The 288,358-nt window shown below is 36.7% G+C and overlaps 1 protein-coding gene across 2 annotated transcripts; it reads left to right on the top strand.

Moving 5' to 3' along the window:
* Positions 1-60,073: 60,073 nt before the first annotated feature.
* On the top strand, positions 60,074-268,844 carry PDGFC (platelet derived growth factor C). 2 transcript variants are annotated; one of them, XM_046656994.1, is made up of 7 exons: positions 60,074-60,495; positions 174,993-175,188; positions 214,895-215,075; positions 256,526-256,733; positions 261,349-261,377; positions 261,463-261,566; positions 266,119-268,844. In XM_046656994.1, exons 1-7 carry the CDS (start codon positions 60,378-60,380, stop codon positions 266,129-266,131), a joined length of 849 nt encoding a protein of 282 aa, XP_046512950.1. In that variant the 5' UTR covers positions 60,074-60,377; the 3' UTR covers positions 266,132-268,844. The 2 variants fall into 2 exon arrangements, with proteins under 2 accessions (XP_046512950.1, XP_046512949.1); XM_046656993.1 differs by having other exon boundaries at positions 60,360-60,495; positions 261,349-261,566.
* Positions 268,845-288,358: the final 19,514 nt, after the last annotated feature.

Below are 288,358 nucleotides of genomic sequence, written 5' to 3'. Positions count from 1 at the left end.
TGAAATTTTTTATTTCACTTTGAACAATTTCTTCAATAACTCAGGTGTACAAATTGTAATCTTTGAACTGAGGAAGCTTAGCCAGAAGAAAAATAAATTTAATCTCACTTCAAAGAAAAACATGGACCATAGTCTTCATCATAAAATAATGTGATTATTATTTTTTTTTTTTGGCCACCTAAGTATATTGTATTTTTAACCAGTTAAAGATGGAATTTTGGCATGATTTTATAAAACTTGAGCCAGATTAGCTTATTTTATTTGGATCCCTGGTTTATCTCAAGAGTTGGAATTCAGGGCCAACCCATTTGTGAAACTTTCTAATTGTCTTCAGAGCCTGAACTAAGCCCTATACATCTTTATGAGAACTGCTTATCTTAGAATCTTGGCTTTTTGTAGAGAAATGAATATTTGTCTTCAAGAACACATATGTAGAATATAATTATATTCAAATGATCTGCCCAAGAAGACTCACAGTAATAATTCTGATATTTGGCATGTTGATAATTTTCATTGTCATTTTTATGACAATTTCCTATTAACGTACAAAGCGGAGGGATAACCTACAGAATACGTAAAGCAAGATTTTCTCAGTTTCAAAGGAGGCCACAGTGAGAGGCTCTGCAATTTTGAGAATGGAATTGTTTTTTAGGATTTTTTGGTAACATTAAATGCCTTTGGGGTGGTATAGGTAATAGTGGATACAGATTAACTATTATCTTTATTTTTAAAATTGGATTAACCCATTACGTTTGTCAGTTCCAAGTGTGGTACCTAGTTCCACTCCCGGGGAGCTGCCTTTGTTAGGTGTTGGCCTCCTCATGTTGATCAAAGTATTTTCATGATTCAAAAAAGTGGCACATCCTGATGAGTAGCACTTTACCTCTGATCTTCTTTGGCTGCACTCCTTTTTTTCTGAAAGTCCCAATAAAATAAGCATGGTTTCAGAGTTTAAAAGATGTGTGTTCAAACAGTTATAGCCAATGACTCACCTGTTTAATTAAATAAGACAACTTGGAAAATGATAAATATATCATAATTATCCTTATCACAAAAATAAGTTTATAATTTACTTAATTGTTGCTCTGGCATGGAATGAAAAGAAAAGCTCAGAAAGATTACTGGCCTCTACATCTCAAAAATTAGGCATACTTTAATGTGATATATCTGCAAGGAAGTTAATATTTAAAAACAGATTCAAAAATGACCTTGTTGTGGCACTGATGTGTCCTCATATGAAACCCCAGGTATCTTGTGAGAAGTGCCAATTATGATTCATGGTAAACTGTACCTGAATTTGAATCAATTAATTTATTTGACAGTTCCCCAGATGACTCACCAAATGATATAATTGCACTCGCTGTTAGAAAGTTTCATAAATGCAATTTTTGGAGGGCCTACTTTCTCTAAGTGGGACTTGATTTCTTTAATAAAATTTGCAGAGAGTTTCTCACTTTGCCTTTGAAGAAACAAAAAGATAAGGGGGACAGGAAGGACATTGAATTAGTGTGGATTTATGAAAAATATCACAAGATACATTAGCAATAAAATTAAAAGTCAGTTGTAATTTTTTTTTTTAATCTGAGGAAGATTAGTCCTGAGCTAACATTTGTTGCCAATCCTCCTTTTTTTTTTTTGCTTAAGAAAAATTGTCCCTGAGCCAACATCTGTGCCAATCTTCCTTCACTTTATGTGTGGGTTGCTGCCACAGCGTGGCTGACAAGTGGTGTAGGTCCGTGCCCAGGATCTGAACCCGTGAACCCAGGCTGTGTGGAAGCAGAGTGCACAAACTTAACCACCACGCCACGGGGCCAGCCCCCAGTTGTAATTTTTTGACACTTAAATGTACTTGAGAAACATTAAAATTAGCACTAAACTGTCGAGACGCATGCCTCCTTGCTTGAAACTTGGACTGGGTGCAACTGTGTCAGGAAGCCCACATGCTCTGCCTGTGTGAGCTCATGTGACCAAAACCTATGCTTGAAGTATCAGTGAACTAGAACTTGAGTTAGTACAGTGCTACGGCAAGGAGTAAATGTTCTCATGTGTCATGAATAGGGGATATTGAAATCTCCATTCCCATACTGTAATTGGCTACCGTGTTGAATGATTATATTTTCCTAACTGTGGCCTTAAGGAATATTTTCTGGGGTGGTCGAGGATGTGATTTATTCCATACAGATCGCTGTCATCATGTTCTATGTACATCTGATAAAAAAGGTGACCTACAGTTAGTGATGTGATAGTAAATGTTTAACAATCAGCTCTCTAAGGGGGAAAATCCTTGATTTATAGCATTTGCCAATTTCCGTAAAATATTCCCACTGTATGTCCGACATGGCATCCTTGACTATGGAATTGGAAAGAGAAGTATGATATCACCAGATTCTTTAGGATTTCTACCATACAGATACAATAGACATAAATCACCACAGAAGAATAGATAACAGTGCAATGTAGTAAAATAACTAGAAAACAATGAGTTTTAATTACTTATTGCTTTTGAATTTAATATAATTTATTTAATTGTAAGTTTATATAAATTAATTTTTGCTAAAGGCTCTGTTTAACTGGCTCACAGAATATCTAACAATATTTAGCAGTTGGCTGTGGTGAGCAGGTGAGCAGTGGGCTCCAGCACTCCACCGCTGATGACAACAAGAGGCAATGAGTTGAGGACAGGTTTACACTGCGATATCTGTAGGATCTATGTGTCTCTAGCACTTTGTTTTTCTCATGGAAAGGCCATATATGAGATTCATAGATTAGTGGCCTTACTGATCAATAAACTTGTTAGGTTGGCTTCATAAACATGACCCAGTTCCCTTAATATTTTATTTATTCCAGTAGAAGAAAAGCATGTGCTATGTTCTACTTGTTTATCATATACCTTAGCTTAGTTATGTTCTATATTTCTTTCTTTTGTCCTCAAATTTTTTTTATAGAAAATTGGCTCCAATTGTTCTCTGTATCATCAAATCAATTACTTGTAATAGTTGTATCCAAAGTAGAAGATTCAGTTTGCATAGCACACAGAAAGAAGGCATAAAATCATAAAACATGAGTTTTCATATCACATTTTATAATTTATAAAGTGTATAACTCACCATATCTATACCATAGATATTTCACTCAGATAAATTTTAATTTAGACACAAATTTTATCCAGTCTTAGTATCTTTGTCTCCTAGTGTGGAATTCATTTCAGTGCATATTTATCCAACATTTACCATGTGTAAGGAAATTTGTCATATTAAATTAAAAAGAAAGAACACTAATTATTTTGTCATTTCAGGCAGATAGGAAAACAAGGAACATATTTCAATTTGCTCTATTTTTTAAGAGCCGTGAGAGCTAGAAATTTTAGGCCAGGAAGTTCTTGCTTATATATTGAAAGGATATAAAAAAAGAAAATATAGTTCTGTCTTTCTGCTCCCCTCACACAGCCACCACTATTATTAGCTAATAATGAGGGTTTTTATTTGCACTTTCTGATTGCCAGGAGCAATGGTGGTGATCCAAAGGAAAAGGTCTGGGAAAGATTATCTTGATTCACATAATAAAGAGATTACTAAGGAGTAAAGAGAATAAAACCGTGTAAAGTGGCAAGAGAAAGGTTTAGAAGATTGGAAGGAATGTTGGAGCCAGTCATTGCTCTTGGATGAGTGGAATCTTGGATCCTCCGGAAAGGTAAAGAAGATTTGAATAAACTTAGGAAATTGCCCTAGGTCTTAGGTATTTTTTGGTAAAACTCCTTATTACTCTGCTTTGTTTTTCTTCTTTTTTTTACAATTAGATATAGTTTTCTTTGCGTCTGTTACCTCCCACTCATGCTTTGGTGGAAACACGAGGAAAGGCAGATAGTTACGGTATGAGTATGTTACTTCTATCCTCCCTATTCTCTATCAAGCATATCCATCAAACTCCAGAATTGACTCTCTATTTGGATATTTGCAATCTGTGAAAATTTTGATTTGAATAATTATCATGAAAAAGGATAAGAACTTTATTACATTGAGTTATAAAATAAAATACCTTAAGATGGTTCTATTCTTATGCAACTTACATTCTTAATATTTTTTAAATCTTCAAATAGCCCCATCTTCTGACCTCCCTCCTTTTAGTCTCCATATAGCAATGGATTCAAAGTCAGCTGGGAAAATAGTGGCTGAGCCGCTGACTCAATCACACTGCACATTAAAGCACACCTCAGCAGTGTTCCTTTGTCCTCTCTTTACAACTTTTCTGTTCTGATCATCTATCCCAAATTTCCTGCTTACCTGCGAGACATTTCTGCAACGTATTTTGCAGGCTTTTCCATTCACTTGTTGAGCTCACAAAATCCTTGCTTAATATATGACATTGGTGAAAGCTATGAAGAAAACAGCTATTGTTCAGACTGGAAATGTCTGTGGCCAAGAATAGCAATGATTTCTCTGGTGCCATTTCTATCATCAGTATTCTTATTCCTGCCGATTCAACATCAGCATTTGGGGATTTTATTGAACAAAGGAAAACTGAATTAATGAGCCAACAAAAATGATCAACATTAAAGACTGGATGTAGCTGGGGAAAAAAAGCAAAAGAATGAAGGTGTTCAATGATGTTAGTGCATGGCATGACTATTCTCAAGGATGTCACCTATCAACCTTTTGAATAAACAAAACATGGCTTAAGAGTTGGTACTACAATCGCCTCTTTTGAGGATAGATTTGGACGTGATCCCAGTGAATCTATCACCAAGACAGGATGGAGGATTTTCCCTAACCTCTAAACTTTAAACCCTAAGCCATTCCATTGAATCTTCAGAGCCTTCTAATACCTAGTTAACTAATTCATTTATACCGGTTGTTGTGATTCTGCAAGCAAAATACGCAATAGTTCTAACCAGCACTAGCCAAAAGAGAAATGTTGAAAATGTATATTATAAGTATACATTGGTCTACCTGCTTGGACTACATTACTAATTATGCTCTGTTGTGAGGTAAGGAGCTGAAGACACAGGTATTTCTCAAGATTCTAGCAATAAGATAAAGATTCAATGCCGGGAAACTGGGATCCCCAGCCAGGATAAACAGGCCTGTTAGAAAGTTCTGACTGACATAGATATGCATGGTCTACCAAAAACAGGCATAATACAGCACACTTTTGAATGTTTAGTCCAGACTACAATTGAGTTGAGATACTTCAAAGTGTGGTTCTGGGTGACTATTCATATCCTTTTGAAATTTTATAGCTGGGTTAGTTGTCATAGTCAAATTAAACAGAGCGCTGAGACACTTTGGGGTTATGACCTAAATTGGTCTGATAAATACTTGCCCCAATTCTGTGCCTCACTGTGGAAGCTTGACATAATGGTGCTGCAGGAAAAAGAAGCTTAAGGAATCTAAATAGCATGGAATTAAATGGTGTACACAACTAGAATTTTAGGAGCATTGTATTCTAATGCTAATCTTAGGCCTCTTCCTATTTGGAAGTCCTTGAAGCAATTTACATTCGCTGTGATTTTCTTCTCTGTTGGATGAGGAGAATGCTGTCATCTTAAGCTTAGCATATGAAACAATGCATTAAAAAAGGTAACAGTTACAACCTGAAATTATGAAAGTGTTAAATATGATGCAAAGCATTTGAAAGTATTATTAATTCTTCTATTTTCATTTTAAGAGTTATGGGTGTTTTTAGAAGAAATTTATACTTTACCCTTAAAATTTCATTAGTGTGCCTTAGAATCATCCAGAGAGTGAATATTAAAAATGAAAATCCCTGGGGGCCAGCCCTGTGGTGCAGTGGTAAAATTTGGTGCACTCTGCTATTGTGGCCCAGGTTCGGTTCCCGGGCACGGACCTACACCACTTGACAGTGGCCATGCTGTGGCAGCAACCCAAAAACAAAATAGAGGAAGATTAGCATAGATGTTAGCTCGAGGTGAATCTTCCTTAGCAGAGAAAAAGAAAGAAAGAAAGAATGAAAATCGCAGGGCTTCACTATCTGAAGATTTGGCCTTAGTAGGTCTGAGATGTACACCTTGGGTGGTTCTGTTGTAAATGGTGCACAGATTACACGTCGACCTACCCTGTTGCAGAACGTGTATAACTCATTTTCATCACAGCTGCTGTCCTCCCTAGAGTCAGGAACTACTCTGTAATGAGTGTATGTGTTCAAGGAATCACACTGGGTATTAAATTAATCTGGGTTACTATTTTATAAGTATATGAAACATTATGGGAAAAAATTTTGCATATTGGCCCCACTGTTGAAAGAATTCTTTTTATCCCCCTTATCAAGTTCCAATGCCTAGCACATGAAAAAAAAAAAAATGAGGTAAGTTTGATGAATGGTGAAATATTTCTCATTTATAATATTTTTCTACTCAAGACATTTTTTCATATGTCTTTTGGAAAATGCTAGAAAAAAATATATAAAGATTATGTACTTTAATAAATAAACATCTGATAATAAGGTATTTTCCCCTCATTGTCAGATGTGTGTGTGTGTGTGTGTGCGTGTTGGAGAGACTAAGAGAGAGAGGAAAGATGAGAGAGAGAAAATGAAAGAGTACTCTTTGTTGCAACAACCAAATACACAGAGAATCACTCCTGAAGGCCATGCAGATAGGGATGGTTCTCACATTCTACCATGAGACCACATCCCAATACAAAGGAAGGCCATCAGCAAATGCTGGGTGCCACGAAGTGTGTTACTACACCACAAATCTCTACACATCAGTAACAGTAGTTAGTCCACCACTTAAATTCCTCTGGTGAGTAAGTTTTTTCAGAATGATACTGATATTATAGTACAATATTACAAGATTCAGAGCCTAACGACCATGTGATGGATATGGAAGAGGAGGTGTTAACAAGGTAATGGAAAGGGAGAAGAACATGGTAATCATTAAAAATTTCTGTCCTTCATATGTAGTAAACCTTTTGGCTAGGTGGAATTGTTCCATTCCGTTTATTATTCAACTTCAGCTAACTGTATCAAAACTCCAGATTTTTTTCTGGAAATAAAAAAGATAGAAACTGATAATTAGACAATATCTTCATCAGTGGCCAATTCCTAGATCTAGCTCGTAAGAGCTAATTGCACAATAATAATTTTATAAGACTTCTAAGAAGATATACATGAAGAATATACAACATTTTATCTATTTAATATTTTGGATATTACGTAATTGTCTAAATTAGTTGGTGTTAAATTTATGCTGCTTTCCTTTTAGAATTTTAGAAGCCAAGGGACACTATGGTAGTCTTTCCTAAATCATTGCATTTACCACTCTACAAAGTTTACATCAGATATACACAAGAATGTCATCTGCAATAAACACTTAAAAAAATACAAATGCGTTAGACACCAGAAGACTAGCTGTAGGCCTTCTGGAAAATACCAGAAAATTACTCATGTATACTGTACTTCCCTCCCAACATTGATATTCTTCCCCTCGCATATATGCCCATACACCAAGGGCACATAAAATGTCTCCTACAATCTTACATAATCCCCCTTCCTTGTGCCTTCTTTTCATTGCCTTTTCTAGGTATAGTGATAAAAATCAGTCTTATTATTTTCGTTATATGTTTATTAGTTGAGAAATGTGATTTACTCTTTTTAAAATTAAAGACATTTGAGGACAGTTATCAGCTTTACAATCAGATCCTTTAAGACACATTTAAATATGACACATTTACAGCTTTAGAAATAGACTGGTGTTTTGTAAAGTTAGATGTGATTTTATAATTTGATAGCTTCCAAAGGAAAATATTTTAATTCACTAATTATTTAACCTACTGTCAGAAAAGTCTTACTTTATACTAGAAATTCTCTCTCTCTTTGTTGAGACAGAGATTTCAATTAAGATTGTACTTGAATTTTGAAAGTCTGTTGTCACTGAGTAGTTCAAAAGGAATGTTGAGCTCCTTTGAATTCCAACAAATTAAAACATCTTAAATATTTTATAAGTAAACAGTTAATTTTCTTGTAAATTGAGAAGATTTTGATCTATAGAATTTAAATGGAATTATAAAAGTAAATAAACAAGAAGGAAATAACTCTATAATAACAAATAACGATCAGTAAAATAATAGAGAAATACTTAATTTTTCACACGGGTCCAAGGAAAAAACTGGTAAAACAAGTGCATATGATGCCGAGGAATTTTATTATAAAATTCATGAATAATAATGGAACGGTTGCTGAAGTATGCGTTGAAAAGTCACACTTTAAGCTTCTAGTCTTATACATAGCATTTTTTAACTTTTTCCAATATTTTAAATTTAAAACAAATTTTTTCTGTTTTGCTATATATGCTCATTTCTAACAGATTTTTCTCTTGTGGATAGAATTCTAAAGACTACTTTGGATTTTAATGTCTTCAGGCTCTCGCATGAAACTAGACTTAGACCATAACATCAAACTAAAATATGTAATTAGTACAGAGGGAAGGAATTTCTAAAACGACTCAAGACTTTAGCTTAGAAGGACTTAAGTTCTTTCTGCTCTTTCTATGGCTGCTTCTGTCAAGGCGACAGGGCAGGAGGGGCAGAAACAAGTTCAGTTCTCCTTTAGTCCTGTTACAAATTACATGACTCAAGTTTCATTTGGTTTGCATAAATATGTAGACATAATATTGGCAATTCTATTTCACATCCCCTGAGTTTTAAACTGATGCAAACGCAGAAGAATAAGCCAATATATACTCACAAACCAAGTAAACTTGGGAGAAAAATTTCCTAAACTCTCAATAACACTAATCATAATGCTTTTCTCAAGACTTCTTAAGAGATCTTTTCTTCTTCTTAATTCTGGCTGTGCTAGAAAAAAAAATTAGTAGTAGAGCATCTTTCCTTTAGGGCATTTTCCAAGTGTTGAAATGGGTGATTCTTCCTACCCTTTGTCAGAAACACTATTGACTCAAGTCAATATATATTTTGACCAAAAAAGTGTATTTATATGAATATATTTATATGAAAACCAAAAGATAATCCTTGGAGCTTCCAATTATTTTCTTCACTGTGTCTTAATTAAAAATCTACTCACATGAAAAAAAGTTACTTATGTATTTACATTTTACATGCTAATTTGGTAAGTTTTTAAGTTTGGCTTTTTATACAGGATATATATATATATATGTCTTCTCTATTTATTCAAAACAGATTTATTGAGCATCTAAATCTAGGCACTGCAGAAGACCTTGGGAAAAAGATCAAAGAAGTGTATATGTCATTTGTGAATTTATTCAGCAGTTACTTCTGAGCATATACAATGGGTTAAATCTCAGAAATAGGCATTAGTACAGATATCCAATTATGAGAAGGCATGGCTGCTGCTTGCAAGAATTTTAATATGTGAGTGAATTTTAATGTGGGTCTTAATTAATGTGCGTGAGCAGAAATGTGTGTTGTAGAGGAGCAGGGTATGTGAGATTAAAGACGACTGCAAATAAAATTTTTTTTTCACTCTTCTCTTTGAGAAGTGAACTCTAATTTTATCTGGGCTACCCTTAGTGACATTTGATTAATAGAACGCATCAGAAGTAACATTTGGGACTTCCAAGTCTAGACTATAAAATGACTTTGGCTTCATCCCTGGCTCTCTTGAAATGCTCACTCTTGGGAGTTTATTCCCTCTGAGAACCAAGTGACTTGCAGTGAGTGGCTGAAGCCATGTGGAGAGGCCATGGATTGGTGCTCTGGTCAAAAGCTCCAAATCAGTAAAAGTCAGCATCAACTACATTGTGTTGATGAGCTCTACTAGACAGCTAGACTGGTAGATCTTAACAGATGACCAGAACCCCAGCAGACATCTGTCTGCAACTTCACTAGAGACCCTAAGTCGGAACCGGGGTCTGCTGTACTTTCAGTTTTTTGTGTGTATGTTTTTTGGGGGGAAGATTAGCCCTGAGCTAACATCTGCTGCCAATCCTCTTTTTGCTGAGGAAGACTGGCCCTGACTTGACACCCGTGCCCATCTTCCTCTACCTTCATATGTGGGACGCCTGCCACAGCATGGCTTGATGAGTAGTGTGTAGGTCCGTGCCCAGGATCCGAACCAGAGAACCCTGGGCCACTGAAGCAGATCATGTGAACTTAACTGCTGAGCCACCAGGCTGGCCCATATACTTTCAGTTTTTTCAGCAAGTATTTATAAATATAATTTTATTCACTTGATATTAGCTCAAGATTAGGAAGTAAGTACCTGGTGGTCATTTACACCCACTGTATTAGTTTAGATTATCGTGTGGAATAGCTAAACTGGGAAATCTCAGTGGCTTAACAAATCAGGTATTTATTTCTTGATCATAGTGCATATCCAAAGTAAGTTGGCAGGTGGCTCTACTCTACCAATTTATAAAGGGATCCAGGTTGATAGAGGCACCACTATCTCATAGCTACACCTCCTGGAAAGCAAGTTCTCCCTATTTGCTGAGGCAGGGGAAGAGAAGACTGGAAAATCACATAAAAAAGCCCATTTTATAGTCTCACCTAGAAGTGACACACATCACTTTCATTCACATTTAATTGGCCAGAACTAGCCACAAGGCTCTCCCCAACCATAGGGGACCATGCAAATATAGATGAGCAAATGGAATATGTGTGGTATTACTGACTTGTCCACACTCCCAGACTTGAATTGAAGCCAGGACTTTCATGAAACATCCAGCTTTCATTTTTAATGTTAAGTGTAGACATGGATAATGTAAAAGTTTGCAAAATTAAAGAAATAAGGCACACATGACCAAGAATAGCAATCATAATGTTAAAAACAAGAACAATAAAAATAAGAAGTAGTATTTATTCAGGGTTTAGGATGTGCCAGGCATGTTATAGGAACTTAAAACGTATTATTTCACTTAATCCCCACAACTACCTTTTAAAGTAGTTATCATTATCCCCATTTTATTTTTGTTTTGTTTTGTTTTTAATATAAAACCACACATCCTCCTTTCCTTTCTATAGAAAGCCCTTCCCCACAGTTGACAGGAATGTTTTATAATTGTTGACAAAGTCCATTCATGGGCTACTTTCGAAGCTAAGTCACCATGATCCTTAGTCCAGCCCCAAAATGCTTCTGATAGTGAAGGAGATGTCTTTACATGTGCAGTCACACTCTGAATTGCTGGGAGATCATCCACATTTTATAGATGAGAAAACTGAAGTGCCGAGAGGTTGAGTAATTCACCTAAGGTGACACAACTAGCTGGTGGTGGAGACAAGATTTGAATCCAGGTAGTCTGGCTCCAGATTATGCTAAAATGGAAAAAAATCAGGAGATAGCACCTGGAGCAAGCTAGACTGTTGTTTTCCAAGAAGCCTCACAGAATTGCACCATTATCCTATTGAAATGCTAAGGACCAGAATCTGATTCTCAGCCTTCCAAGCTCAGAAATATCTGTCATCCCACCAGCCATAGACTTTCAGGACTGTCTTGAGATTGATGTATAATCAGAATGCCACAGGGGCCGGACCCGTGGCCAAGTGGTTAAGTTCATGCACGCCTCTTCAGCGCCCCGCGATTTCGTTGGTTCGGATCCTGGGCACAGACATGGCACCACTTATCAGGCTGTGCTGAGGCAGCATCCCACATGCCACAACTAGTAGGATCCACAAGTAAAATATGCAACTATGTGCTGGGGGGATTTGAGGAGAAAAAGCAGAAAAGGAAAAAAAAAATAGATAGGCAACAGTTGTTAGCTTAGGTGCCAATCTTTAGGAAAAGAAAAAAAGAATGCCACAGTGTTAATTTATAATGAGGAATTTTTATGGCTCTCATATCCTCCAAGAAGTTCATTCTCTTTATTTAGGAAAGCTGTGAGGGAAATATAACTATAACAAAAGTACTTGCTTATTAATTTATAATTAATGGTACAGTTGCTAAGTAGCCTGAGCACCAGAGTTCTCAGACCAGAGCAACCTTCCCCTGAAGGAAGCTGACATGGAACCTGAATTTGGTGCCGAGGAACCAGAACTAGGAGAAGTTAGTTGTGTGAATCCGTTGTTTATCAACATTAAAGAGAGTAGAACAATCTCATCTCCACCATAAGAGTTACATCCATCAGGTATAGTCTACATTCAGATAGACCACAACTCCACATTCAGTCCAGACCAGAGGCTTCCAAGTTTTCTCGGTTCATGGTCTCAGTGCATCAAAAGTTTTCTTCAGTGTCTATAGGACAAAGGAAATATCTCACAGTTCCTTTTATTAAGTAGCCGCAGTGAAATAATTTAATAAGTATTTATTTCCTAATAACTTAATAACCATTTGAAAAAATATTCTACATAAATTTTAAAAATTAATATTTATATTTCATTCTTAAATAACCACCATTCCTATTATGTGTGCTTCTGTTGGACACTGCACGACTTCTCAAACCTTGAAGTCAGATTGGACGACATCATCCTCACTTTTTGTTCCATGTTGATTTTCATGTGGTTTTTAGTTTTAATCATACAATCTCATCCTGAAAACATGAAGTGCTTTTCAAGGACATGACATTATTGAAAGGAATGTGGTGCAGCCTAATATTTGAACTGTGAGCTAACTAGTAGGCTGTGCAACATCCAACAAATGGATGTTGAGTTTTTCTGTGCTTCCCTTGAGCATTTGTAACACAGCACAGCACTCCAGTGTGGCTCAGGGGGGCCCTAGAGAATGTTTAGACAGGTACAGTCCACACTTGCTTCTGGGAATTTGTCTATGCTACCTGTAGGACTAATCTTCCTTTGGCTTCACCCCTCCTTTCCATGGTTATGTTAGCATATTCTACATAGTACTTTTGGCCTGGGGTTACGTCTTTTAGCCTCTTGCACTGACTAGCCATCTCTTTGGATTTACTTTACTGTTTAACTTTCAGATGGAAACTTCATTTACCTTGACTCCAAGTACCTAGGGGGAAATCTCAACGCAGCTTCTGTGGACAAACAACAGAAACTACTCAAAATTGCTCAAGAAGTTGGTATGAAACCTGAAACCATCAGTTGGGAAGATCATTGATCTGAAAAGCTTTTGGGCCTGTCATTCTACTATTTTTAGTATGAGCCCAAGCCCAGAAGAAAGGTGTATGCCAGACTGAGTATTCCTGATCTTTACCTCCACCACTTGGTCTTGTTTCATAAACTCAACAATCACAAACCTGAATAACCTCCCAGGCCAGGTTGAGGTTCCCATGGAAACCTCATGGGAGGTTTCAGAGCGTCTGTCCTCTGCTCCCCAACATACAATGTTTCTTTCCTCCTTCATCAATTTAACAAAGTGTGTTTCATTTTTCCTATACAAAAGAGGTGGAAAACATATTTAAATAAATAAGTAATAGTTAAAAAATCTATTTTTTCTACCACTGAATTCATTAATCATCTATTCAGTCATCATTGCTTCAGAGAATCCAGCTTAGAGGTAGAGTTCATCAGAATGTCAAAGAAGAATAATGTTTAAAAGGAAACCAGAAAGATTGTTTCTAATCAATTGATATTCTATAGATTTCAAGAAAGAGTTTAAATTTGCTTTTTGGTTTTTTTTCCCCCTTTCCAATGTGGTATGTTATCATAGCTCAAAAATAAAAGGAAAGTATACAAAATCAGAGAAAAACACTGGTTCAATTCCTTCTTTCCATAAAAATGATTCCACTGATCACAAAAATCCTCCATCCTAAAAATGAAAGCTTATCGTCATCATCAAGCACCTCTTTTTTCCAGTTTTCCTAGCCTTAGCCAATCTTTGGAAGGGAGAGTGAATATTGCTGAACTACAAAATAATCTGCCCTTTAATAAGAAAAACTGGGAAGGTTTTATTTATTAAGACTTTCCTCTAGCTCCTTTAGTCAATAGTTTCTAATACTTTGTTTGGCAAATATATTTTATTTATTCTTCAGGATCATTGATCAAGGTATTTGCCTAAAGTAATCACCCAGTCATTAGGCAATTAGTTTCTCTTCTGGCTCTGCCACTAGAAAACTGTAATCTTGAAAATTACTGTATTAGTCAGATTTCACTAGGATTATCTGAGTAATAAACCTCCTCAAAACCCCAGGAGCTTTTAACAACAAATATTTATTTCTCCTTCACACTGTATACTGGTGGATCTGCTCCAAGACTATGGGTCAGGTTCAGGTATGCTCCCTGCATCTCTTATTATGCCGGGGCCCAGGTGTGGAACAGCCCCACTTGGGGCGTGATGCTCACGTGATGAGGGACAAGAGAGCTGGTGGGACTTCAATACTTCCACAGAGCTTCATCTCAGATCTGTTGCAGTGTCATTTCCATGCCAATTCTATTCACAAAAGGAAGTCACATGGCTAAGCCTACCATCAGTAGGATGGGGAAATATAATCCTCCCAAGAGAAGAGTGAATATTTGCTGATCAATAAAACAATCTGACTCAGTCTGCCATCTCAGCCACATTCATTTCCTTTTACACACAAAATTTACTCACGCTTTTAGAAGAAAGGAGGGCACCCAAAAGTCTCATCTAATCACGGCACCAGGGTCCAAGTCCAGGAACATGTGATAGTCCCTACACAAGGTCTAAATGTGGCTTCTCTTGATTTTGAGACCTATGAAATAAAAAAACACTTTATCTGTCTACACAGACACCTAAAATTACAGGACAAATCAGGTTAACCACAATAAACACTACCATCCAAAAAGGCAAAGAGTGGGAGACACAGACCAGTCACTGGTCCATAGTGATGCTGAAATCCTGCTGGGAAAACGCTGTGAGGACCCACTGTTCCTGGAGGTAGGGAATGGTTTGGAATGGTTTTTGATGAGGTCCCAGTTTGGCTCCCCAGTCCATTTTCTCCATGGCTCTTGGAACAATCCTCTGGGAAATCCTTTGTGCTCATTATTTCTTTGCTTATATCTTAAGGGGCTAGTGGGGTTTATGACATTTGGGTGTCTGAGCTGCTTTCTTAGCCTGCATCCAGCCCATATAATTGGGAGCCCAAGTGTCAGATCATGTTTAATATAGTTACAGGCCTTTTTAATCCAGGCTGACAGTAACAATAATCATACAACTCTTTCAGACACTTTGCTGACTTACGTTTTTATTCCAGGCTATAGCCATATGAGAATTCCTTTTGAACCATGTCTCTCTTACCAGACTTAGTTACAATGCTTTATGCTTATCAGTCCTCCCTGGGACCAAGTTCTTTGTCAATTTTCCTCAGCCATTTTATCCACCTGAAAGGAATTATTGTAGGCCACGTGAATCCAATCAGTAGTCTTAAAGAAATCTGTGATTGTCACAACCTTGATTTTGTTTTGCCCTGGAGCTGTGTCATGAGTATTAATCAGCATTTGAGGCTCAAGGGATTTCTCTATTTTATCTTTAACCAACTAGAAATGAGAAATCATTTCATTTTCCAGTCCTCCAGGTTTCCATAGACTATGTTCCCTTGCAAATAGTATACATCTTCTCTCAGCTTATTCTTTCTTGTATTAGCTTTACAAATATATCAAATGACAACCAACTCCAAACACCAACTATGTTAAGTACATTCTCACCCTCCCAGGTATTTGCATTCAAAAGTTTAGCCAAATATTTCCTTATTGCATAACATGGGTTGCCATTTCTCCAGACACTTAGAAGTTTCCTTACTACATACCAACCAGCCCCAAGCCAATGACAGAACTATCCATTTCTTTCCTATTATTATGAAAAACATTTCACTTCTAAGTGTCAGTATCTCCATTTGTTTCAGCTTTAAGTACATTATGCTCCATTACAAAAAAGTAAAAAGAAAAACATCTCTTATCGTAATGACCTACGTTACAAATGCTTACATCTCATTCGCATTGCTTGTGTTGGCTGTAGCTTGTGTGCTGAAGCTGTGCTTCAGGCTGTGAATTGGATTTAGGTGTGCTCCACAAGTTGGCAGAAACTTGCAAGGTCTTTTAAAGTCCAGAGCTGTCAAAATGTCACTTCTGCCACATTCCATTGGCTAAAGCAAGTTACATGACCAAGCCCAACACTGGTGGGGTGGGGAAGTACATTTCTCTCAATGGCAAGAGAGGAGACTGAATATTTGTTGAAGAATAATACCATCTGCCACAGTTATTAAACTTTTATTGACCTTACTATGATGCGAGTCGATGAAAAAAGGATGATGTATAAGCATCCGTACTATGCAACTAATGATTAGATGCTAAAATATCTTCTCCGGTATTTACAGAAGAGTTTTAGTATACTAGTTATTACTTTGAAATCAAGCTGAAACATATCTACTCCTTGATCTCTATAGAAATGTCTTTATTCAAATAGTGTACTAACTTTCCTACTGTACATATCCTGAAGTAAATGAGCATGCACTAATGACATTTAGATCTGGTACTGCACAAGTTATATGTAACTCATGATTGAAATATCAGTGAGAAGTGACAGTCATTTCTTTAGCTATAATATTGAAACATATGAAAGTGAATTTATCACCCCTTTTAAAAAATTTTAATATCTTTAAACCACCAGAGTGCTACACTGAGTGTATTCAGCAAATAAGTTACGTTTTAGTACCACCAGAATATTCTCACTCGGCCTGTCAGCCAGGTTTGCCCTGGTTTCCCATTTGAAAAATAAGAAAAATAAGTTTTGCTATAACATGACCAGGCATAAAGCAAAACTTCTTCCACTTACTACCCTCTATCCTCTCTTCCCAACATCAATAGCAGGGGTGGGGGGGGGTTGAAATTCTTTTGAATTATATGCATTTTTAGCCTCTATCCTTCAAATAATATTTACCTACAAGGGTCAGACTTAGAACTGTCATCCCGAAGCTTACTGCCAAAAGGGAAGTGTGAACCACAGCAGAATGTGCTTCTCCAATGAGGAATTTAGCTTATCCACTCTCAGCACCTTTAAAAATCTCACTCAGCACCCTGAAAGTCATTTCAGGATGTTAACAGATCTCTGGCATTCTGCAATAAGCAACTGCGTCTGTGCTGTTAGTTTTGTACATGTATCCTAATATTAGCCATTCTGTGACCATTATGTTATCCATTTGTCAAATCTCATGACTGCAGAGATAAAAGATTCAATGCTACTAAAGGAATTTTATATCCGCTGCTGATGTTAGTTTTCCAGCTGTCCGTTTTATAACAAGCTCCAATTTATAAGGAGGGGACGTACAACTACTTTCAAGGCAAAGAGGGAGGCCATTAGTTCCAGAGTTGAGACCGTCTCCTCAGTTCTTCAAGGATAAAGTGTCATTTCATTCACTCATTGCGGTGGTTTGACCTGCTCTTGGATGTGAGCCAGAAAATGCTGGAGTGAATGAAGGATGAAGTAAATTGCACAGAATTTTAATTCTTAAAGGCATGTTCTTCATCTGAAGTCTCCACTTCTTCATAAATCAAAGTTGAGTCTAAGACCCAAATAAATTAAGCCTGCACTCTTAGATGTAAAGCCCATTCTCTACTATTTTCCCCCACTTTTCATATGTAATAAGAAAGACTTTTGTCTGAAAACAATTAAGGACTTTTGTCTGAAAATAAATGACAGAACTAAGTATCATGAAATAAAAAGTTAAAAAGAACCACTACATACCTGTTAGAATGGCTAAACTTCAAAGCACTGACAACACCAAAAGTTGACAAGCACGTGGAGCAACAGGAACTCTCATTCACTGCTCATGGGAACACAAAACAGCACAGCCACTCTGGAAGACAGTTCGGCAGTTTCTTACAAAATTAAACTTACTCATACCATATGATCAAGTGATTGTACTTCTTGGTATTTACCAAATGAGTTGATAACTTACATCCCCGCAAAAATCTGCACATGAGTGTATGAAGCAGCTTTATTCATAATTGCCAAACATGGAATCAGCTAAGACATTCTTGAATGAGTGAATGGATAATAAACTGTGGTACATCCATACAATGGAATATTATTCAACAATAGAAAGAAATGAGCTATCAAGCCATGAAAATATAGGGAGGAAACTTAAGTACATATTACTAAATGAAAAGAAGCCAACCTGAAAAGGTGACATAACTATATAATTCCAAATATATGACACTCTGAAAAATGCAAAACTGTGGAGACAGTAAAAAGATCAGTGGTTGCCAGGGCTTAAGAAGGAAGGAGGGTAGGAGAGACGAATGAGTACAGGAGTAGAGTTTTTAGGGCAGTGAAACTATTCTGTATAATCCTACAATGGTGGATACACGTTGTTATACATTTACACACAATACAATGTACAACGCAAAGAGTGAACCCTAATGTAAACTATGGAATTTAGTTAGTAAAAATGAATCAATGTTGGCTCATCAACTATAACAAATAATTATACAAATCTTGCACATTATAACATCTTGCACACTAATGCAGGATGTTAATAATAGGGGAAACTGTGGGAAAGAGAGAGATATATGAAAACCCTCTGTACTTTCTGCTCAATTTTCTGTAAACTTAAAACTGCTCAAAAAATTACATCACATAATGAATTAAAGAGAATTAACTAGGTTACAATATGTGGCATCATGAGTTAAAATTAATCAACTGATTCCAAAAGTTATACATGAAATAAATTTCATCACACATTACTTTTTATTTCATAACAATCCCAGATATATTTAGAAAAAATGTTAGAAAGAGGTATAAATACTGACATGGTATTTACGATGTATTTAAAAGCTGCATACTTTTAAAATATAGTGGAACCATGTATTGTAGAAAGTAAATTTTCACTTTTAAAACAATTTTGAAATTGAAGACATCATTAAATAGTTACTCTTATTCTGTCTTCTCCCATTGCCTTAGTTAAAGGTACCTATTATCTCTCGTCTAGAATACCCATTCATTTATTTGTTCAACATATATTGAGTACTTACTATATGCTAGGTATTGTCCCAGATATTACAGTAAAATGAGATAGATAAAGCAAGACCTCCGAGCTCAGGGAGCACAGCCTAATGAGACAAAGTAGATTTGATTCTGTAACAAACAATGTCAATATCTCAACAGCTTAACACAGTAAAGGTTAATTTCTAGTTTATGTCACAGCCTAATATGGATCGGGGTGGGGGTGGTAGGAGGTGGAAGTTGTTGAGGCAGAGTGTGCTCCGCACAGTAACTGAGAAATTCAGCCTCACTCTATCGAGTGGCTCCATTAACTTAAATGTGTGATCTTAAAAATTGCTATATAAAGAGAAAAGAAAGAATATGGAAGACTGTGTGGGCGGTTTTATAGCCAAGCCTACTAGTTGTGTACATCATATGGTTCCAACCTAACTATAAAGGAGGGTGGGAAACAGAGTCTTTCTATTTGCCCAGGAAGAAATGAAATGGACTGATAAAGAACAGAGTGCTTCCTCTGTCATACAGACGTGTAAGAAAATATTTATCACACAATGGGGTAAGTGATATAATAGAGATAGGTGCAGGCAGTCATATTTTATTCAGAGGGAGTTTCCAAAGACTTTAAATTAAAACTCAGATAATTCAACTAATTTTCTCATAAAAATAAATGTAAATCAAACGAGGTGTTTTCTTAGATAATCTAACTCTCCAACTATTTTAGCACCTTTTTGCTTGAAAGTTCTTTTTCATTTTCCCAACCAATATCCAACATTTTAAAATTTCCTCTTTTAAGTGAATTAGCAAGATACATCATCCAGTATTTGGCCTTCTTGGCATTTCCACACATCCAACTTTCATTCTAAAGCTTGGGGACACATTTTTCAGCAAATACAGTAATGCCACCATTACAAATGACCTTCGGATAACACTACTAAAGGATATAAAAATATCTTGCATAATATTATATGATAAAATACAACCCCATACCCCCAAATCGCCCATAGACAGGCTGAGGCCCATAAACAAATTCACATAATACTGACTAAATATGGATAAAAGGGATGCCTGTTTACCAGCCAAATTGGTGCCACCGTGTGGCAATAATGTTAATACAGTTTGCCATTTCTTCTGCCTAATAGCTTTAAAAGTATGTGATCCTGGTGAAGATTTTTAATTTCAATATCTCATGGTGTGGCATTGTTAGTATTTTAACTATTCAAATCACATAATAGACTTTGCATGAAATGTGACCAAATTTATAAACTGTTTTTTCAACAGCCTCATAAGCTACAGACTAATCTGTGATAGCTTTTGTATCCTTAGCCACTTCCAACTCCTTCCCCACGTCATCCCCAGAGAACTGTAAATAAGAAGCGCAAACCTCATCATGTTATTCCCTTAAGTAGAAGCCTTCAATAGTTCTTCAGTAAGACAAAGGCTAAACTCTAAAGATTTTAAATACAATCTCATACCACAAACATTTAATAAAAATCTACTAGATGCCCAGTACTTGAGAGACACAAAATTTTAAAACTCTTCACAATCTTTGCAAAACATACTCTTTCATTCATATTTTCCACCTCAATCCATCTTTGGCTCCATCATACCTAGCAGCTAGTCATTCCCTGACCGCAAGATCTTTTTTTTTGGTATATCTTTGCCTTTGAACATGCTATATCAGCCAGAGTTTAGTGTAGTAAAAAGATATTTCAAGCAGAAAGGGATTTAACACAGGAAATGAAATGCTCCTAAAATGACTAGAAGGGCTGGAAGAGGAGGATTTTTGGGGCTGCTACTGGACTGATGAGTTCAAAGACACACTTGACGCTGATAACAGACCCAGGTGTGCTGATTCTGGCTCCTGCAATGACGTAACTGCCTTTAGATCCACTAGACACTGGAATATTAAGTCTAGCCGCTACAATGATTTTTAAATTCTAACATCTCTGGGGTATTATTTGCTAGTTAAACAGCAGCACGAAAATGGCTTCCACCACATAGCCACACTCTGAATTTCACAGGAATGCTTTTAGTTAGCATAAACTAATTTGCCTTCAGACCTAAGCTACCCGGAAGCCTGGGGAACATAAATTTTAGCTCTCTGCTGCCGATAGTTCAGGAATGCACATAGACGAATGTAGGAAAGAATGCTGAGTCACAACCAGAACATAGAAAATATCTGTCTGGATTGCATTCCACCCCTGTTCTCTGCCTTCTACAACACCCACTCCAACATCCAACTCTAGTATTCACTTCTATGTGGTGATATACCCGGCTGTAACTCAGGACCATAACACTGCTCAATTCCTGAGGGTACCATTCTCATAGAAGGTATTGAATACAAAGAACACATAGGCATCTTGGGTTCTGAGTGAAAGGTGCTTCCTGAAATTGTTCACCACTGTAGCCATGCTGTCAATCTGACGTTTCTCTGCTTCCACAAACATAATTGTGCTGGGATGTTTTGCTCTCTGTTGACTCCACTAGACTGTGTGGAGAGTTTTGGAGAGTTATCAACTCTGTCATGTATTTTTAGTATGCACATGTGATCTTTCCTGAACTATTCAGTGTCTTTTTTCCTATTAAGGGTTCAGAATTAAGCTGGAACCAAAGAGAGGTACCTTAGTGTCATTGGTATAAGATATGTTCTCGTTAGCATTTTGTTGTAGTTGCAGTGAGGAACATAGTCACTGAGACCATACAAAGAGAACTGAGTTTCACCATGGGAACACACGTGAACAGGAGCATAAACTGAAGCTGAAAATCCGTCAGGAATCCAAGCAGCTCCAAGGATGAGCCATCCCCTGTCTCTTCCTCTCTTTCTCTGCAGCCACATTGCTTTACTGCTTCTCTCTTGCTCTCCGTGCATTTACACTTTCCCTCTTGCCAACTTTTCACCTTCATAAAGTAGCTCTCTTTTCTACCTGTTTACTCACATTTTTCTTCCTCAAAAATTTGACGTGTCTGAGATTTCATGGCTCCGACTAGATTCTAACAGCACCCTGTTTTGCATCTTTTCAGTCGCACTCCCTGTTGCTGTCTGATTCTATTTCCCATTCAAAATCTTGAGAGAAAGACTCTGATTGATCCAGCTTACCTTTTCATGAGAAAGTTTCACATCTGAAGACTGTTTTCAGCCTCTATGAGTCCGTTTTTCTTTCAGTGACTGCTGAAAACATTCTAGTTTCCAGGAAGAGAGTGTTTCAGGGGGGTTGGTGCATCCCAAACCAATAGGAAAATGATTTCTTTTTTTCCTTTTTTTTTGTTTATTGCGGTAACATTGGTTTATAACATTATAAAAATCTCAGGCGTACATTGTAATGTATTTCGAATTCTGTGTAGATTTCATCATGTTCACCACCCAAAGACTAATTACAATCCATCCCCACACACATGTGCCTAATCACCCCTTTGGCCCTCCTGCCTTCCCCGTTCGCCTCTGGTAACCACTAATCCCATCTCTGTTGTTATGTGTTTGTTTTTCATTGTTTTTATGGAAGATGATTTCTTATAACTCCTTAGGTAGTCATGAGTTACTTCCCACATCACAGTTTATCCCAATTATTCGTTCCTGGTTATTTTGGATGTATGTGCTTCACTGCTACATGGTAGACAGTATCTAGATCTTTAAACAATCTGTGGTAGCTGCCAAGAACTATGAAGTGTTTGATTTTATCTTGCTTGCAAGCTAAGTTAGACTGCCACAGCTTCATGGCTGTGCAGAAGACACAATGCTCCTGGGTCAGAGAAAGGAAAGTTTATTGCCCACAGCAATAGCAATAGCCTGTGTATCCTCATTTTCCCGCACCAGTCCCAAGAGTCTTAATTACCACAGGGCAATAGACTAGGGCCATTGACACCTATACACACCATGGTTGTGTTACAGGAAAGGATTTTCTGGTTTAGCATACTCTAATCTCATATAAGACTATAGCAAATCTGCACACAACCTTTGCTCAGCAGGGAGACGTTATCTTTATTATTCTGGTGAACAACAAACAAACCTGCTCTCTGTCCCAGAGGGAGACAGTACCTCTCTCTCCCAAGGCTATTTGCTATGCAAACATCTCAAAACAAAAGCTGTAAGATACTCCAAAACTTGAGAGACCAAGAGAGAATTTTCTCACATCAGTAGCTTACTCCGGCATACTCGAAGAAGATTGATCATTTCTCATCATGTTTCATGCAACCAAATGACAAGCTTCATTACGTTTTATTTTTTAATTATTATCAGCAGGCATTGCTCACTTTTTCTTTTTAAACTGGTAATAAATTAGAGTTATAAACTGGTTCCCGTGATATAAAAATTTTATTTTGCTCATCAATAAAAAATATAAACTTGCTTTGAAATCTTTGGACAATTTTACAGTAGTCTTTTGATGAATATCTGTTAAGCAATGTGTTAAATGAACTTAAGCTATATTTTGTTTTTATTCTGAGATTTTGCTAGACTTTTGGGAAGTTTATTAAAAGAAAAGAGACTAATATTTAATATTGATTTAGATGGTTCATAAAAATAAACTTGCACTCCTAATTTGTTGGGTTTTTTCAATGCAACAATGTCTTATTTTGCATAATAATAAATAGTGTCATTGATTCATACTAACATTTTACTATATATGTAACTGATTATCTGGGGTTTGCAATGATATGCTGGGTTTTTTATAAAAGCAAACATTTTTATAGCTGTGAGCTCCTTAAAATTATAGATTTCTAACTAAAATTATCCACATTTTTTCATGTTAAAATGTCTATTTAGAGCAAGTGATACAAAATTTTATAATCTCATCCTCAAACTGGAATCAGTTAATAACAATTAATAAAGAAAGATCTTTATAATGAGTATTTTTGAGCTAAGGAATAATGTTATTCCACAGGCATAATAATCAATGAGAAGTCACACATTTATAGTTTTCATGGAACAGCACATAAAAAGAGTAGGTCTTGAATTAATAAGTGGAAAAGATGTGCAAATCAAATATAATTACTCACTCTTAAAAGAGAAATAAACTATTTATATTTCTACAGAAATCACATGACAAAAATTCTACATTAATATATTCCCAACCTTTGAACAAGCTGTCTTCTATTTTACACTTACCTTGCCATTTCAAGACGGAAAATTAATTATCAAATAAATTATCTAAGTTACTAATATTCAGGCTGATTGATCGCTTAAGGAAATATGAATGTTATATAAACAAACCTGCATCTTATAGTATCTTAGGAAAGTGATATTAGCCAATTTCCTATTAAAGAAGGAAGGAAAATTATCATGTATTAAGCCCATGTTATATGTACACCAGGCATTTTCATACACATTATCTTATTTAACACAAATGCTTCTTGTAAAATAAGTACTATTATCACTAGTTTTAAAAATAAGGAAATGAAATCCCATTGCGGTTCACATGGCGTCTTAGTAACATAGCCAAACTTCAAACTCAGGCTCCAAGATCTATATTTAGTGGAGAGAAAGACTAATTAATGTAAGGAATAACATAATCTGCCTGCTTCAATTAAGTCGAGACAAGGGTGTGATGAACAAATATAATCTAGTATATTTGTCCTTTGCTCGGGGAGATTGGTAGAGTCACCTCACTGTGGATACAATGTTCTGAACGTGAATGAAACTCTTCTCAGTGTTGTGTAGATCATGCAGATCCAGAGTCAGGCTTGATTCGAATCCTGGCCCCACTATTTAATAGCTGTATGACTTTCTGTAAAACTGTCTGTCTTAATTCGTCATTTGTAAAATGGTGGTAATAATAGTGGCTAATTCTCCCACTTGTTCTGGGGATTAAATGAGATAATACAGGGGACACTCTTTTAATGGTGCCTGAATAAAGTACACATGCAATATATTTTTTGTCATTATTTCCACTATTCTCAAATACGAGCATAAATGTGTAACCTGAATATAACTGGGCCAACCTGGGCTACATTGTGATATTAATAAATAAACAAATATAAATACATTAAATTACAAAAGTTTTAATAATAATTCAAGTTTTACTGAAGGCATGACTACGCATCGTGTAACAAAGCTTCCTAAAAAAATATTCTTTAGGCTTCTCTGTTTCCAGGTGTTAAGGAGGAGCTCTCTCAATTTCTAAGTTTCTCTCTGTGTCTCTGCAGTCAGTCTCTCTCTGTGTAATTCCCTTACCCTCAAAGCCAAGCTGCTTTTTGCATCTAGCATCCCAAAGCCTAAATACCTGGGAAATAGAATCAGCTTTTCTTGAAGGATACCGCAGTTTTACGGTTAATAATCATCCATTCTTTTACAAAGAAAGCTAACTTACACTGAAACTAATGAAGTTCAGTCTTCAGGGCCCTTGGGAAGATCCCTAGCAGTGTGTTCAGATGTTCATATATTTTTGCAAAATTTGCAAATGTTACTTATTTTTACTATACCCTTTTAATAATACTATCATTTTCCATCCTGACTCTCCTTCCAACGCATATTCTCTTATACTGAGAGTGGCGGGTAGAGGACTGGAGTGGCCACAGTATCTTGGGGATCTGCCTAAGGCAAAGTAGATGCATTTAGTTTAGGTTTGGGCTCAGTAAATTCTCTAACGGGATTCTTAGTTACTACTGTATATAGATAAATTAGTTCTAGCAAAATCTCACAAGTTAGTAAGTGGCAGAGTTGGGAATCAAACCAAAATTTGTCTGATGTTAATAATTCCTGAAGCTATTTGAATAGCCAGATACCCAGGTAGTCAAAAGTTAGTGCTTTCTTTCCTCTTTTATGGCTAGTTGCAGAAGGGGAGAATGCAACTCAGAGGAACCAGGATGCGTCTCTCTCAGAAAAGAAATGGGATGTGCTTCCTAAATGAGTTGGTTTATGCGGGATTAAGAAACAGGCCCTATGTCTAGATTGGATACAGTCAAAAAATGGGAACAATTTGGTGATTGGCTACTGTGTCCTTCCAAATCTTCTTGGATGCAGACAAGACAGATTTTAAGTTCGAGAGATTAATTAAGAGAAAGACTTACGAAGGATATAAAGGGAAGAGGGAGCAAGAGGGGACAAGAAGAGTCTTCATTCCTGGATGCTGGTCTGACATTTGTGAACGGAGAGAGAGAAGAAAGGAAGATTGGGTAAAAAGAGCTTCAGAGTGCAGTGCAGCTCTGAGAAAATCCTGGCTAGGTTTATGTGGAACTCAACAGCAAAGGCTGTCCACTAGAGGAGCCCCATGTTGGAAATAAATAGCCAGGCTCTAGCACTGCCACCATGCTCAGTCTTTAGCTGGGGCAGCCCAGGAAAATCATGTCCTCAGCATGAATGCTGCAGTGAATCCCACCGGGGCTGCAGCTGGAGGCTACTGGCTACCCACATTCCCCAGAACAGGGAAATCTGAGTGATACTTTCATAGTTCCCACAGTCCTCTCCTTGCACTGTACAGATCCACAAATATTCACAAGAGAAACTCCTCCTTTGTTCCCATTGGTCTCTCTTCCTGAGGAGAAGCTTGCAAAAGACAGTTGGTGAGATAAAAACAATCCCCAGTGACTACAGTTGATTTCAGGGTCACGACTGTTATTAATCCTCTCTCTCCTCCACCTTGCATTCTAAATTTCCCAACCCTCAGCTATCACTTCTGCAGAATTTGGTGGCCTACATGGCAGTGTAAGCCAGATCCTCATTCTGGAAGAGTCTAAGCCACTACAAATCATACCCTTCTCAGGCCAGTGCTGCTGTATATGTCCCTTCACTGTTACAATTGAAAAAGGAAGTGCCAAGAGATGCCCAAGTAGGTCACCTGAGTCCCACATGTATTCCACTCTGCCCCAACTGTGTAAAGGCAGCCCTACCTCATCTTGCTCATCAAGCTCAATCACTCCTACTCTTCTTGTCTGCTGGATCCTGGACACAAGGAGCTACAGCTTGTGGTTCAGTGGAACCCTTTTTGTTTTCCTACTATAAGAGTACATCCTCTTTGGGGATCAGGACCTCTAGCCTTGCAGAACCCAGAGTTGCAGCAATTGGAAACACAAAGTCCTCCAGTGGCACATTGACAGAGGTAGTAAGCAGGATCATTTTTGCTTCTACCACTTCATTCCCAGAACAGTGTATTCTTCCTATTGGAGATATAGAACTATATATAGAGGTCTCTAATGTGGTGCATCCTGGAGAGTGACACTCTTTCCTCACAGACTATTACCATCAAGCTGTCACTTCAAGTACACCTTCAAAATGCTATTCCAATGCTCTATCATGCCAGCTGCTTCTGGTTGGTGTGGTATGTGATACAATCAGTGGATGCCATGAAAATGAGTCTACTATCACATTGTCTTCATTGGTCAGTGAGTGTGGGATTTCCTGTCTGTGGATCAGGCACTCTGTAAGCCCCCAGATAATGGTGCTGACAGGCTCTGAAGGCAGGAAAGGGAAGCCCATAGTCAGAACAGATACCCGTTCCTGTAAGGATGAATTTTAGTCCTTTCACTGCAGATGGGGCTCAATGTAGTTGATTTGCCACCTTATGGACAATTGTTCTCCTTGAGAAATAGTGTCATATTAGGGGTTCAGCATTGGTATCCATTGCTGGCAAGTTAGATATTCAGAGGCAGCAGTAGCTAGATCAACCTTGGTAAGTGGGAATCCATACGGTTGGTCACATGCATATTCTCCATTTCTGCCATGATGGTTACTCTGTTTATAGGTCCATCATGCCAGTTATTGGATGGCGGATGACAAAGGCTGGCCAAGTCCTTCTGTCAACATAGCTATTCAATGCCCTTTCCATGATAGGTACTTTCTGATGGATATGGAACACATGATTTTAACAATATCTTCACACTTCATCCTCATTCCTATATGCCCACCTACATGCCTTTACCTCCCATTTCTTTATTTCTGATTTTTAGTACTTTTCTTTCCAGGCCAGCACATTTGTCTCTGCCTAAAAGTTTGTATATATTCTCTCCTTGCACTACTTCTCCTTCCACAAAAGTGAATGTCCAGCTTCACCACTCACAGCTCCCCACATTGGGAAGATTTTTCTGCATCACTGTTCATATATGTGCTGATCCCCATACTTTCCAAATATCAGAATCAACATGAAGGCAAAGGACGTTCCCGTCCACCAAGACCTTTTCCCAAGTTGCCACTGGTGAAATCTTCAATAATTGCACCAACACCTTGTGTCAGACACTACTTGTGATCCTCACACCACTTGGGGTCCTCTTTGCCAGTCAGGTGATAAGTAACCCAATCCTCAAATCCATCCTTGCTCCTGCTTTCTCGGTCTAGTTGCCGTTCCAGCTGTGTCAGATGATCCTTTGGAAGCAGATGCCAAGTGGGAATTAGATATGCAAGAGATTTCTTAGGGGAAATATCTGTGAAGAGTAAAGCGAAGAGGAAGGAGGAGTAGGCAGGGAGAGTCTACAGACCGCCATGTTGGTCTGACACTTGTGAAAGGAGATTGGGTAGGAAGAGCCTCTGACTGCAGGGCTGTGCTGAGAACATCTTGGCCAGGCCAGTGGAGAAACCCAGAATGTCTACTAAAAGAGTTCCACATCAGGTAGAGATGTCCCAGTGCTAGTACCCCTGCCAAGTGTAGTCACTGGTTTTGAGAAGCCCAGGGACAATGTGGCTTTGGTGTGAACTCTGCAGTAAATCCCCAAAGTGGGGCAGCTGGAGGCCAGTAGCCACCTGTTCTTCTTGCAGCATGAGGTCTGAACGGTGTACCATCATGACTGCTACAGGCATCTTAACACTTTTTATCTAGGAGGAATGATGATTAAAGCAGAATTAGAATTGTTTTTGAAAAGAAACAGCAACCTCTCATGTTAGTCAGGAGAGGGGGATGTTTAGTCCCTTTTATGGTTGCAGAGTGACATTTTCTTGTCTGAGCATTGTTTATGTGAGTTAAGAACACCATGGACTGGCTGCCAGCAGAGCCATTTTTCATTTTCTCCTAATATTAACAGTGCATTATATTATCTTATGCTGTCTTTGTGATCCATCAACAGACCTTTAATACTCAACTTACAGGGGCCGGCCCGGTGACGCAGCGGTTGAGTTTGCACCTTCTGCTTCAGTGGCCCAGGGTTCACTGGTTTGGATTCTGGGTGTGGACATGGCACCGCTTGGCAAGCCATGCTGTGGTAGTCATCCCACATATAAAGTAGAGGAAGATGGGCACGGATGTTAGCTCAGGGCCAGGCTACCTCAGCAAAAAGAGGAGGATTGGCAGCAGATGTTAGCTCAGGGCTAATCTTCCTCAAAAAAAAAATCAAAAAAAAAAAAAAAACAACTTACAGGCAATACAGTTTATCCGCAATAACTTTCCAGCATGTGATACCATGCCCCACCTTCCTACCTGGCCCCAGCACACTTTTCTGATGGAATCACTTGCCGATGCCCTACTCTATACTACATCCTATTCTAACCAAGTACCTTACTATCGCCAGACCATGCCTTTGTTCAAGCTCTTCCCTTGGCCTGAAATGGGCTTGCCCATGTCATATGTATACAGGATCTTGTTAATTTCTTGCTGATTTAACATGAAACATTAACATCAGGAAAAAATAATACACAGCTCATATAATGCCACTACAATGAAGGCATTGACACTACAATGAAAGACATTGTCATGATTAGTCAAGATTAATCATGGTACAAGAAAATCTAAAATGCCCTAAAATCACACAGCTCACTTTTGAAATAAACTAGATGTAGGTTTATTTAAATATGACCACAATCCTAAAAGTTTACAGCATATTTCCAACAACAAGTTGAAAATCTGAAGCAATCATTTCTAAATCATCAATAATAAGAAATACATTTTGACCCACCGTGCTATAGGAAAGAATAAACTACTTCTCTATTCTCTCTATAGCAGACAGTACTATAAAATTGCATTCATATGAAGAAGTAGATTAGACTATACATCAAAATAATGTAGGAAAAATTTAATATAGGCTTGTATCTGGCAGTTAGCATCATCTATGTGCCATATCTGCCAGAGTGAAAAATTTAAAAATATTAATATGGAGTGTTGAATGTGTTTTAGGATATCAATATATGAGTATAGTTCTGATGGGAATATAAATTAATATAACCATACTGAAATAAAACTCAAAATTTTAAAATTATTTCTTGTATTTTTTGAAGGAGAAATTCTTAGGCTTTCAGTAAATATACCAAACAATGTGTATTGGCTTGAGAGCACTTAAGCAATTACATTTTGACAAAAATGAGAACCCATTATCTGTTTTGAAATATGAACGTTGTAGTAGAACAGATAGATACCAGACTGAAAATTAGAATAGCTAGTTGCTAGGCTCATTTCTACAATAAATTAGATTTTTTCCTTACTTTGGTCAAGTCTTTAAATCAGTTTTTTTATCTGAAAAATTAAAGGATTGGCCATAGTGTCTTGCTATTCTAAAATTATAGGACTATTATCATTAATCCACTGGAATATGTAAAAATTATCATTACAAAACATTCTGCTTTGCACTGTGACACAAAACCAATTAAAACTTTCTAGTATCATAACAGCTTAGTCAATGATTAGTATTATCAGTCAGTATCAATGTTTTTCAAGCTCCCATATAAGTATATTTTAGAAAAATTTTCTATTGTATTCAAGATAACTTCTTTTTTAGAAAGTAAACAGAAGAATATTTGCAACTGCCAAGGCCAATTGTACCTATATCAAGTGTAACATAGGCTCAGAAAACAGTGGCTTGAATAGGTAGACATTTTTCCCATGTAAAACAAATCCAGAAACAAGCCACTCAAGTTCATGAAGTCCTTATAGACCCAGATTCTTTCTTACTTTCTGCATTTCCTTCTCCAGAGTGATGGTCATCATACAAAATGGCTGCTAAAGCACTAGCCATCATATTTGCATTTCACATAACGGGTTGGAGGAAAGTCCAGAAACGGTAATAGCTCCTTTTAGTGGATTTCCTAAAAATAGCACAACACTTTTGCTATAGCTCATTGGCCAAAATGTAGTCACATGACCATAACTAGCTTCAAGGTAGGATGGAGAATGTCTTTACATTTTCTTGGACTGTAATGTGTCCATTGAACATCAAGGTTGTTATTAGCAAGAAAGTAGAGAGGATAGATGTTAGTATACTGCTACCAATCTCTGCAACAGCACGTTTACCTTATCTTCTAAGAAGTTATTGCAACTACCCTTATTTCCAAGAATTTGTTTAGGTCCCGGCCCTCCAGTTTCTTCCCTGTTTCTGTTCCACTGCCTTAACTTGATTTTTTTCTTTTTTGGAAGATAACTTCTGATGATTCTTTTGGACATTTGCTTTACTTCTGATCTGGCTTCTTCCCAAGATGGCCTCTCAAATCATTGCGTCATCTTGGCTCAGCCACTTAAGCCGACAGTCAGGTGATCCAATCTCCCATCTCCAGGCCTAACTCAGTTAGTTACAGCTCCAGCCTGAACCTAATTCTCTGGCTCCCTTCCTTTCCAGGAGGAGACATTATCCACTAATAGTCTAAGCTTTTACATTGTCAGCTGGAACCCTAGTTTTACAAGCTTTTTCTAAATTTTATACAGGGGTAGGTTTTCACATTTCAGACCAATTGCTCAGTGACTATGTTAATTTATTCATTCATTCCCTTATTCCTAAAAATGTATTGAGTATCCACCATGCACCAGGCCTTGAATAGCAGACGAGTCTTTTTCTCCCATATTGACATATTTTTACAAAATGCACTCTCAGGATCCAGCAGCAAAAGTGGATTAATAATATGACTTTTTTTCCCATCAGAACTCTTTGCCACATAAAACAAGGAATCACTGTGTACTTTCACAATGCCTCCCAGTCTAATATTTCAATATTTCAAGACAGTTATAGCACATTTCCTTATTTATCTCCCTAACTCTTTCAATTCCTATGTTTCAGTTATTGGCCAGTATTCTTTGGCACTTTCCAGTGGATATTCTTATACACCTTCCAGCAGAAATAGCTTCAAAGAATTCGTCTATTTACTGTTACTGATTACGCAACACATCATTTTTGACAGCCATAGCATTACTTCCTAGAATTATGAGAACTCATTGTACTAAACTGGCAATTGATGGAAGAAGTATAAAAATAATTTCCCGAGAAAATAGTGTAAAATAAATTTAAAACAATTTAAAGTATTTCTTATGTCAAATGCTTTCTAAATATATTTCAATAATCTGGAGGATACAATGGCAGAGAACATTTCTGGAAAGAATAAAGTGACTTAATGTAGGCCCTTAGTTTCAATGAGCTCAAATTCCTGGCAGTGAGGTCAAATTCTTGGCAAATCACCAAATGTGTGACTTCTGATATGAGTTTTTAACCAAACATGGGGATCAGAAAGCAAAGACATTTTCTGCTAACAGGGGTTTACTGTTATGATCTCAAAGTCTAAATGTGAACTTGGAATTTCTTAATGCTGCTCCATCATCCAAATTTTAGAAAATCAAATAGAACATCAAAAAAGTACTTCTTCTTTTCAGACATTGATCTCTTTCTCTCCTTTTCTTCATCATCAAAGTTATTCAAATGATTATACTTTTCTCATCCATTTTGTTACCACATCCATTTTTGTTACTCTTAGAATTTGTGATCTTACCACAAGTATTAGCTAGAGTAGGATAAGTTTTGCTGCAGGGATAAATAAATTCCAAAACTATAATGGATTCACGCACACACACACAATATATTCTTACCTGCAGAAAGTCAGCTGCAAGTCCAGTGGCTCTCCAGAGTAACTCCCTTCAAATGAGTCAGGGATCTAGATTGGTTCTGTCTGGTGGTTCCAGAATCTCAACGTACAGCCACCAGAATCATAGTGGTTGGAAAGGAGCAAGCTGAAGGGTCATGCAACAGATTTTCATTGCCTCAGCCTAGAAGTGACACATGGAAGTTATGTCTGCTCACAGTACATTTGTCATAACTAAATCACACGACTTTACCTATTTACAAGAGCCTTGCTATGTATAGGGCTCCACAAATTCAGAAAGAAAAGAATCAAATATTAGAAAGCTTTAGTAGTGTTTACCACACCACTTCACTGAAACTGCCCTGTTTATTTTTTAAATGTAACAATACTTTCCCAATGCCTTATATTTATTAATTTTATTATAATTTCCTTCCTACATTTTTTCTGTTTCAAAATTTGCATATACTCAGAACTCCTTTTTAACCGTTGATCAAGATTTCAGGAATCTTTAAAAAAAAAAAGAAAGCAACAAAATTTGTTGGCCTCTGTGGTCTGCACCATAAAGAATTCATCTAGATTCCTTTCTTGACCACTCATTCTAAACCTACTGGCTGTGCCTTGGTGTCTCTGGTTGCTGTGGAGAACTGAAGCTCTCTCCTCTCATATTCAGAAAGGACAGTGAGAACAGAAACTACGCTTCACTGTGTATGTTAACAGCAATTTATTATTCTTTGCCTTACCAACAGATCATGTTGGTTATATTTGCGGAGCCAAGAAACTATTTATTTCTTTTCCGATTTCTGCTTCTTTGCCTCTGTTTCTTTGCTGATTATCTGATTTCTGTTTCTTCTAAACAAAGATTGCATCTGTGTTTAAAAGTGTTTTCTTTTTTTCATAATTTTAATTTCGCTGCTGATTCCGTCTATTATCATTATCATCATGATCATCATCTTTGGCTCTACGCTTTGGAGCCAAGAGTCGGTCTAGTCCAGCCTCTACCATTCATAAATCTAGCTCTTAGAACTCCAAGGTAAATCTGCTTTCCCAAATAACTGCTTTTCCAAGAGGATAAAGCAGACCATTTATTTACATTAATGATCCCACTTTTCTCCAAGTTACCTGTAGTAGATTGAATAGTCTCTCCAAATTTATACCCACCTGGAACCTCAGAATGTCACCTTATTTGGAAATAAATTTTTTGCAGATAGTTAAGGATCAAGCGGAAATTGAACTGGATTAGAATGTGTCCTAAAATTCAATGACTCGTGTCCTTATAAGGGAAGAAGACACACAAAGGCACAGAGGAAAAACAAAGAAGAAAGTGATGTGAAGAGAGAGGCAGAGATTGGAGTGATGGATCTATAAACCGTGGAATGCCAAAAATTGCCAAGAACCACCAAAAGCTAGGAAGAGGCTGGTAAGGATTCTTCCTCAGAACCTTCAGTGGGAGTGTGGACCTACTGACACTTTGATTTGGGATTTCTAGTCTCCAGAACAGTGAGAGAATAAATTTCTGTTGTTTTAGCCCACCAAGTTTGTGGTAATTTATTGTGGCAAACCTAGGAAACTAGTACAAATTTTCACCTAAACTAGAAAACTTGGAATTATCTTTCTTTTCTTTCACTCTCTTGTCCATTCTTATCTCACCTACTTCCATGGCAAAAAATTGCTACCAAGTCATGTAAGTTTTATTTCCTAGTTGTATCCTTTCCTCAGTCTCTGCGTTTTACAATTGTCATCACAGCTCTGCCAGCTTAAATCACAATATGGTTCTTATCATGTAAGTAAAACTTTCAAAAACTTCCCATCAGTCTCCTTTGCTTATGAGCTAAATAAAAATTCTTCAGCTTGACATTCAAGATCCTCAAATGACCCAGCAATATTTCCAACTATTCTAATCTAAGATCCATCCTTTTTGTTTTCTTTTCCATGAGTATTCCGTACTGTTACAATTTGTGGAAATGTAGTCTTCCCTTTAAGTTGTTTCTGATTCTTCTAACTTAAGATATTAGCTCACTTTTAAAAGTCCAATAACTTATTTAACTTCGAATGAGTTCTATTTTGCCTTATATTTATATATGTCTTCCCCTTGCCCTGTCCAACTAGAATATAATTTCTCTGAAAACAAAACTATACTGTTATTTACTCTTATTTGTCGTGCATATAGAAGACTTGTGAATTAAGTTGGCATTTGTTGAATTAACCTGAATTTGTCAACTGATTTGGGACTAGTATATCCAGAGACTCTGTAAGGTTGGACCTTTGGGAGGAGGAGGGACCGGATTAGCAAACTGCTGATGTCAATCTCATTTAAGACACACCCACAGAAGGGCAAATATGTTTTCAAAACTTACTTTTTGTTTTTCTTAAGTAAGGTAAGGCTAACTTCAGTGTTTCCTGGGATATTAATCCTTGTAAATATGTAGAAACTTTTTAGAAAGCTATATGGCAGTTTTATGATTACACAGGTGTTAGAGTCTATGTTGACCACTATTTTGCTGAATTCAAAGACTAGTATCTAGATCCAGGGAAGTGTAGGGAAAAAATTTGTGTTTCCCTGGAGAACTGTGTGGTTGAAACTCCAGAGAACACCCTCTGGGTTATCTGATCTGAGTCTATGGAAACTATGAAAGCTATTTACAACTCCATAAATTGTGGATAACTGACAGCAATGCAAAATAGTTCTTGTCTAAATATGTGCAAACTCTGTCCCGTCCCGTAGAGGTTTCATTGACAATCCCTTACCATCACGGAATAAAGAGTTTTGCCTCTATTTGCACACTCATTTCAATATTCCTGATCTCTAAGTGTGTCCATCCTTTGGATTGCTTTGGAACCAGTTATTATGTCTGCCTCGTTTCCTCATTGGTTCTGAGTTTAATGAAATCTGGAAAATGTATTCATTTTAGTATCTGCATGAAAGTCATGATTTTGCCCGTATTTGAAAATTAACTTTTAACAGAAGTGAGCCCCTATTTCATTCTTCCTGGTGTTGTTATGAATTCTGGCAATCACACTGTAAGTTGGCCATTGGATAAACTGGAAAAGAACAAGAGAAGGATCACCAAAATGTAGGGAAACCGCATAAGCTTCCCTAAAATGAACATTGAAAAATTGCGGGAACTTCAGGTTGGAGAAGAGTCATCTAAAAGGGAAAGATTATTGTTCTCAAAACACCTAAAGAGCTGCCATGTGGGAAAGTGACTGGTCAGGTTTTACAAGTTTTCAGAGGACCAATTTGAAAAATTTGGTGAAGTTTACACAGAGGTCAATTTTGACACAATGTAAATCCAAACTTGCCAACAATTACTACTATACGGAAACAATTTCGTCAGCTTTGAGACATACGGATTTCTTTGTCTCCATGGGTATTCAAGCAGAGTTTGGACAAGATCTTATTAGGATTCTTTTACTATTGATTAAATTATTCGCTATAGAATTGGGCTAGGTGCTGTATGGCGGATTTCAACCCCGGGGTTACCAATTTCATGATTCCATTTGATCCTGGTGGTGTATGTGGATTGGAACTCCTAGAACTCTAGCATCATCCTGAATATGCTCTCCTAAAATTACTGTAATTCATGTTTTTGTAGTGGATTGTTAAGGTGAGGCTTTCCTACTGTCTGGGAGTTTTGGCTCAGGTCCCAAAGCTGAGGACAAGGCATGATAAGAACCCTTGATGTGGGTGATTTAAGAGAGTCACTTGTAGAGAATGGAGGGCTTGTCAGCTTGCCGGAAACATAGAAATATATCTCTGCACCCAGCTAGGTGCTCACGAAGCTGCAGAAACGAAGGCTTTTTCTCCAAACACGGTGGCAAAGCACTTGAGAGTTTGTGATCACCGGGGCTCAGGGCTCGGGGCTCGGGGGCGAGTGGTTGGTTGAGACCGTGATGATTGATTCTCCCCTGGGAGAGTCAACGTCTAGGATTAGAGTTACTTGAAAATCAGAACAAAGATTGCGGCAGCCAGGGGAGTGGCCAATCTGTAAAGAATTTGGTGGGCAAAAGAAGTGTCATATTTCCCAAAGCCAGAGGCAATAGCCTGGAAGGAAGCCAGGTGTGAGTCATCGGGAAAGAACGTTACACCAGTGACTGCTCCTCTGTGAATACAGTTGGGGCAAGAGTTGAGTGGCAATTGTAAGGAAAATGTTAGCCAAAAAATGTACTGCTTAAGTTAGGAAACAGTACAGTGTTGGAGAAGGGGGGGTGGAGATTGCAAAGGGAAGTTCCCAAATCCAAAAGGAGAGAAACATTATTTGGGCATTTGCCATGACAGAAGGCCGATATTCCACATTGCAAGAGCGCCAGTCCCTTAGGAATGTGTCCTTTCCCTCTCATTCTTCCACCCTTTCCTCACCTAGGGAGCCATCGCCACGTGGTGAGAGGAGAAGGGGTAGTGGGGCAGCAAGCTGGGCAAAGAGTCAGGCAACCTACTACACGGCGCCCTCCCCCGCCCCCCACCCCGTGCCAAACTGCAGAATCCTACGCTGTGTCTCAACTGGGACAGAAGAAAATTATGACATTAGAATGGAGCAACATTTTAATGACTAAAAATAAGAGTGTACTAATATCCAAAAGGCCCTGGAAGGCTGGGGCCTCTGGCCAATATATTTTGCAGAAGCAGGAAAGAAGAGCCCAAAAGGTAGGTCTGCAGAGCTGAGGTGGGAGAAGAAGTTGTTTCAGCTTGCACCCCATCGAGTGCAGCTCATTTAATGAATCTGCTTCAATTGTCACAGCAAACTTTCTTGTCCACGTTCCTGCTCACTCTTCACGGTTATGTATAGATCTGTTGATAACATCACCCATTCTATGATTTGAATTTTGTATCATTCAGTTAACACCGAGCTCACAGAAATTGCTGAAGAAATTCTTCTTTTCAATGCCTGATAGGATATACAAGTTTTCCCTCTTTTCCGTCTGTCTTTTCAAATACAAAATGTAATAAATTTTGGACTTATTTGAGAACACTAGTTTTTTTTTTTTTTTTTTAAAGATTTTATTATTTCCTTTTTCTCCCCAAAGCCCCCAGGTACATAGTTGTATATTCTTCATTGTGGGTTCTTTTAGTTGTGGCATGTGGGACGCTGCCTCAGCGTGGTCTGATGAGCAGTGCCATGTCCGCGCCCAGGATTCGAACCAACGAAACACTGGGCTGCCTGCAGCGGAGCCCGCGAACTTAACCACTCTGCCACGGGGCCGGAGCCAGCCCCTTGAGAACACTAGTTTAACTGATAGGTTGATATGTGGCTGGAGGAATTTTTTCCTCCTCCTCGACCACATCCTTCACCAATGACACTCTATTCTCTATTCGCTTCCAGCCTGGGACACAAACAGGGGAGGGAAATATTAATATCATAAATGGGATATTTTAAAAATAAATTGAAGGTAGAGGATGTGCCAGACACTTGTTTAGCATAATATTGGCCCACACGTTGTTGAAGGTGCTCTAGCCAGAGGTTAAATTTTGTATTCAAGATCTGATTTTCTTTTACATAATCCATCTAGAGGCTAAATGATTTTGAAATTCTCAGTCCTATCTCCTCCTCCACCCCTGGAGGATGGGGAGAGGGAAGGGGGAAGGGATGGCTAAAGGCCAGGAGGGTCGCTTGTGAAGGGGTTAAGAGGACTCGGTGAATGGGTGGGAAAAGAGATGGAAAGGGAGAGTCAGGGAAGAAACTAGGAGTGTTCTACGCTTGTAGTCGCTACGAGTCACACTCCTACAACACAGCCCCGATGCTTGGCAACTGAGCTAGGACTAACATGGAAAAAAACCAGGGCGCTCAAAAGTTTCTGGCTCTTTGGACTTTTTATGGGCCAAAATATCTACCTGTTGTCCTTCTTGACCCGTTTCTAATTCAGTCTCCATGTCGCAAATAGACTATCTTCTTAAAATACCGTTCAAATCCAGTCATTCTTCATACTCCTTCTTGCCCCAGGACACAGTCCAGACTCTAGACTAGGCCTACAAACCTTGTTTACTTCTCCACCCTTAGCGTTAACCCCTCCCCTTCCTTAGTCCTCAAGAGCCAATAATACCACGTATCTTTGTTTCAATTCCCTCAATAAGCCATGCTCCCTCTGGCCTCCTGTTCTTAACACACTTTGTTTTTTCTGATTAGAATTTTCTCCCACCCCATATTAACCTAAATATCTCCTGTAAGTCCTTGATATCTCCGCTTAGAAGTACCTCCCTCTGGGAAACCACCCCTGCCCTGTAATCTGGCTTAAATTTCCTTTCTATGATCTAAAGAAGCCTGCTCTTTTTCTGGAATAGAGTTTGGTCCATTGTGCTAAAGTGGCTGTGCACAGGCCTGTGTGTTCCCACTGCCCTCGGGCTCTGTACGAACAGGGAGTTTTTTGTCACTGGTTGATCCTCAGTTCCTGGTACAAGCCCGGCACCTGTTAGGCACTCATTAAACTATCAGTGAGTGGTTGACTGTCAAAATTTACTAGAAGACTCATTGGACTGCGGGAACTGAAATCAAGAATTGGGGTTCTTGTCTTCTGAAACCGAACTAGTGTCAGTTTTCCGACACTTCTTCCACAATTCTAGAGTTTTCTCTCAGTATCCATTTGATTAGCTACGAGGACCCTCATCTTTGTTCCCACAGTTGTTTATATTGCTCTTTTACAGAATTTCTACATTTTATTATAAAAATTTGGTTGTGAATGTGTTCTCCCACTAGACTCTCAACACATAAGAGACAACATATTTTCTTCATTTTGGTATTAGGTTACTCCCATTGTAAGCATTCAATAAGTGCTCATTAATATTTAATAGAAACTCTTATATAAAATAATCCTTTCAGAAAAGTGATCCCTCTAGTGGCTAACCTGCGTCAGTACTTTTATTGTGATGTATCTCTTTTAAGTTATGAACCAGTTCAGCAAAATATATGAAGTCAGAATTAAATTTTGGTCTATTGATCTTATGATATGATTTTAACAGTGCTTATCTTTTGCACACCTTTTTACTGATGAGAGGGAAAAGACACAGAAAAGAATTTATTAATAATATTTTAAAAATATAAATGCCTTACATTTTAATATTTATTCATCTCTTATTATATGCCTATAGAGCAATAATAATTAACTAACACAAAAAAAAATGTTTTCAAGTATTGGTGGGTATATAAGTATACATTTTAAAATAAAATATGTTTACCATCAAAAAATTAAATAATTTCATTGCTTTTCCCACATACCATGAATCTGGCAACAGGGAACCTGATGGCTCAATGATATACATTTCCTATTTGGGATCTGTTGGATTTTGGATGCATTCCTAGGCTTTGGTCTATTAACATTTGACCTGATGCTATGAGCTTCCAAAACATGTATGTTTTTAGTCTTCTCCTCTTCATGTGAGTGGAGCCCAGCAGTTGTTGAAAAATTATTGTTATTCGATCAAATACACGTCACAATTTTTGCACTGGCTACATTGGGATGGAGGAGGTAATAAAACGTGAGTGACTTCTCCACACTTGTTACATGTACTTTCAAGAAATGCTTTTTCAGTAGTATCATCATACAAAAATAATTTACTTTTTAATTTATGCTTCTAATACAGCTATGTACATAAATTAATGTGGCTAATTTAGTTTTTAACAGACATCCATCCAAAAGCACTTTGTTGTACTCAAAAGAGTCTTTAGGATATCAGTCACATGCACTAATAGGACTGACGTTACTCAAAACATACTTTTTAAAGCATATTGTATTTGTATTAAAGCATATTGCATTTATATATTAGCTCACATGTATATGCATTTATTTACTTAGCAAACATTTAATGAAGATCTGCTATGTGCCTGACATTGTGACACAACTCCTGTCTCAAGAATCTTGGGTTAGGGTGGGTGGTAAAGACATATAAGTAGATAATTATAACACAATGTGGTAAGTGATGGAGATGTTCACAAACTCTTATGGGATCACAGAGAAGAGTCATCTAACTCAACCCGAGGTTTAGAGAAAGTTTCCAGAAGGAGTGGGTGTCTGAACTGTGACTTAATGTGTAAATAAACATGAGCCAGGGAAGAGAAAATTGTAAGTAAAAGTATGAAAGCAAAAAGAACCTGATGTGTGGGAGGGTATACATGCTATTTGATATTGCTGGAACCTGGAGCCAAAGTAGCAGTGTTGAAAGATGCTGAAAAAGAGGTAGAAAATTTGTCATGAAGACGGTGTCACATTATTCTGTAGCAATGCAGAATGATGGAAGAATTTTAAGAAGGGCAATGACACGATCAAATTTGGAAAGAAGAAGTGTGAATTTGAGAAAGATAAGGCCAGAAATAGCAAGACCAATTAAGACACAGCTGAAACAGCTCAGGCAAAGATAATGAAGGCCTTAAATAGAACAATAATAGTAGGACTAGAAGGGAGAGGATGAATTTAAGAAATATTTAAAAGATCAAATTGGCAATATCTGAGCATGGAGGAGAGAGGAGAAATTGAGGATGATTTCTTAGACTCGAGCTTGGGTGACAACCAGCTAAAAGACTTTATTTTACAAGTGACAGAAACTCCATTTCAAACTGACCGAAAAAGAAATGATGCTAGGGGCCCACCCCATGACCAAGCGGTCAAAGTTCCATACACTCTGCTTCAGTGGCCCAGGATTCATGGGTTGGGATCCAGGTGAGGACCTACTCCCCTAGTCAGCCATGCTGTGGAGGCATCCCGTGTACAAAGTAGAGAAAGACTGGCAAAGATGTTAGCTCTTCCTTACACACACACACAAAAATGATACTAAAAAGTTTAGAAGTAGTTCTTATTTCAAGCACAAAGGCTCAAAGATGTGTCATGGAGACTTAGTCTCTCTTTCTCCTTCCTCCCGTTTTGAGCCCCACTCCTCAAGTGCCCTGGCCAACCAGCTACTTCTCCAGGAGCCCTTGGGCCTCTCCAAAATCCAGTAATGAAGATTTGCCCCTGGCCCAGCATGAGACCTTCACAAATCTGCTCCAGCATTATGGCCAATATTTAGGTGCTACACAAGTTGTTAAATATTTTGAATAGGTCCCTTTGGTATAAGACTCATAACACATATTCATTTTATATTAGACATAGGTAATAAAAAATGCTTTGTTATATGAGATGATGGCGCTGATTAATCAGATTTGGTAAGCAGAAATTGGCAAGTACTCTAGATGCCCTGGTAATGGACACATGTGTGCTAGCACATAAAGCTTAAGGAGATTCAGGGGCCTGGCACATTGGTGAAGTTGTTGGGGTCCAGTGGTTTCAGGGGTCTGAGTCAGGCTATGATGTTCTTTCCAAAGCAATGGATATATTGTCATAGTTTACATGCACCTAGAGGCAAATGCTGAAGACAAGGCTTAAAGTGCAAGAAGTTTATTTGTAAAGTGATCCCAAGGAGCATCAGGAAAGGAGGAGGGAAGTTAAACCAAATAAGAATATTTACAAGCGAATTACCATTGTGCATAAGTGGAACTTAATCCCATGCGAACTCTAACAACCAATGAGGCTTGAAACAAAGCCTCAGTCATTGGTCCACTTGAGGGGCAAAAGAGCTGGGATGTTTGTATACCAGCTCCCACTAATGATTAGTTAAGAACTGAATATGGGGACTTAATTCCTCAGTACCCCTGGCCTTCATGCAGTTCTGACCACAAAGAAAGCACTCAGAGAGTTGCATATGATGACAGTTAGAAGTTAGTTCTGGGAAGGCTGGTATAAGGATGGGGGTACCATTCAGATCTATTTATGCCCCCTAATAAGTTCACCCTGTCCTATCACTGCTTCTTCAAGGTGGTGTCTGATCACAATTTCTTATGAAAAGAAATATGGTGGGTAGATTTATGGAACCAGATACAGTCCCTATTGGCCTCAATGATTCAACTAATGTTTATTACCTACTTCCTTTACCTCCCATCTAGATACCTCTCAACCACAGCCATCACTTCTGATGCTCTAGTTTGCTTTTCCAGTGGAGTAACACAACGTTATCCTTGAGAAGTTGGAGCTTCTGGTTACTATGCCCTGGTCAAATGCTACAATGTCCTGTTCACTGCTATTTGGGGCAATGGAAGCAGCAGAAGGCACGGGAGTGCATCTTCTGAATTCTAGACACAAGCCTTCCTGCTCCATTGTGGAACAGCAATCCTGTCTCCTCGTTATAGTTAGTGCCAATTAATTACTCTAGTAAGTATAAGAAACTCCTTTTATTTACTCTTGGTTTGTGGGCATGATGAGCCCAAACAGATCTGGAGGCAGTTATACTTCAGTAGAACTTTTAACATTGCCTCTGGTAGATGATTTCCCCTACGCCAACACCGAGGAACTAAGACCACTAATCCAGCAGAGCCCCTCTTACTTCCGCTGTTGATTCTGAAACCATATATTCTAGCTACTGGGGACACAGTTCCATAAAACAGCTGTAGGTTTAAAGTACATATTACATCTTGAAGGTCAGAGTGTCAACCCTACAGGGTATCACCTTCAAGCTGGCACCTTAGTTACATCTTTATGAGGTTATTCTAACAGCCTATCAGACCAACAACATCCAGGTCATTCTATAAGAGGCAAGATAAGTGGATTCTATTATCATGTGTCCATTGTCTCACTTCCTTTATCTTGGGAGTCCCTTGGACTCAGGCGATGTTTTGTAGAATGTTACTAAACCAGATACTGTGAGCCCTCCCTAGAAACAAACCAGTAGGGATACAGAAGCTTTACTAGACAAAAAAAATCTGTAAGGATATTGAAAATCTGAATGACCTATGTATCACCTTAACTAATAATTGCAAGACATACATTCTTCTCAAATTTGAATGTTCACCCAGTTAAACCATTTTATGAGGCCAGTCTTACATTAATACCAAATCCAGAAAAAGAAATTCCAAATAAAGAAAACTATAGACCATAGACAGAAAAATCTTTAATAAATTCAGTATTAGCCAACTGAATATGACAACATATAAAAAAAAAATCCTGACAAAGTAGGATTTATTCCTCTAATGCAAGGTTGACTTAGCATTTGAAAATCTACCGCAGTCTTAAAGGGAAATAAAAGAAAAAGCATACAATTATCTAAATGCATTTGATAAAATTCAGTAAATTCTCAGCAAACTAAGAATAGAAGTAAACTTTCTCACTCTGGTGAAAAACCACAGCCAACATCATTTGTAATAGTGAAAGGTGAATACATAGTCTCTGAGATCAGGATCCAGGCAAGGACATACATTCTCCTCACTTCTAGTCCACATTTTACTGGATAGCCTAGCCACTGTAATAAAGCAAGAAAAAGAAACAAGACATATAGAGATTGAAAATAAAGAAATAAAACTGTCTTTATTTACAGACAAATGTTAGTTTCCTAGGGCTGCCATAACAAAGGACCAGAAGCACAGTGGCTAAAAACAATCAAACAATTTCTGAAGGCTAGAAGTCCGAAGTCAAGATTTTGGCAGAACCATGATCCTTCTGAAACTTCTAGAGGGTGGTTGTTTCTTTGTCTCTTCCTATCTTCTTGTGGTAACTACCAATCCCTGGTATTCCTTGCCTCGTAGCTGTATAACTTCAATATCTGCCTCCATCTTCACATGGTATTCTCTTTGTATGTCTGTGCCTTCACACAATGGCCATCTTCTTATAAAGATATCCATCATATTGGATTAAGGCCCACCCTAGTGATCTCAACTGAAGTTATTTAAATATGCAAAGACCCTATTTCCAAATAAATTCACCTTCACAGGTACTGGGGATGGGTACCTAAACACATCTTTTGAAGGGATACCCATAAGTAGATGACATGATTGTGTACACAGAAAATCATAAGGAATCTACAAAAAAAATCTATTAGAGTTAGGTGAGTAAAATTAGCTAGACAACAAGATTAATATACAAAAATTAATATTATGTCTATTTACTAGAAATACACAATTGGAAGAAGAAGTAAAAAGAAACAATTCCACTTACAATAGCATTTAAAAATAAGAACTATTTAGGGGTGAATTTCACAAAATATGTACAAAATTTGTAGACTGAAAACTACCAAATATTGCTGAGAGTAGCGAAACACCTAAATAAATAGAGAGGCATAATGTGCTCATGGATTGAAAGACTTGATATTATTAAGATGTCGATTCTCCCCAAATTTATCTATAGATTTATAATAATCCTAACAAAAATTCCTGCATGATTTTTGGGAAGAATTTGACAAGTTGATACAAATTATCTAGAATAGTCAAAGAAATTTAAAAAAGAAAAAGAACAAAACTGGAGGACTTACGCTACTTGATTTCAAGGCTTACTATAAAGCTACAATAGTCTAGATAGCGTGCTATTGGCAGAAGGGTAAAAGTATAGATCCAGGGAACTGAACAAAGAGTACAGAAGTAGACCCACACATATATGTTCAATTGATTGTCAACAGAGATGCCAAGATAATTCAATGAGGAAAGTAAAATCTTTTCAACAAATAGTTTTGGAACAATTAGATATTCATATTGGGAAAAAATTTTGGATTTTTTTGGCCTTTCCCCATACCCAAATGTTAACTTGAAATGGATCGTAGACTTAAATATAAAAGCTTGAGCTATAAAACTTACAGAAGAAAACATAAAAGAAAATCCTGTAACCTTGAGTAGGTAAAGATTTCTTAGATAAAACATAAAAAAATCCACAAACCCTGAAACACACACGACAACTCAGAATTTATCAAAATTTATAATGTTTTCTTTTTGAAAAATATCTTTAAGTAACTAAAAAAGCTAACCACAGAGTGGGAGAAAATGTTCTCAGTGAATATTTCTGACAAAAGATTTATATCTAGAATATATAGAGAACTCTTACAATTTAATAAGACAAGCAGCCCAAGGTGGTGGAGGAGGAGAAATGTATGGTATTAGTTTGCTAGGGCTGAAAATAGTTAAATAGGTCTAGCAAATAGTTAAAAATACCACAGACTCAGTGACAAACAACAGAGATTTATTTTCTCACAGTTCTGGAGTTTAGAAGTCCAAGATCAAGATATGGGCAGGTTTGGTTTCATTTGAGGTCTCTCTCCACGGCTTGCAGATGGCCACCTTCTTGCTGTGACTTCAAATGGTCGCCCCCCGTGCATGTTTCCAGTGTCTCAGTGTGTCCAAATTTCCTCTTCTCATAGGGACAACAGTCAGATTGGATTAGGGTCCACCCCAAAGACCTCATTTTAACTTAATCACCCCTTTAAAGATCTTACCTCTAAATACAATTACACTCTGAGTTTCTGAAGGTTAGTACTTCAACACTTGGATCTGAGGGATTAGAGGGAGCACAATTCAGCCAGTAATATTTGTATAGACAAGTCACAAAAGAAGAGTTACAAGTGGCCAATAAAAACATAAAAAGATGATCAATGTCATCAGTCACTTCTCATCATAGAAATGCAAATTAAACCTATAATAAGATATCACTACACACCATTAAAATGCCTAGAAATAAAAATATTGACAATATCAATTGTGGAGCAATTAGAACTCTCATATACTGCTGGTGTAATTAGAAAATGGTACAACTACTTTGAAAAATTGGCAGTTTCTTAAAAAGTTAAATATATATCTACTATGCAACCTAGAAATTTCACTAACAGGTATTTACCAAACATAAATGAAGATAACATGCCCTCACAAAGAGTTTTACACAAATGTTCATAACAGTTTTATCTATAATAGCAAAAAAGCTGGAAACTTCCAAAGTGCCCATCAGTAGGTGAATGACTAAACGAGACTTGCTATAGTGATCCAATAGAATAGCCATCAACAATAAAAGTAATAAACTACTGTTACACAACAACATGGATAAATGTCAGAACCATCATGCAGAAAGAATGAAGCCATAAACAAAGGAGTACACACTGTATGATTCCATTTCAGTAAAATTCTAGAAAATGAAAACCAATCTATAGTGACAGAAAGCAGTTTAGTGGTTCCCAGGGGCTGGGGTTAAGGGAGGTATAGACTACAAAATGACACAAAGAAACTTTTGGAGGAAATAGAAATGTTCCATATTATCAGTGCACACACCTGGTAAAATTCACCAAATTGTATGCTTCAAATGTAAGCATTAATTGTATATAAATTATAGTACAATGAAGTTTTTAAATTAGAAAACCATCTGCAATTAACGCTTCAACTCATTCCGTTCTAGCTTCTGTCATTACTTTACCACTAAAACTGCTTTTATCAAGCTCCCCAATAACTTCCATGTTTCCAAATCCAGAGCATTCTTTTTATCCATTAGCCAAATTCTTTAACTCTGGCCACTGAAAATAGACTCAACTCTCATGGCAACATCTCCTGTTTTTATTAGACCTCACAGGATTGGTTCTTCTCAGCCCCCTTTTCTCATTCATTCTTCACTAGTACCCAAAGTCTACGTTAGAGATTCTCAGGCTTCATCTTGGGTTCTTTTCTTTCCTTCATCTACTCTCTATTGTCTCCCAGGACGTCACACAGTACCTGTTACTCATAGTTAATAGGCGTAGATTGCTTATACTCATAGTTAATATTTGTTGGAAAAAAGAGTAAATAAAATACTGAAAATACAAGCCCAGAATACATCTGTATCGACACTATTATGATTCATGATCTGGACAGGAATATCTTTCTAAGATGTTAATAATGGCACTTTAAATCAAGAAAAATCTACAAGATAAATTTATTTCTCTGTCCCTTCATCCTAAAAATACTTTTGGTCAGCATACTCAAATAAAATATATCCATTATATATTCCAATTTCTCTTCATGATTCCTTCTATGTTACAGATGACAATAAACATCAAATCCGTGGCAGAGCTATGATTTGAGCCAGATCAGATTGTCTCTAGAGCCTACATACTTAATAATAAACATTTCTAGAGGAAAAAAAGTTGTAGTTTGCTATGCTTAAAAACTCAGCATATTTGTGTGTATTGTTGATACTAGCTAGCTATATTTTCCTTGAGAAGAAAAATAGGAAGCATATGACTTTAAGCAATTTTTAAAATATGATGTCTAATTCTCAACAATTCTAAAAAGGTGGAGTGTAATTTTTAAATTTATGCACATATAATAATTGATCTTCCTTTTAAAATGTGTAATAGTCACCATAGCAACAAATGCAGCATCTCCTCTATGTGCTTCCTGGTGTTATCAACATGAATAGCAACACAATATTAGATTCATGGAAAGGCAAAGAACAAATCCATAGCAGAACATTGTGAGATAAGTTTTAATAATTGTACCGTTTTAAATTTACATTTAAATCTAGAAAATATTAATATTCATTATTATGGTATTATATAATGATAAAGGAAATGTTTCCTTTTGTATCTAGAAAATATTAATATTAATGAAAATACAATTTGCATATGTATAGAAGAATAGCCAGAGCCATCCATCAATATCCTTTTATAGTGTGCTGTGGAGTTCAAATAACACAGCCTTGCTACCGCAGAACCACCAACTCAGGCCAAGACAAAAATTGGCTACTGTCATTTTGTAACTCATATTTATATAAAAAGATAATGACCAAAGACAATATAAAAATCCTAAATTGTTAAACATGTGAAGAATAATTTGGATAGTAGATTTTTCTAAGCACATGGAAATTTTGATTATAAGATCTTTATCTTCCTCCCGTAGTAGCTTCCTTCCTTTCTTCTTTCTTAGAGTCCACATTCTTTTCCTTCTTACACGAGTAAGTTTTTCTTTGTTTCTTTGTTTCAAACATTTTAAGATTTATTTAGAGTTACCTATACTCTGCCTCTGGCCAGAAATGTCTTTAAGGCCCAGGTAGGAAGGTCTTTAAGAAATAATGGCTGCTTTGACGAGATGTCCAGCTAAGTAAAAGCTCTCTGGACTCACGGTGTTTTCCTTCAAAGAAAAAAGATTGTTTAAGAAATAATTATCTCTGTACAGAAAGAATATGAAAATACATATTTTTTCTAGTAGACAGCAAAAGAATTGGATATTGAACCAGGAAATGTCAGAAATGGAAGGCATCTTGAAATCAGTCAGATAAGCTTTCATTTTTGCAGTAATGGAAACTGAGGACCAGAAAAATTAACTTTTTGTTGTTAAAGTCCCATATCTACTTGTGGTAGAAGACAAATTTCTGATTGTGAGCACTTACCATTCTTCCACGATGTCCTACAATAGAATAACATGCTGGACCAGCATTTGGTATATTTTTAAACACTTTTAAATATTTCAAAATTAAATTACTAATGAAAACTCCTAGTTTCAGAAATATGTGCTGCTTTGCTCCTATGCTGAATGATTTCCTTAGGGACATTTAAACGAAGCAGTGGTTGAAAATTCCATACCATGTCAGCTGGAAATGCAACATTTCAGCATATGAAATGCATCAGATGAAACCTACTAAGGGATCGGGAAAATATCACAAATAGCATTTTTATTTTACAATAAATAGAATCAATTTTAATGAGCTTGAAGAGTCATTAGAGTAATTATATTTTATCTGAGTTCATTAAGGAAGTTTATTATTACTGTGCTATGAATTAATTTATTTCTTAGAATAAAGTCTCAACATATATGCTGTTTTTAAAGTAATGAGTTGGTGCCAGATAAGACAAAGAAACATAAAGTGGCATGTTTGGTTCACTCCATGGCAGTTTCTTTATTTTTTAAGATAATAACTCAGAACTGAAGTTGAAGATTTTATAGTAAAATTACTTGCCCAAAATCCATTAAGATGCAAAATAAATTGTCAGCTCATCACTTTTCTACATGAGTATTCATAAAACAGTGACACTTCCTATCCCATTTTAGCTTGGTGGTTCTTAAAATTTCTTGTACCCAGGCAGCAGCAGTCCACAATTATTATTTCAAAACTACATGCTTTCTCACACATACGCATTTTAAATTGTAAAACTCAAATTTTAAAATCTAAAAAAAGAAAAAATACATTTGGCATAATATTTTTAAAATATGAAGAAGTTATTTTCATAAAAGTTGTTTTCCAAAATGATGACATCTTAGATATAACAGATTGGCTATTAAACAGATTCTTGTGAACCATCTGTTATGTAAGATTTCTCTATCAAAAAGAATTAACTTTATTTAAACCAGTCAGGCAATATGAGTATGGGCTGTTTGCCAGGGCCTTAGAAATAACGTTGTAATATTGGAAGGAATGTTACCACAATATCTGTGAAAAGACAAATTCTGTATTGCTTCCATTTTGGAAAGTGCCTACCCAGTCTTCATCTCAGTTCGTTGAATAAATTAAATTATATGAATAATTTTCGTTTAGGTGTCGGCTTAGATATTAGTACAGCTTGACTGCTGTTCTCCATAATTTGGCTCTTCCTTTTACAAGATCCCCAACCTTGACTGATAGCTAAGCAAGAAAACGAACTCCACATGGGTCCAGCCAGCCTAATTATGTCAGAAGTAGCTGCTCTTCATTCTGTTTTTCTTCTATGAAGATTTTTGATGGATGTATCTGCATTTGGCTACTTCATATTTCTGTTAATTTCACTCACCAGCTATTAAAAGATATGTTAAACATGGAACTTGTGAAACAATACTGACAAGTAAACCTCAATTAAAATGGAGTTGGGAGGCCAGAAGGGGGAGCCCACACACACTAGCACTCAGGGTCAATTACTTGGACCCCGACAGGAAGAAGCTCAATTACAGACCCCAAAAGGAAGAATTCTCTTTGCCCAGCAATAATCTCAGCCAATGGGAAACACTGTATCATCCTGACTCTCTGACAAATTCCACACATCCAGTTAGATACTACACTGCAGAGGTGGGGCAGGGACAGTTAACAGATCAAAAAAAAAAAAAAAGAAGAAAGCAAAATTTTTGCCATCAGAGAATTTATCATCAATTACAGGGAGCATGTATCAACAAAACCAGAGAACGTAACCATTAATGCTGGGCAGTGAGGTTAAGGATTTGTCCTGGAAAATTTTTAGAAGGATAAGAGACTTACCCTCATATTGTAGTTGGTGATGGTGAAAAAAGGAAAGAAGACAGGAAAGACTTCTTTATTTAGTCAAAAAATTATTTAGTGTTATCTGCATTTCAAGACACCATTGATTAGAAAATTCCCTATTGAATTAAACAGCCTTTTGGAGAGAAAAGAAAGAAATAGTTGCTAAGTCTCTTCTGACATTGAATGTAAGACATAATATCAGAAAGATTAAACAGAAAGAAAAAGTTTACCTCATAATTAAAAAAATACAATTACACAATCGATTAGATGAACTTCAGGTTTAAAACATGCAGGGCATTTTGCCAAAGGCTTTACACAATTTGTCCCATTTAATTCCCACCGATTTCTGAGATAGATTCTATCATCTGTTTATAGTGATGGTGAATCTAACGCCAGGATTATTAGGTAGCTGATACATGTCTTCTCAACTGGCAAGCGGCTAAGATGTTAGCTCGTATCTCTGATTTCTGTGCTTGGATCATGACCGGGAGTCTACACTGCCTCCAAATATTTGTTGAACACCCTCCACTAGAGGCAGAGCAATGGTCAAGTGCGTGGACTCTAGAGTTAGACTACTTGAGTTCAATACCCAGCTCTGCCACTTACCACCTGTATGATCTTAGGCGAATTGCTTAGCCTCTCTGTATCTTACTTTGGTCCTCTATAAAATCTGTTAAATATACATATCTCATATGTTGGCTGTGACAATAAAGGAGTGAATATACATGAAGTCCTTGAAATACGCCTGGCACATAGTAAGAATTAGCTATTATTATTTGATAAGTGCTGGGAAAAAGAAGATGAAAAGTTAAATAGAGTACAATAAGTTCTATATTGGGCTATGAATAATTGTGGAGGGAGCATAAGAAAAGAAGTAAAGACCAGTAAGAATGAGTACATAAATTGTGGTGTGTGAGAAGACTGCAAGACACTCACTTGGAGAGTGTGAGACCTGAGTATGTACACAAGAACAGCTCATGCCTACAGGTGGATAGGTTTTACTCTGCAGGCAAAGGGGGGCTCACACTTTTAGAGGCGGGGGTCAGATTTGTGCATTAAACAGATGAAGCTGGTAATCTGAGAACAGTTTGGAGGAACATAAGAGTAGACTACACAGAGAGCACCTCCGGAGAGCTTTTTGTAGGGAGAAGATAATGTGAAAGGACAGGGGTTATATCTGAGGAAGAAATAAACACAAATGAAGATTGAGTGGATGCACAACATAAGGGGGAATTCACTGAGGGCATCAATAAAGTATTTTTATTTACCTTGTAATTTCTTGGGCCCAACAGTATGCATGAATGTTCCCGACAGATTGCTATTTTAGTAAAGTCCATGATAATCTCGAGGTTAGTAGTAACAGAAACATCTAGCTAATTCTTACCTTCACCAAGAAAATAGGAAGTCATCTCACTAACTTTGCTTTTTCCTACTATTGTCCTTCAGAAACTTGTGTGAATATAAGTTACGTGTTTCCTTCATCATAGGTTGTCAGAACCAGCAACATGATAATGGTGATTTTATGGCAAGGTCTTATTGCTAAGAATAAGGACAACAGATCCTTTTTTCTTCATATGATTTGAGAAGATTCATTTCTCATTTCTATATCCACTAAAAAGGGTATTCAATCTAAGCCACAGTTATCTTTCCTTGACTAAATGCCTACTTCCTGTACACTTGGGGTACTACCCTTTTGATGTTAGACAAAATGAGACTGATTTACTATTTGTTGTTGGCAATAGAATTTTAAGTTACATATTTATGACCTGAATTTTGTGGAGTTATGAAATGAACACTAGGGCCAGCCTGGTGGTGTAGTGGTTAAGTTCGCATACTCTGCTTTGGTGGCCAGGGGTCTGTGGTTTCAGATCCCAGGCGTGGACTTACACACCACTCATCAAGCCATGCTGTGGCAGCATCCCATATACAAGATAGAGGAAGATTGGTGACAGATGTTAGCTCAGGGACAATCTTCCTCACCAAAAAAACCTCCCCAAAACCCAAAATATAATATCAATAAAATATCTTTGAAAAAAACACCAAATGCCTAATATAAATGTTCATTGAATAAGTTTGAAATGTATTTTGTGAGTTACTGCATACTTAGCACTGTGCTAGATGATACAGGGAGATGAAAACATAATAGTTACAAGTGCCAACTCTGGAACCAACTACTTGAATTCACATTCTGTCTTTAATCCTTATAAATGGTGTGATGTCGGGCAAGTTACAAAACCTTTCTGAGGCTCAGTTTCTCATCTTTAAAATGGTGATTCTATTAACATCTACTCATAGAGTTGTAGTTAATTAATTTATCAATTATTTAATGAGCAGTAGAGGATCGCTTTGTAGAGGGCTTTATGGTGAATATTTCAATAAGAAGTTAATAGTGTGACCCCAGGTCCACAAGATGCAAAATGAAAGTAGGCAGCACACTATAGTTCCCAGAATAGGTGAGAGCTCATTCATGAACCAGACTAAATAGATTCTGAGGAATGAGAAATTCTTTCTCTTAGCAGGGCCAAGAGTGCTGAATGTGGGTGTATACCGTGATAATAATCTTCAGAGAAAAATCTAGTGAAACAGAAAGAAAAAGATATTAGGAAGTGTTTTGGATTCTTAAAATACTGCTTTTTACAGATGCATAGTATAATCACTTGCCTCAATAAATATGAAAGATAGTAGCTATAACAATTAGGTCATTCTCACATTTTTTTATTTAGTTTTATGTGTGTTTAAAAAGCCATTCACAAAAGAAAAGAACACAAAGAATTTTTTTCCATTTACTGTCTAGTGGGACAAAAATGACACCGCTACGATCTTTTCATATAGTATACTCTTCAGATACAAATAGAATTTATCCATGGAATTAGAATTTTAATAAAGGATTTTTGCTTGCCTGAGGGTTTAAGAAGTCACCAGTTAGTTCATGTAGCAGTCTTTGTGCTTTTAATAACTCCAACTAATCTAACAATGCCTTTGGAAATTATCAATGAAGATGCAAATTTGCCTCACCACATGGCTTAAAAAACCCATAGACCAGGAATTTTAAATTAGAAACATATGGAGGGAAACATATAGGAATTGCATAAATAAGAGAGGCCTAGACTCTGACATCTATAGTTAATCATAAATTCATTCTTCAAAAGGAGCAAGTGGGGAAACAGTGTATTTCTTCCCAGTCCTGATGCTTTAATTCAGTAGCGATTATGAGTAGGAAAGGAGGAATGATAATTCATTCCCTTTGTCCTCAAAGACAAGGAGATAGATTCTTTGAAATAACTGCCCACAGATGGCCTAGGCTAAGGCATTAGCTGGATGACTAACTTTGGCCAGGATAAACAGGATACTCATGCTAGCCCACGCTTTGGGTGGGCTTCAACCCCAAGGCCAGCTTCCCAATGCCTTAGTCACCACCACTGCTTCAAGTAACCCATATTCACTCCAGCTGAAATGTTTTATTTAGGCTATTCCAGAAAGATAACTGTCTGGTGTTGTATTAGTGTTCTTGAACATGTGGGAAAGTTTGTCTACATGTCCCATAGTATACCTCAAATTATACATAGGAAAGACAGTCATTGTGAAGAAAAGTTAGAGGAGAAACATAAGAAAATTTCAAATAAGAATGTTTTGGGGGCCTGGCCCCATGGCTGAGTGGTTAAGTTCGCACACTCTGCTTCTGTGGCCCAGGGTTTCACGGGTTCGGATCCTGGATGCGGACATGGCACCACTCATCAGGCCATGCTGAGGCGGCGTCCCACGTAGCACAACCAGAGGCACTCACAACTGGAATATACAACTATGTACTGGGGGGGGCTTTGGGGAGACGAAGGAAAAAAAAAAAAGAAGACTGGCAACAGATGTTAGCTCAGGGTCCCCCAAAAATGTTTTTGTCCAAAATCCAAGACGTAAAAGTGTTAAATTAACAGCACAAGAGTAGAGGAAGAAGATCTGGAGTCAAAGATTCACTATACCTGTCTTTAATTGTGTCACTCTGGGAAAAATAGTTCCCCTCTTTGAGCTTCAGTTTGTCTGTAGTAACATGGGGCAACTCTGACCTTTCTTGAAGGATTGGTGGGCAGATTAAATGAGAAAATACATCTTAAAGTATCTAACAGTTCCTGGATATGATAGGTGCTTCAAAAAGTAAATTTGAGTGTGAATAATTCTCCCCTCATTTTTATTTCCCGTGGTTGGCTTTTGTTTAACTATAAATCTTTTTGAGCTGCCTGCGAGAGGAAAACATGCTTTTTACTCTCCTAATTCTGTGAAGGACAAGTGAAAGTGGCTTCTGATGATAAGAAAGGAAGGAAGGTGGTACAGGAAGATGAGGGAAACATCAATGCAAATTGTGCTGATAAAAATTAAATTTGGGAAAATAAAAAGATGCCTTAAAAAATGTTGCAAGGCTGTTTTAGGGTAAGAGAGCAGGCACCTTTCTTACTGGAAAGATGATAAAGACAGCAAATAGTAGTAATCATAATAGAAAGGAGTATAAAAATCTCTTGAACTCTCTTGGACTTTAAAAGCAATTGAGGGCACTTTTAATATTAGATGAGTTAAGCCATATTTTCTGTTCTGCTAACCAACAACACTTTTTTAGTGTTCACTAAGTAGTGTTTCGAGGCTATCCACCTCTTTTACAAAGGCTAGTAGCCAAGGAAAGGACTGCATTTGAAACAATGATTGCAAAGTGAAAGGGTCCTTCTCCCATGACCTTTGAAATAAGAGGGTCACTATCTGAGAAAGGAGGATCTGTAGCTGTGTCTTGACCTCTCCACGATGATTTGTCACAATGTGGACAACAGCCTTCATATCCTATACATGATTTCAAGGGAGAGAAAAATGACATCTTATTGACTGGAGGATATGACCAACCATAGTGTTCAGCTGCTGTCCACATTTTTAGGGGATGCCCTTTGCTCCCAGGATTGTTTCACATTCCACTAGTGTGACTCTATAGAAGAGGACGAAGCTTGGTTATCTGTTCCTGGCTAAAAACAATATTATTTCCTTATTATTTACAACTCACTTATGGACTACAGCTATTTTTCTTTACCTTGAGACCACACTTTTCCTCTCATGATATGGTTACCATGATACCAAACAAACAGTAAAAATTAAAATGTGGATACTCCCATGTAATTTATTTAGTTTCCTTGATTTGAATAAAATTCCTGATACTTGTGCTAGCCAGTGATTTCCAAACTCTTTTTTTCCCCCTTCTTTTAGTTATCAGTAGAATTTGTTTTTCCAAACCATAATAATAACAGATAAAAGAGGACTACCTTGAATGGAGAAGTTTAGGCAGAAGTACCTGTTCGCCATCTCTTGCCAGCCACCAAGAGACCTTTGGGTCGAGGCTAAGAAACCATTGTCTTAGTCGTGTATTATCACAGAAGTACAATTAAGTTGAAAAAGTATTGCCATCACTACTTATAATAGCTCAGAGACCAAAAGAATTCTAAAACAGTAGGAGGATTGAGACAGAATCCATTACAAATGCCTCATGTAAAGAAAAGAGGCAGAGAGACTTTCTAGATCAAGCTTGCACTATTTGTTGGCGGTAAAGCCAGACTTAGTCCCCGTCTCCCATCTTCCAGCGAAATGATCTTCTGTTGTGGTGGTTCCTCTTTTTTTGGTGCTATTTCTGGCTATTTACTCCCTCTGAGTTCTGAGTCAGAGAAACACTTCCAAGATTCGGGAAAAAAATCTGTGCATACTCAACCATGATTTTAAAAAGGGAACAGAAGCTGTACTTCAATGGGAAAAGCCATACCAGGCCACCGAAAGGCCGGTATTTGTCACCAGTTTCTCCTGGTCACACACCTCTAACTTCCCTCCTTCCTCAAAAAAGTCAAAATTAAAAAGTACATCTGCTCCTTTGAGAGCAGGGCCTTAGCACAACCCTCCACATCTGCCACAGGAAGCAAGCTCTTCTCAGATTAGCAGTTATTATACTAGGAGGTAAAGAGGGATTGAAGTAGAAGAATAAAATGTAAGAAAAAGTGTGTTTTATTATTTCTAGGTTGAAATAATAAAAAGGGAGTATTAGTATATCCTAGTAAGGTCATATGTTTCTCAAGATGAGATGACTAGAGAAAGTGGAGAGAGAAAAGGATGACTCTAAGAGACATTACTTAATTTTTTTCTTTTTTCCCTTAGAACAGACTTTATTCCTGCTGTGATCTGTGGGGTCTTTACTTCAGTTACTAATGATATCCCAGTCCCCGGCCTCATATATATGTATATACGAGTGTTGCTTATTAGCCATTCTGGAAGCATAATGGACATTTAGGTAGAATAGAGCTTTTTGAACTTCAGAAAACTCGTGCTCAATTATCTGCCATGAAAATACTGAAAAATTCTGGGAATAGTCTTAAAATAATTTTGTTTGTACACCTTTACGTTTGTGCCTATGTTTGTTAGGATTGAAACAGAAGAAGGAGCAAGAAAATTTATAATATTTGAAATTCTGAGGCAAAAATATGTCCCTGCAGTTCCTGCCCTCCTGGGTGTTGACTAGCTAAAGGGGTAGTTTGCTTTAAAATCTTATTTCACTTAAAAGAGAATTTAATAGCAACACCCACTCCGCCTCCCTGAAATTATCATTGTTAATAATCAAGTACATTCTACCATGTTCTTTGACAAGAATTTGTAGGTAACCCTCTTCATGCATTCAGCCAGAGTGGGCACTCCTTCCTAAGGTTTAAGAAAACATGGAAACCACAAAGAATGTTTGCAATTATTTTCTCTTGGTTGGCAGAACAGATGCCTTCCCTCAAGGAAAATGCTTTAGGCCAAAACAAAGCCATATTCATTCAAAATATATTGTTTAGTAACTGTGCAGACTCTGGATTATATAAAATTTACTCTCAATGCAAGGATCCTGCTTTCCTAGGAAAGGTTTATAAGCAAAATGGAGCAGGAAGGCAGGCAGAGGATAAAGCGTTAAAAGAAATCAACTATACCAAGGGCAGGAGCAGTTCAAGAAACAGCAATGCAAGTGCATTACAGGAAACCCGGCAATGTGGACATGATTTTGTGTGAGGGTCATGCAGGAGCACCTGGCTGGCTTTATTTATAAGGCGATTGTCAAATCAATCTATAGAATATGGATGAGGTGAAACGCAGAGGTAGAGTATTATTCTAGATCATCTGTAACTTTTCAAATATAACCTTCATGCTGAAATTCCACAGAGAATGTAAGTGACTCCAATAAAGAAATCTGTCAGTCAGGCAAGAGTGTTTATTTATTATCCCCCTGGGTCAGGCACTGTTCTAGCCAATATGAAATGATACAAAATAAAGAGTAGTCATCACCTTTATAATCTCCAGAGAGCAAATGGATTAAATCTGCAAACACATCTCTCTCATACACACACATACACACACACACACACACACCCTCTATGTGGGTGGCCAAGAAACTCAACTATGCAAACATACAACAGCCTCATTTAGCAAAAGACTGATTAGAATACTAAACTTACAAAATTAGAAAAACTGGGGAGTAATTAGTTTTATTACAAATAGATTAAAATGCATTCATAACGCATGCCTTTTGTATGACAAGTCTCATTATGTTATTAGAATTGGGAACACTCCCCTTCTCCCTCAAAAATCTACAAGACATTTTTGGAATATATTTATCATGCAAATGTAGATTCACACTGGTGTTGAGGAGCTGCTAAAGGGAATAAAATAACAAGGCTAAACTCTAAGTTCTCTAAAGTCAACGATTGGGTCTTATTTATTTGCCTTGAATTGGTAAAGGAATAAGAATGAATGAATGGGATAGGTGAGCAGAGGTTTCAACCGTAGAATTTTAAGAGGGAAGAAAGAACAGGACTAGGTATTACAGGCAGAAGTCAGGTTGATTGGTTCTGGGCAGTGTCCAAACATAGGAAGAGGGCTTGGCATCTTCAGCATGACTGAGGAAGGATCAGATGACTGAGAAGGAAGCTTCTGTTTGATGTGGTAGGAGTATGCCCTGTCCAAGCATTCCCCCGTCCACTTTCGGGGCAGCTCTCCTCACACAGTAGACAGCCTTGCAAGGCCAGGAAGGGCAGCTCCTTAAAGAGGAACATTTGAGACTCCACTCCTGTTTCAGCATCAGCCTTAAGGTTATAGCCTTCCTTCCAATCCGGTAGGGAGCACCATACGTCGTCGAATTGTTTGCATTGACTTATTTCACAAGAGGTTGGGTGATATTTCTGATTTGCTTTCCAGGGCACTTGCTTGATATTAATTTCATGCAGCCCAACTAGTATGTAAGCTTCAGAGGACAGACACTTTCCTCTGGTTTCACTACCACAGCCCCAGCTCCTAGAACAGTGCCTGACACAGTAGGAATTCCATAAAGACCGTATTTGTTAAACTAATGAATGTTGTTATTCTTTTGGCTGTTTGTCTTGACATTTGCTTTATCCATCTCTCTTCAGAGGGCTGGAAACTGGAGAGAAATCTTTGAATTCAATTTGCCTTCTTCCTTCGGTCCAGAAACTCTGGCCAAGGGTGCTGGCCAAGCCCTTTGGGAATGGGGATCCCCTGGGAAGTTAATGAGGAGTCATGGCCACAGGGGCTGGGGGAAGAGGGAGAGCGGCAGGAAGTTCTTCCCCATTTCTTTTCCCAGCACCATTCACCATCCAGTCTGATCTTTCTTTGGGGTGGGGGGCGTCCTGTGGAAAGCAAACCAGGGGCCTCCCCGGCTGCATTCCTCGCCGGGGCCGTTTGGGTCCCGTCTGTCGCGAGCCCCGCAACACCCCCTGTCTGTGCCAGCACCTGTTGGACTGCTAGTTGGCGGCCCTGGCCGGCGGGCGCGGACGCGGCCCGGGGCTGCCCCTCCCCGCGGCGCCGACCCCCGCCCGCCCCGGCGGCCGCCCCGGGAGAGCGCTCAGCCTGCCCTGCTCGCCGACGCGCGCTCCGCCCGGGCTCGGCCCAGGCCCCCTCCTCCCGACCGCCGCCCGGCGGGGGGAAGGTAGCGAAGGGGAGGGGACAAGCCGGAGCAGGGGCTGCCCGGCCTGCTCTCTCCACCCGGTGCCGAGACGCCGCGCGGAGCCCCGAGGTTTGCGCGGAGCCCGAGGCGTGGGAGTAGGGGACGGTCAGCGACCGGAGCCCCGCGGTGACCCCGAGCTGCCGAATTTCCTCGGCTGCGAGGAGCCGGGGGACGCACCCGAACAAGGTGAACTTTGATCGCCGAAAACTCCAGTCAGGTGCCGGAATCCGTGCTGCGGCGGTCGGGACCGGGCGCAGGCTGCGCGCCGGGCTGGGGAGCAGGAGCCCGGCGGCCTCCCTCCGCCCGCGCCCGGGGCGGCCTCGGCCCGGAGCACCCGGCCCCGCTGCGGCTCCGAGGCCCCGGGGACCGGCCGCGGCGCCCTCGCCTTGTTTCTTCCCCCTCCCCCTCCGGGGGTGGGGGTGGGGGTGGGGCGGGGGAGAGGGGCGCCCGGAGAGCCGCATCTATTGGCAGCTTTGTTATTGATCAGAAACTGCCGGCCGCCAACTTGGCTTCGAGGCTGGCTGCGCGCGACTCTTGAGTTTTCGCCTCTGTCCTGTCCCCCAAACTGACAGGTGCTCCCAGCAACTTGCTGGTGACTTCTCGCCGCTCCCCCGGCTCCCCCGCGTCCCCACCCCCTCTTTCCTCCCTCGCCTTCACCCCCACCCCCACCACTTCGGCACAGCTCAGGATTTGTTTAAACCTTGGGAAACTGGTTCAGGTCCAGGTTTTGCTTTGATCCTTTTCAAAAACTGGAGACACAGAAGAGGGCTCTAGGAAAAAGTTTTGGATGGGATTATGTGGAAACTACCCTGCGATTCTCTGCTGCCAGAGCAGGCTCGGCGCTTCCACCCCAGTGCAGCCTTCCCCTGGCGGTGGTGAAAGAGACTCGGGAGTCGCTGCTTCCAAAGTGCCCGCCGTGAGTGAGTTCTCGCCCCAGTCAGCCAAATGCTCCTCTTCGGGCTTCTCCTGCTGACATCTGCCCTGGCCGGCCAGAGACACGGGACTCAGGCTGAGTCCAACCTCAGTAGTAAATTCCAGTTCTCCAGCAACAAGGAACAGAACGGTGAGTCTTTCCCCCCCAACTCCCCCTTCTGTTTTCTCGCTGTGTGTGTTACGTTGGCATTGTGCGTTGGTGTGTGATGTACACCAGCCTGCGAGGGTAGAAGCGGCTCTCTAGCCATGCAAATGCGCGCTGCGTTCATTGGCATGGCCTTTTGGAGGTTACGTGCAGTTTGCAACTTCGGGAGCTGCTACAAAGCTCTAACAGGGCAACGTGAGTGCCACCGCAGCCTCAGCCAGAGAGAGGACATTCTGGGAGCGATTGTGAACGTCAGAACTCACATTGCAGGACCTCTCCTTGCCAGAGTTATAAGTTCAAGAGCTGCTTCTAAAAACAAATCCAAAATGAATGAGTCTTGGCATGTTTGACTACTCAGATTGTTTTCTTTTTATTGGGGAGGTGGGTGTTTCAGGAAATGTATCGACCGCATTAATTGAAGCACTCTAAGTGGAAAGGCATCAATTAATGAGTAAGTCGATAGGAAATATAGAGGTCAACAGGCCGCGCAGACGTTTTTAGGGGGGAATTAAAAAAATGTACTTCTCTGGCGCTCTGTTTTTTTTTTTAAAAATGTGCCTTTGCACTCTGAAGTCCTTACCTTTCTGGTGGTGTGTTTTTATATGTGTTGGTGAATGACTGCTATTTTGTGTGTGCTGGAAACGACTTAATCCTGCATAGGAAATGAGAATTACTTTCAGCTTTCAAGTGTACCTGAAATGTTTAGAAAACTCTCAGATGCAAGTTCCCTTGGGCTGGGATTGCACAGAGCTGGAGAAAGGCTTCTTTCATAAAGCCAGGGCAGCTTCAGGGTGTGTAATTTGCTTAGCCTCTGAACCCCATATGATTTACATCATTCAATTTCTAAACTCTTTTCCTCTTGATCTACCATTATGAAGTCATTTTTGAGAATACTTTGTAAATAGAAATTTTATCCTGCACACGAAACCACAATGTTAATGTAGGCTGTCTAAAATTAGACTATTAAACACCCTGTTTACAAGTGGTGGCTCTTAATGTTCTTTGAAAGGAAATGTACATGTTTTTACTGCTTTGTGTGTCATCTATTCAGAATGCAAGAATGCTGTCACTTCATTAACCAGGCGAAGTGAGCACAAGCAGCATACCTAGAAAATCAAAATGGTGTGTACCCTATTTTTCAGTCACAGCAACTTTTTCTTTACGTATTGGGGTGTTTCAAGACTTCAACTTTGAATTTAAACTCTCTCTAAAGTTTTCATCTTCAAGAAAGCACAGAAAGTTCTTGAGTAAAAAATTAGATGAAATAAGGATTCCTGGGACTTTTGTAGAGATTATTTGTATTTGTTGTGTGTGCAGCAATACACGGTATCACCTTTATCAGCCAATATTAATGTGGTTGCTTCTTACAACTTGCTAATGCGATGGCACATGGCACCTGCAGGCCGCTTGAGCTGCTGATCAAAGGGCAGCCTGGGGATCTATCTCTAATCGCAGGAGCTGCAGAGGACTGGGGGAAAGTGATCAAAGGAGCCATCGCACCAGCGGTACCCGGGCAGGAAACAGATCAGACCAACCTTTGTTCTCTCTCATGTAAAATAAATGTCCAGTTCAAAATATTGCTTGTTACTAGACAGACTTCTCCCAGCATGACAATGCATAATATTCTTGGCTTCTGGCTTCTGATTTTTATTGTTCCTGTCCCATATCATTTCTCCTACTGCTCTGCCTTATCAAGCCTGTCCTGGCATGTGTCTTCTTCCTGATTCCCTTTGCTACTTGTGCCCCTCCTTGTCCTTTCCTTGTTGTTCTTTCTTGTGATCGACGTACATCATCACTCTGTAATGGGCTCCAGAGATTTCAGACGGTCCTTGGCCGCTTTACCGAGGAGGTTCACAGCCTCCGAAGATGTGAGTTCATGAAGCCAGGCCACACACAGTCTGTTGCCATCAGAGGCTGGGCCATTTCCATTCCTAAGATGCATGGTGCTAAAAATAGCCTGGTTGTTTCCTAATCTGTGGGCAGAGGATTGGGCTATGTTTAGCTCTTGGGAGGCTGGCAGCAGGAAGTAACTAGAGGTACAGGAACTACTCACCTTGCAGTTTTTAGCCTAAGGAGAAGTGGGACTGGGCAGCACTAGGGGGCAATACAGAGCTATTTTCCTGCACATGCTCAGGTTGATTTTTATGCTTCAGGGTTCCCAGATTTGAGGATAACAGGTAGGTGCTAAAGAAGATCCCCTGGAATGTGAACAAATTTGCTGGAACTTCTTTTTTTTTTTTCTGGCTTTCAAATTTTCCATTCTCTCATGTGGATGTTTTTTGCCCTCATACTGAGTTATGATTGGTTTTTGAGGCCCCGTTGCTCTTCTCAATTTTGACGATTGTCCAGTTCTCTAAGTACCAAGCCTCCTGAAGATGCCGCATAGAAAATGCCATTGGCCCAGTTGGTGCATTGCATCATTTTGTGAAAGGTCTTCTAAGTGCTGAACATAAAATGTTCAAATTGATTTATTGTGACTATAGGAGCCCATTCCTACTTTCGGTCTCCCCTCCGCAATGATATTCTTTCCTGGAGTATTCCCGAGTCTCAGATGGTGCTGACTCATTCACATACCAGGGCTGCTCCATTTGAGTATTAACTTGTAGTCCTAAGAGGTGTTAAAAATGGAAATTGATTGCTATAGCCAGTGCTAGATATTTGAATTTAGACTGGAAAATGTGGAGGTGCTTCAGAATTGGTTTTGAGGGATCAGTGTTATTTACTATTATTCGTTACCTGGTTTTTGACTTTAAACGATATTGCAGTGCTTGCTACTTTACTATAAAAATAGCTTTATCTTCTAAGTTGTCTTTGTATCCTTCATTTTTTTTGTGTGTGTGAGGAAGACTGGCCCTGAGCTAACATCTGTTGCCAATCTTCCTCTTTTTTGCTTGAGGAAGATTGTTCCTGAGCTGACAGCTGCATGAATCCCCCTCTACTTTTTATGTGTAGGACACTGCCACAACATGGCTTGATGAGTGATGCTCAGGTCCATGCCCAGGGTTCGACACTGTGAACCCTGGGCTGCTGAAGCGGAGTGTGTGAATCCAACCACCATGCAACTGGGCTGGCCCCTGTATCCTTCATTCTTAATCTGATTTATAATTCTGAAATCTCATGTACAATCCAAGGGTCTCCAGATTTAACTTAAAGAAAGATATAAAAGATAAGAACACTGACTTACGTAGAGTTTCTGGCCTATACTTCCCATATGACTGTGGGAAAAATGACTAATATCTGTATGTACTCATTTTAAAGAGAATGCCTACTGTGAGATGAGTAACTTCTGAAACGGTGCTTCTGAGTTGTAGTGGAAGGAATCATATAGGTCAAAAAGCAAAACGAAACCAAGCTTACTTTGTCTATTGCATGTAGCCCAAATAGACACCAATCACAAAGTTGGTGATGGAGTCAGCCTCATTTACCTGTGTCACTGGAGAGTGATTTTCATATCCCGTAGACCTGAAACATGCTTCTTTCTGTTCTCATTTTCTTTAACTATTTTGAGTGTATATTTGGAATATGCCTCTATGTGTATAGTTAGGGTTATCCTTATGGACATCGTTTATTGTATGTGCTCTCTTCCTGAAGGACTTCTGTGGTCTGTGGGGCCCTTTACTTTGGGGACAAATGGTCCCATGGTTATGGCTTTCTGAGTACACGTGTCTTGTGTTAATGGCTTTTCTGTCTGTCTTTATTCAGTGCCAGTTTTCTCTTCCTCCAGCTGCCAATGTGCCTGTGTCTGACCAAACTGTGCCCACTCCCCCACCCTTTTTTAGGTGGCAGCTCCAAAGCTCTGTTTTACTGAAAAACATAATCACAATCCTTGGAATAGCGTCCAAGAGTTAATAGGCTCTGACTGAAGACTAACGGGGCTTTCCTGTGAGTAAGTCTATAAGTTGTAGTACATGACCTTTGACATTTAATTTTGTTGTTTAGAGGTTTTTTTTTTAAACTTCCTCTTCGTTCTCTGCTCTGTTCAAGATGGTGGAGGAAGTTGAAGAAGTAAAGTGACATTATGTAATGATGAATATTGTTTTTCATAATAGGTGACAAAAAAGCCCCCATTCTATTTTGTGGTAACTTTTTCTCCCCTACCAACTGTTGCCTTTTACATTTAATCTGATATACTTTGAATTTACCTCTAAAAGGTGTTCAGAAAGTACAAAGGTCTGTGGGAACCTTCAGGATCATTTGTTAAATAGGTGTAAATAGTTGCTGGGGTCCGACTCTAAACTTTCCCCAACGCTGTATTTTTCAGAGCTGTGTCTCAGGCACCGAAATCTTAGCCTTCTCTGCTCTTACTTCATCCTTCCTGAAACTTGTTTTTTAACTTATCTTCTTTATATTCACTTCAAGTTTTTTCAGCCTTTGTAGTGCTAAGATTCTGTTCTGCTTACAAACTTGCACACTTTTTGTAGAAACAGAATTCTCATGATAATGTGATGTGTGTTAAATAATAATTGAATTCATGAATTGATAAGGTTCATACCTCCCACGCCAGATGTTTCCAAGACTGCTAAAATTTTTTCCCCATGGGTTTCTACTTCTATTAACCAAAATGGTAGAAGTCATAATGAAAGTCCTTTCATTTATTTAGTCTAATTTTTATGTTTCTGATTGTTTAATTTGAAAGCATTTTACGGAACCAGAATATCTCTATATAACGTTAAATAATTTCGATATAACTCACTTATTAAACAGTCTCTGTTTAATTATTTTTCTCCACCACTGCCTCCAACTGTGATTTTGTAGAATCTCCCTTTCCTATCGTCTAAGGGTAGTTCTAGTGGTAGATTTTCCATTGGTGTGCACCAGTACTACCATACAGATTGTTGAAATGTTGAAACGTTCCCAATGGGTTGGAGAGAAGCTAGTGCTCCTCTTCTAGGACAAATGGAGTGTGTATGGACCAGAAACTACAGGGTTCACGCTTGGCCCAGCTCAGGACCTCTAGGATACTACTCCAACCTTTATAGCCTCCTTCCTGATTGATCCGTGTGCCTGCCATATTGATTATTGAACATTTTGACGCTTTTAGCTAGGGGCAGTTTGGTTCGTGTTGAAGTTAAAACCCTTCTCTCTTCTCCTGCTTGGCAACTCAGGCCTAACCCACAGCCTGAAGGACCTGAAGTGAGGAAGGGGTGTGGCCTCTTTCAAGCCTCCATTTTACAGCTCTTTTGGTTCTAGCTCCTCTGGGGTTGGGGAGGTGAAATGAGGAAGAGGGACGTGACTCACATGGCGTGGGCTTGCAACCCTCAGTTCGGTGTTCCTGCTTTCTCTGGGCAACACTGCTCGTTTGCTTGTGCATGTGTAGCACCTTCCTGTCATCTAGAGTAAATGGAGCACCTTCTCAGCTAGGTCTTTTTTCTGACCATTTAATCTAAATTAGCCACCCCTCACTATCACATTAAGCTTAGTTAGCTGCGCAGCACATATCATTCTTTGATAATCTTCTTGCTCATTAATTAATTTATTTGTTGTCCACCTTCCCTGACCACCACCCCCATAGAATCTAAGTTCCCTGAGAGCATAGACCTTGTTCACCTTGCTCTCTGTGGGAGCTCTAGCACCCAGAACAGGACGTTGTATAAAATATGTGCCCAGTAAATATTTGTCGAATGGCTCTGGATGTAGTGCCTTGTTAGAGTAAGATTATGTTATTGACTATAACAGTAGCCGTCTTTGAAGATGTCTTTTGGTCTTGTAAGTTCTACATCGTTTGACTTTTTTCAGGGGAAGATAAACTTGTTTATTTGTTGGTCGTGATGGGTTATGCCAATCAGAGTACTACTTTATAATCCTGGTAAATATACCATGTTCTCAAGTGAGTATGTACCAAGCAAGTGAGTAGGTTTCCTTGAGCTGGTGCTAATTTCTCTTTGAAAAGTGCATTGCTGTGCATACCTCTGTAGTTTATAAGATGGTGTTGTTGTGTGATATGGACCAAGGTCTCTTAAGAATGGTGAATTTTGGGTGGCTGACATGCCCTCAGAATCAGTGTGCTTTCCATCTTTTGCTTCTGGCTCACGGGCTAGAAGTTAGCAATAAATATAGTGCATGTTAAGACTGGAAGGATCCCAAGAGTCTGTTGTCACCGATGTGTAAAGTGAGGCCTAGAGAACTGAAGTGACTTTGTCAAGGTCACTGTTGAGGGCTACAGTGTTAAATTAATACTGTTAATATGGTGATATATTAATATGGTGTTAATATGGTGATATATTTTTCCTTAAGCGAGAACCAATTAGGCAGATGGAATTCTAGTTTCAAAATTCTGATGCTTTGTATAAAAACATTTCTTTCCTATTTTAGGAGGTTGCATGCTTTGCAGGTTGTGAACGGAAGTGAGACTCCCTTGATCCTGAAACATTATTTCCAAGAACACTAAGGAAAACAATCTCAGAATAATCACATTAATTAAATCTAACAGATAATCTGGCTAAGGTGTACTGTAATACTTCTGGTGGAGAGGAAACCTCACGGTTTGGCAAATGACTTGAAATACAACCTTTAAAATTGTTGTTATTACACGTTGGGACCTTATTTTAAGCAGGTGTACCAGATCCATGGATGGATGATGTTTATTTCAAAATTTTGGTTTATTGATTGATGATGAAGAGGCTAGCTGACATTGGAAATCTTGGTTCCACAAGGAAGGGTTTTTTCATTTTTCATTTTTTAAATAATTTGGAGCATTTTATTTAGCAGGATGTCTCAGTGGTACAAGTACCATAGAAATGAGTAAATAAGAGTGGTTTAGTGAGCTCTGGAAAGGCACAGCCTGTTATTCCTTTGAAATGGATTTAATGAGTGACCTTAACTTTTATTTACACTATATTATGCAGGATATTCTATTTCAGAGGTTCAAATTTCTCTTTAAAGTCAAGAGCATCAGGAAATAAATTCCTAGCTCTGGACTTGAATGGCTTACCTAAAACATGATTAGTTTACTTTTTAAAAATTTGGTTTGTAAAGTTCCTAAATCTGAGAACAGAAGGAACTAAAAATTATAAAGAGGAGTTATACTAATTACTTTTATCATTAAAGCCAAGTAATTAAGAGTGATGTTTATTGGTAATATTAGCTCATTTTGTTTTTTACTTCATGAGAATACACGTAAAGCTGAGTGTAGCTCATTTGATCTGTTATTTGACTTCACATTAGACTTCACGTGCCATCTCTGAGCGGTTGTTTCTGGTCCACTCGTGACTCAGCAGCCTCCTCCCTGAACATTTACCTTGTTTCTACACCAGACCATCTTTGCCAGGCTGCCTTCACTAATTTTTGCTTTCTTGGTGTTAGGCTTAATTCCTCTTTTATTTTCAAACTGTGATATTTTGTGTGTGCTTGGTTTTTTCTCTATCGAATAGCAGTTGAGCCATTTCTCAAGCAAATGAGGTGTATATTGGGCGGTTGCTGGGGTTTGGGGGGCAGACGCAAAGCGGATGTCTGGTTGTTTGAGGGAAACCAACATCCCCAAGGAGGGCAAGGCACGTTGATGCTAAGAGCAAGGATATAGAGTTGCATTGCTACTGTGCACACTGTGTACTGATAAGAAACCAGGAAGAGCTCCCAGGAAGGACATTGGAAGGGCAGTATTTAGATGCGCTCTTAGTGGGTGGTTGGTTGGGTCTAAAGAGCTCTAAGTGGACGCTTAGTAATGACTCCCCAGGAGTGCCTTTGGGTGCCACACTTGTGCTCAATGTTTGTAGACTGTATACAGTTTATCTTTCTAACCTCCCCATGGGGTATTAGGAAAAACACCGAGGCTTCGCTGGCTAAGTAGCTTAGCCACGGTCCTACAGCTGGTGAATGTTTGGACCTCGATCTGACTCCAAGCCAGGACTGAGAGCCACGTGCCTCTTCCTTCATGAGTTAAATGGTCTAATGTTTTATTAGAACCTTGTTTTTATTCAGCAAATATTTATGAGCATCTGCTCTTTGCGGAGCTCTGCCCTAGGTGCTGGGGCCACAAAGAAGGAGATGCAATCCCTGCCCTTGGGAAGCTCTGTCCAAGAAGGATGGCAGATCCTTCTTTCATCTCCTGGTCTCTTAGTTCTGCACTCAAAGTGCCACGAGAACACAGAGTGCTTTATGTCACTTCAAAAATCCTCTACTGATTGACTCAGTGGTGGAATCTGCCTGGAAAAGGAGTGCAAGAAGAAAAGTTCCCACAGAGGAGGTGACGCATTTTGAAGTGGGTCTGAGAGGGAAAAAGCGGAAAGTACTCTAGTCAGAGGAACAGCCTGCACCAGAGAGAGAGGCGTGAAAAGGCATGTCGTGTGTGAGAGACAAGAAGGGTGTAGTGTTGAGTATGAGTGGAGGCACGAAAAAGGTGGAAAGGTGTCCTTGGTGGACGTATTCAGATGCCCTGCTGCTGTTTGCAGGGCGTGCTTCCTGCAGAGTTTGCAGTTAAACAGAATAAAAGAAAAGGTTGCCTTCATGTTTCAGATTTAGTCAGAGCCCTTTGTCTTCAGTTATTTTCTAAGCAGGCATGTAGTAGCAGAGTTCTGCTTTGGTGGCTGTAGTTGCCTGCTTATTGTCGGAGTTTGCTCCTGGTCATTAGACCTATTTGGGAGTTCTGAACTGGTTAGAAGGGCAGGCTGCACAGCCTCAGTTACACTCAAAGCAGCTAAGCCATGTCCACACTACTCTCTATTGCCTTCTTTATGTAAACAAAGAGCTATTTTCACACTTCATTCACAAAATGGATGGCACGCAGAATGAGGCCGAGTGAGGGATCAGGAGATTGTGATAAAAGGGAGGCAGCTTCCAGCACAGTGAATTACTGTAACGAAGCTGTTACATTGCAAGAAGCAAACAAAACAGGCTTAACACTTTTTAAGGGAAAGGCTTTCAAGTTTGGGGGAAAATTAATTCCTATGGGGTTACTCGACATTGAGTAACTGCATCATTTCTTCTAGTGAAGTTCATTCTGGTCCCTGGTATACAAGGCTACCAACATTTTGTGGTAGTGAAGGATTTGAAATGAATGAGTTCTCTTGTGGGATGTGCTATCTGGATGCCATGCCGTTTTTTTGACGCTAAGCAGTTTGCATTCTAGGAAAGCCTTGTTCGTGAGTGGGTACTATTTTAAGCTTCTCAGTGTATGCAAGATGGAGATCTGCTTCTGTGCTTAAATATGCCCAGCTGGGCTTCGCACCTGCCTTTTGAGTCATCGCAGAGATCAGAAACCATTAACAACAGAAGTTGAACTTATGTGGCACTTATCTCGTGTTGTTTCTGGCGGTTATTTTTGCTGGGTATTTATAAGGACATCTGTCTTTTAAAGAGTCATATTATTTATCTTTTTTTTCCGCTGAGGAATAAATCACAACTTGTTTCCCCTACTGCCGCACACATTCAGAGTCTGAGGTGATTAGAAATGCAAATTGGAAGTCATTAAAGCATTATAATTTCTTTATGGCAGCAGGCAATGTTTAAAATCAGTGTACTAAGAAGGAACATTTGCTTAAAATGTGGTTAAGATATGAACAAATGAGAAGAGAGAAATATTCAGTTCCTCACTGGAAATTTCTTGCCGGGTTTGGAAAAAGGAGGAACCTGTAGTGTTCATTTCTGATTTATCGTATTATAAACCTGAGACATGACAGATAGGGTGCAAATTGTTTAAGAACACAGGGAAAACACAGTAGCTTAAGTGTTTGTAAATTGCTCTATAGAAATATACTAAGACTCCTTTTTACTGGAGTGCAGTTTACCTTCAGATTACCCACTCCAAGGACAGAAAAAAATCAGCTGTATTTTGTGTAGTCATTCCTGGATACATGGACACGATAAAAACAAGAAAAAAAGTTGGATAGTGTTAGTATGAAAAGCATAGGTCTGCACATCCAGAGCCAGAGATGGGGTGTACTGATGGTAGATTGCCTCTGCTGGAAATATGTTTATGTTGTAGGTAATAAAAGCTTTTGGGGCACGCTTCCTATTAAATAAGTAGCAGTGTGTCTATAAGGATGCACTTAGTTACTAACTTTTTTATTCATAAGCAAAAGTACACTCAGTTTCTGGAGGTCTACATGAAAATGAATTGCCTCTCCAATACAAGAGACTAGACCGCATAGCACACTAGTGTTTTTATAGTTTCAGATGCAGTTTTATATCTATAAGAGATATATATGATAGGCTCAACTGGGTCTTTATTTTGTGTTAGTCACTGAAGTCAAAACAGTCTGACCGTTTCTAGAAAAATCAACAACCTAAAAATAGCAGGTGTTTCCCAGGTCACAGTCTGGCCTGGATATTGAGAGACTTTAGATATCTAATTGATACACACTAACCCTTGAAAAAGTGGTTTTAATCTCTGTTTTTTTGAGAATATTAGCAAGCTTGAGGTTTATAGGCATGATTAAGAATGTAAAATTAGGCATTAAATAACCTCTATGTTTATTTTTTAAAAAAAGCTTTTCCTTCATGGTAGAAAATTTATCTTTAATCTGTACCGATAACTTTTAATAGGCATCCGTTGGGCACCCCATTAAACTAACTGCTTTAAAAGGGTTTCCTTTTAGAACTAACATTTACATCCTAGGAAATCAATTAGGGTGTCTGGATTTCACATTTTCCTTGTAGTCTTCCTTTGCAGTCATTTCTAAATGACCAACCTACCATAGCAAAACACTCAGAGGTGCAAATCTTCTGGAAGAAGTGCAAATGCCACACTTTTACTTCGAAAAATGGAAAAATAGGACTTATTTAATATATCTGCCGAACACTTAAAACTGCATAAAGCACAGGAAATACTTTTGGTGTGTGGGAATGTGTGCAGTTTCCAAACTACAAACATTGTTTTGAAAATTTCCCCGGTAGTGGTGAATTATATGAGACCACGTCCATCTAAAGAGAGCTTGTTTAACTGGCTTGTGGTTCTGGGGCTCATTCAAACACTCTTAAACAAAATAAAGGGAATGGATGTAATAACTTCTTTATGGAAAGTCCATAAAAAGGTACAGGGCCGTGTAAACAAATTGGGTCATTTACTAGATGTTTAAGTGATAGATTTGCAGTCCAAATTCAGGGATGTGTATTATGTCTTATAGGACCGTGACCATGTTCTCCCTTGAAAATAGGGTTCTTTTCTGAGCTGATTTTTTGTTTATTTATTTGTTTGTTTTTCTTAGTGCATGCAAACCCATTATTGCTATTTTATACTGCACTTTGAAAACATACTTAAAATTTTGAGCACTTCCTTTTATAAGTTTGTTCAACTTTGGAAATGGCTAGAAACCCATGTGTGAAAAGTTGAACTGACCTGCTTTGTGGTAGCAGTGAGTTCTGAAGCGAAGTAAGATGATTGAAATTGAAATTTTCCTTCTGGGCTCAGACAGGTCTAAACTAATTGTAAAATAATCGTTCTGGCTTACAAGAGTAGACTCATAACTACAACTATGTAAAGTAGAAATCCAACAACAGTTATGATTGACAGTTACTGTAACTCTGCCAGTTTTGTAATAAAACCACTATTATAACCAACCTGCTATGACATTCATTTGTCTTACTTGAGACCTAGGTAAAAAGTCCTATCCCAAGTTCTTTCGCTTTAGAGAGTTACTTTATTGCATTAGGATATCAATTAACCTCCTCTGAAATTGGTATGAGGGTTGTACCGTAGCAGTCCAATGAGGAGGAGGTGGCTGGGTGGGACTATAAGAGTGGGGTGCTGCACATTGGTGGTGATGACTGTGGTGGTGGAAGCCAGAAATAAATTTGGAAATTGAAGTGAGGAAAGGAAACTGAATAATTTCTATGTTGATACCATAACATTTATTCATTCTGTAACTTCTGTCAATCAGGGTTGGCTCACTTGGCCTTAAAGGAAGTGGATTGTGTAAGAAACCTCAGTGCAGATCAATGAGCCTTTCTAAGTTTGAGAAACTGATGGCATCATACCGTGCTAGCAACTTTCAAGCGTTCCTGCTGGAAGTTTGGCAGCGGAAATCACTGCTCCAGCTCCATGGGCCTAAAAAACAAGGGACAATGGTGGATATTATAGTTTCTGTGTAATGTGTGACTCGCTATTTCCTTTTTTTTTTGTTAATGAGTAATTTAGTACTCGATGGCCTTAAGTCTATGAAAAACCTAAGATCTGCCTTTAAATCAGATTCTCTGTGATCTTGAAAACAGCAATTAACAACCCGCTCACCTTTTTTACACAGCACAGAGTTCTGTGTGGTCATATTCTCTAAATAAAAACTCTGTGAACTGAGGTGTGTGCTACAGAGTGACCCTAGTACTGGGCTGAAGCCGAGAGGCACTGTGGAAGATGCAAAGTGGAAATAGACTTAGTCATTGCCTTCAAGTTGTTTATAGTGACAAGGGAAGGTAAGGCATGAAGCTAGCTATAATACAGAATAAAATACAGTGTTTGGTGGGAATTCAGAGAAAAGCAAGGTTGTTTACAGCAGAGCCGTTAGAAAAGCCTTAGAAAAGTTGCTAGGAGAGATTTTGAGCCATGGGGCTTGGAGAGATGAGCAACACGTGTGCATGCAGAATCAAGGGGAGGGTAGAGTGGGCTTTAGGAGATGTGAACCTGGTGAGTGAATATGCAGAGTAAGGAAGGGCAGCAAATTCATGCAGTCTAATGTGTAGTTTGTTTTGACTGAGACCTCAGAAATAGATTCAGTGGGCAAGTCATTAGATACAGGAGACTCAAAAGGAGGAGCATTGATATGTTACTCAGGCTTGACCAATTAGACTGATTTTTCATGCTTCATTGTGAGCTCCGTTATTGGCCTTCTCACCCCAGCTATCTAGGCAGCCAAATTATGAATTAAATCTGATTCCTCATGGTGTATAGAAGGGAGATGGAATGAAGGTTGCTGAAAAGCGAAGAATAAGATGAAGGAAAAGGAAGTCCCACATTTGTGGTCCAGAACCAAGAGGAGGAGTCAGTGAAGGGAAAAAAGAAAAGAAGAAAGTAGAGGAAAAAAGAGAAAAAAAGGAAAAGAGAGAAATAAAAGAGAGAGAGAAAGAAACTTTAATTCAGGTAGAGGAGAGTGCCAAGGAAGGAGAGAGAGAAAGGTCAAGGAAATTGGCGGACAATATAAAATGCAGAAGAGAGAAAGGTTCAAGAAAATGAGGACCAGTGAATAAACAGCTTATGTATTTCAATGGTGAGAAAACAAAAACAAAAACCCTGTCAGTGTAATGAGGGATGTAGAAGTGGAAGGAAGAATGATTAGGGATTAAAGTGAAGAAGTTAGGAAGTTTTTAAGACTTTTGAGAAAGTTTTAAAGACTTTTGGGAAAGTTTTAGTGATCAAAGGAAGGAGATATTCAAGTGGTTCCAGGATGGAGAGAGAAAGGAAATAAATACACTTTGTTTACTTGTTTGGTGGGTTTGGGAGACTTCCAGAGGAGAGGAAAAGGTTAAATATGTAACAAGAGTTAAGACTTCTGGCCTGGAAAGTTCCTGTACCTCTGCTGATGGAACACAGGTGAAATGACTGCAGAACATGAGGCGTCATATCAAATTGTTACAGTAAAAACTGCACATCCCTCCTGGAGAAGCGGGAATTAAATTTTGGAGGAAGTGAGCCTTGAAACCATTTTTGACAAAGTGAGGGAATGAGAGGAGAGGCAGGAGCCATTTTTAGCAGTGGTTCTCTAGCACAGGAGTTGGATAAACCCCTATAATGTTGTTTTAGTCCAACCAAATGTCTAAAGTAGCGGTAGAAATAATGTGAGAGAAAAGATAACAGAAATTGATGTTTTCGCTTGATCAGTCCATCTAGAGAGATAATGAGATGATAGGTTTTGGGATATGGAGACAGAGGAGAGAGTGAGACTGGTAGGCAAAGAAGGTTCGTGAATGCAGTGGCAGGAGTGAGAATCATATGTAGTAATAAACAATGTGTATTAAAAAGACACATCTGAACCCAAATTAGCGAGGACTTTAATCTATAAAAAGCTGCAGAGATGTAGAAATTCAAATTAAATGACCACTTTAATGACTTTTATCTTCTGATGTTGATGCCCTGAAAAGTGTGCCCTCTGAAATCATAGAAGGTGGGGGAACCTGCTGCAAGGCCTCTGGGTCCTCTGCGTTGGAAGCTCTAACATCTGTTGCAAGCATTACAGAATTTTGTTTTGTTTTGTTTGTCGAGGAAGATTATCCCTGAGCTAACATCTGTCGTCAGTCTTTCTCTTTTTGCTTGAGGAAGATTCGCCCTGAGCTAACATCTGTGCCAGTCTTCTTCTATTTTGTATGTGGGTCGGCCCCACAGCATGGCTGCTGACAAGTGGTGTATGTCCGAGCTGGGGAGCTGAACCCAGGCCACTGAAGCAGAGCACGCCGAGCTTAACCACTAGGCAACTGGGCTGGCCCCTTGTTTTGTTTTGTAACAGCTATTAAAGCCACCTGGAAATTTGCTGGGGGTGCGTTCAAGTTATAGCAATTGTTTGCGCAAGGGAAGACTATACCTCGGTGTGCATAGTCCACCCTCCCCAGAGAGGGCTGTTTTCTGTGTACATTTGCAGAGTGGGGATTGTGTCTGTGCCTCTCGTGGGGAATCCTTGATGTTTCCATAATCACTGGCCACGTGTACTTGTAAGTGGTTGGTTGAATAATCGTGACCCTTGGGTCTCGATCAAAATATAATTTTATTTTTGTTGCTCCTGACCTTTATTGAGCAAGGAGTATCTTCCCCTATCTCAGGATGAATATTTTTGCAAGACCATGGTTTTTTCAGCTCACTCTTAAGAGTTACAGAGTTCTACAGTAACCTTAAGTATAGCCCCCTTGACACTTTAGAAGTGATTGCGCAGTCCTTTAGGATAATTACAGCTCTAAATGTGACAGCTTTAGATCTCCTTACTTGTCACCCAGGCCTGTGTCTGAGTGGGAGCCTGTATGGGAAAGGAAGTGGGGTGCAGGGAGCAGGAGCCTTGATGCGTCTGAGGGATTCAGCATTCATGGAACAGCTTCTGGACATTTCCCTTGAAAATCTGCATATGGAGGGCATCTGTCTTACTGCGGCTTTCATGTACTTTTACCTGTCTTGTGGGCACCTCAGGCCCATTCTGGCATCCTGTTACACATATGTTTAGAGGACTCCCTATTTCTCATAGTTGAGCTTGCTTTTAGAGCTCCAAGTCTGAGAATGCAACTTAAAACTAATAGTTTCTGTTCTGTTTAACCACCTCCCTTCAGAAAAATCTAAAATGTATAATACAGTAGATTAAACAAGGGCACAGTTATTGTTAAGGTTAAGCTAATGAATGAGCATTAACATTTCTTTTTCTTTTTCTTTTTGGTGAGGAAGATTGGCCTTGAGCTAATATCTGTGCCAGTCTTCCCCTATTTTGTATGTGGGATGTTACCCCAGCATGGCTTGATGAGCAGTGTGTAGGTCCGTGCCCAGGATCTGAACCTGCAAACCCCAGGCCACCAAAGCAAAGTGCATGAACTTAACCACTACACCACTAGGCTGGCCCCTAACATTTCTCTTTTTAAGGAAAGTAATTATACTTGTAATTTCTGCATTCTCACTGCCATCACCCCAAGTCAGGTGCTAGTTAACTAAACTGTGGCAAAAGTGTCCTTATTCTTCCTTCTACACCCCAGGCTTTTCCCATGCTCTCTCACCCCCAGTTGATCATTTACAGGAGGTTGATGTCAGATAATCTACCTACAGTGTAGTTCTGGTTGTGTTTACTCCTGTCAAGCTTGGATCAGTGCTTTTCAAACTTTAATGTACATGCAAATCACCTGGGGATCTTATTAAAAAGTATTCTGATTTTGTAGGTCAGGGGTGGGGCCAGAGAGTTTGCATTTTAGCAAACTCCCGGGTGATGCTGATGCTGCTGGACTGAGGACTAAACAGAGTAACAAGGGTCTGCTCTGGTGTTCTCAAGGTCTGTTGTGATCTCACCTCACTTTTATTATCTTTCTAAGAAAAAGGCTGCGCAACGCTCATCTCTGCTCACCCCAGAGATGACTCCATGCCATTGTTCTTGCAACTCTTTTCACCAAAAAGTCAGTTCAATCCGATGAATACCAGTTACCTCATCTTCCAGTTAACGTGTTACATCCTGAAAACAGAAAACAAAAATGCAGTTCTTTGGGGACTTGATGTCGACAGTCAGTGGCTTGTGATACACTAGAGAGAGACTTACAATGCTAAAGGACCCAAATGACGTTCTATTTCCCTGTCCTGAAAGATTTCTTGTAAGGCCATTGTTTAAGCTGGGTCTTGAAGGATGGAAAGAAGTCTTTAGAAAAGGAAGAGAGTTCTAAGCAGAAGCCTAGACTTGTGAGACAGCACAGAGTCTATTGAAAAATCAGCTCTGTTTGGTGGGAATTAAGATTGAAAAAATTATTCATTAATTATGAAGGGCTCTGTCTGACATACTCAGGAACGTGTTTAGACCTATAAGCTGCTGTAGGAAGAAGGCTGTGTACTTTCTGCGCCGGTTCCTAATACTTAGGGCCTGTCTTTCCCTCCACTTTCGTGTTCTTACACCTGTAACTGTCCATTGAGTGATTGGATTTTTTGTTTTGTTTTGTTTTGTCTTTTGCTTTCCAAAAAAAAGGTACATCAGCAGGATTGTAAAGGACAGAGAAGCGAGAGTCAGGGACACCAGTTTGAAGGCATTTGCAACAATTCAGATGCCAGATGATGATCAAATGGACCAGTCAGTGCCTGTGGGAAGGTTAACCATCATCCTTCTATACTCTGCATGTTCAAAGCCTACATGTGTTTAAGGCTCAGCCTTCCTGTTTCTCTCAGTCTGGCATGCCTACTTTCTCTAAACTCCCAGAATATTGAAGAATTTACCACTTCTACCTTAGATTCTAATTATATCTCTTATCTCCCACAATTTTCAAGCGTCAGAAAGTAAAATGCTTAAGAATCTTTGGTTTAGTACCCCGTTGGGTGGTAGATCTTTGAAGTGAAGTGAAAATAGCCCACTTAGACTCTATGCAGCCAGCTCTGCTGTGGTGTTCGCCTCTAGTCTCAGAGGTCATTACTGATAGGCTCCAAAGAAGTCATATGCCTTATTTCACAACTGAGGGGTGCAACTGATGTCAGGTTTCGTTTTGAGGAACTAAAAGGGGATACACTGCAGGGCCTCTTAAGCTTTCTGCTTAGACTGAGTAAAATGAATGTGCAAAGAACCTTATTGCCAAAATTATAATGATGACTGCTTAGAATGTTATTTCCTCAATAAGAAAAAGAAATCTATCATTTCCAGGAAAATTATTTTTAAACAGGGAATTTTATGATAATGTTTATTGCAATCAATCTGTTATAAGAAGAGCATGACCATCAAAAGCCCATTTTTAGTAGCTTTACCTTGTTTTTGTTTTGAATTATGTCCCCCATCTGTTCTTTCTAGTTAACATATGATATAGCCTCATGTGCTTTCTTATTTTTAGTTTTTCTTTTTTCTTTGTTTTTGCTTTGGGGTTTGGAAATTGACAACTGATTTATCCACAGGAACGCAAAAATCTTGAGAAAGTCATTATTTTAAAAAGTCACTCAAAGAATGTATTTTTTTTCTTGGAAATAAAGTTGATTTTCTCAGCTCTGATCATATGAGATTATGGGCAAGTAGTCTTTAGCTCTGGCATGTGGACAAAACAGAAGCAGACCCTGGAGAGAGAGAGTTCAAAATTCATGGCAATAAGCACATGTTCAGTATGCCAATATTTATGGTGTCACAACCAAATTAAAACCATACCCTCTGCTATTTACATAAGTACGGTACCCAGACTGCACAAGTTTATGCCCATGTTTCTCAGAAAATTTAAAGCAATGCAAGTGTTCAGGACTCTTAGAGACTAGACTATTTATTTTCACATTCATTTTATTTCTCCCTGTGAGAGAGCGTGAATTGTCTTCACTTGTGTTCATTTTGAGGTCAGCCAGAATTAGAAGGAATTGCATTTAGCAGAGGTGAAGACTGGCTTTGTGCTTTCATGTGGAATGTACTCAGGCAATTGCATCCTGGTATTCTTATTTTCTGAGCCGGGGGGAGTTGAATGAATTGGTTACTGATGGTGAATATAGACTACTTAGATAGATGGGTAATTCTCGACCTTTTCTATCTAATATTTTACTCATGCTGCTAGAGAACTTGGGTTTTACCAGTTTGGAGAAAAACAGACATGCATACTTTTGGTAAGAAGACATATTTTATGTCTTTTTATGGCAACTTTTAAAGTATTACCATCTGGTAAATTTTTCAGAACAGTAAAATTTCTGAAGCATTGTTGGGAGTACGTCTTACTTCTCTGCTTTTACAAGACAAAGAAATGTAGTAATTTAAGTTGTAGTAACACTGTTATGCACTTGTTCAGCCTCATACAGGATAAAGATAATACAAAAACTACAGTGGTATTATTGGAAATAGATTTGTAGAAAATACTATCATATTTGCTAGCGGATATGACATTTGAGTGTGAATCCATTCATAGTGATCCTTTTGAAAGTGCTAGATTCTTTCCAGATTACTTCTGATTCCATGGTTAGCTGAGAAGCTGTAGTCTAGAAAACAGCCTGGACAGAAACCAGATTGCTAGATGTCTTTAATAGGTTGGCTTTTTGGCTCCTTGGGATATGGTCATATAACTCAGTGTCAAGTGAAAGTTTTTCACAACAGTTGGTGACTGCAAGTGACAATCTTTTGTGCAAGTGGGGAGGCTTTCTCATTTATAGGATAAAGGATATTTTTTGAGAGTAACTCTCATGTGAGCAAATTAAGCTTGACTATGTAAATCTTTCTTTTACGATGGGAGAGAATCCAAGGTATTTAAGGAGTTACTTTATTTTTTTTGAGCTCAGTAATTTAAACATTGTGCTTAGGCTTTTTTGGTACTCCAAACGTTTATTATTAAGATTTCGCTGATGTTTCCTTAAAAAGACAAAATTCAGCATGTTTTCTTTGTAAATAATTGTCTTCAACATACATGAAACAGAAAATGAACTTTCCTTTACCAGTTTTTTCAGACTAATTATTCAATTGTTTTTATTTCAAGAATTTTAAAATCAATCACAGATCTTTTTAGGTCTTATTTTGGTGCTGGGAAAAAAATCGTGTAGATTACTCTGGGTGTTTAACTCCTGTGCAGATTGATAAAAAATACCAAGGAAATTTCCCTGGTTGTGTATTAGAAGGTTGAGGAAGATTGCTGGCTTTTGTAGTCCATTAGTTGGTCAATTAATTGAATGTTTAGTATTCGGTATCTCATTTATCGGGCACTGTCTTAGGCATTGGGAAGAACTGGAGTGTGCTACTTACGTTCTTATATAGTTGCCATAGTTGATTTTTCCCTTTTGTGTATGACTTAGGTCTTTGTACTGGAATAAATGCCAGGTTGAAGAACAGTCCCTATCTGAATACATTAATAGATTAAATTTCAATGCTGTAAATAATTTTAGTGAATAAAAAAATACGCTTTCATTTAAATGTTCTTCAAGATTTCTTTTTGATTTTCTGCATAGTAATAGATATTGATATCTACCTCAACGATAATAGACAATCAATATTACATTTCCTCAGAAACTTGACTGTATCTTCATATGTCTGTGTGTAATAAATCATCTATAATTTAGGATAACTCCATCATTATTTTGCGACTTGAAATTCTTTGTTTCCTTTTCATGACTCCTCTTACATTTTATGGAAAATAATCTTATTTAAGTGCAAAGAGAATGTTGGCAAAATCAGATATTTAGTAAAAGCTCTGGAAAAAAATTATGCTTACTTGGAACACCCAGTATTTTAAAATCCAGCGGATTCATCATTTCCTAAATATGTTGTGTCTTATGTTATAAGCAGGAGATTTTTTGTTTCATTTCAGTGAACGCACTAAAACAGTTTACGCTGCAAATACGGTAATGTGACCAGCAGTTGTCGCTTTATTATTTTTTGGGAAGGAAGTCTGAAGCAGAAGAATATTCCTGGGGAGGAATTTTTTTTTTCCTACCAATTTAGACGTTTCACTGGCAGTCTCTTCGCCTCTAACATTTATGCTTGAAATGGCTCAGAGATTTCAAATGAGGGACCTTTTGGGGGCCTGAGTACATTTTTGGATTTCGGGATGGCTCTCACCCCCTGTGCAGTGAGCCTGCAGTAGAAAGCAGGATTTTAATGTTTCCAACCACTTGGCGTGTGGCTCCCCAGGTTCAGACTTTGGCTAAATTGAGAAAGACCTTTCTCTAGCTAGATGAGTATCACAAAACTAAGGCTGGCTCTGGAAAGAGGCAGGGGTTGCCTTCTTTTCATTGTCATATACCATTTGAATTGTATTTGATAGATTAGTATTATGACCTTGAACATGAAACTACTCAGGAGTCCTGGTTAACTTTTGCCCTGGGAGGCAGTCTCATGGGAGAAAACTGTCCTTTCAATACATTGTTAAGTTAGAAACAAAAACATTGAGAACCCCACAGTCCACTAATCAAAATTTGCATGATTAATGGTGATTCAAAATTAAAAAAATAATCTGATGCTGGCATATTCATAAGAGACCATATGTAAGTACAGAAGCGTGTGTGTTGTGCATTCCCTTTAAATTGTTGGCCTGTATTGATTGTGGTCGGCACTCAGAAATGGAAATAGCGAAGTGAATTTTTAAAACTATAAAAATGTGAACTACTGAGTTTGTTATAATGACATATCAATTGGAATTTTTGACAATTTTGCCAATTATTATCAAATTTTTAAATTTTGCATTTCACAAATTTATAGTCATTTAGCAATTCAACAGTTGTAAACATTTCAGAGTTCCATGTGTTTGAGAGCATAGAATTTTTCCAACTCAGCGCTGCTTCCTAGTGAACTGTAGAGGAGGGAAAATAAACCTTTTCCTTTACCCTCTTAGTTTCAGTGACTGCTATGTGTGAATTAAACTGACAAAAGACATTAACAAGATTAAAGATGCACAAATTTTGCTAATATTTTTGATTTTATGTGCACAAGGGCTTCATAGAAAGACATGAAAAACCCAAAGAACCAACTAGACTTGGGGGCTTATATATACCATTTTAACAAAGGGCTATAAATTGTGGGAAAGTGACTAAGAAACTAGTGGAAGATAGTTATTTTAGTAAGGTCTGTTTATGCATATTCATCTCAGTGCCAGCTCTCCATAGCTGGTGACAAGGGTAGCTCTCCTCATCCTAGTACTGGAAAGGAGGGAAAATTTGTGCCACCTTCACAAAGGGAAATTTATGCTCTGCTTTTAGGCAGATAAGGGGAGGGCAGAGAACTTTTTCTGCATTTGTTGATGCTCACTTGCCTTCAGCTTAAAATAATCCTTATTCCAGAGTGGCATATTTTGGGGGGCATATTCTGAACCCATTCATAACCATTGGTTACAACATTTGCCGTTTTCTGATAGCATATATAGCCTAGAAAAAGGGTCATAGGTGGTGCTAGTGGTGGTTGGGGATGCTGGTGCTTGTGTACCTCTGAGTGAGGCTACCTTTATTTTCTGATACACTTCTTACTTCCCTTCCTGTAGGTAAAGCTGGAAGTCACAAATAATGTGTCATCCAGTTCTTAATAACTTCTTCCAGGATTGGATCTACACTCTCAGATATTTCCTCAAACATGGTAGCAGGGAGGGACCAGGAGAAGCAGCTCTGCCTCCTCATTTGTGCCATTCTTGATCTCTGTAGAAAATCAGAGGTCATTCTAGTAATAAACAGTTAGGAAATGTGAAGTGTTATGACTCTTTTTATTTTGGCTCTGCACAGTATAGAAAATTTCTTGGCTAGGAAGGAATTCCTTTTTAAACTCCCAGTCCTCCCCTAACAATTCTCCTCCCTTCTGAATAGGTAGTTCTCTCTTTGCACAGACATTCTTCTGGGCTTAGCTGCTGTGTAACCTCCTAACCCCTCATTAATAATTTCCTGAGGCTGGTTTGTTATAAAGAAACATTGCAGCACAGACAGTGCATGGGTGTGTGTGTGTGTGTGTGTGTGTGTGTGTGTCTGTGTGTGAGATTACTCTTTAATGACCAACTCAAATGGTATTAATGCTCGGAAGGGAAAAACAAGTGAGCATTAGATTCTTTCCCCATTAGTTTGCATGTTAATCAAGGAGACCACATCCTTAGGCAGAAGGTGATGAATGCCTTTTAACTTCTCTCCGTTATTCAAATTAAATGGCTCATTTTCTATATTGTACACACATTTAAATGGCTTGAGCATTTAAAGGAATAAGCACGCATCGTCCAGAGGCTTCTTAGTATTAGGACACCAAAGAATAAATTTGTCTCTTTTTGGTTCTTAACAAAAGAGGTCCTCTCTCTTTTCTTGAAGAAATCACCAAGGAACTGAGTGTGTTTGGAGATGCACATTTGGGCTTCCACTCTTCTACGCTGTAATCCGTTCTCACCTTTCTCATATTTCAGCTACACATGCCATCAGTGAATTTAACACTGGTCCCATGGTGGCCAGTAGAGCAATAAACCTCCCATGAGAAATGCTGTGAATTATACAAAGCTGTCATTACTCATGGGATATGGGGTAGTGATCAAAATGCTGTCTCCCCATGGGAAAATGCTCACACTATAATGTTAAGTAAAAAGCAGAGTAAAAGTAGGATTTTAAATATTTTCATGTATGCCCACATAACTTTTTCCATGTATGTAAAAGGACTGGAATGAAATATACTAAAATGCTATTAATATTTTATCTACCAGAGCTTATAGGAAAGCAGTGGGGGTGTTGGTATTTTACCTCCTAAAATACATTTCATATTTTCTAAATTTTCTTTAATAATCTTATATTACTACTATAGTAGGAACAAAGCTGCCCTAATGTTTTAACCTAATTTCAACAGTGGGGATGGGGAGAAAATACAAACAATAGCAATTTCTTCTATTCTAAAGGAAAGCACCTAAAATGCAAGACTTGTTTTTAGAAGCCTAGGAGATGGCATTCCTAAAGGTGGCCCTTTGGGGTTAAGATTTAAAGTTGGCTCTTAGTTTTATCCTAAAGGCTAGATGTGGATACAGTCAAAGCAATAAGGCTGTTGTAGCATTCGGCAAGAGAGAGTCATCACAACAATTGTCTGTGTTGTCTTTGGCACTTTTCAAGAGATGTTGTTTTCACAAGACCTAAGAGTTTTGTCTGGGAAGAAAGAAGATAGCTGCCAACATTTGGCACCATATGGGGGTTTCTTCTTTTTTTTTTTTTTTAAAGCTTAGTGTGTAGTCTGTACATCCTGCTCTTAAGCCTTAAAGATCAAGCAAACATTGTGGGGTTTTTTTTTGTACACTTGTTGGAAACATCTGGAACATGCCATTAGGTTGCACACTGCGGTCTTTGTTTACAGACAAGTGTGTGATATAAACCATGGAAAAAACCCCCAAAAACCCTGCCTTCCTTAGCAGCTGCGTTCTATAGCACACGATGATCCAAGGTCTGTATTGACCATATAGACTCCTGCTAGTCGCATTTATTGAGATTAGTAGATCGAGAAATCGTACATGACTTGCCTTTCTTAGTCCAGTGTATCCGATATTCAGATATAGCAGCACCTGGTCTCCTGTTGAAATCAGGCAGCTTCTGCCAGTGCTGCCTTGACCCTGAGGCTGCGTGCTTGCACAGCTTGCAGTATATAAGCTCATCTGTTTTATGATTACTTTTTAGGAAATCAAGACAAAAATTATTTCAGACTCTAGATATAAAATATGTAGGAAATTCTGCTCTAAGGAATATTCACGAATACCCCTCATTAATGATTTCCTGAGGCTGGTTTTCCATAAAGAAACATTGCAGCACAGAGAGTGTGTGAGTATTTGTGTGTGTGTGTGTATTTTGTTTTTGGAAGAAATACTACAGTTTGCATTTATGACACTGAAGGTTTAGTTAAGGGAATGGAAAAAAAGAGGCTAATCATGATGACTTCATTTTTTATGCTTGTGATTGAAATTCCATCTCGAGTAAGGCACTTATTTTGGGATATCACCTCTCATCAGTTTATCTAACACATAAGTAATGAAATGAGTGACAAATAAAAAAACCCAAATAAACAAACAAAAAAATAACAAAATCTACACAAATGTTTTGTTTCCTGAATCTCCTTTTTTTCAAGTTGCCCTTATCCTTCATTGTCATGCCTTCATTTTGATGTCTAATTATTATGGTTCCATGTTTCAGATGAAAACTCTTGTCTGCAGAGTCTGGGACCCCTCAAAGGGCATTGGCCTCTGACACTAGGCCATCTCAGGAGAGAACTCTAAATTAAAAGGGAGTTTTGAGTAGGGAAGTAAATTTGCTGTTTTGCGTAGGGAAGCAAGTGCCGAAGCAACCCTTTGAGCTGTGGAGGGTAGGGTCCATCCTTGGTGGAGGGTGGGGGCCCACAGCTGTGTCTATGTACAGATCCTTTACAAGAGATCGCTAGGCAGGGGCCTGTGTGCATTCCTGCTATTTTTCCCTTTGGTCTTCTATCCTGTTTACTTCCTAGTGGCAGGAATTATAGGAGATCAGAGGGCGATTCCTTTTGTCCTTTCTGCTGACCTCCTTTCCTTGTGTGGTTTAAGATTTGTAATGATGACTCATCAGCCCTGCGCTGCTGGGGTGTCCGAGCAGGCTGATGCCCCTTTCTGCTTCCAGCCTTCTCAGCACTGACACTGAGATTATTCTGATCCTCAGCCTTCTTCACTGAAGGAACTTTAAAACTTATTTCAAGCATTCTGAAATAGACTTGAAGATACCTTTTTAATGCTTTTGTTCTGGAAAGTTTCAGGGCTAACAGAGTAAAGATGCACTGGGAATGATTTAAGTATAGTCTTGTCGAACCCTCCTCATCTTGTTTTCTAAGAAGTGAAGTCATTTTCTTGGTCATGGCGGTCTTGGCAGCAGGACTAGAACACAAGTCTAGCTCTTGGATCTGGGCTCTGTCGCCTCATCATGACCTGCCGTGACATGTGCAGTTGTCTTGATAAATAGATGACCTCTTGAGAAATGCAGGAGCTCTTCCTGCAGTGACCTTGGCAAATTTGAGGTCACTGTTGCCTCAGAAAAGGGATTTGTTGCTCTCAAAAAAATATCATGCTGGGGCTGGCCCTGTGGCCGAGTGGTTAAGTTCACGTGCTCCGCTGCAGGCGACCCAGTGTTTCGTTGGTTCGAATCCTGGGCGTGGACATGGCACTGCTCATCAAACCACGCTGAGGCAGCGTCCCACATGCCACAACTAGAAGGACCCACAAGGAAGAATATACAACTATGTACTGGGGGGCTTTGGGGAAAAAAAGGAAAAAAATAAAATCTTTAAAAAAAAAAATCATGCTCATTAAATGAAGAAGTAATACCAAAGTCATTTTCAAGACAGGTAAAAACCTTGCTCTAATATACTTGTTTATAATTTTCATTGATAAATAAATGAAATCATCTTGGGTATATCCTATAGTATATATGCTTTAAAGTGAGTTGATCTCTCTTTTTTTCTTTTGAGGAAGAGTGGGCCTGAGCTAACATTTGCCGCCAATCCTCCTCTTTTTGCTGAGTAAGATTGGCCCTGAGCTAACATCCATGTCCGTCTTCCTCTACTTTATATGTGAGACGCCTGCCACAGCATGGCAAGCGGTGCCACGTCCGCGCCTGGGGTCTGAACCGGTGAACCCTGGGCTGCCAAAGCGGAACATGCAAACTGAACCCCTGGAGCACTGCGCCGGCCCCTGGTCTCTTTTTTTTACTTACACATTTTGTATTCCTGGTTAGCTTGTTTCCCATAGGCTGTGAAACCAGAGCTATTATTTTTGCTTCAGTCTGAGTGCTAGGTAGTGGATAAGGAGACATTTCAGCATTTCACCTTAAATTTCTTGATTTTTAAAATAATTTTTTCTATACCTTATTTGTCAGATGTGAATAATATTACTAAGGAGTGCTTTCTACAGGACTCACAACACTCCTTTTTGCATATTCCATAGGCTTATTTAATAAGTAGAACATAACCTACTTTTCTGTTTTTCATAAATATAATAAATGCTCTATAGTATGCAAGAAGAAATATCAAGGCTAAAGCATCTTGTCATCGGAAGAATAAATATTGCCAAGCCAAGTATGAGAAGAGGCCAGAATATAAATTCTAATTTCTTAGTTCTCAGCAGTCAATTTGGATAATATGTGATTAGCTTGTGGCAGCAGAGGGCTGGAATCTTTCTGACGAGGGGCCAGGTGATTCAGGAGTCAGACAGACTCAGGAGTGGGTATCATCATAGAGAGAGAGTGGTACAGCATTGGATATTTTTCAGATTAGAATTGAAGCTAAACTGCTGAGTCTATATGGTCATTAAAATTCCCAAGGCACTTTTTGCAAGATTATGAGTTGTTAGCCAGCATCCTGGCCAAATGAGTAATTGCTCTGTCAATAGGCCCCTGCAATTTCATTTGTACAAGGTCATTGCATCCACTTCCTGAGCTAAACTGTCACGCTAAAGGAGAGCGGCCTCTTTAGCTGAGAGGGGGCGATCTCTTTAATTAACAAACTCATAATTTATCGGGTTTTTTTCCTTCTGCTTTGGGAAAAGAGGCAGTAGTTGTTTAGCTTCTACAAATTGGAGCTTTTTAAATTCTTTTTTGTTTTAAGTCTTTGATTTTTGATTTATATTTTTGTGCAGGATAGTGCATATTGCTGTCTTAAGTTCTCCCTACTGAGATTTTATATATATATATGTATATTTCTATATTGAAATATAGAAGTTATGCACAAAGTCCCCTATTCATTCATTCTTTCAACAAATATTTATTAAGCATTTATTACGTATGCAGCAAGATATTAGACACAAGTGATACGGCAATAACAACGTATAAAACCTCTGGCCTCGTGGAGTTTACATTCCAGCCAGGAGAGAAGGATGACAAACAATATAGAGAAGTAGACTGCTGGGCTGATAGAACCCGGTTAGTGCGGGATATTGGGAGATAGGGGGCAGGTGCGGTGCGAGAATGTTGTTGCACTTTAAAAGCTATCATGGAGAGCAGTTTAAAAGCTATCATGGAGGGTCACCATGGAGGTGACCTTCAGTAGATCTGAGGAGATGGAGGGAGAAGGCCTTCCAGGCAGGGTCAGGAGAAGAGGCAGGTCCTTAGAGAGGAGTGTGCCTGGCACTGTTGGAACAGCAAGGGCGATAGCTGGAGCTGGTGAGCAGATGAGTGATACATTTTGTAGCGATTATTATTTCTGCTGGATTGAGAATAGACTGTAGAGGAGGAAGGGAAATGCTATAATGGTGGGTTAGACCAGAATGAAGTAGTCAAGTGGTCAGATTTTGGATATATTCTGAAATTAGGGCTGTTAGAGTTTGCCAGCAGACTGGAAATGGGGAGTTGCAAATGGATTGTAAGGAGCAAGCCTGAAGCTCTCCCCTGTAGGTCTGGACAGACATCTTGGTCTTTGACCTGCCGTTTATGTCTTACAAGTATTCAGGCTACTTGTTAATTGCTCTAACTAGATACCAGTGGACACATGAATTGATTGTGACAGTGAAAGGATGTAAAAGATACAAGTTGGTGATGGATTTTGTTCATTTTTGTGTGTGTGTGACGAAGATTGTCCCTGAGCTAACATCTGTGCCAGTCTTCCTCTCTTTTGTATGTGGGATGCCACCACAGCATGGCTTTATGAGTGGTGGTAGGTTGGTGCCCGGGATCTGAACCTGTGAACCCCAGGCACCTGAAGAGGAACATGCGAACTTAATCACTACACCACTGGGCCAGCCCCTGTTGTTCATTTTTAATAATGATAAGCAATCAATGTATATGAGTTTAAGATCGAATGTTGTATTGATTTGGAAGAATATTACCAATTGCTTAGCTAAGTGGAAGACTGGCTTTTTTTTTTTTTTAAATGTAATCTATTTTTCCTAACCAAGTTTACAAGTGTGCTGAATTCTTTTCCTTTTTTTTTTTAAAGATTGGCACCTGAGCTAACAACTGTTGCCAATCTTCTTTTTTTTTTCCCTGCTTTTTTCTCCCCAAATCCCCCCAGCACATAGGTGTGTATTTTTTTAGTTGTGGGTCCTCCTAGTTGTGGCATGTGGGATGCTGCCTCAACATGGCCTGACGAGCGGTGCCGTGTCCGCACCCAGTATCCGAACCGGCGAAACCCTGAGCTGTTGAAGCGGAGCACGCGAACTTAACCACTCGGCCACGGGACCAGCCCCTGACATTTTTTTTTTAACAGAGGCAGATTGTACTAGAATAACAAATTTCATTTAATAATAAATAAGTTAACACTTATTGCGTGCTTTCTATACAGCAGAAATGCATTAATGTATGCTTGACATACGTTAATTGCTTTAATCCTCACAAAAAGCTTATGAGGGCAATTACTAGTATTACTCCCAATTTAAAGAGAATGTAAGCCACTTGGCCAAGGTCAAGTGGCTGAGCAGGGGTTGCTACAAAGGCAGTCTGGTTCCAGGGTGCATGCCCTTGATTTATCTACATTAGACTGCCTCTAATAGCTCTTTAATTTGTTACAACTAAAGCTCTAATTTGGTTAGGAGCTGAGCAGACTTGCTCAGCTTATGTTTTCACTTGTTAAATGTAGAGAAGTCAATGAGGGCTCTAAATACCCTGGAATTTTTTCTAGCTGACACCACATGTTTCTTTTAAGAAAAAACCCGGACATTTGGGATACGAAGAATCCATACAGGAAGAAAAGGAAAGTGTGAAAATATGACTTAGTGAAGCCTGGAACTGAGTTTAAATCCTGGTTTACCTGCTTGTTAGTTAATTAGTGATCTTAACTTAGTCACTTAACTTTTCTGAGTGCCTCAATCTCTAATTTGTAAAATTTTAAAATTAAGAACTCCTTCACAGAGTAACATGAATGAAAACTCCTAGAAAAATCTCTGGTCTGCTTAATAAATTTTACTTTCTCTGCTCATCTTCTTGGCTAGATAGGCTGAAAATAAACATGGGGATTTCTAAAAACAAGTTGAATAGAATGAAAAGAAAACCGTTGATGCAGGGTGGCTAACAAAACAATCCAGCGTAGCTCCACGGGAGAACCTTAAAGAAATAATCTGTGTCCATTTACTTAGATCAGTGCTGTCAGACTTGAGTGTTCATTTGAACCCTCAGGGATCTTGTTAAGATACAGATTCTGCTTCAGTAGGTGTGGGTGGGCACTGAGACCCTGCATTTCTAACGAGCTGTTATGATGCGGATGCTGCTGGGCTGTGGACCACACTTTAACTAGCGGAATTTATCAAAATAGACCTATGAACTACCATGGGAAGTTATGGTGACTGTCATTCAGGTCAGTATCAGTAGAACATTTTGCCAGAGCTTCTTAGAGATGAACTGAGGTGCACTAAAGGTCCATGGCTGTATTTCATTCAGTCACTGCTGGTCTGTACTATGGATGCATCTGATACTCTGGAGGTTGAGCCAGACTTGCATTTTATCTTACCCATTGGTACGAGTTAATCTTAAACAGAAGTGGGGAGAGCATTTAAGCATTATTTCCTGGGGAAAGAGTTTGAACTGCGAGACCACTGAGCACAGATGTTTTAGAGGGAATTCACTCACTGAGAAGATAATCAGATCAGATGACTGCTAATGTTCGCGTGATGGGTCTTTAAATCAAACGCTAACTCGAGCTGAGAGCGATAATCTGAGATCTATACGGTGTCTCTCTAACACGTGTTCCTAAGCTGAAATCTCTGAATTTCCTAAGAGTTTTAAATGGAAACTATTCATTGTGTTCATAGTCATATCCACTTGTTTGCTCTCTGATCACAATGTTGTAATTATTCACACCCACCCCCCCCCCCCCACCCCCCCCCCCCCCGCCCCACACACAAACCAAGCACTGTGTACCTGCATTATGCAGTTCCTTTAATTCATTGTTAACAGTATGTTTTTGTCTGTCTTGGGTCACAGTAAGTCGTGCACTTATTATTTCTCACAAGTTTTCAAACGTTGGCCATCTTAGTTACTAAAAAATGTAAATGGTAGGACATTGTTATTGACCACAAATACACTCTTCTTTATTCCTCAGTTTTCACACAGCTGTAATGTTGCCAGAAAAAAGTGCCTATTTATGGGAGATGTGTTTTCTCTCCTCCTGCTGAATCTTAAAGGCTTATTTTCAAGTATTTCTAGAGCTGCCACCTGTTAAATTATAGTGATCTTACCCTTTGGAGATATTTTTATCATGAAAGAAGATAAGCTAGAAAAATAAAGTACATTGGATGTTGGGAGAATGTCACAGACTTTTTGAATCCTGTTTGCATTGAACCCTTGGACCCTCCTATTCTGGCCAGCCTTCAGGAGCGCCTGTGAGCACAAAGGAATGGCATGTATTTATACTTGTGTAAATAAGATCCTGTATACTTTCCACTGAGACCATGCAGGCGGCCCTTTTATGGTCAACAAGGGGTTTTCCCTCTGGCCTTTAGGCAGACCACAGGGCTAGGTGCTCAAGAGTATATTTTTGATACCATCCATAAGAATGGTTTCACAAGCTGGGTCTCTTTTATAAAATCTTAGAAATGGTTTTGTTATACTTGCCTTTGTTCACTAATAGGTCATCCAAGAACTTATGAAGGGTTTTATGTAAAAAAATCAAAGTTTTTTTTTTTCTAAGTCACCTCTGTTCCTCTTCAGTTTTTAGTTTTGTGAATAGGTTCTGCTTACTAAATAGAAAATGTCACCTTATTATTTTCATAATTGCTAGCATTCCTTCAAGGACGTATGGTATCTTATTTTGTCACTTAAATAACTTCAAAATTTATTTTGATGAAGAGTCTCATGCATTCCTATACCTAAAGAAATTATTAATCAGCCTGAAAGTTGAAAAAAGGATAATAGGTGAGTAATTTTAGGAAACATCATTGAGCAAACACATATTTGATATTTTTCTTTTAATTTGACGTCATTTTATTTTTTTCTTTTGACGAAGATTGGCCCTGAGCTGACATCTGCTGCCAGTCCTCCTCTTTTTGCTGAGGAAGACTGGCCCTGAGCTAACATCTAGGCCCATCTTCCTCTACTTTATACGTGGGACGCCTGCCATGGCATGGCTTGATAAGCAGTGCCATGTCCGCACCCGGGATCCAAACTGGTGAACCCTGAGTCACCGAAGTGGAACGTGCGAACTTAACTGCTGCGCCATTGGGCTGGCCCTGATTTGACATGATTTTTAATAGTAAATATTAACATTGATCATAGTAACATTATTTTAGAACTAATGCATCCTAGAAAATGATAAATCTAATGATAAACCACCTTCTTTCCCTTACCACATATTCCTGTGAAAGATGGTTGGATGTCCAGCTTTCAAGCCAAGATTTTTTCTAGAACTGCGGAATAGAGTGTGTTAAAAGGCATTAACTTTCCATGGCTTTCTCATTCTGTCCAGTTTCTCATTTCTTAGGGAACACTTCATTTTTAATAATTTTCTACAAGTTGGTCAACTACTTGGAAAACATTTTAAATAGCGCTATTTATAAACTGTGCACATTATTAAAAATATCTTCTCCACCCCTGTACCCCCCTTATCTTTCACTCACCTCATGGATCTCTACTGTCTCTTCAGATCTCAGCTGAATAATCACTGCATTAGTGTAGCCTTCATTGTTAATTCAGGAGTCAATACTCATTGAGCACCGACTATGCATTGGGCCATTGTTCCTCAATCTTCTTGGTCTCAAGATCCTTTTATACTTGTGAAGACTATTGAAGATGTCAATGAGCTTTTGTTTGTGTGGATTATATCTATTGATATTTATCATATTAGGAATTAAAACTGAGGAAGTTTAAACATTTATTAATTTATTTTAAAATAGCAGTGATAAACATACTAACATTAACTTGCTTGGTGAAAAAATAATTCTGTTTTCCAAAGCAAAAACAATTAATAAGAGTGGCATTGTTTTACGTTTTCTTTAGTGTCTTTAAATATCTTTAATGTCTGGCTTACTGGAAGACAGATGAATTCTCATATCTATTTCTGCACTCAGTCTACTGTGATATTACACATTAGGTAACCTTGGAGAAACTTCACCGCACACGTGTGGGAAAAGAGCTCTGCTCTCACAGACTGTAGCAGGTTCCCAGAGCACACTTTGAGAACCCTGTGCTGGGTGATGCGTGTAGACCAGTGCACAGACAGACACTGGCCTCTGTGGACCTGGGGTTTATTCTCATAGTACTGTGCAACTTTCTTTCTTAATTAACACTTTTAACTCTCCACTACAGTAAAGTCTTCGAAAAACGTGGAAACTCCTTGTTTTTGAATCTCATTGGTTGATTTTTCTGGTTTATGTTTATTGAGTGAGTGGATAAAATCAACTGTTCATAGTGTTGAATATATATTTTCTAATCCTGTATTTAGGGCATTCACTTTACTAATATAGACACTATCCCAAAATCTTGGGGAAGCCTGGCTTACATCTGTCTGGAGTAAGTTCTGTACTTTTTGAGCTTTTTCAGGATACTTGGAAGTATTTACTAAAGAACTTAGGAAGGAAATGCTATCTTCAGTTTGGGAAATAATTGACTTGCTATAACAATAAGATGGTTTCCTTTATAGTTCCTTGACTGCAAATCAGTAGTTTGATTGTTTAAGTATGTATTTTTAGTAATTCACGTTGTTCAGCATTGTAAAGGCCTTTCATATGTGAGGAATCATCTGAATTATTGTTGATGGTTTCAGATATTGTGAGGAAATGAGAAAATCAGTTCTTTTCTCTTTGCCTGTGATTGTAAATAGGGAACAGTGCTTCTAGAAAGTACTCTTGTAGAGCAGCTGCCATTGTTTACCAATTTCCTCGACTTTCTTTCCAATAAACTACTAACAGCTTTATGTTTTATAAACCTTAGTAGGTATAGTTCCATCTTTATTCTGCTTTCTGTCAACGTGAAACTGGTATCAGTGTTAACAGTCTTATATCATATGGGTAATATCCAAGAAATAAGATTTGTAGAGGAAGGATCAGAGTTAGGAATCAAAATTCTTGTAATTATTATATGATAAGTGCTTAGAATAAATATTTCTTAGAAAGGTGTGTAAAATTAATTTCTTCTGAAGACAAATTGGTGTCATAACATATTTTCGAAAAGTATTTTATTTAAACAAGCCACAATTGAAATATATAATGATAAAGCATTTTCTTCATATATTTCGTTTGGCTCATAATACAGTTCTGAAGTGAATTCCTCATTGCCATTTAAATGAAAAACATGTTTTTTTTATATATGAGATTTGTATTGACTCATCTCTTCAAGCCCTCTTTTATGAGCCTAATTTTATTTTTTAGGTTTATGAGGGAAAATCCAGAGAAAATTAGACTTTACTGATTATAGAATTTTCTTTCATGTGTGGTTGAACTTGCTTGTTATTTCTTGTTTCTATATCTGACTCACTGAGTTATTTTTCTAGTGAATTCACATTGTCATGATGTCAGTATTACAAGTTGACACACATGATCTTGTATAATATAATTTAAGATAATGTTTGGAATCAGAAGAAAACATAGCTTTAAAGTGGTGATGTAGTAACTACAGTAGAGGTTGGAGTAGGGTGTGTGGCTTGGCATACCTTTGAGCCAAAAGAATAATGATATGTAAATTAAATATCAAAGGATCTTTAATTAATTATGTAGGCCTAGACTCTATTCATCCAAAGGCTGAGAGAGGAGCCATTTTGTGGTTATGGTAAACTCGTGAGTAGCACAGAATCACAAATCCCAGATCTTAAAGGGGTGTATTCTGTATTGGTTTTCACATCTATTTAATAGGAAATCTAATATTTGATAGTAATGCAGTCTTTACCCCAAATCAAATTTGATTTAAAAATTTAAAACTATTGTACCTATTCTAGTATCTAGATTATTTTCCTAAGTATTGAAAAATATCATCAAATAAATTATACTTACATTGTTGATAGTTTGCTTATATGATAAAGCATTAAATATACACATCATGGACAATTTCCAAGGTTTTTTCTTTTGAATAAAGATATCTCAAGTTTACTTGCCAATAACTACTTTTAATATTTTCTTTCATAGCTTTTATAATTTTTTCTACATATGAATATTTATGTATTTCAAACTATTTTTTACAAAAATGAGATCTCATACGGATTTTTTTTGCTGAGAAAAATTTGCCCTGAGCTAACATCTCTTGCCAGTCTTCCTCTTTTTTTAATTTTGCTTGAGGAAGATTAGCCCTTAGCTAACACCTGTGCCAATCTTCTATTTTTTGTATGTGGGTCACTGCCACAGCATGGCAGACAAGTGGTGTAGGTCTGCGCCTGGGATCTGAACCTGTGAACCCGGGCCGCTGAAGTGGAGTACACCGAACTTAACCAGTATACCATGGGGCTGGCCCCTTATATATATTTTTATACTTGCTTTTTTCATTCTACAAAATATTGTCAATGTCTTTCTAATAAATACTTGCTTGTTATCATCAGTCTTTCTTAAAAGTCTTTTGTTATAACACCCTTGATATTCTAAAGAAATCTGTGAACTATCTCTCCCCCATAAAATGCATATTGAAAAAAATAAAAACTAAAGTTTTAGGGGTTTCAGAGCCTTGAATCTCTGATTAAGAAACCTTGATCATATCATTCTTAACTACTTCGTAGGATTCCAGACAGTGGACAGCTTTTTTTGTTTAACCAGTGCCATATTGTTGGACTTTAAGATTATTTTAAATTTGGTTCTTATAAACTAGTCTACAGTGAACATTTTGGTATATACATACCTCTTTATGTATTTCCCCATTTATTTCATTAGAATAAATTCCTAAAAAGTTGAATTATTGGGTCAGAATTTTACTTTTTTTCAATATGTTTTATATATTTTGCCATATTACTTTTAAAAAGTTATAAAAATGTCCTTTCAAAGAAATATATAAGAGTACATTTTACTTTATTTGGTATAATCCTTCTAATCTTTGCCAACCTGATAGGTAAATCTAATATATTAATTTTGTAATTAGTAAATGTAGTATAGTGATATTAAGTGCATTATTAAAATTGAGAAGAACTTTCAGCTTGTGGTTTTATGGCTTTTTCATTTTTTCATTATTCTCATAGAAATTTATCTTAGGTGACTTTTTTTTTCCCATTAGGAGTAAAGTTGCTATAGAAAGTAATTTGACTTTTGACAAATATTATGTGTGGGAGTAGTAAACTCAGAAAATTATTTAGATTTCAGACACTCTAAAAAATATTTTGGGGGCCAACCCAGTGGCACAGTGGTTAAGTTCACATGTTCCGATTAGGTGGCCCAGGGATCGCCAGTTCGGATCCCAGGTGCAGACATGGCACCACTTGGCAAGCCATGCTGTGGTAGGCATCCCACATATAAAGTAGAGGAAGATGGGCATGGATGTTAGCTCAGGGCCAGTCTTCCTCAGCAAAAAGAGGAGGATTGGCAGCAGATGTTAGCTCAGGGCTAATCTTCCTCCAAAAAAAAAACCAAAAATATTTTGGCCACCATGTTCAGATAGGTAAATATGCCTTTCTTATTTTAAACTAAGTAACTTCATGGGTGCTTCTCTTTAGCTTTTATCCTGGCAATATGGAGAAGAAATAGCTCCTATTGGATTTGTGATGGAAAAGCAGTAGCCCTTTGTCCAGGTCCACAGTGAGTCTCAGGTACACTAAGTCTTGAGAAACAACTATCAAATGCTTTAAATGATGATGTTCCCAAGAATTGCATCCTTGTCCCTCTTCTCTTAGAAAACCTTTTCTTGCGAAATTTCTTCCATGCCTATAGCTTTAATAACCTTATATTTATTGACAGTTTCCAGATCTGTATTTTCAGCACACATCTTGCTTTTGTCATTCAGACCCGCATATCCAAATGCCTGCTGGTCATGACTACTTGGTATTCCTTTAGTACTTCAATTTTGACATATTCAAAACTGACCTTAACTCCCAAAACTTGATTCTTCTCATGAATTCATTGTCTGGAAATGTCTTAGTTTGTTCAGGCTGCTATAACAAAAATACCGTAGAGTGAGTGGCTTAAATAAATATTTATTTGTTATAGTTCTAGAGGCTGGGAAGTCCAAAATCAAGGTGCTGGTAAGTTTCTGTGTCTGGTGAGGCCTGCTTCCTTGTTTATAGACAGCCGCCTTTTCACTGTGTCCTCACATGGTGGAAGGACCAAGGGACTTCTCTGGGGTCTCTTTTCCAAAGGCACTAGTCCCATTTATAAGGGCTCCACCCTCATGACCTAATCATCTCCCAATGGTCCAACCTTCTAATAATATCACATTGGAGGTTAGTTTGCAACATACAAATTTTGCGGGGGACACAAGCATTCAGTCTGTAACAGGGGAATAATAACGCTTTTCACCAAATTGTTCAAGTCAGAAATCTGAATCCCTCATTCCCTTCTCCATCCCTGTATCTCAGTATTTTCCAGGATCTGTTGTTACTGCTTCCTGAATAGATCATAAGCTTCCTTTTAGTCCCCTCTGCTGCTACTTGAGTTTTAGACAACGTCCTGGCAGCCTGGATTATTGCAGTAGCCTCTAATTTGTCATTTTTCTTTCATTCATCTAGTCCATCCCATATATCTTCTACACTGCTGTCAGGAAGGTCAGTCTCTTAAAATTCCTCCAAAGCTCCCCTTTGCCTTTTGGATAAAAGCCAAGTTCCTTAGCATGACTTCCAAATCCTTCCATTTGTCCCTGTTGCCTTTGTCCAGAGTCCCCACTAGTCTTTCCTCTTCTACCCTCCAACCCTTGTTTACCTCATGGTCCTACCACATGAAACAAACTGCAGACTTGCAACATCCTGCTTTCTCATAGCTCTGCCTTCTTCCTGGTGCCCCCTTCTTCACTATGATGACTTTCATTTTAGCCCTCAGTTCTGTGTTGTCTTCTCCATGAAGCCTTCCCTGAATCTTTTAGGCTGTGTTCTATACTTTTCCTTGCTTTCATGAATCTTGGCCACATATTTACTTAAAGTAAATTTTGATGTGTCACCTTCCATCTTTTTGTGTGTGTGTGTATTTACAATTCTGTTTTCACAAAAATGGAAGCATATGGTATATCTGCTTTGTAATATGGATTTTTCATTAAATAATAAAATACCATAGATATTAAATATTAGTTGACAGCATCATTTTGTCCATGATATACTGTTCATTTCAGTTCATGTTCTATAATTCCTTCAATCAGTTTTCTATTGAATAATATATAATTTTTGACTCAATGTTTTGTGTTTCTCTAAGCAGTGATGTGGTGAGTATCCTAAATTTTTAACTAAATCTTGTTTTGAAACACTTAGAGGCAGTTTCTCACTTTGGTTAGCATATTTTTAGTACTGGTAAAGTTGAACATTTTTCTTCATAAACTTGTGGTCATTTGCATTTCTCTTTTGGTGAGTATATCTTCATACCCTTGATCCATTTTTCTGTTGGGCAGTTTGCCTTTTTCTTATTATGTGTAAGAATATTTTTACAATAAAGATTTTGATACATTGACATATGTCTAGTGAATATCTTCTCCAGTCCATAAGTTGCTTTTCAAGTTGTGCACAGAAGATGAAAAATATGTAATCAAAGGGATCATTTTTTAAAATCGTTTTTATCTTTTACCCCTTATGAAACCATAAATGGTTTTTGAATGAAATATGAATAAGATCTGGCTCCTTTTATTTAGGAAACAAAAATGTTGGGACTGATTATACTAAACCCAGATCAGGTTCATTTTTGCTCGTTTTTCCTTTTGACTAAAGACCTTGCTTCTTTCTGTGCTTGGAGTGGGCCGTCAGCCACTTTGTCTTTTCGGTTTTGCTGCCCCACAAGCCTGGCTACGTTGAAGGACGTGGCAGAATTGAACATCTCCAGTTCTTCCTTCCTTTACTTTTCCTGAAGACAAGAACAGAGTCTCTTTTCCTTTGGAATATTTCATTTTTAGTTGCAAATGTGATCATTAAAATGATTATGTTTATGTATAAAACTGCTATAATTGCAGACTCCTTTGTTGAAGTGAGAAATGAAATTCAGCAGAGCCACTGAATTCATCACACACCCACAGAGTGAGTCTGCCACTCCCTAAATCTCCTTCCTTTTTTAGTGCTTTTGGATGGAAGACATCCTTTTAGCCTCTCATCATCCCTGATTGTCAGAGCATATACACAAAGAACCAAAGCTCAGTGATAACCAAAGTAATAGCTTTGCTAATAGTTGGGCTGTCATCCGATAACTGCCAAATGTGAACCTTCGAACAAATTATGTTGGAGAATCAGACTTGCACCTGAGGCCAAAATGTAGTTTTTTTTTTTTTTTTTTAAGATTTTATTATTTCCTTTTTCTCCCCAAAGCCCCCTGGTACATAGTTGTATATTCTTCGTTGTGGGTTCTTCTAGTTGTGGTATGTGGGATGCTGCCTCAGCGTGGTCTGATGAGCAGTGCCATGTCCGCGCCCAGGATTCGAACCAACGAAACACTGGGCCGCCTGCAGCGGAGCCCGCGAACTTAACCACTCGGCCACGGGGCCAGCCCCCCAAAATGTAGTTTTTACTCCCATAACTGGGTCTCTAAACAGCCTAACTTATTCTACCCAGCAAGTCAGAATGGTGGGCCTTTGTGGAAGGAGTTTGGACAGAAATGCCCACAGTGGCTGGAAGGGTCCTGGCAGAAAACAGATGGAAACCTAATACTGAAGAAACTTTAAAAAATAACAATAAGCCCATTGCATGTTAACCTAAATAACAGAATTTTATGAAAAGTAATTGTATTTTCCAAGGAAATGTTTTATTGATAATGCTGGAATTGTTGGACATTTTTGCAAAATTCTTTCATGTCTGGCGTAATGGAAGGCAGCTGATGTTCGTATCTGCCTCTGCTTTCAGTCTGTTGTGATATCACATGATGTTGCCATTGACAAACTTCACCCTACACACAGGAGCGAATGAGTGGGAAAAAGGCAAGCTATGTTAATATTATTATGAAAATAATTTTGGACCTCTTGAAAGGGCTTTGGGGACACCAAAGGATCCCTGACTCATACTTTGAGAGCCCTTAATTTAAGGACAGGGGTTTGGAGGAGAAAAGGTCACCTGACTAGAGAATAAATAGGCTCCAGGACTTGAGTGAGGCAGGGAGTAGAGGAAATAAAAGGCTCAACCTTTCTCCCCTTCTGCTCTCTGAACTTCTGCCAGTGTCTCCTGTTGACCAAACCCAGCCAGATGCTGGAGGGCAAGAGAGCCTGGTCTGGTAGCATGTGAAGTTCAGCACCCCGAGGGCACAAAACAAGGCAGAGAGGGTGCAGAAGGGATGAGGAGAATAGTCAACACATTCCTTGGCTTTCTTTGTTTACTGTACCAGAGGATAAAATAAGAAGAACAAAAATCTGAGTGCTGGCACTGCGAGGTCAAGGAGAAAGGGTAGAAGGGTGGAAGCTGTTGTTTTCTTTTTAAAGACATACTAAGATACTTATTAGACAAATTAAGAGTATTAGTTCCTTCCCCTCCCTTGAATGGGAGTGAGTTGGGGAGGAGGTGGAAGTTGTGGGGAAGAGAGAAACCTGGAATATGGTAGAAAATGTCTTTGAAGGGTTCCACTTCCCCAAATTCTGACTTACTCTTTTTGTGTATGTGTGGGGAAGATTCACCCTGAGCTAACATCTGTGCCAGTCTTTCTCTACTTTGTGTATGGGACGCCACCACAGCATGGCTTGATGAGCAGTGTGTGGATCCATGCCCAAGATCTGAACCCATGAACCCTGGGCCACCAAAATGGAGCACGTGGACTTAACCACTACACCACTGGGCCAGCACCCTGACTTATTCTTGAAATGTGGTCAAGGCTTGAAGTTAAAATAATGTTAAGGGAAACAACTCACATCTCAGAGAAATAAAGGACAGATACATTTTGAAACTCAGTCTATGGAGATAATGGACATATAAGGGTTTAACTAATAGACAAATCAGACTGTGGTAGGAAGTCATATAGCTAGCAAATAAGCCAGGCATTTTTAGTATTATTATCTGACTCCAGCCAGAGATAGAGGTAATTTATATTTTAATATTAATTTTCAATGACTTGATGTTTATGTATTTTAGGTAATTGGGAAGGGAATGATACAAATTATCTGGTTGAATTTTAGTCTTCTACAAAGTATGTACCTGACATCTTAATTTCCTTGGGAGCAAGGATCTTTGTTTTTTAATTGTGTATTCCTGTTAACAGGAGATCTAACATATACAGTCAATTCTTGTTATTTGTGGTAGTTATGTTCTATAAAGCCATTGCAATACTGAGTTAACAAATTTGCTCCTAGGGGAAATATAGGATCAGGTTCTTGCGAGCCCTTAGTCATAACATTTTCATCAACCAATCAATGCATAATCTGGTTTTATGTGTGTTTCTGTTTAAAGACACCTTATTTAGTATATATTGTTGATTCACTAACATTGAACTCATGGGCAGTGGCGCTATAACTGGTGCCTGAAGGAAGCTTATCTAATGTGTTTTCTCCCTAAGGCACATCACAGCCTTCTTATGCTTAGGAACACTAGGCAGCCCTTCAGCACTATGCTTGGGGCCATTTAAAACAGTGAAATCACCAACAAAAACACAGAAATTTAAAAAACTAGGCACTAAATAAACACTTGTTTACAGTATGAGAGCTGAAACAAGAAGGCAGAGCACGCTTCTTCGACCTCAGCAGGGAATGTGCACCTTGGAGTCAAAGTTTTTGCTGCGTTGCATGTGCTCATGTCCCTGAATGACCACAAAATGCTGCGTAATGATTTTGGGGTTACAAGTGAAGCCAATAGGCAAATGAGCAAATCTGGAGTCCAGGAGTAATGTGACTCTGCTGTAGGAGGTTTGAATATTTTATTAAATACATGAGCAGCATTTCATTTTATGAGAAGGGCATGCAGCTAACATCTAGTGATTTCTACCGAGGGCCTGCATTTCTTTTGCTTTCTTTCCTTTAGGTCTTTAAGCAAACCTATGAGTTAGCTGACTTTCTTTACAGGTGAGGCAGCTCAGGCTCAGAGAAGTTAAGGAACTTGCCCAAGGTCTTACAGTTGGGTGAGAAGTGGAGAGTCTGGATTCCCAGCAGGCCTGTCTGACTCTCCCGGCTGATTGGTGGATATGATTAAATATCAGCTCTCATTCCACACTGTTTTCTTCACTCTTCCAGCGCAAATAGAGTGTGCCATTTCTAGGTTTACTTCCTTTAACTAGATAAAGTAAATATTATGCCTGCCTGGATATTTGAAAGCTAAACCTAAGTGCGTTCATTTATAAAATTTTTAAAAATGTTGCTCTTAGAAATGTAAATTGTGGGAAATGTAAGGAGGAATTTAACACAGTCAGACTCCTGATCAAAACAGACTCTTTGGCATATTAAAAGTTCCAAATAATAGATTAAATTAGCATTACTTTAGTAAGTAAATACCCCTCTCACTCCTTCTGTTTATATGCTTTCTAAAACTTGGAGCTATTTCTCAGCCACATCATATACTATAAATGTCATGGCCAAGTACTGTAGGTGCTTTATGAATGTTGGTCTAATTTACTTTTTATGAAGAGTGTATGAAACAATTTTCAAGGGAAAGAAGATTCTAAAATAAATTTAAAGCGCACTGTACTACCTGAGAGTATTCTGTTCAACAGATGTAGTTAAAGAAAAAGAAAAAAACCTTCCAAAAATGTGATGTTTAAAATTCACACACAGATATGTTCCACTGTAGTATAGTATAAACCATAATTCTGAATAAATATCTCCACTTTAGTTCAAGAGGAGAGTTAGCATAGCGAATGTCTGGGTGGTCCAAGGTTTCATGGGACTTGAGCATTTTAGGGAGTGAGGGCCAGTCGCTTCATTTCTGATATTAACAGCCTTGAATCTGTCCATTGTCGTGGGCTTCCTTGTCCCAGCTGTAAAAAACAGTTAAGGTCTCATGTGCTTCACGATCACCTTGGGCCGTTTTTCCTGGATGGTAATGAAAGAGGATCTCTCCTGACCCTCCTCTCCTGTAGCAAGCCAGCCGTGTGATTGTCATGTGGCCTGAAGCATATGCACTAACCAGAGAGGTTAATGCTATCCTGGGCAACTTAAGCCTCCATGCATCTTTGCTTATAATTTAAGTATTCTTCTCAGTAGAAATATAATTCTCTTTGTCCTGTAGATTAGAGGCACTCTTAACAAGCTTTTTATTGTCACTGTGCAGTTATCTCTTCAGAAGCTCTACGTTACTCTTGGGAAGGTAATCCAAAAATGTTTTAATAACAGGAAATATTTGCCATTTTACCCATAATACAAAAGAATTCATGTGTATTGGGGAGCTGAGTCAACATCTGGTTTCAGGTTCTAAAGGTCAGAATTCTGAGGCTGTCACATCCTTTGCTTTCACGATTCTTGTCAATTTTGTCTATTCAGAACAACTTTGCTGCATTCCACACTTTGCTGGCTCTCCCACACGCCACCCCTCCTGTAGGTAGAAGGGAAAGAAAATTAAAATACCATTATAGGATTACTGGGCAGGGGAATTAGAACCAATAGTAAGACGGTAAGGGAAAAGAAGGGAGACGGAATTTCATGTATAATAAAAATCTAAACCTAGATTCTTCGTTGTGGTCTTTATTACAAGGAGTCTCAGCTTTATAATGGGGTTTCATTTTTGTTTACAGTTATGTGACTATTGTGTTAATGTCTTAGTGAAATAAGATGTCTTTTAAGATAATGTAAACAATCATGCAGTACACTGCATCTCTCCCCCCCAAAAATCTAATAATAGGATTTCCTATCTTACAAGTCCTTCATTGATAGAGCTCAAATGCCTTATTGCCTTCAGCCATCCACCTCAGACATCTTCAGTCTCAGGTCTGCTGAAATCCTTTCAGTTCCCTAAATTTGATGATTTTTGCATGGTTTTGTACATGCTCTTCCCGTTGCCTGAAATTCTTTTTCAATATGTCTACTTGGAAAAGTCATAGAGCAATAAGGGTGAACTATATAGAATTTTTTCAGTTAAATCTGCTTTTGAACAAGATTATTTCTTAAAATCAATTTTAGGAAATATTTGCATACAATGTATATAAGTTATCCAGTATTTGCACAGTAGCATACAGGTGAGATAAAAATTCAAGTGTGCTTTTGCGAGGTTAGAAATGTGAGTCTAATGACAAATTAATCCAGTTAGTAACCCACTTCATTTAGTTTAAATCCAAAATCAAATGGCAACCCATTTGGTGTTCTAGCGTCTGGTATATTACCATCTGTGAGCTGAGAGTTTTTTCAACATTTCTACTTGTGTGGGCCTTCTGAGCAGGGCTGTGCACTTCTCGGGACACTACGAGTTCTGGCCTGTCAGCACAGACATCTTGAAAGGGGCATTTGAAAGTAGGAGAGGTAACTTGATGTGAAACCAAGTATTTAAAATGTTATCAGCTATTCCTAATATCCATAAGTCAGTGAAGGATGAATAACTGGGGAATATTCTCCATTCTGCTCCGGATAAAGATTGAGCACTAGCTGTAAATCATTCATTGAAGGAGAAGAAGGGGGAAGAGGAAAGATTTTTGTCTCTGGGTAATTCTTTTGTGTTTTTGATGCTTTCCGGAAGACTGGAAGAATAGAAATTACATGTGCAGATGCCATGGGGCAAAATCAGTTTTGTTTTTTTAACTGGAGTGTAGTTCTGTATTTTATTGCCTTTTCTGCTGTGAAAAATTGATTTTATGAACTATAAAAAGTATTTTTATAAGATATGATACTTTTTCTCTTCTTGATTTCCTTTTTCTTCCTTTTCCTTCCCCAACTGGTATCTCACTTAGTTCTGGACATAGAAATTATTATATTTTCATAATTTCTAAGTTTTGAACAGATGATAAATTTTCTTTGGAAGTACACAAATATTTAAGTATCTGATTACTACATTATGTACGTAGTAATGTAATTTTTATTCAAAGAGTTGGCTGATTTATATGTTCTGTCTTCTTTCGGGTTGTCGTTGTGCGGGTTTTTTTGCCTGAGGGCTGCCAGGTTGTTCAGACTGACACTCCGTCTGCCTGAGCGCTGCTGCTTCTTGTGTGTTGCTTCCAGCTGACCCTCCTGAATTGCTCTTCGTGGATTCATTTATTGCAATTGTTTCTACACATTCTTTCTTTTTGAGAGAGTTCATGTACATTCTCTGCGTTTATCGTTTCTTTGCATTTTCCGTTTTCTTTTTATTATTTTGTTTGGCTCTCTTGTCCATGTAATCGTGTATTGTTAGCGTGACAGTCCTCTTGAGAACCACCAAAGAGATAAACACTCGGTTCTTCAGTAATTATAAACTTTATTCTTATGACGAGTGATATGAGAAAAAGTGGAATCTCTTGTAAGCAGTGTTTTTCTGAAAGTCCTTTATGGCTAAATTCTGTTCTTTAGGAGCTGTGTACTCAGAAGTTCTTAAAGTCTACCATAAAAGGATGTGTCTTATAGTCTCTTAAAGAATGGCGAAAAGGAACTACACTGATGGATTTAAAAGGAAGTTTGTCTGAAGAGATGAGTGGAGAGCATGGAATGGGGTGAAATCTTTCTTTGTGGTCCATGCACTTGCCTATCCCCTCCATTGGCCATTCGGAACTCATTCATCTTTCCCATCAGATCCAAATATGATGTGTGCGTGTTCAGGCTTTAACAATAAGATTGGGTAGATTCATAGATGGAAAGGGTGCTGTTAAATGATCTACAATGTGGAAAAATAAAACCAAATGGACAATATATAAGTGAGAAGTGAATTTCTAAGTGCATAATGATTGCTCATACATAGTACATTAGTACAGTGGAAAATGATATTCTATAAAATGGAAGTGGAATGAAATTATGACTTTTAAAACTTTTCCTTAAACCCAACCAAATACATATTTGGCACCGTAGAAAGTGAGTCATTTCCTTACATGGAATATTTTAGAGATCTATTTGATGAATCTGGTATTCTAGGAATATTCAGCACCTCTCCTATTCACATATTTTATCATCTAGCAAATTGAACCATTTAATGAACTCCAGAATTATACTCCCTCCAATGTCCTGTCTCTGTGCTTTTGTTCTTTAAGTCTCTGACTCTTGAAATGCGTCCACTTCCTACGTATTTACAGGGCAAATTCGACAAATTTGAAAAGGCTCTAAGCCCCAGCTTAAATGCTATTTTCCACTCAAAACCTCTTATGATTTTGCCAGGTGGAAATAATCTCTTTCTCCTGCGTTTCTATGGTCCTTCTTCTGTATCTCTCTTAGAACAATACCATGGTCAATCTTTCATCTTTAAGGGTTTGTAGACCCTTTGCCCTTAAAAATGAGGACCAATATATGGTATATCTTTGATTTCCTACAGCTCTCAGCATAATACCATGAGTCTGTTTTATTTGTTTAATAAATATTGGCTGAATGAATGAAAGAATGAGTTGACTGTGATTACTGAGGTACATTTTGCTGTGATACAGTAAAAGATTATTGACATAAATTTATTATTTGCAATATAAAAGTCTGTCTTTGGAGCCTGTTTCTTCTTTATATATAATACTGTCCCTAGGTCACATCATCTAATCTCTTGCCTTCAGATGCTAAAAATATGTAGATGACTCCTTTATATCTCTTTCTAGTTCTTATGTTTCTCTGATTCCAAACGTGTATGTTTATCTATCTGCAGATATCTAATAGGCATCTTAACATTAACATGACTAAAGCAAACTCTTCATTTTTTTTCACAAATGTACTTTTCCCCTAGTCTTCTTCCTTCTTCTTAAAAGGTATCACTGCCGCCGCCATAGAGTTGCCAAGGAAGAAAGTATGAAGGATTCTTGATTCTTCCTCTCCCCTACCCCTTTTTACACATCCACCTCATCAGCAAGTCAGCTTTCTTCCTATCTGCTGCCACCACCACTAGTCCACTGCCACAGGGTCCTGAATTTCTTGCTTCCATTCATACCCCCACTATTCATTTGCACCAGAGTAATCTTCTAAAATTGCAAATAATGTCCTGTGGAGCCTGTGCTTCCACCTTCCAGCACAATTAGAATAAACACTGGGCATTTTGCTGTGGCTTCCAGAGCCCTTTGTGATCTGATTTGATACTGGTCTTCCTCTTTGCTCTATACGGTCCATCCAGCACACCAAGCTTGACCCTGTTCTAGCAATTCTTTCTGTCTGGAAATCCTTTACCCTGGATCCTTTTTTCCATTTAGATTCCAGCATAAATGTCTCTCCTCTTCCATGAGCCTTCCGGCAGCCCACGCTTATGCTCTGCCCTGCCTGCTTCACTGCACCGCTGCTGCCACCTGCATTTCATTGCCTGCATGCTATCTCTCCCCTCAGTGAGTCTCCCTTTGCTGCCCAGAAGGATGGGAGGCCTGGGAATTGATTCTCTCTCCCCGTCAGCTCTCAACCAATGACTGATAGGATTTGGTGTATAAATACCCCAACTCCCCACCCCTCAGATGGGAAACTCAGAATCGTGTGTCCGTTCACTGGATCCCAGAATTTACACAGTGGGATTAAGTTGCTCACAGTGGTAGCTGTCCTGGTGAGGAACCCTGTCCTGGCTACTTGATTTCCTTGCCTCAGTTCCCCCGCTTCTACTGATGATTCTTCTACCTCGCAAATAAACTTTTTGCATGTAAATCCTTGTCCCAAGGTCTACTTCTGGGGGAATCAAAACTGAGACACTTTCTGTGACCAACAGCAGATCCATCCAGTTTCTACCATATTCTAGCATTATAATTTTCTGCATAGCACGTGTCACTGTTTGATATTTTTCTTGTTACTTTAGATGAAATTTACTAAAAAAATTTTTTTCTTCCTGTTGAATTTTCAGAACTATCAGCTTTCTTCATTAGCAACTCTGTATATGGTGGTGGCAGTGGCGCCTTTTACTAAGAAAGAAGACGACTAGAGGAGAAGTACATTGCGAACAAAATGAAGAGTTTGTTTAGTCATATTAAAATTAAGATGCCTATTAGATATTGCAGATAGATAAATATGCAAGTTTGGGATGAGACAGACATCAGAACTAGATGTATACCAACCTCTCAGTAAACCTAGCAACTAAAAGAATGCCTTACGTATTACAGGTACTCAGTAAATGATTGATGAAGAAGTGGGTAGTGATGTTACACAGAAAGAAAGGGCCCAATTTCAAGAATGCAAATTGTAGGGTAAAACAGTTCAGCTCCTCATGAATAGATACTTGACTGCATGCTAATGAAATTTTGAACTTATATATGAACCTGGCTATTCATTTGGCCAACACTTATTGAGTGGCTCTTCTGTGCATTTTAGGCTAGACTGCTTGGCTGGGTGGCATATTAAGCAGATCCTTGAAAGAATAATGTTTCAACTGATGTAGCTAGGCATGGGGGATGTGAAATTTCTTTTTAGGAATAAGCATCATGATTCTCAACTGCACATTTTTTCTTTCATTTTCCCTCCCCCATGACATAGCATCTGTCTTCCCATTGGTCTCTCTGACCACACCCTCCACATGCATGTCTTAGTACATGATGAATAAATACTTGCTGACTGATTAGACATTATCTCTGTTGGATGAGGTTTTATGTATTGCATGATCCCTTTTTGAGAATTATATAGGTTATTTTAAAAGAAACTAGTAGCAATTGTTGGTCATTCTAATGATGTTGAATGGAATTCAGCAAAAGAATCTTTGCTTTTATATTTCATTTAAAAAGATGGCTGCAAGAAAATGCCTTTTGAGTTTTCTTTGAAACTACTTCTTTGTTTATTTACAAATTAATTGCTTTCTGCAGCATTTGCCTTCAATGCTAGTAATTAAATGTATTTAAAAATAATTAGTAACCACATCAAGTCCCGATTTTCTAAGTCTATTCATTGAATAAAATTGAATAGTGTGGTTATTTTCTCTTTATTATTTTTGAGCTGGTTTGCTTAGCTATTTTTTTAAGACTCATAGAGCATTGAGTTTGATTCACAGATTTAAAATAATCTTCATTTAGGTCTAGCTGGTATATAACCAGGTCTAGCCTTTTTAATAGTATACTATAATTGTGGGAGAATGTGAGACATAGACATAATGAATTAATAATTATATCTTTTTATGAATATATGTTAATTTTCCCCATAAATTTAAATTTTATATAAGGAAAAAATGAATTACTCTGTAATTCTTTCAGCCAGATGAATTATTTCAAAAAACAACAAAATAGTATATATTGGGATATTTTAAACAAAGGTTTTACAAAGTCAAAACAGGCAACAATGGCCTGGAATTTTATGTCTAATGTAGAATATTACTACAGTCTGTAAGCCACCTTGAGGGGCTTCTGTGTGTAAAAAGCTAGGAAATTCAAAGCTCACTATGACACTTCTTCATTAACAAATGCCATTCTTCTGGACTGTCTTCAACTTAAGCCATTATTAAGAAAAATAAAATGGGTAGGCCTTGCTGTGGGAGACATTACCACTTACCCATTTTATATATTTATTGTGTACATTATTTATTATTTTTATTGGACATTGTTGGCGTGGAGTTAATATGTTTCTGTACTTTCCTTTTTTGTTTTTGGTGAGGAAGATTTGTCCTGAGCTAACATCCATTGCCAGTCTTCCTCTTTTTTTTTTTCCCTGAGGCAGATTGTCCCTGAGCTAACATGTGTGCCAGTCTTCCTCTACTTTGTATGTGAGATGCCTCCACAGCATGGCTGAGGAGTGGAGCAGGTCCATACCTGGGATCCAAACCCATGAACCTGGGCCACCAAAGTGGAGCATGTGGAACTTCAGCCATTTGCCCACGGGGCCAGCCCCTGTGCATTTTTATTATAAGAATACCATGTGATTAAGTTACTAAGAAAAATAAAACCGATTGATGGTATTATAATAATTTATTACACCTCCATTGAACATTTGTATTTCCCTGACTCTAAGATGCTCATTTTTTAACAATTTTCCATTGCTGAAGTTGTAATATATCTTACAGTTGGAATACATTTAACGTCCTCTCTCTTTTTCCTTCATAGCTGTTATTAAATCGATGGTGTGTCTTAAAGTCAATGACATCTTAGGCATGTTAGTTATATAAAAAGAATAACCCTTTTAAAGTGTGAAGTGTAATGATTTAAATCATATATATTAGAGATAGGAAAGATCTTAAGGTATCAAATGGTTCACTAACTCACAATTATTTATTTTACTGATGAGGCAGCTGAGATCCAGAGACATTAAAAGAATTATTGAAAGTCAAACAGCTAATACATTTATGAGTGGAATAGGGGGACTTCAGTCATAATGTTGATTAATCCTTTAGAAATAATATTCTCTTTTAACTGTCATTCTGGGTTGGGGGAAATTTTCATTTCAGAGTTACTGGGAGAGAAAGAGGCAATATCATTTCTGACATACCAGCTTCTATTAATGAGTGCTAGAACTGTAGCAATGGCTAATTGTGCTGTCCAACACGATCGCCACTAGCCACCTGTGGCTATGTAAGTTTAAATGAGTTAAAATTGAATAAAATTTAAATTAAGCTAAAAATTTTTGAAAATTCATTTTCTTAGTTGCTGTAGTCACTTTCAAGTCAATGTGGCTAATGGCTACGGTGTTGGAGAATGCAGATATTTCATTTTCTTTCTTAAACATGTGGGCCGAGCTCCTATTTGCTTCTTTTTCTTTCTTTCTTTCCTTTTTTTTTTCCTCAGGAAGATGCGAATCTTCCTCTTTTTTTCCTCCCCAAAGCCCTGGTACATAGTTGTATATCCTAGTTGTGTGTCCTTCTAGTTATTATATGTGGGATGCTGCCACAGCATGGCCTGGTGAGCCGTGCATAGGTCCGTGCCCAGGATCTGAACCAGCAAACCCTGGGCCACTGAAGCAGAGTGTGCAAACTTAACCACCCGGCCACGAGGCTGGCCCCCCAGATATTTCTGTCATTCCAGAGAGTTCTAATGGAAAGCTACATTGGGGTGGCAACTTTAAAGCTTAAAAGTCACCTAGGAGAGATGAGGGTTTTTGTTTTTTGGGTTTTTTTGTGAGGAAGATTGGCCCTGAGCTAACATCTATGCCACTCTTCCTCTATTTTGTGTGTGGGATGCTGCCACAGTGTGACTTGATGAGCAGTGTGTAGGTCTGCACCAGGGATCCGAACCTGCAAACCCAGGGCCACTGAAGGGCAGTGTGCAAACTTAACCAGTACGCCACTGGACCAGTCCCTGGTAAGTCATTAGAATGAATTCGTTATTTGTCATATATTGTTTCTCTTATTAGATACTTTCATTGTCTTCTATACATATTTCATTTCAGAAGGTTGTGTATGCCTACATGCTATGGCTCGAGAGGCCTGCAGGTGTCTACTTGCCCACGAATCTCCTTACCACGGCTTTGCTCTGCTCCACCTTCCCCTCCTGAAAGGCCTGAAATTCCTAACATTAGGACTAGTTGTTATATTAGAAATCAAAAGGCACTATTTCCAGAAGGCTACTTTTAATACTTGTTCTAAGAGTGGAAAGAGGAGCTAGCAGTCTATAGCAATTTCCCAGGAGAATGAAGTGTTAACAGAGTATTAACTGTATCTTCAGTGTTGTGCTTGGCACATAGTGGATGCTCAGTAGATGGTTGGAAAATGGCAAGGGATTTAAAGAAATGATTAGATGACTAAGAAGACTCCTTTAGTGTCGATATTGTATGGTTTTATAGTTGAGCCACGTCTCTTGTAATAATGATGAACTGGTTTGCTAGTCTATTTAATAGCAATTTATTGAACTTCTGTTATGTGCCAGACACTTGCTTAAGCACGAGGACCTAGTGTTTTCAGCTTCTCAGTTGATGATCTGAATATTGCTGTGGCTGATTTCACTGTCCTTGCTTTCGTAGTCTCAGGATGGACCTTGTCATCAAGGTGTCCTCATTTGCTTGCGAGTATCATTGCTGTACTTGCTTTCTCATGGGCTTTAATTTCAAGCTGAGGCTATTACGTTTTTTCTCCTCTTGTATTCTAATACTCCATTTGCCCCCTGAACTTCCACTCATTATGTTGTCTTGCATTTATCTTTTTAGGTTTCATCTTATGTGTCACTGTTTTGGCAAGCCTTTCTGACCTGCCTGTCCCATCCTATTTAGGTTGTCTTCCCCTAAGCTTTTCCCTTTCTTAGTTCCTCACACTCAATCTTTAATATCTTTAATGGTTAAACAAATATATGTATTTTTTGAGTGTCTGCTCTATGCTAGGCATTGTTCTTGGCCCTTGTGATAGAAAGGTGAATACCATAGGCAAAGTCCCTTCAAGACCTTACATTCTAGTGCAGCAGAAAGATGATAAACATAAAGATGCCACACACGAAAGAAAAAGAAAAATACACCTTTAGATAATGCTAGCTGCTGTGAATAAAATAAAGCAAGATGAAGGAAACAGAGAGGATTAGAGGTGGATGGGAGAGGAATAGGGGAGAAGGATGTGTTTACACATGATGGGCAGGGGAGGATGTCACAGTTGGATGGAGACATGTATGATGAAAAGGAAGCGGCCCTACCAAAACCAAAGGCAAGGGCTTCTAGGCGGAGCAAACGGGAAGTATAAAGACCTGAGTGGGGACCAACCTGATCTGTTAAAGGAGCAGCAAGAAGGCCTGTGTGGCTGCAGGGGATCCAATGAGGGGCAAACAGACGAATTGGGAAGATTGGCACAGGGCCACATCATGTAGGACAGCTTTGCAGATAATGATAATGGATTTGGCTTATATGCTAAGAGTGATAAGAAACCTCTGGAGAGTTTTACAGGAAATAAGATGATCTGATTTATGTTTGAAAAAATCATCTGGCTTCTGTGTGGAAAATAGACAATGGGTAGGCAAGAATAAAAACAGAGGGTAGAGTTTGTGGTTAGGAAGCCACTGAGTAATTTAGGGAAGAGAAAGTGATGACTTGTACAAGGGCAGTCGTAGTTGGGGTGAATGGAATTGCTTGGCATTTTTCTCATTGCCAGAATGACTATGCTGTGTCCTTCTTCACACTCTCATTCATTCTCCCTTGTTCTTCCTGAAGTCTCGATCCAACTTCTCAATGTTCCTTTTCCTCCCAGATTTTGTCACTGGCCCGTGTGGAACACACCCCCCACAAAACCGTTCCCTGAGGATTTTCATCCTCTTCTGTGAATATTCCCTTCACCGTCTTGCATTGACTGGTTCACCTCTATTACAATTCAGTCTCGCACACCTCTGCATCTAATCATAGAGCCACAGTGTCATAGTCATCAAGGCGCAAGGACACTTCCTACTTGATTGAAAACTATTAGACTTTTGAGGTTCATGCCATTTTATCATACTAGCCTCTGCCCCTCCTCGTGCTGACATAGTAACGCTTATTATGCCGTGTCTTAATTATGTGCTACGTTTAAATATTTCTAGTTATGTTGAAATTTCTAGAAGAACAGACCTGGGGACATTTTGTTCAGTGTTGTGTTCTCAATGCCTACTATATTATTTGGATATGTTAGGCACCGAATCAATAAATGAATAAATTTTCCAGATTATAGGTGAAACCAAAGATTCTGTCCTTTAAAATTCATTCAAAAGGATGAATCTTTGTGAGATAGATACAACCCGTTGGGCCCCTTATAATATATTTTTAAATAGCCTTTGTTACTCTGATTTTTTTTTGGTTTTCCACTAGGCTGAGGCCCCATGAGCTGGGCCATATTCATCACAATTGTCTCCGTACTTATTATTAGCACAATTAGCAGCTAATTGCATCAGTTGGCAATTGTAATAATCACTGTGCTGGGAGTATAAAGGGGTGTGTGTGTGTGTGTGTGTGAATGAGAAGTATAAAGAGAGTTGCTGGGGAAGGAAGAATTCTGAGGTGACAGCTTATGTGTCAGAGAAAAATTAGAAATATCAACCAAGGAAATTCAAATCAGTAGAAATAGCTATCTGTATTTCTTTTGATAACAGAGTTCCCTAACAGGCTTGTGAGCAGTAAGTTGAGAGTGTTTTTCCTAAGTTAAAAATTTTTTTTTGTGGGGCTGGCCCCGTGGCCGAGTGGTTAAGTTCGCGCGCTCCGCTGCAGGCGGCCCAGTGTTTCGTCGGTTCGAATCCTGGGCGCGGACATGGCACTGCTCGTCAGACCACGCTGAGGCAGCATCCCACATGCCACAACTAGAGGAACCCACAACGAAGAATACACAACTATGTACCGGGGGGGCTTTGGGGAGAAAAAGGAAATAATAAAATCTTTAAAAAAAAAAAATTTTTTTTTGTGATATGCTTCCAAAAATGAATAGTAGAGAGAGAAAAGAACATTGGCATAGGAATCAGGAGGATTGTCAGTAAAGAGCTTTGACTTGGCTGGTCCTTCACTTCTTTGGAAATCGCTTTCCCCTTTGTAAATGGGGGAATTGAACTAGATGAACTCTGAAGACTCTTCTAACTCTAATATTCCATGATCTTTGATCACAGAGGTAATTACTCAGTTTAGATTGTCAGTGTAAATTTAAAAATTCAGGCATTACATTGGAAATGTCTGTCTGCCTCTTGGCTTGATCACTAAGGGAAAGAAATTTCTGGTTCAGTGTTGCTTTTCCTTCCTTCTTTCCGTTTTCCTTCTTTCCTTCCTTTTTCTTTCTTTCTTCCTTCTTTCATCCCTCCCCCACCCTCCTTCTCTTCCCTCCTCCCCTCATTTCCTCCCTTCTTTTTGAAAATTCATACCTACCCACCAAATTTCTTCAGACTTCTAGGATCACATTTCCCTTAACACTCAGAAATACCCCATCCCATTTATTATGAGATGTTCAGCACCATTTTCAGTATTTTTGAGACTAAGCTATGAGTACTTATTTTCTGGTTATCTATTGCTCTGAATACCTGGTTATAATTTAATTGGATTCTTGATCGCCACTCCTTCTCTCCTTGCCATCCTGTGTTCTGTAGCTTTCCTCCACATATGGGGAGCTTCTTTCTTCTTTACTAACTCAAAGTTGTCATATACTACAGCCTTTAATTGCTGTCTTGGGGATAAATAAGGAAGGCCAACTCAGCATGGTATGAAAAGGAAACAACTTAAAATTGCTTAGAAATCTTAAAATTTCTTGACTTCTCCTCTCATGGAGGCTATCATTGGTTGTCTTATTCCTTAGGCCCAGCTTCTAGTCGTGTACTTATTGGAGGGGTTCATTCTCTATTGCAATCCATCTTCCATCTCTACTTCTGTGTCCCAAAAGCTACAATATTTTGTTATACAGAGGAATACAACTTTCAGTCTCTAACCAGTAGGTTCCAACATACCTTGGTATATACAACAGAGTTCATTATATTTTCCCAAACAAAAGAACCATCTACCAGACCATACACTTTTAGAACCAGAAAAAAGTAGAAAAAGGTTTGCAATTACAGTTTTCATTTAAGTTGAGCCAGAGCAAATTCTTAGGCAGAACTGTACCCCACCCATGGGACAAACTATGGGTTTTTGAGTGTGTGTGAGTTTGCCCTTCCTTTTAAGCTTTTCTAAAGCTGAATTTATATACTCTCAAAATACAAACACTTTCTCAAACATTTGATTTTTCTTTTCACTGGGGAAGTCTGCTGATTTAAGCTAGCTTAAGAATTATCTTGAAACTGAAGACATTTTTCTTGAGGTAATGCAGAAATTTGGAGGGAGTATAGAATTTGGAGCCAGACTCCTGTTTTCAAACCTCTGTCTACCATCTTTAATTATTTGGGCTATAGCCTCAATGGTTTCCATCTGTAGAAATGATGATAATAGTATTGACCTCACAGAATTGTTAAAGGGACTAAATGAGACAATGTTCAGGCAGTGGCCTACTTTCCTATGTAATGCATTTCTTAGATGTATTAAAAATTCAAAACAGGGTAGTTGACCTTAGAACAGTTCTGTTATTAGAGAGCTAAGATATTTTGAAATTCCAGTTACACAGGTAACTGTGTCCAAATTAATACTGTCCTGTCAGTATTCAAATGACTGCAGTAACCTGCTTCAGACAAAGGTGGCTTCCCTGTGCACTTTATCCACAGAGAGGCTAGTGACACATCCTGGGGAGCCTTCTCCCTGGTCTTCAGCTTCTCTTCTTATCCTCTGCTTCCTCCCAGAGGATAGGCCCAGTTAGCCAGCTGCTTGAGGGTGCTTTACAGTCTGATGAGCAGGATCTTGGGGAAAGAGGATGATGAAAAGGAATAGAATAGAACAGGATGCTTATGAAGACAAATTGAACTAGACTGTCGCTTGGGCTGTTTCCTTCCCTGGAATAACTCTCCCTCTTCAATTGGGAGTTTCAGAAAACTTTTTCTTTTTTAAAAACAACTTTTTATTTATTTATTTATTTTTTTTGAGGAAGATTAACCCTGAGCTAATATATGCTGCCAAGCCTCCTCTTTTTGCTGAGGAAGACTGGCCCTGAGCTAACATCCGTACCCATCTTCCTCTACTTTATATGTGGAACGCCTGCCACAGGATGCCTTGCTAAGCAGCGCCATGTCCACACCCGGGATCTGAACTGGCGAGCCCCAGGCCACCAATGTGGAACGTCTGCACTTAACCGCTGTGCCACTGGGCCAGCCCCCAGAAAACGTTTAAATAAGTTGTTTATTTAAGAATAACTTTTAAATAAGAAAATGGATGCTCTATTTTTTTATACCAACAAATTCTCTACTTACATTAAGATTATGAAATTTGGGGGTCATTTACGAAAGTTAGGGATTACATGTATGTAGAAAGAAGCTAATGTATTTTTCAGTATTGAATTGTTTTTTCTTTTTAATTTGTAATGAGATTCGTGAGAAAATACAATTTGTAAAGCAGGCCTGCTTTAAAAGATAATGCTTTGCTTTGCCTTTTTCAGATATGCTGATATAAACAATTTATTTTATTTTATTTATTTATTTATTTATTTATTTTTCTTGATATAAACAATTTTTAAACTGAATACTTTACATTCTTCATTTACAAACTTGTATTGTCTGTATCAGATTGAATGTTATATTTGGAAACAAGTGAACAATTTTATAGGTCTGAAAAGAAGACACTTAATAAGTAGCATTGGAAACATATTCATACTTAGTCATGTTGTAAAATCACTACATGTTGGCAGTAACTTTATTACCATACAACTTAATTAATACCAGAAACCATAATAAAATGTACATTCGGAGAAACTTCTTTTAGGAAATTTAGTAATATCTTTTTTGATACCTTCATGAATTTTGCCTTTCCAGGACTGTTCACTATAATAAATTAGTGTAGAAATACTCTACCTTAGTGTAGAAACTAAGGAACATAGTCTATAAATATGATTTTCTAATTCCTGTTTTCTCCTTTATTTTTCCCAAATGGAAAAACTCCTTATTTGTTGCATAGCCTCAATATTAAAATAATTATGAGTAAATTCCCCAAGAATAGTTATTTCTAAGGAGAAACATAAGTTTAAGAGTAATCAAATTTAAAAATTACCTCTAAGACAAAAAAATAATGAAGTGTGTGCAATTATGACTTAAAGATGATGTGATAGAAGCATTTGATTTAAGCAATGTCCACTTTGTAATGTAGATCAGTATTTAAAACTAAACGCACTTAAGCGTGATTCTAAAATTTAAAAAGCATTTTTTTCTCCCTAGTGGAGTTTAATTAGATTTGAAACAAATTAGCTCTTCTAAAGTTGAAACAGACAAGTGATTTGAAGTATGGATCTACTTGAGAAACTAATGAGAACAAAAAAGGATTATTTATAGTTCATGCAGAATTATTTTTTAACATTCTGAAAGTTTGAAAGCTAAAAACTCTACATATAAGCAAAATATTCTATTGAAAATAACTCATGTAAATTTAGTCAGTTAAAATTGGATTAACTGATTAAAGATTTGGAAAGTAAATATTTTGAAGATCTTACTTTTACAATCCCATTTAGTAGATTCCTTTTTTTTCCCATATCTATTTTGTAATATGTAAGGGAGAGACCAGACCCAAGGCCTAAGTAGAACTTTTTACCTTATATTTAAATTTTAGCCTAATTAGTATACAAGTATGACAGCACTAAGGTGATTTAAAAGTGCTTTTCAAATTATATTTACTAGACTCTCTACTATACGCTTATGTTTCACTCTGGGTGTGGAGAGAGAATTTGACAGTTTTCTTGTGCGTCTGTAATTGTTACCTAGTGTAGTAAGCGTGAGGATTTGGTATGCCTGGCTCTTATGGAAGCACAGAGGAGGCACAGGACAGCAGGCCTCTTGAGCTTCTCGTCTTCAGCCCGTTTCAGCTCACTTTCGATAAAGTTCGTATGTTCAAATTAAAGTTTTTAAATTAGATGGGGGTAGAGGGTGGGCAAAATGGGCAAAAGGAGTCAAAAGGTACAAACTCCAGTTATAAAATAAATAGGTCATGAGGATGTAATGTACAGTGTGGTGACTATCGTTAATAACACTGTATTGCATATTTGAAAGTTGCCAAGAGAATAGATCTTAAAAGTTTGCATCACAAGAAAAGGCCAATTCTGTAGCCATGTCTGGTGACAGATGTTAACTAGACTCATTGTGGGTGATCATTTTGTAGTATGTACAAGTATCGGATCATTGTGTTATATGCTTGAAACTAGTATAGTGTTGTATGTCAATTATACCTCAATTAAAAAAGTTGGAAGGTAGTTTTATATGTTGGTTGTATACAGGCATTGACTATTTGATTATGTCTCCTTTTTGGGAAGGATGGTATTCTGAGAGCTTGCTGATCAATATTTTATGAAGTGATGATAGGAGTAAATGGTACTTTTAAAAGGATAAACCAAAATGACATCACTCCATACTAATACCAAATTAATTAGTTAAAAAACATATTGAGTTGCACAACTGTGTATATTTACAAAGACCATTGAATTATGCACTTCAAATGGGTGAACTGTATGGGTATGAAGTATATTTCATTCAACCTGTTACAAACAAATTACTGACCCATGAGGTCTAGATGGCTGGCTACCCAGCTGAAGGAAGGAGTAGGAACTAGAACTGGGAAATGTTTTGATATGTAAATGGTAGTTGGTGCCACTTACATATCATATATGTATGTAAGTGGCATATAAGAAATCTTTCAGGATTTGTTTACTCTTTGAAGAAAAGGGGACACAAAGGAGACTAGCTTTTGAAAGGCAGATTTTTTTAACCCAAACTTTACATCTAGGTTTCTCTGTTAGTGGATCATGGGAGGCAACTTCCCAACTGGAAGCCTGCGTCCCAAATGTAAGAATGGTCGTGGGTTGTGTCTCAGAAGACTATCTTCATAAAAATGAAGGGAAAAATACCTCGGAGGTTTATTTTACACCTCTAGCTATTTCAGCATTTTTTAAATTTTATAGTCTATAATTTAAAAAAAAAATTATGTGCAAACTATGTGGCATACTACTGTGTAGGACATCTGAGATTTGACCACCTCCAAGGTAGATAGAAATTTAAATATTCATGTAATATTGACAATATACTTACATACTTCTTGAGTTTGCCTCTTTTTTCCCTTTAAGATTATGATTAATTCATCTTATTAAAATCATGTAATCTTATTGAAATTGACAAATGAAGCCAACTCCATTCATGGTAAGCTTTGAGAATTCTGTTAATTATCAGAATTTAGGGATACTTTTGTGACTGCCGTAGACACATATTTCTCCATATTATTTCCTCACCTATCAGAAAGAAAGAAGGAATGGAGGGAGGGAGGAAGGGATGTTTGAAGGACATTTGCCATGAGTGCGGTAATCACTTGCAGATACTAAAAGGCTCAGGTTAACAAACATTTGAGCGTTGAGCGTCTGCTGTGTACGCAGGACTGAGTTCTTAGATGTAGCAGATTCAGTGTACCAGCTTATTTCTCAAATGATGATCTCAGCCAAGTGAAATATATAAAGAGTCCAGCTATTTTCACTTTTGGTGATATCCTTTGGGTTTCCCTTGTTCAAGCCTGATTTTTCTATCCAGCTTGCTAATAATTGAATGCCCTATTCTCATCCTAGAATTCCTTTTCCTGACCTCCAGAAAAGGAAATTTCCAAGTTCTAAAATAAATTCACTCTCTGTTTCCTTCTTTATTTTCTCTAAATCCTAGCAAAACTCTCGTTAGTCCCTTAAATCCAGACTCTTCTCCTTCTTTTTTCATAATGAAACCTTGATCCAAAACCATTTAATTTCTGCCAAAGAATACAGATATTTGTTGCTTAATTATAACTAGTTAATTTTCCAGTCATCATACTATCATGTATAAATCGTAAACTTAATCTACACGTAGGAAATAGAACTTTTACTTACCAATGCAAGTATGTGAACTATGTGGACTTATTTTTGACTATCCCCTCTGTTTTACCACTCCACTATTTAAATGTCCATTTAGGATAATTATACCTGCATTATGCTGAGAGATTAATTCTGGAATCACACAGAATTGACATCATTTCTCATCTCTACCTCTTTTTAGCTGTTATGGACTAAATTTTTGTGTCCTCAGAGTCCTAGTTGAAGTCCCAGCCGCCAATGTGATGATATTAGGAGGTGTGGTAATGCCGAGGGAATGTAAAATGCTGCAGACACTCTGGGAAATAGTTTGGCAGTTTCTTATAAAACTAAAAATATTCTGTGATCCAGAAATTGCAGTCTTGGGTGTTTATTCCAGATAAATGAAAGCTATATTCTCACAAAAAATCTATATATGGATTTTCATAGCAGCTTTATTTGTGATAGCCACAAACTGGAAACAACCTAATTGTCTTTCACTGAGTGAATGGGTAAATAAATTCTGGTACATCTGTACAGTGGAATATTGCTCAGCCATAAAATAGAAACTATTGATAGGTGCAGCAACTTGGATGGATCTTAAGGGCATTGTGCCAAATGAAAATAGCTAATTTTGAAAGGCTACATAGTGTCTGATTCCATTTACTGTCCTCTAAATGACCAGCTGTAGAGATAAAACAGATTAGTGGTTGCCAAACAACAGGACAAGGGTGGAGAGTGTGACTGTAATGGAGTCACATGAGAGAATTCCTTGGCGGTAAAGGAACATGTGACCATGGTGGTAGTTAGAAGAATCTATACATGGGATCAGATTATACAGAATTAACACACACACACACACACGTGCAAAAATGAGTGCATGTGGAAAACTGAATAAGGGCTGCAGGCTAGTTAACAGTGTTGTTCCCATGCTAATGTCCTGGTTTTAATATTGTACTGTAATTATATGAGATGTCACCATTGAGGAAAGCTGAGGGAGTGAAGGGTTGAAGAGACGCTGAGTACTATTTTTGCAACTTTATGAGTCGTTAATCATTTCAAAATTTTTAAAAGTTAAAAATTATAAAATACAACTGTATTAGTCTCTTAGGGCTGTGGTAACAAATTACCACATACTGGGAGGCAGAAAAAACGGAAGTTTATTTGTCTCACAGTTCAAAAGGCCAGAAATCTGGAATCAAAGTGTTGGCAGGATTGCTTCCTTCTGGAGGCTGTGAGGGAGAGTCTGTTCCACGCCTCTCTCCTAGTCTCTGGCATCTCTGGCAATCCTTCGGTGTTCTTTGTCGTGTAGATTAATCACTTCAGTCTCTACTTTTGTCTTCACACGGCTTTCCCCTGTGTCTCTATATGTCCAATTTCCCTCTCCATTCTCTTATAAGGACATCAATCGCTAGATTTAAAGCTCACCTTAAATCTAGGATGACTTTATCCTGAGACCCTTAACTTAAGAATCTGCAAAGACATTATTTCTGTATAAGGTCACATTCACAGGTACAGGGGTTTAGGACTTAGACAAATCTTTTGTGGGAGCAGTGTTCAATACAGGACAATATCCAAGAACAAAGAAAAAGAAAATCACTCATAATTCCATCATTCAAAGATAACCTCTTTTAATATTGGAATGTACTTGTATATGGATATTTATGGAAAAATACATATGTGTATAAATAAAATTATAGTACATCTAATGTGTTTTATATCTTTCTTTTCTTGTTTGGCTTTGTATCTTGAACATTATTCCAGGTCAATATAATAGTTCATTGAATGATATGTAATTGTAATTATACAAATAATTGTAAATTACATTGTGCAAAATATGTTTGTGTCTCTGACTCACTTGTCTGACTTTTTTTTCCATTGAATTTTCTTTTATGGTCATAAACTTGCAATGTTAAGAGTTCTGTGTGTCCCAACTTTGGAGATGTTTAGGTAGATAAACTTGTGTAAACAGAAATTTCTTTTTTTATCACAACTTTATTGAGATATAATTCAGATATCATACAATTCACCCATTTGAAGTGTAAAATTCAGTGTTTTTTAGTATGTTCAGAGTTGTATAACCATCACCACAATGAACTTTGGAATATTTTCATCAACCCAAAAAGAAATTGGTACCCTTTAGCTATCATCTCCTTATCCTCTCCTCTCCCCATCCCTAAGCAAATACTGATACACTTTCCGTCTCTAGAGATTTGCCTGTTCTGGACATTTTATATCAATGGAATTATATATCATATATAATATATGATTCTGTATGGCAGAGTCCTTTCCCTCAGCATAATGTTTTCAAGGTTCATCCATTTTGTAGTATGTATCTGTACTTCATTCCTTTTTATGGCCCAATAATATTCCATTGTGTAGCTCTACTACATTGTGTTTAACCATTCATCAGTTGATGGGCATTTGGATTGTTCCCAACTTTTGCTTATTATAAATAATGCTGCTGTATTTGTCGGATTGTTATCTGGCCGTTGGAGCTGTAAGGTCAAGCACAGGTCCCTTTGAGAGGCAACTGGCTTGGATGGGGGTAATTAACTGTGTAGTAGGTTTAGGTAGCCAGAAATTAATAGGAAGTTACTGGATGGAAGAGGTCATTCGAAAGATTACGGTTTGTTGAAACAGAAGTAGGATATCATCACAGGACTACTAAAATTTGTTACTTCATTTAATGTTCTTGTGGTAATAGTTTCCCAGTGCCAATCAATTTTTGTGCTTTTTATTACTTAAAGTAAGGAAAATGCCTTATTTCTTGTGCTTCTATTTAAAAATTTTTCTCTTGCGCCATTAGCAGTTGACATCATTTTTGTGAATATTTTAATTCTAAATGGGCATTTCTAGATTGAAATAAATAATTATGTTTACACAAATGAAGAGAATTAAAAGAGTTAAATTGTTTACTGAGTTGTCTTTAATGAAATATATTTCACCCACTGTGGTAGGTAATTAGAATAATGTGATGACAATGCACTATAAATCTCTTAATATTTTATTGTTGATCTATTAAAATTTTATTGCCTTAAAGCTAAGCTTTATTTTGTGAAATGACATATAAGGAAATGAGGCCTTCAGACACTGAGATTAATTAAAAGATGCAAAGGAAAAAGAAAAAAAGTCTTCATTTTATCATTTTAGAGTACAAACCTAAATACACCTAATCCTTTATGTTCCATTTCTCTAGGTGCAGATTCTTAAAGCAAGCTTAAAGCATACTTGGATTTTTTTTGTTTGCATTTTTGGCTTGTTTTATATTATATAGTGTCACTCATAGACAAGCAAATGTAGTTTATGATTAGAATTAGGTGCTGGTTTAAGAAAATATAAAAAGAAAAATGTATAAAAAGATAAAGTGATTTTATTTTTCACATTACAAAAATATTAAAGACAGGTGTTACTTAACAAATCATGCTTTTTTTTAATCTCTTGAACAATCTTTCAAAACTTACTGTTAATCTCTTTTGGTCTATTTTTATTTCTAATTCTTTGTGTTGTAAATTCTCATAGTGTAGGATGGTGGACTCCAAATATGCATATTCTCTGAGCAACATAAATACAGTTAAAGTATGATTGTTATTACAAAAGTACATTTTTTTCCTACAGTAAAGGCTTAATTTCTATTATTAAAAATGTTTGCTGCATCCATATCAGTTTATTGATGCACTGCATAGTGACAGGACAGAATTGATAGTTGTCTTGGTTGGCTCAGGCTGTCATAACAAAATACCACGGACCAAGTGGCTTAAATAACAAGAATTGATTTCTCCCAGTTCTTGAGGCTTGGAAGTCCAAGACCAAGGTGCCTGTAGATTTAGTTCCCTGGTAAGAGCTGTCTTCCTGGCTTGTAGACAGCAGCCTTCTCACTGTGTCCTCACATGGCCAAGAAAGAAAGAGTTCTGATCTTTCTTCCTCTTTGGAAGTGAATATAAAATTGAAGCATGTTCAAAATTATCCAAAAAATTGAAAGCATGGTTAAAAGTCCCATTTTGCATTAAACTCTTTAGTAGTATAACTGCCACCAAAAGTGACTATTATCAGATGCAATGGCATATAAAATAGCCAGCCCCGGTGGTTTACTGGTTAACCCTGTGGCTCAGGTTTGTTTCCTGGCCAGGAAACTCCACCACCCATACTGTGGTGGCTGCATGTTGCTGTGATGCTGAAAGCTGTGCTGTCGGTATTTTAGATACCAGCAGGTTTACCCATGGCGGACAGGTTTCAGTGAAGCTTCCAGACTAAGACAGACTAGGAACAAGGACCTGGCCACCTACTTCCAAAAAACTGGGCATGAAAACCCTATGAATAGCAGCAGGGCATTGTCTGATAGAGTGCTGGAAGGTGAGAGGATGGTGCAAAAAGACCAGGCAGATCTCTGCTCTGCTGTACCAGGGTCGCTAGGAGTTGGAATCAACTCGATGGCACTAACAACAAGTTATATAAACTCAGAAATACCCTCATAACTCTGGAAAATAGGTTTTGGGCAACATCTTTTTTTACATGAAGAAAACATAGATAATTAAGTGCCTACTAGGAAGATGATAATCATTGAACAGTTTTTATGGAAACCCAGATGAGTTTGTGTTTGTCAAAGCGTTTACTTTCCTCTGACTGGTTTACCTAAAAATCCTATGTGCCCCAAACAAAAAATAATTTCTAATATGGTATATTTTTGTCAACCTGATGAGATTATTAGCAGAGATGCCAGAAGCAAACTAGGCATATGGGAAACACTGTATAATCTAGGCCCTCAGTCAGTTACTGTGAGTTGAAGAAAAAAGGCTTCTGAACATATAGTCCCACAAATTTGAGCCAATTCATGAAAATGGCAAAGACAATGAATGTTATTAACATTTCCAGGTCACATGCCATTTTTAGGGTCCATGTGCACCATGAAATAGCTGTGATGATGGATTTGGGGATGTGGTGCCACTCTGTGTTTTCAATGAAGAGAATAAATACATGAAACGAAGTGTAAAAGTGTGTTAATCTGAAGTCTCCAGCTTGGTAAATTGTTCATGTGTACACCAAATCAGTCAATACTTATCTCCACTGTGACCACTATTTTGCCTCTAATTACTACAGGTTATTTTTGCTTTTTCTTGAACTTCTTACAAATGGAAACACATAATGCTAATCCACTATTCAAATGTCAATAAAGTGCCCTTTAATACTTCAACTTGGAAATTATTGAATTAGACTGAATTGCTAATATCTTCTAAAAGCTACCTTAAGTAATATGGATGTATTATGTGTACGTGCGAAAGTAATATGACTGCTAATAAATTTTGCCTTATGTTACCACTTCAGGAAGCTGGGAGGGTGGCTTCCCAATAATTATCTCTCTAACTGTTAGCAGATAAAGTATTGTTTTCTATTTTATTCTTTTTTTGAGTATTACATTTGTTGAGAACTTTAAACTTATAGATGTCCAGTATTCTTATGGAAGTATATTTTTATCTGTTTTAATACTTGATTTTTCATTTGTTAGATAACATCGTCACTAATTAAAGTAAGAGTCATTGGTGCTAGAATTTTGAACCAATTTCTGTATAGTTATTTATGTTATTAATACTCTCTGGAATAATTTAAGAAAGAATTTATACAAACTACATAAGATGGATCTTGTTTTTAAAGAAATTTTTAATGCAAGTTGTTTTTTTCTTTTATAGTGAAGCTTTCTACCAGGTTTCTGATACAGATCAAACCGTGGACAATGTTGAAAGCTTTTGATATTTCACTGTATTTTTTTAGTTGAAAAATATGGTTTCTAATAGATTCAAATTGCCTGAAGTAGAAGTGACTTAAAAAATACGTATATCAAATCCAATGTTTAAACTAATATCCATGAGTCTACATTGATGTAAATAAATGATTGAATAAATAAATAAATGAAGAGGATAGACAAATTTCCCATGCAGAAGAAAGCCAAATAATTTGTGTGGATACTCCACCCTGAAAGAAGGGGAGCATAACTCGGTTAAGTGTGAGCTGTGCATCGTACTTTCCTTGCAAAGAAGAGAGTAAAAGGGGGAGTAATTTTACAGTGGGGAAACCTGAAAAATACTACCTCAGCCGGGTGATCAAGATTAACATGCACAGTGATAAGTCATGTTGATAGTATGTACCCTTCATATGATGTGATGAGAATGACATTTTCTTTTGTTGTCTTGCTCCTAAAAATCCATAACCCCATAATCCCATAAGCATGAGAAAAACAGCAAGCATATCTCATTTGAGGGACATTCAAACAAAATACCTGATGGGCATTCCTCAAAACTGCAAAGATGTGCAAAAAAAATAAGGGTATCCCTGAGAAATTGTCACAGTAACAAGAAGCCTAAGGTGATATAGTGACTAAATGTAAATGTGATATCCTAGAACAGAAAAGGGACTTTAGGTGAAAACTAAAGAAATCTGAATAAAATATTGACATTAGTTAATAATAATATATCGATATTGGTTCATTAATTGGGACAAATGTACCATAGGAATGTTAAGATGTTAATGATACAGGAAACAAGATTGAGGGTCTATGGTTCCTCTGGACTATATTCACAATTTTTCTGTAAATCTAAAACTTTTCTAAAATAAAAAGTTTATTTAAAAATTATATGTAATTGCATGTAATTAAGGAAAAAAATCTCAGTTGCCAAATTTGAGCTATGAGTAGAGCACACTGTGTACCTCGTCTTTCCTCACCTTGAGACTCCCTCAGAACAATGCCAGAGGCTCGCCAGAAATCTAAGTCTGCAAAGAGGAAATTATAAGAGCATTATGAATCAGAAGTCTATTTCCACTTTAATTACATCCCCAAACTTCAAAAGTAAACCTTTGTCCATGCTCAGAATTTTTTTCAAGTACATCATAAATCTTTTTTTTTTAAACTGTCCCCCTAAGCTGCCTTCTAAGAATTCTTAATTACAAAACAGTGAAAAACCAGGAAGTCGACTCCCATTACTCATCTGTCTACTCTGAAGATTATAGTTTTACATTCCATTGTATCACATGTTTGAGAAGTGATTGTAAAAAATGTAGTAAATCAAAGGGAGAAAGTGATTATTTCTGCTTTACATTACTCAAGAGTAGGCCAACCACCCCTCGTGAGCTATAAACATTCTGGAATTTTAAGCAAGGAAATAGAATTTCAGTTACTATCTTTAACATTGGGTGTAATTTTAGTGAAAAGGAAGAGCAGAAAAAGCTTAAATTTACCGTTTTCAAAATTTAGGATAGTAAATCTAAGCAAGCACTATTTTTAAGTGATTTATATCATTTGGGTACAATGAGCGTATGAAATACTGTTAAACTTTTTAAATTTCTGACCTTAAAACTCCAGGAAAGCCAGCATGTAAAATATATTTTATGTATATGTTACATGTATACATATAGACATAAATGTAAATGCATGTGTGTAGATTATAAATGTGTGTCTCTCTCTATACTTACACACACACCCACATCACACAACACAAGCAGACAAAGGGGGGAGCACCTTTCTCCCAGTAATACTGAGTTTCATATATTATCTTTGATCATGGACACGTTTGCATAATGGACATGTAAGCAGAGCTAAGACGTATGTTTGAGGTGGTATATCCGCAATATATTAAATGTGAGACAGTGTATGACAATTATGTTCCTTTATTCCATTTCAGAGATAGAATGCCAGCTTTGTGTGCCCCTTGAGTAATACTGAAAGGCTTTTCTAATGTAATTAAAATAAAGCTGAGCTCTTTAAACTCTAAATAGATTTACTTTAGCATCTGGGCAAATATTTCTTTGGGAATGAATCAGAGATTGGATGCAGATCTTTCTAAATGGTTGACAGAGAGAGGAGAACAAGACATACTTTTTGCTCCATGTTGAACCACTTGATTATTTAGAAGAGCTCCTCTATAAAAATTTGGAGTGGAAGTGTAGTATTTTAGAATAAGAAGCTTTGAAGTCTTAGGCTCAAATATGAATCCCGGCTGCGGTACCTAAGTCTCTGTGTTATTTGGGTAAATTTTACCAATCACTTTGAGTCGTAGTTTCAGTTTACATATCTGCAAATTATAGGCAACTGTCTTATCTTTAAGAAACAAACATAATCGAATATGTGAAACACCTTAGCAAGGTGTTTGGCACATAAGCAGAATTCAAGATTGATACTGAAGCCACTCAGGGTTTTAGTGAGGATTCAATGAAATCATAAATATAAAAAACCTTAAACAATGTCTGGCATCTAGTAGACACTCAGAATAAAGTCATCATTATTTAGCAGGTGCCCTCAGATTGCCATGTTCTTCTTCGCTAGGAAATTATGATTAATTCGTTCAATAAAGCTTGAGGATTACATTTGAAATCAGTGTTTATTTCTGGCCCTAAGCCTCTTCCAAGACTTTTCCAGCTCCAGCATCTTGATCCTTTTATATGTCACTCAGTTGCAAAGGATGCACAGGATCTGTTTCTACCAGCCCCGAGTTCCCAGATACTACTGTTGCTAAGGTATGGGAATTTAAGTGAGGATGATTTCCCTCTTCCCATTGTCCATTTGCTCTAAAGATAATTTTGGTTTTAAGAGATGGCTCTAGGTAATTTGCTTTTTAACTCATGCTTTTATTCAGCAAATATTTATTGGGCATCTCTTACGCTAGCAATTCTGCAGTAAACAATCCAGTTAAAGTCTCTGCTCTCCTTGAGTTTACATTCCACTGGGAGTAGGCAACCGATAAACATAAACATGTAGATATGTCAGGAGGTGAGGAGTGTTAAGAAGAAAAATAAAGCAAGAGTCACAGGTTAGAGATGCTGACTGGCAGGTGCTGTTTGAGTAGCCAGGGAAGACCTCATGGTGGAGGTACGGTTGGGCTTCAGGTAAGAATCGCTAGTTGGAATAACTGTAAAGCACATGCACTCATGGGTAAAATTTTCTTCAAGCTTGTTCATATCTCCTAAAGTTTATGCCACACAGAAATCCTGAGAGATAGTTAATTCTTATTTGGATCTTGTAAAGGATGGAACTAGTGTTTCTAGAGATGGATAAATGGTAGCTATTTTTACTAAGGAAATGATGAGTTTTTATGGGCAAGGGAAATAATAAGTGCAGGACACTTTCCATATGTTATTTTATTTAATGTTTACAATGGTTTAAGAAGGTATTAATTCACCTTGTTTTAGAGGTGTAGAGACTCAGAAAACTTAAGAAATTTGCCTAAAATCACTATTAATGACTGATGAAAAAAGGATTTTAATCGTGATCTCTTTCCTTTCCATGAGCTTTCATCCAATGCTTTACATGGTTAAAGTAGGAGCACCGTAGGGGTGAAAACCTAAATCACTTGATGGAGAACCCAGTTTTATGTTCAGGTAAAGACTAATGACCCTCTCCTAGCTCCATCATTCCATTTTAATCCAAATTTAATTCAATTTTACCTGTAAATTGTATGTTGTAATCTCATTGCCACATATGACACAAGTTCACTTTCATTTACAAAATTGATTATTACATTTTTTGTAGCTATTTTAAGTTTATAGGTAGCCTGGTTTTGGATTATTAACAAAGCATGATTGAATCAGAGTTCTTAAATGCAGGTATTACTTTGAACATTAGATCATACTAGTGAGATTAAATTGGCTTTAAAAAAGATCTTTCATCATCTTTGAGTCTAGAGTCCTGCTTTCCTTCTTCTTTTTGCCAAACCTGTGTAATTGTTTATTTTCTCCTCCTATATTTTGCTATATTTTTAAATTAATTTGAAAGTATGTCAAGCAATCCAACTGAATTATTTGTCTTACAAAAATGGATTGTCTCATCTGTTTGCTGGTATTTGATAAGGCACACCATTAGAACACTTGGATTTAGTTCCATTTCTGATAATTTGACAAGGGTGTTGTCTTGAATTGCCATGTTTGTCCAATTAGTTTTATCAGTCAAAATTCATTCTTTCATTTTTGAGTCACTTTCATTCTTAATATCTGTTTCTGAATTTGCTGTGTGTTATTTTTTAAACTTTGGGTGTAGTTCTACTGTTCATAGGTGAAAACTGTCCTGTTTACTTGCTAGTGTATATTATTTGTAGTAAGTATAGATGTAGAAGAAGTACTTAATTTTATTATCTGGAAACAGTATAAATTCTTGTGATAAGCTCTTCTGTCACCTTTGCGTAGTTTGGTGTGTCTTCTAATTGTTGTTTTCATTGAGTATGTGTTCCTCCCTTAAGACTTAAATGTGTACATACACGTGTATGATGTGGCTCATTAATGCATCATTTTATTATAGAAAGTTGATGTTTAATTTGTTCCATAAATTATTTTATTTCAAAATTATATTCCCTCTATTGGTTTGCAGGTTTACTATTTAATTTCTCTAAAAGGTTAAGATTTTTTAAAGCAACTGCCCTTACTGTATCATATATATATATATATGTATATATACACACACATAAACACACACACATATATATGATTCATATGAGTATATGTATATGTGTGTGTTATACAAACACAGACAGACTTTTTTGTTGTTATTTTGTTGTTCTTTTTCTCCACTATTAGTGCCAGGAGGGTAGGAAGTATTTGAAACTACTTTATATTAGTCTAACAACTGAAACATAGTAGGGGCTCAGTAAAGTAATCTTCAGGAACTAGAAGCTTTATTCATCCAATCAGTAATTATTGCATGCTTATTGTTTGCTCTGTGTAGTTGAAGATTGAGAAGTTTCAAGGAAGTCAAAAAGGGAAAAATACTCTGTGCTAATGTGCTAATGTTGGAAAGAATACTTCAGGTAAAGAGATGAAATGGACCAAGGCAAGATGTCAATGCACATGAATGTTCAGGTACCACAAGTGGTTGATTTGCCTGGGTTATAGAATGTAAATGGGTTGTCAACCACCTACAAGCCTGAGCTTATCATTAGGAAATTGTATGAATAAACTCTGGTAAATTTATACAGCACTAGACAGCAATTAAAATAAATAATCTAGAGCCTTTTTTATGTGGCTAAACCTAAGAAACATAATACTGAAGTAAAAAAAGTAAATTACAGATGATCCTTATAGTGTGATAGAATTTATGTAAAGTGTGGAAACATGCAAAGCAATACGATATATTGTTTATGAATATACACATATTTAATATAAAAACATGTAAGAAATAATTCAAACCAAATTTAGGATAAAAGTTATCTCTAGAGAGGGAAGGAAGAATATGGGATGATGAAAGAGAGCCCAGAGTCTTCAACTGTGTCTTCAATAATTAATTTCTTTTAAAAATTTTGAAGCAAATTTGACAGAATATTAAGATTTATTAAAGCTGGGTAGTAGATACTAAATTTTCATTATAATATTTTCTGAACTTTTCTAAAGATACTTTATGACAAAAATCACAAATATATTTTATAAAAATATGTGGTAGTAGATAGCAGTTAAAAAATAAGATGTTGAAGAGGTTGTCAGGAGTTAGATTATAAACTGTCTTGTGTGGCATGCTGAATTTTTGGATTTCCCATGTGAGTGTATCTACTATTATGGCCTCTGTTATTCGTCTTTTTGTTGATGACTCTGAAATCATTGACTTCAACCCAACCTAGCCTACTCCTCTACATTTCAGATTTCTATACTACTACTCTGGTCCTGGCATCACTATGAATATAGTGTGTCCAAAATTAGACATCTTTTACTTTGTTCTAGATACCTGGACATTATTCTTCTCTCTTCCTCTCCATCAATGTATAATTGTTCACTTACTCCTACCTGTTTCATCTCCCATAGATTTATATTATGTATTCTTTTCCCACCCTTGCCATCATTAACTGAGGAGTCTGGGCCCTCATTCTTTCTTTCCTGGCCTGCTGCAGTATCCTTGTTGTGTCCCTCTCTTAGGTTTACTCTCTTCATATAAATCATTCATTAGTTTCTAGAGACACCCACTAAAAGCAAATTTGACCATTACATGTGCTTGCTGAGAACCCTTTCACAATTTCTTACTGTCTGTAAGAGCATTTTGTGTGATGCATGTGTGTCCCAATGTCAAAGCCACCTATGGTCCTTATTGAAAAGGCGAATTCCCTGGCATAAAGTCTGATTTGATGAATATCTCTTGGGATGGGTCCTGGATGAGTATTTTGAAGAAACACCCCAGATGATGTATGCACATAGTACAATTTGAGGTTCATCAATCTACTAGAAAAAATATAAGCTCTTTGAGTATGGAATCTCCATTCTTCACTCTTCAGTCTCATCTATTTTCATTCTCTGCCTTCTACACTCACTTCCCTGCCTTCTTCTCTAGTTAGTTCATTCTTGCTCATCTTTTTAGACCAAATACAGTAGCATCTCATCTCAGTCTTACCTTTTACCTTCCCCCACTCCACGTTTACCTCTATCAATCTACTTATCCTAGTTTCTCAACCCCTCCCTTCCTTTAGATGATGATAGTCCTGAGACTAGAGATTCTTGTTTATGTCACCTGTGGCAAGAGGTATCTGGCATAAGGTGGGCCTTCTAAAAAGATCATTAAATAAATGGCATTACTCTTTAGTTGACAGGGAGCCAACTATGCATTTTGAGCCTGCATTTTAGGTAGATCACTTGAGAGTTACATAAAAAAGAAAAAATCAAAACTAGAGATGGTGAATTCTAGTAAGAATTTATAAAATTTGATGTTTAGGAGATCAAGATTGGAGATTAGCATTAAATGCAGGTAGAGATGATTGACATATCATGGCAGTAGCCCAGGTGGATGGAGAGGATGAGACTTTTTTACAAATATTTGGTTCAAGTTTTTTTTTATTTCTTTAATAAAGATGACCAATATTTATTTAGAGATACAGGGTTGTGATCTGAAGTCTAGAAATGACCTGTTTGGAAGATATTAGCCAAGTTGGGGTATTTGAAACAATGTGATTAAATTATCATTTGGATTAAGGAATAGAAAGCATAGGATATAAATGATAGAGATTATCAATATTTAAAGAAATGCTGGGAATAAGGGCTTCAGAGAAGGAGTAACCAGATAGTAGGAGTAGCAGAAGAGTGGAGGTTTTATGGAGTGAGAGAGTGGTCAACTGTGTCAAATGCTGCAGAAAGGTCAAAGGAACTGAGGATTGAAAACTTTCTTTTGGATTTTGCAATTAGGACGTCAATAGGTACCATAAGAAAAGCAATTTTAATGGGGCAGTGGGAGTGGAAGCCATTGGGTTAGTAAGTGAAGGGTCAGTGAAGATACATTGACAATGAAAATCAACTACCTGTTCAAGAGGCCTTAAACTTAAGACCAGTAGGACAGTAAGGCAATACCATATTTTACGGGTTTTGTTTTATGTGTTTTTCATTATGATAGGTGTAACTTGAGCAAATATGAATGCCAAAGAGATGAAATTCTTAGAAAAGGAAAAGTTCCTTAAGAACCAAGAAGGGTTGGATAAGACTGATGTTAAGAGGAACAGGAAGGTAGATTATCCTGAACGTAAGGAGAAGAACTTTAACTTGAGTAGGGGGCAAGTACCTCTTTCTTTCTTTTTTTATTTTTTATTGTTTTGAGGAAGGTGAGCCCTGAGCTAACATCCGCCACCAATCCTCCTCTTTTTGCTGAGGAAGATTGGCCCTGTGCTAACATCTGTGCTCATCTTCCTCTATTTTATATGAGGGATGCCTGCCACAGCGTGACTTGATAAGCGGTGCGTAGGTCTGTGCTCAGGATATGAATCCTGGGCTGCCGAAGGATGTGCAGACTTAATCACTTTGCCACTGGGCTGGCCCCTTGATAACTTCCAATAGTGTATTTAACTTGTTTGTTAAGATACCATAGAGCTTCATCGCATCCATCTCAGGCAGAGTAACAGCTTTATGTTGTGAAGCTCATAATTTTGTTTTATCATAAAGCCACAATGAGCATTAATTACTTGAAGTTTCAATCAGGATGAAAGGTTAAAGCAAATCTCTTGAGAATGTAATTTTTATGTGTCTTATTCATTAGACAGTCTCTTCTGTTTTGTGATTGAGTTTACTCACAGCAATCTAAAAATGGAAATAACTTCAATTATAAGTAATGTGTATCTACAAAAATACTAATGTTCATTAATGTGGGTATTGATTGTGACCTTTCTGAAAATCTGTATAGATCATTAAGTTGCAATTGATTCACATTTTTCTCATATTTAATGTAGGAAAAAAGCTGTGTCATTTGCATCCTGGCTAGGCTGTCTTCCAATAGGTGAGGTGGAGCTCATTCAGTCAATTTAATATGGGCAAAGAATCATGTAATTTTACGGCCAGAAAGTGTGTGTATGTGCAGGGGGAGAGGGCGGGATGAAAAGTAAAAGAAGGCTAACCTAAAGTGTGTTGAGTTTGAAAGAATGATTTTGACTATAATATAGTTAATTCAAACAATTTCCTTTGTTGAATTATTTTAAAAAATGTAGCTTTCAAGTAACTTTAAAAAGTGACACATTCACTTTGCTTTTGAGTCAAATGCCTTTCTGTTTACCACAATAAAACCTAAAACATTAATCTCACTGCCTCTAAATTCCCAAAAAAGTTTCTTTTACTTCCTGTTTTGCATAGAGGCCTGTCCATTTAAAGATTTCTTTATTACTGCAGAGGGGTATTGACTGTTTTTTTTTATTCTAAATATTAAAATATATTACTCATAAAGTGAGAGAGATCATTTCTGCCAAAAGTGATGCCATCATTTTGGCAGATAGTTGATAGACACATTGTTAGTCTCTTCTTGGCTCCATTTCAAATCTTAATAGAGGGGCCGGCTCCGTGGCCGAGTGGTGAAGTTGGCGCGCTCGGCTGCGGCGGCGCAGGGTTCGGATCCTGAGCGCGGACATGGCACCACTCCTCAGGCCACGTTGAGGCGGTGTCCCACATCTCACAACTAGAAGGATCTGCAACTGAGATATACAACTATGTACAGGGGGTGGTTTGGGGAGATAAAGCAGAAAAAAAAAAAAAAAAAAGATTGGCAACAGTTGTTAGCCCAGGTGCCAATCTTTAAAAAAAAAAAACTTAATAGAATGTCTTTCTTCCAAAACAAAATCTATTTCCAGATAGGGTACTTGGTGGCACTTAAAGATTGCACAGTTTTCTCCTGAAGGGTCTTTCAGTGGCTGCCTTGTTTTCCTGAGCTTCACGTACCTGAATGATTGAATGACTTTCTACCTTCTAACTACTTCGGTTGCTATAGTAACTTGCTGTTCAAATAACACAGTGGAATCTGCATAGTTTTCTCTGTATTTTCACCTCTTAATGCACATTTGATGTCTTATATGTTTGACTTTGCCAAATATATAACTGAAATTTTGATTTGTTCATATTCAATGTTGTATCAATCTATTGATTAAAATTTACCAGTTTATAATTGTGATAAAAGTTTGTCTGGTTATGTGGAAAATAGTAGCTATGATATAGGAGTGGAGGAATCTATGTCAGATGGCCAATCTGTAGGCCTGTGTGACCAGGAGCATGTCTTTGACCCTCAGGTTTCTAAACTGTAAAATGAAGACACCACTTACTTCTCATGGTTGTTTTGGGGAATAAATGAGAATGTGAAAGCATCTGGCACTCTTCCAGTTGTAGATTAGATTTTCATAAACATTGGTTGAGAGTTGTTGATCCTCAAAAACTTGTTCAAGACAACAATGATTTTTATAGCTAATCTTTAGACACTGTAGGGTTATTAAGTATTTTTGAATTGCGCTTAAAAGATTAAATTATGCCCTATATATTTTGGAATTGTGTATTTGGTAAAAAGGTGCATTATGTCTGATGTATTAATTGTTTTTATTACTATTTAATTAGCCAGAATTCCTTAGTTCTGATATCAAGTTTTCATTGCTATTCATTTTCTGTGTAATCTGTAGTTAAAATGCCATAATCACTTCTAATCCTACGTCACTTTTGTGGGGATTTGACTAAATTGCCTTCTTTTGATTCACTCACTGAAAGTGGATGAATTATTGTAGCAACACCAATGTTTAATATATTAGTCATGTTTTTTTCTCAGTAAATCAACATTTTCAGCTCTTCTATTACTTGACTAACTTTTCTGTTTCAGTATTTCATTCTTCCCTGTTTACTTACTCTCTTTTGCCTTTCTGTGTGACTTGTTTTAGTCATGTTTTTTAAAACCACTTTTACAAATATATTGTACAATATATACACAGGCATATGCACATATACATAGATTTTATATCTCTTTGGAATAAAGGGAGGTTTTATCTCTTTTAGCAACTCCAAATGACACCATGTTTTTTTCTGTGGATTTGTTATCCCAAATTAGATAGAAAAGCATTTAAGTTTTTGTAATTTTTGGCTATTTTATAGTATTTGTGTGTTAACATTATGGGTTTTTTTTATAGGCGATTATAGAAGTTTTTGAGAACTAAGTGGATTCTACATGCCGGTTTGGTCTGTTGTCTCATCTTAATAGCAGTAGGGCCCCCATTTACTATCAAAAAATCTCTGGGCAAGAGCTCATATGGTCATCCTCTGGAGTACCCCCTACGTGATACACATGGTAGTAGGTTCTGTGAGGGGTACAGGAAAAATAGGATATGTTATCTCAACTCAAAGAACTTCCGCTTCACTTGGAGAAGCAAGAGTAACAAATAAAAAATGGACCATTCATAATTGATGTAATTTTGTACTAGTTTGTATGCAGAATTAGTAAAATGCATGTCCAGGGGCCATGAAAATCCCTGACAGTAGTAATAACTAAAGAAGTTTTATTGAAGAATATGGGAATGAATCAAAATCTAGAAAAATGAGACTAAAACGTTTGAAGAGGCTTTTGCTTGTTTTTTGTTCATTTTTCTGTTAACTTTTCAGCCGCAATCTCTGTCTTCCAGCTTATTAACCACAGAGTCCTTTTAATTTCCTACTTGGTGGAATCCCAATTATTCTGCAGCCTCATGCTATCAATTTTATCTTCTGTTTAACAGATTTCCTGCTTAAACTTGCCCCTGGACTGAGGAATTAATCAGCTTTGAATACAAAACTTTGGAGGTTGAATCATTTCTATATATTTGTTCAGATTAATTGGTTAGTTGCTGAATTTTTAAACATTTGTGTTTAAACATCTATTGTGTACAAACATCTATTGTGTATTTGTGTAGTGATGGGGCCAGCCTCGCTGGAACAGATTCCTCATAATGGGCAGAACTATAACCAACGGTTGGAATGGTCTATGAAACGTTTGTGGAGACACTTAAATCCTAGGCTTTAGCATGATTATGGGGAAGAACTAGATAATTAAGTTGCCAAGTTAGAAAGTTAGAGTGATAATCTAAGTTACGAGATTTTACATTATGTATTTAGATTACAATTAAGCTATTTATTACTCAAAAGATTTTAAGGCAGTCTCCAATAAAAAAGTCATGATTATGAAAATAAAATATAGTTCATCAAAATTGTAAAGGGGGGATTAAAACACCAAAATTGTTGTTAATATATTTATGATGATAAAGTAATAAATTTGGGCATGATTGTCCTTTTAGCTGTGGAATCATAGATGTACTCACATCTATGATTAGTTCAACAGTTGTTTTGGAGCCCCTGCTATATATCAGGCACCTTGGAAGATGTTAGGGATAAAAAGTGAAGGATTCATAGTTGTGAACTTTAGGGAACTCACAGTCTAAGGGGAGGCCTCAAAGTCTAGTTGTATGAGAGAAAAAAATTACTGAAGAGAAAAAAATTATATAACCCTTGGCATGGGTTATATGAATAACTTTAAAATATAATATTTGTATGTTATTTTATTTATATTTTCCATCTAAGGTGTCAAAACATTTTGAGTTTCTAAATTATATTTGTTTTGCTTGCCCCCTGATGTTCTTGGTGTCCCTCACTGCTGGTTAACCAAGTGCAGAAACCGACAGACCAATAAGAGAAGTCATCACCACTATCCCTTCATCAAGACCTTGTTTTTTTAATGGTGATGAATGATTTCATAAATAGATCTAGTAGGGCTCTTTGTATTTGTTGTATCCGTAGGGGTCTTCTGGCCATAAGTCACAGAACTGAAGTTTAAAACATATATTGCTACTGCTTTTTGTAATGAACAAAATAACTCTTTTTACATTGAGAAACCTAGACTGTCTTCATATCTTAACCTTTTTTCACTAAAATTCTTTTGTTGACTTGCAAAATATTTTAAAAGAATTATGACAAATATTGTTATTCTACTTCCAGATGGACAGTATTGCAATATAAAATATCGAGAAAGGATGTTATAAGGTCCTTTTAAGACTTGTCTGATGTGACCCAATAAATCTGTGTGGTGTAGGCGGTAGTGAGGACCTGGTCAGTCATGTGCCAGAGATCTATATAGTTTCAGTCCAAGGCGTTTAGTAGGAAGGTCAAGGCCTCTAAACGCGCCAGCAAGTACGTAACTGTGAGAGCCCAGAGCCCTCCCTTAGGGGACTGACACATTAAGTAAATAGCTTGAGTGATAGCAATTAAGTGCTCCAACTGTTAGCAAACAATGCTGTGGTCCAATATGCATGTGCAGTTTCATTTATGTCATCAGTGTCATCATCAGCTGAGAAATTATAAATTCAGCTGAAATCCTTTGGCTGAATAGTTCATTTATGGAATTCTTGTAATAAAAGCTTGTTTAAATTTGCTTCCCTATTGTAATTTATTATGTATTTATAGTTTTCTCCAACTTTCCCCACCATAATAGTCCCTTGGGATTTTTCTTTCCTTCTTTGGACTTCCAGTTTGCCATTCATCAAAGATTAGGACAGTATTCTGTTGTGATGATGTTTTATTTTTGTTTGAGAGTTGTGGTAAGAGAAATGATGGTGCCATCAGCGAAAATTAAAAAGTAATAAAAAAAAACAAAAAAATTAAAAATAAACCCTGTTTAAGGCCTGGTCTGAGGAGAAGATCATTAATTCTGCTTTAAATGCATTGCGTTTTAGTTGCTATTAGGACTTCAAAGCTGAGTTGAGAAACATATATCACTTTTGTTAATTATGCCTCAACCAGAATATAATCTACTTAAAGAGAGTGACTATCATTATTGCCACAATATCTGCTGCTATTGGTTTCTCAGTGGTTTCTGGCACTTACTGGTGCTTTACTTATGTTTTTTCATTTGTCGTATGAGTAGGTATTGTTTTCCCCCATTTTGTAGATAAAGAACTCCAAGGTCCGGGATTTTAATTGTTCCGGGTTATATGGCTGGCAGAGCTAGCATTTGAGTCGTCTTCACTGCGTTCAGAGCCTGTGCAAGACTTCTAAATCCACACATTATGGCTCAGTAAATGCCAGCTTGATAGGTAAAATACAATACTCTTTTCACCTAAATAGTGGCATTTAGACTCAGAGTACTAGTTTGTGTTTGTGGTCAAGTTTTTCAATTATAAAAATCTTTAATGTATGTTGGTGCTGAAGGACAATTCATTTTTACTAGGGAATCATCAACCTTTTAATTAAAGCTTTCCCTTTGATATAAATGAATGGTGAATTATTCAGCCATAAAGCCAGCCACTATGTCTTAGGACACATGTTAAAGAGGGGGGAAAGGTTTATATTGCATGTCTGAATCTGCACTTCACTATTTAACTGAATACTATAAAAGTTTGCTGAAAGGTTAATCTGAGGTCAATTCAATTTGTCTTTGGTTCCTGGCCAGGTGGAAATCACTATTCCTAGAGGAATAATGACTCTGAGAACAGTGTCATTAAGTTCTGAGGGTAATATCTGCAGCTTTTGCAATCCCCAGTGAAAATGCGATATATATGCATATATAAAACCAAATGGATCTATTCACGGACAGAGAAAAATTTAAACATTGAAGTAATACATTTAGTGATGATTATGTTTGTAAAAGCTATTTTTTAAATTTGTATTTGCTATTGTGTTGCCTTAGCAATGTTTGCATGCAACGTAGTACAGTTATTAACCACCGAGTCCTTTTCATTTCCTAATTGGTGGAATCCCAGTTATTCTGCAACCTCATGCTGTCAATTTTATCTTCTGTTTAACAGATTTCCTGTTTAAACTTGCATCTTATTAAGGTATTATTTTTTACGTTCGCCTTTTAGTCAACACATTTATTGAGCATCTCTTTACTTTGTATTATGAACTGAGTAAAGAGGGCTGAGAGATCTTGCTCCTGCTTCAAGGACATCTCAGTTTAGTGACAAAGGCAGACAAATAAACCAACAAAAGGGGGTGCATGGGCTTAGGTAGGGTGGCATGGAGGAAGCCTTGACTCTCAGTAAGTTAAGAATACATGCAGCAGTGGGGCGAGAGGGCTGCTTAGGGAAGACTTCAGAAAAGCTGAGACTTTACCCAGGTCTGGAAAGCTAAGAGGAATGAGTTAGGTGGAAAAGGGCATTCCAGACAGGCAGCAATATGTGCCACGTGCTGCAGCAGTGTAGACTGAGATTAGGAGGTATGAGGTAATTTGGCTCCCGTGGAATGATGGGTGCAGGGGCAGATCATCGCTTTCAGACTAGCAGAACCTCGGACCTCCAGGAGGAGCTTTCTGTTCCTTGCAGCGGTCGACCCCCATGCTTTCCCGCTCCCTCCACTCTCTGGGTGAATGTTCAGAGTCCTCCTCTTCCCTGGAGCTCTAGTTCCCAGCTGATTGTCTTTGTGCTATTCCATGGCTCACTACTTCTCATTGACACTGCCCTTCCTGTGTGCTTCTGTCACCTCGCTTGACAGTGTAGCTTCCAGACCAGTGCCCACCCTCCTCGTCATCCCAGGAGCTAACAAAATACAGAGCACTCAGCATGTGTGAACTCAGACTACCTACTTAGTTAAAAATAAGTAGATAACCAACTCCCAGGTCCCACATATCGTTTCCCCTGATAAACCAACACTTGGACCGTTCAACTTTTATAACTAGCTATATGTACATAGCTTTATTAAACCTTTATGAATAAAGCTTGCAAGGCTCCTATTTAGATATACACATGAACTAGATTCCATTCATAGAATCATAGTTGGCTGCTGTTGAAAATTGGGCATTCTCCAAGATTAAAGAAAAACAAAACAATATCTGTAAGCCTCAGATCTCATTTTAGTTTTAAAGTTTTCTATATTAAGCTGGTCCATTTATACTCTGTGGAGTTGTGTGGTGTGGAGCTCTGTTGGCTTAAGAGCTCATGCCAGTGAACAGAAGGCTCAGGTTTTACACGTGAACTCTAAGTTACAACATTGGCATCATGGACATCTGGACAGGTGATGATGAATATTATAGACAGTATGGCAATTAAGAGTGTTGGCCTTGAAAGTTAAACAAGTTGCAATCCCAGTTTTAACACTTGGGCAATTACTTAACTCCACTGAGTTGCTTGACTCCACCAAGCCTAAGTATTCTTGCATGTACCATGTCAAGAATACCTGTTCTTTCTTAATAACCCTGGGGCACTATGAGGATCAGATGATATCTTATATATGTGTATGTCTTGGAAAGTGTAAACTGGACATGAATTAGGTTGGATGTATAATATGAAGCTGTGATATTTAGGGAAACCACTGAATCTGTATATGAGATTTTGTCATTACAGCTGAGTATTTGAGTAGATGAAAAGATGAGAAAAAAATAATAACTGTGAATTGAGTTAAGAAATCATGGCTGAGGGGAGAATAGGCATCTGTCTGAGCAAGAAAACTAGATTTCTGAAGATAATAGCTTTGAGTGAAAAATGAGAGAGTTTTGCATTCATCCAGAATAATGAGTGTCTGAATCCTTCGTCACAAAGAAGTAGACACACAATGTGTTTGTTCTCTCAGAGTTCTGAGGGCAGTTCACAAAGGAATCATTGCCTATCGTATAATTCAAAATTAAAATACCCCCCCAAATTTGAGTAACTCAGGGCATTTAATAGATTGACTTTGAAAAAACTTATTTTTTTTTCTCGAACTTGTAGTTCGTGGATGAACAATTCCCCTCTCTAATTATATGAGAGTTGTATGTGCCCTCTCCCCCCGACCCCACCACCATATTGTGAATACTTAATGGAGGTAGCTACCAAAGGCTCGCACACCAGTTGGTAAATGATGCAAAATTGACCAATAAATATGCAATGTCATGGGGGACATGGGAGAAGAAAATGAATGAAATAGTAAGAAAGAATGATGTGAATTGCAAAAAAAGAAAGCCACAAAAGACGTAGCAAGATTGAGTGTTGTGAGAAGAAATCAAAGCAACAAGTCAAAGAAATCAATGAAAAAGTTAGGGAGAATACGCAGGAAAAGGACTTCTGAGGAAGGATTTCTGGGTGATGGACCAAGAAAAAGCAAAAACTTCTTTTGGTGATGGGGGGGGAGGTGCTCTTTAGAGAATATTTTGATCTCAACTCTAATTTTATGTCTGAATTTATAATCAGAAAAGATTTTGTTTCCTTAAAGGCTCTCTCAAACTAAATTAAATTATAAATATTTACATGGTATAAACATGTGCACGAAGTTGAATTCTGAAACAATGTTCATGCAGCGGCCAGTTAACTAATTGCAACCTCAAATGACTTAGCACAATGTTAAGATTTTTCTCTTTATATTATTCTTTAAATACCGAGATGGGTTTGATCTTTCTGGTAAATCCATAACAGAGGAGACAATACAGAACTGAGGCAGAAAGACACAGCTTCATTTTCCTTCCTTCAGTCTTCAGTGGTGAAACAAGTACTACTGTTGCCTTCTTCGTGGATTCCTCCATGGTTTGATGTGAATTTAAACTATTTCAGCCTCTTAGGACTGACTGACCTGTAGTACACATACAAATGATAACCATGTTTGAATTTCCTCTAGATATTTATCAAGAAGAAATTTAAAAAGGTCATTCTATAAGGGATATTCCTGTTAGAAGGCTTTTGGAACTATTATAGGAATAGGTTGTCAGTTTTCTGCTTTTTCTCTGCTGGTTTAATCTAGAAGACACATTTGTCTATTCTTATCTGGTTATCATCATGGACTCCAAAATTTTCCTTAAGAATCGATGGATTTCTTTTTGTTTTTCGAAGAGTGTTCTTACTTTGGTGGAATTGCCAGTTAACCTGTTACTAAGGGAGGGATAAGATAAAATATGTGACCTCAGGCAGAATCCTAATGTTCAGATTTAATGATGACACACAACCTGTTCTTATTCCTGAAAAAGAAATAAGAAGGTTATAAATGGAGGATGGCGTAGTAGCATTGACATGCATAGCTCAGTATGTTGTCTGCCTGACTTGTTAGTAAAAGCAGATCTGGAGGAAGTCTTCCTATCAAATTAACAGTTAGACTTTTAAATAAATAATTGGTCTAAATGTATTCCTAAATCAGATTTTCACACCTATACTAAGCTACGATGGTATGAAACATACATGGTGATCTTCTTCCTCACGTTCTAATGAATATGCTTGATCTAATGAATGTTTTAATACAGAAATAAGTTTCTTAATAGTAGGTCATATGACTTTGTTTTATGATGCATGTTATGTGTGTATACCTACAGAAATTCTAATATGGTATTATCATTTAGTGTGCTTCCCGCTGCAGGTAACAGAGGACTCCATGCAGGGCTTAAATATTAAGTTTATGGTCTCATCGAACAAGAAGTCTAGAGTTAGGGCATTTTCAAGCTTAGTTAATTCAAAGGCTCAGTGACATCATCACCAGGTTCTTCAAACTTTTTTCCTCTAGCATCCTCAGCCTGTGGACTATAGACCTTAAGCTTGTCCTTGCGTCACCTCCTCACATGACTGTGTCCAGACACAGAAAAGGGAAACCTCTCCACAACTCACTCTGTTTAAGTGCAGCGTCCCCCTCTCTGGCCAGAATTGAGTCTCATGACCCTGCTTAGAACAGTCACTAGCCAAGAGGCAAGGAGACCACCATTAATTGTATTAATTCATTTATGATTCGCTGCTGGGCTGGGGAGGTATTCAGCCTCCACTGAAGAATGTGTCACTTTGAGAAGGAAGAATAAAATCAAGATTCTGTTAATAGAATATAGTGAGTGTGGGATAACAGTTGGGTTATTAACAAAATTGTGCCTGCCACTATCAATTCACAATATTTTATATAGTCTGCTAAATAATAAAAACTATTTTTTGAGCACAGAGTTTAAACTACAAGTCTTGTAGGAACAATCATTAAGGATAAAGTTAGCAATTAATCCTTTGGCCTTCTATGAATATGCCACTTATTGCAAGCTAGTTTGGCATTTAACTGATAGACAAGTGAAGTCTAAAAATTGCCTCCTAACATATTCTTACATCAATAGTTATGATTTTATGGAAGAGACTTTGCTATTAGTTACTCTTGCTTTATTTTATATAACCTTCTCCACCTTCTTATCCTCGTCTAAGGCCTGTTCCATTTCCACCCACTCCCGAGTCTGATTTCCTGCTGAACCTGCTATAGCTTATTTTTTGCCATGCAAAATTTTAATAATGTAACAAGCATTCTAGGTGAAAGTTATCAACCCAGGAGTTGTGAGCTGTAATGTAAAATTAAATATTAGTGTAAACGTGCTAGAATACCTAAAAGAATTTCCAAAATTATTTTGTTATATTGGAAGCTGAAAATAAGGAATATAAAGGCCTCAATCTCATTACACAAAATGAAATGGCAGCAATTTGACGATCCTGAGAGGACAAAACTTATATTTTTATATGACATTCATATTTAAATTGCTAGCAATTCAAAGTCCTAAAGATGTGCTGCTTTTAAAGGGTGCACAAATGTCTTAAGCCTCATTAAATGCATTTTAAATAATTATTATAGTCTAGAAAATGTTGAAACTGCGTTTTCATTGATCTGCTTATTAAATATAATCCCAGTCATTTGTTTTAGGACCTACGTATAATTCAAGATTTCATTGAATGCCTTTAAAATGGAAGAGACAAGATAAAATAAGCACACATGTATTTATAGAGCAGAACTGATGGTAAAACATTTAGATATTAAATGTTTGTGTAAGGTATGTGTATGTGCACGCATGCACACACATACACATGTGCATGCATGAGTTCATTTTTCTTCTCATATTCTATTTCTGCTTAGTTTAGGATGTTGATTCTGAAATGTCTAACGCGAGAAATATTATTATTATGGTCTCTCCAAATATGCAACACCTGAAGCAACAGTGCCAGTGATATTATGAAAATGTCTTTCATCTGGAGGTTTATAATACATATATTTAGACTGGAAAGATTCTTTTTATGAGAGGGTTGCCTAAGCCAAGCCTGAACTCCCAGCAAGTTGAGGCCTACAGCTCCCGTCATTCTCTTCTAAGAAAACATTGATAAGATTCTACTTTTGTAGAATCCATTAGGTGAATTTAGTGTGTTTTAAGAGAGTAGGGTCATAATTTTGTACAAGTACATATGTAAAATCACTCTCACTTAAAATTTTGCTGCAGAGACTTGAGCTTCCCTCTTTGCTAAGCCGTGGCATGCCTGCAGAGAGGGTTGGCTCAGATAAGCATCTCTTTAGCCTCTTAACAGCTACATGAAAGTGCTTGTCAACCTCAGCGCGATTTTTCAGAGTTAGATCAGTGGGTTCTTTTTCTCATTTTTTAAGAGAACTGGAACTTTTAAATTAATCTGAAGTAGACATTAGGTAGCTTACACAGCTGTACAAAGCCATCTGCGATAGTCGTTTTCTAAATGCAAATACGGACTTTCTTTCTGTAGATGATAGACCTCTGATATTGAAAATTATACCCCAAAAAGTTATATCCATAAAGTTATATGTATATATTTGTCAGCTACAGAAACAAATACTTAAGCCCCCCCAAATATAGTCTAGTGTATTTATATATTCCTAAATGTATATGCATTTAAAATAATTATTACAGACTTTGGTTTCATGACTTAATTCTATTACAAGGAAAATGGGAAAAATAATGATGAAGAATTCTTCAAACTTCACAAATATTAAATACACATTATTTCAGTTGGTTTTATCTAATTAATATAAAGCAAGTAAATGTGATGTTGTCGTAGACCTAAATATATTTGAATTTCAAAAATACGTGAGAAGTAGGGAGCATTCAGTAAACTCTGATATTAATTCATTTGCTGTTGTTTATGTAGATAAAGAATTTTGATCTGTATTCCTTTATGGATGCAAGACTAAATTTTGACTAGAGTCAAGAACTTAAAAGTTGAAAGAATGGTACTGAAAATTAAAAAACCAAAAATCAAACAACTACCTATTCAAGTAATAACAATCATATTTATTGTATAACTTATCTTATAAAATGAAAATAAGAAAACGAACTTAAAGAGCAAACGTGGGAAATTTATCAGTGTAATGATTGACTTTATCCATTATTTGATGGAAATAGCAATGAAGTCTGTAATAGACTGGATGCCATGTTATAATATATTTATCATTGTTGAAACCTGTTTGTAAAGAGGGTTGAAACTTGATCCATTATGGGACAGAGTCACATATTCATCAATCTGTTTATATATTCGATAAAATACTTTCCATTGAACTAGTTTCCTAATGTATATATGGTGTGGTTATATTTGGATATTAACAAATTGAATTTCACAATGTATTTTAAATTAAACATTAAAATTTCTCTTTTTCATTGTTGTAAATAATTAAGAAATTAGCACACAATTGTTTAGATTAAAATGTTTTAGAAGATACACGGACAAATAAAACTACAAAAAAATTGAAATTTCTCATTATCTTACTTCTGTATCTTATACATAGGAAGTCTGAAGAGACAACAAATAATGGTTATTTTACTTCTTTGAATCCAAGTACTCCTTTCACTGGTTCTAACTAGCCTGATTATTGACTGTTTAAGGTATTACATGTTGGAAAGAGAAATGGCCGGAAACTCCTATCTGTGAGTCAGATTTTCCTCTAGTCTGATAAAATGTAACTGCCTCCCAGGCTAGATTCTGAGTGATCTGTTAGCACAAGACACTTCAGGAAAAAGGCACATTCTTTATTGCCAGCGCACTGAATTTCTGCATAATGACCTTGGAAACTGTAGAAAGCCTTTCCCACAAGCCTAGACAAGTGCCTGGATGTGGGGTCTGTTTCTTGTCTCTTTTACCTTGGCATGAGCCCTGGGCTTGATCTTATAGATTTTTATCATTCTAGCTGAGAAAGAAGGAAGTCAGGTGAGAAGATAGGAAGTGCCCTTCCCAAATGAATAGGGAAGGCACAAGTTATCCTTGCTGTGTTTGCCTTCCCATAGGTTTCCTCCTGATCTTGTTTAGCTTTCCTTCTTAGAGGCAATCTCCAAGGAGGATATGACCTTAAAGAAGAAAGGGATGTGGGGCCAGCCCCCTTGGCCTAATGGTTGATTTCGATACACTGCTTTGGCAGTCCAGGTTCAAAGGTTTGGAGCCTGGGTGCAGACCTGTGCCACTCTCAGCCATGTTGTTGTGGCAACCCACATAAAAAATAGAGGAAGATTGGCAGAGATGTTAGCTCAGGGTTAATCTTCCTCAGCCAAAAAAAAAAAAAGCATAAAGATCCACAATAGAATACATGCCTTTAATTCTGTTCTGCTAGAAGTCAAGGTGGATTAATTCTAAATGGCCTACAGAAATGGAGATCCTTAACTTCCCCCTCAAGATAGTTGTGTAAGTAATGTGTGCCAAAGGAGACCCTTATCTTGTGGATATGCTTGGATTCAGGTCCAGTACTCTCAGCAAAGTGAAGGCTAGTTGAGAAGTAACATAGAATCCCTAATGGGCCCCCCTCATGTAAGATGATGTTGTTAATTAAATTTTCAATGAATTGAAATAGCAGTTTAGAAAATAACAGTTTAAATAAACATCTATAGGGGCTGGCCCAGTGGTGCAGTGGTTAAGTGCACACGTTCCACTTTGGCGGCCCAGGGTTCGCCGGTTCAGATCCCGGGTGCGGACATGACATCACTTCGCATGCCATGCTGTGGTAGGCGGTCCACATATAAAGTAGAGGAAGATGGGCACAGATGTTAGCTCAGGGCCAGTCTTCCTCAGCGAAAAGAGGAGGATTGGCAGCAGTTAGCTCAGGGCTGATCTTCTTCAAAAAAGACTGCTTGCTGTACGTTAGTGACACTTAATAGTAAATGGTGACTGGGAATGTTCTAGTTAATTTATTTTCTTCTGTGTATGGTAAATGGGTAGTGTAATCAATCAAGGCAATTATATTTGAATGTTTGCATTTTTAAGACGTTTTACAAAAAGCGTTAACATAGGCCCTGCCCCTTACCGTTCTTGAGGTAGACTAAATGTTAGCATGCGAAAGAGAAGGTAATGTAGTGCAGAAGGATGAGAAATAGACAGAGTCTGAGGATCACCTGAGTACATTTTCAGTATCAGTATCCAAAAAACCCAAATGGCTTGGATCCAGTCATTTCATTGTGTTTGGTCAAATATTCTTCATCTATAAATTAACAGAGTTGGAGCTGATGATCTCTAACGTCTTTTGCAACAGTACAGTATTGTGAAATCACAGAAAAATATAACAAGGTATAAAAGAATGCAGTATCGATTGATCTAGACAAAGACACATTCAGAAAAGTGCTTAGAGATGATATTATGGCTAGACCAGTGATGACATCAAGCCCAAGTTACTGAATAACATTTTCTAAGTTATATTGTGGAAGCTGAAAGGTGCAGATGTCTAATGATATAGTAACTATTCATTTAAACTTGGGCTTAAAATGGTTTGAGGAATCTGTTTCAAAATCTACTCCAGATTACTTTTAGTGAAAAGAATAACACTGAATAAAATTTAAATTTTTAAGAAGAGAGAAGAGTAATCCTTATTAACATGTAAGTTTTATAATTATAAGTGTTATGTGTGGCATATATTAGCCTTTGAACCCTGTATGTTTATATATTTAAGGTGGTAATTTTAACTGTTTTACAATATGTTTTTGAAGACTTTTTTAGGTTGTCTTATATTTAGAGCATTAAATGCATATTTAAGGATAATTGCTTAATATTGTTCTATTTTTTTCTCCACGCTAATTGAATTATATGATTAGTTACATTTCTGTATTGTGCCTTCAAGGAGATAGGGAGACAATGCTTTTAAGGTTTTTGAGTCTTGATGCAATTTAAAATCTTTTCATCAGAAAATCTGATTAGAATTTACAAAGGAATTAAAAGGTAGGTAATGAATGCCAACCTTTTGAAGACTCAACTTTCAAAATAAAGAATAGATTTTCAGTTGTGGAATAATGAAAAAGTAGGATACATAAGACATGGGAGACTTACGCCTTGAGATATAAACATCCAGCCTGGAAAGTAAGTCTGCCTGGTAATCTATCATCATAAAAGTAATTGATAATTTTGCTCTGCCAATTACTTAGCTGCTTTAAAGGAATTATATTTATTTCAGGCAAGGAAAAATAGTGTGTTATTGTTTAAAATTAGAACAGTGAAAAATCTACACTTTCTATTCAGTAGCTAGAAAATGTCCATAAATCATGTTTTAGAATATGGGAATTTGGAGTAAATGCCCCACGGTTTGTAGAAAGGCTTAAACAAGGACTCTGATCAGCAGCTTTCTTCTTTATTATTAATGTACTATATTTGCTAGTGACGCAAAATTGTTTGGAGTTTTTGTGTTTGGAGAATTCAGTTTTGTTATCTTTGTCACTGTTAGGCTTTTTACTAAAAAGAGGGATTCAAGAAAGTAAGTAACTTAAGAGAGGCAACAAGGAATGGAAATCTAAGATGCTTTGCTCTCTCAGCCTGCCTTTGCTTTGCTCCATGGGATTGGATGGTTGATTTTATGTCTTGGTAGATCACTTTTACTACCTGTAAGTGTAAAGCAAGTCTTTCGAAATACCTTGTGAAGATAACAAAAATTAGTTACTCTCACCAAGCAGAAGGGGCAAACGTTTTCTTATTGCTATCCAAAGAGAGAATTATTTAAGGGTTAAATTTGGTTATGTTTTTCAAAGTAAATTACTAAGGCTTCTGAAGGCTTTTCAATGTGGTGCAGCAAAGAAGCCTCCAGAAGGAAAACTGGGAAAAGGGGGAACTAATTTTTGAGCATATATTATGCATAAAACACCCAATAAGACAACTGACATTATCTCCATTTACAGACGAATTATCTGGGGCACAGAGATGTTATGTAAATTAGTCATGATCACATAGCAAATGGTTGGGAAGGTTCAAAATCAGACACATGTCAATGATTTAGGACCTATAAGGTGTCCAGTTCCATGTTAGTCTTTGGAAATGCAAAGATCAATTAGAAATAGGACTGCTTTCTGGGAATTCTTTGTAGTGGTAAGCCATTGTTCTCTCTAAAATTCTAGCTCTGTTTGTTTATTATAGAAGGGTATTGGAGATGGAGCTTACAGACTGTAAAGATTCTATCCTACTTAGAGGAAACAGAAGCAGAAAACTTTTTAAAAAGTGGACCAATGATTTTGTATTACTTCAGTCTGTACTGGGAAGCCATAAATGTTTTTGAGCAAAGGAATGACGTTATTTAAACTGAACTGTTAGTTGTGATTTTTTATCATTTTTGTGATGAATTTGATGGCTAGTAAAATTCAATCATCTGCCATATTTTGGTTGCATCCTACTTTTCTCAACCATTTCATGATGATTGCACCGCAGTGGACGTAACTGCCCCTTGCTCACACCCTCGCCAACAAATCTCAGCTTTACTCCTCTCCTATCACAGATCTAAATAACAGATAGCCATCCATCTATCCCACCCATTTACTGGTTTCATAAATATTTATTGAGTGCTCTCCACATGCAAGGCCCTGAGGTAAGCCTTGGAGTAGGGTGATGAATAAGGCAAACCTAGTCTTATTTCTAGGGAATTTATCTTCTAATTGGATAGGCAACAGCAAACAACAATTAGTCTAATTGCATTTATTATATGAGCTAAGAAAGATAAGTATAGCATGCTAGGAGAGCATGTTCCAGGGGTCCTGTCCCAGCATGGTAAATGAGGGAAAGTCTCCATGAGCAAATGACGTTTGTGCTGAGATCTAAAGGGTGAATGGAATTAACCAAGCAAGACAATTTGGGACGTAGACTGGGGGAGTGGGGCTTGGTTGGGGATCCCCAAAGGGATGATCTCAGAAGAGGAGATAGCTTATTCCATTTTATTCCACTTTGGCCTCTTCTGAATTTCTTAGCACTTTAGTGTTTGTACCGGTCATTTAGATTTTATGAAATAAACATATGAAGTAACACATTATGCTTTGCCTTCCTTCATGACTCTACATTCTTAGAGTATTGGAATTGACACTTTAACCATCACAGTGCCTTGAACAATGCTTTGCATATTGTATTTGCCTAACTGATATTTGATATAATATACTAATAGTTTTTGCTAGATTTGGAATGGAATCAAGAAAAAGGAAGGAATTTTTATAGAAATAACCTATACCTACATCACTTATCCGATTATAATCTCACAATTTACCTAGAATGACTTAGTTATGGTCATTTAAGTGTGCCTTTTAAAATTTGTCATCAGAAATTTTAGGCTAAAAGAGAGCAGTGTTGAAAATGAAACTATTTCTTATATATCTAGAAAGGTGTATCGTTGTTATGTAATATTGAAATGATTTGAGACGTTTAGATGAACAGGCCACTCTTTTTTTAGATTACATACGATTTTTGACTATTGAAAAGCAGAATACAGATGTATTTGATTTGTTAAATGAAGATATATTCCTTAGCTTGTACTCTTAGGAGAGGACAGGATATTGTGCTTAGGAATTTTACTGCCATTTTTTGCTTTGATGGTGTTTCAACAAATGAAAATAAGGTAACAATGAGAAATACTTCAAAGTTTCATAATTTTAATAAAGATACTCTTATCCTAACAGGCAATATGAAAAATAGCATATGTTTTTATATTTTAAGCATTTAATATTTCAAAGTTCTCGCCAGAAATTCTATATTATGTAGGAGAGAACTGATGTTATAATCTCATATTTAAAGAAGAGTTAAGTAGAGAAATAAGGAGCAATCCTGGTAACTGAGACCCTTAGGAATGTGAAAGTGCCTAAAGTTTTTATAGACATCAGTCTTAGTACAGTATATAAACGCTGCCTCCACGGTTGTGTGTAATTTCTCTGATTCAGTTTTCTCATCTGCAAAATGGGAGATTAAGTAGTATCTGTTTCAAAGGTGTGAGGAGAAGAGTAGACAGAATAAATAATCTGAAGTTTTTACTTGAGGATTTTTTTGCCATACTTTTATAATTTAAAATATTGTGAAGAAATAATTAGGAATAGATCTTCTTTCATTAAGTTTGTAAAGGACATGGGGAAGCCTTTTCTCTGCTTACTCAGGTCATTGTTTTGTTTTTTTTTTTCAATACAACAAACTATTTGTGTTTGATTCCATTTCTGTTCCAACTTTTATATTTTCTTCCTCAGGAGCATCTATCCTTCTTAAGCTGAGTCTCCATTCTTTGTGTACCTTATCTGTCAGCTTCTTCCACATCTCAGGGTTAATGGTGCCTCAGCATTTCATTGATAAGGTAAAACAGTTTTAAAACTATTTGTTCGAGTTTCTGTGCTAGATCACTTTTGAGATACATTTTTCCTCTGATTTGTCAGGTAATATTACCTTTTGCTTGTCCTGCAGTATTTTTATTCATAGTCTCCATGTATTTATTTTACCATTTACCTTGTTTGAATGAAGACACATCTGGGGAGACCTGGTTTTACAGGCAGATAGGGTGTGGCCTTCCTTTTCGTGGCTCATCATCCACTTGAATGATGGTCATATTCCCTCTTCCTCTAGAAGGACTAGAAGTAACTAGAGGGAAGGTTGCTGTGCTTAGATTCAGCCCAGTTCCCAGTGAGGTTGGGGTATCTTTAATCTTTTTCTGCTTCAGATTCTGTTGTTCTGATCCAAAAAGAGGACAGCATAGACATCTATAAATCCTGCCATATGCGGTTCCCAGGCGTATATCTGAATGCACCCTGCTCATAACAATTCACCTTCTGGACGGCAGTTTTAGCACTTGACATCTCTCTTCCTTCTTGCATTCATCAGTTATTTTTGCTTTGTCTTCTGATAATTGCAATATCTGAATGGTCGTACACATGAAGGGTTGTGAATACACCTAAAATGGCTCTGGCCATTTCCCAAATAAGTTATAAAATAGAGGAATGTTTGTTTTGTCTGGCATAAATCCAGTGTTTTTGACTAAGAGGCCGCTGAAGGGAAGAGGCAGTATCTTCCTTCCTTTTTTCACATGGATTAGCTTGGTTTCATGAGATAAATCATAGATAAGCTACTGATTTATTTTTCATTTCGGTTGCATTGATGTTATCATTTGTGGAAATTCTTCCCAGATTGTGTAAGATCTGTTTTGCCAGTCACAGTTTTCAGTTATATTTGAGTTTTCATTGTTTTCCAGAGTCTATTAAATTAAAGTTGTTCTAGTGACTGGCCCGGTGGCATAGTGATTAAGTTTGTGTGCTCTGCTTCAGTGGCCCAGGGTTCATGGGTCTGGATCCTGGGCGTGGACCTACGCACTGCTCATCAAGCCATGCTGGGGCAGGGTCCCACATACAAAATAGGGGGAGATGGGCATAGATGTTAGCTCAGCGACAATCGTCCTCGAGCAGAAACAGGAGGATTGGCAACAGATGTTAGCTCAGGACCAATCTTCCTCACCAAAAAAAGAAAAAGCTGTTCTTACGTTTGAGTCTTCAAAACTGGATATCTAATAAATATTTTAAATATTCAAATAAATATTGATATACAGCCTGTAATCTATAATGTTTTACTCTTAAAATTCTTTGAAAATGGCCATCATTATGGTATATATTAATTTTCATGTTTATTATAGTTAAGACACTTTGTTTACTATATAATACACAGCTATACTTTATCACATTTTGTGAACATTTTGTAATTTAGTGCCTCATATCAGAGCTAATGTTCAAAGGGTGTTAGATTGTTACTTTCACAGTTTTTACCAAAATAGTATTCATCTGGGCTGTTGGTCACTAAATATTTTTCCTTACATTGAGGAACTTTTTTCTTAAAGAAATAGATTTTTTAAAGAAGTGGTAGGAAATGTCCATGGAAACAAAATATAATTTATATATACTTAGTATAGATTAAAGTGAATAATCAACTGTTAAAATAAAGAACATGCCTTTTTTTGTGTTCTAAACAAAATCATATTAAGAACCACCAGTGGTGCAGTTACCACGCTTTCGGAAACAGTGGTCCGGAACAAGGATTCTGAACTGCATAGCCCGCAAGGAGGCTGGTGTCATGGTCACTCTTGGAGTTGAGGATGAGGGCATGGGTGCTGTGGTCAAACGCTTCTTCCTCAACCTGTCCCTGTGAGCTGCTAATATTGCTGGGTAAAAAGTAATTGGAAAAAAACTTATCTCAGAAGGACGGTAGTTGTAATAAACACTAAATGTTTTGTGTATTTTGTAAATCTCATTATCCATTTGGCATTATATATACACTTTCTTTCAGTTTAAGCGTTTTTAAGAAAAGACTAAGAGTACAAATGACTTTGGTAATTCATGGCAATCCTAAAATGCCTATGTACTTAAAAGCTTATTGTGTGCAGAAGCATTTCTTATCAAAGATCAAATCATTTGAAATTCTATATTCAGTAGCATTAACCTGGAATGTTTGAAAGGAAAACAGAAGAAGATGTATTTTGTGGCTTAAGTAATTTCCAGTCTAGTTAAGGAGATAAAATTTAAACATACCCTTCAATTAAAGAAGAGTGAAGGCCTATAAGCTTAAAGTGCAAATGTGTGAGGCTGACAGATGCGCCTCAGGCCTTCCTGGGTGAGATCATTGTGTGCTATAGGTCCAGCCTTTGGGTAAGAAGCCAGACTCTGGCCGGCCCTTTGAAGCCTGAGTCAACAGGGTATTCCAATCGGAGTGCATCAAAGCAATACCACCAATAATGTTTGCTAATGTGTGTGCTAGAAAAAACAGATTCTTAATCAGTTTTTTGGATTTAAAGATCTAGCCTTGTTTACGTTTCTTCCAGGCCCTAGACTCCTTACTCTGGTTACCCAGAAATCCACATCTGTGGCATATTGTTTTACATCTGGGTTCAGTGCTGTGTGTGAGTGTGTGTGTACATATATGTGCACGTGTGTGTATATATTTACGTACAAATGCATTTCATATATTATCACATATAAAATAAGCCTGGAAAATGACAGCAGCTATGACTGTTGTGTTAAATGTGGTCCGGTAATAACCAGAGTGGGCAAAGCTATTAGTTTTAATCTACAGTAGTAGATTAGAGTTTTAGTGATTGTATATTTTGCATGTTTCTTCTTGAGGTTTATTTTTTGTTATTCGTTCTTTATTAGTTTTTTTCCTTTAAAATGTGCCATTGAATTATTGAGAACCAAAAAAGTATAAATTTGTTAGAAAAACTATTTGAGAACTAGGTTTCAGAGTTATATAATAAGTAGTAGTACAAAATTTAAGCATGAAATCAATACATCCTTGGGTGACAACTTCCTCTTTCTGGTACACACATGATCAGGATTCCAATGTTTACTTACAGTAATTTTTAAATGTTACAGGCTAGCCTATGACTTTTATAAATCATCCATAGAATCCATTTAATTTGGAATAATATTTTTAAAATAGTTTTTATTTAAGCTTTTGCCTAAAGTATGTGCTTAAGCAGTATATTTTCCTGAATAAATGATTTTCCTAGAGTCTATCTTAACTCATTTTCATTTGAATTTAATACTTTAAGCACAGTTTATATTAATCCATATGCAAAAGCATAAATATGTATGTGTCAATCAAAAATGATTAAAAGCTATAAAATAGCTGAGAATAGTAACAGATGAGGTCTCTTAGGCAAGGCCCATTAAGAGTAAATTTCTTCATTTTAATTTTCTTTATTATACCGGCATCATTTCTTATCTTCAGTCAAGTTTGTAAATCAAAAACTTGGAGTGCCACATTAACTTTGTGGTTAGACTCACTGCATCCTCGTGAACTTGTTTGTTTTCTTGATTTCCAGTCTTTGCCAGGAAAATATTTTTAAATCTAATCCTTTTTAGGCATGTTCAACTATAAATTGCCTAGATTTGTTCCAGTTCCTTCCATTTGTCTCTTTTTTTAGTGCTAATATTTGCAAGGAATTTCTTACACACTTCCCATCATAAGCTGGTTAAAACCTCTATGTTGGCATCTACTTAAGAGAAGTTGCAGCTGCTCCTACAAACCGAGCAGTTAATAGGAAAGAATACTAAAGATTATGGCCTTTTCCTTCCCACATGGGTTTTCTTTGCACAATACACCGAACACAAAAAAAGCTCCTGCTTGTGAACAGTTATTCTGTTTGCCTATGGGATTTTCCCTCCATGTTTCCTTTTAGTATTTTGAATCACTCAGCATTCAATGTTTTCTATTATCTTCTTTCCTTTACCTTTTCCTTTGTACACTTTTTTTAATTAAACTTTCCAACAATTTTATAAAACATAGCTTTTTTTGTCGCATAAATATAGCAAGATATAATATACAAATAAATTGCATTAAATTGGGTTAAACTTGGGGATACTGTGTGCACATGTACTGGTGAGAAAGTCACTTAATTACTCTTAGGAAATGGTTCTGTATTAAAAGGATTTCTTAATCTTCATGGAGTTTACGTGTCAACTGCATAGGAATTGAGCATTCTTTTGAAGCACTCATATATTTAAAAAAAATAAGTTGGTATTAATACGCTTAGCGGAAACTACTTTGTAATATCAGTTTACTTATAGGTGAAAAAGATAAAAGCCATTTAAATACAGCAAGGGTAACACCTTCAAGAAGATTATGGAGAAGAGTTAATTTCACAGAGACAGCATATTCAAAAGGAAACTTTCTTAGAAGTAGAAGATAGTATGTCATGTGCTCATCATTTCATTCAAGATTTAAGACAAATCATTTCTCTAAGTTCACTTCAGCCTTGTGCTTTTATAACAGTATGGACTATTGTCTGTCTTGAAACACTTTAAACTTTAATTCTAATGAAATTACTCTGGGTGAGATAAATGGGTAGGAGTTGGGAGGAGAGGAAAAAAAATATCCTATTAAGGTAAAATAAGAGGAAAAAAGACGTTAAAGTATAATAAATGTGTGGAATGGAGTAAAGGGAAGAAGAAATAGGGAGAGGCATGAAAAGGGCAAGTAAGTCAATCATTTTTGTTTCATAGACTCACCTAATTTATTACTGGCTCCTGGCTGTGTTTCCAGTCCTTTTGGTATCCTCTTGATAGATAAGAGGGTTACAAAATCGTAGAACAGTTAAAACAAACAGTCTGACTGTTATTGTATAGTTACATTTAAAGCATATCATTAGATAAATATGAATTTATTAATTTAACAAATATGTATTGTGTGCCTCCTGAGGGCAATGTATTATTCTACTTGCTAAGAATGCAGGAATAAACAGTACAGACAAGATCTCTGCTTTCGAGGAACTTATCTTCTGGAAGGGACAGAAGGGCCCTAAAGCAAACATGTTACATAAGATGATTTCAAAGAGTTGTAAGTATAAAGAAAAACTTTAAAGTGATATGATGACGAATCCATGGTAAATATAATGAAAAAACTATCCTATTCATAACAGCTACAAAATTGCTACCTTTTAACTCATCCAATGAAATGTGTGCAAGATCTTTGTAAAGATAATTAAAACTTTATTGAAATAGTAGCTGCAAAACTGTTAAAGGCTGTGAATGTGACTTAAACTAGCGTGGTAGTTCTCGTGGTGATGGGTGAGGGAACCAAGATTGAGAAAATGTTAACATTTTGACATTCTTGAGGAATATAGCAGGGGTTACTTTTTCCACAATGCATTTGTTTTTATTTCATACGCTTAGGCTTTGGGATGTTGTCACAAATCTGATATTGGCATTTCCTAGTTGACAGAGGCCCGGGGGTTGCCATTGCTCATTGTTATGGACAAGTTTTTACTAGTTCCCTTTATTTTCAGTAGCTGTCTTTGGAGTTGTTCAAATAGTCTTAAAAAGAAAAAATACATAAAACATAAATAAATGGACAGAAAAATGCCACGTTTATCGGTGGGACAATTTAATATTACAGTTATGTAAAGTATTCTCAAATAATTTTATAAATTAAACATAATTTCAGTGAAATTCTTATAGAATTTCATGGAACTTGATCAACTAATCTGAAAACTGATGTGGAATACTAAAGGGCTATGAGTAGTCAAGGGATTAAAGCTTGTTATAAAGACAGTAAGTAGACGGTGTTTTTGTTCAAGGATAGGCAAATAGTACAATGTAAAAGAACAAAAAGACCAGAAATTGATTTACATACGTATAGTAAATCGATATATGGAGCAGAGAATGGGGGAAGTCTGAGCTATGCAACATGAGATGTTTAGAATATTGGCCATCCAACTGGGAAAATATATAACATTAAACAGGACTCGTGCTATAAACAAAAATATATATTTTGAAACATTTAGGGGTGAAATATAAAATATCTTTTTGACAGTATAAGGTATAGTTTCTTAAATAAGACACAAGACTCACAATTTGACTGTTAAAATTAAACTTTTGTGTATGACAAAAACCACACCGAAGTTTAAAAAATAAAAAATAAATCAAAACCAGCCTTCCTCTCAATTTTGTTCACTTAAAAATTTATTCTAATGCTAGATAGAGAAAGACAATCTCTGTATGACTCCACTCAAATGTGGAAGTTAAATGTGTAGACAAAGAGAACAGGTTAGTGGTTACCAGGGGAAAGGGGGGGTGGGGGGGGCACAAAGAGTGAAGGGGTGCACCTACAACGTGATTGACAAACAATAATCTACAACTGAAATTTCACAAGGTTGTAAACTATCATAATCTTAATAAAAAGGAAAAAAAATTACTCTAATAAAAGCAGACATGAATATGCATATTGAGTGAAATATGTTTAATTTCTAAATTTATTCCTTGAGGAGTTATGAGATTATCAGTATTCATTTTAACATAGAAAATTTGTTTCACATACAGAAATATCCTAGTAGGACACAAATATACTGTTGCTTGGGATGAAAAAACTGTTGAGTCAAAGGACTGGATAACTGAACCTTTATTAAAGAAAAGGAAGATTGCCTTATGAGCAAATTGAATAATTCATATTGAAGACAGTTGCAAAACAACGATTACCAATATGTATTAAGCATTAACCATGTGGTAGGCCAGGTTTTATTTAAAATTCATCTCGATCATATTGAATTGAATTGACCATGTAACATCGTAAACAAAAGTTAAAGTGAAAAATGATGAGATTTTTGAGGCTAACTGGCTGGTGAAATGGTGATTCCATTAATACATGTTAGGAAATAAGGTAGAAGAGCAACTAGACCTCACAAACGATCGTGAGTTTGGAGTAGGATATATTGATTATAAAATCAGTCTCTGAAAATGTGTGTATTGCTTACTTTTTTAGTTGTACTGAAAAAAATAGTATGCTTCTAATTCTGGAGAGTTGTTTTCCGTATCCTTTTTCATTTTTCTTGGGTGTTTTTGTTCATTTTAAAGCATTATCAGATTGATTCTCTACCAGATGCACTGACCTATCCTTTGTATTTTCAATGCCGGTGACAGATAATCCTTAAATAGGAATGGTTGCACAGGAATAATTTTTAGAACAATTTGTTTTCACAGTACTGAAAACTTTATTTGACTTTAAAATAACCTAGGAAAGATTTAGTTTCCAGCTCAACAATTATTTTTACGTTAGATAAAAAAAAGAAAAATGTCATTTGAAGTTCCAAAGTACTTCCCTGTGTTTTTAGTGACAGGTATGACTGTTACGAAATCTTTTACATGCATGACATTCATAGTATTTAATATATTGCCCTTTTTTCCCCACAAAATATTCATTTCGTTTCCTCACATGACCTTACTTTTGTCAGTGAATCAAGTGATTTGGTCTTTTTTGCTTGAATCCAACTTTCATATTTTTCTTTTACACTTATATAGATTCTTAGCACTCCCATGAATTCTTTTTGTATTTTGAGTTTATGGTTTTAATTTTAGGAACTCTGTTTAATGTAGAAAAATATTAAAACTAGCTATAATCACATACTTGTGAACAGCAAGAGAGAGGAATCACTTAAAATGTGAACCTCATGAAGTTGTGTTGAATATTTTTCAATTCTCTAACCCCTCTCTAAATAATTTGCCGCTTTTCTTAAGGTAACAGCAGGATGTGGGAGAGCTGATCATTAAATTCAGTTGAATTGATAGATAAGTTGCTTGGCCTTGGCCATGATGTTAAACACAGTTCCTTTCCACCACCTTCTAACACCCAGATCAACACCAATCGCTACCACCTCTTGAAGCAAAGTGAAATCTTAAAGATTGCGAATATGGAGACTTACTATATGTCTTTAAAAGTCACTTAGTTCAAGAGGTAGACGTGTCACCTAGCCTTATTGCTTAGAGCTTTGTAGCTAACTCTTGAATATGTAGCAGTGAGCCAGGATTCCAGGGCAGCAGCCTGGCTCCACGTCATGTACTTTAACTCAGGGCAATATTTAGGCATAGTTCTGAAATATAATTCTACTCAGAATATGTTCTGCACATGATTTAATAAAATTTCAGCTTAATATGCATGCTAAAGTATTTTATTCTTGAATAAAAGATGAACTTTGTGGGTAAAGAAATATATATATTTTAATTACAATTTAACCCCTTTATAGGACTTTTATTATATTGGCCTTTTTATACTATACTCTACTGGTGTACTATACTTTTTATGGAGAGGGAGTAAATGAAAAGTAAAAAAGAAATCACAGTTACTGTCTTCCCTATCCCACTTATACTCTTCAGTAATAAGCAGAGAAGTGATGATGTTTCCAGATCATTATATGAGCCTGAAGGATGATTAGAAATGTACTTAGTGTACACTATTTTACTATAAATTTTCTGTACTGTTCTCAATAAACCACTAAAGGAGAGCAACTATTTACTGTACAATTTTCAAAAAAAATTTTTAGTTAATATTGAGTGAAAAATTCCATTGCTTATATACAATTTAAAATATTTAGTATTATCTTTTTAAATGTTCTTTAGTCTCATTTATGTAATATAAAGTCTGGTGAAAGATTTTAATTATATTACTGAAACTTCTTTATGAACCAAAAAAATAACAGCATATTCAATCCTTGTTTCACTACTTTTCAACCTGACTGAACAGGCCTTTTTGCTATTAAAAAAAAAAAGTAGAGGAAAATTTTAATATTGTCTTAAGTATCTTCTGAAAATGAATCACTCTCAGTTCAGTCACAAAAGTACTAGGATCAAATTGGATGCATTTTATTCGATGTGACCCACCTTCATGGCTCAGGACAACCACTGCCATCTTAAAACACGTGAACTCCTGCTACTTCTCACCCTGAGGGTACCATTTACGGTTGCCATAAGAGCAAAGGGTTTTGTTATCAATCTGTTCCTGCAATTTGAAGCATCTTCTCTGGCAGGGTCTACATTTGTCAGTACTTTTTTGCTTCTCTGTTCATGGTGTCTTTATCCAGTTAGAAGTTCTCTCGTTGGTAAAGTGGTGGTGATAGAGTCTCCCTCACAGTATTGCTCTAAGATAGCTCATGGGAATGCCCAACAGTTTCTAACCTACTCTTGGGGCTCAAAAAATTGGAACTGCTCTTGTCATTCCACTTAAAAACTCTTATAGTAAATAAGTATTTCTCATTGAAACATGAGCGCAGTTAAATTATCTGCTATATTCTTTTATATATACATTTCTTGATAACGAATCTTTAAATTTTCTCTGGAAAAGATCATTATTTTAGTGAACTTAAAGAATTCTTAGATTGTTCTGAATTACACATTGTAGATATATTTTTCCGGAAAATATTTTAGATACTTTTATAAGTTGCTGTGGAAGTCTATGAAATACTGTCACTATCTTTGTGTAAAAACGTGCTATATCTATAATACTTATGTATAATATATATTATTTATATTATATATTACATATATGTATAACATATATATATTTATATATATTATGTATATATATGTGTATATCTTTTTTCAACTGACTCCAAAACTCAAGCTAGGCTTTCAGAATCCATTTCTTTCTTAATCCCTGATTGCTAAATTGGTTACTCTCTTCCGCTGATATATTTGACCGCAATGCATTTTTTACCCATCTGATCCTAGAGTGAAGAATTCATTGTTTTGCTTTATAATGGACAAGTTATTTCCTAGGAAAGTGCTCTTAACCTCAATTTCATGGATAAAAGGATTCATAGATAGTTTCTAGGGGCCAGATGAAGACTCTGAAATTGTATGCTACTGTGTGAAAACTATGAGAGTGTGCATTCAGATATATAATTTTCTGGCTTGAGCATCCATACCTTTCATCAGATTCTCAAAACTTTCTCAAGCCATTGGTTTAGAAGGATAAAGAAAAAAATAGCTCTTGTTTTTATACTTTGTTCAGAAGTTTAACATACTTGAGGAATTCTGAAACCTAGTTTTATAATTGGAGCAATTATAAAGGAACAGAGGATTATAGACATTTAGCAAATCATGTCAAGCTTTGTTTTTGTCTCAGAAACTTCCTACATTATTATTTTCTTCTGTCTAGATCATCCTGCTGGCATGCTCTTTATCATAATGGTACTACTGTATTATTCCACTATACCATAATACTTACAATCTTTTCTAAATATTACCTATTCTACCTGTCATCTGGCACAAAAAAATTAAAGCATAAGGCGATGTTGGAATTCTGGTAAGAAATGGAATTTTGAAGAGAAAAATCTCAAATTTGTCATTGCTTATTATATATGTGTTTTTCCAAAGTCTGGACAAGAGAATGAGGATTATCTTTTTTTAAAACAGATGCTCACTTTTTTTTTTAAGATTTTTATTTTTTTCATTTTTCTCCCCAAAGCCCCCTAGTACATAGTTGTATATTCTTCGTTGTGGGTCCTCCTAGTTGTGGCATGTGGGACGCTGCCTCAGCGTGGTTTGATGAGCAGTGCCATGTCCGCACCCAGGATTCGAACCGATGAAACACCGGGCCGCCTGTAGTGGAGCGCGCGGACTTAACCACTGGGCCACAGGGCCAGCCCCAAAACAGATGCTCACTTTTGATTTCAGAAAGGAAAAATAATTTCTTCCCTGAATATAATGCTTTTTAGATGAAATTTGCAGTTGTTGGAAGTTTTGTTTTAGAGAGCTCATAAATCATGATGAAGTAATTCCAAACATGAATTTAATATAACTCTAATCAATAGAAACATATTTGATGACATGGCAGTAGGTTGCTGGTGTCTTTTCACATAATGTGAGGGGTTTTGGTCAATTCTTCTTAAGCCAGTGATCTTTAGAAAGTAATGATAGACCAGGAATCAACCCATATGTCAACCTTTTTATCTACTAAATTTTCTTTGTAAATGTTTGCGAGTGAAACATGAGCTTTATTCCTAGGCACTTCATCCAGTCAACAAATATTTATTAAGTGTGTATTATATTTTAGGCACTGTGCTATGTTTTAGGTGATACAATAGTAAAAAACAAACAAAACAAAAACCTAGGCAAAATCCATGATCTTTTAGAGTTTGTTAATTAAATTACACGCAGATGTTTTAAAAACTAAATATTCGAGTAAGTAAATGAATATGTATATGAGACTTTCATCCATTGTGAAGGATAAGCAGTTTTCACTTTTAGTACAGTTTCATTTTTTCCATATTTTTTAGCCCTAATGATTAAGCACATTTTCAATGATCTCTCATCTTCTCTAAATTAATATGGAATTTATCATTTTTTAAGGCGTACCAAATCCTTGAAGAATGTTTACGATTAAAAGTAGAATTATCGTCAACCCTATTGTTCCAAGCAGTGGAATGAAGCCAGAATCCAGCAAATCAGTAATAATTAGTAAAAAGGTCTCCTGCTTTATTGCTAGTATTGGAAACACCTCACAAATAATCCCACTAAAAAGCAGTTAAACAGAAACAGTTATTAGGATTGTTGTTTCTGTTGCTGTTGTTGTTTTAACCTACCTTGAAATAAAGTATGTAAATGTAATCGATTTTACCAAGTTTATGAAAACAAAGAGAAAGTTCTATACAGTGGGGTAAGTTGAGTAAGGATGCTAACAGGAAAATAGACGCTTAAGAATTGATTACACAGATGTCCAGGTTGAAAGATTTCCTGGAGTTGTGTGATGTAGTGGAAAGAGAATAGAATTGAGACTCAAAAGATCTGGATTGAAGGTTAACCTTGTCATTTGTCATTAGGGTAACCATATGTCCAAGTTTCCTGGGGACCATCATGGTTTATGCCTGTTGTTCTGACACAATTAATAATGCCACCCTCCTTCATTGTTAAGAATGTATTGGTTTGGACAAGAAATTTTATGGTTGATTTACTGTGGCAACCAGCTCTATTTCACAATAATAAAGTTTGCATGACACATTTGATTTTTAAGATTGTTGTGATAACCAGAATAATCTTATGTATAGGAAAATATTTTGTAATCTGGAAATCATTATAAGAACTATAAAGTGGTATACAAATATTAGTGTATTCATTTGGACAGAGTGATTAAGATGACTGTAAATAAAAGAAGGTAGTTTTATTTTAATATAATTTAATTTTAATTCTTGAACAAGTTGGTATTTCTCTTGTTTGAGTAGTACTGTCATGCCCTATTTTTCCAAGGTGCGTTGTGTTGAAATCAAGTCACAGACTGTGACTACAAGGAATATTGAAGCTTGGACTTTCTTTGTGATAAGAATAAGGGATATAATTAAAATTTCAACAGGTTTCCTAAACTGAGTGAGAAAAATGGTACTAATTATTTCATGATTTTATCAGTATTCAATTCAATTTTAAATGGTCTTATAGTTTGCTTCTTTACCATCTTCAAGAGGTACTTATGTGTCTTTCTATTAGCTTTGGAAAATGATAATTTTATTATTTTCATAAGCCATTATTACTAATCACAAATTTTAATGCTTCTCCCTATGAATTTGATCTTCAGTGAGCAATTTCTCAAAGAAAAGCATTTTCATGCGGCTCTACTCCTGAACCCTGTTTTATTTCAGATGATCCACTTAATCTCTATAAAATGGCTGCACTGTAGCTTTTTGAATTTCTTCCCAAGAAGCTGGCAGAGGACTTGTGTTAATTTGAAACAAAGGAAAACCAGTTTTTACCAATAGCAAATGAGTTTCCAACAACTTCAAGGTCCTTTTATCAGTAGGAAGAAGAAACTAATTCTGCCTAAATCTGAGAAGCTGTTAACTGAACGTCATGTGGACTACAGAAACTTGGCAAGCAGGAGTCAGCTCACCATATGGAACTTTTAAAAATATAGTTTCTGGGACAAGATGTTTGGGGATGATAATTACTACTTCACAGGGTTGTTAAAAACATTAAATAGATAATGTATATGAAAACATCTGGCTAGTAACCTGCAATTTTGAGTAGGTAGTCAATAGATATTTGTTGAGTAAATGAGCAAGATCTGGCAAGACTGAAGAGTCAAGGGAATATATCCTACAAAATAATGCTCTTTCTTTTATTTTTTTCTATGCCAGCCAAGACCCTCTCCCTTAAAGATTGGTACAAATGACCATGAATAAAAGTTCATTTGACTGACTCAGATAATCATTTTTACAAGCTTTATGTGTCTTTTCAATCATTCAAATTTTTTCTTACTTCCAAAATCTGAAATTGAAGATTCTGAACCACCTAGATTAGGATTTGAGGTCACCAAAAGACTCAATTTTACTATCTCCATCTACTGGCAGGGAGGAACTATACCCAAGCATCTGGACTGGCATAGAAAAGAGGAGAAAGAACATTTAAAAGGTAAGCAAAACATATATTTTTATTTACTCTGAATTTTTAAACTTTTCTGATACACTCTAATATACTCTCCCATAATTAAGGTTGATGTAATGAGTCATATTAAAGAAGAGAATTTGTTTAGGTGGTGTAATATTCTTATCTGATTCTTCAACATGAACAAGTGTAGACTTGAATGCCTTTCTTTCGTAATGGGAGTCTTTTCTATCCTTTCACTTCTACATTTCTATCTAGTTGTTCCAACACTCCAGTGCTGTTTTCATATTCCTAATAATCTTTAACTGCAGCGTGCTTACTGAAATGTCTCTATTCTCATTTCCATATTCTCTGATATGTTAAAGATAATTTCCCCTGGCAGATTATTTTGACTGTTATGGTGTAGACAGAGTAGAAGTATCTCTCTCCAAGTGTAATAATTGATTATTCTGGTATTTCTTAGACTTTTTTCCCATCCTTCATTTATAGTATTTTCTTTTAGCAGAAAGTACGGAGTAAAAGTTTCTTGTTAATAAATGAGTAAAAGTCTTAAGACCTATTTCAGTCTGTATTTTTTTATTTTGGCATTTTGCTTCCCCATCAGAAATCTTTTGTTTGGTTGACTTGGTTGACTTTTAGCCAGAATATGACATCACAATCAAATTTTGAACTATGATAACTGCTATTAAAATAAAAATTTTGATAGTTTGTGTGGTTGTGCAGAAATAGATGTCTGTAAATTTAAGTGACGTATTTTAAATGATTCGTATAGTTGTTCTTAAGGCTTATGTTATGCATATCTTTCTTTTAAAGGCCCTATCTCAACTTGAGAATAGGAGTAATATCCATTTGCCAAGATAATTAGTATTGTTACGCTTGCTGTAATTAAGTATAATTTGTACTTTTTTTCCTGTTAGCTTTCTCCTGCTCTCCCTCAGCCCTTGGGCATTTTTTTTCCATCTCTTTGCTCCATTTTTTTGGACAGTGTTCCATTTCTTTCAGAAGAGGAAAGGATAGATTTATAGGGAACCTGGGTGAGAGTTTTTAAACATCAAAATTGGATTTCATGGGCAAGAATTTTCAAGGAAATGCTCTCTTCAAACAAGTCTGTTCACTTGCTGGGAGGTCATGAATGCAGCTGGTCCGTTTGCTGGCTGGGGGATTACAGTCATATAAACAGTGCAAATACCATAAAGAAGGACTCTCAAATCTTATTGTGGCTTCTGACAGTGTCCAGTCTGACAGACATATCCTCAAAGTCTTCACTGAGATCAGAAGATAGGGAAGTGGGTATTTTTGGATGATATTGAAGGAACTGGTGAATAATGAGGTGTTGGAGGATAATCTCTCGTCACAAATGAAACTTCTGGTGAAATTTGTAAAGTCCAATTCAGTCCCTATTTTGAATTTTTATTCAAAATCTATATGTTCTTGAATCTGTTCCATCCTTTGTTTCAGCTCCTCTTTTTAGACCTCTTGCCTCTGGATCTTTGGTTTGATTTTAAAACTATTGTCTTAAAGCCAGCTTTTGCTGAAGAATTCAGCTAACCGATCTATTCAAACCAGTTCTGGAATGAAATATACTTAACATCTTCATGTTTACGCTCAGTCATTCTTCTATAATAGACAAGATAGATGATAAAATAATGGAAGGTGAGATTAAAAAGCTTGGCATGATTAGGAATTCTCATCATCGTTATTAAAAATGTCTTTGATTTGAGATATAAAATTTAAGCAACTGATTTTCCCACCACAATTATGTATTGTATTATTAATATATGGCTTCCATTTCTTTTAAAAGCCTCACATTTATATTTTATTCATATCTTAACATCACTTTAAGATTGGCAAGAGTTGTTGAGAGTCGAGTGTGTGGTGGGAAGTGATGTTTTCCAGCAGAGCAGAATGGTTAGAACTTTCGTGAACATAAATTCGTTTAAACTTAGCCTGTGAGGGGCAATCATGTCCCAGTATAATTGCTCTTCATTTATTCCTAATATCATTATGTGGAATTACTCCTAAAACTAAAGATCTTGCTACAATTATAACTTAGAACTGTCAAATATTCCTAATGACAATGCAAACACTTTATCACTTACTGACAGCATTTAATAACATTTAAAACATAAGATAAGAGGGCATGATTTGTATAAAAGTGACCAAATTTATTATTTTTCCTGTCTTTGAATATTATACATAAGAAATTCATAGGCTCATTGTGTACAAATTACATGCATCCACCTTTGAACATGAAATGCTAAATATAAGTAGGGAGCAGTAAAATCTCATTTTTTTAGCATTAATGATTGCTGAATATATTAAGACTGAAATAAATATATTCTGATTTTGTTGTTTCTTAGGAATCATTTATTTTATCTAATTCAGAGTTTAAAATTAAATTTTAAATATTCACTAAAGGCCTGAAATAATGGCCTTATTTGCATTTTTTTCTGTGAAAGAGTAAGTTTGTATTGATTACTTTTTCGTTATTATTTGCCCTGAAGAATTTTAAACATCTTCCCATCAAAATGTCAGTACTATATCTAGGCACTGTGTGCTCACAAGGAAATAGGTAGCTGCATTCCATATTTGAACTTGCTGGTAAACTTCAATCTGAATGTTGTAAATTATATGTCCAGTGCAGATGGAAACTGACCGATATTGAGTTTCCAAAACAGATGAGGTGCTTTATTGAACGTATTTTCTCCTAAATCAGCTTATTTGTTTGTTTAAAGTTATATAATATGAATTTGTGCTTAATCGCATTAGCCAGTTTTTGTCATAATAATATTTCATGTAAATGTATTTTGCTGATTAAAATATTTCAGAGCTCCTAATATTTTATGTAAACTTTCTTCATTGAATAATAGTATTAGTTCAACAAAAGAGTTGATTAAATGTTGCAAAAATGAAATCAATAGTGAATCTTTAAAGTGAATTTTTTTTTATATAATGTGAATTACTCCCAGTTTATCTCTATTCTACATTCTGCTTTTGACCTCTTTGTGGTGTACAAAGAAATGCACAATTTACCACAGAATAAAAAATAATAGCATCACCTAAACATGTTTCACTATAGTGGTGTGTGCAATTTTGTGTGTAGACCATTATGTTCATTACTAATTGGTGTGTGGTAGAGGCTTTAAGGAGAGTCTGTGTTTATATACGTGGAAGCATAATAGGTAAGAAGATTATGTCAGTTTGTCTTCCATAATTGAGCCTTCATTTAAAAATGTTATAGCTCATTGTATGAAACCACAATAGGTTATTTCTACCATTACCTTAAGGCTAAAGTACCATGATGTCAAATCTTTACCATTTCTATATCTCATGCCTCAATACCAGAAGAATTTTACAGACCTTACTTGCTGTATCCTTTCTGATGCTGATTTGGATATTTTAGAACATGAAAAGGGAACACTAATAATAATCACCCCAGGATGACCAGCCTAAACCAAGGTCACCCCAGGCAATGGCAAAACATTCACTATATAATGATTTTGGTTGTATGTATAAAAAATATTAACTCAAATTGGCTTAAATAGTAAAAGTGATTTATTTAGTCATGCATCTGAGAAGCCCAGAGATGGGATGAATTTATTGTGTGGTTTGAGCTGGGATCTAGCTCCATTTTTGTGTACCACCATGTATCTGCCTACTTCTGTGCATTAACTTTTTCATCAGACTGGATTCTATTATGACAGCTGAACAGTAGTTCTGGACCATATTTCTGTACTCAAAATGGTCTAATTCCCAACTGTTGAAAAAAAAAAGCCATTGGATTGACTCTGATTGACCCATTAGAGCATCCATGCAGTGAGGGAAATGGACTTATCTATTGATTTTCCAGGCATACTTCTGGGTAGGGTCAATCCAGCCTTTCTTTATCCAGTGGCTGTTTCATAGTGGTGGTGGGGGATGCTGGGAAGATGCTCACTATATTAACTTACTCTCATTGTGTATGAAAGATTTGTTTTGAACTTCCTGAACAAGGGCCCCCATTTGTTACCGTTGCTCATAGTTAGGAGGCTAATGGCTGATTTCCTGGACTTCTCATTAGATAGAAAAGAATTCAAACTTTTTTAAAGATAGTGTCAAATCTAGGAAATGGCAAAATTTCTACAAAGTTCTCCTTTTCCTGCTTCTTTAATTAACCAAAAACTTGAAATCACTGCCTAAAAGTCACTGCTTCTTGCTTAATCAGTTTGATCTTTGTGAAATTGGAATCCTTATACATATTGACCAATTTTGCATTGTCTTACATAGCAATGTCCTTTTTGCTGACAGAAGAAGAACTCGATACATGATAAATTTTCCTTCTCATTGTATTTGAATTAGACAGAATATGTTGGACAAAGTTTCTCCTTCATGTACATACTGATTTGTAATTATCAAGGTGGTTAATTTATACATTTATCATTTCATTTGAACTTTAAAACAGCCTGTGATTATCTCCAGTTTATAAAAAATAAACTTCAATATCAAGTGTCTTGCCTAAAATAAATTTTATCATTAATTGATTCATATTTCAGAGTTAAGATAAAATAACTACAATTGTGGCATTCTCAGTGTGGTAAAATTATCGAACATGTTTTATTTTTTAGAAATAAGCAAGCATATTAAGAAAATGGCAAATCTCAATAATGAGTACTCTAAGACCTATCACCTTCAGCTGAAATATATATGTAAGTTATAATAGATGAACTTTGAGTAAGATATCAAATATGAATTAAGAGACTTTAATTTGGGAGGAGTATAAATTGTAAAATCTTCTTACCCTTATATGTACAGTGTCTGAAAACTTAGGAATGAAGGATGAAATGTTGAAGTAATATGTAAAATAGTTTTTTGTCATATTCTGGGATATCAAGTTTCTCTATACTATCAGTATGTATTAGGTAGTGCCATGTACCAGGGACCGTGCTAGATAATGGTTATGGACTTCAAGAAAAATAATTTTGCCTTCTAGGAATTCATACTATGGTAGAAAAGAAAATTAGTTCAACTCATACATTATGATTAAAATATGCAGTCCTAACGGAATAGACAATGAGAATGAAGAATTACATTCTAAAAGAGGTAACGTCTGAAGTGGGTTTCACTAGTTGAATATTAGTTTACTAGTATACCTAGTCTAGGAATGATACTAAGCTGTAGTCCTAGGAGTTGTCACATTAAGAGGATAAGGCTTTGTTTTGTTTTTGGTGTCCCAAACCCCTGGTCCAGTACATGAAACATGATAGGTTCTCAATATATGGTTTTTGACTATTCATTCCCTGAGGAATAAAATGATTATCTTCTGGGATAAATGCAAGAACTTCAATTGGGTTTATTTTAAATAATTACATTTGTTTGAATGGCTTGCTTAATGTAGCAGTCTCTTATCTTTTCCTAGTGAATATTTATTCTTGCACTTTGCAAACAGTTGAGGTAGACAACACTAATGTTGATTGACCTTTTATTTTGCTGCTGTTTTAAAGGCATCTGAAACAGTAGATGGAGCCAATGATAAAACAAAAACTAGAGTCTTAGTTCTCTGTATATTATTGTACTTTTGTATTAATAGTCAGAATTTAAAATATTAAGCATGAAAATGAGTATTTCTATATAGTTTGGAATTTATGGAGAGAGATCTGTTTGTGCTGTGGGGTTCAAGTATATCTTCTCGCTAGAGAATTAAGATTAGTGAGATTACTCAGGATTTTCTAGGCAAAAAGGTACCAACTCATGGAACCAGTGAAACTAGCTACATATAGACATGTATATATACACACATATACATATATATGTGTCATGTAATTTTAACCAACTTGTTAAAAGTGAAATTTGTTAATTGAGAGTTAATGCAAATGAAAGCAGAAATAGCTATATAAACAAACTGGCAAGATTAGGATAAAGGATTGTCACAGGTGAAAGAAACCATGAACAGAGCAAAGCACAAATAAGACCAGTGAATACGGATATTTTTCAAATATGAATTTGGAAATAGATGCAACTGACTATTACACAAATACTTGTTTTTAAAACACAATTTGAAAATAATATATGGTTGGAAGTAAACACATCAGAAATCTCACAGGACACCTGTGAAGTCTACCAGTTTACTGGTGACACATTGCCACAGGCTTGCCGTGAAACAGGAACCAGCATTCTTCAGAACTCTCAAACTAGACCAAGATCGGAGACTTCTTTATACCTGGTTCTTAATCCTGCATTCTTTTCTGCTACAGTCAGCTTAAAACATTAGCATGGATGAGTTTTCTTTTTTGTGCGTTATGCATTATCCAGAAACCTTTTTTTCAGTATTATCTTCATTAATAGTACATTTTCCAGTATTGGAATTTTTATTGTTTTTATGACTCTCTTATTCCTATCCTCTTTCATTCATAATAACTATATCTCTAAGGGGACTAACAGTATGAAATCCCAGGCCAATATTTATGAAATGGCTTTGATTTTAATGCTAAGTTTATTGAATACATACAGATATATAAGATTCTATATAACTGAATTGTATGTGTATGTATATAGTCAACAATTTTACACTATTTACGTTATTAATCTCCCTTCTTTTCCTTTTCTTTTCTATTTTTCTTTCATTTTAGTTTTCAATACTTCTGCCCTAAGGGGAGTTCAGCAGGACAATGTGAAATGATTTTTAAAATTTAGTGTTTATATGTATTTTCATTTTTCATGATGAGCTATCTAAGGTGAACAAGATTTATTCTTGTTTAGGATACTTTGCAAAAGGAGTATGTTGTGAGTACTTGAGTGATTTCACTACAAACATGTGTTTTATTTCATTAGTACTTTAAGCGTACTGTCCATTGGACACAGGAAAAGGAAAAATTTAATAAAATAGTCACAAAATATGTACTTGCCTCATCCCTAAAATACTAGTAAAGGTATATGTTTGGAAAGATGAGTTTTTAAACAACAGAACTGTAAGTGCAGAGTCTTAATTTGGTAGAACTTAATGTTTGCTGCTTTCTTCTTTTTTTGTTTTTTTTGATAATAGGCCTAGTTGTCTGAGATGTACATAACACTTTGACAATCATGTACAAACCGTATGTGTTTGGTGGCAAACCTCGTTGCATTTTGAGATGAATTTTTGGGAGCAGCAATTTAACCTAAAAGGAAATTTAGAATTCTTTTACCACAAATAAGGCCTAGATTTTCAGTCTTTAAATTATGTTTAAATATATCTCAATGGAATTATGAATTATAAAGGAAAAAAACAATGTAAACACAATTTAAGTATATACATTTTAGCCATGAGCTTTTTTGATTGAAGATGTAAAAATAGAATTCAGTTCTTTTAGTAGCCATGTAATTTTCTAGGTTGTATATGAAAGAATAAACTCTGCTGCATTTGTAGAATGCCTTAGATGATAAAAGGTATTTGTTTTGAGGCAAAATGGGGCAAATATTAAAGTTTAATAAATCTGATTAGGAAGATTAATTCATTAAAAAGAATTAGTTGCAAAAAGGAGAAGGACTCTTGATATAAACACCTGGTATAAACACCTCTGAAAAATGTAAATTATTGGAAGAAAATGTAGAGATTGGGGAAAATTTAGCGATTTTAACTTGTTAGATCTTTCTGTGTTCTTAGAAGATATACTGGTCCTAAATTTGCATAGAAAAGGTATTGATTATGTTAATATAACCAATAGCAGTATCAAATATTAGCACCCAGTACGAACAGAGAACATATTTCTGCATAGGTTACTTACTACTGACAACAAGTTTCGGCACTGAGAAGAATGGTGGCATTAAATTATTTATTTAATTTAAAAATCCTATGGTACTTAAAGCATATTTACTAATATTATGATATTCCCCATGATGTGCACTGTATATATTAAAAAAAATTATATTTGTCTTTACTTTGTCTTCCTAATTGTAAGTTAGACAATGTAAAATAGTGCTTACCAGACATTGTTGAAACAGCCAAGTTTAAGAGAATGAAAAAACTGCTTTAAGAATCATAACTACAACTTGTTAAAATTATTTTGGGTACTTTAACATTAAAACAGGTTATTCTTTAACCTTAATACTATTCTAACTAATGAGTGAACCTTGACATTAATTCTTAAATTCAAGACGTTTCTTAGGGCAATATTCTTAAATTGCATTTTATCAATGTGCAATAATGTGTTTTCAGTGACATAAATACTAACTGAAAATTTGCTACCATTACTGTAATTTCTGTTGAAGAATGAGGGGCTGAGGGGAGGGCTAAAAAGGTAAAGGGGCACATGGTGTAAGGTGATGGATGGCAGCTCAATTTTTGGTGGTGAACACATGCTATACGGAAGTCAAAATATAATGATGTACCTCTGAATTTATATAATGTTATCAAACAATGTTACCTCAATAAAAAGAAAATAGACATGAATAAAACAGAAAGAATGGGTGCAAAAAGAAATTCTTGCAATCCAAATAGCTTTGTGCACAATAAATATATTAGTTTTCTAGTAATATGTAAGAAATCATGAAAACTAATGAGGTATTGCTATATTTAAAATTGTTGTCCTGATATTATAAGTACAGAAAAGTTGCAAAAGAAATTAAGTGTTGGGTATTGTGCCATGCACGTTACTTCATGTGTTTAAGGTCCAGTTTAGGACTTTTAAAATATTTTCATAAAATTATTTTAGAAATTGAATAAAACATAGTTTAAAGGTTTTTTTTGTTACTGGAATTTAGCGTACTTAAATGGATTGTATTTTCATGGCCCAAAAGAGCATAACTATCTTACTTCTTATTTTTTGTGTAGATGAACAGCCACTCATTTTACAGATATCAATTATGTATTTCTTCTGATTACTAACTCCCAAGTGGGTGGGTAAAAGAACACTTTTGTCTCAGCAACACCAATTTGCCCTCCCCCTCATATCTCCCCCCAACACTCTAATCAAAAGAAAGATATTATTAACAACATATTGTAGCATTTCATAATGTAAAAGGTTGCCATGCTTAATAAACTTTGAAGCTATTTTATACTATATTTTCCTCTTAGAAAGTTAAAATTCATATTAGCATATTAAAGTCACTGAGAAGTCCTGCAACATTTCTTTCTTTTTTTTCCCCTTGCTGAGGAAGATTCTCCTTGAGCTAAAATCTATGCCAATCTTCCTGTATTTTGTACATGAGTCACTGGCACAGCATGGCCACTGACAAGTACTGTAGGTCCACATCCAGGAACTGAACCCTGGCCGCCAAAGCGGAGCATGCCAAACTTAACCACTGGTCCATTGGGGATGGCCCTGTGCAACATTTCTTATAATTTAATATCTTTTTAGAGTGCTCATAGTTCCCTTACAACAAGAAATTGAGACTGTTATTTTGATCTCATTTCTCTTTTCAAGGTCATTTAAGATTTAAGATCGTTTAGTAATTCCAGCTCATGTGAAACTTTGGAGTTGTGTTGAATACCTTTTTTCAGAAGCTATTTTGAAACCTGTGATTTTTGAAATGTCTATTCTAAATGTGTGTCCATGCCTATGTTTTTTCTTTAGGAGTACAAGATCCCCAGCATGAGAGAATTATTACTGTGTCTACTAATGGAAGTATTCACAGCCCAAGGTTTCCTCATACTTATCCAAGAAATATGGACTTGGTGTGGAGATTAGTAGCAGTAGAGGAAAATGTATGGATACAACTTACCTTTGATGAAAGATTTGGGCTTGAAGACCCAGAAGATGACATATGCAAGTAAGTTAATCATACTTGAAATTTTAACAGAGTGTAATAACTATTGTAGTCTTTCAAGTTGCTTCATTTTGAGGATGTGATTTTAAATGGCATCTTTTGTAGTTATGTTTTTCTGATGATCCGAGAAATTTCCAATCTTATTTAAGCTATGTTTCTATCTACTATTGAAAATAATTTGATGTAATTTATAGTAAAAAACACATATAGACTAAAAAAATTTTAAATAAGGAATAAAGAATAAAAAGCCAAGTAAGGAATGCAGTTGTACCGATACATCTGTTTGCAGTTGTACCAAAAAATCTGTTACCATCAGTGCTAAAATTTTTACCTTTCAGCTTCCTGATAGCCAAATCAATAAAATAAACAGTAAGCTGTTAAAAGACAAAGCAGTATGCATGGGAACATGATAGTATCCAGTATCTGGAGGTACACATATGGCTACGTACACACATGCAAGATTAAGAAGTTTGAATATTTCATCATGAAGAAGAAATACAGTTCTGAAAGCAGAATTTGAAATTTAGGCTGACATTATGGTTTGCCAGGTAGAAATTCATCATAATTCTCCTGGAAGCATTCATGGACCAAAGTCAGCTGGAGCATTTCACCCACGCAAAAGACCACCTACTGTATGTCATACAAATATTACTCTTTAAATCCTATGTGAATATACTTGTCAAGGTTGAGTGGTCTTATTGAAGATTTTTCACTTCAATGGCATTTGTATATCATGAAAATATTTTACTTGAGCTGCTTTGTAGGGTTCTTTATTTTCTCTTTGATATATAAGTTAAAAGAGAATTTTCATTTTATGGTATAATACAGATAAATATTTCAATGCAGATGAAATAAAGTTTGCACTTGCTGTCATCACAATTTGTATCTTTAACATTTACGTAGTTAGATTTTTTAACATTTCTTCTTTCTGTGACTATGCATTTCATGTTATTTTTTTCCTTACATCTATAATCTTAGTCTTTGAGAACAGAAGCTATCCTAGCTGTATTTTAGAGACAGTGTTATTCAACCCTTCATTTTATAGACAAGGAAACAGAGGTCCAGGAAGTAAAGCGACTGCCCTAGCTCTCATTCATATTTTATACCTAAACAAATGCTAAAACAGATTTTTCTTAACAGACATTTAGGTAGTTTTTCACCACGCTATGCTACACCTCTTGTCTTCTTTTCATATACAGGATTCCATAATCTTGTCAAAAATTGTGAAGGCTTTAAGCTCTTGTCCTACTTGCAAAGTAGCAAGTTAGCCTACCAGTTTCATGGATGCTGATAGAAGACAGGAGACGCCTGGGTCAGAGACAAAGAACTGTGTGACAACAATAGCCAGAGTATTAGCGCTTCTTGTGACTCTTCCCGAGTTCCAGTTCCTACAGGTCAATACCCAGAGGGCCACATGACACCTGCACACCTAGTGGGTTGTGTTACAGGAGAGGAAGCATTATATGTGTGTGTCTTTATGTACATAGTTATGTGTGTATGTAATGTATATTAGTAGTTCAATATAAAAATTAAACCATCATCCAGCGTGCCTCCCCTAGCTACTTCACTCAGTATGAGACTCAACTTAAGAAAAGTGACTTCCAGTAATTCTGAAATCCCTTCGATTTGTTCCTTCCTGATTACACCTTCTTCTTTTCCCTGAAAATATAATCATCGCCGTAAGTTTTTTTCTCTTGATCTCTCTTGCTTTTCTCTATAATTTGACCACATAGATGTATTTCTCTCTGTATTATCCTATAAAAAGGAAATTATTTTCTGCCTGTTTTGAAATATATATCAATGGAATAATACTATGTGTTTACTTTTGTGACTTGATACATTTCAAAACAAGCAAAACTAAGCAATATGATATGATTCTTTAAAAGTTAGCTTATGTTGATGCAGATAGCTTAAGTTATTTGTTTTCCTTCATGTATAGTGTTCCGTTGTGTGAGTATTCAGCCTGTTTTTCTCTTCTACTTTGATGAACATTTGGCTTGTTTCCAGCTCTCCTTGTCCAAAAGTTCAAGAAAACTTTCTTGGAATTTATGTCTAAGAATGGTATTGCTGTCTTAAGATATTTATGTTTTCAACTTTAGTAGGTGGAGTTAAATTGATTTTAAAAGTGATGAATTTGTACTTCTACCAACAATATACAACAATTTCTGTTGCACCACTCTCTTCCCAACCTTTTGATTTGTCATTCTTTTAATTTTTGGTAGTATGTAAGTGTGAAATTGTACCTCAAGATTAACTTTTATTTGTTTTTCCTCATTACTAATGAGATTGAGAAATTTTCATATTATTATTGGCTACTCATATTTCCTTTCCTGTGAAATGCCTGCTCATATCTCTTGCCCAGTTTTTATTGGGCTGTTTGGCTGTTTAAATTTTGCTTTTCATACTTAAGTCCTTGACCCATCTGTAATTTATTTTTGTCTGTGGTTTGAGCTTTTTCATTAGGGTATCCAGTAATGTCACAACATCATTTATTGAATAGTCACTCTTTCCCCCAGTGATGTGCAAAACCAGCTAACTTGCAGATCTGATTTCTGTGTATGATCGGGTCTGTTTCTAGACTGTCTGTTCTGTTCCTTTGGTCAGCTGTGTCAATCTATATACCAAAATGACACTATCTTAATTACTGTAGCATTATAGAAGCTATGTGATAGGGAAGTCTCACCTCATTTTCTTCTTCTTTTGAAGCATCCTCACTATTTTACTTTTTAATACATTTTTAAGAAATAAGTTGTCAAGTTCTTTGCAAATTCCTGGTGTGATTTTTATTGCAGTAGATTGAAGGTATAGATCATTTTGAAGAAAATTGACATCCTTATAATAATGACTCTTCCTGTCCTTGAGAATTTTGTTTCTCCGTTTATTGGGATCTTCTTTATTGTCTATGCAGTTTTAAAATATTCTTTATATAAATGTTCTGCATCCTTATTTAGATTTACTTCTGTATTCTTTATAGACTTGCTACAATCCCTTTTTGAAAATTAATTTCTAATTGTATATTGATATATAGAAAAGCAATGGATTTTTTAGTATTGGTCTTATATCTGACAAGATGCTAAGCATTTACTTATTTTAATAATTATTCTGGGAATTATTTTGGATTTATGCAAAAAATCATAAGGTTTGTGAAAAAAAGAGTTTTCTTCCTTTCAGTTCTTTTACTCTTTATTTTCACCTCTTATTAAGCTATTGATTGTATTAGTAGGTATCTCTGTCTTCTTGCTGATTTTAGAGTTTGTTTTTTTTTTAAAACACAAACTTTAAAATTTGGAATAACTTTAGATTTATAGAAAGTTGGAAATATAGTACAGAGAGTTTCCATATACTCTTAACCAGGTTCCTCCAATGTTAGCATGTTACATAACCATGGTGTGTTTGCATAACTAAGAAATTAACATTCATACAATATTATGAACTAAACTACAGACTTTATGTAAATGTCAGCAGTTTTTCCACTTTGTGTCCCCAGCTTCTCTTTCAGGATCCTTTTCAGGATAAGCAGATTGCAATTAGTCACCACATCTCTTCAGTCTGTGACAGTTTCTCCCTTTCCTTGTCTTTCATGACCTTGACAGTTTTGAAGAATATTGGTCAGGTGTTTTGTAGAATGTCCCCTAATTTAGGTTTTTTTCAGGTGTTTTCTCCTGATTACACTGGGGTTATGGGTTTTGGGGAAGGATTCCAAAAAGGTGATATGCCTTCTTCCAGCGTATCAGAAGCTGCATACTATCCGCCTCGCTTATTAAACCTTGATCACTTTGATCACATAAGGTGAGTTTCTCCTTCAGTAAGATAAGGCATCTCGGTTTCATGTGCGATTATTGGAGGCATGCAACTAAGTCTAGCCCACGTTCAAGCAGACAGTGATTAAGTTCCACCTCCCAGAGGAAGGGAGAATATATACATATATTATTTGGAATTTTTCAGTAAAGAAAATTTGTGACTTCTCTTTTCTCCTTCCTCCCTTCCTTCCTTTTTTCCTGCACTCCTTCCTTCTTTCCTTTCTCCCTTCTTCTTCACTTTCTTTCCCTTTCTTTCTTTCTTTATCATTTATGTCAGTATAGATTCATGGGCATTTATTTTGTTCTTTGTGGTATAACCCAATGCTCTCATTATTTGCTGCTGAAATTGTTTCATCTCTGGCCACTGCCAGTAAACGGTTTGCAGTTAACATATCAATATTGAGTAGGATGATTGATGGAGATTTTTTTTTCTTTATTATTTGAAGTACTTCATTTTTACTTTGCTAAGAGGCGTTTTTCCCCTTTGGGGAAAAACTTTTAGTCTTTTAATTTTTGCATTTAAAAGTAAGTTATAGATATAATGACACTTTACATCTCACTATGTATCACCTAAGTACAAGGATATTTCCTATATAATTTCAATACTATTTTCACGTGCAGGAAATTTAACATTGGGGCTGGCCCTGTGGCCGAGTGGTTGGTGTTCTGCACGTTCTGCTTTGGAAGCCTAGGGTCATGGCTTTGGATCCAGGCACGGACCTACTTCACTTGCCAGCCCTGCTGTGGAGGTGTCCCACATGCAAATTAGAGGAAGACTGGCATGAATGTTAGCTCAGGGCTATTTTTCCTCAAGCAAAAAAGAAGGAAATTGGCAAGAGACGTTAGCTCAGGGCAAATCTTCCTCACCAAAAAAAGAAAAAGAAAGAAAGAAAGAAAAGAAATTTAGCATTAATATGAAACTATTACTAATATATAATTGATTTTCTGTTTCCCATGATCCCAAAATGTTTTCATTCCTTTGTTTTCTTTTTCCTTATTATGTTCTGATTCAGTTATAAATCATTGATTATACATTGCATTTGGTTATTGTATCTCTTTTCTTCGCTTTCTTGACGTTGATGTTGTTGAACTGTCCAGCCCATTTGTTCTGCAGAATGTCTCTCAGTATTAATTTGTCTGAATATGTCTTCATATTTAGGTCCTGCTTAAAGATTTTAGCCAGAATGTTCTGTAGGCGACGGACACTTCTGATTGCTTGTATTGTCAGTTTATTATCAGTGACATAAGTTTGATTTCTGATACTGTTTTAGCTGCATCCTGCCAGTTTTGATAATATGGTATTTTTATTTTTGTCCATTTGAAGATTTTTATAGTATCTATTGTTTTCTTCTTTTAAACCATAGTTCACATAGAAGAATATTGTTCCTTTTCCATATAAATGTGTAAGGCTTTTTAAATGCATTTTTTATTGTAGATTTGTAAATTAATTGTATTTTAGATAAAGAATATGGCTTTTTTGTCTGTGATTGTTTGAAATTTAAAACTTGGTTTCATATTTTTAAATTGTCCAAATGTGCTTGAAAAGAAAATGTGTTCTTCAGTTGTGCAGTGCAGCAGTCTATGTATGTGTGTTACATCAATTTTTGCAATTGTGTTGATCACAACATCCGTATTTTTCCTGATTTCTTTTTCTTCTTGATATATCAATTACTGAAAGAGATGTGTTAAGTTCTTCTGATGGAGAATAAATAGATTTCAGTTTCACCTTGTAGATGTCAATTTTTGCTTTATATGTTTTTAAATTATGCTGGTTGGTGCACACAAGTTCAGAGATGTGACTTTGTTTAATCTTTATTAATGTTTTGTTTTTGCTTTAAAGTATATTATGCCTAATATTAAGAAAGCTACATCAGGTAAATGCAGTTATTATTTGCATGGCATTCTTCCTATTCTTTTCCTTTCAACTTCCTATGTCCTCCTTTGTGCATGTGCGTGCATGTTAGCATTTGTGGCTACATGTGTTTTGGTTGTCTCATGTGAAAGGAACGTGAGTAGCATTAAAAAGAAAAATTCAGTGAAACAGTCTGTATGTGTTCACTTAGGAATTTAACGTAGTACACTGATTCTTATTATACATATTTTAGATTCTGTGCTACTATTTTGTACAATCTATGTGTACTCGTTTTTCTGTTTCTTTGGTTTCCTTTGTTGCATTCCTTTAGTTTATCTTCTCTTTCCATTTTTCTTTTCTACGAATTTCTATACATCAAGTTGTGTTTTTAAAAGGCTACCTTAGAAAGGCGTTTTTAACTTAATATCTAAAGTTCATCAATATTTACCTTCCTTCTCAAAATCTAAAATTACCTGAGAGCATGTTAACTACTGTGGAATGCTGACTCCCCAGATATCACCACACTATGTTGATAAGACAGAGCTGAATTTATTGCTTACCATGGTGACAGAGAAGATCACCTTGACAGCTTTAATGGTGTCTGGGAAGGAGTAGCAAAAGAAGATTTTGTTGTGGATTTGAAGTTTGGTTTAAAATGAATCTCACCTGGGCCAGCCTGGTGGCATAGTGGTTAAATTCGCATGCTCCACTTTGGTGGCCTGGGGTCTGTGGGTTTGGATCCCAGGTGCAGACCTACACACTGCTTATCAAGCGGTGCTGTGGCAGCGTCCCATATACAAAATAGAGGAAGATTGGCACAGACGTTAGCTCAGGGACAATCTTCCTCACCAAAAAAATAAAAAAATAAAATGGATCTTCCCATGTGGAGACTTGCTTAGGATTGGCTAAGGCTCAGGATGTAATAGTTTAGAATTGGTGGAAACAAGGCAAGGGTTTTCAGGCTACAGGTTCAGCAGTGTTAGGCTGTAAATGGTGCTTTCAGTTGAAGGAGCTAATGGTTCTTTTGGGAAATTTCTGCAATGAACAGTAGTTATTTGCCTGGGCAATAATAAAGACGATAAAATAGTCATATCATGTTACTGTAAACAGTTAACTGGGTGGGGTAGGTGGTTTCGTCCTTATTGTCCCAACTGGTTTGGTTCTCGCTACAGTTACTCACGCTCCTGATTGGTATGTGGTCAATACTGAGGATTTTAGTTTAATATTCTTTAATTTCACAAGTAAGATGTTATTTTTATTACTTTGTAAAATCAGTGTTTCTTTAGCTATGCCTATGTGTCTGCTTTTGGTGCTAACCATTTCTTCTTACATTTCAGATTGTTTTTTGTAGGATTATTTTACTTCATCCTTACGTACTTCTTTAAAAGTCTCTTAAGTAGGTACCAACTACCCTGTTGGTAGTAAATACTCAGTTCTTCTTTATTTGAAAATTTCTTTATTTCACTTTTATTCTTAGAAGTTAGTCAGACTGGATATAGAATCTTAAGTTGTGTGTTTATTTTTTTCTCAATACCTTTAAGATACCATTCCACTGTCTTGGAGCTGTTGAGAAGTCAGTCCTCAGATTAATTGCTGACATATCCATGTGGTTTCCCAATGAAGGGTACATTTTACAGAGGGAAGCGTGTGGGCATTAGGGGTGAGGGAAGGGACGGGGTTAGGATCTGACCCCAAGCTTCTGTACCACTTGTGGTCCCTCAAACTCCTGCTCTTGTACAGTGGGCTCAGCAGATCCCCCAGAGCTCCAGAGCATATTTACCTCAGTGAAATTGTGCTTTCTCATTCTTGCATGTCCTCTAAAGAATTCTCTTATTTTCCTGAGAGTTCAGTATTGCGTTAAAAACAATGGTTTTCTTTCATTCATTTATTCAATCATTTGGGTTGTAATATACTAAGAGGAGTTTCTCTGCCCAACTTTGTCCATCACGTAGCTGGAATGTAGACTGTTGTGAAGCAAAATAAAGTTTTTCTTGACAAGGCTTGATGCTCTCGAGTTGAAGTTTAAAATTGTTTTTTTAAAAAGTGGCAAAATTGACACTTCTCCATGACAGTGCTACAGAACTAAAATAAAATGGGCCGCCCTAAAAGGTAGGTTAAGAATTTAAACTGCCCCATTTTAAATATTTCTCAAGTCTGAAATAAAGGAGAGTCTAGAAAATCTGAATCACTGTTTTGGCTTTAAAAGAGGACAGACTCAAGTGAGATGTTTGACTTTTTCCTTATAGCCCTACTGGCTTCTTAAATCATGTTTTATAAAGAAAAAGAGTGAATTGTGTTTTTATGCTATTGAAGATTGATATTACTACAAAGAGCAAAACAAGTCAGATGCCAATTAGGTTTTATTGCTTTTACAGGCTGACAAGATATACAGGCAATATGATCGAGGGTATTGGGGTGGGACCAGGAGGGAAAAGATGAATACTGTGTGTGTGTGTCTGTGTGTATACACTCTGATGTAAAAAAATGCCCAAATATGTCTTACTTTTTCATCGTTGTTTGTGTGCCTGTGGCTTTTATGTTACTGAATATGGCATCCCTAGGAGGGCACATTTTTATTGGAAAACTACTTTTTTTAAAATCTTTTTTGTTTATTCGTATTGTGAAGTAAGTAATCTACTTATTATATGTACAATTTTACAAAGAAAAGACCATAAGGGACAGCGTTTGAAAACGGGTAGGTTCTTCAATCCATCCCGTTTAAAATAATGCCTCTTTTTCACCAAAACAACAGAGGTTTTTTTGGAGGAAATACTATAACTGGTCCAATGTGGAAAAATTTTAATTATAGAAATGCTAAATATGCTAAATGAAATAAACAGCTTTTTTTGATATTTAGAATTTAAGATGATCAAAATTTTAAAATCTTTGAAATCTTTAAAATTAAAAACATCTTTTGTCAGGCTGGCCCAGTGGTGTAGCGGTTAAGTCCGCTTCAGCTGCCTGGGGTTCATGGGTTCAGATCCCAGACATAGATCTACTCACCACTCGGCAGGCCAGTCTGTGGCGACGTCCCGCATACAAAATAGAGGAAGATTGGTGTAGATATCAGCTCAGGGACAATCTTCCTCAAGCAAAAAGAGGAAGATTGGTAACAAATGATAGTTCAGGGCCAAGCTTCCTCTCACACACACACACAAAACAACTTTTGAACATTTTCCTCTTCCTGCTGTTTATAATAAATTAATGTGGCATTATTATTTGCTCATTTGTTTACTCTTACATTCAACAAGCACTTCTTGAGCGCTGTGGTAGGCAAGAGGACGATAGTAATGAAAAGGAGGTGGCTTGTGACGTCAAGTAGCTCATAGTCTGGAGAAAGAAGTAGACAAATAAATAGCCATTAAAATAAAATGTCACCAGTCCCAGAATTTTGGTAAATACAAGGTACAGTTATTACTGTAACTGAGTATGTTTAGATTGCTTTGTTGATCATTTTCTAATTCATACCATAACTGTGTATCTTACCAGCAATCGTCTATAATTAATTTATTATGGAAAAATTGGAATTCACGAATTAACACTGCTATGCAGACCTCAAAAACTCAAGTACTCATTTCTGTGTTTCACTCTAGTAGATATAACTTTCAAAGATAGTGTAGATTTCTTCTATCAATTTTACAATGGAGTGCATGCTGTGGATGATAAGATTTTAAGGAAATAATTGTTTTATGAAAACCATATAAAAATATTCCTTAGTTCCATAACCATACAACTGAAATAAGGGAAGGCAGTATTGTTATTTAGCTGATAATGACCTTAGAAACCCATAAGTGCATCATAAGAATTTATTTTCCAAGCAGAATCTTTTCATGGACCCCTTAAAAGGATCGAGGGAAGGAAAAGTTGCCTCTAGTCACTACTTGGCATAAGTGATCCTAAATTTTCTCTCTGAGAGATCCAAGGGCTCCACGTGAAGCCCCTTACCTACATAGCCCAGCCTGAACCTGCAGAACTGGGCCTGAGATTAAGTAGCGAGTTGTTGGACTATAACTCAGAATTTCATTCCTGTACGTGATGGCAAGAAAAAGATAGGTTAAACAAAAATATCAGTACGTTTTTAAGGTACCCCATGGGAAGCCTGCTGTAAGATCTGATGAGAAAGTTTGCCTGGTGTTATAGATGATGGTATGGCTACTTTCCATGGTATACCTCGCTCAACCACTGGCAAGGAGAAGGGGAACCAGGTTGACTTAGAGCATTCATTATTCATCCCTAAGACTTGTGTTAGGGGCCCATCTGTGTCAATTCACATGCAGGTTGGTTACCTAAACAAATCACTTCTGTTTTAAGGAAGGGAAGGGTGCCTCGGAGGAAGCTGTGGAAGCAGACAGGAGTGTCTGTTACATAGCTCTGTCATAACTAAGAAGTGATGTAAGTATTAAAGCATAGATTAGCTATAATTGAGAGAGGTATGGGAATACAATGTGTATTGGGCATTGAAAAATAGTTGAGATTTCACCAGCTGACTAGCACCTAATAGATACTTAATAAAAGTTAAAATAAAATACTAGGTGGGTTAAAGAGGAGCGAGTACTCCAGGCAGAGTTAGACTGAAGATGGTGAAAACAGGGAATAATTTGTGAGCAGTGAGTTTCTCTGGAGCATGAGATGCTGTGGCAGTGTGGTAAGGGGTGAGGCTGTACTGGGTCAAATTGTGAAGAACTCTGAATACTAAGGTGATGGATTTGGACTTCCTTTCTTATGTTGTCAGAACCTAAGGGTTTTGTTGTGAACAGGGTCATATACTGGACTATATTTTAGGGATAGGATACTGAGAGAAGCATGCAAAATAGGCTGGAAGAGAATTTGAAGGCATTTGGAATAGTTGGAGGAATTTTGTTATTTCTCAAACACAAACTTTACACTTAGGTATTCCCTCATACCTACACTTTCCCTAATTATTTTCTCATTGATCCAATAGCAGAAAGCATATTCCTCTTTTGTCATTACTCCCTTCATTGTTGAAGCTCTGTGTGGGTAGGGGGATGGGTGAGTGACTGGGTGGGTGCCCGCATGTGTGTGCGCAAAGAAATCTACAGATGTCCCAATGCTTTTTATTTCAAAGCTTACATTCTCTTTTGCCCCAGGGCACAAGTTTTGGGAGGAGCAAAATGACCGATTTCAACGTTACTGATGTTAGAAATATTTATATTAAAGATAGACCAAGGAAAAAAATAGAATGTTAAATGGTCATTCTATTACAGAGAAGAGATGGCCTTCCTCTTTTCTCTACGGGTTAGGCCACATTTACATGGGCTCTGAGAAGAGCAGACCATGAAGACCAATATTGCATGGTGTTTAGGAATAATATTAAAATTGTGCTACAGCTGTGCTACAAACTAAGTTTGCCAAATAGGTAATGGCATCAGTCGGAAGATAGTCAGATTCATACAAGGAAGTATACTTTAAGACTCTTTTAGTTTCAAGTAGCCGAAATAATTAACCAGTGATTCTAACTGACTTAAAAAGGAAATGTTTGGATTATGTTTCTGAAAATTTCTGGGATAGGCTTTATCCAGTTCTGAATGATGCCATCAACTCTCTGTCTTTTCTTCTCTGTCTCTATAGACTTGCTTCCCTGTGGTTGACTTCCTTCTCAATCAGTCTGTCTTCACAGAATGGCAGAGATGTGGAAGATTTTATTTTAGCACTTGCACTCTTTGAAGGAGACAGGAACTTTTCCTGCAAAAGTTCTCAGAAGAGTTTTGAGTGGCCTGATGTAAACCAAATATCCATCCCTGGACCAGTTACTAGAGGGGGAGCCAGGAGCGTGTTTTACTGTGCTTGGCAAGGTTTGGGTTATGTGCCCTTCCCGAAGCCAAGTGATGGGCTGTGAGTGGTGGAGAAATGGTCCCTGAAAGTAGGACTGTTCCTTTTTCCCTTAGAAAGAAGAAGAGGTGTTGATGGTGCAAAAATAACAATCTCCATAACTGGTGTTAAAAACCGAAAGGAGTTGAAGTGCAGTTTTCAAATTTACACTTAGTATTTTTCCTACCTGCACTTCTGGCCACAGAATAAAGTTCTCTTTAGAGTGAAGGTTTTGCCGGTGCCCTTTCCACCAACTCTTTTGACTCTAGTTAGCTCAGTGGCATAATTTATAGTTTTGTTATCCTTTGACCTCTGTAGAAATTACTTTTGTAACTTTAAAAAAAAAAATCATTCCCAAGAGGGCTTAAAATGAAGGGTGGGGATCTGACCAAGTCTGAGATCAAGGGACTCTGCCCTTGGCTAATGAGATGTTTTGGTTTTATGTTTTGAAATGTTCAAAATCAACATTCCAAGTAGAGAAAGAATGTATCCTGTAACTCCCAAAACTCATGTCTGGCTCACCCAATGTTTGCCTCTCACCAACCCTTCACCTTTTTTCCTACATCTTATCCTCTCCTCTTCTGCTCACAATACCTCCCTTTCTTTTTGGCGTTCCCTTTCCCACCTTCTCTGTTTGATTATTGCCTAGATATCACTTTCCCGCATTGATTCAGAAAGAGTTTTATACTTGGCACTCCATGAGGATTTGGGGAATGTTGGAATGCCATTCTTTATGCCATGCCTTTACTTTCGACTGCTGCCTTGCTGCCAACTGGGGTAATGATGAGATCTCTTGTTTGAGTTGTCCACTTGGCACAATGACTTAAGTATGGACAACTTCTAGGACCAAAGAAATACCCATATGACTAGCTAGCTAGCTAGTTATCTATCTATACAGTTTTACCCAAAAAGAAAAAAACAAGCTCAGTCATTAATAATAAAGACTTCTACATGTACAGATCTTAAATATACTGTTATGATTCTGCTCTGGCCTTTCTTTTCTCAGCTAATTCCATGTTTTATGCCATCATATCTCCAATATTAAATTATTAATATCCTTTTGCTATATGGGCTTTCAAATAAAACACTTTTTTCAGTTCATCTGCCCCTGACGCTTGGAGAGGCAGACTATGTTCAGATCCCAGCTCTCTTTAGGGAACAGCCTACCTTCTGAAGAAGCTGGTCTTTAGACTACCTCGTCTGGCTTTTATAATACACGCAGATGCCAGTTTAGGATTTATTTCCAATTGATTGATGAATTGTATCTAATTATGATTTGATTTCCCCTCTAAAGTTTTTCCAAAAGTGATTCCAAAAAACCTAACTTTTACAAAAGGCTTATTGTTTTGCTGTGTAATTAGCAAAAGTTAAATTAACATATTTAACACGACTCTTACAACTTAAAAGGTTTCATTGCCTCTGATTCATGTGTGAACATACAGAATGGAACTTGAGGACCACCTTCCCAGCTTCCTTGGCACCGTTGTTCATACTTAGACCTCCATTTTCAGCAGAAAGGAGTGGTATGAATATTATCTCCTAGTCCATGTTTACTGCAGGTAAGGTAGCATAGTTGTGGGCCCCAGTAGACTGATTCTGGGAACACAGAAACAAGTATTATCACTCACTGAAACTTATAGTAAGAACAGAGAAAAAAAGGATTTTCTGTTGGTGTATAGACAATCTCATGGAAATCAAGGAGAAAGTTTTCTTATTGGATTAAAGTATTTAAGCAAAAATGTTATGGAAAGGACCTCACTTCAAGGAAACATTTCATAAAGTTAAATCAAGGGAACCTTATCTAAATGTAGTGCAGTGCCCTGAAGCAAGGGTCTGTGGTGGTTATGACTTGCCTACAGATTAGTTGAAATAGAGTCTTGGCCATGCTGGATGCTTATGGAAGCCATCTACCGGCTTAAGAATCGTTTGCTAGACCTCTTTGTATTCACAGATATTCACTCAAAGGTGGGCAAGGAGAAAGAAGGAGGTCAGAGGTTCCTGCCCCTGTGGAGTAAACTTTGCCTTTGTGAACTCCAATTCAGATCCCTAGCATACTGCGTGATCTAGTGAGATGCTTCTTTTTATGTAGATATATAGAAATATGCTCTTACCCATACTACGATACAACTTCTTTAATTTCTGTCGATAGAAATGTTCAGGTTACTGGTACACAGAGCTGTGTGTTCCTATTCTGTTGTTAAAATCCCTAAGGAGACCATGAGGAGAAGAGATTTTTCTTCATGATCAAGGTAAAGTTCTGAATGCATTTTTTAGTTCACACAGTATTCGGACTACTAGTTTGGAAAATGAAGAAATTCCATTTGTGCTTTGTTCTAGGTACCATACTGATCACTTAGACATTTTAGTAGGATGAATTGGCAACTTATTTACATGAGAGAGTTTAATTTACTAGGAAGAACACTGGCTTGGAATGCTTAACATATTTCAGATTCAATTCTGTCATTTACTATTAGCTTTCTGCCTTCGGCTAAATTGCTTGGCCTGTTTTATCATTATATTCTTTAAATATAATAAAATAGGGAATTGGGTTTCAGATGAAGATTCGAGTCTTTCTAACAGTGAAAGATCTGCATTTCCACAAATATATGGGAACACTAACCTTTGTTTTGCCTTTATCCAAACAAGTAATATTTTATAAAAGTTCTTTGACAATATTAACATATAAGATAATATTATAACTTTTCTGTTGTTGTTAAAAATCACTTTAGGGCCAGCCCTGTGGCGCAGCAGTTAAGTTCGCACGTTCTGCTTCTTGGCAGCCCAGGGTTCACCGGTTCGGATCCTGGGTGCAGACATGGCACCGCTTGGCAAAAGCCACACTGTGGTAGGCATCCCACATATAAAGCAGAGGAAGATGGGCATGGGTGTTAGCTCAGGGCCAGTCTTCCTCAGCAAAAACAGGAGGATTGGCAGTAGTTGGCTGGGCTAATCTTCCTAAAAAAAAAAAAATCACTTCAGATTTCTTAAACTGTTGTTTTACACATGATCCTTTGGATTAAAATTCTTTTCTTTTCTCTCTCTCTCTCTCTTTTTTTTTTTTTGATGAGGAAGATTGGCCTGAGCTAACATCTGTGCCAATCGCCCTCTATTTTGTATGTGGGAGGCCACCCCAGCATGGCTTGATGAGAAGTATGTAGGTCCACACCCACGATCTGAACCTGTGAACCCCAGACTGCTGATGCGGAGTGTGCAAACCTAACCACTATGGCACCAGGCTGGCCCCTAAAATTCATTTTTAATTTGACATTAGTTTTAAATGGTGAATGCTTAAAGTTTTGATCAACTCCATATTGTAACGAGTTCAGTAAACACATTTTTCTGGAAATGCCACTTCTATAATATAGTCCTGTCCATTCTCATCATCCCACACCTCTTCTAAGTGAGTTATGTAACAGATTACCTGGGTATTGCCTAGCCCCTTCCTTCCCATTTTTGAGCTTTAAGAATCATCTTCCTTTAAGTTTAATATGACAAAAATTTCGCTGCTTGGAAATCTATCAGATGCTCAGCTGTTTCTTTTGTCACTTTCAAACTCTTAACTGTGTGACTCAAGGCCATGAAGAATTCCTAAATGTAATGGAACCAAGAAATTTTTTGATTCAATATGCTGCTAATGGTTATAAAGTAGCAAAGGACTTAGCCATTACATATAATACACTTTGTAACTTGATTGCCCAAAGATCTTTTCCCCAAAAAAGTTATTTCTCATAGCTGTTTCAAGCACTTAGAAAAACATTTGAATGAGTTTTCAAATCTCAAGTACGCCATGCTGCCTGTCTGCTGAGACCCAGATTGCTTCCCCATATGGCAGCTGATTTAACCCCCCACTCCATTCTCACCAGAAACCCCATGCAGTAACTTCAAAAACATCATCTACTTCTTGACCTTCCTATCTGTAGCTCTCCATCTCAGTCGGTCAGTTTGAATAAGCAAGCTAGTTCATGATATCAAAATATTTGTGCAAATGAAACCAGTCATAATTTATTACTTCTAAGATTATTTCATGGGATTGTGGTAGGCACTGTTTTTGCTGAGGCGTTGAGGTTAATCTCAGTGGAAATGAGGCCTGCACTGTATGTTATCCTAGGGCATTTTGAAAAAAAAAATCTCTAATCACAGTTGACCTACTGTTCATCTACATTAAGAACTTCCAAATAAATGACTATAATAGTTTGACATCATCCTGGAAATTGACACTCCTAAGCTTAGCAAAATTCTCAAGAAGTTCTCAAGAGCTTTCATATGAGGAATTTCTTAGAAGATAAAAAGGAAGGCTTAAAAATCTATTCAAAGTTTTCCATGTGGCATGCAAAGAAAGGAAAGAAAGAACCAGAGGAAAGAAAAAAGAAAGAAAGAAGAGAGAGAGGGAGGAAGGTCGAAAGGAAAGAAGCCAGAGAAGAACATGACCTTTGAAGGCTGCAGGCTATTTGCAGACTGCATTTCTTTCCTGATGCGCTCAAATTCCTGAGGGCCTGAGTAGAGAACCAGAGCAGGCACGGAGCAGGCAGGTGCCGTGTGATAATGCTACCATACCATTGATTGAGCACCTACTTGCCAAGCCCTCAACTAGGTTAGTTAGCCACTTGAAGTCTAATCTTTCAGCAGTCCCTCCCAATAGGTATTATTCCTATTTTGCAAGGGAGAGTACAGGCTGAAAGAGGATGTAAAAATTGTTCAAATATACAGAGCTAGTAAATAGTAGAGATGGTATTCACACCTTTGCTCTAATGTATGGTATTATATAAGGATAGAATTATCACTGTCTCTATGAGCTGTTATATTATTTGCTGGGGAAGAAAAACATCATTATCTGTCTTTCCTGTTCATCATAAAACTAACTAAAAATAACACCTTGTAAAAGAGTGAAAATTATTAGTAACACAGTCATAATCGCAGCAACAATTTACTTCCTATTTGATGATTTTCATAATAAAGTAGTAATACAGCACATAATTCCATCCCCAAACCGTTTGCTAATAATAGGAATTTATGGTTATCAAATCTTTTACAATTGGTGCAAAGTTCAAGTTTAATGATGCTCTGATTTACTGTCCTGTGGTTAGATGATACGAGCTGACTCTCCTACAGTCAGATTTAATATGTGCTTGTTGAACACCCACCAATGTAAGGAGGCCTGAGTGACAGAGCAGAAGCATTAACCTAATCCTTGCCCTCAGGGAATGTCTAAACTAGCCAGAGATACGTTTGCTTGAAAGAAACAAGATCATGTGAAACTAAATGCTAAATTGTGAAGAAGAGAATATATTTGCAAAGTGTAAAAGTCTGAACAGAAATGAACAGCCCCATAGGAGGTCACCAGCAGGGTGGCTGCCAAGAGACATCAAAAGTTGATATTTACCTTCATGAATTCACCCCTAGAATGTGGCCTTTAGCTGAGATGACTCAAAATCTGATTGGAAAAGCACATGGTTCAATGAACAGTTTCTCAATGACAGGCTGATACGAACGAAACTCTCAAAATACCAAACTATAAACCAGAATTAAATATACTAAATTTAAATGAATAATAGAATATCCAAGGTTCTGATTTGACAAAGAAGAAAATCAATAACCACTGATGGTTTCATATGTGCTGTATGTGGCATGTATGCCAGTGTGTGTTTTATGAAAGTGTAAGATGAAATAAAGCCTATTTTTAAAGTGGCTGAGCCTCACAGTGGTGCAGAGAAGTGGTGTGTGGAAGGAGAAGGAGAAAGAGTGCGGGTTAGAGAGGCTTAGGGGAGTCTAGAATAATCTGGATTATGTTAATGGGGGCCTGAAATAATGGGATTTCAACATGAACAAGGAAACAGACAAAAATATTTTGACATACACAAAAATATTTGAACTAACCATTTATTGGATGGGCCGTGTGTGATAAAGGAGAAAGATTAATCATAGAGCACTTCGTAATTCATTAATCTCCTGTTTAAGAAAGCAGGTGGGAAGAGCTGGAGAGAAAAACTCATCTTCAGTTCTGCTTGTTACTTCCTTGAGACGGGTAAAATGTTCAGTCGAAGAGAATGATGGGTAATAAAACTAAGGTTTGTGTCTACTTGAGAATTTGTAATTAATACTGCTTTTCCAATCCTTTATCCAGTGCATCAACCACTCCTGAGGATGAGGTATATAAGTATGTGACCTCAGTTAGCTGGGCTTCCTGTGGACTCTGAAAACCTCCCTAGTTGGAAAAACATTTGAGAAAAAACCAGTAAGATACCTGAACCATAGAATTAAAACACAACAAGTTGCATAACCACTGTTAAGCGAGTGTGCCAAGTGTATACAGCAAATCAACGTGCTCACCATGGCAATGGTTAGCGTGTGGGAAAATGAAGGATGATTAACATTATAATGAATTTCTAACAAGTAGTGCCTAATCTGTTACTCTGAATGAAGTCTAGCGTCCTCATTTTTAAAAAGCCACTTGCAATTATTTTTCAGAAAATTAGTCATGCTTGCTTGCGAATAGCCAGAATTAGAGAAAAAAGGGGAAAAAAATGTTCAAGAGTATAAATATTAGGTATCTAGGAATATTTCAACACTGCATGTATAATCATGACTATTTGGGAGCCTCCTCTGTCTACATATGTTTGTGTATAAATATGTATGTCAGCATCTTGTGTATGAGCAAACTCATCCATCCATCCATCACTCAACAGCTATTTAGTCCCTGCTATGCATAGACCAAATACCGTGCTAAATCTTGGGAATAAAAAGATTGTTAGATGGGCCCCTGGCCTCCGGAAAGCATTGACTAGTAAGGGGACATCCATGCAAAAAAGATAATTCAAAATAGTATTGGGAATGGTGTGGACCATGCTGCAAAATGTTTGCAACCTTTGCCTGTGGGACTCAGCTTCTCTGAGGATGTCATACTTAGCTGAAATCTGAAGGAGGAGTGAAAATGTGCCAAGGGAAGTAGTAGTGGTCATATTATTGGTAGTAAGCAATGTAATCAATCAACTTTTTAAATATTGAGCATGAAATCTTATTTTAAAGGATTCCATGCTCAATATTTTAAAAGTAGCTATTAGGCAATTTCTAAGTATATCCAACAAAACGTACCGCCGTATGTGCTTGGAGCCCATTAGTCATAGCTTGGTGATATAAAGTACGTTCTTGACCTATGACAGGAATATTATTGCTGGAGTTGCCGTAGTAAAATATGTGATCATATTTGCCATCTGGTGAAACAGGCTGTCTCGCCCAGGTTGAGGTTCACAAATGACTAAAGCCCTAAGCCCACAATTACTCAGTTGCCCAAAGGCCCACAAGTAGAATGGAAAGTTGTCAGTGTTTCATCAGATCCCAAAGTTTGGGATGGGGGCGGGGGGAGGAGGCACATTGCTTTACCCTTCGTTTTCCTCTGTGGTTTGAAGTACTTCAGTTCTCTCATCAACCAGATGGAATGGGTCAGTGTTCCTGCCACACTGTCACATAGTAGAGTCTGGGGACGTGAAGATTAGACCAAAAAATACAATCCCTGCCTTCTAAGTTTATTTTTAGAATTTTGCTATGCTATACAATATTATTAAGACATTTAAATGTGTATTTTCATATTTTAAACTAGTTTAAGTGAAAATATAAACAGTTTTGTAATTGAAACCAGCATGCATAAATTGCTGCAAGTGGCTACTTGTTGGACCTCAATTTTGCCTGTGTGTGTGATAATGAACACAGCTTTTCAGATAAGTTTCTAAATTAATGAAGTCTCGTTTCTGTTTAATTCTATTCGTGTTAGTAGAAGGTTTCTCACACTACCAAATGATGTGGTACTCTGGTACTTTATTACTTCCTTGCTAATATCTATAAAATTAATAAAATTAAGAAGTGAAATGCGTGATTGAGTCTTGTGGTTTTCAGAGAAGAAAACTGAGGCTCGGTGGAATATATAGGGAGATAAAAACTTCTGAATATGTGACTGGAAGCCGTGAGATAATACAAGAAAAAATTATTCTAACTCTTCCGTCAAGGAGTGAGAAATCTAAGAGAAAATATTTGGAGCAAAAGAGGAAATGAAATGAGTGATGCGTTCAAACCTGCTGAAAACTCCTGACTTTTCTGGTAGCATAGGAGCCTACTAAAGGCTATGATAGGAATCCTGGATAATAAAGCACCTCGGAGGGGTAATTTTAACAGGATAAGGAAAGAAATATAGAGCCAGAAGAAAATTTTAAAAGTGAGAAGAGGAAAATAAAGCAAACCTAGGGCCAAAAAACCCTGCCGAGGAATAGTGCCCAGGATGGTGGATTCAGCCAAGTGGGCACTAAGCCTAGTATTTCCTATTTCCCTTTTCATGCCGTGAAATATGAAGTAATCGCGTTAACAGGGCTTATTACAGTGACCAAATCACCTAACAATCTGAAATGTGTCCTTTAATATGAAGATTTTTGTTTTGTTTTGTTTCTTGAGAAATGACAGTCTTGTCTTTTTTTCTTTTTTGCCTCATTCTATAATCAGGTTCTGAGGGAAATATAATCCCATATATTCCAGAAATCTTTTATCATTGGAAATAAAAGTGATGATCCTGGCAAAACATGAGAGTCAAAAAGTTTTTTTCATATTTTTAACATGAAGTGTGGGTAGGATGACTTGTTTCTTTAATTTCTGAAATTCTAAATTTCCCACGAAAGAGGTCAAATTATTTTTCTTTTGTCAAGATTTGAAGTCTCAAAAAACGTTCTTAATGTCTATGCTTTATTAAATTTCCATTGAATAGTTTACTTTAGTCTCCACAGAATTCCATTCTCTAGTGAACATTGATTGTTTCAAAATTGCTAAGTAAACTTTAAAAACAAATTTTATACCAGCTTTCACTAATTCTGTTTCTGGAGTTTGCGTATTTTTTTAAAATGTTTTTAGATTATTCCAAGAAATCAATTGCAAAGATTGATAATGAACATCCTTAAAGTAAATACATGTTTACTTAGGGGGTAATATAAAAATGAAAGTGATATAAGTAGAATTTTACCCATCCTACCTATAATCTAAATATCTTCTCCCTAAATACACACATACTTATGTGTGTGTAGATATATATTTACATATCTATGGGGATATGTATACATATATATGTGTGTTTGTGTATATATATGTGTGTGTGTATTTAGGGCATAGATATTTAGAATACATATTTACATATCTATGGGGTACATACACATATGTATTTTATATAGTGATTACTGAAGAAAAGGTGGAAAAAGCAAACAAAATAGCAGTAAAATTAGTTGTTTGAAACTTTTTTTTTGAGGAAGATTAGCACTGAGCTAACATCTGCTGCCAATCCACCTCTTTTTTGCTGAGGAAGACTGGCCCCGAGCTAACATCCGTGCCCATCTTCCTCTACTTTATATGTGGGACGCCTGCCTCATCATGGCTTGCTAAGTGGTGCCATGTCTGCACCAGGGATCTGAACCAGCGAACCCTGGGCTGCTGAAGCGGAACGTGCACACTTAACCGCTCTACTGCCGGGCAAAACATTTTTATAACTTAAATTAGACAATACAGGTGAATGAAAAACTAGAAAGTCTAGAAAACTAACAATTTTCAATAGATAATAAAAACTTCTTCCATTTATTATCTTCTTTATGCCAGATCCCACTCTGTTATTACCTCTTGGAACCACTCTGATTGGTATTATATCTGAAAAAGGATAAGGGATATATCTCTTATCAGAAGAGTTAGATGGAGGGAATGTCAGATGAATTCCGACATGTGCTTTTGGGTTCTAAAGGGTGACCTTTTAAGGTGTGATTTGTGCTGCACAGTAAATAAGAAAAAGGATTTTGTCCTGCAAGACAGCACTTGCAGTTTATGGTAGCCATAGGTCTTCGCTGTTTATCATTTGACACTTTGGAAGAGTTTTTGTGAAAGTGACGTGGGAGGCGGCAGTATTATAACATTTCTGGTGGAGGTGGCTTCACTTCCATTGATGGGATTAGAGCTTCTAATCCTGGGCCTGTGTGGTCAGAGGGCAGGCCTTGCACAATCTGGGACACCGCTGTGTAGTGCATTTGCTTGACCTCTCAACACTTCCATTAGTGTATGTTTTTCCTCTTCATAATACACTAGTATTTACAAGTTGGTTTCCATGGATATTGCCTGTAGAAAATTATATTTGGTGATAGTGCTACATAGACCTTGGAAAATAATAAAATTTTCTGGAAAATGTAGTAGTGGGTATGTTTTAATAATATGTTCTGTGTGTAAGCTGCATATTTTTTGACATAACTGCACACATCAAAAGAAATATGATTTGGTTCTTAAACTAGAGAAAAAAAAGCTAAGATTTTTTCCTTTTTTTTTTTATTTATTGTTTTTTGAGGAAGGTTAGCGCTGAGCTAACATCTTCGGCCAATCCTCGTCTTTTTGCTGAGGAAGACTGGCCCCGAGCTAACATCCGTGCCCATCTTCCTCTACTTTATATGTGGGATGCCTGTCACTGCATGGCTTGACAAGCGGTGCATAGGTCCTCAACCTGGAGCCGAACTAGTGAACCCCAGGTCGCTGAAGCTGAACTTGCACACTTAACTGCTGCACCACCAGGCCAGTCCCCAAGTAAAGCTAAGATTTTTTATGATGACCTTCTGAACTATCTAGTTCAGTCCTTTATTTTATCGAAGAGGAACCTGAAGTCTAGAGCCATTTTATATTGAACGTCTATTTCCTTAAAATAACCAGTTAATCCATCTCTGATTTCAGAGATTGCTCTCATTTCAGAGCAGAAATGCTCTGCTCATCTGTTTATGTTTGTTAAAGTACTAGTCTACGGAATGAATTGTGCTGGCTCACGTGAAGTTTCTTTTAAACTCTGAGAGTCTTTTTTCTCATAAATCCTTCCGTTATGAGATAAATTTTCAGTAAGTATAAATGCTCAAAATAAATACCTTGAGTCTTTTTTAGAACATTCATATTCAGGAGCTGTACCTGAAATTCTCTAATAGCCTAAAAGGAAGAATATTTTCATTTCACTTTGGTATATTCTGAAACAAACTCATTTTATCGTTTTCACAGACATTATCACCAAAAAGTAAATTTGTGTATCTAAAGAGATGAGCCTTTTAAAATGCCTTATGCTGCTGATCAGCCATTTAAACGGTTTCTTTTAAAATCAGGCCTGAAGAGATGATAATGCTTTGATAAGCATTAGCAAGAGAACTGTCCAAATTTTATCGTCACACTACTTAAATATTTCTCTCAACTTTAGATAAATCCATATCTAGAGCACCTTGGTATCTGCAAATGTAGCAACAGTACAACCTAGATAAAAAATGAAAGAACCTAACCTATCGTAATCCTTTGGAGATGTCTCGATTAATGATATCATGGTATTTTATAAATACATTTCGGCAATGGTATTCAACTATTCAAAGAACGTATTTGGTTGGTAGAAAAATAACTTACAGAAGGGGCAGCCTATAGGGTGCCTTTTGGTAATGGTTAATTGTGGGTTTCCTAGGCCTGAAAACATCTTGGTGTTGGGTAGGTGAGGGTGTATTCACAGCTTTTCCTTCTTATCTTAAATTTTGATGCCCTTTAAGTAAACCTTGATATGTACATTCCCGTTTCAATATTCCCAAATATACTAAACTCTGTGCTGTAATTAGGATGCATGATAGGAAGTCCTACTTTTTCCCATATCCACCTACCTCTACTGGCATGCTGTCCCTTTATTCTTACCCTATGTATTGAAAGTAGAAGGGAAAATGACAAGGCGATAATCCATGAGAGAAAAATTTTTCTTAAGTCTAAATAGAATGTTAATTTCCTTTCTTAAATTTCTTTCCTCAACTTTCTGTCAATACTACAGTGGTTCATTTGGCACACGTAATAAAGGTATATTGTCTGTCATTTATGTGAAATGTTATTTAATTATTACTAATTTAATAGTGACTCACTCAATATGTGTTTAATAACAGCCACACACCACAAAGCATCGCGCAAGACAAGCCTAAATGTTAATGAGATTTTTGTTTTAAAACTAATTACAAGATAGTGATGAAGAGTAAGAGAAGTGGTCCTTAGAGGAGAGAGGAAGATGAATACCATACCTTGTCTTGAGAGCAACCTCTGAATTGACTTAGTAACATTAGCTGCCTAAATCTGGGCAGTATTTTGGTAATAGTACAATGATATGATGTGCTGTTTCTGTAAAAATGCATACTTACACCCAGTAGTTGACTGAGGATAGGTAATCACATATTTCAGGGACTGATCAGTCTCGGAAAAAGTGCAGAGCATGTAAGTGAGTGCTTTTTATACATTAAATCATTTAATCTCCACAATCATAAAGTTGATACTGTTATTGTGCCTATTTTATAGGGCATAAAAATACTGACACAAAAGTATTCAGTATTTTCACAATCTGTTAATGAATCTGTATTCTAGTACAATGAAAGGAGCAACTGTTAATAAAAATAGCAAACATATATATGCTTAGATTGTTTTAGGCAGGCTAGATTTAGGACGTTACTCCCGCAGGGGAGAATGGCCAAGGAGGCTGGTTGTGAGGTCTGCCATGAGCCAAAAATAGTGTTCCATGCAAATTATCACTAAGTGAATAATAAATTATCACTAAGTGAATTCTGGGGTTTGCTCTTCCACAGGGTGAGGTCTTCCATGGGTTGCATGTATGGTTGTGAGGACAGCAATTATTAAAAAGAAAGCCTACCATATACTGAGCAACCTATTTGTTAGACACCACTCTACAGTGGTATGTGCATTCTCTCCTTTAATCCTCACAACAACCTTAAGAGTTAGTGAATATTATTGCCATCTTAAAGAAGAGGGTCTGGAGAGTTTAAGTCAGAATTCTCAACAACGCATTTGGCACTGGATGAGTCTTTGTGGCGTCCTCTTTAGAGAGAGTATTGTGTAATGGTTAAGAATATGGGCTCTGGAACCTAAAGCAAGGTTCCTACCCAAGGTCTATTGCTCTTAGTTGTATGACTTTTGCCTTGTTATATTACCCCTTTGTACCTCAGTTTCCCCATCTGTAATATGGGTAAATAATAGTAGCTGTGGATAGGGTTGCGTTTGAAGATTGAGTGAGTTCATATTTACAAAGCATCTGGCATGTAGTACGTACTACATATTGTTTACTTTATTACTAAGATTATTATTTTGTACAAACATTTTAGAAGACTTGGGATTTTGACAAAAATTCTGGTAAATTCACATCTTTTTATCATTTAGTAATATTGAATGAATTTCTTCATATAGTGTTTATATTTTATTGGTAAAATTTATTACTACATATCTTTATAATTTTAAAGTGAAAGATTTTTTCTGTATTCAGTTTGTTTTTTGCTGTCATAAAGAAAAACTATTAATATTTGCATATTGATCTTCTATTTAGACACTTTGCTAAATTATTTTAGTTCCAAATGGTTTTATCTACTTTCCAAATATATACAGCATGTAACCCTTCTTCACCTCCACCTGCCCTACCGTACTCCAGGTCACCCATCCACACCTGGATTATTTCCAAGCTCTTCCAGCTCTTCTCTGCTTACCCCACTACAGTCTGTTCCCACGGAAATCACTTATCAACCAAAGATCACTCTTCTCTATTTCTATTGCATTTATGTTCTTTCTTTCTTTTTAGCTAAAACCTCCCTTCAAAATGCTGAAAATAGTGGTGAGAATGGACAATTCTGTCTTTGTTCTAACTTTAATGAGAATGACTTTAATTTTATTTAATGTAATACTTGCAGTTAGTTTCCATTCAATAATTTTTTAACATGATTTGAAAGTTTCCTGCTATTCACAGTTTACTCAATTTTCATCTACACAGTTGATTTTATCATATTGTTTCAGCATTTATTAATATGATTATATAGTTTTCTCTTTTTAATATTCTAAAAGGTCATTCTTATATTCATCCTTATGTTCATAAGGTAAATCCATACTCTTATGAATTATTATCTTTTAACACCCTGATGGATGATACTCGATCCAATTTTATTTGGAATTTTTTGCATTTCCCTCAATTTATGAGTCAAATTGGTCTTAATTTTTAATGTTTGATATTACCATTTCAAAGAACTTTGATATAATACTTTTTCATTTATTAGGTATTTTTACTTTTTTCCAGCTTTATTGAGATATAAGTGCCATATAGTATTGGGCAAGTTTAAGGTGTACAAATGTTGATGTGATACACTTAAATATTGCAGGAGGATTACTGCTGTAGCGTTAACTAACACCTCCTTCATGCCACGTAATTCCATTTCTTTTTTGTGGTGAGAACATTTAAGATCTACTCTCTTAGCGACTTTCAAGAATATGATACAGTATTGTTAACTATGTTCATAAGATTTAGGCTAGCTTTTTTTATTATTAATTGGGTGAATATCTGCCATTTTCAGTTTTTTTACGATTGCTCATATAAAATTGGAATTATATGGTCCTTTAAAGTCAGATAGAACTCCTATAAAACTCCCTGCCGTCACATCTTTTTTTATTGATAAATATTTGACAACCTTTTTAATTTCTTTTAGAGTTATCACTCTGTTCACTTTCTCTACTTTTTCCGTCAACTTTGATAATTCATGTTTTCTAGTAAGTCATCCTTTTCACTTAGCTTTTCAGATTTAATTGGCATAAAGTTACATAAAACATACTTACAAATGTTAAATACATTTTCATCTGTGATTATATTTTCTTCCTCATTCCTAACCATATAAATTCTTCATTCATTTTCCTTTTCTCTCTCCTTCTCCTTCCTTTCTGAGAACCAGCTTTTGGTTTTAATTCTGAATTCTAACTTTTTTTTAATATGTCTTTTATAGTTTTTGTCTTCATTAGTTTTCACCTTATACTTTGTTTTGTTTTCCTTGATTTTTCTAGATTTTCGGATTGAATTCATGGTTCATATATTTGCAGTATTTTTATTTAGGAACAAGGTAATTTTAAACCGTTAATTTCTTGCCATGTACAATCCCACCATGTATGTGTACAGTGTAACCATTTCTTGCAGGTGAGACTCTCATATTTTCATTAGTGGTACTCCACCATGTGTGGTCAGTCCTCTGAAGCGTGCTTGTTGGTTTTACTTACACAGTTCCTATGTAGATTTGAAATTCATAAAGAATTTAGAATGGCTAAAAATAAGTAGTGCCGAGTTAATTAAAATAAATATCTGTAAAATGTATATACCCAAATTATCAAGTTGACTGATCAGTTTTATTTGAATGACACTTAATGTTTCTCCAGCCATTGAACAAGATCATTTGGCCAATTTGAACAAAGGCACACAGATTCTGTGCAGTTAGGCCTCAAAATAAAGCAAATATAATTATGGAGGCATATTTTAAATATAATAGGCAGTGTGGCTTAGCCTTAAGAGCGTGGGCTCTGGAATCCAACTGGCCAAACTGAAACCTTGGCTCTCCATTTAGTTGCTGTGTCACCTTGGCCACGTTCTTAGCTTTTCCGTATTTTATAATCTATAAAATGGGCACAATAACAGTATCAACTTTTTATTATTGTTGTGAGGATTGAATGAATTAATGTATAAAAGCAATTAATATCTGTAATTATTACTAAATTTATTTTCAATATAAGTTAAAGCATGGATAAACATTTTGGAGTCCAAAAATGGATCTAAAACTTCTATTCTGTGTATGAGTTGCATTCTGCTAAACTGAAATATAAGCCAGTAAGCACTGCGGAATAATTGTCATATTATTAATTTTATTGCCTTCCCCTGCAAGCTCCGGCTCCAGCTGACACTTGCAGAGCCAGGCCTTTTTAAGATCCCCATTCATTTGTTGGCAGGGTTTCCCACCACCGTCAGGTTCGATAATTCATGGGGTTGATTTAATTGACAGGGTTTTAGTTAGTATGAACTAGAAACAGCCTGTTTTGCAGGGTTGGTTTATTTTTGTTGAAGGAAGTTGGGTGTCTGACAATTACGTTTACCAGTGAATTTATTTCTTTGGTTTACTCCTCACAATCCTTACGAGTAAGAAAGCAGCCCTCATGTCCTCACCGTTTTTAAATTCCCACATGAGAACGAAAATTTTGTCTACAATACCAGACTTGTTTGTTAAACATAAAAGAACATAAATCCTCCACGGGTCCCCAGGGGTATGTTAGAGAAAGGGAGTGATCATTATAAACCACTTAAGCGCTGTGTGCTCTGTATCATGTTGCCGTGAGAAAGTGATGTTTGATTGGCTCATAAAATAGGTTTAGTAAATCCTTTAAATACTGATGTGAGCAATTGTGCATGATGGAAATTAATACCTGAGAGCGTATTGTCAGGATTACCTTGTCTCTAGAACGGTCACCTGGACATGCGTAGATTTCTGCATTTAAGGATGATTATGTTTTGTGATTTCACTTTATGTGTTGAACGTTGCTGGGTTTTGTCATCTCCCTTTCATTTGCCTACGACCTACAGATATCTTTTGTCATTGTTTTCACTCTTCATTTTCTTCTTAATGTTTTGGGCTGTGTTGTAGTATACTGACCAACCAACTACTGCAATGAATCCCATATTCTGCAAATGGATGACTGAATTTAATGCATTAGTCTTTCTTCTTTCTCTTTCTCTTCTTTTTTTTCTTTCTTCTTCTTCCTTTTTTTTTCTTTTTTTGGGGAAGGAAGGTTGGCCCTGAGCTAACAGCTGTTGCGACTCTTCCTCTATTTTGTATGGGGGATGCTGCCACAATATGGCTTGATGAGCGGTGTGTAGGTCCACACCCGGGGATCTGAATCAGCAAACCCCAGGCCGCGGAAGTAGAGTATGTGAACTTAACCACTACACCACCGGGCCAGCCCTGAATTAGTCTTTTTTCAGCCACATTCTATAGTCTCAAACAAGTCAAAAGGAAATACGGAATCAAGTGAAAATGATTTTTGTTTTGTTTTGTCTTTCTCTGCTTTGAAGATCAGATGGCAACAATGAGGCGTGGGAATACTTTTCAGGTAGACCCTCAGTTGGTCTATTATGCATGATCTTGAATATGATTTAAGTAAAAATGGCTAGTTTTGTGACTATATCCTTTAGCAAGAGCATTTACTGTTTTGATTAAGAGGGAAAACTAAGCGTTAGTAAATAATGATTTTATTAATGCTTTTCAATTCCATAGATATCTAAACAATTGTTGGGTATGAATATAAAAGTTAATGGTAGAATAATTGGATGAAATTTAGAATTATATTGTTATATGACACCACTTCTGGAAAAAGTCTAAAAATGCCTAATTTACTGTGAAAGAATTAGTAGCATATGTTAAGTTCTGCTCTTTTGTAGGCAAAGAACATAGTACTTTTTTAGATGTTCATTTCATTTAACCTTCATGGAATGCAAAGCTGTCTAGATTTTTAAAGTACTATGATAAATGTATGTGTTAGACTTGTGTGAGCATGTGAGAATTAATTGCCAGCAGTCTAACTGCACATCCAGAAATTGTTATAAAGGTTAATTTTTTTTTAATGTCATCAAATTCAGTAGAAAATCTTCATGAAAAAAGTAGTAATGTACTTGTCACTCCTCTTATTTGCAGAGCAGTGATTTTTGTATCAGTATGTAAGTTAGATAAAGCCAAGTTTAAGACTTTTTTGTTCCTTAATAAATTCTTTACATTTATAATCCACATATTTCCGTGTGTGATTAAAAATTCCTTTTAAATACCTTTAAAGAGCTTACCAAGCAGATAAACACATAATAGTGTTTCTTTTTTAACAGAAATGAAAAGAAAATCATGTACAGTAAGATAGATATGTGAGTTGTTAGTTTTAGGTTTCTTGCGCATGATATTTTTTTCTCTTAAGATGCTTCTATTAGCAAGATTATAATAGGGTTTTTTTCTTTTTTTTTTTCTGAGGAAGATTCACCCTGAGCTAACATCCATGTCAGTCTTCCTCTATTTTGTATGTGGGTTGCTGCCACAGCATGACCGCTGACGAGTGGTGTAGGTCTGCATCCAGGAACTGAACCCGGGTCACCAAAATGGAGCATGCTGAACTTAACCACTAGGCCACGGGGCTGGCCCCATTATAATAGTTATTTTTAAAATGGTCTGAAGAAAATTTTTGATACTATGCATTCAGCTCAATGAGTTCATTGAAAACAACTTCATAATTTGCAAATCCAGTGGATCTTTTTGGTTTTCATCTCCTTTGATCTTTCTTTGGCCCTTTGCACTGCTGACCACTTCTGCTTCTGGTGGAGAGTCCCCCTTCCCCTTCCCTTAATTCTCTGCCCCCGCTCATGATGCTTTTCCTCTTGTTTCCTTGACTGCTCCTTTTCAGGATGCATTTGTTTAAAGATCTTTTCTTTCTACCCATATTTGAAATGTTGCTGTTTCCTGGCATTCCTCAAATGTGCAATGATTATACATCTGTGTTACTCCTCTCATTGAAACCTTGACGCCTGTACCTCATAGGCTGAAAGGATGGCAAACTCAAATGCCTACAGGGGTAGATAATGTAAATAAGTGAATATCTGGGTATTTTTTCAAAACCAGCATAGAAAGTAGATAGGGATTTTTAAAAAGCTATTTCCACTTGGTCCTCGCTATGGAGTAATAAAGGAATTCCTCCTTCTTTTGAAGGAGGAATTACTTGAATTGATGCCAAGGAATGAAGGCCCAGTGTTCATTCCTTCATTCAGCAAATACAGATAGAGTGTTTACTGTGTGCCTAGCACATAGGTGCTAGGAATAAGACAATAAATTAAATAAAAGTTCTCCCTTTCCTGGAGCTGACACCAGTTCTGGAAATCTGAGCCCTCACAGAGTCGTGCCAGGGCTAATAATATTTAGTATTACCAGATTTTCAAATTTAAAAAAAAAGCCAGAAATCCAGACTTTTTTGTGAAATTCCATTTTTTAAAATGTTGACTTAAAATTTTTAAAGAAACAGAGGCTTTTGAAACTGTGCCTACCTGTTTGCAATGTTGGCTTACAAAATAATATTCTAACATCTGACTCTGAAATTCCAAGGCCTTCTCACCCACAGCTGTTTTTCCAGCTTGATCTCCGTCTGCTTCTTTGTCTCCCATCCTCTATTCACAGTTGACATGGCTGACTCCTTCTTTCTTCTATTACGTTTTACGTATTGTATGTACTTCTTGGTAGAATGCATTTCTTTTTCACCCCTGATCCGTCAGTACTCATTGACAGCGCAGATGTCAAGTCCTTTGTAAACTGACCCTAATCTCACTGTATAGAATTACTCTCCCTCTGCCAGGATTCCACAGTATTTCCTACATGCTCTCATTAGGGCACTCACCAAAGTGTTTTATGGACCCTGAGCCCAAAGAAGCTCTAGTTTCATCTTCGTATCCTGAGAATCTAGCGTAGCACTTTGCTCCAAGTCAGTGCTCCATAAATACTTGTAGAATGATTGACCAGACCTGAAATCTGGCCCTCTTCAAACTAGCAGCGGTGGTAACCTTCATCAGACAGGTTCACCGCCCAAGCACAGAACATAGCAGATATTCTATGAATAGAAGCTTTGTTTCACATATAAACAGTCTTGATATAAAAATTACCCTTTGATTTAAAATGGTAGTTATCATCTTTTGTTCCAAGTATATCTGAAATAACTACTTAGGTCTGTTCTACCCAACTCCTCTTACCCCTGTCCCCACCCCCTTCCGAGTCCCACCACCCATGTCCACCAAAACTCCTGGAATAGTTATACTGGCTGGCTTATGCATTTGTAGTTTATAACCCAGACTTGTCACATGATATAGTGGAAATATTTTCTCCCCTTAGTATTTGAGTTTTCTTATTTATTGCTGTCAAACTCCTAAGGTTATATTGAAAGGTAGATGTGGGGGTGAGGGCAAGGGATGCAGGACAGAGAAGACGACAAACTTTATTGAGTGGCAGCTGTGTGCCAACAATGCTTTAGGCACTGCACTTGTGCTGTCCCATTTTTCCTTTCTTAGAACATCCCTGTAAGCTAGGTAACATTGCCCTCAACTCAAGGATAAGAAAATGAGGCTGAAACAGGCTGAGTTATGTGCCAGAAGAGAGTTCTGGATACTTCCTTAGGACAAAAATGTATAGGTATAATTGATTCATTTTATACGTTGTCCTTTTTCAACAATTTTTTCTTCTGTAAATTCGATACTGCACAAAATATATTACTTTTAGTTGTCTGGTATCTACTAAATTTAGACTTTTTTGTTGAGGTGTTATAATTGACATGCAATATTATATTAGTTTCAGTTGTACAATATAGGGATTGAATATTTATATACATTATGAAATGCTGACCACGATAAGTCTAATTGCCTTCTGTCACTCTACAAAGTTATTAGAATATTATTGACTGTCCTCTCTACATTGTACGTTACATCCCCATGGCTATTTATTTTAAACTAGAAGTTTGTACCTCTTAATCCCCTTCATCTATTTTGCCCATTCTCCCACTCCTCTCCAGTAGTAACCACAAGTTTGTCCTCTGTATCTATGAATCTGTTCCTGTTTTGTCTTGTTTGTTTTATTTTTTTAGATTCCACGTATAAGTGAAATCACACAGTATTTGTCTTTCTCTGTCTGACTTATTTCACTTAGTATAATATCCTCCAGGTCCATCCATGTTGTCACAAATGGCAAGATTCCTTTTTTTGATATGGCTGAGTAACACTCAATTGTATATATACCACATCTTCTTTATCAATTCATCTATCGTTGGATGCTTAGGTTGTTTGCATAGCTTGGCTATTGTAAAGAATGTTACAGTGAACATAGGAGTGCACATGTCTTTTTGAATTAGTGTTTTCATTTTCTTTGGAGAAATACTCAGAAGTGGAATTGCTGGATTGTATGGTAGTTCTATTTTTAATTTTGTGATGAGCCTCCGTACTGTTTTCCATAGTGGCTGCACCGGTTTACGTCACCAACAGTGTACAAAGGTCCCCTTTTCTCCATGTCCTCACCAAAACTTATTTTTTGTCTTTTTGATGATAGCCGTTCTGACAGGTGTGAAATGATATCTCATTGTGGTTTTGATGTGCATTTCCCTGAAGATTAGTGATGCTGAACATCTTTTCATGTGCCTGTTGTCCATTTGAATGTCTTGTTTGAAAAAATGTCTATTTGGTTCCTCTGCTCATTTTTTAATCAGATTGCTTTTATGATATTAAGTCGTATGAGTTCTTTATATATTTTGGAGATGAACCCCTTATTGGCTATGTCATTGGCAAACGTCTTCTCCCATTCACTAGGTTACCTTTTCTTTTTGCTGATGGTGTTCTTCACTATGAAAAAGCTTTTTAGTTTGGTATAGCCCCATTTGTTTATTTTTGCTCCTCTTGCCTTTACCTGAGGAAACAGATCCAAAAAAATATTGCTAAGACCAATGGAAGAGACTTACTGCCTATGTTTTCTTCTAGGAGTTTTATGATTTCAGGTCTTACATTCAGGTCTTTAATCCACTTTGAGTTTATTTTTGTTTATTGTGTAAGATAGTGGTCCAGTTTCATTCTTTTGCATGTAGCTGTCCAGTTTTCCCAACACCATTTATTGAAGAGACTCTTTTCCCTGTTGTTGTCTGTTTTTGCCTCCTTTGTCATAGATTAATTGAACAAATGTGGATGGGTTTATTTCTGGGCTCTCTGTTCTGTTCCCATTGATCTATATGTCTTTTTTTATGCCAGTACCATACTGTTTTGATTTCTATAGCTCTGTAGTATAGTTTGAAATCAGAAATTATGATACTACCTGTGTTATTCTTCTTTCTCGAGATTGCTTTGTCTGTTTGGGGTTTTTTGTAGTGCCGTACAGATTTTAAGATTATCTGTTCTAGTTCTGTGAAAAATGCCATTGGTATTTTGATAGAGATTGCATTGAATCTCTAGATTGCTTTGAGTGGTATGGACATTTTAGCAATGTTAATTCTTCCAGTTCATCAGCATGGTATATCTTTCCATTTATTTGTGTCACCTTCAATTTCTTTCATCAGTGTTTATGGTTTTCAGAGTACAGGTCTTTCATCTCCTTGGTTAAATTTATTCCTATGTATTTTATTCTTTTTGGTGCAATTGTAAATGGGATTGTCTTATTAATATCTCTTTCTGCTATTTTTTATTAGTGTATAGAAATACAACAGGTTTCTGTATATTAATTTGGTATCCCGCTGAATTAATTTATTAGTTCTAGTAATTTATGGTAGCATTTTTAGAATTTTCTGTATATAGTTTTGTGTCATTTGCAAATAATTACAACTCTATATCTTCCTTTCCAATTTGGATGCCTTTTACTTATCTTTCTTGCCTAATTGCTCTGGCTAGGACTTCCAATATTATGTTAACTAAAAGTGGCGAGATTGGGCATCCTTGTCTTGTTCTTGATCTTAAAGGAAAAGCTTTCAGCTTTTCATGTGGCATATGACGTTCTGTGGGTTTGTCATATATGGCCTTTATTATGTTGATATATGTTCCCTCTGTACACACTTTGTTGAGAGTTATTATCATAAATGGATGTTGAATTTTGTCAAATGCTTTTTCTGCATCTATTGAGATGATCGTATGATTTTTATCCTTCATTTTATTGATGTTGTGTATCACGTTGAATGATTTGTAGATGTTAAACCATCCTTGCAACCCCAGAATAAATCCCACTTGATCATGGTGTGTGATCTTTTAATGTATTGTTGAATTCAGATTGCTAATATGTTGTTGAGGATTTTTGCATCTATGTTCATCAGGAATATTGGCCTGAAGTTTTCTTTTTTTGTAGTGTCTTTGTCTGGTTTTGCTATCAGGGTAATACTGGCCTCATAAAATGAATTTGGAAGTATTCCTTCCTCATCAATTTTTTCTAATAATTTGAGAAAGATAAGTATTAACTCTTCTTTACATGTTTGGTAGAATTCACTTGTGAAACCATCTGGTCCTGGACTTTTGTTTGTTGGGAGTTTTTTGATTACTGATTCAATTTCATTCCTAGTAATCTGTCCATTCAGATATTCTGTTTCATCTTGATTCAGTCTTGGAAGATTGTATGTTTCTAGAATTTTACCCATTTCTTCTAGGTTGTCCAGTTTGTTGGCTTATATTTGTTTGTAATAGTCTCTTATGATCCTGTGTATTTCTATGGTTTTGTTTGTAATTTCTCTGCTTTCATTTCTGATTTTATTTATTTGGCCTGATGGATCTGGCTAAAGATTTATCCATTTTGTTTATCTTTTGAAAGAACCAAGACTTAGTTTCATTGATCTTTTCTATTATTGTTTTAGTCTCTATTTCATTTATTTCTGCTCTGATCTTTATTATTTCCTTCCTTCTACTAACTTTGGGCTTTGTTTGTTCTTTTTCTAGTTCCTTCAGGTGTAAATTTAGAATGTTTATTTGAGATTTTGTTTCTTTCTGGAGGTAGGCCTCTATTGGTAAGAGCCTCCCTCTCAGAACTGCTTTTTCTGCAGACCAAAGATTTTGGAACATTGTGTCTCCACTTTCTTTTGTTGCAAGGTTTTTTTGATTTCCTCTTTGATTTGTTCATTGACCTATTGGTTGTTTAATGTCATGTTGTTGTCTCCATGTGTTTGTGTTTTTTTCCGTTTTCTTCTTGCAGTTGATTTCTAGTTTCATACTATGTGTTCAGAAAAGATGCTCGATATGATTTCAGTCTTCTTAAATTTATTGAGGCTTGTTTTGTGGCCTGATGTGTGCTCTATCCTAGAGAATGTTCCATGTGCACTTGAAAAGAATGTGTGTTCTGCTGTTTTCAGATGAGATGTTTTGTATATATTTATTAAGTCCATCTGGTCTAATGTGTTTAAGACTACTGTTTCCTTATTGATTTTATGTCTAGATGATCTATCCATCAATGGAAGTGGGATATTAAATTCCTCTAGTATTTATTGGTTTGCTGTCAGTTTCTTCCTTTATGTTCGTTAATATTTTCTTTATATAGTTAGGTGCTTCTATGTTGGGTGCATAGATATTCACAGACATTATATCCTCTTGTTGGATTGACCCTTTTATCGTTATTTAATGCCTTTCTTTGTCTTCTGTTACAGTCTTGGCTTTAAAATCTGTTTTGACTGATGTAAGTATTGCTACCCCAACTTTCTTTTCATTTCATTCGTATGGAATATCTTTCTCCATCTCTTCACTTTCAGTCTGTGTGTGTCTTTAGATCTGACATGAGTCTCTTGTAGGTAGCATAGGTCTTGTTTTTATATCCATTCCTATGGATTGTTTGGAGAATTTTTTCCATTTACTTTTAAATTGATTATTGATAGGTATGTACTTAGTGCCATTTTGTTGATTGTTCCTGGCTGTTTTTGTATTTGTATCCTTTCTATTTCTTTCTTCTTCTGTTTCTTTTTTCCCTTGCAATTTGATGGGTTTCTTTAGTATTATGTTTGGATTTCTTTCTCATTTGTGTATTTATTGTAAGCTTTCTCTTTGTGGTTACCCTGAGGTTCACATATAACATCCTAAGTATATAATAGTCTCTTTTAAATTGATTGCAACTTAAATTTGAACACATTCTAAAGCTTTATATTTTTTTGCCCCCCCCACCTTTTATATGTTTTATGATACATTTTACATCTTTTTATTTTATGCATGCCTTAACTAATTATTGTAAGTTTAGTTAATTTTAATACTTTTGTCTTTTAACCTTCATACTTGCTTTATAAGTGATTTAGCTACTACCTTTATTATTTATTTTCTTTTCCAGTGAGACTTTTACTTTCATATGTTTTCTTTTTATTAATTAGTGCCCTTTCTTTTTAGCTTAGAGAAGTTCCTTTAACGTTTCTTGTAACGCTGTTTTAGTGGTAATACACTCCTTTAACTTTTGCTTATCTTGAACTCTTCATCTCTCCTTCAATTGTGAATGATAAAGTTTCCAGGTAGAGAATTCTTGGTTGGAATTTTTTTTCTTTCAGGACTTTGACTATGTCATGCCACTCCCTTTTGGCCCGTAAACTTTCCGCTGAAAATTCTGCTGATAGCCTTATGGGGCTTCCCTTGTACATAATAAGTTGTTTTTCTCTTTCTGCTTTTAAGACTCCCTCTTTATCCCTAACATTTACCATTTTGATTATAATGTGACTTGGTGGGTTCATCTTATTTGGAACTCTCTCAGCTTCCTGGACCTAGATGTCTGTTTCATTCCCCACATTAGGGAAGTTTTCAGTTAGTATTTCTTCAAATATTTTTTCTGGCCATTTCTCTCTTTCTTTTCCTCCTGGGACCCCTATGATGTGATTGTTATTCCACTTGATGTCCCAGAGGTCTCTTAAGATGTCCTCACTCTTTTTGATTCCTTTTTCCTTTTGCTGCTCTGACTGGGTGTTCCATTGCTTTGTCTTCCAGCTCTCTGATACATGCTTCCATTTCATCCATTCTACTGTTGAACCCCTCTGGTATATTTTTCTGTGCAGTTACAACTTGTGTTTAGTACTTTCTTATATTTTTCTGTCTCTTTGTTGAAGTTCTCACTGTTTTCATCCATTCTTCTCCTGAGTTTGAGACCATCCTTATGACCATTACTTTGAACTCTTTGTCAGGTAGGTTGCTTATTTCTGTTTCATTAAGCTCTTTTTCTGGGGATTTGCTTTCCTCTTTGGTTTGTAACATTTTCCTTTGTGTTTTCATTTTGCCTGCTCTCTGTGTTTGTCTATATGTATTGGGCTAACTGGCTACTTCTCTCAGTCTTAAAGGAGTGGTCTTGGTAGATGTTCCCATGTGGCCCAGAAGTGCAATATTCCCTTGCCTCCAGAGCCAGCCACTCAATGGTTGTCCCACATGTGGGCTATGGGCTGCAGGCTGTGGGAGGGCCATGGCTGTGGTGCAAGGTAGGCAGGTCATGGGGCATTCTCCCTGCTGGATAGGGAGGGCAAGGTTCAAGGTCCTTGCCCATCCCATCTGCAGCTCAGTCTCGTGTGAGATGAGCCGGGCTTGGGGTGCTTAGCTGTCACAGTTGTACCTTAGTCTGTGCACAAGGTGAACAGGACTCAGGTCACTTACCTCACCCAGTTATGGCTCAGCTGCTGCCCGAGAAGAGCAAGGCTCAGGGCACTTTCTTGGCCCACATGTGGCTCAGGTGATGTGCTGCATGGGTGGCTCCCAAGGCACTCCTCCAGCTTGGTTATGGCACAGAGTGAGTGGAGCACAAACAGCATTATTTGCAGGCTGGTCCCAGCAGGTTCCTGCTTCTCCAGTAGCCTCTTTAAGATTAGCGAGTGAATCCCCTCTCTTGTAGTCTAGGCGCTTTTTAAACTCTTGCTTTTGTGGTGGATCTCAGGGCAAGTAGGTCTGTCTGTGAGTGCCCTAAGGGCAAGTTCTCCATTCCCTACAGTTCTGTGGTTCACCTGGTCTTAATCTCAGTTGATTTTCAAAACCAGAGATTTGAGGGGCTCATCTTTTCGGTACCATCACCAAGGGTCTTCATAGTGGCTGAGGTGGGGCACAGTCCTTTCTCTTCTGGAGGGAGAGTTGGGTATTTTGGGGTCCCTCCCAATTTTGAGTCACCATGCCTGGGATGGAGTCCCTGTGAGGCCATGTCTCTGCCTCTCCTACCCTTCTGTATGCATCAGTTGTATCTTTTGTTGTGGAGGTTCTGTTCATCTAGTCCTTGGGTCCTTTTCAGAGGGAAATTATTCCACAAGTAGCTATAAACTTGTTGTGTCCATGAAAGGTGATGAGTTCAGAGTCTTCCTGTGCCACCATCTTGAACTCTCCTCCTGGACTTTTTTTTTTTTTTTGATCTATCAATGTTTTACAACCATGCAAGACCTCCCTTTAAGAAAAGTTTTGCAATGTCCTTTTTAGGATTCTGAAATGCATTTCATAGAAGTAAACATCTATTTATATGTGCATTGTTGAAAAAAATAAATATAATGGCCTGCATGCTATTTAAAGCTGAAATAATAACAAAGTAATTTATATTAAAAAAAAGTATTTCAATACATAAATATACATGCACAATTATACTAGAAAAATAAAAGGTAGTAGCATTTGCATCTTTTAAGTAGACTCGTGATTATGACAGCTGTAGATATGGACTAATTTGGATATGTTTAATTGTTTTAATTGTGATGCAAATAGTATAAGCAATGTTCCTGTTAGTGATATGGTTTTCCAAAATATTGAGTAACTCTTGGTAAAGTTCCAAGGTATTAAAATTTTTTTGAATTTATTTGATAGTTGAATTTCTGGAAAATATGCCTTAAACAGTAAAACATATTTGTGTTTACATTTGAGACAATATTAAGTTCTAGACTCAGATGAATGATAGCAGAAATTTCACCTATACAAATGTCCAGTGAACTATTTAAAAGACCTGGAGGATGTGGGACAAATGTGGTTTTTTTGAGACTTTCTATTGTTGAACATCCTTGTACCTTGCCCACAATATTTCACTGTCCTCCTCACACCTAGTCATGGAGACAAGCTAAAAAGTCTCTACAGATTTCTGAAACATTCTCTTAAGGGGAATAATAGCAGCTCTTGATGAGTACCACTGATCTAAAACTTCCAAACCAAAGTTAACATTTGTTAAGAAAAAATTAATCATTGATTCCTTATGTGTAAGATACTGTGCATAGTGCAGTATAAAATAGAAGTCTGTGAGAATTGGTTCCTTTCTTCAAGGATGTAACAGCTTAACTAAGAAGATGGATCAGTTGCATATGTATAGTTAATATTGTGGTTATCAAAAACAGAAAGATGTTGGTGAGCTGAGAACACCCAGAAAGGTCCCATAGAGACAGTACGGTACAAAGTAAGACTTGAAGGATGTGTTTATAATGAAGTGGTTCTAGAAAAGCTTGCATTGCAAATGAGGAAAGGGAGAGACAAGGGGCCTGATTAGGGTAAAAGAGCTACTCTCAGAAATTTAGGGACACTAGTAATAGGAAATAAGATTGGAGTAAGACTGTCATGTCCAAATGAAAAATTAAATTGAATAATTCATGAATTGACTGTCAGATATGGTTGCTCTGTACAAAATATTTAAGTTTTGAGATGGTTATTTAATGGATTTGGAGTTCCTTAACAGTAAAACTAGAATGCTTAGAACAGAAGACTCCTATGTCTTTAGTTAGGAATGCATTTTCCATTGTGTCTCTTCTTTGGAATATTTGATTACATTTACCCAGTTAAATTTGGGATGAACTCATAGCCCTTGTCCACAGATTCACTGCATTCACGGACATGGAATTTGAATCGCCAGAATAACGGATCATGACTTTATGTCTCTTTCTCTGTGTCTCTTTGCAGGTATGATTTTGTAGAAGTTGAGGAACCCAGTGATGGAACGATATTAGGGCGCTGGTGTGGTTCTGGCACTGTGCCAGGAAAACAGATTTCTAAAGGAAATCAAATCAGGATAAGATTTGTTTCTGATGAATATTTTCCTTCTGAACCGGGGTTCTGCATCCACTACAACATTGTCATGCCAGTAAGTAAATAAGAGTCGACTTATTTAATTGAATCAGTTATTTGTTTATTTTATTCCCTTCTAAGCAGGAGAATCCAGACAACCAAAAAACAGAAACCTTTCCCTTGTTTGATTCTTTTTTTCGTAAATGTCAGCATAGTTATCATAAATAACTTGAATTTCGTCATCATCCGCCATGTTAAATACCTTATCAATGCAATGAAATAAAATATATTTTTTACAACATTTAGAAAACTGTAGCATACCCTTCACTGTGCCACAACTCACTATCTGGTATTTCAGTGTTGATGGGAAATTACATAGAGTAGATAGCATTTTCTCTTGAAAAAAATAGGAAAATTTGTGTATTTATTATTCTTACCACTTAGGGATCACCATAAAATTTGGACTATATATTGTCTTCCTGAATTAATTTCAACTGTGAATCAGATTAAACAATAAAATATGATTTTAGTTTGCTAGCATTTTCAGTGATCTTTCCTTATTTGATACTTTTGCATTTTACTAAATGTTACTTTTACTTTAAAGATGTAAATCTTGAAGCTTACACAGTATTCTGATGGTTCTTATTTTCAAATTCATATATATTTTTTGGAATTAATACATTGCAGAGCTAGAAAGCCAGCACTATTTGACATTAATACTATTTTAACTAAATTCATGTCAGTATTGTACTAAAAGCCCATGCTCTTACGTGATGTTTTACTTTTTCTCCCCCTTAAGGTGGCGTTATTTTTTTCTGTACTTACCAAAAATCTGTGGTTTTGGCTGTATTGTTTATACATATGTACATAACATTTTTCTTTTTATCTTTTTCTGGATAAAGCTAAACGAAAGAAGTATGAATTCTTTCCAAATCAATGTATTAGTAAAATATTTTTTTAAATGTAGTTCTATTTTCCTACTTATCTTAATATTTATCCTGCTTAGATAATATTTATGGTCCTGTGTGCCCCAAAAAGGAAGTTTTGAAATTCTCACTGGAATTTAAGACATCTATTTTGTCTAATTATAATTGTTATTGTACGGTCATGTACCGCATATTGACATTTTGGTCAGTGATGAACCATGTGTACAATTGTCGCCCTATGAGATTAGTACCATATAGCTTAAGTATGTAGTTGGCCATACCAGCTAGTTTTGTGTGAGTACACTCTAGGATGTTCACACAAGGATGAAATCATCTAACGACGCATTTCTCAAAACATATGCCCATTTGTTAAGTGATACATGGCTGTGTTTTTAGTTATATTGTTTTTGCTTGTACCCCTTATTTTGTGTATTATTTCAAACATGTATCTATTTGTTGTACTACAACACAAATATTCAAACTCTTTTGCTATTTTTATCACATTCTGCTTATAATACTAATTCAGAAGTATTTATACAAATTGATGATGTCATCTAGTATAGTTTTGAAATATGACCAATAATATCACCGCTTAATAATATAAAAATTGGTATCTTTAATGATTTTGACAGGAGTGTTGGCACATCAGTAAGGACACTGGGAACACACATGGTGTGGTCTGCATGCATGAGCATGTATACTCTAATTGGGTGTAAAAATGCTGCACATGGCAACCTAGCAATTCATGAGGCAAATTAGAAAATATGAAATCAATATTTAACTTTATTTATTATATTCATATTATAATGTTAAGCAGAAATTTCCATTTTTGAATGCCAAACTCAAGTCTGCTGAACATTATTTAAGCAACTGACTAAATGAAGACATTTAAGTATTGTTTGAAATGCAGCTGAAAAGAAACACTAACATGCAAACTGAAGTTTGAAAATGATAATTTATTCATTTAGTAACAATAGAATCATTTATTGTGTGTAATTGAAGTTAAGGGAGATCTCCCTAAAATATGTATTATGAACTTATATTGTGAATCTTCATCAATTTCCTTATATAGATTATTTGAGATATCTGTGTCTCTGTTCCATTATGAATAACTTTTTACCAGTATTGATTCTCTACCATTTCCTTTGTTAATTTCCAAAACTTTTCTTAATTAAATAATTTACTATTTTACCTAGAAATGAAAAGTGTTAATAGTAGACAAGGATGGACTTTTTAAAAAACAGCTGATATTTTCATACTGTGATTATTTGTCTGAATAAAGTCACTAAGAATCTATTTAACACACTTTCACAGTATCCTGTTTCACAGAATTTATGAACTTAGTTTTTTTCTTAAGTTGATAAGATGGCCTTGGGAGCCAAGGCTACACTTTCACAAAGTTATACAGTCCACATTTTCAGTTTAGGTTTTAGCACATCTAATGTTCTTACATACTTAAATATGAAACAATTAAATTTTACTGTAGGACATAATAGTGAGTCTCATATCACAGCAAAAGTTTTATTTATCCCAAACCTGTGACATAAATAAACTTTAAACTGAGAAAATATTTGTATTTTAAATGAACTAATCTCTTCATATTATATTAATTTAAATGAGTATAAATAGCAATCTACTATCAGGCTACAGAATAAGACATGAAAGTTAAAAAGTGCATATGCCAACACTAAGGGTTGTCTTTTTCTGATTTTTTGACCACATGAATTATCTGGTTGTGTAACCCAAGGAGTTGTGTGGATTCCATAAAATATGTAAAGATAAAAACACTGGAAATTTATAGTGCCTAGCTCATTTCTGGGCCCATTATAGGCTCTCAGTAAATAATTGAATGCTGGGTAGATCATATAACACCCCAGCTTAACTAATAGAAGATTCACTGACACTTGTGTTTTTATCTGTAAATGTATATCTGATTCGTGAGCCTTGTAATGAGATAACGAACCACAAGGATCCACTGAAAGAACCACCCATCCTCTTGACTGAGAAAGACCCTGCCACCTGGATTTGACCTGTCACCAGACATTTACTGCATCTGAACTGCATCTGAGAGACTTTAGGTGAAATGTGTATCACTGGTTACATTATTAACATTAAATTCAATGCATTTTAAAATGGTTATTGAGATAATTTGATAAATTGTAAAATGGACTTTGGTCGGCTGAAAAGTGACACTCTCCTGGCATCTATTGAGCCACATTTTGTGTGGCAACTAAGTTAGCCTGTGGTGAGCTTCAGAAAGTGGAGATATGTGGAGAAGTAGCATCAGAGTTCTTATATTCATCTGCCTTAAGCTTAGGAAAACAGTGGGCTTTGGGGCTGGAAGAAACAAGAGAACATGATGGTAGGGTCCTACATTGCCGAGTAAGTGTGACTTGGTGATTTTAATTTTACCAGAGAGCTTTCTGGAATGATTGCTTGTATATGAATTTTACAGTCTCACAAGCTTTGATTCTTTTGGGTTTAAATTTACTTCGACAATTTATCTACCTTTGTCTTGGTTTCTATTTCTATCTCTCCTCTCATACAGTCACACTCGTTCTGTTCAATAACTGCCCGAAGAACGGTGAGATTTGATGAGTGAACATTTGACAAGTGGTTTTGCTTTTAAGCCTTACAGAATGTTTTGAATTATCATTGTATATTGCTAAATGACCTTCCTCCTTCCAGTTCCCCCCTACAACACTTACAAGCTGGGCAGCAATCCATCAATCTTATCTGTGTATCAATGAATGAAAGCCTAAGGGAAGAAAGTTTGCCTTTTGGAGAGCAGACTTAAAAGTTCTTGTGGCATTTGCTCAGGGCCAAGTGCCCCTTCGAGCCCCTGGATCATCTCTGAGACTTTTGTTTTTTGCTTTTTTGCCAGGGATGACTGTCATAATTAGCACACCCACTTCCCCAGAGGCAATGATCTCACTGATTGCAAACCCACCGCTGCAAAATAGGACCGTAGGGGCCACTGGTCACCATGGTTTCTTAACTTTGTAATGATAAGAATGATATTAACCACAAGTCCTTAGTAGACTGTTGACTTCCTGCTTTGAGGTTTGTTAACTGAGTGCCTAGCACAAAGCCAGCATTCCAGCTGCTCATTACTGTTCCACAGAAATTCAGCCGTATCCCCTTAGAGTTGTCTACAACCCATGTGGAGCTGCACTAACTTCTCATTTACTATATGTTATCTTTGTTGCTGTTGCACAGTGGTGATGATTCATAGAGTAGAAAACTGAGCATCACAATAATGACACCAGTTATTCTCCTGGTCCTGATACATTAGGCTGTATTACCAAGGGCACATTCTCGCCCCACTTAAAGAATTAGACTGGTTTGGTGTTTTGTTTTTTGGGGGGAGATAGGGGTGGAACATCCAGGGTAGTTAAAGAAATTAGTGCATACTTATGACATTATAACATTAATGTGTATAATCATCCTTACCTGCTTTTTATCATTAACCCAGTGAATATTTTGCATCTGTTCATACACAGAAAAAAACTTTTGAGTTTAATCACATACTTTTCTGGGACAAATTATGGAGAAAGCTTATTTTAATATTCTGCAAATCTGGCAAGAAAGGGAGATAACCACAGCCTTCTTTGGGAGCATGAATGGATATTTGATTCTAGCCCACCTTTAAGACTCCATGGCTCTGATTACCATGTGTCTTAGTGGTAGCGTTCTAGTACATTAGTTAAAATTCTGGAAACCATCTTTGCCACATGTTGCCATTAAAAATTAAGATGACTTACCCACTCTTTTTCCCTCAACTGATGAATAATAGAGCATATAGTTAAACAAGGGATTACTTATTATTTTGAATAAAGTGATGCTGATCTGATATTTAAAGATTTTATCTATATCTATATCTATATCTATATAGTTGTTTTTTTTTTGAGGAAGATTAGCTCTGAGCTAACTGCTGCCAATCCTCCTCTTTTTGCTGAGGAAGGCTGGCCCTGAGCTAACATCCCTGCCCATCTTCCTCTACTTTATATGTGGAACGCCTGCCACAGTGTGGCTTGATGAACAGTGCCATGTCTGCACCTGGGATCCAAACCGACGAACCCCAGGCCGCTGAAGCAGAATGTGCGCACTTAACCACTGCGCCACCCGGCCGGCCCCTACAGATTTTATATATATTTTATATATAGATATAATTTCCTTTGTAATGTTATGATTTGAGCATAATTGTCTTGATTCTCAGGTACCTTACAATAAGATAGACATCAAATTTGTCTTTCCATCTTACTATTTTAAGTTGGTATTACAGGCTAAATTTTACCCTAGAAAAACCTTTCGCTAGTTGTTTGTAGTTTTTTAGAAAAAATAGTTCTAGATTTATTACATAAAGTTTAAGTTTTAGCATTTTAATGCTGTTTTCGAGAATTATTTAGGGAAATATATATTCCTCAGTCATGCCCCATTAATAAATGATGAAAGATAAATTCATGCAAGTTGAGGCCAAACGATATGTATTCAGCTTTTCTGGTTGTGCGTAAGGAGTTAATAATGTCTTTGATTTTTTTTTTCTTTCCCTTCATGCTAAAAGAGAAAAATAGACCTGGTAGATTGGCACTGAGAGACTGTTTGGGAAGAAATGAAGCAAAACTGAGATCAAACAGTGCAAGCTTGTTTCTGTTTGGAGGCCACACACACTGAGCGCTCAGCACACATTTCAGATCTCTTAGAAAGAAGAGGAAATTTCTTGTTTAATTTTGGAGTAATTTATAATAGATTATGTATGTTTTACTCTGTATACTATAGCATAAGCACCATTATTTTAAAATGCTAAGAAACCTACAAAGGGTGAAAAGTAATATCTTTTTTCTGATATCAAAAGACCTTATTAAAAGTTTTATTTAACAAAAAGCCTTAATGTAAAAATATTGCGTATTTTTGTCACTTACTTCAAAAAACCATACCTATTTTTGAAATAAAATGTACAAATCCAAATCTTAATTTTTAGTGGTTTTATTTTTTATATATGAAACTATTCTTCTTGAGTCTAATATTACTTGTAATATATATATATATTTTAAGTGGTTATGAGATTTGGGGATTTTCTTTCTCTCCTAATCTGGTTAAAATTTTGAAGGATGGTTAAACTACCACTGGCTTTTTTAAAACGATTTTAGTGAGTAGTATATTTTTAAAGAGTTTTAATCTAAGGTTTTTGATGAGAAGCAATAACATAATATTTTGAATAATTTATTTACTCTCATTTTACATTTAATAAATGGATCAGTTTAGATTAAGAGAAATAGATGTTGCTACCATACCAATCGACTCCATGTATTTTTATCCTCTGTCTTTATTGCCTGCACAGGGGAGTGTGGGGTGATGAATGAGCTGAAGACTCTAACTCACAACCATTCAATGAAACTCATCTTCTTTTATGTTGCTTCCAAATTCCTTCTATTATTTTTATGATTTTCTTTTTCCTTTTTTTACTATGTGTCATCGGTGACACTTGTTTGGCTATCAGTTTTTTTTTTATTCTTGTTAGTAAAATTATATCCAGACAGTAAATAATAATAGAGAATAGTGTTAAGTATGGTAGCCACTTTATAACCCCAACTACACGTTTTCCGTAATAGGGATTTTGCAAATGACTTGTCCACAGTGAAGTCAGTGCCCGGCCAGTGCGCACCGAGGAAGGGTGTATGGTTTCTGCGGGGAAGGCTATGAAGGACACTTGATGCCTGAGGTGCCATTAAGGAATGCATGACTGATTGCCAAAGTAGTTATTAATTATGCAGGATACAGAGAACAAAGCAGCTCAGTGAATATTGAGGTTGGAGGGAGAAAGGAGGAGGGGGGATATGTTTTCCGTCCCTTCTGGCATATGCCAGTAGATTGTTAATATCATGTAAAGAAAAGTCTTCACTGAAGGCCAAATCTGCTATTATGTTTCGGTTAAGAAAAATTGCAACTAACTCTCAAGGCATCAAATTCGTCAACTCACTTTCTCAGGAAAAGAAGCAACATGGCTAGAATAAAAATACATAGGGTAATATCATAACACTAATCCTGTAGAAAAAAACAATGTAAGAATGTACCCAAGATTTTTTTAAAATTGTAAATCTTCATGACACATTGCACTGCATTACCATATTATTATATTAAACTGATTTTAACAAGTGAAAATATAGTGAAAATAAACCTTTCAAAATAAATTTTTATTTACCTTAAGAGAGAGTTGAGAAAATTTTGTTCATAGAATTTTTTGTGCTATTTAGAGAATGGAAGAAGTATTTCAAGAATTGTATGTCCAGACTATAATCTGAAACCCTTTTCTGAATGATTTTATTTTTATTGAAATCTACAGTATACTTGTATATTTATGCAGAGAGTCTTGAGATGACAATATTTTATTGTATCAAATAAATTATATAATTGCTGCAGAGACTAAACTCTTACCTGGCTAAGAAATGTTTGATATATTTTTCAACCCAACTTCTTCCTCGGGGACACAGCGCTCTCTTTCACATGAAGATCACGGTCTCTCTTCTGTTTCTACTGGTTCTTTTTTGTTCCAGTTAATTCCTAGCTATCTAAGAAAGAATTGCACAGATGGTATGATTTGTAGTTAGAAAGAAAAAGACAGTTGATACCACTGTAGGAATGGTAAAAGGCAGATAGACCATTGTAAATGGATACACAAGGGGATTGTAAACAAGAATTTGGACTAGTTCGCTTTAGATATAAAATATGAATCAATCAAACTTCAAGCTTTCAATTTGTCTAAATTCTTCTTTGATATGGCAACCTAGACCCGATGGAGACAATTGTTCTCTAGAAGTAAGTTTGTTGCAATTTAAAATGATATAATAAATACAAATAAGCAGTCAAACAAACAAAAACCCTGGGAGTTATCTAGTATAACTTTGATATCAACTATAAAAACCTCCCAACAGCTTATTAAAAATGCATATTATCAGTTAAGAGATTATGATTCTCTTGGCTTGGAGTGGTGCTCAGTTACCTGCATTTTCATCAAACATGCTTGGAGATTCTGATACAAGACATTCTCACATTGAATTTGGGGGGAGATATTAAACTAAAAACTGAGCAGGATGCTGAGTTTTCCAATAAGATGTTGAGGAAATATTTTTCATATTCAAGCAAACATGAATATATTATGGAACAGATTGGAACTCTGCATGCATATTTAGTAGCTAACATACCCACGTGTTCTCTATTTTTCAGGATTGCAAAAGGAGTGGAACTTTCTCATAGAATTAGATGGATAGATTTCAACTTTTAGTACTTGCATTTGTTATACTGACTCTTCTAAGCTATATATTAAAGCCTACCAATTTTGTCAACTGTCAGCATCTGTTACCCATGGAACTAGGATAAATGACAATCTTCCTTCTTTTCAGTTCAATACTAAGTTTGTGTGATAATTCACAGATGACATAATATCAGCACTGAGGCATAGTTCTAGAGTAGACATTCATTCATTCTACAAAGTGATGACTATGAGTAAAACAAGACAGTTCCAACCATCAAGAACTAATCTTTCATTCTCCTCATACACTTTGTTTTACATGTAATTTTAATTTTTGTCAGAGTTATACTTGCACACAGTTTTAAAAGGCAAATATTTTTCTGAGGGTTGTTACAGAAATAGCAGTTGCCCCCACTTCCCCTGCCCAAACCATTTTCCTGCTCCTTGAGGCAAGCACTTCCAGTTCTTTTAACAGATTCTTTTAGAATTGACCTCTGGACCTTCATCTATCATGCTTTTGTTGCTATCTCTTGATTCTTTGGTTTTCAGAACTATCCATGGACTTCATTGACTGCCTTCACACTCTGGAAGGTGAGACTTTCACTGTCTTTCACCCTCCTGCCTTTTCCACACCTGTAGACACTTCCCATCACCCCATCCTTTGTTATCCTTATTATATCAAGATCCAGGTTCATTTTGAGTGTTATGGTGGCCATGTAATCATTTTTCACAGCTGAGCCATGAAGTGTATTATGATGCATTTGCTTTCCTGCTCATTTTTGTTTTGTTTTCCCTAGAGTTTTATTTTTTGATTTCCTTAGCTTTCTGTATATTTATCACCGATTCATCCCCAAACCATTCCTCAAATTGTGTGATTCTCCTCTCAATACAGTCAGACACATGAGGTTGTCTAATAATTTCATCTTCCAGAGGAAATCTCTGCTGAAACAATCTGGTCTGCTTCATTTTGGACTGGTTGCCCATTAGACCTGCTGCCCACCTATCCTAGGGATCTCCCTCTGTCATTATCCTAAGGATTCCCTTTGCCATTTTCTTGCATTAGATACCTGTTTGCAGGATCTTCCTCTCTCTTAGTGTCTTTCCTTGTTTGGGAAAGGAATAAAACCCCCATGAATTTACTGAGAAAAAGGAGCTTTGGAGATAAAATTTTTGTGACTTTGCTTAAGTGAAAATGCCTCTATTTAACCCTCAAAGTTAAATGAATACTTGGCTAAGTCTAGAATTTGAGTTGGCCACTTGAAAGCTGACTGGACAATCAATGCATGCAGATGGGCTTGCTGACTATGGTCTTTATTGTATTGTGAGCTGGCCGTGTCAATTCCTTGAAAACCCCCTGATTCCCTTAATCTCTTTTCTAAGGGTATAATTCTGGCTGCCAGTTCTCTGAAATGAGAGCTGAGTGGATTAAGACTGAGAGTCTCAGCATTAAGTATAATTTTTATTCAACCTTTTCCATACCCCCATAGTCAGAATAATATCACTGCTCCCAACCCTGCTTGGGTTACCCAGTCCATAACTCCTCAGTTGTATTCTGTGCAGGGAACAAATCTGAACAGGGAAGAAGTCAGTCTTCTACCACAGCAGGGAAATAGATTTGGAGTATCTGATAGCTTCATAGTTTTTAACTACTTCTCCTGTTTTTAGCCTCACTGTCATTCCCACTTCCGTGGGTACCCGTGGCCACCAGATCCTAGAACTTTTTGGTTGTTCTTTCATGTAAATGTGGTTGCTTCTTGGCTTTGCCCACTGCCAAACTTTGTCAGGTTTACCAAGTCAATAACTACCCATCCACCTGCTCTTTAGTTCCCAGAATTTTATTGCTGTTGGCTCCTTTCCAGTTTTCTTCGGCCTTAAAGGATTATGCATTTTCAGAGTACTGTCGGAATCAATTATTTTAGGAGAAAGAGCTAAAATTGCCATCTTTCCCTTCTTTTTCCTTTATTCATGTAACAATGTCTTTATTAAAGATCCAATTTATATTTGATTAACAAAATATTCAGAAACTGCACGATATATTGAGGACACAGTATGTGTCATGTGCCCTGCTTTGTAATTGGCTTTCAGGAGCAACTCTCCATTATCTTCCCATGCCAGATAAAATAAACCTTTATACAGGTAGCTTTGCATGGTTATACTAATATTATGTTTACTTTTTCAGTATTAGAGAGGCATAGATGGGACTCGATATTGATTAGCTTTTTAACATATCCTGAACTCTGTTTTAATATTAGTATCGTGTCTAGTAGTATCCACTAGGATACCAACTATGATTCATTCATTATCCATGTTAGTTGTAACCAAGCAACTCATCATATGATCCATATATTAGAGAAAATGCTATCCTCATAGTCTTCAGATATTCATCTATTAATGTTATTAATGTATTTGAATGCTTTGAACATTAAAAAACTATAGCTTTGAAAATTTTACCTATCTCTTTAACTAAGATGACATACTTGCATTGTTGTTTATTTAAGGTTTACTTTGAAATCACCTGAATCTGATTTTATATGTAATATAACCATCAATTTTTACATCCTTTGACAGTCTTAGAAAAAAACTAAAAGGTAAGTACATTTAATGTTGCATACTTCTGAAGAGGTTAATTTTTGAAAGGCAAGTATATTTTAGAAAGGAAGTGCTTAATGAAATTAACTTGGAAATAGTTGAATCAAGCAGAAGCAAAGGAGGATATGTTGAAAGAAGTATTAGGCCCTGTGATGGGTGCCTTTATATTGTTTAATACCTGTAATGCAATATTATCACCATTGTACAGATTAAAACTCAGAGAAGGTCACATGCTTAGAAGTGAGGATATTAATTGAAGTTTTCCTAATTCTGTTTAAAACCAGACTGGCTCTGGACTGGTTTGGGAAATATATTAGTAAGATCGTTGAGAAAGGAAAAACAAATGCAATATTTTCTCTCCTCATCTTTGTTTTCCTATTAAACCACTGAAGTGTTATTTCTGTTGATTATGATGTCGTGGATGCTTCAGAATTTTTGAGAAGTTGGTGAACTAAATCAAAATTTACCAATTTTTTTTTTTTTTTAGTAAATGATAGTGGGAATAAATATAGAGGGTTAAATTGTACTTTCTCCCCACAGTTACCTTTAAAATGCAAACAAGACATAGCTCTTTTAAAAGTCATTTTCAAAGTAAACATAATGTTTAAAAAAAAGTAAAAATGCATATGGAGTCAATATGTTACTGATCATATTTCACTTATCAGTCAAATTCCATCACTACTGAAAAATTACAGTTACTTGTGAGTACCCTAGCAATCTTTTGAGTTCCAAAGAATTTTTCAAAATTGTGTCACTAAGGAAACTTTGCAAGCTAAAATTTATACAAAGAAATAGGAAAATAAAATTGGAAAACAAACATAATGAGGAAAACAAGACTTCCTTGGAAGTCTCCTATGAATAACTACTTAATCTATCGTTCTGGAATACGAAAGACCCATAGCATCTTTAGTTTGAAATTATGCATTTTGTGCACAGTGTCTGAAGTATAAGAGACACTCGATAATCTTTAAAATGAATGGAAGACGCAGCACAAATCTAAGGACTAGTGTACATGAGGAATGCCATTTCGCAGCTATTTGCAGGGTGGCTGCCTGTAGGCCACCAGAGGCCCCAGAGCTGAGAGAGGAAATTCCTGCACCGGGATGTCTTTGTGCCATGGCTCCAGGGCAAAGGTCCTGTCTCTGCCTAGGTGTTTCCACTCTAATGGAGTAAAGTCAGCTTTTGTTTAAGTGTGAATAAAAGCCATTGTGGAAATCCCTGGCTTGCACCTTTCCTGGTGTTCTCCACTGCAACCAGTTATTCAGAAGAGGGATTAAGGCTGTCATCTGTTACCTTAAAAGGCTATATGAATTACCTTAAGTACTTCCAAACAGGTTTGCTTCAACAAGCCAAGGTTTATATTAAAAACTGTATTTTTTCCTTTGGAAGAATAACAGGAAAGACATTGAAGTGGCAATTATCTACGACTCTAAAATAAAATCTGAGATAGGAATTGGAAATAAATGTAGATAGCTCCAAGTCAGCCTATGAAGTGTCTAATACCTCCTCTGAAATTGTGCTTTACGTGTTTATAGCATTGCTAAAGAGGAAATGCCTTTATCCAGAGGAATAACATTCTGATAGGGTGAAAAAAAGCACTTTTCCGCTGGGTCTATGTTAATGAAATAGCATTGAGTGTAAATAGTTGTTTTAGGAAAGCCATGTGAAAGACTCCGAATTGTTAGAGACACTGCATGCCCAGACTTGACCTGAATACCTGAGGGAGGCGGTGTGAAAACAGATGACACATCCTTTGGATGAGATTCTTCTGAAGTCATCTCAAACATTTTGACACAAATATTTTCCTTCCTTTTTGGAATATGATGAGTGATGCTTTGTGGTATTCTAATCTCATTAGAGATAAAAGTAGTAAAAAGAACTCCCAAGTCTACCCCAGGCATACAATGTTTTGTTTGAAAGTCGGGAGAGCCCTTTCAGATTTGATGTTCTGCAGGGTACTGACTTCTCTGAATTTGTTTACATGCTGCTTAGTCACCTTTTGGAACGCCAAGAAAATGTACTGTTTTATGACTCAATGTCAAGAGGGGTACATTTGACTAAAGTTTGTCATTGAACAGTACTAATTGGGAAGGTGTGCATTCGTACTGCATATTTCAATTGATTTCCCCAAATCTTGGGATCACGCTTTTTCATTTACCCGCAGGTTATATTTTCTCTTCCAGTAGAATTCCTACATCAAAGAGCTTCACTGTTTCCTCTGGCTTGCCACAGTCTTTAGTTGGCATGAATGGCTTGGCGTAATTCCATGTCACTGAGCAATTTGAGGATCTTAACTCTTTAAAAGGGCACAAAGTCTTTTGGTAAGATCTTGGACCCTCTGTTGTGGTGCCGTTTGCATCTGGTTTTTACTTCCTTATATATATTGCAAGGCTGTGGCATGACGTAATTTAGCTTAAGTAAGTATTCAATCATCTGCCTTGGAGATATATGTAATTTTGTATTTTAACTGTAGGTTTGTATTTAGCTGACCCTAAAAAAACTTCCAGCCTACCTACGTAAATAATAATAGTACACACCATTTTTTGAACACCTACTATTTTATTGGGTTCTTGATATATGCCATCTCATTTAGTCTTTACAATAATTCTGTAAGAAATTATCCCCATTTTACCTAGGAGGAAGTATGCTCAGAGAAAGAATGCAACTTACCTAAGCTTCAGGGTAAATAAATAGGAAAAATGATAGTCAAACCGTGAATTTCAATCCTCGTATATAATATCTTCTAATCAACTTTTGCTCAATAAGATCCCTTTTTGACATTTTATTTTGAGATAATGGTAAACTGACATCCATTTGTAAGAAAGATCCTGTATACCCTTCACCCAGATTTCCCCAATGGTAGCATCTTGCATAGCTATATGTAGTACAATATCACAACTTAGAAAGTGACATCAATGCAATCCACCAACCTCAAAAAGAAATTTTTGAGTAAATAAAAATATACAACACCATAGGAGGTATTAAATGAAAGTGTTATATGAAAAGACTTTCATAAATAAAAGTGAAAAGGATGTTTGATTAATACACAGTTTTAAAAATGGCCCGATCAAGAATAACAGGAGAGAGCATACATTTTTGTATCACAAAATGACTTCAGAATATCAACGTAGGTCGGGAGGGAAATTTTTATTCTGACCTAGATGATCTCTAATCGTCTCCATCTAAAATTCTGTAGTGTGATGCAGAACCATTTTAGCAGCTTAGAGTAGAACATCAGTCGTAGATTAAAGATTACAAAATCAAAAATAATACCCCAAATCACTCCTCTTGATGTGGGATTCAAAGAGAATGTGTGAAACATAAATAGTCACTATAAATAAATCCATGAATAAGGCTTTGCTGCTTCTGAGACAGAGATTAATGAAGTTTTAGGATGCTAAGAGCTCAAGATAGAATCTATAGCTTTAAAGGGATGTCAAGATTCAGAACTGATTGCTTAAAAAGCCCTTCATTTCTCCAGAATAGATTGATGACTTTAGGGCTGCTAAATCTCTTCTCATGCAAAATTTATATAATTTGGTTCCAACAGACATGGTATGTGGGAGTATTTACATATTAAATTTAACTGTATAATATGTATAAGTTAAACTATTTCAAAAGCACATGATAGTAATATGTGTGATATTTTCAAGGTCTTTTTTAAGTTGACAATTCAGTGGAAGCCAGTTCATGAATACATGAGGGGCTGAGGACGGTCCGTTAGTTCAGGTGGAGAGTCGTAAAAATGACACACATATTCTGTCAACATTTAATTTTAATTTCACCATACTTCATGTAGGGCCAAGACCTTTTCTTTAAGTAGGGATATGCTGAGGGGAGTTTTGTTGTGTTTCTTCCAAAAATCATAGCCAGAATGCCTTAATTAGGACTTTCAGTTTGGGTTTCTTTAAGTAAAAATGAGAACTCAAAGATACCTTTTAAAGCAATCTAAGTACAGAATTCCTCTAGGATTTTATGGGATTTTTCCTCCAATATTTTACTGTTGTCTCTCTCATATCTAGTTGAACAGTAATTTTTTATAGTACCTCACTTGGTATGGAGTCCTTCTGAAGCATTCATATGAGTTTTCAAAGAGGCAACAACTCATATTTGATTGGGTTACATAATATTTAAATGAGGATAATTACAATAACGAGTAGTACTGGGGCTAGCCTGGTGGCGCAGCGGTTAAGTTCACACATTCCGCTTCAGCAGCCCAGGGTTTGCCAGTTCAGATCTCGGGTGTGGACATGGCACTGCTTGGCAAGCCATGCTGTGGTAGGTGTCCCACATATAAAGTAGAGGAAGATGGGCACGGATGTTAGCTCCGGGCCAGTCTTCCTCAGCAAAAACGAGGAGGATTGGCAGCGGATGTCAGCATAGGGCTAATCTTCCTCCAAAAAAATAAATAAATAAATAGCAAGTAGTACTGATATCAGTAGTTTGGGGAACAAATACAGCAATCTCTCAGAAAGTGTAGAATTCAACTGGTGGAAGCAGAAAGGATGCTGACAGCCTTCCTTGAGTTATGGAGGTCATTGAGCAGCATGCTTTGCATACGTAGGAAAGCTAGCTAAACTAGGAGGTCAGTTAAGTGAAAGTCAGTTAAGATAATGACTGTTGTCCTTTGTTCACTTTCCATCTTGACACAGCCTGATCGTGCATCCTTCAAAAATTGTAAATTAAATGTGTGTGGCCAAGAGAAAGGTAATTGGTAACTCTGCCATGGTGTGGATATCAAAGTAGGTGTGAATATGTCTGGCACAGTGTAGACATTTAGTACATTTTTATTCTCTTCCATAATTTTTCCTATGATTTGGCTTCCTTATTTTTCAAGCTGCAGAGAACAGCATGGCTACCTGAAAGTTACTTAGAGTTTGAAGGAGTGAGTTTTCTACTAGTGAAATCTCCTTTATATGGAACTCCATATGAAGATGTATTGAGAGATATTCTTATCTCATTGAAAAAGCAAAATGGCTTATGAAAAATATTAAATATTTACTGAAGTAATGGAGGAGCAGAGTTTCCTTTTCTTTTCTTCCTTCTTTTTCTCTTTCCTCCTTCTTTCCTTCCCACTACCCTTTCTGTCCTTCCTTCTTTTTTTTCCAAAATGCTGCCTTATCCTAAACTGCTTCTTGACTTGTGTTATTTTCAAAGTTAATACTTCAGAATTTTGTCTATACTTTACCACCCAGTGCTTACTTAGGAAACTGCCATACTTTTTTATTTTTTAAAGATTTTGTTTTTTTCCTTTTTCTCCCCAAAGCCCCCGTTACATAGTTGTATATTTCTCGTTGTGGGTCCTTCTAGTTGTGGCTTATGGGATGCTGCCTCAGCGTGGTTTGATGAGCAGTGCCATGTCCGCGCCCAGGATTCAAACCAACAAAACACTGGGCCGCCTGCAGTGGAGTGCGCGAACTTAACCACTCAGCCACGGGGCCAGCCCCATACTTTTTCATTTTTTAACTCTTGAGGTAAAATGAGTCCTTAGTTCAAATCAGGTATTCTACTTTCTCATATATGGCACGATCTTCTAATGTAGGGTATGTCCTGATTTGACCATCTCCCTGTGCTAAGGAGAAAGGGTAGTTGAATCTGTAGTCTATAAGCAGCTAAGCTCCTTCAACTTCCCTGGTGATGCAGCTCCCCGATGACTGAACAGTTCAAGCTGAAGAAACAGAGTGAGCTCTGGTTTATTTTCCTTACAAGCTATCATAACGCACACATAACACGTAGTCATTAATGCTTGAATATAACAGTGTTTTATGATACAAATTATGTCATCCGTGTTAGCAATAGTCTTTACTCCTTGAAGTTCTTGGGTGCTCCTGAGGTGGCCTTACCTCCCTGACACTGACTTTGACCAAGATTTTTTATTGATAGGCCTCACTGGAAGGGGGTTATGTTCTTGTGGCCTTGAGTGCTGCAGATCTGGCGTGAATCCTCGCTCTTCCACTAATCTGCCTGTAGAACCTTGGGCAGGTTTTCCTACCCACAGAATGTGAATGACAAGAGTTTCTGCCTTCAGCGTTGTTGTGAGGATTAAATACCAAATGCTTAGCTCAGGGTTTGGCATACAGTAGTCAACAAATATGTGTTCCCTTTATTTTAAGGTCAGATTTACTGGCATGTTCTGATTCCAAGCCAGTCTCTCCCTAAGTCAATATTTTTAAAACTTTTTGACCAAGATCCCACAATAAGAAAACATTTTAAAGTGTGATCATGCATGCACATGTGCACACATGATTATATTTTTAACTGTGGTATATGTGTATGTATGTATTATGAAATAATACTTAATATGTGAAATCACTCTTATATTTTATTTTCCTTTTTTTTTTTTTTTTTAAAGAATGCTAGTCATTGAGCTGGCCCTGTGACATAGTTTTTAAGTTTGGTGCACTCCACTTTGGCAGCCCAGGTTCACAGGTGTGGGTCCCGGGCACAGACCTACACTACTCATCAGCCATGCTGTGGCAGCACCCCACATATAAAGTGGAGGTAGATTGGCATAGACAGTAGCTCAAGGACAATCTTCCTCAAGCAAAAAGAGGAAGATTGGCAACAGATCTCAGCTCAGGGCTAATCTTCCTCAGCAAAAAAAAGAATGCTAAGCAAGAAGTACTAAACTGATTTCACAACCCACTAGATATGTCACAACTTGAGTTTGAAAACATCTGACCTAGATTGTAAAAGATGTATCATTTGTACATGAAAGAGTACGCCTTTTGGCCATTTTACTTACCTTGGTGGAAAAATATCATATTATACTAAAATATGTAAAAATTCATTCTTGTAATCCCCAAAATTGATTTTTAAAAACTTTTCCATTATAACCTGCAAAACATAAAATGGATTTTGGAAAATCTAGATTCAAAGTCTTCCATTAACATGGACCTATTCAAAACATATTCCTTTTAGGAACTTGTCCTCAATTACTTTGCAGAATTGTACTGATACTTTAATGGTGATAGGAACTATTTATTGAATGCCTGGTTATACTCTATGATATTAAAATGTACAACTTGTTTGCAATGATATGCTACTGGTTTAGTTTACTTTATGACTTATCTTTTGAAGAACTCATCAATCCTTTAGTGCAGGAACTTAGGCTTCAATTAGTGGGTTTTGACCCAACAGTCTAGAATCCACCTGTCCCCCATAACTATTTGGTGCCAATGGCCATGAGCACAGGTGAAGGAGATTACTTCCTGCCATGCCCTCCTGCTAGCTTTACATTTTCAGTGAAACCAAAGAAGAGGCTAGAGCTACAGCTTAATGGATAGCCGTTTCATGGTAGTATTTATAAAATGCAAGAGTGTGAAATTTGTTCTCTGTGCTCTCCATGGGGTATTTCCCAACGCAGATTAAGGGTTTGGGGAAGCACAGATTTTCATTGTTTAAACAAGTCTCGAGGCTTCCTGAACTATGTGCACTGCATGAAATGAGGCCTTCAGTGGTATTTACTCTCTTTATATTAATGGTATTTCTGCCTGGAGATACAGCATTTTTGGTAAAAATAACTTGTCACTCAGTTGAAACCTTTTCCTTGTAAAATGCTGTAGTTTCAAAACGTTTCTCTGCTTGTACATGCTCACCTGTTTCCTTGTTCTTCTTATGTTTTCCCATCTTGACGTGTTTGTTTTTGTTTTGAAAAATCTGCTCTGTGATTTTACCTTTGTATTGCATCTCTGTAAGATTACCACTATTTTATTACTTTTAGAACAATTTCGTTGGGATACATGTAAGCTAACCATTAAATATTTAGCTAAGTATTTCTCTTGGAACGTGACTTTTAAGTTTTAATTCAGTTCCAGATTGGCTCAAGTGTCCCAAAATTACACTGCCATTTTATTCGTATTATGAGTAAATTATATTAATACACTTGCGTTTTCCTTCGTACATTTGGATTGTGGCTCTAGAGAAATCTGTATTTTTAAAATCTTTTATCAAAATTGTAAATCATATAGATATTAATATTTATATAACCATTTTCCTACCCACCCACCCATCCCCAGTGCTCTACATTTGAGAATTTCAATCTGGGGCTGGCCTGGTGGTGTAGTGGTTAAGTGCACATGCTCCGCTTCAGTGGCCCGGGGTTCACAGGTTTGGATCCCAGACGTGTCCCTATGCACTGCTCATTAAGCCATGCTGTGATGGCGTCCCACATACAAAATAGAGGAAGATTGGCACAGATGTTAGCTCGGGGCCAATCTTCATCACACATACACACAAAAAAAGAATTTCAGTCTGCTGTCACATTTGTTTTAAGCATAGACGAAGACACTAGGTATTTTCCTTGACCCTTGGGATTGAGAGAAAATATCTATAGATGTTAACCATGGGGAAACTACTTTTCATATATCCCTTTTGATCTCTATGAATAATAAACAGGAGGATTTCATTAAGCATATCAAAATTTCCAGGCCTTCCTAGAATAGATTTGAGAGTTAATGGCCAAATGGAAATAAGGCTTTCTGGCCCATCCTAGAAGTTGTATGTTATAGCATTGCTACCATACCAATAGGTATTATAGTGCATACATATGACATGCAGTTAGTACGTGTTTTTAATATGTTTAAAGATTTGGCTTTGTATTGCAACTGTGTAAGGTTACCACCTCTAACATATTTTATCACCTTTAGAACAATTTTGTTGGAGTGTACATGATGTAAGCTAAATGACTTGTAGAACTTTGTTCTTAAGGCATGTATAACTGGTATAAAGTCTTCGTTTGCACTGCCTTATGTTTAGCAGATTTAACAGTTAGCCTTTGAGTTAATGCTTTAGAATTCAAGCCTTATTTTAAACAACCCTTCTTTGTTATGTCATTTTGGTACATTATTCACATTATTTCCCATTATTTCCCATGTTTTGCTTCTTGATTTCCTGAAGCTCATGTTCCTTATATTCTTCATAAAAAAGAAAATTCTCTCTCTCTGTCTTTTTATTTTTTTGGTGGTGAAGACTGGCCCTTAGCTAACAGTTAACATCTGTTACCAATCTTCCTCTTTTTGGCTTGAGGAAGATTATCCCTGAGCTAACATCTGTGCCAGTCTTCCTCTATTTTGTGTGTGGGATGCCGCCATAGCGTGGCTTGATGAGAGGTATATAGGTCTGCACCCAGAATCCAAACCTGCAAACCCCAGGCTGCCAAAGCAGAGTGTGCAAACTTTACTACTACACCATCAGGCTGGCCCCCAAAATTCATTTTTGAGGCCTCTTAGCTTAGGTGTTTTAAAGGCACGTCAAACTCAATGCCGTCATTTTTAAATTTTCAAGTTCCCAGAAAATGCGTCATAAATTGAACATAAACGATAATATTTAGGGGCCAGCCCGGTGGTGCAGCGGTTAAGTGCACACATTCCACTTCATTGGCCCGGGGTATGCTGGTTCTGATCCCGGGTGCAGACATGGCACGGCTTGGCACGCCATGCTGTGGTAGGCATCCCACATAGAAAGTAGAGGAGGATGGGCACAGATGTTAGCTCAGGGCCAGTCTTCCTCAGCAAAAAGAGGAGGATTGGCAGATGTTAGCTCAGGGCTAATCTTTCCCAAAACAAAACAAAACAAATGATAATATTTATACTTTTTTTGCAAGGATAGCTACAGTGCATCTAGGCCATGCAAAAATGTCTTATTCACTATTGTGTTCTCACTTCCCGGCACATAGTAAGCATTCCACAATTTTAATGGAATGAATCAGTGACAGAAGACATCTTTCATGGGTGCTCTGGTGGCAGACAAATATTCCTGTGATAGCCAATAGCACAGCCATGTGTAACACTGGCTGGAAAAATGTCAGCCTCTGCTTTCTGTTGTAAACCAAAGTCCTAGAGCCTGAAGCCAGGGAGCAGCAGCCCTGTGCCCAGTGTGAACGCTGATCCTGGGCAAACCCTTAGTGGTTTCACTGAGAAATCCTTGCCACCTTCAAGATGTGAAATTGGTATTTACGTAGGAACTAAAATTTAAAAGTGAGGCAGGAAAAAAGATTCAGGTTAGATGAAATTATAAAAACTGTCCACGTTCCCACCCTGTTAATGAATTGAATTACCCATTTCTTGAGTATTTGTTGTTAAGTGCCGCCAAGTGGACTCCAACTCCTAGTGACCCTATGAATGAGCGATGTCCACAGCGTCGTGTCCTCAACAGCTCTACTCAGTTTCTGTAGACTCAGGCCTGTGGCTTCCTTTAGGGAGTCAGTGCCATATTCGGTCTTCCTCTTTTCCTGCTGCTTTCTACTTTTCCAGGTGTTATTATCTTTTCCAAAGAATCCTGCCTTCTCATGATGTGCCCAAAGTAGAGCAGCCTCAGTTTTATCACTTTTGCCTCCAATTCAGGCTTAATTTGCTCTTGGACCCACTTGTTCATCTTTCTTGTAGTCCGAGGCTGCCCGAGGGTCTGTGGAGCTCTCCTCCAAGACCATCTTTCAAATGGATCCATTTTTTTCCTATCAGCTGTCTTCACTGTCCAGCTTTGGCCTGCGTACATAGTAATGGGAATACAAGGGTGTGGATGGTCTTGGCCTTGATCTCTAACAACACTTCCTTACACTTGGTGAGCTTTCCTAATTCTTTCATTGCTGCCCTTCCAAGTCTCAGTCTGCTCTTAATTTCCTGGTGGCAGTCTCCGCTTAAATTGATGACTGAACCAAGGTAAACAAAATCTTTAACATTTTTGGTGTCTTCACTGTCTACGTTAAAGTTGTGTCGTTCTTCCGTAGGTAGGATTTTTGTCTTTTTGATGTTCAAATGCAGTCCTGCTTTGGCACTCTCTTCTTTCACTTTCGTCAAAGTCGTTTCAAGTCCTTGCTGCTTTCTGCCAATAAGATGGTGTCATTTGCATTTCTTAGATTGTTGATGTTTCTTCTTATTTCTTCTAAAATCTAGCACCATAATATCTATACCTAAGTTTATATCATGCCATTCAAATTACATAAGACTTTCACATGCAGTAACATGTTTATATTAATAGGTAATTATGATTTTTAAAAACTGAATAAATAATTGGTGCAAATTCCTGTGTTTAATTCTTAAAGTTAATATTTTTACTTAGAAAATCTGATGTGGGTTAAATTTGCAATAGACAAAGCAATGGATCCTCATGGCCAATTTAGGGCAAAGATTCTCTTTGTATTATTAATATTTGAATATTTTTACTCTATCCAAATTCATAGAATTCCAAAATTGGAAGATTTTTAAATTAGTTTTACGTATCTTCCATCTGATTCACAATCCTTTTTGCTGCACAACCAACATGATTTTGAAACTTTGGCACAAAACTGGTCAATTCATTGTCTTTTAGCTGTTGAGACCACTCCATTTATAACCAGTATTATTTTTGGAAGTTTCTTTCTTGTATTAAGCAGAAATCTTTCTTCTTTTAACTCCCTCTTACTGATCCTAATCTTCCTTTGAAACCACATGCAATAATTTTATGACTTTCTCCATTACTAATAACGCATAATCACCTATTACTTTATAACATGTTTTTATGCATATCATCTTATTTGAGCTTCAAAACAACCAAGTAAATTAGGTAACTTATGTGTTATTATCTTTGCCCTACAGATAAATACTCTAAAACACAGAGAAAATAAGTCATTTGCCAATGATCATACCCACAAATAGTAAATGGTGGATCCAGGGTCCATGCCCAGATCTTCTAATTCATAATTCCATGTTCTTTCCATGATACTGTGTTGCCTCAAAATATCCTTTCCAGTTGTAAGTGATGTTCCATGAATTCTTCACTACTTCAGACTATATACTCTTGGCTTCTTCAGATTCTCGGTTTGTCAGCCATGCCTCCAGTGACCTAATTTTCAGTAAGAACAGCTTTTGTGGTATTAGATGGTGTGTGTGTGTGTGTATACGTGTGCATATATGCCCATGCAGCGCTTGGAAAAAGATCATAGCCTTCTGGTGGTTATATTGGTAAAATGTTTTGTAATTATAGTCAGTCATTGCACCACCCCCACACACGCCACATAGATACTTTTGGTTTGTCTTCTGTAAAGTTTTATATAAACCTTTTCAAAAACAAATGTGTGCATCATTTACCATTTCAGAGTACATAGTTTTTAAGTGGAGAATTATGGATCTCATCCTTATTTTGTATATTCCGGTTTAGTGAAATCAGAAAAACTTATTTTCTGGACAGCTATTTAAGATTCACATGTGTTTCTGCGTGCACTTAGTATTTAGTTAAAGAGAAAACCTCACATGTTACCGACGTTATTCAGTCTGGCTAGCACAGGAAATAAACGCTTTCAGGTTGTGGCAGTGGACTCGATAAAACCGAAGTATTTCCAAAGTTCACTGCGAACTTGCCTTACCCGGCTGATGCAGGATTGTACCATGCTCTGAGTATCAAAGAAAGAGGTTAGCCCAGTGTCGACAATTATATAATTCTATATTTTAAACCCCAAAACAAAACTAACCACTTCCTAGATCGTGACTAGCGGCAGCACAAGCCGAAACCACAGTTGATCAGAGCGTCTAAAACCACAGTTTTGCTGGTACTAGCGTACAATTATTTCCATATATTCTGCATAAAATCGTCAGAAGCCAGAAAGTATTTCCACATCAGTGAATAGGAAAGACATTTAGAAAGATAATTTTAAAGTAACCATTTGTGAAAAACAATTGGGAAAAAAGTGACGTCATATTTATTGCGTGAATATTCATATTAGCAGACTTCAATAAGCTTCTGTAAAATTGATTCGTCTGAAACTTTACTGCTTATGGCGAAGATTTCAAGTTCCTCATGCAGTTAATACTTTTAACCAAATAGTATTCTTTGAGGCTAATCGGTCAGAAAGTGATTAAAATTAGAATTTTGATTTCAGCGTTTTTTCACATTAAGAAGTAACATGTTGAATTCACTGTGGAGACTAAATTAGCCAAATGCTCAGTTCAAGTAAGAATTTTTGGTCTGGTTTCTGATACTGAAACTTAACTCTTTTTGTAACAAACTTTTTGTATCAGTTTGTCTTTAAAAATCTTCAAAATAGGTTAGCGTACTCTCTTGCTGAGTCTCTCATAGTCAGGTTCTTAAAGGGACCCAGAAAGAACATTCGGAAAGTTCCCGTTGATCTCAGAACACATTGAAGGTTCCAGTGATTCTGGATGGACCCTGTGGCAGTCTTCCCTGAGCTCACCATTTGTCCTCCTGTGTGCTCAGCGTTTGCTCTGGGATCTTCTTTGCCTTCATCGCCACAGCATTTGCCTACTTCGATCCCTTGTTTCTAGGACTCCTTGTCTGAGATTACTGGCAAGTGCACCTGAAATACCCAGCCACAAAACCATGCCCCCACACCATGAATGGTGGCCACGAATGAAATTCTGTTGGCATTCTAACTGAAATTACATTTATTTTAGATTCAAATGTATTGTAGCGCTGCTGGACAGTCATTCTATGGTTTCTTTGTCCATCCTCTCTCCCTCTCTCCAACACTACCATTTTACAATCTCTTCTCTCTCTTCAGACCTCTAGCATCATTTCTCCCATCCTCACTCTCAGATGATAATTTTGCTTCCTCTTTCACAAGGAGAAGACGAGCATCAGAGAAGGACTTCCGCAAGCTCTCACTATGCTCTTTACCCATCTATCTCATCTGTGCCTGAACATCTGACCTTCCTTCCTGTGACCTTGGGTGAACCTTGGGGAATTAGAGTACCTATTAATTCTGTCTCCTCCATCTCCTCTTGCCTATTTCTACCGAAAGGGGTGCTCCCCTACTCTTCTCTCTCTCTCTTACACCATCTTAATATTTTGGATTTTCTATTGGTCCATTCCCCTCAGCACACAAATATGCAATTATTAATTTCATCTTAATAAAAGTATATCCTCCTCTTGATCTCTCATCAGTGTTTGACCAGCTGCTCTGTTTTTTCCTCCCACTGGCCACTTTTTCATCTGGTTTCCAGATCATCACACTTTCTCCGTTTTCCTCCTACCTCACTCACTGACTGCTCCTTCTCAGGCATCTTTACTGGTTCCTCCTCCTCTCGATGACCTGGAATTATGGGATTGTTCCTAGGGTCATTCCCATTTTTGTTTTTTGTTTTTTCTTTCTTTGTGAGGAAGATTGGCCCTGAGCTAACGTCTGTTGCCAATCTTCCTCTCTTTATTTTTGCCTCCCCAAAGGCCCAGTGCATGGTTGTATATCCTAGTTGTAAGTCCTTGTAGTTCTTCTATGTGGAACTCCTGCCACAGCATGGCTTGATAATGAGCAGTGTGTAGGCCTGCACCCGGGATCTGAACCGGTGAACCCTGGGCCACCAAAGCAGAGCACACAAACTTAACCACTATGCCATTGGGCTGGCCCCCATCCCGTTTTTAATCAAGACTACTTTATCCAGATTTGGAAACCACGGTTCTCACCCTCACCTCCTCCTAATCAACACTCATTTCTTAGTCCTAGTATGGTCTAAAAGTTACAAAATCATTGATTATTTATCTGAAATTCACATTTAACTGGACATCCTGCATTTTATTTGACAACACTGCTCCCAACTCACCCAGAGTATATTCTTAATCCTTGCAGTGGCCCACAAGATCCCTCATTATGTGACCCCTTCCTATCTCTGGCCTCCTGTCCAGCCACAGTGTCCCCTCCTGGCTATTCTTGAAATATATAAGACATACTTCTGCCTCCGATTATTTGCCCTGCTTTTCTGTATGTCTGGGGTATGTCCTCAGATAGCCACATGACTTAAACTCAACTCCTTTAAGTTCTGCTTGACCATCACCTCCTCAGTGAGGCCATCTCTGTCTCTTTATCCTCTCTCTGCTTTATTTTTTCTATAATACGTCTCACCATCTAATATGCTGTATGTTTTGTTTATTGTGTTTATGGTTGGTTTCTCCCCAGTCGAATATGTATGTACACCATAAAAGCAGATATACGTATTGATTTTGCTCACCGCTATATCCTCAGCATCTAGAATAGTGCCTGGCCCATATTAGGCGCTCAGTCCTACTGAATCATTGAATGAATTTATATATCATGTAAATGACCCTTGGATAATTAAGAGCCTATTAGTTATGGACATACCTACTTATCTATAGAGTAACAGTTTCACATGCTTCCCCTCTCAGTACCTCTCTGAAATCGGCTGGAGCACTGAGGATTTTTAGAGATCAAGGTAGGGGTGAGAGGAATAAAGATGATTCCAGAGCAAAAGAGCAAGGCAAAGAAAAAATGTGGGAAATTGTAAATTTACTTTGAACTTTATTAAACTTAACTGTCAGTTTGCATCTCCTGAGTAGTCTGGCCGTCCCCAGACCATGCGTTAGATTCTACCTACAAAAAATACCAGTTCTTGTATTAATCCAATTAGTTGATTCTGGTTGGGAGAATTTTACCTTCTGTAAATATGTGAATGTTACACTTTTTTAGAATCACTCACAGCACCTCTCGCTTGTGCTGACAAAGCTGTCCAATAATCCATGTACTTAATGCGAGCTGCTCCCTTTCAGACTGTTATGCATCCAGTAGGTGCCCTGCATATCAGAATGAAGACAGAAGGATCTATTTTTAGATCTGTATTAACCTAAAGTTAGGGAACAACAAGGGAGATCTTAGGCTCATTGTTCTTAGTCTCTTTGCCTATGCACATAGTAAAGGTCTTGTTTGCTTTATATTTTAGTTCACAGGGGCAATCATATCCCTAAGCTGTTAGGGTTCATTTCTACATTGTTCTCATGTACACCAAAAATTATCGACAGTATAATGGACCATTGTATATATATGCACAGTATAATCATTTGTTTAACAGTTTTCCTCTTATGAACATTTAAGTTTTTATTTTATTTTATTTTTAGCCCTCTCTACTAGTATTGCTACAATGAATATTCTTGGATCGTACCTCTGATTATTTTCTCAGGATAAAATTCTGAATAAGAAGTTACAGGATCTTAGAAAATAAGCATTTTTAAGGCTTGTGGAAAATATTGTTGAATTGTCCTTCAGAAATGCTGTGACATTTTACTCTTCCCTATAGTTTATGAGAAGGATATTCTTGCTCTGTCTTTATCTACAATGGATGTTAACTCTTCTCTGTCTTCAAATTCCTTTTCTTCATTAGGCCTCTTCCTTTCTGATTACAAATATACACAGATTTCTCCTCTTATTGTATTAAGGCTTCTTCTAATCTTCCTTCCCATAAATCCATTCTTCTTTTATTCTCACGGTCACACAATGAAATAAGTTCTACTCACTTTCTCTATCTTATGTTCCTTTTTCTTAAAGGCCCTCTTTCTTCCTTGCCTACCCCAATGAAACTTCCCTATATCTAAGGACACGCAAGACTACCTATTTAATAAGTACAGTGACCTGTTCGTATCCGTCTTCCTTCCTGGCTTTTCCAACACTTTGATGTTGCTATCCTTCTCCACTTCTCAAAACTCTCTTTTCCTTTGGCTGCGAAATCACTGGTGCCTCCAGGGCCTGTAGGTTCTCTTCTGGCCCCTTTGACTGATCTATCTTAGGCATCAGCGCTGGCTCCTGTGCCTCAGCCCAGCACCTAAATATTGGGAAATCCCAATTTGCTCTCCTTGAGTATCTTCTGTTCTCGTTTGGTTTGTACTCTTAGTGGCTCTAACTAACATATGTATGTTAATGACTGTCAATCTCTAGCTCTAACCAGTCCTCAATATTTTATGCCGGGGAGGTGTTTGAAGTTATCCATTGAACACATCCATGTCAATGCCCACAACTTCTCTACTTAAAATGACCCAAACTGAACTTTTTCTTTCTTCTATCCTTACTTATTTTGTCTATGCTGGATAATTACATCACTGTCAACCCATTCTCTCAAGCTAGGAATACTTATTGTCATGCTGGATTTTTCTCTCCCTCACTCCTTATTCCATCAGCTACCAATTCCTGTTGAGTCCACCACGGTCACATACTTTTGACGCCAAGTCCAAATTCCGTATCATATCCCTCTGGCACACACAAAGCTTCCCTCATAGACCCCAGTTTGTCTGCACAGCCTCGCTCCCTCACCTCCTCTCCCACCCAGTGGCACTGCTCCACCCACATGCTTCCTCTCCCTCCTAACCCAGCACCATTATTTTTCTCAACTCAGGTTCTTTGTACATATCTGAAGGGCTTCTCCCTTCTAATCTGTATAATTAGTACTTTCTTATTCTCTAAACTCTAGGTTAACTTTCCTCTCTTCTTTATAGTCCTCCTTAATTCCTCCAGGCAGATTTACTTGCTCTCAGAGCACTTAGTTTTTAACCACTGTTTTAGTTCTTACCTCAGGGCCTCAGGTTTGTCTCTCAAGAGATAAGCACTCTACAATGGCTGTTACTCATCTTTACCAGCTCAGTGCAAGCACAGAATAGGAGTATAATACACTTGTGGAATGATTTTACAGAAGTCTTTCCTTATCCACAATTTTACTCTCCGTGGTTTCAGTTACCTGTGGTCAACTGCAGTCCAAAAATTCTAAATGGAAAATTCTAGAAGTAAACAATTTATAAGTTTTAAATTGTGACCTGAGTAGCATGATGAAATCTCACGCCTTCCAGTTCCATCTTGCCCAGGGGGTGACTCATCCCTTTGTCCCCAGCATCCAGGCTGTCTAGGCAACCACTCATTGGCCACTTAGTAGCAGTGGGTTATCAGATGGCCTGTCATGGTATCACAGTGCTTGTGTTCAAGTAATTCTGATTTTATTTAATAATAGCCTAAAAGCGCAAGAGTGGTGATGTGCTTCCTTTAAGTGAAAAGGTGAAAGTTCTCAGTTTAATAAGGAAAGAAAAAAATTGTGTGCTGAAGTTACTAAGATCTACGGTAACTTTTATTACAGTATATTGTTATGATTGTCCTATTTTATTACTAGTTATTGTTGTTAATCTCTCACTGTGCCTGATTTATGAATTACACTTTACCAAAAGTATGTATGTGTAGGGAAGAACATAGGGTATACTATACAGGATTCGGTACTATCCACAGTTTCAGGCGTCCACTGGGAGTCTTGGAACTCATCCCCTGAGGATAAGGGGGGACTCCTGTACTTTTATCTACCCCTATTTTCAAAGCCATATCTTGCCTGTATCAACAGAAGGAAAAGACTTCTCAGGTGTGTTTGGGGATAATGACAGCAACTTTTCACAGAAATATTCTATGGGTTTTTTTTCTTGCCTTGGGTGATTTTTTTGACCTGCCCGGAATTCTGACCATGTGACACAATTTCATTTTAGTGTAGCACCCAACGTGAAGAACATCATGAAAGGATATATAACTGTTTATACTTTTGTTTTTTGGAGGTGTTCAGGTTTGTGGACAGGCATTGAAGACTTTATAGCATAATAGAAATATCACAGAATGATTAAAAACGTAAAAGAAATGACCTAGCGCTTGATAAAATAGTAGTCACTCATATATTCCTCCTTTACTGAAATGAGCATTGCATGCTAACTAGTTACCTTATAGAAGTTTGTTTTAATATAATGCCATACTGTAATTGAGAAAACAGTTACACTGTGAGCCTGACCAGTAAATCCTGCATTTTTGATGAGTTTTTGTTTGTTTCCTTTCATATAAAGACTTTATAGGCAAGGAATAAGAATTCAGAAAACTGAAATTAAAGGTGTGAGCTAAGGATATTATTATACTTATTTTTTTTTAAATTTCCTCATCGTAGAGCTATTCATGGCCATAAACATACCTAGACTTGCATTTACTGAACTTGTTGTGAAATACCCCTTTCTCCCCCCAGAACAGCTACTGGATATAAATCTGTTTTAGCAGAGAAAGAAGTTTGAACAAGGATTTTCCCTGTGGGGAGGACAAGCTCTGATTTGCCACGTCAGTGTTATAAGAATGTTGGGCAGGGATATCAATGAAGACTGACTAAATAGGTAATGTCACTCCATACAGCGGAAACCAACATAAATCATGAACTAAATTTTTTTTTTTTTTTTAAGATTTGATTTTTTTTTTCCTTTTTCTCCCCAGAGCCCCCCGGTACATAGTTGTAGTCCTTCTAGTTGTGGCATGTGGGACGCTGCCTCAGCGTGGTTTGATGAGCAGTGCCATGTCCGCGCCCAGGATTCGAACCAACGAAACACTTGGCCGCCTGCAGCGGAGCGCACAGACTTAACCACTCGGCCACGGGGCCAGCCCCAATGAACTAAATTTTTAAAAGTAGTTGTTTATCTTGACTAAAATTGATATAACAAGGATAATGAAATATACAATAAATGTATACTATGTACAAAATATACAAATAAATATACAAAAAATGTCTATGGTAATTCCTAAGTATGTACAATGCTTAATTGTTTATTAAAATTTTCCAGGGGCCAGCCCGGTGGCATAGTGGTTAAATTCGTGTGCTCTGCTTCGGCGGCCCAGGGTTCACAGGTTCAGATCCCGGGCATGGACCTAGACACTGCTCATCATGCCATGCTGATAGAGGAAGACTGGCACAGATGTTAGCTCAGAGACAATCTTCCTCAAGCAAAAAAAGGAAGATTGGCAACAGATGTTAGCTCAGGGCCAGTTTTCCTTACCCAAAAAAAAAAAAATCAATTATACTATTTCACTAATCTTTAAACAATTTTCTCAGGTAGGTGGTATCATCCTTGCTTTAAACATTTGCCCCTATAGACACACATATAAATGAGGTGCTCATCATGTAATTTACAGAAACGCTTAATTTTCTTTGACTGGTGGTTACGGCTCTCCTACTCAGAAGAAAAGAACATCGTTGGCATCATCTGCAGGCTGTAGGAGGGCTAGTGAGTGCCTTCTGCCCAGATAGAGTGGACCCCGGGGGAGGATGAATGGCAGATTTCAGAAGGCACGATGGGTTAACAGGGATTTATGAAATCTGTACAAATCTCAATCAGGTGCTTCTGTGAGTAATCTATAGAATGTTTAAAATAAAAGCCATTTTTTAAGTGTAATATGTAAAAGCAGATCTATATTTCTAGAAATAAAATAATAAAAAGAGTATTTTTAGTATATTCTACCTACCATTTGTGGTAGAATATGTAAAGTTCTATTTAATTCAGTCAACAAAGGCAAAGGCAAATACAGGGAGGCCAGGATTGCAGATGGTGGCCTGGATTGGATGGTAGTAGCAGTTGAGGTGGTGAAAAGTGGTCAGATCCTCTGTCGGGTGCTCTGAGACCAATTTCAATGTTGTTGGAGTTAGGGTTCCCACACCAACAACAAGTGATTCTCCAGACAGCAACTGGGTGTCTTACAATTCTACTCAATTGTGACACTATCTACCAAGAGATAGCATCAGAATCCACAGGTTAAGGGTTCAGTTCTACAAGACTGCCTCCCCCCGCTTCAGACAGCAGTTGCAAGCCGGGGCTGTTAACGTGTGCCTCTGACCAACGGGCTACAAATTGGAGGTTCCAATGAGCCCCTCTAACTCAGGATGCCAATCACAAGTCCAGGTTGTTACTCATACTTCTGGCTGTAAATCAGAGCTTCCCAGGACCTCCTCCTTGAGTTTGATTAATTTGCTAGAGCGGCTCACAGAACTCAGAGAAACATTTTACTTACTAGATTATGGATTTCTCATAAAAGGATATAGCTCAGGAACAGCCAGATGGAAGAGATGCATAGGGCAAGGTATGGGGAAAGGGGATGCAACTTCCATACCCTCTCCAGGCACACCTCTCTCCCCGATTCTCCACGTATTTACCAACCCAGAAGCTTTCTGAACCCAGTTCTTTTGGGTTTTTATGGAGGCCTCATTACACAGGTATGATTGATTAAATCATGAGCCATTGGCAGTTGATTCACCCTCTGGCTCCTCTCCCCTCCTTGGAGGTGACTAAAAGTTCCAACCCCCTCTAATCACATGGCTGGTTCTCCTGGCAGTCAGCCCCCATCCTTAGGCGTGGTCCGAAAGTCACGTCATTAACATAACAAAAAACAACTTTTTTGCCCTGTCACTTAGGAAATTCCAAGTGTTTTAGTTCTTTCCAGAAAGAACAAAGACCAAATACATATTTCTTATTATAAATCACAATATCACGGATTCTAACCCTCGTCTAAAGGTAGAACCAAGACACTTTGATGTGGGATGTGGCATGTAAGCAAAGGAGAGGAGCCAAAGATGACTCCAAATGATGGAGTTGCCATTTACTGAGATAGCAGAAAAGCACAGGTGACGAATAGGAATTTGATGGTAGTCAGCATGTAAATCACATGTAGTGCTTTGAAACTATATGAGATCACTAAATGAAAGAATGTAGACAGAAAATAGAAGAGGCCCAAGCCATGAGCATTGGAAGTCTCTAGCATACAGAAATAAGGTGATCAAGAGGAACCAGCGGACAGAGCTAAGGAGAAGCATCTCTTGAGGTAGGAAGAAAACCTGCAGTCACTTGTCAGTTAGGATGAATACTGAGAAAATGGACCATTGGTTTCAGCCATGTGGGGAGGGTCACTGGTGACCTTCATACTTTACATCCATGCTAATTGCTTCTATTAGATTATCTCATTTTTCTCCTCCAAACAATCTCCTGAGGAATTTTTTATTACTGTCCCCAGTTTCAGCTACTTATTCACACTTTTTATGCTGTGAAGTCATTTTAAAAAAATCACTCTGTACTATAATTTCTTACCCAAAATGAGGTCTTCCACCCAATACAAAATTTGAATGAGTTTGAGGGTCTTATCTGACTGTTAAACTTACTGAGCACATAATTGAAAATATCTACCAATATAGGCATCATTTCTCAGCTAGATCCCCACTAGACATTCCACAAATTTCCTTTAATGGCTCTTGAATGATACATTGAATAAATATTGAACTATAAGAAATTTCTGTAGGAATCTTTAGGGATTCTGGTTTGAGATGCACATTAAATTCAAGTGTTTCAGTGAAAGTGTGTTTTTCTTCTAACAATTCTTAGCGTACATTCTCTTTCATTTAAAATTCCTTACTATTGATCCTTTTTTGAGTACTGTAACAAAGCAAATCCATAGGCATTTGACATAGTAAGATTAGAAAACAAGTCATATGATGCTTTGTTGTCAAACACTTGCAGCTTCTAGATGTTGTTTCAGCTTTTTATGGCTTGTCACGTTTTTTGATTCAGGAATAATTTTTAAAATCTTAGTAGGAAAAACCCCTTAATTTTGGCTTCCCGCAGATGCCATTGTGGAAAATGTGCTTAGGACTATGTTATTTAGCCATCCCAAGGAATTCTAGTTTTCAATATAGGTTATTACTTCTAATCCACAATTTTACCTAGGAAGTGGAAAACTCTGTGTGTTGACTGATTCACCAGCCCACAGTCAGCCTGCTGCCTGGTAAAGGATTAGCTTCTGCTGACACCTTCTCACCTAAGGCACCGGCATTAGGGTGAAATTTCTTAACACGGGTGACTGCAGACCACTAACACTTGAGGTGAGGAGAATTTGAGGGTAACAATGTCATAATTTGTAAATGTAGTAAGAATGTGGTAGTTCTCAAGTTTCGTGCTGACAGGAAAATTGAGCTAGTAGAAGTTGCTTCTCCACTAATTTAGTAAGAAGCATTGCTTTTTTTTAAGACAGCGTTTTCAGCAAAGCTGGTCATCTCTTTTTCCATATTTGGACCCAGGCAGAATCCCGCTGCTCAGGGTTTGCCTGAAACCATGAAACTCACAGCATTTGAAGGTCAGTTTCAGGTTTGAGCCCTGAAATTACTGCTTTTAAGTGCTGGGCGATAAGCATTGTTTGCTTTTCATCCTGGACTGTCACTGTAATAGGTTGTATAGATACGTCAAGTTTTATTCAATTACCATGCTCTTTCAGAAAGAACCTCTCAATATTAAGACTCGAGATGAACGCCGTTGGCCACCTTCCCTAGGATTTCTCACTTAAATGTATAATCTGCGTTACCCACACAGTATTAAAACATCTGTTCCTGAGTAAGAATGCAAGCATTTGCTTTTCTTTGCTGGCTTAAAAATAATTTAAAAACATAACCCAGATAACTTTTTGGATGAATTCAGATAAGAACGGGGGAAAGACAAAGAAGCATGTTTAAATGAATTGTTCCAGGGCATTCTTGTGTCTTTACAGAACCTCCAGTCAGTTGTTCCTGGCAGGCATTTTTGTCTGCATGCCCCGTCTGCTTCTTAAGCTCTTTAAAGTCAGACCTATACACAATATATCATCGGCTTGACATTATATAAATGAGATTGGAGACACCTTTAAGAAGAGATGTAACACAAGACCGAACTTTTTTGTTCTTCTCTTACAACACCTGGATTATTATTTGGTTGTTGTTTTCTTTTTAATAACTACAACAATAAAACCTAATCTGGATTCCTAACCCTTCTGTTAGGTATGAACGAAATCAAAGGCCCCTTATCAGTTTGAAATGTACTGTATGCAGTTGGCTAAGGAAGCTGCAGCATAAATCTTTGCAGGCCCTAAAAGCTTTGCATCCGTTGCTATGCTACTCAAGGTAAACATTTGTATGTGTGTATTTGTCCAGGGAAGAATCATGGTGAATGTTGTATTTTTAAAATTGCACTCACCACAGAAATCCTAATGAAAAGACAAGCTATGGTTTTTTAGAGATAAGTAACTATTTATTGTGAAATTATAAGCAGTTCAGATCGTACTATTCCAAACAGGAAATCAGCTTTTCTTTTTCTAAAAAAGGAAAAGATGATAATGAATGCATAAAATATTTGAAGTAGCCATAATAAAGTACAAAAAACATTAAGATGTTGATTTTTCAGAAGTAACACTGGACAAGTCAATAAGGGAACTTACTCTTGCAGCCAGACTTGCTGTCCTAAGCTTGTAACACTGATTTATTTGGCCATTTCTTTGTCTGAACACAGGGGCTGCCAGTTATTTTTCAATAATAAAAGAAGAAATATATTTGTTTTTCAGTTATTTTTTCATATTAAGTTCGCTTTTTATGGTCCACGCTCATCAGGATTTGTGTGATAGTTCTTGGGTTGTGTGATTCTTACTAGCAAATTCTCAGTTTAGCTTTGTTTTGGCAAGGGAAAAATCTCTCCTGTGATACAGAATACTTGGCTTATAAAGGTTTAGCTTCGCAAGGGCAAGAATTTTGGTCTGTTTTGTTCACAGTGCCCACCTCATCGGCTTTTTAATAAATGTTTGTTAAATGATTTAATGGACATAGTATAATATGAACCTCTCCTTGCCACTGTAATAGATACTAAGTTGAGAAGTCAATGACAGCATGCTATTAGTTTGCTAGGACTCCTGTACCAGAGTACCAAAGGCTGGTGGCTTAAACAGAAATTTATTTTCTCGCAGTTCTGGAGGCTAGAAGTTTGAGATCAAGGTGTCAGCAGGTGCTTTCTTCGGAAGCCCTCCTCCTTGGCTTGTATGGCTGTCTTCTCCTTGTGTCTTCATGTGGTCTTTCCTGTGTGCGTATCTGGGTTCAAATTTCCTCTTCTTACAAGGACCAGTCATACTGCATTAGGGCCCACCCTAGTGACCTCATTTAAACTGAATGACCTCTTTAAAGGCCCTGTCTCCAAATATAGTCTCATTCTGAGGTACCGGGGAGGCTAGGACTTCAACATTAGAATATTAGGGGAACACAATTCAGCCTATAACACAGCGTGTTATATATCTGTATATATTTGGAAACATGTTGATATCAATTCTCCAAAGAGGAACCTTTTTTCTTCCGGTTTTCAGAGCCACGCAGCTACCATTCATAAGCTAGATACACCTTTCTAGGGATATTTGGATCCTTAAAAGGCAGGGTAAACTTGTATGCACACTCAGGACAGAAAAAAAGATCAGTGTTGAATTCTGTTAGTTGTACTGTCGGGCAATATTTCCCAAAATTGGCTGATAATCTAAAGCAACAAAGAAGATTTAAGAAAGAAAAAATAGACAGCTCAGCCCCACCACAGACTGACTAAGTAGTATGTTTTGTTTTTGAAGCTTTCCGGATAATTTTGCTGAAGCTGTATTAGATTCTTTTTCTTCTGTTGTTTTAATTGACATATAACATTGTATAACACTGTGTAAGTTTAAGATGTACAACTGTTGATTTGATACATTTATATATTGCAGTATGATTACCACTGCCGCGTTAGCTAACACCTCCATCACATCACATAATTATCATTTCTTTTCATGGTGAGAACATTTAACACCTAGTCTCTTAGCACCTTTGAACCTTATAATACAGTATTGTTGACTATAGTCATATTGCTGTATATTAGGTCTCCAGCACTTATCTTCTAACTGAAAGTTTGTACCCTTTGACCAGCATCTACCCAATTCCCCCATCCTCCCCCGCAACCCCTGGTAACCACCATTCTACTCTCTGTTTCTACAAGTTCAGCTTTTGTTAGTTTCTCAAGTAGGTGATATCATACAGTATTTGTCTTCCTCTGTCTGACTTATTTCACTTAGCATAATGCCCTCAAGGTCCATCCATGTTGTCACAAATGACAGGATTTCCTTCTTTCTCATGATTATATGTATGTATATATACACACACCACATCTTCTTTATTCATTCATCTGTTGCAGATACTTAGGTTGTTTCCATATCTTGGCTATTGTGAATAATGCTGCGGTAAACATGACATTGCAGATATGTTTTCCAGATCCTGTTTTCATTTCCTTTGGATATATACCCAGAAGTGGGATTGCTGAATCTTGTGGTAGTTCTATATTTAATTTTTTGCAGAACTTCCATACTGTTTTCCATAGTGGCTGAACAAATTTACATTCCCACCAATAGTGCATAAGGGATTTTTGGAAATGACACCAAAAACACAGCAACAAAAGCAAAAATCAAACAAGTAGGACTACATCAACCTAAAGTCTTCTGCAAAACAAAGGAAATAATCCAAAAAATGAAAAGGCAACCTGTGGAATGGGACAAAATATTTGCAAATCATAAATCGGATAAGGAGTTAATATCCAAAATAAATAAAAACTCATACAACTCAATAACCAAAAAAACTCCCAAACAATCTGATTAAAAAATGGGCAGAGGATCTGAATAGAGATTTTTCCAGGGAAAACATACAAATGGGCAATAGTACATGAAAAAACGCTTGACTTCACTAATCATCAGAGAAATGCAAAGCAAAACCACAAGGAGGTGTCACCTCACCTGTTAGAATGGCTGTCACCAAAAGAACAAGAGATAGCAAGTGTTGGCAAGGATATGGAGAAAAGGGACCCTCTTGTATCAGGCAATTACATAGGATTCTTAATTTTAAAAGCTGGAAGGAAACTTAAAGGTCAAGGAGTTTAGCAGCCATGTTTTACAGAGGAGGAAACTGAGGCTCAGAGGTTACGGTATTTACCCAAATTCTGTTTCCTAAATGTGAGCAGCTCCAAGATTACAGTTCAGGTTTCTTGACTCCTGATCAGGGTTGTTTTCACATATCATGCTGTCATTCAGAATGACTTTCACCAAAGAATTTAAAAGACTTCATTTTGCAGAGGATCCTTAACACATGGTACTGACATTTTGGAAATGCATGGTTTGGCATGACACTTCATTGCATAGAGATTTCAGATCCCTTGTCTGCTCTTTCATGATCTGTCCTTCCAAAGTAATGTACCTGATAGAGTCTATGGTAGGACTAGGTTATCCACCCAGGTTAGCACTGCTCCCCTGCAGGTAATATTAGAAGAGCTTTCTTCTGGCTTACTAAAGTGGAGGTGTTGATTTAGTTGTATACAATACAGAACACCAAGAAACTCTGCTTTCCATTACTGACTGTTATCATCCACTAGATAGTCATAGAGCAATCCATAACTTAGTAATAAGTATCTATTTTCATGGTGTCTAAAGGAGATAGGGAGTGCAAATCCAGTTCAATTGCAGGTGCTTAGCCCAATCATAAGTATTTTTAAATACCAAAGACATTGTTAGAATTTTCCAGACACTAAATACAGGAGAAAAGGCTATAAGCTTGTACCAAAAAGAGCAGTTTGGGGTTAGAGGAAGAATTAAAACTTAAAAACCTTACAGCATATTTTTTCCTCTAACTTCTTTTTTCCATGACTCTCTCTTTTTTCTGAAAATCCCTTTGTACAACTTAGAAAAGCAGAACTTTGAAAGTGAACAACTTGGTTGTTCCGTGAACCAGTGGGTGGGGTGGCAGTCATGAGAAAGCCCTGAAATAGCAGAACTTCTTCCTCTCTTCTGTCCAGGATTGATTCTTTGAATCCGGGGGAAGTGAGTTGATTTTCTCCTCCTTTTTTGGGTGGGACTGCTGAATGTGGGTGTGTGTGTGTGTGCGCGCTTTTTAAATTTATTTTATTTTAATTTAAATAGTTAAAAGCATGGAGGTTTAGACCATCAACCAATATATGAATGCAGTAACTTAGACCAAGTTGTTTTCTCTCAATCTTTGTCATTTAAAGGGATTGATACTCCAATACTTCGTTAAACCCAAGATGTGCATATTTTGTTGGCCCAATATTGCACATTTATTTTGTTTTGCTTTCTTCCGTATAAATACTTTAAACTTTATTGCAGCAATATTGATTTCGGTTGAAACTTGTCATTGCTTCAAAAGGACTGCTGTATGCAGAGTCTCCAAAAGACGTGGAAGCAAAATAAGCAAACTCATTCTTGGGTTCTGGTCAATTGAAAATAGCTTAAGTAACAGTTTCACATCATGCCTAAAATATACATCTACACTCGGACACTGTAATGAATGACACCTACTTTTTGTATTAGCTTTCTATACATTTCTGTACACTGTATTAGCTTTCTATACATTTACTCTCTGGGTGCAGATTATGACACATCGGATTTGTTTTATATCATCATATTCATGAGGAATTACTCAGTTATTCTTTGAGTATTACTGACCTTTAATTCTCACTTTATGTAAACATATAAATTTTGGCTTGTATTTTTAAAATTTGCAAAATATTTGCATTAACCTTTTCACATTATAAATTTAATCAGCATTAACCAAATTGGTTAAATTAACAATGAAAACTTTTATTAGGTAATTGTTTCTTTATATCAATCATATTGTTAACAATCCTAATAATACTATGAAAGCAATTTTACATTTCATAGACAAAATACTGGGAGTAAATAGGAATGTATTAAATTTGGTTTCTATGCTCGAATGTTGGATAGAATAATGGAAAACATCTTAGTGCTGATGTCTTAGCCAGAATCTTGACATTATTGAAATTAGATCTTTAAAATAAGGAAGAAGTTAGTGTTGACCCAAGGCTACCACATTCATTTCTACCAGTTATGCTCTATAAAAATGGCCCCCCTCAGGGACAAAGGGGGTTCTGCACCCACAAAGCTGTGAGCCCCAGCTGGGGCGGTGCCTGCCCCAGAGAACAGTACTCCTTTCTCTAATTGACGGAGCAGCTTCTGCTTTTCAAGTCATGCCCAAAGGATAGCCCAGGGAGGGAATCTTTCTCAAATGGACGCAGTTGAGATATATGGGACAGAGTTGGCTCTGTCATTGAGGAAGTTTTCATGGATGAATTGGGTTTCAAGAAAGACCATTATAAATGGTGAAGATTTATTGTGTGGATCACAGGAGGGAGAGTTTTGCGTTTGGGGCAAGGATTGGAGCATTTAGCTTGGGAGGACATGCAAGGTCTGGGATGAAGATCACAAGTGCAGTAGTTAGTGAAGAGACTAGATTGATTGGAACAAAATGTGCATGTCTTTGATGAGTAGAGGATTAGATGGGAAAGGGGAGCAAAGGTCAGACTGTAAGGATCCTGAGTGCGTGGTAAGGAATTCGGATTTTATCCTCCAGATGAGAAATCACTCTAGGCATTTGTCCAAATTCATCGTATAATCAGCGATAACTTATTTTAGGTAGATTAACCCAGGGTTATGCGGCATAGAATAAAAGGAATAAGGAAAGATTGAGGTAAGGAGACAAAGTTAGAAGCTGTTAAATATGGCACATGATTTTCAGTATCTAGCCCATGATCCGAGTAATGAGGATGGAAAGGAAGAGCTGATATGGTAGGTCTTTTTTTATTATAACAAATGTTATTATTTTTACCAGACCTCAAAAGAAATCCATGTTTATTATAGAAAATGTTGAAAATATGGTTTTATATAATGTATAATATTATGTATTACATATATAATAATATATAATGTATATTCTCATTTAAACCATAGGTGAACACTCGACATTTTAGGCACTTTTGATTTTTTGTTTGTTTGAATTTATGTATGTTGAAATAATGGTATACTGAACTATATGTCTAAAGCTTGGTTTTTTGTGTCATTTACTACATTATGGGCATTTCTTTTGTTAATACAAATTCTTAGAGGACCTCATTTTCAATGGCTGTACACTATTTCAGTTGATAAGTACAGTGGAACTAACTATTCCACTATTGCAAATATAAATTTTTTCCCCTAACTTTTTGTTATTATAAATACTGCTATAATGAACATCAGTCAACAAAAAGGTTTTATTCCATACTCTGCCTCTCTCCTCCTGTCCTAAAAAGTAATAATAAATAATAAATAAAACAAAAGTTGAGCATTTGTTCATATATTTATTTTGCCTACCTTTATCTCAGGTCTGATCCACTACTCCCTACCCTTAGTCCACTTTGAAAATTGGAGGGAGGGGTGTTCTTATTGAACTTTTATTGAAATTGTTGTCTCATTTTGTTGCTTGCCATTTAAAACGAAGCATTTTAATCCATTGCTCTATACATGGCCATTTAGGTTTTCAGTTTTTCTCTATTTCAAACAACACTGTGATGAATGTCGTTGAAGATATTTGTACATGGACAAATACAAGGATGTAAACCTCAAAAGTGAATTACAAGGACATGGAGCACATAAATCTTCTACTCTAGTATCCTGTGTACACCAGTTACATCAACTGAAGTGGTTGTACCAGTTTACACTCCTGCAGGCAGAGCAGAGAAATTCCAATTTACCCACATCCTTGGCAGTCCTTTCTTTTAAATGCTTGCCAATCTCATGTATATGAAATAGTACTTTTTTTAATATGTGAGATAATATCTCACTTTGGTTTGCATTTCTCTGATAACTAATGAATTTTAGCATGTTTTTATATGCCTGTTGGCCATTCAAGCCTCTTGTCTGGAATTTGCCCATTTTCTATTGAGCTGTTTCCTTTGCTGTATTCTCTGGATACGAATCCTGTGACGACAGTTATATAATTTGCCAGGGTGTTCTCCCAGTGTCTGTCTTTTAATCCTGTTAATTAAAAGAAATTGCAGGCAAATTTATCAAAGTTATCTTTTATGGTTTGTGTGTTTTCTGTCTTGATTAACGAGTTCTTCTCCAATGTCAAAGGCTTTTCGCCTATATTTTGTTCTAATTCTTTGTGGGTTTATTATTTTATATTAAATTTTTAATTTATCTGACATCCATTTGCATTACTACCAGGTGATTTCCAGATTGAGGAAAACAAAAAGTAGAAAACAAAAGAAAAGTTTGGTAATTTGTATTACAGTTTCCAATGTAAGTCTGTAATTGAACCATAGAGACGTGTTCTTTTTTTATTTAAGCAACAGATATACACATTCACCGTAGTTTTTGGCAATGAAAGTTAATGTCTTTCTCATTGACTTGCCCAGAAAATCTATCAGAGTTCATCTCCATGAAGTCTTTGCAAAGTACTTACTTCTAATTTGCGTTGAATACAGTTTCAGTTCCCGTGTGTTTTCAGTCGTAGTCTACCTAACTTTGTGCCTAAATCCAGAAGGAACACATTGTCATTTTTAAAACAGTTAACATAGGATTCGTTTTGCTTTCAGCAATTCACAGAAGCGGTGAGTCCTTCAGCGTTACCCCCTTCAGCTTTGCCACTGGACCTGCTTAATAACGCTGTCACTGCCTTTAGTACCTTGGAAGATCTTATTCGGTATCTTGAACCAGATAGATGGCAGTTGGACTTAGAAGATCTATATAGGCCAACTTGGCAACTTCTTGGCAAGGCTTTTGTATTTGGAAGAAAATCCAGAGGTAAGCTCTCTCTTCAGATTAGAACCTCATTTAATCTTCTTAGCAGCTAATGTTTCAGATTCTTCTGCCATATCTTCCCATGAGTAGAGTTTAAAACTCTTCAGTGATGTATTTCAACAATCTATTTTCATAACATTTGAGCATATTACATATTAAATAAGAATACCTACAAAAATAGGCACTTAATTATAACTCAGTGGATTTGGAAATTAAAAGAGATACTTTTGCTGAAAATTCTTATCATTTCTTCAATTTAAAAATACCATTTTGATGAAGTCCTCAGTTACATTTCACAAGAATCATTGCTTATTCAAACCTAATACTTGGGATATATTTATTTAGAGATTCAAGAGGATTATTATTATATTTCCTAAACCAGATTTGGGGCTATGGAAGGGGAACACTACATCAAAATCATTATCCACCATGTCCCCATGGGTCAGGATTATATTAATTTTCATTTCCTAAGCCTTGAAACTTTTCTAAATAATATGAAAATAACAGTGACTTGCCATAAAATAGAGCTAGTAGTTTTCAAGATAGGATTCATAGCAAGAAAATAATGACCTAAAGAAACCCAAACTATGATAATTTTTCTCCCATATAAATTGCTTCTGAAATGATCACTTTTGACCACATGAGCCTATCTGTCTTCAAGAGTGAGAGTGTTGATAATTAAACTTAATTCCGCATGGTTAAGAAATTGAAAATAACGTTAACTGAGTTTGTTCCAAGGTTAGCTCATTTTCCTAGTAACATTAGAATTGGAACGCATCCGTATCAGGCATAAATGAAAATGTAATAGAAATAACTGGATAATTATAATGCACCCAAAAAATCTGCTTCTGTCTGTCAGAAACATTGAAATCTACCCAGGGTCATTTTAGAGAGTGGAATGACAGTCTGGAGAATTTATATAGAAGGAATAAGGTTTGGTTAATTTGAGCAATTCACGAGGGCAGATTGCTCCAGACTCGTTCTTGTAAATCTTGTCAGAAAGAAACCGGATTCCTGCCCTTTCCCTCTGAAAGCTGCAGCCCTGCAGCCCATTTGGATCAGCAGCTTTAATCTCAGCAGGTCATGTTCAGACTTGCCCAACCGTGGTATTTTGCTCTGCCAACAGACGTGGTTTCCTTTCAGCAATATTTGAAATCAGTCTTCAAGTACATGGGCAGCCGAATCTTGTCCAGATGCTGAAAGCTGTTACATATTTATAAGATTTGATCTTGATGAATAACTTGATGAATAACTTACAAACAACACTTCCCTTCCCTGCCACTTAGGAACAGGAAGATGAAGATCTGCAAGGCTAGCTGAAACACCCATGAATAAAGCCTTTGTTAGCAAATTTCAAGTAGATTATCATGTTGATCTGTGAGAAGCTGAGCGAGTAAACCAGGTTCTAAACTCAGATCTTGTTTTTTGAAGGCTGATCTCAGGATTCCAGCCTAAAAATCTCCCATCCAGCCATGCTTTTATGCCTATACCTCTGCACATGGTGCTCAGCGAAGATTTGGCCAGCGGCTGGCATGTATTTAAAAGCATCCAGCATTGAACCAGATCTTTTAAATATTCATTTAGCACTTTCCAAATTGAAGCCCTTTGCAGTTTGCCAAAACTATTAACTTTTTAAGCATACAGTAAGTGTGAGAAAAGCAGTGTATATTTTTAGAACTTTACATAAACTAAAATGCAGGTGTGGGATAACATCTATATAGACAAAACCAGCTCCCCTCCCAAGAGTCTTTCTACAAAGGAACAAGGAGTAAAACGTTTAAAAGCTTCTAATTAGACATCAAAATAGATTTTCCACAGAATAAACACATCACAGTGTTACCACATTCATCTCAGAAAGACCACCCTCGGATTGCATTACAGTAAGAGAATATCCTTGGGCTGAATATCTTAAAAGAATGAACAACTAACACAGTAAAATGTGACCGTAATTTTTTTTCAGTCAGTATTAACCTTTTTAATAAAACTTGCAATACTGATGAATGTGAACCAGAAAATTTGTATTAGAAATAGCAGCTTTCATCGCTCACATGCTCAAAATCATCCTTCAGCGGAATAAATTAATGCATGTATTGTTTTAGGAAGTAGTTATGAAAAGGAAATCAAGAATCTGAAGGCTGAATCTTACTTTACAAATATTTTGCAGGGAGAAATTTTCATAATATTATAGTTAAGTTATTAGAAAAATATGTTGGGACGTAATCTTTCTCTTTTTTTTGCCTAGAAGTTCTGTACAATGTTTGGACAGTTTATGACATCAGATTTTAGTCACATGACTTATTTTAATGAAGCTTAGATAAGGTTGAAGCCTTAAAAGTAAGAAGCATGAATTTCAAATAAGATACACCAAATTTAAAATCCTTAATTGTATTTTTAGTCCAGTGTGGACTGCATTAATGTTTTTCTGTTTTGTCATTTCCCCTTTCTTCTTCTGGTTCAGGTTTTCATTCATACCTTACTACTTGCAGAAAAAATATATATATACCATATTTTGTAAGTCAGTCTTAACTAGTACTTTAGAAGGGCTTTTGACTTTTGTGTCAAACATGATAAATGAGTGGAAGCTAAGTTGAAAGTGTGTTTAAATTTTCACATTGTAGCAGGTATCATAACTGAGTTCGCTTGGGAAATCTATCTAACCTTTTATTGTGGTTAACTAAACATTTTAAAGTGAACATACACAGTCTCATTTTCTTGTTTCATGAAATAGTGTGTTTAAACCTATTTGAGGTAGATGAATATCCTTTGAAAGCTAAGAGCTTCATTCACATTCTAAAGTATAAATCTTAAATAAGCATTGAAGATTTGGGCAGCCAGCTTTTGTACGTGTGTGTGTGTTTTGGGTTTTCTCCCTCCTTGCCTAGATATTTAACTTCTAGAGAAAAGATTGAAATAGGCTCATCTATAGCTATAACAATGAAAGAGCAATATGTACATATACTATTAGTCCAGCAAAATCAAATCAGGTGAAATAGTGACATCATTTAACCTAATGATCTCGTGAATTTTATTTTAGAGATAAATTGGTCTTTTATGGCACTCAAAATTTTCTCTTAAATATTTAAAAGTTTTCTTTTCATAGGATTATTTTTTGGATGAAAAGGAACTCTTTAAATGCTCAAATAAAACAGTAATTTTCTACTAGCTGGAAAAAATAATTTTTACCAGAATGTGATGCTGAAAGAAACCTATTGAATTAGCATTTCCTTCGTGTGTCCCTGTATCACCCAAGGTTTTAGTCAACCATATACTTTACATGTCTTATAATTTACTATTGCATATACATAATTTATAATACATTTCTTGAAAATACTTACTTTGACTTTTTTTGACGTTTTAGAGAAACTTGATCGCATATGCAAGTAAAATAGCCAAGAAAATAAGCATTTGATTCTTAATTACCTTGTCATTTTTAAACTTTGAAAAAATATTGGCACTTAATTTTTAAAACTGGATTATATAGTGATTATTATGATTTGAAGCCATCTTTAACCAGAAAGCATTTTTTCTTTTCTTTCAATTCTTGTTTATAATGTTTCCAATATTTGTGAAAAGGTATTTAACTGGATTTGTTATATTTAGGTAATGTTCCTAAATTTTAATAAAACCCTTACTTTTAAAGAAAAAAAGCTCTGGTGAGTTATATGTTATCCACTGAAGTTAACTACATTTCGTATGTTATATATAAATGAATGTTAAATAGGACGTTATTTTGCTATAACTTAACAGAGGCCATATCCTTTTGTAGTTAAAAACAATGATTCTTTGAGAATTCACTGCAATAATCTGATGAAAGGATATTTTGTTTGGTCTTCACAAGTAGGTATTCTTTTAAAGAATAAAGCACAACATAGTTAACCAACTTGCTAAAAGAATAGAGACAATAGTTATAAATTAGACATTTCTTCCATCCCTTAGAACAAGAATAGAATTCTTAGGGAGCCTAGTTAAACTAAATTTTAAACAGCATAAATTACGCAACGCACCAAAAGCAGTGCTTTCCAACAATTTACGCTCTTTTAAAATGCATCCTTTTTTTCACTCCTGGTTCACTCAGCTGTCTTTAAAAATTCATTTTCTTTACCCCCTTTTTACATTTTGTGATTCTTATTGCCAGAAAGATTGTAGAAAGTTCTGTCAACAAGTGTCTGTAAATTGTTCTTCATTAATTGCATGAGCTTGTAATCTTTTTAAAAATTGCATTTATTTTTTAGTCAAAGCATCCATCATTTTACATTCTATTCTTCCCGCCAATGCTCTCCTTGTTGACTTCGTTACTAAGGTTAAAAGGTGTAGCCCTCTTTTTCTCTCTGAAGTTTCCTATTAATAGCTCTCAACTGTTTTGTTGGCTCTGTTCTTAATATTGCACAATGTATCTCTTTATTGGTCACTAAGTCATAATGAAGCTTTGTTTACTATGAAAGACAAAGTCCAACTTGCGAGCTGCATAGCCCTAAAACCTAGTTAATATAAGAAGGGATATTGTTAGGGTTATTCTTCATGCAATAGCTAGACTTCTTTATGAAAAGAGTTTAATGAAATATATCCAGGCTCAAAGCATGACCATCTCTTTTTGTTTGCTTTCTTTTGTGCCATGTAGTGGTGGATCTGAACCTTCTGAAAGAGGAGGTAAGATTATACAGCTGCACACCTCGTAACTTCTCGGTGTCCATAAGGGAAGAACTAAAGAGAACCGATACCATTTTCTGGCCAGGTTGTCTCCTGGTTAAACGCTGCGGTGGAAACTGTGCCTGTTGCCTTCACAATTGCAACGAGTGTCAGTGTGTCCCAAGCAAAGTTACTAAAAAATATCATGAGGTAGGTATATCATTTTCTTTTCAGGTTCCTTTCGGATTCTTTTTTTGGGTGTTTTGTCTCTAAGAAAATAATGAAACAATGTGTCTGAAATGGATTTTATTTAGAAAGGAGACATAGCATTCATGGGGGGAGTAAAAGGATTTCTAAAATAGTTCATAGTTTCATTTCTTTAACCTTTAACTCAAAAACTCAGACGTTAAGGATTTGGAAAGTTTATCTGCTGATAGTACATCATGGATGGTCACTGAAGTTTTTCTTTCTCAAAAAAAAAATGTGTTCTTCTGTGGAGACAAAAACATAGGTGAAATATTTCAACTTTTCCGCTTTTCAAAATATGCAGGGAAAATATTTTAAAGACAAACTTGGAGGTAAATTGCTTTCTATTTTGGAGAAGGATCTTTAATATTTATTTTTTCATTTGAGGCACTGTGGGCACGTGAATCCCAAGAAGACGTATTCATAATTATACCAATCTTCTATTATTCACAGTGCCCCCAAATACCATGTTAAACTTTTTATGGATTCTTCACCCTTTTATCTCTTCATTCTATGGAATTAAGGAAAATATAATATTAAATGTTAGTAATTATTGTCTTTCAGAGCCTTGGGAACCTTAGAATTTATACACTCGAAATTTCTGTTGCTGCTGGAACATATCCCAATTATATCCTATCTTCTCTCCAACAGCATCATGTAGCATTCATACTTCAGGAAGCAATCCCTTCTCATGATTCAACTTTAATTCTTATAAAACGTTTACATTATACCAAGCCAAAAACTGCCCTCTGACTTCATTTTAATATGACCTCGTTTCATTAGTTTTTATTTTTTCTACTAAATAAAAGAATAATACAGAATAAATATCTACTTAATAAATAAAATGACTTTTCATATGCATAAAGACATCAGTGAAACCCCTATCTGTTAGGTGACTTAACCGTGCACAGTGTCATAAACTGCATTTCATGTAACATGGTTGGTTGTCCTGTCCTTCACTGGTGTTGTATTGGCAGCTGACGAAGTCGGAAAAAAAGCACTGAATTCCAGAAGCGAAGGGATTCTGTTTATATCCTAAATCTACTATTGACTTGTTGTAGCCATCAGCAGGGGACTTAGCCTCTGTAAGATATAATAATCTCTCAGGTTTTTCCTAGCTATGGTATTCCATGACAGCTACTAGATTGCAGTGTTTAGAAGGTAACATCCAAAACTGGCAGTCTGTGATTAAAAAAGGACCGTATACTGCCATTATTCGTGTTCTACTTCCATTTCTACACCACATGCTTCTGAAGACCCCCCTTGGTGGCTCGAGGAGCTCCAGCCAGGCCGTGCCCAGAAGCCAGCCTTATTGCTACTCTGAACAGGGAATCTAGTCACAAAAAAAACCCTTAATAGAATAGTTCTTAGATGAAAATTAAAATGCCTAATATCTAAGCAGATACTAGAGTTCATTGGCATAATATAAAAGGATATGATGGAAATAGGAATTCAACAAGAGTGATCTTTTCCCACCTAAAATCATTCAATTTTGAACTTTCCAAAGCATGTCCTTACTAAACAAAGTGTATTTGGGGACCTGGTTTAGCCAACAAGTCTTGGGTTTATAACCACCCTTCTAAGAGCTATAAAACCCCAAGCAGTTGTATTAGCTTTTTAAAACAAGCTTATCAGATGCTAAATCAGTATCATACTTTTGGTCAGCTAAATCAGCCCTCAGGTCAAATGTATCCTTCTCCATCCTATACTTTTAAATTTCTTTTCAAATAACATTAGATTTAGGGTTATCCAGAAAGTTGCCACAGTGTGTGCAATATCTGTTTTAAAGTCTCAGATAAAAGTCTTGGATGGGGAAAGGCTATGGGCAGTATTTATAGACTCACTGGCCTTCTCCCAGAATGACATTAATCTATTATTCACCAATCTTTGGGTGGGATTGGTAATATACACATTATATATGTACACACATACAACTTTGGATGTTTAATTATATGACCATCTACTACGTTTCCCACAAATATCTCTAAAGTATATGTGTGTAGAAATATAATTATACGGTTACCTGCTCCACATTTCTCACAAATATCTCCAGTAAAAATCATGTCTTAATTCTTTAAAATGCTTTATGGGAATCATTAATTTTTCTGTGATGGTCTTTCTGATAACAATCAAATTACTCTATGAAAAAAGGATTATTTGGTGTAATTGATAATTTCTGAGGCTTAAATTTTTCTCAGTCCTATATTTTGGAAAAAAGTTCTGAGTTTAGTACCACTCCTAAGTAAATGAAGTTGTTTTTTAAATGTAACTTAAAATCATTGTAAGATCATTAAGTCATTGAATACTATTAATCTGGATCTAGAGACTTAACTCTTTTTAAAGTGAAGCCCATCTGGGGCTTTAATTCTTTTTGATGACCATTGTCCCCATTTTCAGTCTGAAGATTGTTCCACCTCGTGGAGAAAGCAGAAACAAAGATAAGGCTTAGAAATTCTAATTTTTCTCTCCATCTATCTCGATTATATGTTTCCCTAAATATTAAGTTGTATTATAGTCATTGTGTTACTATAAATAAAACTGAATTATTCCCTCTTTTGGATTTTTTTAGCACTTTCATTGAGTTTTGTTCAACCTTTGTGAGTGGGGAGGCTCTTTATTTGGTGAGTGCATCTTGAGCACCACTAAAGGAAGGAAGGTTTGTAGGCTTGTCGACTGGCATGACTGACTGTTAGGGCTGCATATGGTGGCCTCTGTAACCTTTACCTTCACAGGAATTTTTTTTCCTTGCCAACTGGGAAAATGTATACAATTAGAGATAAGAATTAAAGACGTTGGCTCTGCCAATATTGTAATTTTTCTATCCACCAAACCTCATTCCAGAAACTATTTGTAACGAGTGTGATAATAAGATACGGCACCAGTGTCGTGAGAGTAGTTTTGATACCACCTTATGTTGTCCGAAAACAGTGTCAGTACTAACACATAAAACAATATTCAGTAGTCATTAGGTTAAGTTTCACATTAAAACAACACAGTCTTAGTAATTTTTATTCTTAGTTGTGAAATGTAATAGATAGAAAATCTACTTTAAAAGTTTACTATTGTTCACAGTTATTACAAACTAGACAGTTTCTCTCTCTAGGAAGAAAGTTACGAAATAAATAGAATGTATGACTAGTAATATTCTGAGTCTCTTGTAAAATTATCTATCATTCTAACTTTTAATAATTCATATTTGGCCAAAGTACATATACTGGCTCTGTCACTTATTCTCTCTAAGCTTCTGTTCACTCATGTGTAAAATAAGGGTAATAATTGTAAATTAAGTCATAGAATTCTTGTGAGTTAAAGTATGTAAAAACATTATTATAGTGCCTGGCACCCAGTAAGCATTCAAAAAATGTTAGCTAATTAACCTTTGATATGATCACATAGTCTAAGTGAGGTATACATTCTCTATTTTTCTTTTTTAAATCTAAGTAGAACAGTTGTAAGACGACTTGTGCCTTTTTTGGATTAATGAAAATCTCCAGAACAGTATCTTTTAGAAGATCAGTATCTTTTAGAACTCTGTGAAGTTATCTGTGTCATACACAGAGAGAAGAGAAACTAGGCAACTTCCTATGATTATGTGCTCTGACCTTTGTTCATAATTCAAAAAGACAATTCCTGAAACTTTATCACTTCTATTATAAGAAATAAAATGTAATACACATTGAATAGGTAGTTCTCATCAAATACTGTAGACAATCTTTTATGGAATACATGGCTATGTCCTTTTGTCACAGTGTCAAAAGGAAATATATTTAGTATTTAGTAGTATCAGCGTCTATTTTATTACATTTTTGGTTAAAAAGCTCAACAATCCAAACTGCAGATAGCTTCATTTAATAGAGGCATGATTGTTATTATTGCCAAACCTCCGTGTACTGCACGGTAGGATCCAGCTGCAGAAAGTGAGCTGTGACAGAGGCTGCTGTCTAGAAAGTACATCTAATCCGTCTCATCCAGTTTATAGAGGACCTGAAGTGTGGCCAAGGAAATTAATGAGTGGCATAATTGAGCAAACTCAGCTGTAGAGGGATCATGTTTCTTGTCACAGTATTGCAGTCCTTGCATGTATTGCTTCTAGTATAAATATTTGTTAAATGTGGGAATAAATGAATGAGTGAAAGAAAGCAACAAACAGAAAAATCAGTTGTGCAGCGGTGGTTCCAGAATACTTAATCAAGGTGAAATTCTCTGTTGTATCATTAGATGAGAAAAATAAAGAGTATATAGTGAGTCTTTTCAATTTAAGGACTTTTCTTTATTCTGAGGCAGCATCCTTCCAATTCGTTGGTGATAAAATGTCATTTCTTTCATGAAATGATGATCGTTTATGATTTTTTTGAGGAGTGGGGGAATGTGTTCACACTGCCTTCACTAGGAAGAAATTAAAATTTGCACGTCTCCGTTGGGCCCCAGGATTCTTTTCGGAAATTTCCTTGTCCATGAAATCAAAAGTTACAGACATTGGTTGATTTTAAAGGTGGCTTCCCTTGTTCCCTTTCAGGTCCTTCAGTTGAGACCAAAGAATGGTGTCAGGGGATTGCATAAATCTCTCACGGACGTGGCCCTGGAGCACCATGAGGAGTGTGACTGTGTATGCAGAGGGAACTCTGGAGGATAACCGCTTCGCCATCTCCCAGAGCAGTACAGCTCCGTGGTTGATTCTGTTCTAGAACTTACGCATTATCTTCATCCATAATCTCAGTTGTTTGCTTCAGGGACCTTTCATCTTCAGGATTTACAGTGTGTTCTAAGAGGAGACACCAAACGGAATTAGGAGTTGTGCAACAACTCTTTTGAGAGGAGGCCCACATGACAGGAGAAAAGTCTTCAGTCGTGGAAACAAATTAAATGTTGTAGATCACTAGCTAGTTAGAGAGTTACCATGCGCTAGCTGTGTTCCGTATTTCAATTGTCATGATACGACTTAGGTTAATGTCAGTACGGGAAAAACTGTGCAGATGAGCACCTGATTCTGTTGCCTTGCTTAACTCTAAAGCTCCATGTTCTGGGCCTAAAATCACAGAAATCTGGAATTTCTTCCCTATATTCACATATATAAACCAGAGTGTTCTATGTTCTACAAACTTGGTTTTTAAAAAGGACCTATGTTGCTATGAATTAAACTTGTGTCATGCTGATAGGAAAGACTGGATTTTCCATATTTCTTATTAAAATTTCTGCCATTTAGAAGAAGAGAACTACATTCATGGTTTGGAAGAGACAAACCTGAAAAGAAGAGTGGCCTTACCTTCACTTTATCTATAAGTTGGTTTATTTGTTTTATTGTGTACATTTTTATATTCTCCTTTTGACATTATAACTGTTTGCTTTTCTAATCTTGTTAAATATATCTATTTTTACCAAAGGTATTTAATATTCTTTTTTATGACAACCTAGATCAACTATTTTTAGCTTGGTAAATTTTTCTAAACAGAATTGTTATAGCCAGAGGAACAAAGATGATATAAAATATTGTTGCTCTGACAAAAATACATGTATTTCATTCTCGTATGGTGCTAGAGCTTAGATGAATCTGCATTTTAAAATAATGAGGCAGGAGATCAATAGAATTTGGTAAGTTGCAAAGACTTTTTGAAAATAAATTATCATATCTTCCACTCCTATTGTTGGAGATGCAAATTAAAAGTCACATGTGAAAGTAGGCATTCAGATCAGTCATTACTAACCCTTAATCCTTATTTTGGGAAATGTGAGCCTAGCTCAGAAGAACATAAAGCACCTTCAAAAAAAGAGACTTGACAGCTTCCTGACAAAGTGTGCTTTGCTGTCCTGTAGGAACACATCCTATTTATTGTGATGTTCTGGTTTTATTATCTTTGAACTCTGTTCCATACACTTGTATAAATACATGGATATTTTTATGTACAGAAGTATATCCTTTAACCAGTTCACTTATTGTACTCTTTGGCAATTGAAAAGAAAATCAGTAAAATACTTTGCTTGTAAAATGCTTAATATTGTGCCTAGGATATGTGGTGACTATTTGAATTAAAAATGTATTGAATCACCAAATAAAAGAATGTGGCTATTTTGGGGAGAAACTGAGTGTGCGTGTGCAAGAATTGTCTTTTGAACTCCAAGAAAATGAAAGCAATAAAATGTCGTGTTGCCATGATTTTCATTATGCAAAAGCCAGTGTCATTCAAAAGACAGGTAGAAAGCTAACATTTCTGTTGAGGCCTCTCTGCCTCTTGTCTCCAGTGCTTTTGAGCAGTTATTTTCTTTTTCCCGCTGGTCTTGATACTGACTTCTGGTAAATTAAATTGCAAATGACTTGAAAGTTGTATGTGATTTATGAAATGCTTAATGATAGCTAATATGGTAGCATGAAATTGGGGGAAAAAACTCACTTTCCACTCATGTCTTCAGTTCCAATGGCGAATGCTAAATGGGGTGAGCGTAAATTGATTTGGCATGTGGATTCATGTATTTTGTGTATAACACTTCAAGATGTGGATCCACAGTTTCCGACGTAGATTTCTATACCGGGCTGGTATCTTCAGCACCCTAGTCCCTGCCTTTCAACTTGCCAGAGACATCGAGGGCCCAGAGCCACAACTGTCTTCAAGCTCATCTTCTAGGCAATACCCCTTTTGGATACTTTCCTGTCAGTCCTACCCTGCCCCCAGCCACATGAAGAACAAAAAAATAAAATGAACATACATGTTCTGTCTTACTTACGTAACATTTTCATCGTTTTGTCCCTGCCCTGTAGAGGCCTACTAGATATATGGCTTCACTGTGCTCCTCTCAAAATGCTATGCACTGTCTTCCTCTTGGCAATTTACAACTCATTAGTATAGTAAAAACTCTACTAAATCTTACAGTAAATGACCTGTGTAGCTGTGTTTAATTCAGCGTTTCCAACCTTTGAATGGAATACCTTCTTTCCTTTTTTATTTTTTTAATATTTATTTTTTGTTTACTTATAAAATGTGGAAAGCTGAAAGAAATTACTCTATAAAGACAGCACTCCCACACGCTGTTGCCAGTCCATGAGTGGAAAGGGTGTGAGGCTTGTCTGCTTTATACTTTCCCACTCATACATCTTCCTGTGCATTTTACTAAAAAAAAAATCAATCCATTAATGGCACATGTGACCATAATTTCTCAGAATTCCAGAAAGTATTGACTGTATTGACCACAAACTGTTTTGTATGTGTTATCTGTGATGTGTGCCTTTGTCCCAAGAGATGGACTGTTTTGCCTGTGATTTTTATTAAAATAAAAGCTCAAGACTTAATTGGCATGAGGCAGGCTTTCATGGCTACATTTTTCATTTCTACATCTCTTTTCTACATTCCCTCCTTAACTCATAATTCTTCTATACACCTTGAAAAGGTACAAGTAACAAAGTGATGAGAATCTACACCGTGAAACATCCTGGCATGATTTAGTTCTCCTCAAGGCATCAATCTTCCAGATGTGTTTACTTATGCTTGTGGCTGGGTTTCAGGAAAGGCAGAAAATACAAGTTTTCCTTAATATGACTCAATATAATATAATACACTTAATATTATGTAAGACTCTTATCACCGAAAGGATCCTGATATTTTAATCCATTTTATTTGCATGTTCTAAATGCATTTAAAAATTATAAATATCACTTTCTTTTACATTTATAGGAAGGACTAGGAAAATTGAAAATGGAATAGATCACTTGCTTTACATCCTGTTTTTCCTTCATGCTTCATATGTAATCAATCAGCACGTCCCATTAACTTTGCCTTTTCCATCTCTTGCATTTGTGTCTCCCTCTCCATTTCTGTAGCTGCTGCTCTAATTTAGACCCCCATGTGTCACTCCTGTTATGCTGAAACACGCTCCTTTTCCAGTCTTCCTGCCTCTAGTCCCATTCCTCTCTGATGCATCCTCCGCATCACTAACAGAAGGGTCCTTGGAACAAATCTGATTATGTCATTTAGGTGGAAATTATACAATGAAACTCCACAAGATTAAATTTTAACTCTTTGCATGGCATGCAAAATCCTTTATAATCTCATTGTTTCTGCTCATTTTGCACCATCAAGCCTTTGGTACAGCTCTGGTGAATATTTGTAGTTTTCCAAAAAACACCAATATTCCCCCACATCTCTGTACTGGCGCAGGCTGTGTGCTGTTTGGAGCACCATGCCTATTCTTACCTATCTCAGGAACTGCCTTTCAAGTCTCGGCTCAAATGCCACTCCTCAGTGAAGCTTTTCTTCCTTAATTCCCGCCAGCTCCCTGAGGTACCATTTCTCTTATATGCCCAGGACTATTTCAATTATAAATACTGTCATATTGTACTATAATTACCTGCCCCCTTTTTCATTTCTCATTAGACTCCTAATCTAACAAAGGAATAGAGATTTTTGAAAAAAAATACAGCACTGAATATGACAGCAGGAACCCTGGAGTTCCTAAATATCTCTGAAGTTCAACCACCTACTCTGTATAATGAAAGAGTTAGTAGATGGGAGCTGCGTACTTTTTAGTTCTAATCAGTGCAGCCTGCTGGTAATGTTGGGGCCCCTGCCAACATGACTGCAACATGCAGCAAAAATGTCTGCTACTTGTGATATGAAATAATACAGTTATTTCCATCTTAAACAATGCTTTGAAACTGTATGTTGGATCTTCGAGTCAATGAGCTTCCTGCCAATCCTATCTCAGATATCATTTCTTTCCCAGGTTAAGGAGATTTACTATTCATTTATGTATTATTCATATTTTGGATACTTATTTTATCACATGATTAAATTTTTTGAGTCAGAATTTAAAAGTCTTTAAAAAGGGAACCTGTAGCCATATCAGTAACTGATGATTCATAATCTCCCCGTCATTACCTCTTTTGACTAATTTTGCATGATAAAGCCTAATATACAGTTCTAGTGAATGCTCATAGTTTCCTGAAAACGCCACTATTCCTGTACATCCATGTGCCAGCACATGCTGGTGTTTTCTTCATGGAGCACTGTTCCTGCACTTATCTATTTCAATAATTTCCTCTTGTGTCAATTATATCCTATTGTACTCCGTCTCAGAAAGTATTTGCATAATCCAATTTCTTTCAAAACCGGTAAGCCATTATAGTAAATCAGTATATCTATACAAAATTTCAGGAAGAGCTTTAGTATTTTGGTAGTAAGTATATCTTCTAAGATTAATAACTTTATCATTTTTTAAAATTATATATGCAAGCCTAGCTGGCTTGCTTTTTTTTTTTTTGCAGAAATTGGAAAACTGGTCCTAAAATTCATATGGAAATGCAAGTAACACAAAATAGCCAAAAAATATTGAAAAAACAATTACAAAGTTGGAGGAGCCACACTTCCCGATTTCAAAACTTACTACAAAGCTATAAAAAGTAGTGTGGTAAAGTTAATAATTTTAGTCATGCAGAGCATTAGAATGGAATTGAGAATCCAGAAATAAACACTCACATTTATGGTCAATATGACTTTGACAAGAGTGCTTAAACAATTCAGTGCTCAAAGAGTATTCTTTTTGACAAATGGGCTGGGACAACTGGATATCCCAATACAAAAGAATACATTTGGACCCTTACCTCACACCATATACAACAATTAACTAGAAATGAATTGGAGATCTAAATGTAAGTGAGAAAAATATGAAACTCTTAGAAAGACACATAGGAGGAAATTCTAATGACCTTACATTAGACAGTCATGTCTCATATATGACACTAAAAGCACAAACAACAAAATAAAAAATAAACTGTATATTATCTAAATTAAAACCTTTATGTTTCAAAGGATACCATAAAGAAAATGAAAAGATAACCACATAATGAGATAAAATATATGCAATTCACATATCTGATTAAGGTCTTGCATCTAGAATATATAAAGAACTCTTACAACTCAACAATAAAAAGATAACTCAATTGAAAATGAGCAAAGGGCTTGAATACACATTTCTCAAAAAAAAAAAAAAAAGGATATACAAATGGCCAAGAAGCACGTAAAAAGATAGCTAACATCATTACTTCTTAGGGAAATGCAAATTAAAATCACAATGAGATATAAGCTTACACTCGCTAAAATGGCTAGAATCGAAAAGACAGACAATAACAAGTGTTGTGGGGAAATTGGAACCATTATACATTATTGATGAGATTGTAAAATGTTGTGGCCACTTTGGAAAACAGTTATGCAGTTCTTCAAAATGTTAAATATGGAATTAACATATGCATCAGTAATTCCACTCTTAGCTATATATTCAAGAGAATTGAAAACCTTGTACACAAAAGTTTGTAGTAACATTTTTCATAATAGTCAAAAAATAGAAACCACACAAAAGTCCATCAACTAATAAATGGGTAAACAAAATATGGTATATCCATATAATGGTGTATTATCAGTCAGTAAAAAGGAATGAAGTACTGATACTTGCTACAGCGTGGATGAACCTTGAAAACATTGTCCTGGGAGAAGAAGCCATTCACAAAAGGCCATACAATGTATAAGTCCATTTACATGAAATGTTCAGGATAGACAAATCCATAGAGAAAGAAAGTAGTTTAGTGTTTGCCAGGGGCTGGGGAAAGGGGATAAATAGGCAGTGACTACTAATGGGTACAAGTTTTCTTTTTGGTGTGATGAAAGTATTCTGAAATTAGATAGTGATGACAGTTGTGTGAATATACTAAAAACCAATGAATTATTCACTTCAAAAGGATGAATTTTTTGACTTTTGGATTATTTCCCAATAAAGTCATTTTTAAAAAATTATATGTGCATGTACTGCAGAATTTAAGAAATAAAGCCCCTCCCTCCAAAAAACATCAAGAAATAAAGAAAATCATCTAAAACTCTTATCACCCTATGTACATCATTTCTGTCTGCTCTTTATGCAATACATACGTGGATAAATGAATGGAGGGTCTGATGGAATTATCAGTCTCAGTTCTGTCTCCTGTGGTAGCATTCCATATCTACACCTTTGCCATGGCTTAGCCGTGGTTGGAGTATATTTTCCCATTTGAATTGATCCTTAGTATATGTCTTGCTCTAACCAACAGGATAAAAGTGCCTGGAGCAGGTGCTAAGGCTTCAATTGATCTTACACAGATCTGACTCCTGCCATCGCCATGAGAAGAATATGCTCCAGAGATCTCACTGGTCCCAGAACACACCTGGCACATATTCAAGCTCGATCGATGTCATGGAGTCAAGTCCTGCCAAGTCCCGGCAACCCACAGAGACTTGGATGAGAAATGAATGATTCTCATTATAAGCTGCTATGATTTTGATGGTGTTTGTTATGCTGCGTTATTTGGCAATGGTTGACTAATAGGTACTACCTCATTTAAAATGAGATCACATCATTCATGGTGTTTTTTAGTGAAACTTTTATATATTGAAACTTATGGACCAAAAATTGAAATGGAACAGAAAAAAAAATGTACTTTGGAGAGCATTTCATCAACACAAAACGTAACTTTTTTAAACAATGCCACTAAAGCTGTGAAACAAATGTTATTGAAAACATTATAGGCCTGGAATAAAGGCGCTTGCTCTTGTTTCAATCGGTATATATTGGTGTGCTGTTAAGAAGAGGAAATAAGCTAACAATTTAGCCCACCTCTTCAGCAACCATCCTTATTCTGGTTAGTTATTTATGTTTTAATATACATTTAACTAATACAAAAACATTAAAAACACTTTATATTTTAATGAACTTCTATAATGTGAAATATTTTGGGAAATTTCCTTGTGTTCTTTAGATTATTTTTCTTTCCAGACATTGTTGTCTCTCTCCCTCTCTCTTCCTCTCTCCTCTCCTCCCTTCCTTCCTTTCTTCCTTCCTCTTCCTTTTTTTAACATAAGGTTATTTGCATAATTTCCATTCCTTAACATTTTTTTCTGATCATTTGCATAATTCATAGTTTGTGTCCAGACCACTGTTGACTCTGATGTGAGAAAGGTGAATTCTTAATTCCATTTTTACTTTTCTAAAACTTGTTTGTCAAATGGAACTATCGTTTGAGGAATAGATATTATATTCTATTTAATTTTCTTTCGGAGGAAGGAAGTCAAAAGTTCTTGATGAAATGTGCGACCTTTGAGGAAAGAATTCTGCTCAGCTCTCTCTCAGAATATCTTTCACAGGGATTCACTGTGGTGGAAACTGCATCCATTCTTCACTGAGTGAGGAAAGGGCACAGATAAAATAGGTTTCACATCTTATTTATAAGTCAGTGTGAAGACCTTGAGGCTACACTTTCATGTGAGGGCATCAGTCCCCACTTTCCATTTCCGTGTTTCATCTGAACCTCCCCAGAAACCATTTTCCTTTGCCCTTCTACTCACAATAGAGAAAAGATAATGCTACCCTCTCGGACTGCTTCTCTTCAAAGTCAGCCGTATTAGTGAGGATGCTTAGAATTTTATTTCAGCGCTATAGCTGGAGAGGTTGGAATTATCCTAAGCTTCACCATAAGCTACTCTTTCATTCCTCAACTCTCATCCTATGATGTTTACAGCATGCAGTATGTCCCTTTCCTTGAAATCTAGTAGTGTATTTTTTAGAATTTTATTTCTGTGATCCAACTCCCCTTCACTATTATTATCTTGGTGTTAGAAAATATTTTAATATAAAAAATTATTATGATTCTAACAGTTTAGTTTTTACTTAAATATTTATTTTTTGCTACTGAAATAAGCTATTTCCATTTTCATACTTATAAACTAAATGTTATATGAATCTATAAAAGCTGTTGTAGTCTGTCTTTAAATCTTGTTACAGGTTTAATTTTAAAAATTATTAATGCTACTCAGCAATAGGTAAGTTCTGGAGAGAAAACTGAGAGTGCACCCTATTTTCATCTGTTGTGAGATAAGGTGTTCCACAGCACTCAGGTAGAAAAAATATAATAATTTTCTAAGCTAAATTTAAAATAGTTCTGTACAAGTGTTTTTCATCTGTTTAGGAAAACATTAAATTACTATAAATTTTTTAATAGTCTTAAATCAATTTAATAAGTAAATATTTTACCAAGAGGTACAAAATTTAACTCTGTTGAAAGAGCTTAAGTATTACTCCCTTAAGTGACACCTACTGTATAAGTCAAATTCATGACAACCCACTAAACACTATTTGAGTTTTCTGTTAAGCAAAAGAGATCCTAGGAAGGAAAAATTATCAATTTTAAAACAGTTATTCAAAGAAGTACCTGCTGGGCTTACAGATAGGCAACCAGGTTCAATGACATCCCCAGACAGAGATGTATATAAAATACCTTTTGTATGAGCTAACCTAGTTTCACACAAAGCTAAAATACCTATGTATTTAATAATAATAAGCAATAGAAAAACTTTGAGAAGCAATCCCCTCCAAAATCTGGAAAATTAGATGTATTCCTATTGTTCCATGTTTAACTTGAACAAGGAATAAAATTAATATAGCCAAATCCAGATGCTTTTTTTTAAGATAGTACTTATGTAGTGCTTATCTTCCAAATTTCCAGACTGTCAATCTTAATTTCAAATGAGTATTCACAGATCGCAAACTACATGTCATATGTATCAGGAAAGAAATCTATTACAAAGAGAGTAGGAATTACATGAATAATTCATTGACTAAAGTTCAATTTGCTTTGTTTTCAGTCCGAAAGCGGTGATCTGTAAACATGATTTGCCAGCATTTGAACAGAAGTATAAGGGAGGGAACAGAATGTGCTTCCTTCAGCTTCGCTCCTCGAAACCATAGAGCCAGAGGGGCTCCTGTGCTGTACCACTGTGAGAAGAAACTGTGAGGAGAAAGCCAAAAGGATAAAATGAAGAGCCTTCTATGGACCAATTCTATGTTGAATATCTTCAGAAGTCTTCTGGAAGACACAATAATTCACCCAACGAATTTTGTTATCATAATGTATTTTGATAGCTTAATAGGAATGATTTGCTAAATCAAAATCTTACTGTATTACATAAGGCTGATCTGTTTTGACAATATATTGTGTCATCGTGGTGGAATAAAGGCATACAAATTGTTGTTAACAAGACGTAAGTCTTGTTGCAGTCTAAACTGGCATGGTAATAAATCATAATGATTTGTTTTTAAACTGCCTTTTATCCAAAGATACTTAAATACTTTGTAATGATTACTTTTGTGGAAGGTTTTTCATCTTAATTTTTGCAGCTGGAGATTGAGTCAGGAAGTGGGAATGTGATATGACTGAATAATTGCTCCACATCACATGCGGACATGTAAAAACATTTGAAAAAAACTATGAGGTTCATATTTGGTTTCTATTCATGGGAGAAAGCAAACTCGTTCGCATGCACATGCTTCTGCTTTTAAAATTAGTCTATGAATAAACAAAGCCTGTGCTCTTCTTTCTATAAAGCAAGCTTCGTTTTAGTCTTGAACTGCATCAAAGATGTTTCCCTGTATCTATTTAGGAAAACCCAGACCGTGGGTGCCCAGCCAAATCCTGGAATCCAAACAGGTCATGAAACCCCATATCCTCCACCCTCAGACTATTGCTACTGCCATCAGGCATGATGAGGGATGCATAAACTCATTTGTCACTCATGTGTCAACTCATCACCCTGCACTTACAGCTGATCAACTTTTGCTTCAAAGACACTGAAATACTTTGACAAGGAATGGCTTGAATCTTTCAACCAACCCATCTTCTCCTCAAGTTCCACAGGCAGCCCTCGGTCCCACAGTCATCCCACAGAAGTAAATTCATCAATAATCTCAATAACTAGCCTAAGATCTCACATCAGGTAATTGCTCAATGAATTTTGAATAAGTAAATGTAAAAATCAATATCCAAATTACTTTTCTAAACCTCTCATGGTTTCAGTTGGTCAATGAGATGACTTGCAACCATTTAATCATGTGTAATGCATGGTTAAGTACCTGGTTAGTGGCCTGATATTATAGATGTATATTCCTGATATTTCTCAGAAATCCACCCCCTGCCCCCCAAAAATACTAAATTTCTTTTTTGTTTGTTTGACAAGTTGACCATAAAATTGGCTCCTAGACTTGAGTTGTATGTATTTGCTCTAGTTTAGGAATGTAAAAGATAACTTTTTGGAGTTAAAAATGGCCTTTGAGGTCATCAAGTCTTCAACATAATAACCAGTTTTACAACTGGTTTTATAACCTGAGTGTTACATATAAACTTCTACTTCTTTTCTTCATCTGTTATATGAGTGCATAGGTTAAACTAGATGATCTCTAGGTTTCTTCTAGCATTTACATTGAAAGCTTAGCTTGAAAACGTTCGCAGAGAGGAAAGATGCTATTTATTGGATCTGGATTCTGTTGGATGGTTCCAAAAAAATGTTTCCCCGTAACTTTCATTCATCAGTCTGTGTTCTGACCTTTGTAACAATGAAGACTATCTCCTTCAAATATTGGAAGACAAATTACAAGTTCCTCCTATGTATTGCCTACTGCAAATAAAGCTTACTAGCACTCATACCAAGCTTTAAATGTGGAGGCTTGATTATTGTGGTCTGTGTGTTGACCGCTTGTCTTAAAATTGGATCACAAATTACAACGAGTACTGAGACTAGCCCCTCTTTTGATTCAGATATGGTGTTCCTGTTAAAGCGGCCTATGTTTGCATTAGCTGGTCTAGCACCTTGTAATAGAAGTGGGGTTCACACACTAGCAATATCAGCATCACCAGGAGTTTGTTAGAAATGCAAAATTTTGGGCCCCACCACAAACCTGCTGAATTGGACTCTGTATTTTTAACAAGCCCCACCATGATTCATATCCATGTTAAAGTTTGAGAAGCACTGATATAGTAGAGTTATCCAGGTGTTAGTGTACATTGAGTTTATGGTCAACTACAACTACTAGCTACTTTGCAAGTCAGGACTCTGAAACTCTAGGCTGATGCAACTGAGTCCTGAAAAAGAAACGTAGGATATTATACGGCATTACTGTCAGTAAATATATGTGATACTACTAACCACCCTCTTTCCTGAAATTCTTTCTTGTTTCCCAGTATTCCCCTTTATTCTTGATTCTCTTCCATGATCTGAGTATTGCATTTCAGTCTCCTGTGCTGATTACTGCATATCCACTCTTGGTTCTCCATATGCTTTTCCTGACTCAACTCCTGCACTTGCATGACTTCAGCTACCACCCCATGCTGGTCATTTTTCACTCCATATCTCTCACTCCCGTATTTACCCACTCCCTCTTCTCACGTCTCCTTCTCTTGTTTCTGTTAGGAAGCATCCTAAACACCTCCCTCTCTGACCCCGTAGTGCATCTTATTAATCACCCAGCACAGTCAGTTTCATTGTTGAATCAGCCTTTTCTGTATCCACTTCCAATGCTTCAGCCTCAACTACCATTGTCTTTCAAGCTTTACTATCAATTTCTTAATTGACCTTTCCTCTTGCCCTTTATTACTCTCTCAGTATTACCTCTGCTCCTTCTCCAGCCCCCTATCCCACCAAACACACAAAGGGCTTTTAGTTCTGCAACGATGCATCTAAACACAGATCCTTCCCTTCCTCAAAAATCTCCAATGCCACATATGCAATAAAGTTCACACAGCTTTATGGCAATCCTAACCTCAACACTCTATTGAACCCACTCTTTCAGTCGCTTCTTCCACCATGCTTAGCCTCAGCTCAGGACCTTCATAAGTGCCATTTATTCTGACTTAAATGCCTTTCCCCTTTTCTTTTATCGCAAAAATCTATTCATCATTCCAGACCTAGCTCAAATGTCACTTCTCCTGTAATGCCTTCATAGATTTTTAATGCTTCTATTAAGTGTATGCTTCATGCATTGCCTCATACAACAGTTAGGTTGTGTTGTTTGCTGGGATTTTGAAGTCATGTCTCAGTTCTGGCACTAACTGCATAAGCTTTGGCCATTAATCAATGGTTTTGATTTCCCACTCTGATCATGTGTAATGCAGAGATCAGAGGACCACTACTACTGAGAATTAGATTATGTAAGATGTTACGGGAAATGGCTGGTACACAATAGGTGTCAGGTAATCATTTGTGCCTTATAGGCACCTGCGACTGTTACATTTGACCTATCCTCCCCTTAGCAGATTGTGGCCAACCTCAAGGAGGCACTGGTCTTCCTTGATGTACAGTCCTCCCTGGGCATCTGCAGGGGATTGGTTCCAGGCCCCTCATGGATTCCAAATTCCATGGATGCTCAAGTCCCTTATATAAAATGGCATAATATTTGCATATAACCTTTGCACATCCTCATGTATACTTTAAATCATCTCTAGATTACCAATAATACCTAATACAATGTAAATACTATGTAAATAGTTATCGTACTGTATTGTTTAGGAATAATGACAATAAAAAAGTCTGTGCATGTTCAGTACAGATGCAACTATCATAGACCTCTTGATCCATGGTTGGTTGAATTTGTGGATGCAGAACCTGTGGATATGGTGGGCTGACTGTATAACGTTTGCAGCTAATACTGAGCCTACCATAGAACAGGCACTCAGTAAATGTTTGTTAAATTGAGATGCTCCTCAACATTACATTTTGCCTCAGTGCCTGTTTAGTAATCTACATAAGGAAAACATTCCCAAGCCCCTTCGATGGCGCAGTCGTCTATAGCATAGTCCAGGGACATGTTCCTTTTGGTCTTCTTTTCTTTACCCAAATACTCTTCTTCTTTTATGCTTCTTTAAACAAAGAGTCCTTTTGCATTTCCATGTTCCTTTCGTCTGGATCATTGTACTCATTTTTGTCATAGTCAAAAAATTGTATTTCTCTTTGCTATTACTAACTGAAATTACCATTTCCATCCTCATTTTGGCCATAGTCTGTGTATTCACATACAGAAATTTCAGTCGAAAAGATACTCTTACTGGTGTTCCTGGCATTCCTCGCAATACCTGTACCTTTCAAGTATTCTATTTAATCTCCTGCTGTCTCAAGTTGCAAGCTATTCCACAGTGTTGCCAAATCACCTGCTAGAGATCCCTTCCAGCACTTATACAATGTATATATCCAGATGTATTTTGAGATAGATTTCCTAAGCACTGTAAATGTGAATAGTGAACAAATTCGATTTAAAAAAAACTCAAGGAGAATTACTTCATGAAGATAAATTTCCCCATCCTGCATCTCAACAGGCTTTTTAATTTCAGATTTTTTTGTTTATTGATAATGGGCAAGTTACTCTCTTTCAGAGATACTTGTGTCTGAGTATCTTTTTATTATATCTTTCCATAAAAACAAATTATTTAGATATGTGTCTCTGAAATTACAATGTAAATCAATGGGAAAACTAGATTCGATCATAGAATTTTCTCAGGGCATCAGCATAGCTCTCAGTTGGAATGTGTTCCTATTTTAAAATTCTACTATGGAAATCTGTTTATATGTTTTAGTGCTTAGAGAGAGCGCTCTTAGACTAAAGTCCATGGATGCACTTGAAATTGCCCGCGAATGTCATGATGTTGTACATAGATGTTGTGTGTTTTGTAAACACACTTACTGACACTTTTCTAACATTGTCAAAGGACTTGATCCAAAAAAGTTTAAGGATCAGTGATGTCACAGAGAGAGCTAGAAGACAGACAATGTGGTAACGATTTTTTAAATTCTACATTTAATAAATATAGTGATGGGAAAAAGCCTGAATCTGCAGCTGAAGCATACAGCAGACCTGGTCTGTTGGGAAAGGCCACACAGAGAGAAGTGGGATGTTTTACGTAGAGATCATCTCTTTTATCAGCACTGTAGCTGTTAACTTGTGTTTCAGTTCCAGTGAAAGCAGTCCCTACATATCAGAGCCCGTGGGAATCAGGCTAGCAGCCCAAGTGCATTTAAAATTTAAAGTTCAAGGATACTTCAATGCAAGGTGAATTTGACTTACAGAGCTCCAGGAAGATTCTCATGGATTAAGTTGCCAGATGTATGTCAGTGATAATTACTAAGAAAGAAAACAGAAACTTCTTTGGTGAAATTACGAGAGAGATGACAGAGAGTGCAACAAAAGCTTAAGCACATTAACCCCTGGTCAGCTTTGGACTCACCTCCAACATTGCAACCACCTAATTTTCACATGTTCAGATGTTGAGGCCCTCCATTTCCAGCCTCTCAGAACGCTAAGAAAGTAACTCTCACCATGTGCTCAGAGGAAAACCATATGGCTCAGGCAACATAGTCCAGATTCAGAAAAGGATAAAATAGGAAAAGAATTCTTGCCTGGAGCATGACCCCGACAGGTTTCTAACTTCTTTGTAAGCTGTATCCCCAATGGGATATTTTTCAACTTAGAGTTTGGCTTCATCCTTGTTTCAGAAAGTACACACACATCCTTCAAACCATGCAAACACAAAATTTACGTGTGAAATTTCATTTTTCAATAAGAAGCATATGTGACAACAGCAAGAAGAGTCTCCCTTGATGAAACCTATCACTGAAGGCAAATTTCAGAGGAGTGTGATGAGATTTTGATTAATAAAATATTTTCCCTACTGTTAGGTTTTGGCATAATTCTTTCCCATTACCTCTTATAAACTTGGTCTCATAAAGCTAATACTTTCACCCTACTTTTTGCTATTAGTATTATATGATAAACATTTTCCCCATGTCATTAAATTTTCATAAATTGTATGGAATACAAATATACCATCATTTAGCTATATCTCCTTCTGTTAAAATATTATTTATAACTTTTATTATTAGGTGAACATCTTTTAATATACTGATGAATCGATTCCTATGATAAATGTAAAAGGTAATTGGCTAACATTTTAAATCTGTGATGAATAAATTATAGCAAAACATATGTGTGTTAATTATTGGTAGTAATAATGCAGGTAGTTTTTTGGAGGGGAGGGTGTCTCTTGCTTTCCTGAGTGTTTTATTAGTCCAAGCTACTTTCTTCCTGGTCAGAAATCCTTTTTCAACAGCTTGAATTGTGCACAATTTTCAGAACAATATCAAAGAGGCAATAAAATAAAGTTGTGTGATCTCTTTTGAGGGTCTTTACTGCACAAAGTTTTTATCTATATTGAAAGTTAATTTTTTAAAATAAGTTTCTAATAAGGGCATAATCTACATATTTCTTCTATGCAGAATGTTAGCCCAGAAAAATGATTTTCTCTTTTTACCTCTTAGAAAATGCTTTAGTCCAAGTATGGAGCCCATTAAGCTTCAGATTTATTTTGCTGTCTGTTTAGCTTGATAATTTTCATTATTATTTTAATAAAATCAAGTTAATTAAATTGTCTGGTGATATAGATCAGCTTTGTCACGTAGTTGTAGTTAGATGTCTGCCGTTAATACAGGAGTAAAAGCACCTGTATTTTCCCTAAAGTTTATTGAAGATGATTTCCTCCTCTTATATGTCATGTGAGGAATTAATTCTGTATTAGTGTAGCCTCTCTAGCAATGAATAGACCCAACCCAGACAGCAATACTAAAGACCCACAACATAAACTTAAAAGGACTATCATAGCTTAACAGAGAAGAATTGTAAAACCTCAAGGAGAATGAGGAAAAGAATGGTTTAAACCACAATTAAAACAGGCGCTGGCTGTGAAACATTCCCTTCAAAAATCTCGGCAATATTGCGTTCACAAGTTGTGTTTTTAATGCCAATGAAATCTCAGTATTTTGTACAAATAACAGTGAGGAATAAAAACTGCTATACAACCTTGTGTATTTACTAACATTCCATTTATAGAATCTGACCAGACACAGACGCACAGATGCATGCACAAACATATACTTTCATACATACACACAGCATGCACACACATGAGTACCATATCAAAACGTGCAAAACGTGAAGTTTAGAAAGAAAGGGATTCCATATAGAATATTGTTTTCTAAAAGTGCTGAATACATTTTGGAACTGTGTCTGACCCTTCATGGATACTCAATGAATATATGTTGTTGACTGGTTGAATAAATAATTGAATAAATTAAAATATTAACATAAACCAAGAATATGATGAGAGTTTAAAATTTTAAATCCCCAAAGTAAATACATTTAATGCTCTAAAGTATTCATGTTTAAAAACAGGAGGGAGGCAAGAGGAAACTTCTGGAGCTTAAGGATGTGTTGATTACTTTAATTGTGGTGATGGTTTTATGGGTGTATGCATATGTTAAATTCCATTAAATTGTGTACATTAAATATGTGCAGTCTTTTGTATATCAATTACACCCAAAAAAGCTGTTAACAAAATAAAAATTTAAATACCAAAAGTAAATAAATGTAATGCTCTAAAACATTTATGTTTCGTGTTTCCTTGACGAAACCTAGAATCTGTGTTTAATCTTAAGTAACTCAATTTTGTCTTGGATCAAACACACAGATTAGATCAAATGTTTAAGACATGCTTTGCATCTAAGATTTATCTATTTGGCATTTTTCCTGTTGGTGTCTTCCCACTATACTTAACATTCTTTCCTGTAATATATTTATAATCTATCTGAAATCCTGCAAGCACAGTCTAAGACCTAAAAAAGCAATTTTTAAAGTTTTAGACCCATTTAACTTTTTTTATTCCTGTTTCTTGGTGCTATAACCTGGGGAAGGACACTTTCTAATTAGGAGAAACTGATTATTTTTTTCCATTCCAGCAGTTCATTATTGTCCACTACCATGGGGAATTAAATTACTAATATTGTATTTCTAAGAGAATTTCCTTTTCTCTTTTGTACCTAAATCTGAGGTGGGATTGCTTCATTTCCCTTGACAAAAGTTTAGAAGCCAGAAAGAGCCTCTGTTAAATAGTTTTCAACTCTGAAATCTGCATTTCATATATTAAGCTTCCTTCTTAATGTACTTTCATGAATGACTTGGGCTCACTGTCTTGCGCACTTCTGTCTGATAGCTAATGATTTCCATGAAATTGATTTCTAGCATTTGTCTATACTTTACTACTATTTCGTTGTTGCATTTCTTTGTTTTTCTTTCTTTCTTTTTTTTTTAAAGATTGGCACCTGAGCTAACATCTGTTGCCAATCTTCTTTTTTTCTTCTTCATCTTCTTCTCCCCAAACAACCCAGTACATAGTTGTATATGCTAGTTTTAGGTCTTTCTGGCAGTGCTGCATGGGACACTGCCTCAGCATGGCCTGATGAGCAGTGCCAATGTCAGCGCCCAGGATCTGAAGCAGCGAAACCCCGGGCCGCCAAAGCGGAGTGTGCGAACTTAACGACTCGGCCACAGGGCCCGCCCCCTCATTGTTGTATTCTGAGAGTATGTTTCTCATAGTAATTTATTCAACCCAGGAAGGTATTTGTAGTGACAGTATTTAGAGGCATTGTGAAAGGCAATAAAGCCTAATGGTTTACAGTTAGGGCTCTAGGATGAAAGAGAAAATGGTTTAAATTTCAGCAACACCACTTATCAGCCATATTACTTTGGGAAGGTCATTTAACCTCTCTAAGTCTCAGAGTCCTCAAGTAAAAAAAGAAGGATAGCAACAATGCCTATCTTTTCAATAGTTTCAAGGATTAAGTGAGAAAATCCACGAGAAACACAGCCTAGTGCCTAAAACAGTGTAGGCACACAGTATTTATTATTTTTATTATTAATTGGATTCAAATTGCTATCTTTATCCTAATACCTGACTTCGTATTTCCTTAGTGTATTATCCTTAGAATTCTAGGTTCTCATGACTGATGGCTATGCTTGCTCTGCTTGCTGTGAACTGCAGAATATTCTCACTGAATTTCAGGGTTCTTCTGGTTTATAATGCTGGTGATTCTTCTCTATGCTTTCTTAGAAGGGGTTTCTTCTGATCACAAATGGTGAGCTACCAGCACAGGCTATCTACACATATCTACAGCTCTCTATGGTTGATAGGATGGTGTAAGTGCAACATAATTTAGCCTTCATTTTAAGATTTTTTAGAGGACTTGATCTAATCTTGGTTTATAATCAATTGTGTTCCAAGTAGCCATAGAGCTCTTCTGTCATATCAGAGGAAGACAAGCCAAGAGTGATTGGAAGGAAGAAATGAGACCTAATGGCTCATGAGAGATGAGTGTAAGCATATTTGTTGAAAGGAAAGAAGAAGGTAGAGGGTAGATTAGCCCTCGAAAACTGTAGGAAATTGTTTCAAGACTACTGAATGGTGACGGGGTTCTGACTGCGGGCTAAAAGGGGTTGAGTGGGAAATGTGAGCAACTGTGAGACACAGGGATTGCTAATATTACCAAGCCCACAATGGTCAGCTTCTCTGAGAGCCTTTATATTCTCCGAACCCATTTGAAAAATCACTGCTTTTAACATTACATCTTATTACATTTTAGTATTGAAACATAGATGGTTTCTGGAACAGAGTATTTCTTTAACTAGGTTTCATTAAAATAAACGTCAAAAAGGCTTATTTCCAAAAATAAGAAGGATTCAAATTGAAAAAAGAATTGTAAAGTCTTCTAGATGAGAATGCTGTGTTTTTACCCACCTGATCTTTTACTCTGCTGTGATACAACAGCACACGATCTACATGACCCCGTTTTTTTCCTTTAGCACATTCTACGGCAGCCATTTGTTTTCACGATGTGTTCCTTATTTGATTAAGAGCTTCTTAAAATGAATTTCCAGGTCTTATTCTCAGCGGCTGGTCCCCAGGGCCTGATACATAATAAAGGCTTGGTAAATATTTAAAAAAACCCCAAAATGTGAAATCACACTGAGGCTTACTCATTAAATTATGGAAAATGCACTGTCCTAATTTATGATCTTAAGATATCCAACAATTTGGCTAGATCTATTATATCTTTTGAATACTTTCCATTCCTTTCAGCCTATGAGGAGCTATATTCAAAATAATAGTTACTCTAAATATTCTCTGACAAATTCATAAAATTAATATGAAGTTCAGGATCCCATCTTCTTAATAAAACCACATAAGATGTGTGGGGCTCCAGCAGCAGCACCTTAGCAACTTATAATAGTACAAGCTTACAATCTCTCTTCTGAAATACTAGGAGCCCAATATGTTTTGGAATTCAAAATATTTTAGATTTTTGGAAGACGAAATGGTAGGACATATTCTGGATATTGCATAGCATCTGAGGCAGCACCCCAGACTCAAGCACTTTAAAATTTCTGTAGCAAAATGTATGAATAAGTACATAATAAATAAATAAATTTTATTAAAAAACCTAATGTCAGCTCAGGTTATGTGTTTCTACCCATTAAGCTCCAGTCACATTTTGTGGTGAAACAAATTTTAAAAGGGCTTTTGGGTTTCAGATTTTTTTTGGATTTAGGAATCGAAGATAAGGAACTGTAAATGTATGATAGCTTCTTTGCAGAGCTGTTTCTTGTTTTAAAACCTTTTTTTCCAGAATCAGTGTTTCTCAATTATAGTAGGTCTAATGCCTCTTTTCTAAAATACATAATTTATAATATCCTCTTTATACTCCTGAAAAAAAGCAGAGGTAATAAATCTATCTTTAGGAATAATATTTTTAAAAAATCAACGCAATGTCCTAACATATACAGCTTAAATAAAATGAAAGAAATGCATAATGAATCAATATATGTAACAATATATAAATATTCAGACTACCCCACTAGAAAATATAATGAAGTAGTCCAATATTTGCACCAATGGTTAGAATCACTATGATTGTACTGGCTGCAAATGTAGACTAATAAAGTATGTTTTATTGGCTATGCTCACATCCAGAGTGATGTTCCCAAAGGCATGATTTCCAAAATGCTAAACAACTTTTGGTAAAATTTCTTTTAAAAAAGTACATATAAAAATCTATACAGATAGATAGATAGAAAGTGATAACTGTTTTCCTCAAAAAATTGGTATTTCATAAACCAGTTTTAAAATAACTTTGCAACTGTATATAAAATGTAAAATATTCTAAGGTCAGATAAGTATAAGCTGGCTTTGCCGTTACAGGAATGAATGGAGGATATTGGAAATCATAGAGAACATGAGTAATTTTGCATCCTGCGGTATTGCTGTATCCTGCTTACTGCTGACAGCTCTCATCCCTGGTTCTTTCCACTAAATGTCAGCAGTGCTCCCTTAACCACATTGACAACAAAAAGTACCACCATACATTTACCCAATGTCCTCAGCCTCCCATGAGAACCATTAACCCATGTAATCCTCACAACCACCCAGTAAACTCAACTTCTTACTCTCGTTATGTCAATGAGGTCATTGAGGAACAGAGAAAGTTATTGAGCAATTGGCATTGAGTGGCAAAGCAGGACTCCACCTAACATAGACATTTGAACTTCTAGTCCAGCTATCTTATCGTCATATGGGCCAATACTTATGAATCTATAATTTTACTTGTCATTTTCACATGCTTGTGAGGTAACTCTGTTGCCTTGTGTTTTCTATCCTTTTTCTGAAAGTACTTAATTCTGGATATTACCTATTTTGGGTTTTTTAGGTGAGGAGGAATTGGCTCTTGACTGTCAGATAATGGAGAGCTAGAGTTGTTTGCATTTTTGAGGATTCAGCCTTTTCTTGTGGCTCTGCTGCATTCTATTTGAAAATAAATGGCCTATCAATTGCCTTGTCACCTAAAATAAAGCCAGGCCTACAAACAAGAGGCTGAGTGGTTGTATTAATCATCTATTCCTATATAAGAAATTACTCCCAAAACTTAGTACCTTAAAGCAATGAACATATGTTGTTTCAAAAAGTTTCTGCACCAAGGAATTGAGGAGTGGCTTAGCTGGGTGGTTCTGTCTTAGGGTCTCTCATAAGGTTTCAGTCAGGATATAGTCTGGGCTGTAGCATCTGAAGCCACGAGTGGGCCTGGAGGATACACTTCCAAGCTCATTTCCATGGCTGTTGGCAGGAGCCCTCAGTTCATCATCATGTGGGCCTCTTTTGATCATGAAATGATAGCTGGCTTCCCCAGAGCAAGCAATCCGAGAGAGAGAATCTAGGAAGCCATTTTTTCCCTTTATGACCTAGTTCCCAAGTCACAAACCATCACTTCTGCCTTATTGTATTTGTTAGCACAGAGTCACCAACTCCAGCCCATACTCAGAGAAGAAGAGAGGAAGCTCCCCTTCCTAAAGGAAGGAATAGTGACAATTATGGACATTTTTAAAAAATGAACATGGAGGTCGCTCTAGTTCTGAGAATCTTGCATGGTATTTTCCTTTAGTAGAAAAATGGTTCTTCTCTTGATGCCCCACTCAGAACCCCTCAGATCCCTTTCTCGAATTTTGTGCATGCATTCTCCAGCTTCCTTTTCCCTGCCAAAGACTAGTACTTGCCATATTCAGAGGTTTGCTCTTGGCCACTGAAGCGCCTCACACATCTAGAAAGCCAGAATGCCAGCTGAAGTCTCAAGGACTATGTCTCAAGAACACGTGCACACACACACACACACACACAAAATCTGTAGCCAGTGGCTAATTGGTCAGTTTACCCTGAGGCAAAATAAACTCTAAGGGGTACTTTCCTTTCCAGAACCCTCTTTGAGGTTGGGCTAAATCTGGGGCTTCATTTAAAATCGCACCTTCGCTTGGGTTTTCACTCTTCCCCATACTGCTTTCCTCACTCCTAGACTGATTTCTCCTGAGACATTGTCCTTCATAAATTATTTGCACCTGAATCCTTGATTCAAGGTTTACTTTTGACCCCAAAAGAGAGTAGATAATAGTTTCTTAACCTAGAGCTTTGCAAAAATTTTAAATCGTGTATTTATGTTATGGATTATATTTTATTCAAAGCTGTTTGGGTTGCAAAAAATAAAAAAGAAACCGAATCAAGC

The sequence above is a fragment of the Equus quagga genome, chromosome 3 (assembly GCF_021613505.1).
Source record: "Equus quagga isolate Etosha38 chromosome 3, UCLA_HA_Equagga_1.0, whole genome shotgun sequence".
NCBI classification, from domain to species: domain Eukaryota; kingdom Metazoa; phylum Chordata; class Mammalia; order Perissodactyla; family Equidae; genus Equus; species Equus quagga.
This window is presented reverse-complemented; position numbering and strand designations above follow the sequence as displayed.

What these genes read in the sequence shown, in the direction of transcription:
- PDGFC (XM_046656993.1), top strand. Translation starts at nt 60,378, where the DNA reads ATGCTCCTCTTCGGGCTTCTCCTGCTGACATCTGCCCTGGCCGGCCAG. An exon ending in CAGCAACAAGGAACAGAACG is followed by an intron (nt 60,496 to 174,992) that starts GTGAGTCTTTCC and finishes TTTTTTCTTTAG; the next exon opens with GAGTACAAGATCCCCAGCAT. An exon ending in ACTACAACATTGTCATGCCA is followed by an intron (nt 215,076 to 256,525) that starts GTAAGTAAATAA and finishes TTTTGCTTTCAG; the next exon opens with CAATTCACAGAAGCGGTGAG.